Source organism: Cervus canadensis, chromosome 13, assembly GCF_019320065.1.
Source record: "Cervus canadensis isolate Bull #8, Minnesota chromosome 13, ASM1932006v1, whole genome shotgun sequence".
Classification (NCBI taxonomy): Eukaryota; Metazoa; Chordata; class Mammalia; order Artiodactyla; family Cervidae; genus Cervus; species Cervus canadensis.
Window position 1 is genome coordinate 2,990,702 of NC_057398.1, and position 288,358 is coordinate 3,279,059.

The 288,358-nt window shown below is 42.2% G+C and overlaps 2 protein-coding genes and 1 long non-coding RNA gene across 11 annotated transcripts; 1 reads left to right on the forward strand and 2 right to left on the reverse strand.

Annotated features, from left to right (window-relative positions):
* Window positions 1-108,885: 108,885 nt before the first annotated feature.
* Window positions 108,886-231,946, reverse strand: PTPRC (protein tyrosine phosphatase receptor type C). 9 transcript variants are annotated; one of them, XM_043484959.1, is made up of 32 exons: window positions 231,807-231,946; window positions 231,610-231,725; window positions 176,617-176,643; window positions 173,139-173,321; window positions 168,929-169,321; window positions 168,081-168,152; window positions 166,491-166,520; window positions 164,149-164,355; window positions 162,073-162,216; window positions 160,837-160,980; window positions 157,644-157,769; window positions 155,399-155,560; window positions 152,852-153,060; window positions 147,524-147,584; window positions 135,533-135,641; window positions 134,891-134,925; window positions 132,525-132,634; window positions 131,885-131,975; window positions 131,717-131,793; window positions 129,448-129,484; window positions 129,253-129,350; window positions 128,271-128,396; window positions 126,262-126,419; window positions 125,573-125,708; window positions 123,488-123,637; window positions 120,202-120,292; window positions 118,862-118,995; window positions 117,039-117,173; window positions 114,469-114,591; window positions 114,068-114,246; window positions 112,358-112,493; window positions 108,886-110,011 (listed from the first exon to the last, which is right to left on the reverse strand). In XM_043484959.1, exons 2-32 carry the CDS (start codon window positions 231,680-231,682, stop codon window positions 109,736-109,738), a joined length of 4,032 nt encoding a protein of 1,343 aa, XP_043340894.1. In that variant the 5' UTR covers window positions 231,683-231,725; window positions 231,807-231,946; the 3' UTR covers window positions 108,886-109,735. The 9 variants fall into 9 exon arrangements, with proteins under 9 accessions (XP_043340894.1, XP_043340896.1, XP_043340899.1 ...); XM_043484961.1 differs by having other exon boundaries at window positions 160,837-160,976; window positions 162,069-162,216; XM_043484964.1 differs by having other exon boundaries at window positions 169,193-169,321; window positions 231,807-231,945.
* On the reverse strand, window positions 179,372-180,398 carry LOC122451897 (ribosome biogenesis protein NSA2 homolog). The gene has a single exon (XM_043484968.1). The coding sequence runs from the start codon at window positions 180,339-180,341 to the stop codon at window positions 179,559-179,561; it is 783 nt and encodes a 260-aa protein (XP_043340903.1). The 5' UTR covers window positions 180,342-180,398; the 3' UTR covers window positions 179,372-179,558.
* Window positions 231,947-269,943: 37,997 nt separating the features above from the next.
* Window positions 269,944-271,652, forward strand: LOC122452221. The gene is made up of 3 exons (XR_006272632.1): window positions 269,944-270,297; window positions 271,195-271,262; window positions 271,359-271,652. It is a non-coding gene; the product is annotated as an uncharacterized LOC122452221 (long non-coding RNA).
* The last annotated feature ends 16,706 nt before the right edge of the window (window positions 271,653-288,358 follow it).

Sequence of the window (288,358 nt, forward strand, 5' to 3'; positions counted from 1 at the left end):
CTTCCTGGAGCTTTCTTTTTATAGAGGGACAAAAGCTTAGACCCTTCCCAGAATTAAGTTAGGAGAAGAGAGGTAGGGGGCAAAGTGATCACTCATGTAAACCCTGATGAGCATGTGGATTTGACAGTGAGTGGTGATGGTTGTGTAGCTGCTAAGTCGTATCTGACTCTTTTGCAACCCCATGGACTCATAGCCTGCCAGGCCATCAAACCCAAGTCTCCTGCTTGGCAGGTAGATTCTTCTACTGCTGAGCCACCGAGGAAGCCATATATATATTTCTTTTTTCTTTTTCTTTTTCCATCATAGGTTATTACAAAATACAGATTTTATTTGTCAAGTTTAAAAAGCATGTGCTAGCACCTTCCCTGGTGGTCCAGTGGTTAGGACTTCACCTTCCAATGCAGGGGCTGTGGGTTTGATCCCTAGTTGGGAAGCTAAGACCCCACATGCCTCACAACCAAAAATCCAAAACATAAAGCAGAAGCAAAACTGTAACAAATTCAATAAAGACTTTAAAAATGATCCACATTAAAAAAAGTCTTAAAAAATTATTTTTAAAGCGTGTGCTATATTTAATTCCAAAAAGAGTTACAAAAATTGGTCAAAAAATTCAGAAAGAGTTGGTCAAATATGTAGGTTTTTAATTATTTTACTTGTCCAAAAGGCATGGTGATGGGCACAGTGCCAACTATACATTATGAATTTAGCTTCTCTGTCCTGAAAACATGTTCATTATCCCAGAACTTGGAGTTGGGGCTGCCCTAAGTAATTGCTGTGTTATAATTCAGGCCCCTGTACTTCCGTGGGGCTGCATTTTTCCAGTCTGTGTTCACACCCTCAGCAGACAGCCAGGAGCTGCAGACAAGGGCTCTTTATCACGTTCAGCTGTCCCCAGGCTTCCCTGGGGATGGATCTTCTGTCCCTGGTGTGTGTGCTGGGTCCTCCTTGAGAGCAATGCCTCACTGGGGACCCCACACTGCCCTAGGGCAGAGGACTTGTCCTGGGACTTGCCCTACCCCTGAAAGCTGTCACCAGAGCCCTGGAAGAGAGCTAAGAGGTCCTTGGAATATTCCCTAGAAGAAGAGAATGATATCCAATATCTTGTAATAACCTACAGTGGAAAAGAATCTGAAAAAGAACATATATAATACACATATGTTGACTGTGCCAGAGCCTTTGACTGTGTAGATCACAATAAACTGGAAAATTCTGAAAGAGATGGGAATACCAGACCACCTGACCTGCCTCTTGAGAAATCTGTATGCAGGTCAGGAAGCAACAGTTAGAACTGGACATGGAACAACAGACTGGTTCCAAATTGGGAAAGGAGTGCATCAAGGCTGTGTATTGTCACCCTGCTTATTTAACTTATATGCAGAGTACATCATGAGAAACGCTGGGCAGGAAGAAGCACAAGCTGGAATCAAGATTACTGGGAGAAATATCAATAATCTCAGACATGCAGATGACACCACCCTTATGGCAGAAAGTGAAGAAGAGCTAAAGAGCCTCTTGATGAAAGGGAAAGAGGAGAGTGAAAAAGTTGGCTTAAAGCTCAACATTCGGAAAGCTAAGATCATGGCATCCAGTCCTGTCACTTCATGGCAAATAGATGGGGAAACAGTGGAAACAGTGGCTGACTTTATTTTTCTGGGCTTCAAAATCACTGCAGATGGTGATTGTAGCCATGAAATTAAAAGATGCTTACTCCTTGGAAGGAAAGTTATGACCAACCTAGACAGCATATTAAAAAGCAGAGACATTATTCTGTCAACAAAGGTCCATCTAGTTAGTCAAGGCTATGGTTTTTCCAGTGGTCATGTATGGATGTGAAAATTGGACTATAAAAAAAGCTGAGCACCAAAGAATTGATGCTTTTGAACTGTGGTGTTGGAGGAGACTCTTGAGAGTCCCTTGGACTGCAAGGAGATCCAACCATTCCACCCTAAAGGAGTCCAGTCCTGGGTGTTCATTGGAAGGACTAATGCTGAAGCTGAAACTCCAATACTTTGGCCACCTGATGCGAAGAGCTGACTCATTTGAAAAGACCCTGATGCTGGGAAAGATTGTAGGCAGGAGGAGAAGGGGACAACAGAGGATTGAGATGGTTGGATGGCATCACCAACTCAGTGGACATGAGTTTGGGTAAACTCTGGGAGTTGGTGATGGACATGGAGGCCTGGCATGCTGTGGTTCATGGGGCCACAAAGAGTCGGACATGACCGAGCAACTGAACTGAACTGAACTGTTACACACAAGATTGTATTTACAATACATATATATCTATGGCAGCACACCATCTCCCAGAGTTTGCTCAAATTCATCTCCATTGAGTCTGTAATGTTTTCTAACGATCTGAGCCACTGTGTTATAAACCTGAAACTAACACAATATTGTAAATCAACTGTATTTCAATTAGAAAGAAAGCAAAGGGAACAAAGACATGACCCCTGCCCCATCAGGCATAGGTTACATCTGCTATTTCTAAGCCGAGTCCCAGAGTGCTGAGGCTTCTCCCTCACAGGAGCCTGAAGTGAAGGACAGTGTTCAGTGACCCTGGCCAGCTTCCTCCTTGCCAGCAGGAAGGCTCAGCCGCCGCCCCCTTGCAACTGGCTCTGAGTTGTCTTCAATTCAAATGAACGGAAAACGATTTTTAATTTGGTTATTGCTCCTTTAGAATAAAAAAAAAAAGGATTCTATCTGACCTCTTCTAAGAATCTTCCTTTTACTTCATAAAATGATGCAGGAAAATTGCTTTCAATGAATTAAGTATTAAACAAACCAACTTTCTTGTCCGCTAGTACTTAATGTATTTCTGGGAAATCCACTCCCTCAGTCTTCTTAGCAAGGATCATAGAGAAAAAAAAAAAAAAAAAAAAAACGAAAACAGTGCATCGTCTTGCTGACGAATTCTTCTGGCAGTTGTGGGCCCCCGATGGGCCAAGACTCTTCACGGGCGAGGGCGGGGACCGATGATGCTTCTGCTGTTGAGGAGGCACAGATTCCGTAGGGCATCGGGTTCCCACACTCTGAGATCTAGTGCCTGATGGTCTGAGGTGGAGCTGATAATAATAACAGAAATAAAGTGTACGATAAGTGTAATGTACTTGAATCAGCCCCAAACCACCCCCCACCCCAGTCCTTATAAAAATTGTCTCCACAAAACCCTTCCCTCATGCTTGAGACATTGGCATCTGCTGCTCTAAAGAGCTGTAGACTGTTGCAATGAGCTTTGGGCTTGGTTAGACAAGACTTCAAAAATTTGTTTTTTTCATTTTTATGGACTTCCCCATCCTCATCCTTCATTTCTCAAGACATTTAGAAGAGTTTTGTATTTTAGGGATCCAGTGATCTATACACTGATGTACACAGATTAGTTTGGAGGTAAAAGGCAAGAGGGAAAAACCATAAATAGCTAAATTTGAAGTTGTGTAGTAGTTACCCCATAACCTAAACATCTATATTAATAACAAATGTTGGTAAATATCTCTCCCAGTGTATTGTTAGGTATCTCTCACATGGATCAGATAGAACATGAGCTTCTAACTTTTTGAATATCAATTCAATATGGTAAGATAAATTGAAAAAATACAGTTTTAAGGTCGAATGGATAATCCTGCAGGTAATGCTTTGTTCTGTTTCCAAATTGTGTTTCACCCTTTTCCTTTCTAATAGTGAAAAATAAGGTAGCTATTTTTGGAGAAGAAGGAGGAGGAGGAGGGGAAAAGAAGGAAGAGGGAAGGAGAAAAGGGTGGTGGGAGGGGAGCAGAGGAAGGAAGAAGAAAAAGTATTCAGGGATTTAAGAGTTAGATTAAAAGTTTTTTATTTATTGCAAAACAGAAAGCATTCCTCTCCTCTCCCAGGGAAAAATGGCAAAGAAAAAAAAAAATTCATTAAGCCTCCTTGCCTTCAAAAGCAAAATGAATGGAGGTTGATGTTTGATGACATTTTGAGATCAGATGTATCTGCCAGTGGCTTTGGGGAGACAGCCTGGGGTTGGGGGCGGGGGAGGGCAGATGAGCAGTTGGCTGTCCCCGTGGCAACACTGTGATGGCACTGATTGGAAGGAACAGGGATGTTCGAGGTTCTTAAATGCATTTTTCAAAAAACAAAAAATTAAAAGAGATTAAAAACAATTCAAATGGAAGATGAATGATGTTATAATCAAAGATTATGGAACTCTAGGTGCTACCTTTTGGCTGAAACAAAATAAAAAATAAACTCATCAGGCAAAGTTACTTAACTTTTCTAAGCAGTCATTTCCTCTCTTACTTGATGAAACGATGTGATTAAACTACGTGAAGAAAAAGTCGGAAGAGTTGGAAGTTTGACTCATCTGTTTTGATAGGAAATTAAATCTTAGAATAGTCTTTATAATAAAAGAAACAGAATGAGCTTCAATCATCTTCAGCATCACTTCATGAAATCATCGGTAATTTTAGGGTTATTCCTTAAGATTTCTCATGAGAGAGTGTGAAAAAGGAAAGTGTTAGCTGCTCTTTCTGCCAGGCTCCTCCATCCATGGAATTCTCCTGGCAAGAATTCAGGAGTGGGTTACCATTTCCCCTTCAATGGATCTTCCCAATCCAGGCATCAAACCCAATCTCCCACACAGGAGGTGGATTCTTTAACATCTGAGCCACCAGGAAAGCCCATTTAAGAGTTTATGTGAGTGTTTTTAGCTACATTGAGAATGATCCCAATTTATGCTCATTTTTAGCCAATAATCTATATTCAAAGAAGTAGTGCAGAGCTCTCGCTTTACTTATTGTATAATATGTATTCTATTTGGTATCAACTCCTCACGTTGATATTCTCTGTAATGAACCCATAGGCTTTCATAATATTAAATTTCACAAAGAAAAACAAAGATGAAACAATGAAGTTTCTTTCTTTTTTTTTTTTTTTGGTTTGTTTTCCTTTTTTTTTTTTTAAGGATATACTGCTGGTAGAATAATATTATGCCCATTTAGAAATCTTTCCTTTTTCCTTCCTCCATCCCTCCCTCCCTTCTGCCCTCCCTCATCCATCCTTTCTTTCCTTTCTTTATTGTGTTTTCTACTAAGAAAAAATTTTAAGCATGGGTAGTTTTAGATGGAAAAATATTTTCTTGATTTATATTTGGGGCTTTGATGTGCAATTGCTAAATTAGCAATAGAAGTCATTTGGTGTTCATGTTTGCTTCTAAATCCAAGGCAGGAAAGATGGGTTGATCCTGTTTGGAATTTTAACTTCAGATTCCTAAAGACCTTGCATATATTTCCAAGGCTTTATAAGGACTACCTGACGATACTCTGCCGAGAACTGCAAAGCAAGCTAGGGAGTCATAGAATCAGAAGATGGATGCGGCCTCTACATTCAGTCATCTTCCTGCTGAAAGATATTTGAAAACAGCCCTGGCTGTTATTTTTATGTATCACTCTCTGACATCTTTAAAACTAAAAAAAAAAAAAAAAAAAAAAAAAAACCAAGGGGGGAGTGTTGAGCAAATATTCCCCAAGACATGTGCAAAAGCATGAAAATAAGTCGACTTAAAGCAAATCACCAATCTTTAGTCACTCGGATGTTTCTTCAAATAGAAACATTCTGTTGCTCTTGGAATAGCTATAAGAGCTCAATCTTAGGCAGTATCATCAAGTGTAGAAGTTTGGATTAAATTTATTCTTCTTCTCCCACCCCCATCATCCCGTGGACACACACAAACTGTCCTAAAGGAGAAATGTCATGTTTTGGAAAGAGATACTATTTACAAGTATGTAAATATACTGAATTTTAGGAGACATCTGTTTTGAATTTCTCAGTATACTGTGTATATTTTTATTCCACTATTTCTCCCAAAGTATTCCAGATTCGTGATAATGGATGTACAGCTAATTTTAACATTTTACTGTCCACTTCAATAATGTATATTTAGTAACCACAGAGGTTTGCAAAAATTGTACTTTCAATATAAGACTGGTTTTAGCTAAAGTAAAAAGTTATATTTAACGGCAGCAGGAAAATTGAGCCCTTTGCCATTCTTTCTGCCGTATGCCACAAGCTATTTCCCTTAACAGAAAGGAAACTTACTCTTTCATGCCTTTTGCCTCCAAGGGACATTTTTAGCTTTTTTATACCAACTTTTTATCCCAAGGAAATGATAATATTTCTCTGCAGTGCCCTCAAATGTTTTCAGTTTGGTATGGGGAAACTGTGGTAACTTAAAAGTTCTCATTGAAAGGTCTTTCATGGAGTTAATTTTGTTAATTAGAATTACAGTCATATAATTTGGGGACACAGAATTGAACTTTTACAGTTTCTTTGAAGTCGGTATAAGTTAGCAACATTTTGTGTCTTTCAGGTGATCTTAACATAACTGGACAGAGTATCAAATTGAAAACGTGAAAGAAACTATTTTTAAGTGATCATTTAGGTCAAAAACACCATTTAGTAAACCATTTTTGCTACCCTAAAATAGCAAGAAGAATTGAGAGGAATTTTTTGACAAGTTATTGCCAAAATTATTTTTCTTTTTGTAACCATAAAATAAAAGCTGAAAGTAGACTGAAGCATACTATATTTTTATAGATTTCTTTCCAAATAACAGATATTTCTCTGTAAATATCTTTATGTAAAGTATGCCTTTCCTGTGATATAAAGGATGAGGTGTGAGGAAAAACTAATTGAATTGCTTAAATCAGTCAACATGTTTGAAGCTATTTGAGGAATGCTTTAGCCTTTTAGGTAACTATGTAATACAATTTATTATCTTCTTTTCAGAATTTCTTCTTGTGAGCAATAAGCAGAAATCCAAAGAAAAATTTAAAAATGCAACTTTAGACGTAACATGATGACCACAGTGTAAACAGGCGTCTCAGTGAGAAAGCTTTGCTGAAGGATACAGTGAGAGTAATGATGTGACAGTGGTGTGATTATCGACCTTTTGGACGTGGATAGGAACTGAATCTAAAAAAGCAAAAGAAACACTGGGGGGAAAAAGACTCAAATAAACTTTCTTATGGTATTTTTAAAGCTCTTTCTAACATCATCTTTTGGGGAAAATATCTTCTAGCTAACATGATGTTAATAAAGAAGAAACATCTAAGAAGGCTAGAACATTTTCGCTTGTGAGCTTGGTAATTGATAGCATCTTAACCATTAGTAAGTAAGCCTTTGTGTTTCTTTTGTGGAACAAATTTTCCATTTGCTGAGACTTTTTATAAGTGTCAATTTTGTTAATGTGACTGATTTTTGGAAAAACAAATCCTAATATGTAATCCAAATTCCACTGGGGCTTCAGAATTGATCGTCTTAGAAGATGAAACTATAACCCAGAGAATCTTCTCCTGACCACTTTTTGGAATTGTCTAAATCCAACCTCACTTACTTTCTATCCCTACTTTTTAAAGATACTGAAAGATGACAACTTTCCTCTAGTGATTCAATTTTCAAAAGAGTTGAAACAACCTTAATGTTACAAAGTTTGGTGTTTGTAACAGTTGATTGCTTCACAAGGACTGGAATGAAAAGATCCAGGCAAATTTTCACCTGTACTTAATGAAATACCTCTAAAGGTCATTGTGGTGGACAGAATCAGAGTATCTTATTTTTATTTTTACCAGATCTTTCCTCACTGGAAGAACAATATGTGGTTACAATATTTAGATTCCAGGGGGGGTGGGGGCACAAAACTCACTGCCAAAGGTATATTTCGACAAGAACAGAAGAAGAAAAACTCATTTCCAAGGCGCACTTTTGTCTAACCGGAGGACATCACCTCCTTTTCTGCTCTCCCTGTACAGTTTTTCATTAAATTAATCTTGGAGCAGCTAAAGAATGGGCCCCGTATTATTATTCTTTCTATAATACCCTCGTCTGGAAAATAAAGATAACAGAAATGTTTTCAAAAATAAGAATATTATTGGAAGAAGTGTTAAGTCACTCAAAAAATTTCATTTAACGGCTAGAAACATATTCATGACTATGTTGTTGCTTAGTCACTTAAATGTCATGTTTTTGGCACATGATCAGGAGAAAGTATATTGTCTGTTGCATGCAAGAGTAAAAATTCCTAATTTAGTGAAACACTTTAAATAAAGAACAAGCAAGAATTATTTGTCTAAATTTGGCCCTTGGCATTGCTTGGTATCACCGATTCTGGTGGCCAAAATCTGTGATGAGTCAAAACCTGTTCGAAGGTTTCCGTGTTAGAATTTGGGAGGATGTTTAGCTTCTGTGACTCTGAATTTAGATTCTAGAACATTCCGATGCATGGGGCCCCCACAGGGAAGTTAGCTGCTCCCTTCACCCTGTTTTACGTCAAGCCAGGTAAATGCAGGGTGGCGGGGGTGTAGACGGTGTCTGGTGGGCAGCTGGATATAGACCTGTGCCTGAGAATTAAGGAAGACATGCGCACATATTGTGTGCTTACTGTATTCAAGGAATTATGTCAGGTCCCCAAGATCCACGGATGTTTGAGAAACAGTCCCGGACCTCAAGAGTCTCACTGCCTAGTGGCAGCACAGCCAAAGGAGGAGAGGCATATGCAATGTACCTTCACACAATGGCTGGTGTATCTATTTTTTATTTTTGAAGGTCATGTCACATCAAGAAAGATTCAATATAGAGACTAGAATTCCACATCTCTTGGTGTACTTGTCCTTAACGTATGACACTTCCTTCTTCTCTCATTTGAAAGTTCAGTGGGAAATATCAAATGGCCTTGAAGTCTCAGAATATATATACAGAATCATTTTTCTTGTCTTCTTGTGCAATTTTGATTTTAAAATTCCTTAGCTAATAATTTGATAACAAAAAGTACTAAAATAGAAACTTATTCATTGTGTACATACAGTGATGGAAAGGGGTTGGAGTAGGAAGTAGAATTCAATCACTGATAACTCATCCCCAATTATTCTGTGTTTCTGAGTCTCTCTGTCAATGGAGCATAACATTTAATGCTTTTAGAGAATAACTATCTGTCTCCATCCTATGGCTATGTTGTTGTTGTTCAGTAATATCTGACTCTTTGTGACCCCATGAACTGCAGCACAGGCTTCCCTGTCCTTCACTATCTCCTGGAGCTTGCTCAAACTTATGTCCTTTGAGTCAGTGATGCCATCCAACCATCTCATCCTCTGCCGCTCCCTTCTCCTCCTGCCTTCAATCTTTCCCAATATCAGGTGATTTTTTTTTTCCCCAATGAGTCAACTCTTCGCATCAGGTTGCCAAAATATTGGAGCTTCAGCATCAGTCCTTCCAATGAATATTCAGGGTTGATTTTCTTTAGGATTGGCTGGTTTGATCTCCTTGAAGTCCAAGGGACTCCCAAGAGTCTTATCCAGCACCATAGTTCCAAAGCATCAATTCTTCAGCACTCAGCCTTCTTGCCTGGTGGAATCCACCAACAATTCATGAGACCCCAGTTCAATTCCTGGGTCAGCCAGATCCCCTGGAGAAGGGATAGGCTCCCCACTGCAGTGTTCTTGGGCTTCTCTGACATCTCAGACAGTAAAGGATCTGCCTGCAATGCAGGAGACCTGGGTCCCATCCTTGGGTTGAGAAGATCTCCTGAAGAAGGGAAGGGCTGCCCACTCCAGTATTCTGGCCTGGAGAATTCCATGGACCATGTAGTCCATGCGGTCGCAAAGAGTCGGACATGGCTAAATGACTTTCACTTTCGCTTTTTTTCCTTTTTTCAGCCTCTTTGTGGTCCAACTCTCACATCCCTGCATGACCACTGGAAAGACCATAGCTTTGACTATCCTGTGGCTATATGATGAGTTTATTTGTACAATGTCATCTTTTCCATAAAGCTTTACAGTACTTATGGGCATATCTATACTCTTATGCCTGAAATCCATTGATAGCTAAGCTTCCCCCATCCCCAAATCTGCGTTTGTAGATCCTTTTCCAGAAGAAAGGTAACAGTATTTGCATTTGTGTACTTCTCTCATCATGAAAAAGCATCAGCTTCACGGTTGGAATGTTGCAGCTGCTCACCAGCCTCCAGGCAACACTAAAAACGAGTTTTAAGACAGGAAACCGGGAACAGTGTTGTGTTTAATTGGAGTTTCAGAGAGGATGTAAAAAAAGCACCAACATTGACTTTGATCTGAGATTATCGGGTTAATACCCTCACTGATTAAAAACTGTTAACTCTAGAGCCACTCTATCATGAATAGTAAACAACAGTTGTTGAAAATAGTTCTACAAATGTGTCACTTTGTCAGTTTCCTTCTGCATTAATCTCTAATAACCATTTATGAGTAATACAGGAGAGAGGCTGCTTGTTAATTAGGTCCAAAAGGAATAACTCTGAAAAATATGATAAACTTATCACATATCTTTGCCAGAAGCTAGGTATTTTCTCCCTGGATTGATTAGTAGTGTTTAGGTGTCCTCACAGGGTTGTAAATAGTGATTTTATAAAGATTACTTAAATCATAATTTTCTACTATTACCTACTATCATTAAAGATGCTTTAACTCCATGTCGCATAGATTTTAATTTATCATATGGTCCTTTTTGAATATTTAAGTCATTTGATTTATTTTTGTAAGATATGTTAATATGAAAGGGAAGCAATTCAACAATGAAGATTTTAAAATTTGGATGAAAGGAAACTTTTTTCTTTCTTCTTTCTCTCTTTTGTCTCTGTCTCTGTCTCTGGAAACATTTTAATATATAATAATTTTGGTGTAACTGTTTTGGGGGAGAAACAGTTATAAAGAATATAATGAGTAGTTTAAAATTGTTAAAGTATCTGGACTATTGCTACATATTTAATAAGGAACATTCTTAGAATAGCACAAACATAAAGTAATATCTGAATGAAGTCTTTTGTCTTTTCTCTCCTCAATTATGATTTCAATGAATCGAGTTGCCACATGGTCCTATTGTTCAAGGAACAAGCTGATCTATTAATATTTCTTTAAAAAGTACTGTGGATTGTTAACTAAATATTGGGTTTTTGCCTATTTGTTCTCTTAAAATGTAGAATGGAGGAAATATTAAGGCCTATACATTTATTCTCTTTGATGAAAATAAAAAAGAATAAAAATATAAAACCTTAGAATATCATATCTAGAAGAGGTCATTCATCAGCATTCAAAATAATTCTTTGGATAATTAATCCAAATGTATCATATGGCATCTATTTGAGGAGCAACTGCTAAAGTATTTCATTTTCATAACATTTATTGAGTGCTGTGATAGTTAACTTTAATGGACTTGACTTTTGGTTAGAATCCTTTCTTGGCCCACAAGTCACCTGTAGAGAAAACCTGCTGGTCATTATTAGGAAAGGTTCTTGCACATCCAAGTTTCCTTTAGATTTTTCTTTAAGGATAAATTCATATAAAAGTGATTTTGGAGAACTGCCTGACAATCCAGAGGGCAGTACTTGCTACCCTCCCCCCTCAAAAAAAAAGTGATTTTGATGCAGTAACCCAAAAGCTGTGTAATGCATACTGGAACTTCATATGAAAAACCTTTATAAACTGCCACATTTTCTGAATATAGTATTTTATATACTATTAAAACCACAAGAAGTAATCTTTTAATAGAGATACAGCTTGTACTTAAAGGTTATCAAGTTCTGCTGACCTCATCTATTTTAAAATTTCTCTGTGGAACGACCCCTAGAAAACTATTATACACTACTTTACATCATAAATTCTGTTTTATAATTCCCATGGATCATTTTTGTTTACTATTTTCATTTCCCTTTTACCTTCCTAACCATTCAAAGTTTTTTGTTGTTTTGTTTTTTTACTACAGAGTTAGTGCTTACTAAAAACTCATGGGAAATAAAATTGTATTATATACATTGTTTCACACAGGTTGATGTAAAAAACATTTGGTATCCTGTTGAATGAAAGAACAGAACAGATGCTTGTATATTTTATGAAGCCAGAAATACATTCACAATATCTTCCAAAAATAGTAAGGCATTCTAATAACACAGTTCATGAGGAATGAAGTCAAGAAGCTTGGGAGAGTCAAGGTTGTAGACTATATTTTGAATGAAGCTTGGATAGTTTGAAAGATTTTATCCATATTCTAAATATCTGGTTGTAATCACTCAATTTATAATGTAACAATATAATGTAAAGATTGTTTTAAATGAAAAAAAAACCTAGCATGTGTTATTTTGGATTATGCATATCTGATCTCTTCCACTGACAAATTTTAAACATATATAAGCAAGAGGTCTACCTCTTTTCAAAAACTAGATGGTTTTCTAGCAAAATACTTAACTTCTGTGGAACAATATTGCTCTTAATTTTCTAAGATTAATTTATGGGATTAACAATAAACCAGGATAAGACAAGTTGAGTTACTATCATGGTATGTTCTCTAGGGGTTAATTTTTTAATTATTTTGAATAATGGTCAATGTATGTCTCCTTTCCAAACTGAAGGATGCATCAGCCACTCCTGCAAAGTCTTAGAACACAAGCATTATATTTCTTTGTTAAAAATAAACACTGCTGAACATGGCATTGGCACAGTTTGCCGAAGTCATGATGGCTATACTATTGACATAATGCTTCATCATTATGGAAAAAAAAACAAAAAACTTAGTTTCAACCATGATTTAAATCTTTTCACTGTATTCTGTTCACGCCAAACTCAACACCATCCTTGTGTCTTTTCCTATCAAAAAGGTTTTATCCTCATTTTTAAAATGTACTTGTTCGTTGGTTCTTTAAATGATTAATTGTTCATAAAGGAATAGTTTTGATAGCTCAGTATAACTACAAAATAGCTAAAGATTTTTGGGGAAATGTGGTATTGTATATATCTTCTTTCCTTTCTTTGCTTCAGGAAGAAGTCTAAATTTCAGAGCAAAGAAACACTGACATATTTTTCCCAGCAGACAAACTTTGAAACATCAAAAAGAAGAATGAAGATTTGATCACTGTTTAAATATACAATAATACTGAAACACAGGTCTAATTATGTGTAACACCCATGACATACTTACTTGATTGAAAATGATTTCTGACAGCAGCTCAAGGACAAGAAACTATTTTGAAAGGTGATCAGGAAAAGCCATCTTGACTGTGTTAATTGACGATGAAGATAAAGATGCATTAGGTTAATGATGCAGGAGTGTTTGAGATGAAAGATAACTTTTAAGTCAACCCCCAGCCTTTTGAGATCCACCTGTCCTGGGAGAGCCAGTCTGTACCACCTGCCAGGTAAGAACGCCGCACAACAGAGAGCCGACCTTACTGGGAATGTTACTGTGCTGGTCTTTAAAGAATGAGATATTTGGAGGCTACTTAGAAAAAAAAAAATCTAGCATTTCTCTTTTTTCAGTCTTAGAAGTGGGAAAGCAACAGTTTGTGAAGCATTAAAATCTTAGGAGACATGTTTAAATCTCTATCCCTTAAATAATGAGTGTCACACCTGCCCTTGCAAAATTATCTATTATAAAGGATTGTTTAGCAATAAAGTGAACTAGTGAATGTGACAGTGATTTTGAGTAACCGTGATGGTGAGTGGCAGATCCCAGAACAAAGGCCCAACTCTTACTTTCTAGTTATTGTGCTGTGTTTCCCAGTGAGGTACATCTTTTAAATTGCTGAAATTCACATGCAGAGAAAACCTTCAGACATGTACACATAGTTTGCATAAAAAACATTTTTAATCCAACCTGTGATAATAAATGGTTAATATAAGGAAAGTAAGATAAGCACAGAATATATCAATAATTCTACGTTTTTATTAAAAGTGACATTCATTTGGGGGTTATGCTGGTTCTTCCTTAACCTTCTCTACTAGATTAAAACTCTGTAAATATTTGAGGTAGCGTATGGTTTTTAAACAGGCAACCCATAAATGTATCTGTGAATACTACCAAAAACAGACATCAGAAATCTTTCCAGAGAATACAAATTTCTTTTAAAATGATAAAGGCTCCATAAGTGTCCATTGGACTGATTTGCCTGTGGAAAAATATTTCTCAGTGACTTAGGGTATATTTTGGGACATATATACCAGCGGTCCCCAATGTTTTGGCACCAGTTTCATGGAATACAATTTTTCCATGGACCAGGAGTTGGGGGAAGTGGTTTTGGGATGATTCGAGTGCGTTACATTTACTGTGCACTTTATTTCTATTATTACATCAGCTCCACTTCAGACCATTAGGCATTCGATCTGAGGTTGGGGACCCCTGATACAGACAATATGGGTTTCACATGTAAAAATTCGATTCATATACACATTAAGCATCAATCATTTTTTTCTCATTACTGGTAACTTTGCCAAATAGTACAAAGTTTGTGCTAGAAATGTATCTCTTCTCCAAAAAAAATTCATAAGGACATTTCACAAAGTGAGCAGTATGGGATCATTTCCATAGTTTCTGGGGGAGAAAAACCAGGAACGTGTCAGGCCCTTTGCCGTCAGCAGGAGGAAGGGTTATCGGTAATTACGAGGCTGTTGGAAAACAAAATTATAGGCCCCTCCGGGGTGTCAGTGCTTCAACAGTAAAAGCTGGTCTAGTCGGAGCCAAGCTCTGGCATCACTTGCCTGCTTTCTCGGCCTCCCCAGCGAAGGACCATGTCCAAGTATTCAGCTTGGCTCTCTCTGCACTGACTCAGGCGCTGACGCTTTGAAGCTTCCACTCACTCTATTGAAGTAGCCAGAAGCCCCAATAATTACAATGATAATTACCCAGAATGAGCACCCGTAATAGGCTGTGTAATTGGTAAGGTGAAAGTGCCAATGCTGAAGCACTTCAGGAGAGCTCACATCTGAAGGAGAGAGAGAAAACCTCTGAGAGGATGGAAACGGACCTACGGAAGGGGTCGGGGCCCCAGTTAAGGGGCATCCCAGGTATTGCAGGTTTCAGAGAGCGTGAGGCAGCAGTGGCTGTTTTCCTAAGGCAACATTTCTCGCTCTTTCTATTTTGAAAAGATTCATTTCCACGAACAGAAAATAAAGCTGATGAAGCCATAAATATTCATGAACAGGAGCTGCCCCTAAAGTGTCGAGATGAAGTAGCATGAAGGAGAAGACTTGTGCGGCAGGAGAGTCCGCTTCCACGTCGCTGGTCCAGCTCAGAGCCTGGTGCTCAATGTAGGTCAAGGCGGCAGGCGGGGGGAAGGACCACACGATGACATTGGGATGCTCTATTTCACACACTTGCCCTCTGGAAGGACTGGCGGAGGCAGTCACTTAAATTAAGCACAGGTCATCAGACAAGATATATAATCTATTCCTAAAGCAGACAACTCAAGCATTCCAAATCCCCGTGGCCTTTTACCGAGGCTCATCACACTGCCTCCCCATGTTCCTCTGTCAGTTCATGTTAGGGTTGGCTGTGTTTAAAAGTGATATTTCTTGTATCCTGTGACCTTCTCGCTCAAAGCAAAGAAATGGCTTTGGTTTATTTATGACCTACTAACCTTAAGGAAAACTGAAATACTTAATGTTTTCACAAGCTTAGGGATGGAAAAATAAAAGCTAAAATAAATCTGGCTTTGATACAAATTGTTCTTATTCCCCCCACATGACCCTCCAAAATAATGGGAAAGTGTAGAGGAAGATATTTGTCCATAAAGGGCCTATGTCTTGTGGCTCTTTTTCATTCAAGGAAAACTATGCAAAAATTCAGATTGCTGCCATCTGCTTAGAATTCTGGAATTGTGACACTGTGTTCCCCCAAAGTGACATTCTATGCTTTCTTGCAGAAAATGTAAAACCTTGGTACTGTCAAATCTCAGTGCTTTAAAGATAAATATTTTACAGCCAAGATTAAGTCGTGAAAAATAAAGACATGGGAAACAGAGGATTAGAAGATACTAGTAATTGAAAGCAATGCTTGAAGCAGTGAAAAATTAAGTTGAATCAGCAAGTAAAGCAAAGTACAGAACGAAAACGTGGGAGAATATAGGCCTCTAAAAGTTTCTTTTCTTTCTGGTACTAGGGTGCCTGCAAGCAAGAACAAGATCCTATTTTCCAGTGGTGGAAAGGTAAACTGCTCTGAGAGGAGGCACCATCTTCAACAAAGTATAACCAATCATGTATTCCATTTAGTCCAAGGAAGAAGAAAGAATTAATTACTGAACTTACTACTGCTATTTTATGTGTAAATGAAATTTAGTCAAATTTCTTTTTGTTATAAGTGAGTCATTTTTATATTTAAGAATTTTAAGTTAATTATATTCTGCTAAGGACTTCTAGGAAAGTCGGCTGGAAAATGAAGAAAAACAAGGTTATGTGTTGCAATTAATTCCAACTGCCCTAGAGCTTTGCTTATTAGTAGGCCAATGCGTGTTTTATGTTCATGCAAAATACACAGTTTAGAGCCTTTTTTTATTCAGAGCATCCCTATTATACAAATGTTAGCAGATGTACCCAGAGATGAATAGGCGTGATTGAAAATGGTTGCATATTGACCTGACACTAATATCGCCATGTGCAAGCAACAGAGCGCGAGGGATACAATTTCATTTGTAACTGATCATGCAAACAAGTGCACGCCCAGTCCCATGACAGTAGTCTTTCCATCTCCAATATCTGCTGAGCACGCACACCCTCCTAAGGAGTTTATCCTGTAGGGAGAATGTACTTATTTCAAAAGAATGAAACACGACGAGGTTCAGATTAGTCACTGTTCTATAAGACTACGTGTCACCTCAGTATGAACTCCCAAGAGATCACTAAACTCTCTCCCCTGAAAAAAAAAACATAGTCTGGAAGGTATGAAACAACTGGTAGCTTTAAAATATTTTAACTGAGTAAGATATTGGATCGTATACAAGTTGAGAGGGACTGTTCCACTTATATTCCAAAAACGATGGTCTTAATGGAATAGACTGTGATCACCTTCAAAGTAGGAGCACAAATGGTTATGGTTTGGGTCACCCATGGATAATTGTAACCATGCTGGGTGCCAGCTTGAGTGTATGAAATAGTGAAATTCTGCCGTGATTTTGATACATGCAAAATGACTTTTTTAAAAAAGATCGATGACAAAATTATTGAAAGTGGGCCTAGAAATATATTCACTGGAGTTCACAGTAATTTAAAGTATAAGTCACAAAGCCCTCTTGGAGAAAGGGAATATGAAAAGAGCATAAACAAACAAACAAAAAATGGGTTAGGATTTTCATGTCCAAAACCTTGGACATGAACAGCTTTGTAGCACAACTAGATTGTACCTTTCACGGTATCAATAAAATCTTTGTACCATAAGCTAAGAGAAATGTATTGAGTTGGTTTCATTTATTTTTTGTTCAGTAGTTTTGAAATGATGCTAGTTTTAAAACCCTCTTTTAGAAAAATGTAAATCTATTAAATATAAAAGGATAACATTGAATAACATTAATATGATTTTAGGTAATGTAAGAAAATTCTATTTAATTTATGTAATCCAAATACATCATGTTTACCTACCATAAGCATAACCATATTTAAATTATGAGATATTGTTTTGATTTGATACCTCAAGCTACTTTGAATAACAAATTCTCCATGTCATTAACAGTGAGATAAATTCATCCCTGGAACTAAGCCAAGAGAGGCCTTTTTTTTTTTTTTTTTTTTTTTTTAGCTCAATGAAACAGATCCTTCTCTCTCACACAATGTGACGTGGAGGTCTGCCAAACTCTGGGCTGGAGGAATCACGCTTCTTCTTTCTTTTTCTTCAGAAATGGCTTAAAATGCATAGAATGTATGACTACAGCATCTCTGTTGTTTCTGCCTCCCACCCCTTCCAGGTCCTCGCAGATATTGTAAAGTCAGCGGAATTCTGAGGTTCGAGGTTGCTTCAGTGAACATTCAACGCTGTCGGTGAGTTTGGAATTAAAAATCAAAACCATCGACCGTTGATTGTACCCTATGGCCAACCACCATCTCCACCCGTGGCTTCAGAAATTGCTGAAGATAGGAAACCAAAGCAGCACACACCAGGACCTTCTCTTCCTTGGGCAGAGTTTCTTTCTTGAAAAGGTCACAATCAACATTCATTGCTGTCGGTGGGTTGAACTGTGTGGACAAGCTCACTGAACAATGAATGCAACTGTGGCCCCGCATTTTGCAATCATGATGAAGAGCATTCCACCCTTGAAAGATGTGATGGAAAGTAGTAATAACGTTCTTTATGTCAATTTTCCAATCGTCAGAGTCCATACGATCAGATTTCAATGGAAAAGGCACAAGTTAAACAACACTTTTCTACATATCTGTATGTTATGCATAGAGCACTTTTTAAGAGAGTTAAGCTATTTTGCTCATGAAATGTATAACACAACTGTCTAAGATGTTTGCCCATCTTCATATAGGGGTGAAAAAGAAAGCATGAAGAAGTTTATCAGCATCTTTGCCTTTGGTACCCATGCCCTGAAAACAACAACAACACTTAAAAATATCTGTTCTCTGCATCTTTTGTTAGATTTCCTGGTCAAATTGGAACATATGTGCCATATCTCTTCAGCCGTGTCCGAAGCCCACAGTCCATGGACTGTAGCCCACCAGGCGCCTCTGTCCATGGGATTCTCCGGGCAAGAATGCTGGAGTGGGCTGCCATTTCCTCCTCCAGGGGATCTTCCCCACCCAGGGATCAAACCTGTGTTCCTATGTCTCTAGCATTGGCAGGCAGGCTCTTTACTGCTAATGTAATCATCAAGTAATTGTATCTGCTGCTCTGACTAAAATAGTACTTCCTCTTGTCATGGCATTTGCTAAAGAGGGAAGAAAATATATATAAATAACTATAGAACTCTCAGGACACTTCTGAGAGTCATAGAGCAGATTGATTTCCATAATTAAATCCAACTTGAAGAGGAAATTTTACCCACATTTTTTGTTTTCCCTTCCAGGAACCTTATCTATCATTAGACTTATGACCACAGCTTATGAATTGCCTCCTGTTACATTATGGTTTGCTTTTCTTAACTAGTTTGGTGCAATGTTTTTATATGGTCCAAATGTCTTTGAATTTGATTACAGCAGTTTTAAACTTATCATTTTTGATGATAATAATCACCCTATTGTTAGTTATAGAATAGCAATATAAATACATATGGAGCATCTATGTATGGAGTATCTGGAAGGCTTCAATGTTTACTTTTTAAAGTCTGTTAAATATACTATTCTTTCCATTTCTCACCTTTTTCAATTCCATTTACCTTAACTCCCACTGCAGTAGCCCATTCTTGAGCCCCTGCTCTACAGCTCATCATGGCCATCACATACTTCAGCATGTCCATACTGAACTGTGAGGGTCTGCTAGTACACGTCCTACTATTCTAGTTTCTCATTATTTTGTCCCCCAGACAACTGTCTATTCTGCTGCAGTGTTGCTGGAAAAAAAAAAACAACAACAACACACGATCATACAATTTTGTGTTTGGACATGTTCATGGGCTTCCAGATTTCTTGGTGCCTCAACTCTGACCTTGCATCCTCCCAGCCCCTCCCCAGAAACCATCCCGAGCCTTCTCCTTGCTCCTCAGCTTCTTCTCTCCTCTCTCTGGTTTGCAGCAGGTGGACTGACCTCTGGTCTCTGTGGAGAAGCTTTAGTCTCTCTGGCTGTCCTTCCATTGCTTCGCTCGTGGCCTCTGAAGGCGTGGCTCCCTCCCTGTGGTTCCCTTCCCGCCTCCTCCTTGTCAGGACAGGTCTCCCTCCACAACGTCCCTCTCCTTTGTCACCATATTGGTTCTTTTCAGCTCAGCTCAGCTCGGTTCCGTCGCTCAGTCGTGTCCGACTCTTTGTGACCCCATGGACTGCAGCATGCCAGGCCTCCCTGTCCACCACCAACTCCCAGAGTTTACTCAAACTCACTGTTTTCATTTAACAGGTAACCAAAGTCAGTTTTCTCTCTTTTCCAACAGAAATAAAAGAAAATTCGGAAAGATCTGTGTACTTGCTGCATCCTTGAAATAATCATCATGTTTCTTTCCTCTGCTTCAAGCTGGGGCTTCAGAAATAGGTTGCAGGAGCCACAGAGCTGTCTGTATGTGAGGGCTGCCTGTTTCACCTTGACTATCTGTGATCTGGCTGCTTTGAACATTCCCCTCTCTCACACACACATAACTTTGTCCTGTGGAAGCTGTTCTTGATCAAATCCCCAGGAGCTCCCTAGCACCAAATACAAACCACATTTACTGCCCGTCATCCCACTTGAACACCCCTTGTTGTCCATCACCACTGACATTTGTTCTTGTTTTAATCTCCAATCTCCACTGACATCGTGAGCCTATCCTCACTGGAATTGCTTTCCGTCTTTGTAACAGTGACGTCCTATTGTTTAGAGGCCGAGCTTCATCCACCTTGCCTAGCACAACTCATTTGTTTGTGAGACACATCTTTGGTGTTCAGAATTACTTCTCTTCCCAGGCTTCACCATCTCTGAAGGGATCTCAGGCCCTGTACGGTGTCTACCTCTGCTGAGATGTTGCTGGTACTCAGTCCTTGTCTCCAGATGAGATATCCCGCATCTGCAGACCCGCCTTCTGCTCGTCCCATAAACCATTGTCCATACATGCCTGTAACAAATTTATCATCTTCCCCCCAAAGGATAGCAACCTCTATCTCCTGGGCAACCAAAGCCAGAAATCTGGACGTCATCCCATTGTTCTGACTTTTGTTTGTTCTTTCCTGCACTTATAACCACAAAGTCCTAAAGATCTTCACGTATTGCTATCCTCCTAAGATCCCATTTTTTTCTATGTACTTCTCCTATATCATTCAGAAACTTGTATTTCTTACTTGGACTATTCCAATGGTCATCTAACTAACTTTCTGTCTACAATCAGCTATCTGGTCAATATATTTTGCCCATAATATTTTTAAAAAATCTTTTTAAAAATTTAATCTTGTTATGGAACATGTTCATGTACTCTGAATAAAATGCCCTAATATGTTTAATAGATGTATTGTTCTAGTGGGAAATGTGAATATGCTAAGTGGGAAAAAATGAAATTTCACCTGAAACTTCACAGAATCTCTCAAGTTTTATTTCAGTATATTAAGGAACTGATTGCAATTTAAAAATTTTTCTAAAGTAAATAAGGTGGACGATTTATTAATCTTAAAAAGATGAAGAACTTTTAAAATATTAAACACAGCAAAAGAAGAAAGATAAAAGAAAATAAAATAATGGGAAGATTTGACTACTTGAACTTAACTTTTAGCATGTCAAAAAATACAATAAGAAGGCAGATTGACTAATGACAAAGAATATGACCTATAAAACAAATTATTAATCTGATTAATATGTAAAATTTTAAAATATATATTCAGTTCAGTTCAGCCGCTCAGTCGTGTCTGACTCTTTGTGACCCCGTGGACTGCAGCATACCAGGCCTCCCCGTCCACTGCCAACTCCCGGAGTCCACCCAAATTTGTGTCCATTGAGTCAGTGATGCCATCCAACCGTCTCATCCTCTGTCACCCCCTTTTCCTCCCACCCTCAATCTTTCCCAGCATCAGGGTCAATACAGAAAGTTTAATAAGGAGAAATTAACACCTCAAGAGAGAAATTAATAATGTGTCTGAACAGAGAAGTCACAAAAGAGATGCATGTGCGAGAGGTAAAGTTCACATCCATGATGTAGAATTCTGTTTCACTTGGGAAAACTCAAGTGTAAAACAATGAGATGCCATCGTCTTTAGTAAAGTTAATGGATGAAGAGAAGAGCCCAGAAGCCACTAACGTGGAAAGGAATGTCCTCATACTGTACAATGCATGATTATCTTTGGTTTTTGCTAACACTCACTTTTATGTTAATCTGTCTTTTTTGGACATTTAATCTCCCCAGTGACGGCTGATTGGACCAAGGGCACATGCTTGTCCCAAGAGGAACAAATCCATAAACCTGGAAGAGACTTTCATATTCTTTCCTTGGGAACTTGAGCTAAAATCCTTTAAATTATCAGGAGGTAGTAAGTTTGTATGATATCTATAATGTCATGAAGATATGGGGTAGATTTCGTTTTACTCTACTTATCTGACAGTAGGTGAGAAGTAGCGGGTGGTTAGTGAAGAACAGCAATTCCATGAAAAATGGATGGAGCAGCTTTTGCCCACAAAGCTCCAAGTCCAACCAGCTGTCTTTGCTCTGCTTTTTGATGACTTTTACACGTCTACCAGATGACTGATGCCGTGAAATTAACCCTAGTTTATTTGTTAGTTAAGACCAGTATCTATTCTTTGTCTTCAGAACTATACAGTGCTTGTGAGAATATGAATGGACGTAAACTTTTTTTTTTTTTTTGAATGGACGTAAACTTTATGGAAGAAAAATTTTATTTATTAAGGATTTTTAAGTGTTTGTAAACTTTGAATCAATCAATCTCACTCTAGGATTCTCTATGAAGATATTTAAAGCAACATTTATTTTAAAAATATAATGATGGCAGCAAACTATAAGTCTGACAATGGGTAATGGGACAATGGATTATGACAGGAATATGAGAAAAAAGAACAACAAACAAGATGTTTTCATGAGTGGAGAGCCTGCTTGTAATTAAGTAAAACTCAGACTGAGGATTAAACCCCAACTTACTAAAGGAAAAGTTATGGTGAAATTTATTAGCCTTCCTAAGTCTCAATTTTCTTAACCATATAATTGGTATAATATTTCTTATCTGATAACTTTTTAGGAGAAATGAAATAATTTGCATAATTACTTTTGCTCAATACCTGACACGTAATACTCAGTAGTAGTAGCAGATTCTATCCTATGTAGGATAAAATCTCTTTATGTAAAACTATTCTTTTCATTTAACTCTTAGTGCTGGAATCTTGGTTATTTTTTTCTATGAATTATATTTTTTTTCCTTTTCTTTCTTTTTCTTTGGCTTTGTTTTTCTTTGATTTGTTTTAAGCTGTTTTAACATATACCTCTTGATTATCCTGAAAGACTCTAGGCGTTAGTTCAAGAAATCACACCACAGATTATGCTTAACTTTTGGCCAACGGCAAAAAGAAATAAAGTTAAATGGGATTATTGTTTACTTTATTGAACTGATACAATGATCTAGGTATACTGTCTCCTTTAATCCTCACAGGAACCATCTTAGGAAGGAAATATGATTTTGGATGTGGGGACAAGACAGTAAGTCATATGCCTGCTGTCATGACTGGTTGAGTGATGGCTCTCAACTCTACCATCTAGTTTATACTCAAGTTTTAAGAATCCATTAATGAACAACTTTAAGAAAAGAAAAAAAATACTATATTTCTTTCAAAACAATAGTTCAATCCAAATTAAGTTTCCCTGGAACTTAAGTGAAATATAAAGACATGGTCTAAGAACAAGGTGTATCCTCCCAGAATCCACATTTGGAAGGATAGTCTATAATTTAAGTGATGTGAGACCTGGTTTTTCTTGTTCATCAGAGAAAATTACTTGTTTTGGTTGCTGCTCCAGGCTGGCACCAAGAGCTGTGTCAAAGACGTGATAAGAGTTCAACAACATTAAGTAAATGAATGAGTCACAAACATAGCCCCACAGCAAGCTGACACTCACATGACATGATGCTGAAGGCCAGATGCTGTTGAATCCAAGTTGAGTCTTGGTTAAAAGGTAGTTTTTTCAGGAAACTAAATGTGCAGCAGTGGCATTTACTTCTAGCCTCTAGAGTGGATTCCTAACATTCACTTATATATATAATATATGAATTTAACCACAATATTTCTTCCAATCAGAGCAATAATGGCAAAACGAACCATCATTGTAAGTAGTAAGACAAATAAGAAAGAAATAGAAGGATGGAAGGAAAAAAAAAGAACTCTGATCATTATGATTTTGAAATGCCATCAATGAGAAGACACTTCTCAATTTAAGAGATGTTAAAATACAAAACAGATGCATCTTAGAGTTGATTAAATAGAGTATTTATTCTCAGAAATTCACCAGGTGGTAGTCTTTCTTTTAAACAATAGACACAAACCTGAAAATGTATTGCAAGTAAGAAAAAAATGATGGAAAATTTGGAGGAATGGTTTTAATTTTTCCCCCACCTTTGACCACAAATGAAATGCATGGTTGGGAGTTTACAAGTGTTTTCAAGGATTTCTGAGAGTTGTTTGAGTTGTACATTATGTTTATCCTAGATGCTGACTTGAAAATCCAACTTTCCCCTTGGCCTTAAGGTAAGAATAACTCCTATGTATAAACAGATTTTTCGTAATTTCTAAGACTATAAATTATAGCTAGTAAGGAGAGCTAGCATTTGTCTAGCAGCCAAATTTGTATTTTTAAAAAATCTTTTCTTTCACCTTCCACGACGCCATCACAATTCAATATAATTTTAAGAGGTCTTAATCACATTTTCCAAATCAGTCCCCCATCCTCCTGAGACAAATTCACTCATTCTTTCTGCTCCCTCTGTGAGTACCTACAAAGTCCTTTAAAACATCCCTCCCCATGCAAATTTTTCTAGGTTCCCCGCCTGACTCTCTCTAAGCCCTAGACAGACAGCTTGAACTCGGGCACATAAAGCCCGAGCTAGTGGCGCCAAATCACACAAAGCCATTTTTAAGATGCCTGTTCTATGCTATCAATCCTCTTACCTTAGGCAACCCCCTCCTGCTGGTTAAGTGCTAACACATGCTTTACAACTGCAGGAGGGGATATGGTTTACAGATTAAAATTAGATGCAGAATTAAATTGCTTGAACACAGCAAAAAAGAAGAGGATAGTGCAAGGAGTGGAGAAGACAATTTGGTCATGCCAGCACTCACACACTTAATTCCAAGACTTGAATTTCCATAAATTCCCATTAGAATCCTTGGGTTCAGCTTCTACTTTCATTACTGAGAGTCATTTTCAGAGTGCTAACACACAGAATCTGTCAAAGAATAAGCAGCCCCATGAAAACGCATGTTCAAAATGTGGAATTTACAGCCATGCGAGATCGCTGAGTCAAATACCAGAGCTCCTTTTAGAGAGCCAAGGAGAGTAATTTAAGGACTCCTAATGACATGTGTAACTTTTCAGGCTACTATAATAAGAGTAATCAGATCTCAGGCTTCAGGGTGTAACCTGATCACCTGTGCTTTTCAGAAAAGAATTTCTGTATACAGGACAGCACTGCACAGCTGGCCGAGCACATTACTGGGCATGTCAGAAGGGAGGGGAGGAGAGATCACCTCCTCCAGATCATTACATGCCTTTTGTAACTGGTAAACACAAATGGACACGGCAGTAGGATAGATGAAGCTTGATTAAAATTAAAAAAAAAAAAAAAGACAGCTGATACCTGAAAATTAAGACCTAAATCCATGATGAAGGAAAACAGCCAATGATATGTAGTTTCTTGGTTTAGAATGCAAGGGCATAAAATGCAAGGTTTTGTACTCTTCTGATGTGAAGAGCTGACTCATTTGAAAAGACCCTGATGCTGGGAAAGATTGAGGGCAGGAGGAGAAGGGGACGACAGAGGATGAGATGGTTGGATGGCATCACCGACTCAATGGACATGAGTTTGAGTGGACTCCGGGAGTTGGTGATGGACTGGGAGGCCTGGTGTGCTGTGGTTCATGGGGTCACAAAGAGTCAGGCACGTCTGACCGACTGAACTGAACAGAACTGATTCAATAGACACGTGCTTGGAGCCTATTTTTTTCTGGCATTTTGTTAAACAGTGGATGATACCTTAAGGTCGAGTGGCAGAGAAAGATGTACAGCACAAAGTTTACTATTTAGAGGGTTCTACAGTAAAGGGCTAGAGAATAAAAGGTAGACCACTAGAACTTAAAAAAAAGATCAAGGTTGAGTCTTACAGCTTGCAAAAGAAAGGAATGAAAACCAGTGGAGCGCCTCACTAGGTCATTGACAGACTGGAGAACATTATGGGGTCCTAATGACAGAGAAGAGTATTCGTGGTCATGTGATAAGTCAGGGTTGAAATCTAGCTCTCTGGGGATGTTGATAATTGAATTCCAGTTCTGCCGATGGTTGGGTAAAACAAACCTCATAGTTAATTATTGAGCAGTGAAGTGTTTTCAGCTAGGTCCAGGAAGGGTTTGCTATACCAAGGACACTGCAAGTTCATGGTCTTCTGCTGGTTTCATCTGGTTAGAACTTGTTGTTCAGTCACTCAGTTGTGTCCGGCTGTGACCCCATGGACTGCAGCGTGCCTGATTTCCCTGTCCTTCACCATCTCCCAGAGTTGACTCAAATTCCATCTCATCCTCTGTTCTCCCCTTCTCCTCCTGCCTTTCATCTTTCCCATCACCAGAATCTTTTCCAATGGGTAGAGCTAGTTGTCATGAAATTTAGTTTTGATATCTTCCAGGCAAGTTCTTCTCTAGTAGAAAAGTTTCCATTTGCAGATGCGGAAGGTCAAGGAGCTGAGGATATGGAGTGAAGGAAAAGAGACAAAGCACTCCACGCCATGAGAATAACGCATGTGGACACCAGTGTGGCATCAGAGAGGCTATTACAGGAACTGATGGAAGGTACCACGGCGTGATGAAACAGCCTGCAAACTGCTGTGACTTGAGGTTGAGAAGGTGGCCTCTGGCCAGCCCGTAATACACAATGGAATATTACTCAGCCGTAAAAATGAATGAGACTGGATCATTTGTAATGATGTGGATGGACCTAGGGTCTGTCATATACAGTGAAGTAAGTCAGAAAGAGAAAAGTATCGTATATTAATGCATACATATGCAATCTAGAAAAATGGTACAGATGAACCGATTTGCAGGGCAGGAGTAGAGACAGAGACATAGAGAAAGGACGTGTGGACGCAGGAGGGGAAGGGATATAACGTGTCTACTTATAGCTCAGGCATGTTGTACAGCAGGAACTGACACAACTTCATAAAGCAGTTCTGCGCCAACGAAACAATAATTTTACTACTGTCTGAAGCAAAATAGAAATCCCCCAAAGGGTTTTAAAACGAAAGGTAGGGGTGGGGTTTCAAGGGCAGTAGATGATCTCATTGAATTAAAGAGAAAAAAAATCACTCTGGTTACTGTGTGAACCACAAGCACAAGCTGGAATCAAGATTGCCGGGAGAAATATCAATAACCTCAGATAAGCAGATGACACCACCCTTATGGCAGAAAGTGAAGAGGAACTAAAGAGCCTCTTGATGAAAGTGAAAGAGGAGACTAGGAAACCTGGCTTAAAACTCAACATTCAAAAACCAAATATCATGGTATCCGGGCACATCACTTCATGGAAAGTAGATGGAGAAACAATGGAAACAGTGAGAGATTTTACTTTTTGGGGCTCCAAAATCACTGCAGATGGTGACTGCAGCCATGAAATTAAGACGCTTGCTCCTTGGAAGGAAAGTTATGACCAACCTAGATAGCACATTAAAAAGCAGAGACATTGCTTTGCCAATAAAGGTCCATCCAGTCAAAGCTATGGTTTTTCCAGTAGTCAGGTATGGATGTGAGAGTTGGACTACAAAGAAAGCTGAGCACCAAAGAATTGATGCTTTTGAACTGTGGTGTTGGAGAAGACTCTTGAGAATTCCTTGGACTGCAAGGAGATCCAACCAGTCCATCTTAAAGGAGATCAGTCCTGAATATTCATTGGAAGGACTGATGCTGAAGCTGAAACCCCAATACTTTGGCAACCTGATGCAAAGAACTGATTCCTTGGAAAAGACCCTGATGCTGGGAAAGATTGAAGGCAGGAGGAGAAGGGGATAACAGAGGTTGAGATGGTTGGATGGCATCACCAACACGATGGACATGAGTTTGAGTAAACTCTGGGAGTTGGTGATGGACAGGGAGGCCTGGTGTGCTGCAGTCCATGGGGTCACAAAGGGTCGGACACGACTGAGCAACTGAACTGACTGTGTGAAGCTTTGCTAACTGACCTGAAGCTTTAATAGATGCTTGGTCTTCCCCGGTGGCTCAGCTGGTAAAGAATCCGCCTGCAATACGGGAGACCTGGGTTGGATCCCTGGGTTAGGAAGATCCCCTAGAGGTGGGCATGGCAATGCACTCCCATATTCTTGTCTGGAGAATCCCCACGAACAGAGGAGCCTGGCAGTCTATAGTTCATGGGGTCACAAAGAGTCAGACACGGCTGGGTGACTAAGCCCAGCGCAGCACACCATTGCGGAAGCAATTATCATTGTCCAGAGAGAGATGAAGGAATTCGAAACAGAAGTTTCCAATAAGTGTGGGTGATTTGTTACAATGAAAACGAGTGATTGTGTGAGGGGAAATAATTAGGGCATCCAAGAGGCAAACTGCTGGATAATTGATGAACATAACACTTAAGGCTTGATTCCAAGTTTCTGTCTTAGAGTCTGTGTTTGGCAGCCTCTGAAATGAGCCCCAGTAATCCTCATTGGCAGGTATTTACACTCTGGTGTAGTCGCCAGTTCCTGAGTGTGGGCTGGACCCATCGACTTCATTCTAATGAGTGGAATGTTGGGAGTGGGGGTGAGGGAGTCATTTCCATGATTAGGTCACCAGCAGATGCGTCTTCTCCTTTGACGATTCTCTTCTGCTTTCTCCCAAGTCACTCTCCGTGGGGTGAGCCACCTCTCCTGTCATGAAACAATCTTGGTGGAAAGTTGTCCGCAACGATGGGAAGAAGCCACAGCTGCTCGAGTGAACTGGCAGGTGGATCCCATTGTAGTCTGATCTGGATATGACTGAAGCTGGACCAACGCCTTGACTGCAGCCTATGGAGAGGCTGAGTCAAGAGTGACCCAACCAAGGCACCTCAGATTCCCGACCCCAGCATGAGGTAGTAAGCCTTCATTCCTTTAAGCTGCTAAGGGTTGGGGTGATTAGCAATAGGCGACTAATGCAGAAAACTTGATGGATAAATAAGCAGTTTGCCCTTCTTTTGTCACTTCTTCTATTTTTTTTTTTTAATCTCCAGATTCACCACTACACTTCACTATCTTAGGCTTTTTCACTTTCCTTACTAAATCTTTTCTTAATATGTTATGTTTTACAGGAGTCAGTGTACAGATAGATATAATAGAAAAATTAGATTTTTCTTTCTACTTTTAATGGTTCAGAGGTTGATAAAAGAAGAAATGAATAGAGATGTGAAGCCTTTATAAATCCAACTCTATTATAAAATTAGGAGGTATTTTGCTTTGATAAATTTCATACAATAGATGAAATCAAAGTATTAAAGTATCTTTATCTTCTCTGCTTTGTTAATTTTAGCAATTTTTGGTAAAAACTTTGGTAGTACTTATTAAATAAAAATGACAGTCTTCAAATTTTCGATGTAATTACATAATAATAGAAGAAAGAACTCTTGGTAGCTCACTGATGATATTTGAGTACTATAAAACAAGAATGAATGGTGGGCGTGTAGAGAATATGAACTTATTTCCATGAAACCCTAGTCCACTGGGTATTGCAGCACTCTGCTTTGGTTGCTTGCTGTCACACTCAGCAGGGACTGCTTCCTCCTGCTGACAGAGCAATCTCATTGGATGACAGCAATCCAGCTGCCAGGATCTGCCTCTTCTGGGTACCACGACTCCCCTGGAATGCTGACTCAGACTGCCAAGGCTGCCAGTGTGGAGGACTCAGAGCGACTTTCTTTGATCCTTCAGTGGTAATGCTCTGATAAAATGATACCAACGAACTGCATTTTCTCCAAATATAAAGCCTTCATGGATCATTTCTTCCTGTCTAATTCAGAGAATCAAGCATAAATCCATAAATGGAGACAACAGAAGCATCTCTGTGTCAAGTACCTTGCAAAGGTGCTTTTAGAACTAAACCCAAACAAAAAATCACTTTTTGTGTGTGAAAGCCTCCCAATTTTTCATACAATACATTCCTGGAAAATCATGGCCAGAATTATCTGAATCAAGGCAAAGGAAACCACTTGACCTCAAACTAATTCCACCCAACATCAAATAAAAGTCATCCTCAACCTGTGTCCTTATGTTAACAACAACAACAATGACAAGAACAAAAAATTAATAAATGTCTCAAGATCTCAGTCAGTTAAGAATCTGCCTGCAATGCAAGAGACCCAGGTTTGATCACTGGGTTGGTAAGATCCCCTGGAGAAGGGAATGGCTACCGACTCCAGTATTCTTGTCTGGAGAATTCCACAGACAGAAGAGCCTGGTGGGTTACAGTCCAAGGGGTTGCAAAGTATTAGACACAACTGAGTGACTAGCATACATACACACACACACACACATTATTTTGAACAACTGGCAGAATATAGGAAGTTCAGTTCAGTCGCTTAGTCATGTCCAGCTCTTTGTGACCCCAGGACTGCAGCACCACAGGTCTCCCTGTCTTCACCAATTCCCAGAGCTGGCTTAAATTTATGTCCATTGAGCCAATGATGCCATTCAACCATCTCATCCTCTGTTGTCCCCTTCTCCTCCCGTCTTCTATCTTCCCCAGCATTAGGGTCTTTTCCAGTGAGTCACTTCTTCCCATCAGGTGGCCAAAGTAATGGAGCTTCAGCTTCAGCATCAGTCCTTCCAATGAACATCCAGGACTGATTTGCTTTAGGATGGACTGGTTTGATCTCCTTGCAGTCCAAGGAACTCTCAAGAGTCTTCTCCAACACCGTTCAAAAGCATCAATTCTTCAGCACTCAGCTTTCTTTATAGCCCAACTCTCACATCCATACAGAACTACTAGAAAAACCATAGCCTTAACTAGATGGATCTTTGTTGGCAAAGTAATGTCTCTGCTTTTTAATATTCTGTCTAGGTTGGTCAAAACTTTCCTTCCAAGGAGCAAGCATCTTTTAATTTCATAGCTGCAGTCACCATCTGCAGTGATTTTTGGAACCCAAAAAAGTAGTCTATCACTGTTTCCATTGTTTCCCCATCTATTTGCCATGAAGTGATGAGAGCAGATGCCATGATCTTTGGTTTCTGAATGTTGAGTTTTAAGCTAACCTTCTCACTCTCCTCTCCCCCTTTCATCAAAAGGCTCTTCAGTTCCTCTTCACTTTCTGTCATAAGTGTGGTGTCATCTGCGTATCTGAGGTTATTGATATTTCTCCCAACAATCTGGATTCCAGCTTGGGGTTCATCCAGCCCAGCGTTTCTCATGATGTACTCTGCATATAAGTTAAATAAGCAGGGGACAATATATAGCCTTGACGTACTCCTTTCCCAGTTTGGAACCAGAATTTATTAGAATTTGGAACATAGGAAAGGAGAACCCATATGACTGTTTCCCATAGAAAACACAGTGGAGCAGGGAGGAGGGACAGTGGATCCTTGCAGCCTATTACACTGCTGGCTTCCAATACAAATAACATGAATATATTCACAATAATGCAGAATTATTTTCACTTTTGGACAATGCATGTAAGATTGACTTGGGCTTCCATACAAAAATCATATGTTATAAATACCATTCTTGATATGAAAGTGGCAACAAATCTTCCAGAAGATAAGAAGAATAAAAGAGGCTGAGAGTAGAAATTTAGAGGCTTTTGTATCCTCATTTGAAGACATGGAGATTGGTAATAAACTGCTGATAATAATGGGAGAAGAAGCAGTAGTTTCAATAAATTATTTAAAGCTAAAACATTACCAATAGAAGAGCCATATACTGAAAGTGTGTAGAAGAGGTGGGAGAATCATAGCGAGAAGTCAGTAAACTACGCCAAAATGGATAAAGCAGTATAAATATTGATAAATATATTGTTAAGAATATAAATAAGACAAAAAGTGATTTCTGAGTGAAACTGAAGAATATTATTTTGTTTACAAACACCATTCTACAATACAATCTTTTTGAACTATAACTGATGTAATTTTAAGAAAAAAATATTTTTAAAATATTATAGAATAAAATGGCACTAGTATAGGCTGTATTTTACTGATTCTCAATGGAAGCTGGTGTGTAACAGTTCTGATAATTCATGTTTGTAAGGCAGTTTTCATATTAAATAGAACAACTTATCCAGCTACCCAATTCCTCTTTATTCCAGAACTTCACAAACTGGTTTCTGGGAGCCTCTGAGGTACTTCACGTGATTCCATTGATAATGACATGTTCTCTGCCCCCTGAGGTCGCTATCCACAGTGGAAGTTCTGGTGTCTTTTTCAATACCATCATTGCCAAGTATGCACAAGTCTGATGTGACAAACTGGTGCTACACAGAAGCCATATGGTTCTCAGGAGCCAGTGGGGTGGCTGCTCCTCTTTGCCACCCTCCCACACTCATAACTCGAGGTTCCAGAGGGTTGTTTTTATTTTAAAGAAAATTCCTTTGGCTTCTGCCCACAGCCTTTCCTCGTACGAAGCTCAGGGAGATATCTAAGGGTCCAGCGGGGAACTGGTCCAGGACATCCTGCTTCCAGCCTGCAGGATGGCAAAGGAACTGTGGAGACTGACGCTCCATTACTTTGGCCCCCTGATGCGAAGAACTGACTCATTGGGAAAGACCTTGATGCTGGGAAGAGTGAGGGCAGAGGAGAACGGGGAGACAGAGGATGAGATGGCTAGCATCACTGATTCAATGCACATGAGTTTGAGCAAGCTCAGGGAGATGTGGGAGGACAGAGGAGCCTGGTGTGCTGCAGTCCATGGGTCCATGGGCTCACAAAGAGTCAGGCACGACTGAGCGACTAAAAATAACAACAACGGGCACAGCTGGCCTCAAGCATTTGAAAGCTGCCCGAATCTACTAGTTCCTTCAGTTTAGATTCTCTTTTCAGATTTGTTTTGTATTTTAAGACTCAAATTCTCTACGCAGTAGGTGTTATGACCTCACAGCTATCAAAACTCATGGCTTCCCAGCTGTGGAGGAAAGCGGGAGGGACTCATCATAGACTCACTTTCCCAAATCTCAGAACAGGATTCTGGTTCCATCAGACAATGTTGATCAATCGAAGATCACCGTCTGATCGGTTAAGGAGGCAGAGTTCTGTAAACCCATGACTGTTCTAAAGGAGATCCTGTAGTAGAGAGTGTAGGAAGAAGGGCCTTCCCTGGAGGTCCAGTGGTTCAGTCTTCACCGTCCAATGAAGGGGACGTGGGTTCTATACCTGGTTGGGGAGCTAACAGTCAAAATGCCTCGACCAGGTATAGAACCCACGTGCCTCACAGTCAAAATGCCAAAACATAAGACAGAAACACTGTTGTAACAAATTAAATAAAGTCTTAAAAAACAGTCCCCGTTTAAAAAAAAAATCTCTATAAAAAAGCGTAGGAAGGATTATTCTTCAGAAGAATGAAGGGGAGGGTGTGGTGTTAGAACTCAGAGTAGAAGAGCATCCAGGCGCAGGAAATAGTGAGGTTACAAGGTCGTGGAGCCCCTCTCAGGGGATGTGAGTTGAGTGGTTTAAAAGTCGAGTGCTTTCCGTATGTTCCCACCTTCACAGATAGCAGAGAAGTTTGTCCAGGTGGTATAATTTGAGATCAGCAAAGTCAAAACTGCGTTCATTCTCAACCCTATCACGAAGCCCAAATTTCCCACAGCTATTTAGTGTTCAGTTCAGGGAAGCTTCTTTCAAATGTGGGCGCAGTGGTGAAGAATCTGCCTGTCCATGTAGGGGAAGCAGGAGATGCAGATTCAACCCCTAGGTCGGGAAGATCCCCCGGAGGAAAAATGGTAGCCCACTCCAGTGTTCTTGCCTGAGAAATCCCATGGAGAGAGAAGCCTGGCGGGCTACTGCCCATGGGGTGGCAAAGAGTGGGACACAACTGAGTGACTGAGCTTGCACAGAGAGGATGAATGCAAAGTAGGAGAATTACAAGTTATCCCGTCATGAACTTTAATAACTTCCCTCAAATTAGAGTCTTAAATTAGCTGAATAGTCAAGGAAAGCCCTGATGGCTTGAGTTACACAGGGAGAGATTTGGTGTGCCTATTTTCATGATGCAATGCTTAGGAAAAATGCAAAATAAAGTATACAGTCTTAGGAAAAAATGAAACCATTCACCTTAGAAATTAAGACTCAGGAAACACGAGGCATATGGTGAGGCTCTGAAGGAACGGGCCGCTTGTGTTCCCTCACACACCTGGTGGTTTAATGTCAGGCTTTTGAGTTAAGGCATCGGGCTTGAATGCTAGTGAATTTGGGCAAGTTCCTTCACACTCTGCTACAGCTTCCTTGACTTCTAAGCTGCAAATGGTTTTAAAAGCCTCATGGAGTTGTGGTGAAGTAAAATAATTATATACAACACAGAGCCGTGCTGAGTATATACTAAGACTTGAAGAGTATTCATGCTAGCTATTACTCCTAGGGAGAAGTTTAGACACTCCGAAGCTGTGAGCTTCTAGAAGCAATGGAGAAAGAAAAATGGAGGGGAGGAATTTCAAGAGTCTGAGAGGCACCAGTGGGCACATTTAAGCCCGGGATAGCATCACTGCAGCAGCCCTTGTGACTGCAGAATTGGTTTATGTCCAAAGCTTCACATATGGTTTTCGGAATGGAATTTTGACAGTTTTGTCCTGCTGTGGGGGTGATGCCTTATTAGACTGCCCAGTGCAGAGGTCAGCTTTGTATAATTTGGGTATAATTTCTCCCTTGAGTTTACTCAGTAACTACTTTGAACTTAAATCTGGACATGGCTGTTATTTAGCCGATTTGGCATGAGAACTTTGTATATATCTTTTGAAAGAAAACAAAAAGTGTGGCGCTCCCTTACTTCTCCTTCATGGAATGAGAATATTGTATGGAGAAAAACACACCCATACATTAGATTTGAGGTTGTTAAATTAAGATCCTGATGCTGGGAAAGATTGGGGGCAGGAAGAGAAGGGGACGACAGAGGATGAGATGTTTGGATGGCATCACCGACTCAATGGACATGGGTTTGGGTGGACTCCGGGAGTTGGTGATGGACAGGGAGGGCTTGCGTGCTGCGGTTCATGGGGTTGCTAAGAGTTGGACATGAGTGAGCGACTGAACTGAACTGAAATTAAGATCTGAGCAGCTCAAGCCTTGGTAGCTATGATCCTGTGCCATTCAGAGACCTCTTACCTGCGTGCTAAGTCACTTTAGTCGTGTCTGACTCTTTGCAACCCCATGGGCTATAGCCTGCCAGGCTCCTCTGTCCATGGTATTTCCCAGGCAAGAATACTGGAGAGGGTTGCCATGCCCTCCTCCAGGGGATTTTTCCAACCCAGGGATAGAACCCAGACCTCTTTTGTCTCCTGCATTGGCAGGTGAGTTCTTTACCACTAGCACCACCTGGGAAGCCCAACAGACATCTTGGGTTCTCAGTTTTCTGTTTTTTTGCTCAATTGTTTGTGAGACTGTTTAGTCAAATAAAACCTTATCTGGAAGCCATGTGTATAAAACAGATATGAGGGATGCTTCTTGATTAAAATATAGAAGAAATGATAGAATCCTGAAAATCCAGATCTCCTTCCCTTGGTTCTTTTGCAGTTCCCTAAGGCGGTTACATAACTTCTGGATAAAAGCCTTCCCCAGGCCCTTTCTGTTTTTAGACACATATTTCGGCTGAGCGCCCACTTCCCGCAAAGCTACGCACAACTAAGGTACCATAACCATGGAAAGTGACTCCGACAGCTTTGTGCCTCTTCTGTTTTCTTCTGTGTGTTTTGCCTTCTTTTAGTCTCCTTAAAATACACTCTTAAAAATGTCTTAATTAAATGGAAAGAGATTATCAGTAAACCACTACCAAGAAACCATTTTAAAATATGATAAGATCACAAATGTGTTCATATCAAGTAATCATCCATGAATCATTCAAAAATCAGTGGATTACTCTTGTTTCTCTGGGTTAAACTTCATCAACATTTCTTGTTGCAGACAAGAAAACACCACTCTCTTGTCTTCATGTTTGGAGCCTTAATTACAGTTATGACAACAATCGCTTCTTGTCTAGGCCTTCAGTGTTTGGAGTAAACAACCCAGACTTGAGGTCAAAAGAGTTGGTTTTAAGTCCAGTTTCTACCACTTGCTAGTTCTGTGAAAGTTAGTCAAAATGCTAAACATTTTGAGCCACAAGTTGAGATAAATAATATTCTTTGGGGTATTCAATTAACTTTGTGACCACCATACTTTCTCTTTAAATTTTTTTTTTTTTTTTACTGGAGTATAGTTGATTTTCAATGTTATGCTAGTTTACTCTGTAAAGAAAAGTGAATCATATGCATCTCTCTCTTTTCCAGTTTATTTTCCTGTATCGGTCATTACGGAACACTGAGTCACATCCCCTGTGCTGATAGTAGGTTCTCGTTGTTTACCCACCCTGGGTATAGCGGCATATATGTGTCAGTCCAGATCTCTCTCTGGTAGGTGGCCAAAGGGAGACAGGGAGATGAGGTAAGAGACCATCGCAGCAATTTACACATCAAGAGGGTGGCCCTGACCAGTGCCCCAGCCTTTTTAAAGGTTAATTTTATTAGAGTACAGTTGATTTACAATGTTATGTTAGTTTCTGCCGTACAGTGAAGTGAATCAGCTGGCCTGTTTTCTGTCTTCCGCAGTGGAATGTAAGCTCCTTGACTGCAGAGAGGTTTGCTTCTTCAGTGAGGTATTGACTACCCAGAGGGCTTCCCAGCTGGCTCTTGTGGTAAAAAAAAAAAAAAAAAAAAAAAAACCCACCTCCTGATGCAGGCAACCTAAGAGACCTGGGTTCGATCCCTGGGTCAGGAAGATCCCCTGAAGGAGGGCATTTCAGCCCACTCCAGTATTCTTGCCTGAAGAATCCCATGGACAGAGGAGCCTGAAGGGCTACAGTTCACGAAGTTGCAAGAGTCAGACACGACCGGGAGACTAAGCACACACAATTACCCAAAGCAGTGCTGAGTACAGAGGGGAAGATGAATCAAGTTTTGGTTGACTAACTGAACAATGAATGAATAAATAAATACATATTTTGAAGTGGTTTTGTCCCACAGCACCTACCACAGTGTCTGACATGGAGAAAACACCAATCAAACATTACTATTCTTAAGCAATTTGTTCGGAGTAAGTTCTGAGGTTATTGTATTACCAAATCCATTCACAAGCATGTGGATAGAATTTCCTATGTAACGTTCTATATGAATCCTGAAAATGACTGGGTAGCAACAAGAAAACTTAATGAGAGGCATTTGTGTTTATCAAATTCCATGCTTGTTTGCATGACAGTAACATTTTTTATTATTGTAAGAAGTTTTTCGTAGAATTTTATCAAAGCAAGATTCGCTGTACTGTGATTTTTCTGCCTGAGGATATGTAGAACATCTCCTTAGCTGTCTTGCAAGCTATCTTTATCCAAACTTATTTAAAAGAGTGTCTCTAGAAATATCCCCACATTTTATTTTGAAGATTTTTAAAAAGTAACTGTCACACATTTCTTACCAGTATTTCATTAGGGAGCTAACAAAGCTAACAAAGAAAATAATTTCACATTTTGCAGCTTAAAGGAGACTTTCTTAAAGTCAAGCCAGCTTTTCAATTCCTCAGTTCTTGCAATCGCCAATGCTTGTCCAATCATAGGAATTATCATAATCACCCTTTCCTTGAGTTGCTTGGAAGACTATGACCAGTCATGACTACAGAACTTTGGTTTCCCAGCCGGAAACATGGCTGCTCTCCATGGCATATGCAAGACTTTCAAGCAGGAATCAAATTCCCAAGTTTATTTTAGGTATTAATGTAATATGGACAGACTATGTCAAAGATGAACATGCTTGGAGCGACCATAAAAAGACTCACAGGGAAAAAAAAAAAAGCAACTCCCCATCACTTTCTTATTGTTACAGATATTTAGCACTGATAGCATGGAAGGAATCAATACGTGGAAAAGAAGATTTTGACCCGAAACACCTCATTTTTAAACAAGGACGTTTATCATGGGTTTAGAGGATAGTTCACAAGGCCCCTGTGTGAACATGGGCGACCAAGGGGGAGGAGGTTTATAGCGAGGCCACTTCCAGCTGCCAGCAGGTGCGGCCTGGGGGTCAATCTGAAGACTTGATTCATTAAGTCCTGCCACTCTGGTACTGTACTCTTTATGACAAGCAAAACAAGAAGGAACAGTGAGGCTTTTATTTTTAACCCATAAAACTTAACACTCTGACCTCAACCATATAAACCAGAAGTGAAAGAGGGCATTGCAAATCTGACCAATAAAACTGGAAAAGCACTTCCACGCTGGGATTAGAAGACGCTATGTCTGTGTACACCGGGCAGAGGGCAATCTGCAAGCTCCTTTGTGTCAGTGGTTCCAGAACCGGCAGAGCCTACATTCTTTGTAGCGTTTCAGACACATTGGTGAATGGTGGACAGGCTCCTCGGCAAGAGCTGGTTTGCACCAGGGGCTGGGAAGTCTCTTGGGTAGAAAGCCGTGGTGATGGGATCTACCTGGTGGTCCAGTGGCTGAGACTCCTTGCTGCCAACACAGGGAGCCCAGGTTCGATCCCTGGTTGGGGAGCTAGATCCCTCTTGCTGAAATAAAGGCCCAGCACAGCCAAATAAACAAATATTTAGGAAGAAAGAAAGATGTGATGAGACGAGGAAGGAACCCTCTGTTGTAGAGAGCAGGTAGCATCTCGTGTCTGTCAATTTCCTTTCGTGTCAATCCTGAGACATCCGTACCACGTACAACTGAAACTCCGTACACGTCAGTAGCAAGTCTCCATTTCCCCTCCCTCCAGGCCCCTGATAACCACCAGTCTACTCGCTGCTTTTGAATTTGACTCTTTTATTTTTGAATTTAAATTCTTCATTAAATCTACTTGGTCATTTTTGTAAATTTTTTATTTTGTACTGGAGTATAATTGATTAACCATGCTGTGTTAGTTTCAAGCGTACAGCAAAACGATTCGGTTATGCATCTATAGAAGTCTGTTGTTTTTCAAATTCTTTCCTGATGTAGGTTACCACTGAGTATTGAGTGGAGGTCCCCGTGCTGTACAATAGGTCCTTGTTGGTTATCTGTTTTAATATTGCAGTGTGTACATGTCCATCCCAAGCTCCCAGCATGTAAAGTATGCTGTGATTGTCTCACCTTGGAAGAGAGGAAAGGGCAGAGGACCGAGAGAAGGATGTTGTTTTAATGCTCTCTTCCTGGGGAAAGAGAAGTGAAAATAACACTGATGTCAAGAAGGTGTTCTTAAGTTATGATTTCAAGTTTTTCATAACCATATCATAACCTAAAAAAAAAAAACTTAAAAACACCTTTTCTGCACGACTTTCACTTCAAGTTTTTATCTACTTAAAAATAAACCTACCTATGACCCAGTCATTCCACTCCTACGTATTTTTACCCAAGAGAAATGATAATGTATGTTTTCAAAAAAAAAAACCCTTATACAAAATTGTTCATGGCAGCTTTATTCCCAACAGGTAAACTAGGGTTTTTAATATGCTACAGTTGGTGAAACTAGTGAATTATAACTCAGCCAAAGACCTACTTTTATGAGAGGCCCAGGCACATCCCTTAAACTCAAGCTGGAGGACACTGTGTCTTCCACAATCTCTTCTGCACATTGTCTGATGGGCCCATGAAAGGAAAGGAATTATCTGGAGAACAGAAACTCTTGCTACCAAGGTTGTTTTCTGGTGGATCCTCACCAACATATATTTAAATAGTGTATGAAGACCCATCCTAAGGATGGGGAAAATAAACTTTGATTCTGAGGCTAAGCCAGGGCTTCTGGGTTTGAGAGATCCATAAACCCCATGTCATGTGAATGGAGACCACCAGTCTCAGATTTGCTGCTGGGAGGCGCTGCCCTGGAGGGAGGGAAGCAGCGAGTGCCGTTGTAATTCCTGCAAACCTAGGCTTGATCTCTTGCCCCCTTGCTTCCCTCTGGAGCTCAGTAATGCTGTGTCTTCCTTCGCAGAGTAAGGGATGCAGTTGACGTGAGAAAGTGTGGGACACGTTACACACGGGAGGAAGGGTCTCCAGTCCACGCGCTTTAGGTAATGCTAGCTTTTCTGATTTTATTGTTGTTCAGTCACTCAGTCGAGTTCCATTCTTTGTGACCCCGTGAACTGCAGCACGCCAGGCTTCCCTCTCCTTCTGTCTCCCAGAGTTTGCTCAAACTCATGTCCGTTGAGTTGCTGATGCTATCTAGCTTTTCTGATGCCTTCAGCCAGTTCTCCAGGAAACTCTTAATTCATGACAACTGGGTCGGTTTGGCCACCAAGAAGATGGGGATGGTCAGAAAAATCCTGAATACCTGACGCCCTTTGAAATGTCAAAATCCTCTAGACACTGATGTAATCCAGGTTTTAAAAGAAATGGCTGTTTGTTGTGTTTTATTTATTTATTTATTTTTTACTCCACTTCCTATTCTCTCTTAGAGACACTGAAGCACAGTCCAGCTGGCAAGCAGAAAAAAAATAACAAAAAAACAAAGAGACAGGGATGAGATGAAGGGAAAAAAACCACAACCAGAGTCTGTATAATTCACAAACTGATTATCGACTTTGGACATTTGAGAGTTGACCCCACTGATATAACTCAGAGCCACCGGAAAGCTGAAGGGGGTCCCCTAACGTAAAGCAAGTTCTACACGTTCTAGCCATTTTTACCGTGAGCCAGCAGTGATAATTCAACTGAATAATGTTCCTCCAGAGTCTTAGGCGTTGTATAGAACTGCTTAATTGTGAAACAGAAAAATCATTTCATGAGGTTCAATGTCATGTTTGCATAAGAGCCAGTGTATTCAGTAGCAATAAGCAGGTATCGGACTTTCTATTGTAGAGGAAACTGTCCAGTTTAAGCCCTTTTCCTCACTTCTTCAGCGTGAAAAGACTTCCAACTGAATGTGTTTGCAGTTTACAGCTTTGTAGCAGTTATTTTAAAAAGGTTTCTGTCCCTTCCTTTCAGGTATTTTGTTTTGGAAAGTTTTGAGATTTTATAAAAAAAAAATTATATTAGGGTATAGTTGACTAACAATGTTGTGTAGGTTTCTGGTATTGTTAAATGTTTTTATTTACTGTTTGAGCAGTTCCAAGAACTATCCACCTGTGGTTCCACCATCTTTTGTCACAGTTTCACACGATTTTCAGGGTGATTGTGAAATTTTGTAACTTTTCAGGAAGTCTCTGCTGTTATGGTCCTAGTGGATGGGTGTCCTGGTCTGATGCTCCTGAAGGGACCTGCCTATTATAATACAACAGCAAGTCTTCACAAAGATACATGGAATGTGGGAGGAGGGGTTTGAGCTCACAGGTTTCATGTAGAAATGGTACACAGAAGAGGGTGATGGAAGGGGTGAGAGGAAGCAGCCCTTCCTAGAGGCAGCTTCTGATCTGAGCTGCACTGCAGAGGCGTAAATCTAAGTCCAGTTCAGTTGCTCAGTCGTGTCTGACTCCTTGCGACCCCATGAATCGCAGCATGCCAGGCCTCCCTGTCCATCACCAGCTCCCGGAGTTTACTCAAACTCATCTCCATCGAGTTGGTGATGCCATCCAGCCATCTCATCCTCTGTCGTCCCCTTCTCCTCCTGCCTTCAGTGTTTCCCAGCACCAGGGTCTTTTCCATGAAGTCAGTTCTTCACATCAGGTGGCCAAAGTATTGGAGTTTCAGCTTTAACATCAGTCCTTCCAATGAATATTCAGGACTGATCTCCTTTAGGATGGACTGGTTGGATCTCCTTGCAGTCCAAGGGACTCTCAAGAGTCTTCTCCAGCACCACAGTTCAAAAACATCAATTCTTCAGTGCTCAGCTTTCTTTATAGTCTAACTGTCACATCCATACATGGCTACTGGAAAAACCATAGCTTTGACTAGACAGACCTTTGTTGGCAAAGTAATGTTTCTGCTTTTTAACATGCTGTCTAGGTTGATAATCTTCTTCACGCTAAAGAAGTGAGAAAAGGGGCTTAAACTGGACAGTTTCCTCTACAATAGAAAGTACGATACCTGCTTATTGCTACTGAATACACTGGCTCTTATGCAAACATGACACTGAACCTCATAAAATGATTTTTCTGTTTTACAATTAAGCAGTTCTAAACGCTGGGCTGGAAGAAGCACAAGCTGGAATCAAGATTGCTGGGAGAAATATCAATAACTTAAGATATGCAGATGATACCACCCTTATGGCAGAAAGTGAAGAGGAACTAAAAAGCATCTTGAAGAAAGCGAAAGAGGAGAGTGAAAAAGTTGGCTTAAAGCTCAACATTCAGAAAACTAAGATCATGGCATCTGGTCCCATCACCTCATGGGAAATAGATGGGGAAACAGTGGAAACAGTGTCAGACTTTATTTTGGGGGGGCTCCAAAATCACTGCAGATGGTGATTGCAGCCATGAAATTAAAAGACGCTTACTCCCTGGAAGGAAAGTCATGACCAACCTAGACAGCATAAAAAAGCAGAGACATTACTTTGCCAGCAAAGGTCCATCTGGTCAAGGCTATGTTTTTTCCAGTGGTCATGTATGGATGTGAGAGTTGGACTGTGAAGAAAGCTGAGCACTGAAAAATTGATGCTTTTGAACTATGGTGTTGGAGAAGACTCTTGAGAGTCCCTTGGACTGCAAGGAGATCCAACCAGTCCATCCTAAAGGAGATCAGTCCTGGGTGTTCATTGGAAGGTTTTCACTGATGATGAAGCTGAAACTCCAGTACTTTGGCCACCTGATGCAAAGAGTTGACTCATTGGAAAAGACCCTGAGGCTGGGAGGGATTGGGGGCAGGAGGAGAAGGGGACGACAGAAGATGAGATGGCTGGATGGCACCACCGACTCGATGGACATGAGTTTGAGTAAACTCCAGGAGTTGGTGAAGGACAGGGACGCCTGGTGTGCTGCAATTTATGGGGTCGCAAAGAGTCAGACACGACTGAGCGACTGAACTGAACTGAACTGATACAATGCCTAAGACTCTGGAGGAATATTATTCAGTTGAATTATCACTCCTGGCTCACTGTAAAAATGGCTAGAATGTGTAGGACTTGCTTTACGTTAGGGGACCCCCTTCAGCTTTCTGGTGGCTCTGAGTTACATAAGTGGGGTCAACTCTCAAATGTCCAAAGTTGATAATCTAAGATAGAAGAGCGAATCTCTTTGCAGACAGTCTCTGAGCTGTCTTTCTGCCTGTAGCAACTGTGGGGGAGCCTGACAATTAAACCCAACACTTAATTTTGGATGAGCCCAAAAGAGAATTCAGAATTTTTTTTTTTTTATAAATAGAGTGCTACAAAAGGACTACCAATCAATGGCAACTGGAACTTTCCATCAATGACAGACACGCCAGGCTGTCCTGAGGTTAAGACAATCTCTGTAGCATGAGAGTGGTTCTAGGTGATCTTTTATTTGATTCATATACAAAATTAAAGATAGGTTAGGGGCCAGTCTGAAAGTAAGCCTTGGGCGCTTGTGCAGCCTGTGGGAAGAACCCATATAGTGAGGGAGGGACCTGTCTGGTCAGCAGCCATGAGAGTGGCTGTGCAAGAGACTCTTCCAGACCTGAATGAGTGCAGCTCCAGCTGACATCTTGACGGCCAACTCATAAGACTCCGTGTCATCACCATCAAGCTAAGCAGCTTCCTTTCAATAGGGACTGCATTGAATCTGTAGATTGCTTTGAGTAGTATAGTCATTTTCACAATATTCATTCATCCAATCCAAGAACATGGTACATCTCTCCATCTGTTTGTGTTGTGTTTGATTTCTTTCATCAGTACCTTACAGTTTTCTGAGTCTAGGTTTTTTGCCTCCTTAGTTGAGTTTATTCCTAGTATTGTATTCTTTTTGTTGCAATGGTGAATGGGATTGTTTCTTTACTTTTTCTCTCTGATCTTTCATTATGTATAGGAATGCATGAGCTTTCTGGGCATTAATTTTGTATCCTGCAACTTTAGGTGCAGACAAATACTGTCTGATTCCACTTACACAAGGTACCTAGACTAGTCAAATTCACAGTCAGAAAGTACATTGGTAGATGTCAGGAGCTGGGGTGGAGAGGGGAAGGGGTGATGGGGAGCTAGTGTTTAAAGGGGACAGAGTTCAAGTTTAGGAAAGTGAAAAATTCAGGAGATGGACGATGGTGAGAGTTATACAACAATGTGAATGTATTTAGTGCTGCTGAACTGTACAGATAAAAATGGTTAAAATAGTGTATTTTATATTATGTGACTTTTACCATATCTCAATAAAAAAGGATTTAAAAAAAAAAAAACTTAGCTGTTTCCTGACCTTCATAAACTCAGTTCAGTTTAGTTCAGTTGCTCAGTCGTGTCCAACTCTTTGTGACCCCATGGACTGCAGTACACCAGGCTTCCCTGCCCATCACCAACTCCCAGAGCTTGTTTTTGCTTTGACTTAGCCTCTTCAGTCTTTCTGGAATTATTTTTCCAGTAGCATATTGGGCACCTACCGACCTGGGGAGTTCATCTTTTAGTGTCATATCTTTTTGCCTTTTCAGACACTGTTCATGGGGTCCTCAAGGCAAGAATACTGAAATGTTTTGCCATTCCTTTCTCCAGTGGACCACATTTTGTCAGAACTCTCCACCATGATCTGTCCGTCTTGGGTGGCCCTACACAGCATGGCTCATAGCTTCATCGAGTTAGACAGTAGGATGATAAATGTATGTCTTTTGAGTGCAAAAAATAAAAGACTTCATTTCTAAAGGAATATGAGTTTGGGTGGTGGAGATCATTAAACCTTGTATTGTGTCTTTTTGTTTTTTTGGCTGCAGCACACAGCATGTAGGATCTAGTTCCCTGACTTTGGAGGCATGAAGTCTTAACCACACCAGAGGGTCCAGATGGGTTGCCATGCCCTTCACCCTATGGTTCGGCAATGTCTGATAAAGCCCACTGCCTAACGTGTGTATGTAAGAAAGAGCAGGACCCTGTGGGGACTTCCCAGCTCAGACTCCCACCCCGTCCAGTCCTCAGCCTGCCTTTGTCTGTAGAAAAATTTTAGTCAAAGAATAAATTCAGTCAGAAAGTGAGAAAATGCAGGAGCAAAGAAAATAGTCAAATAAGACCAAGTAATTAAAAAAAAAAAGACCAAGTAATAATAGCTTAGTCATTAAACGAAGCCAAGGACCTGTAGTTCCTTCTCAAGGGCTACAGGTAATTTTCTGAGCCGTATCCTGTGAGCTGCCTCATAGATACTGAAACTCCCACCAGCTGGAGAAGTTAGCCACGTGGTGACCACACTGGAGCCACAATTCTGAAAACTGGCCTCGAAGAAGTGGGAACAAGCTGACCCGGAACTGAAGACTGACTGTACCTGAAACAGTCCAGCTAATGCTGGTCAGACACCGATGGACAATCTCAGCATGGCTGTCAGACCTGGCTGTGCTGTTTGTAGCCCTCTCCCTCCCCTCCATGCACCCTGGAAACCCCGCATTTAATAGTTCTTACCCACGGCGACACGGGGGTCTTCCTAGGTGGAGTGGTGTTAAAGAATCTGCCTGCCTAGTCAGGAGACACGGGTTTGATCCCTGGGTTGGGAAGATGCCCTGGAGGAGGAAATGGCAACCTGCTCCAGTATATTTGCCTAAAAAAATGCCATAGACAGAGGAGCCTGGCGGGCTACATTTCATGGGGTTGCAAGGAGTTGGACATGACTAATCAACTGAGCGTTCACACACACACACCCACTGTGGGGAATCGGCATTTGGACATAAGTTCACTTTCTCCTCTGGTTGCCAGCCTCTGAAATAAAGCAAACTTCTCTTTCTACCAACCTGTGTCTTGACTATTGGTTTTTGAGCCACAAGAAGCCAGACCCCATTTTAGGTAACATATATGTGTTTCTGTGCACTTATGTGCATATTCATGTGTGTGTGTGTGTGTGTGTGTGTGCATGTGCACACGCAAGTGCACATCTGTGTCCTTCAGTAAAATCCAGTGTCATGAAAATAGGACCAACTTGTAAGTCCTGGCAATTCAGGTGATAGCATGACTGATAGGAAGTACTATTTTTTGAATGTCTACACTGAGTCAGGTAATTGAGACACATTCTGTAAGATGTCTCACAACCTTCAGAGGCAGCTGGTACTAATCATCATTTCCAGGCTACTGAATAAACGCTTAAAGAGGTTATGTAAGTGCCTAGATCCATCTAACTAGAAACTTTATGTACCTAGAGACAAGTGCTACAAAATGAAGAAGCACTATAAACAAAAAATAGAGAAGTCTTGATGAGAAGCTTCACCTGCCTTAACCTTTGCCCAGATCCCTAATCTGTACAGTAGATTCACTCGGGTTCACTATCAGAACTCATTTTTCATTATGACAATTCCATTTGCATGAACAATAAAAAGTTCAGGGTAGACTTCTACTTCATCCCTGCAGGTGTGTGCATGCTAAGTCACTTCTGTTGTGTCCGACTCCTTGAAAACCTACGGACTGTAGCCCACCAGGTTCCTCTGGCCATGGGATTCTCCAGGCAAGAATACTGGAGTGGGTTGCCATGCCCTCCTCCAAGGGAGCTTCCCAACCCAGGAATCAAGCCTGTGTCTCCTGAATTGCAGGCAGATTCTTTATCACTGAGCCACCAGGGAAGCCCCTCATCCTTGCATACCTGAAAGTAAAATTACTTCCTGATTGCAGAGCTTCTATTTTTAGTTTGGATATGCATAAGAATGTGTGTGTGTGTGTGTGTGTGTGTGTGTGTGTGTGTATTTTAATGTTTAGAGACGCAACACTTGGACTCCTTCAACCAATTCAACCGAAAAGTCCCCTGACAGAAAAATCAGTACTATCTGAGGATAGCTATAACTTAGTGTAATTTGTTTATTGCATTTTGAGAATGCTGTATATCCTTCCTACACTTGACATAATCTGCTAAGCTGGTACCTGATGTCGATTACATGATTATATTCCAGAGTATTTAAAATAGCTTCCTTGTATCTAGTCAGATTTGTAAATGTTGAGTGACATGTCGAGATTCTTACTCAGACTGGGAATTCCTTTCAGAATCAATTCATAAACACTCATGAACAATGTATGCCTGGAGAGGATTTGATTACATTACTTTGTATTGCATGTTTGGTTAGAGTGTTAATGGCTGACGTATACTTGCTGTGTTGGGATTTATTTTGAAAACAGAGTTTTATTCTATAAGCAGCCTCCTGTTCTGTATTCGCAGTTACTTTTCCACTTCATTGGTTAAAAAGAAACAATTCCAACCCAATCATTTTGACAACATACATTATAAGAATTTCCTTATTTCCATAGAGAAGTTTGCTACCACTTATCCAACACCCACTAAGAGTTTTCCATTTATCAGGCACTATGCTATATCTATTTGATGGATAAGGAAGCTGAGTCTGAAGGTCAGGCATTTGGTAACAAATGGATTCTATCCTGGGTTCTTGAGAACAGAATAGACATATAGATTATTTCCACAGATCTCAAAGCCTATTAGCCCATAAATATCTATTTTAGCAGTTCTTGTGGTCTCTGAAGTGTAAAGACCATGACATTCAAGACACTTTGGGAACTCAGTTAAATCAGATCCCCAGCCAGTTAAATAGACCAGAGATTTGAGTGAACCTATTATTGTGAGTACTGATTCAGAAAACTTCAAAGAAACACAGGACATATTTACGTGCTTCCTCAACCAAAGATTAACGCTAAACCTTGATTTCTGATGTCGTGAGAGGAAACTTAACTCTATCACTCTTGCTGATCAATAGATCAAGCTCCAGAGCCAGACGTTCCACAGGTCATCTTGCCTTTAATTCTTTCTAGCTTTGTGACTTTATTTAAGTTTCTGAACATCTCTGTGTCTCAATTTCCTCATATTACACGTGTAATATGGAGCATGTCACAGCATTTATACCATAAGCCAGTATAATGATTAACTGAATCCTCATCGAGAATTATTTTGCTTGTCTTTAATACTTCTTTAAAACCTTGCGACTATAAATTTGATTATAAAGCTTTTCTTCCAATTATTATTATAACACAAGGTGCATGATTGGCGCTGGGCAATGTACTACTTTCCCACAGCAGCTTTCATCACCTAGGAGAGAGAGTCACTCCTTATTCTCTGTCTCTCCCAATAAAACAGTTACTGGTAAGTTCATATAAAATGATCTGTTTATTTCTAAGAGGCACTTTGCAAACAGTTCTGAGAAGTCAACAATGTCTTATCATTTATACAGCACTTTTCAATTTCTTAATATGTTTTAACACGACATATTTACTGCAACCCAGCGATGTTGGAAGGGAAACTTTACCATCATTATTTACAAAAGCAGAAAGTGAGTTTAAACATGACGTTTTGGTAGAAGGAAGGATAGAGGCTGTAGCTCCTCCTTTCTTGAACTCTTGTGTCTCCTCTGAACAGTCTGAGGAAAGATAAAAGGTGATGATGGTCTGTTTATTGGAAAACTGGATTTTCCCCATCTTTGCCCAATCCCAGTGAAGAGTATCCCTAATGAGGACAAGAGCACACAGCAAGAAAGGATGGACTCACTTTTAAAACACTACCAGGTGACCCAGAAATCCCACTACCAGAAATAAACCCAGGAAAAAAAAAAAAAAAATAGTTCAAAAAGACTTCATTGCAGCCCTATTTACAATAGCCAGGACATGTTAAGTAGCCTAGATGCCCATCAACAGAGGAATGTGATAAAGAAGATGTAGTACATATACACAATAGACTCTTACTCAGCCATAAAACAAAGAATGCAGTTGGGTCATTTGTAAAGCTGTGGATGGACCTAGAGACCATCATACAGAGTGGAATAAGTCAGAAAGAGGAAAATGTATCGTACATAATGAATGTATGTGGAATCTAGAAAAATGGTATAGATGATCTTATTTGCAAAGCAGGAGCAGAAACGCAGACATAGAGAACGTATGGACGCCAAGAGGAAAGCGGGGGGGCACTGGGAGGTTGGGATTGACACGTGTATGCTAATGATACTGTCTGTAAAATAGATGCATAATGAGGGCCTGCTGCAGGGTGCAGGGACTCCACTCCATGCACGGAAGTCTCCTGAAGGGGAAGGAAACCCAGAACAAGGCGGGGTGGATGGATACACATGGCTGACTCACTTTGCTATGCAGCACAGACTAACACAACTTTGTAGCACAACTCGACACCTGTGACTGATTCACGTGGATGTGTGGCAGAGGCCAACACAATATTGTAAGACAGTTATCCTTCCTTTGAAAAAAAAAACGATTAAAAGCATGAAAGGAATCCATCCATTTCCAGAGCCAAGGAAGGTCTCTAGAAGCTGGGAAAATCAAGGAAACAGATTGTTCCCTTGGAGCCTCCAGAAGTGTAGCCTGTTGACACCTTCATTTTAACTCAGTAAGACGTTCTGTGGCCTTCTGACCTTCAGAATTTTAAAGCAATACATTGCAGTGTCTTAGAATACTGATTTGGGAGAAATCTGTTACAAAACAATAAGAAACTAACATCAGGTTTATATTTGATTTGATTGTGAATTTTTAATTCAGTAGAAAGATCAGGGAGGATGTGTACTTATAGAATAATAGACAATGCTTAAAGCACGAAGGCTGGAAGGAGAACAATCAGTGAACCTGGATGAAATGAAGAGGCATGTGAGGCCCAGATGTATGCAGGCAGGGAGGTGAGAGGACAGGTGCCTGCTCCTGCTGCTGCTAAGTCGCTTCAGTCGTGTCCGACTCTGTGCGACCCCATGGACGGCAGCCACCAGGCTCCCCCGTCCCTGGGATTCTCCAGGCAAGAACACTGGAGTGGGCTGCCATTTCCTTCTCCAAACATGAAACTGAAAATTGAAAGTGAAGTCACTCAGTCGTGTCCGACTCTTCGCGACCCCATGGACTGCAGCCTAGCAGGCTCCTCCGTCCATGGGATTCTCCAGGCAACAGTACTGGAGTGGGGTGCCATTGCCTTCTCCAACACAGGTGCTTAGAGCCCCAAATAGACTCATCTACCTTCTTAAGGAGTTTGAACAAAAGGGAAACATGGGGAATGACTTAATTGGATTTGCATTTGGGGAGACTTGAAAACTAGCCATCGCAAGAAGCAGAGCTAGATGAAAGGCTCAGGTGAAAGTTAAGGAATATAGCAGCTAGTAGGTGAGTATAATGTAGGCATCCTGTGCAGGAACACCTTGATGGGGAAGGTATAGAGCAAAGGGGCTTCCCGCGTGGCTCAGTGGTAAAGGCTCTGCCTGCCATTGCAGGAGATGTGGATTCAGTCCCTGGGCTGGGAAGATCCTCTGGAGAAGGAAATGACAACCCACTCCAGTATTCTCACCTGGTTAATCCCACAGACAGAAGAGCCTGGTCCACGGGGTCGCAAAAGAGTCAGACAAGACTTAGCGGCTAAACAACGAGATGATGATCAGGCTTCAAAGGATAATTTGCTTCTCGTTCTGATTTCCATCTATAGTAACTGAGAAGGCCGGGCAGGATCAGAGAAACAACTGCAGGCCAAGGGCTCCCTCACTCCTCCACCTGTCAAAGAAGACCCACAGTAAAATACTCAATCTGGAGACCTCACTCTGCAAACACAGGCTAACAGGCACCTTTCACTACTATGGTTCTGGAAAACCATACTGTCTATCTGTGATTTGAATTCATGACCATCAGCAGGCAAAGCTTTAACTTTCTGTTTATCTTAAAGCTTTAGCTGTTTTATTTGCATGGGAGATTAGCTCTATTTTTGTGCTCAGTTGCTGAGTCGTGTCCGACTCTTTCCGACCCCATAGGCAGTAGCCCACCATGCTTCTACATCGCTGGAATTTTCCAGACAAGAATACTGGAGTGGGCTGCGGTTTCCTCATCCGGGGGATCTCCTTGATCCAGGGATAGAACACCAGTCTCCTGCGTCTCCTGCACTGGTAGATGGATTCTTTACCACTGCACCACCTGGGGAGCCCATTTTTACACTAGCATTAATGAACAATGTGAAAATCGAAAGCAAGTCACTCAGCCACGTCCTACTGTTTGTGACCCCATGGACTGTAGCCTGCCAGGCTCCTCTGTCCATGGGATTCTCCAGGCCAGAATACTGGAGTGGGTAGCCGTTCCCTTCTCCAGGGGATCTTCTCAACCCAGGGATCAAACCCAGGTCTCCCACATTGTTGGCAGATTCTTCACCGTCTGAGCCACCAGGGAAGCTCAAGAATGCTGGAGCGGGTAGCCTATCCCTTCTCCAGCGGATCTTCACAACCCAAGAGTCAAACCGGGGTCTCCTGCATTGTGGGCGAATTCTTTACCAGCTGCATTGCCAAGGAAGCCCGATAAATATTGGGGAAAGATAAATTAGGAGCTTGGGATTAGCATATACAAAATAAATAACCAACAAAGACCTACTGTATAATACAGGGAACTATACTCAACATTTTGAAATAAACTATAAGGCAGTGGTCCACCAACCTTTTTGGCACCAGGAACCAATTTTATGGAAAATAATTTTTCCACAGACCTGGGGATGGGGGATGATTTGGGGATGATTCAAGTACATTGCATTTATTGTGCACTTTATTTCTATTATTACATCAGGCATTAGATCCTTGAGTTCCTGACATAAGGGAAAAGAATCAGAATATAGGTATAGATAGATAGATAGATACATCACTTTGCTATACACCTGAAACCAATAAAACATTGTGAATTGATTGTACTTCAATTTTTAAAAAAGCAAAAATGAATTTGAAAAATTGGGTTTTCTCTAAATAATGTGATTTATAAATTATATGCGCTTTCCTTGTGGCTCAGCTGGTAAAGAATCTGCCTGCAATGCAGGAGACATGGGTTTGATTCCTGGGTAGGAAAGAAAAAATTAGTAACTAAGGCATCATTTTGACAAGATTTTAAGTGCTGATTCATTCATTTGTTCTCAGACAAGCAGTCTTGTCTGACTCTTGTGACCCCATGGACTGTAGCCTGCCAGGTTCCTCTGTCCATGGGATTCTCCAGGCAAGAATACTGGAGTGGGCTGCCATTTCCTCCTCCAGGAGATCTTCCAGACCCAGGGATTAAACCCACATATCTGGCATCTTCTACATTGGCAATCGAATTCTTTACCACTGAGCCACCTGGGAAGCTGATTAGATACCAACAGCCGCCACTCCAAGCTTCTCCAGGAAAGCGCTCTGTGTTATGTATGCCCCAATACCTAGTACCAGGAAGTCATTTATTTTCATCATATAGGAGAGCTTACATCTCCAACAGATTTTATTTTTTTGAAAAAATTCATAAGAACACAGGACTTTAACACATGCTTTGTATGCATTCTTTGTTCAAAAAAAGGTCCAAATATCTTACCCTCTGTTTGTTCTTCATCTGAGGCCCAAATCCTTATTCAAAACATTTTGCTGATTTCCCAGAATGCTTTGGCACAGAGCACGCACGTGCTCAACTTCGCTCTCGAACTCACCCCAAGAGTCAGCGCGTTTGTGACAATCTGGGTGAATCTTTTTTCAGCATTTTGAAAATTACTTATCAAATGCAACATATTATCCAAGCACTCTAACCGTGTCTATTTAACCGATTAACCTTTCTTTTCACTCTTAATGGGAGGGTAGAGCAGCAATTTACTTGGTTTGACATGCCTATCAGATATAAATGAGGTACCAGTGGAAACAGTGTTTGTTGTAGCTGAAAAATATATATTTTTGTACTACAGGACTCTGTGAACCATTAATAAAGTTAATCCTCTCAGCATATGCTATTTACTGAAAGAAATCACCATTTTATCCATTTTGCTTAGGCATAATGCCAGAACGATAATAAAATGAATTAAGGCTAATTACGATGATTTTGACCTCGGGATAATGATATTAAAATGATTAGGCAGAAGAGAAAATTGAAATTGAAAACATGTGGAGACCATCTTTTTGGCCTTTGGATTAGTTTCAAATGTTTTAGGAGTATTAATCAGCTGGTTGCCCTACTTTCTATAGTCCTCTTAGAGTGTTCAGCCCAACAAACATGTTCCCTCGGGCAGCAGGACCTGGCTGGGCTCAGTCCTCTGCTCAGAGGATACCCCACCCTGAAAAGGGGAGAGATGTGCTTGGATTTGACACAGAATAGCTTTCCGTGTGGTGCTCATGAAAGGAACAGCTGGAGTAGGCATTGAGCTAAATCAGTGTGTGTGTGCATGTGTGCTTGTTAGTTGCCCAACCATGTCCAACTCTTTGCGACCCCTAGGACTGCATAGTCCACCAGGCTCCTCTGCGCATGGAATTCTCCAGGCAAGAATACTGGAGTGGGTTACCATTCCCTTCTCCAGGGGATCTTCCCAACCCAGGGATCGAACCTCGGTCTCCCTCACTGCAGACAGATTGTTTACGGTCTAAGCTACCAGGGGAAGTCCCCAGTTGGTATATGATGTGGATATATGAAAGATAGATAACAAATGATGGACAGATGATAAAAATAGACATAGGCTAGATTGATGTATTATAGATAGAGATAGAAAGATGACAAAAGATAGACAGGGAGAAAGATGTATAGATAGATTAGATAGATAAGTGTTATCATTCAATTGTGTCCAACTCTTCGTGACCCCTTGGACTGCAGCCTACCAGGCTCTTCTGTACATGGAATTCTCCAGGCAAGAATACTGGAGTGGGTTGTCATTCCCTTCTCTAGGGGACCTTCCTGACCCAGGGATCAAACCCGCATCTCCTGTGGCTCCTGCATTGCAGGTGGATTCTTTACCACTGAGACACTGGGGAAGCCGCTACATGTATCCACTCTCCCCCAAACTCCCCTCCTTCCAGGCTGCCATATAACATTGAACAGAGTTCCCTCTGCTATATGGTAGGTCCTTGTTGGTCATCATTTAAAATATAGCAGTGTGCACGTGTCCATCCTAAACTCCTTAATCAGAAGTGTTAGTCCTCTCGTTTTGTTCTTTTTCAAGATTGTTTTAAATATCCAGTAATGAGTTAAAAGTAGAATCAAAATGTAGTCCAAAGTGCATCATTAGCATTGGGCATAAATAGTGATAGGTACTTTAAATATGAATGTGTTACATAATGTATATAATAAATACATTCCCACTTGTGTCCACTTTGTTCTCACACACAAGATAATATTCTATAGCTGAGATAGATTTTGGAAGCTAATAGGAATTTTCTGTGTACAGATTTCAGATAGCAGGATTTTCTGTCTTCCAACGCACTACAGAGATGTCCCCTCTACTGAAAGAGGTGAGATCACCAAGTTAAAACACGGTGGGGACTCAAATCCCTGGTCTGGATGTCCAGTACCTCGGGGAATAGCATGGGGCTGGAGAGCGGCAGTGCTGACCCAGCGAGAGATGATGGTATCTGACAAGCTGGGTTGTTTCCTTGTCGACACGGAGCTCCCGAGAGAGCCGTCAGGCATTTTATGCCTGGTGAACTGTAGAGCAGGCTGGGCTTCTCTGACTCTCTTTCCAGCCTGGGATGTGGGGAAATAGCAGACACATAAGTCCCTGGACGCTCCACTGAGTGGTCTGAAACACTGCATCTCTTTGTAGACTGACTTCTGAATATTTCTCAGATTTCTCAGAGTAAGCAAGAGCCACTCAGGTCAATTAATTCTGTCTGTCAAGGGTGTTCTTTCTTTAGATTCCATCACTCCCACTTGCTGAGTCAATATCCCCTTTTTGCATTTCCTCCTCTTTCTTTGAGGTTACTTACCCTGAGTACATCTTTCACTGGACTTTGTTAGGTTCTTTCTCTAGCCTCTCATGACTACAAATCCCCCAGTCCTCTAATTTTCCTTCCCATCCACACCACACCTCATCTAATTATCTTTTTACGAAAACTTCCTTCAGAGATATCTTTATAATGAAACCTGAAGAAGATGGTGACAATTCCAGACCATAAGAACACACCAAATACACTTTCAAGTGGCTATTACATTGCAGGCATTTTGCGATCTGCTGGAGACACATCATGCAAAGGATGCATACCTCCCTTTCCGCACAATTAAACACATGCTTATGAGTGTGTAATAAATGCTGTGGGAAAGCAAGAGGTTCTGTTGGGTGAACCATTTGGCATACCTGGAGGAACTTGAGACAAGTAGGATGAATATGGGGAAATCGATGGAAGAAACATTCCAGCCAAAGAAAACGACATTTGGAAGCCATGGAGTGGAGGAGCCTATTTCAAGATCTGAAAGTTGTCCAGTACAACTGGAGCTTAGGACAAACAGGAAGATAAAATTGTGAGCTGAGAGAGAGGTACTTACAGACCACATGTAGGAGTTTGCCACCATCTCTAGGGGACAACCAGTGGTTTATCAGAAGGCTGACAGGATGGAAGCTGTAAGTGCGAAGGAGGAGAAGGGGACAACAGAGGACGAGATGGTTGGACGGCTTCACCAACTCAATGGACGTGAGTTTGAGCAAGCTCCGGCAGTTGGTGATGGACAGGGAGGCTTGGAGTGCTGCAGTCCATGGGGTCACAAAGAGTTGGACACGAGTGAGCGACTGAACAACAGCAAGTTTGTGCATTGGGGTGTATTGTAAGGGGACAAGATGTGGTGTGGTGAGGAGGTTATTTCCAGAGTCTAGATGAGGAATTGGAGTGATGTAACTGTGTCATGCAAGTGAGTATTTAAAAAAAAGAGAGAGAGAAAAGAGTAGATTATTTAGTTCTTTCAGAGATGGAAATTGCAAATATAGGCGTTATAGGAAGAGAAAGTACCAGGTTTGTGAGAAAAAAACACAAGGATTCTAACCTGAGAAAGTAGAGATGTATAAAAATCAGATAGGCCTTGCTGGAGAGACCCCAGAATGCCGGAGGGCGTGTCTATTATCAAAGGCAGCGGGGCCTTTAACGGTCTGGGGTACGGGAGATGGCACAACTGGAATCATACTTCACAAAGGAAAAGCGTGCGCTTTATAACATTCCGAAATATTAAAGTCTGTTGAGTTTTAGCTATTGCTAGCTTTGAAATAGTTTTGCCTGCCTTACCTCATCTTATACTGGACTTCAATAAAATGGATTTTTCATTTGGGTAATAAAACCCAGCCTGCATTCCTTGTAAAATTTGAACGTGTATCCTCACAAGGCACAGATCAAGGACAGAGAGAGCGTGAGCCAAGGTCCTCATGGAGAATCAGAAGGTTGGTGACTGAGGCAGCCTCTGAAAAAGACATTAATTCTTATTTTTACCTCCTTGGGACCTTGAGAAAGAAGGCAATGGGACCTGGGATGAGCCAGAGAAGCTCCTTTCACTGACAGCGTTTGAAAGACCCGGCCGTGGGCCCCGTAAACCTGTCATGGTGATTCTTATAAAGTATTTTTTAACTCGAGCCCAAACCCCTGCTCTGAGCATCAGTCTCATTTATCCAACTGCCTCCTTGACGCAGTCTTACGTCTGCTGCTGCTGCAAAGTCACTTCAGTCGTGTCCGACCCTGTGCGACCCCAGAGATGGCAGCCCACCAGGCTACCCCGTCCCTGGGATTCTCCAGGCAAGAACACTGGAGTGGTTTGCCATTTCCTTCTCCAATGCATGAAAGTGAAAAGTGAAAGTGAAGTCGCTCAGTCATGCCCGACTCTTAGCGACCCCGTGGACTGCAGCCCACCAGGCCCCTCCGTCTAGAGCAGAGCTTACCTTAACACGCCCACATCTGAACTCTGGATCTCCCCCTTCACATTCCGAGGCGTCTCTGCTTTCAATCTGCATGCCTCTCAATAAACAGCACCACTAATGCCCAGCTTCTGAAGCCAAAAAAATAGGGGTCAGGTGTGGACCCTTTCTTGCCTACCACATCTAATCTTTCTGTTCTTTTCATTTTTTTTCTGTTATTTTTTAGTTTCCACATGTAAGAGAGACCATATCATACTTGTCCTTCCCTGACTTATTTCATGTTCCCTCGAGATCCGTCTATCTGTATTTTCACAAATGACAAGATTTCATTCTTCTTATGGGTGAATAATATTGCCTTATCTTTATCCTTTCTGTATCTTTATCCATTATCTATATCCATTCCGTACCTTTATCCATTCATCCATTGATGGATGCTTAAAGTGTTTCCATAGCTTGGCTACTGGGAATAAAGCTGCAATGAACACAGCAGTGCATATATCTTTTGAATTAGTGTTTTCATTTCCTTTGGACAATTTCACTTTTTTATTTTTGCTTTTGATGTAAGATTTAAAAAAATCATCGCTGAGACATATGCCAAGGAGATCACTGCATATGTTTTCTTCTAGGAGTTTTACAGTGTCAAGTTTTATATTCAAGTCTTTAATTCATTTTAACTAACTTTTATGTATGGTGTAAGATAGTGACGCAGGTTTTTTTTTTTCCCCTTTGAATGTGACTGTCTAATTTTCCCAATACAATTTATTGAACAGGCTATCATTTCCCCATTGTATATTACTGGCTCCTTTGTGATAAATTAATTGACATATATATTTGAGTTTGTTTCTGGGTTCTCTATTTTTTTTTCCATTTCCATTATCTGTGAGTCTGTTTTTTATGGCAGTATCATAATGCTTTGATTCCTGGAGCTTTGTAGTATAGTCTGAAATCGTGGAGTTTAAGACTTCTAGTGTTATTCTTTGTTCTTGTTTTGACTATTCGGGGTCTTTTGTGCTTCCATACAAACTTTAAGGTTTTCCATTCTATTTCTGTGAAAAATACCACTGGAACCTTGATAGGCATTGCATTGAATAGGTAGATTGCTTTGCATATTGTGGACATTTTAACAATATTATTCCTTCCAATCTATGAGCATAGAATATTTTTACATTTTGTGTATTCTTCAATGTCTTTCATTAATGTCTTCAATAGACAGTCTTGTAGTTTTCAATGTACAGGTCTTTTGATCTCCTTGGTCCTTATTCTTTTGATACAACTGTGAATAATTCTTTTTCCTCAGTTTCTTTCTAATAGTTTGTTATTAAATGTATATAATGCAACAGATTTTGTGTATTGACTTTGTATCCTCTAACTTTAGTGTATTTGATTATTAGTTCTAACAGTTTTTTGACAGAGTCTTTGGGTTTTCTATATATGGTAGCATGTCATCTGCAAATAATGATAGTTTTGCTTCTTTCTTTCAAATTTGGATGATTTTATCTTTTCTTCTTGCTTAATTGCTGTACTAGGACTTCCAAAACTATGTTGAAAAAAAGTGGTATGAGTGGACATTCTTGTCTCGTTGCTGATCTTAGAGTAAAAGCTTTCGTTGAATGTGACACTAGCTGATATAATTTCCCTAGGCACCCCCTTTCTAGAGAGCTTCTGTCATTAATGGGTGTGGCGTTTTGCCAAATAATTTTTGTACATCTATTGTGATGATCATATAAATTTCACTCTTCATTTTGTAAATGTGGTGTATCACACCGATTAACTTGTGAATGTCAAATCATCCTCGCATCCCTGGAATAAATCCCAGTTGACCATGATATGTGCTGCTTTGAACGTATTATTCAATTTGGCTTGCCAATATTTTGTTGAGAATTTTTACCTCTTTGTGCATCAGCAGTGTTAGCCTGTAATTTTCTTTTTATGGCATCTTTGTCTGGTTTGGTATCAGGGTAGCGCAAATCAGGTAAAATGTGTTTGGAAGAGCCCACCCCCACCTTCTGTTTTTTGGAAGAATTTGAGAAGGATTTGGTATTAATTGTTTTTTAAAATTTTGGTAGAGTTCTGGACTTGTGTTTGTTGGGAGGTTTTTGATCTCATGTTCTGATTTTCTGGAAGAAGAAATGAAATTTAAGGGCCTCTCCATGGTGGTTCAGATGGTGAAGCATCTGCCTGCAAGTGGGAGACCTGGGTTTGATTCCTGGGTTGGGAAGACCCCCTGAAGAAGGGCATGGCAACCCACTTCAGCATTCTTGCCTGGGGAATCCCCATGGACAGAGGTGCCTACATGGCAGGCTGCAGTCCGTGGGGTCGCAAAGAGTCGGACGCGACTGAGTGACCAAGCACAGAAAAGCATGCTGTTTTATGATGAACGAGGGAGAGGCATTGGAAAACAATGGCGCCAACACGTTTATTGTAACAACCAAAAGGAGAGGGGCTTAGTTTTCCCAACTGCAATGAAACCAGAAAGTGACCTTTCACTGTGCATTTGTGTTGCCTCTTTTTCTCTTGTGGTAGAAAAATAACTATGTAGGGAGATTCATATGTTCATGAGCGCCACTTGGTTTGTTTTGACGAAGCCCTACTGTTCGATCCAACAAGAGTAAGCGGCCAATATTGCCTGCATTCCCGCCTCTCCTGTGTCTCCTCTCAGTTCTTAGAAACAGACTGAGAAGTTATAATTTTGATCCTGACTGCTTCATGCCTGTTTTCCTGCTGTGTCTGTTATATATATGAGTCATTTTCCAAATGTTTAGAAGAGAAAAATATTGTGTCAGAGCTCATTGCAGCATCTTGAAATTCCTTGGGGAGTCTGGGGCTCCTCATGGAAACTGCTCTCCAGAAGCCTTGAGATTAGCTCCGTGGTTCACTCTGTCACTCCCGTGCTGCGTGAACTTGGACGAGCCAACCTGTGTCTCTGGACTTCAAATTACAGGCCTACGTGCAATGAGACCATTGGATTAGATTACCTGTAATCATGTGTTCATGATTTATCTTGTATGTGCAGGGACCCCTATTCAATTTAGATAAGCGCAGTGATTTTAAAATAGCAACACAGTGGTCATCACTTCTGAGCTGCTCGCAGAAAGAAACAGAGGAACAGGGAGAAGGCATCAAGGAGACACAGAGCAGACACTGGACTTCACAGCCTGTGATTCATTCTAGTATCACCGCTGTGTTTTGGCCAAATAAAAAACTTCATTTAGATTCCATACCAACCAGCTTAAGCTAGATTGTGTTGAAGTAATGTGTGTGTGTTAGTCGTTCAGTCATGTCCAACTCTTTGCGACCCCATGGACTATGGCCCACCAGGCTCCTCTGTCCATGGGATTCTCCAGGCAAGAAGACTGGAGTGGCTTGCCATTCCCTTCTCCAGGGGATCTTCCCCACCCAGGAATTGAAGCTGGATCTCCTGCATTGCAGGCGGATTCTTTACCATCTGAGCCACCAGGGAAGCTGCAGTAATAAGTGGCCACAATTATCCGTGTCATACACCACCACCAGCAAAAGCTGTTTTACATTTAAATTATACCTCCACCACAGATTGGTTCTGGTCCTGCTTCTAATTTCCTTTATTCCTGGGCCCAGGCTTAAGGAACAGTCTCTCCCAACGTCCCAAGGATGTGCCATTCTTTTTTTTTTTTTTTTCTTAATGGCTTTCAACTTTTTGTTTCTTTGCTTGTTTTAAATATTTATTTTTGGCTGCATCAGGTCTTAGTTACAGCACATGGGATCTTCTATTGCAGCTCATGGACTCCTGTTGCAAGGTGCAGGCTTATGGGCTTAGTTGCTCTGTGACACGTAGGATCTCAGTTCCCCAACCAGGAATCAAACCCACCTCCCCTGCATTACAAGGCAGATTCTTCACCACTGGACCCCCACGGAAGTCCCAGGATGTGCCATCCTTAAGTCAAAAGCAACCAACGATGATGAAACCACATGAGGGCCTTTAAAATTGCCACTGAGCAGCATTACATTTCCCTTCCACTCCCGTCTTACTGACCCAAGCAGAGTACACAGCTGAGCCTGCATTCAGGGGAGAAAGAAGGATGTCTATCCTACGAGGAGAGAAGCAAGCAACTAGGGACAAAAATGCAATTAACTACAGGCACATTTTTATGAAAACTGAACGGAATGTAGCGATATTACAGGAAAGTAAGGATACTTGACTGCTAACCTACTAGATAAAAGATATGCAACCACTATTACCGGTTGACTTTCTCTACACAGAGAAGACAGGATTCCCTGGCCTAGTACAGCTAGCTTCCAAACACTGGCTTAGTTATACACCGATCAGAGTGGAGAATGAGCACATCCCGCTCACGGGATTGTCCTTCACTCTTTAACCCCACTGCCATGCCCGCTCCTCATTCCGTCCACTCTTACTTATTTTTCTCCTGTTTGCATTACGGCCACAGCTTTTAAAACTCAGAGTTTCACGGCTTTTGTAAGTTTTATAAATGTGCATGAACTTGGCTTGTTACAAAGCAATAACAAACCAGCTGCCATAGGAAGGCTAACACTTCTGCAGATGGGAAAATGTATCATTTGTTTTGCAGGTGTATCATAGTGGTTTTCTGCATTTAAGTATTCCAACATTTAAGACCACCACTGGTATCACACCTATAATGACTAAGAGATTACAACAATTTAGGGCACTATAGCTTTATAACCTTCCAAGACTTACGTTATTTAGTTGCATAACAAGAAAAAAATTGGTCTAAAGGAGAATGAGCTTTGCTACATGTTAAAAAACCAACCAATAATTGCCTTTCAATGTTTATTATTGCTTTGTTTTGCTTTCTAAGCAGGAAGAGACTTTACACATGCACTCCAGAAGGCAATCTTAACAGGGCTCTTTAGTATTCTCTTATTTATAGATACAAAGTCTAAATATATTTAATCCATATAAATTATAATGCCCTTTAATTGGCCAAGTAAACATTGGAGCTGATCAGAAATGAACCATCTCTATAGAGTAGTTCTCTAGACAAGGCAGGATTAGAGGTTACATTAAACAGTTTTTCCTCTCTCCTTTCAGCCACCTGACATTAAAAAAGCCCAATTAACGAGATTTCCTGGCAGGGGGGTGGGGGGAGGAGGGCAGGGAGGCTGGAGGGCATGCCCGCCTCACTGACCAAACTTTATATGATTATAGCCCTGTTTTTTTCTTTGCTGCCTGTTTTCTCACCCTCTGTATGCATCAACCCTTCTGCAGATATATTTTGAAAATAATCAGCAGACAAGAGTATATCTCCCCCTCTTTCTAATTTACTCATCTTCTTTTCATTTACCATGCTTTTGGTGTTTGATGTAGGCCGACCGTGAGGCCAAGATCAGAGACTGACTCATTGCCGGACTCCTCCCTGTCAAACCTTCCCAACCGTTCCTTCCAACCAGTCTGTTACGTGCTGACTTTACTCTGTCGTGATTTTGCTTTCAACTTCCACATACTGATTTGTCACTTGCTTCTATTTTCAGCTGTGTGATCTTGGGCCAGTTATTTAAATTCCTGTGCCCCAGCTTTCCTATTTGTATAATGAGGAAAAGACAAGCATCTACCTATGTGGGTCATTATGAAAATAAACTTTTGCTAAGAAAGCACTTGAAATAGTGCCTGGGACAGAGTAAAAACTGTTCAGTCCATGTTAACTATTACCATGGAGATGAATACACATGAAAAATCTCGAGCTTTGGAATTTGACTCCCCTGTGAACGCAAGTCTTTCCATTACTGCTTTTGAAAATAGAAAATTTTCCAATAATCTGATAAATGCATTTAACAATTTTCTTTACCAAGCACTTTTGCATGTGATATTTTGGTAAGTTCCATGAGGGTAGAAACCTCTGGCTTCCTGTCTTGGTCATTGTGATGAGATGTATCTTGGTAACTGTTTGTTGACTAACAAATAGCAAAATGATGTTCTTTTATCCTTGCAGTCCTGAATCTTGTGAAGGAATGGAGATGTGATTCAACCAGCTGTATTAGTTTGGTAGGGCTGCTTAGCAGAGTAGACAAGACGTGGTGGCTTAAACAACAGAAATCTATTTCCTCACAATCTGGAGGCTAAACATCTGAGACCAAGGTGTCTGCAGCGTTGGCTTCTTCTGAGGCTGTCTCCTGGGCCTGTGGGTGGCCACCACCTCCTCCTGTCTTCACAAGATCTTTCTTCTGTGTGTGTCTGTGTCCTCATCTCCTCTTATAAGGACACCAGTCATACTGGAGGGGGTCTGCCCTAAAATACCCCTCATTTTAAACATAATCACCTCTTAAAAGACTCTATCTCCAATACAGTCACATTTTGAGATTCTAGCAGGTGATGACTTCACTGTATTAACTTGGGGATGTCTCTCATGTTAGGGTTACACGTAGAACCAAACCTCTTTACTATCTTCCTGACACAGGGATCAAACCTTCATCTCCTGCATCTCCTGCATTGGCAGGCAGATTCTTCACCCTTGAGCCACCTGGGAAGCCCTTTAGTCATCTGGTTCATATTTTTTATTTCCATCAAAATGCTATTTATTCTAGGCTTCCCCGATGGCTCAGCGGGTAAAGAATTCACCTGTAATTCGACAGACACGGGAAACCCAGGTTCAGTCCCTGGGTTGGGAAGATCCCCTGGGGAAGGGAATGGCTACCCACTCCAATATTCTTGCCTGCAGAATTCCATGTACAGAGGAGCCCTGGTGGGCTATATAGTCTGTAGGATTGCAAAGAGACTGAGTACCTTTACCCTGCAAACAGGGGGAATGGGTGGCAAATATTTGGCAAAACAAGGAATGGGAATAAAGATGAAAAAATCAAAGGCCAAGTAGAGAAAGAGGAGGAAAAGTAAAAGAAAAGTTAAAGCTATGACAAACCTAGACAGCATATTAAAAAGAAGAGACATTACTTTGCCAACAAATGTGCATATAGTCAGAGCTATGGTTTTCCCAGTAGTCATGTATGGAAATGAGAAATGGACTATAAAGAAGTCTGAGTACCAAAGAATTGATGCTTTTGAACTGTGGTGCTGAGAGGACTCTTGAGAGTTTCACTTGGACTGCTAAAGGAAATCAGCCCTGAATATACATCAGAAAGACTGATGCTGAAGCTGAAACTCCAATACTTTGGCCACCTAGATGAAAAGAGCTGACACTTTTTGGAAAAGACCCTGATGCTGGGAAAGATTGAAGGCGGGGGGAGAAGAAGGGGACGACAGAGGATGAGATGGTTGGATGGCATCACCGACTCAATGGACATGAGTTTCAGCAAGCTCCGGGAGTTGGTGATGGACAGGGAGGCCTGCCGTACTGCAGTCCACGGGGTCGCATAGAGTTAGACCCGACTTAGCGACAAAACAACAAGGGAAGAAAAGAGAAAGGAAGAAAAGAGTGGCTAGAGAAGTAATTTATCCTGTGTCTTGAGTGTCTTGTTTTGTTTTTTAAGGCTAACTCCCTGAAACCTTAAAAAAAAAAAAAAAAGGTTATTACAACCAGTAATCTAAGAATGAGAGGAAAAGCTAATGCTGGCCATAACATTATCACCATCTTTCTCCACAATTAATTCAAAACCTCACTTTTCACTTTCAAATCACATTTAAATCATTTTTCTCCATGATGCCAATCTTAGTCTGAAAGCACTGATGAACTTTTAATTTTATATACAGAAAACCATCAACAAGCAAACAAAACCCAAAGTCATTAGCAGGGTTTTTATTAACTGCCCCAGAGCTGGCTCTATCTGTGTCGGCCGACAGCCTGTCCCAGCAACCACAACTGTGGTGTCCAAATCACACAGCTGGAAGTTTCAGCGCTTGGAGCGATGCTGTACACGCTGCCTCTCCATTAATCCATGAACTTAATACACATCCATCTCCCCAGTGGTGCCTCAATGTCTAACTGAACTACTTACATCCTGTAAATTTGCAGTCGTTTTGACTTCTAGAAAACAAAGCAGTCAGGCTTGCCTGATCTCATCATTTTAATCTCAGAGTATCTAAGCTACTCCACAACTCATGTATCTTTATGTAAAAAAGAAAAAATAAAATGGCACAGCAAGAGCTGTTATTAGAGACATGTGTTCCAGGCTGTGATCAGAAATCATTTGTCTTTCTGAAGGAACATGAAAATATAATATATTAAAAATGAATGTGGCTAATGAATGACTATGTGCTGAAATCACCACGGTCATGCGTAGGATGACATCGTTGGGGTCTTCAGTATCAGTTGGAAAACACATCTTCTAAGGAAAATTATTATTCACGAAGGTCGTGAATCTGTCAGTGTATGTAAGTGTGTCTAATGTATTAATTACACTGCGTCGGAAAGTTTCTTAGCTCTGCTCATTTAAGTCTCAGAACTCAGGAAACAGTATGCACTAACCATCGGGGCTTGGTTCTACAGGGGTTTGGGGACAAAACTGTCTTTTCATAAGTTGCAACTTTATTGCCTTGAGCCTTCTTGGCACCAGGCAAATGGGCACTGTTATCATATAATGTCACACAGAAGCAAGAAGAACCATTCATTATAAAGAAGAACACCTATCAGCAGGTCTTCTTCCTGTTTTACAATTTCGACAGCACCTCACAATACCCTTCCCTGTTTTGTGCATCAGTTCAGTTCAGTTCAGTTCAGTCACTCAGTCGTGTCCAACTCTGCAACCCTAGGGACTGCAGCACGCCAGGCCTCCCTGTCCATCACCAACTCCCAGAGTTTACTCAAACCTGTCGCCCCCTTCTCCAGCTGCCTTCAAACTTTCCCATCAACACGGTCTTTTCTAATGAGTCAGTTCTTCCCATCAGGTGGCCAAAGGATTGGAGTTCAGCTTCAACATCAGTCCTTCCAATGAATATTCAAGACTGATTTCCTCTAGGATGGACTGGTTGGATCTCCTTGCAGTCCAGGGGACTCTCAGGAGTCTTCTCCAACACCACAGTTCAAAAGCATCAATTCTTCGGCACCCAGCTTTCTTTACAGTCCAACTCTCACATCCATACATGACCACGGGAAAAACCATAGCTTTGACTAGATGGACCTTTGTTGGCAAAATAATGTCTCTGCTTTTTAATATGCTGTCTAGGCTGGTCATAGCTTTTCTTCCAAGGAGCAACTGTCTTTTAATTTCATGGCTGAAATCACTATCTGCAGTGATTTTGGAGCCCCCAAAAATTAAACTGTGTTTCTGTTTCCACTGTTTCCCCATCTGTTTGCCGTGAAGTGATGGGCCAGATGCCATGATCTTAGTTTTATGAACGTTGAGCTTTAAGCCAACTTTTTCACTCTCCTCTTTCACTTTCATCAAGAGGCTTTTGAGTTCCTCTTCACTTTCTGCCATAAGGGTGGTGTCATCTGCATATCTGAGGTTACTGATATTTCTCCCAGCAATCTTGATTCCCGCTTGTGCTTCCTCCAGCCCAGCATTTCTCATGATGTACTCTGCATATAAGTTAAATAAGCAGGGTGACAATATACAGCCTTGACGTACTCCTTTTCCTATTTGGAACCAGTCTGTTGTTCCATGTCCAGTTCTAACTGTTGCTTCCTGACCTGCATACAGGTTTCTCAAGAGGCAGGTCAAGTGGTCTGGTGTTCCCATCCCTTTCAGAATTTTCCACAGTTTACTGTGATCCACACAGGCAGAGGCTTTGGCGTAGTCAATAAAGCAGAAATAGATGTTTTTCTGGAACTCTCTTGCTTTTTTGTGTGTGGTGCAGGGAAATGGAAAAGATTACCAGCATTTATCAAATCCTTACTCTGTTCCAATTGTTTCCAATCACCCAGGCTATAGAACCATACTGTAAATGGAGAATTAAATTAAACCATCCCCACTTAAAATCAGGAAAAAAAAGGGGGGGGGGGAGCTTAAGTAACTTTCCAAAGTTGCCGTCCTCAGTGAGTAGGAGACCTTGGACTTGAACTCAGGGCACTGAGACTAACCGCTATGCTGTGTTACAATTAGGGGCGTGAACTTCCCTTAATGAGGACCTTGGTCTTAAAGAGGAAATGCTGACATGTCCTGTTTGTCCCACTTTGCCCTAACAGTAAGCCATGTGTGAAGGGGTCTGAGTAGAACAAAAGCCAACTGCTTTCAAAGAAGAAATAACAATAGGGCTTGCTCCAAGTGGGAAACTTCCTCCATGAACTTTCCAAGCACTTTCTAAATAGCAACCAAGAGGAGGGGAGGGTGTGAAGGATGGATTTGAATATAGTACAATCCCAGCCTCTCTACCTGGGAGACACTGAGCAATTCTCTTAATCTCTCTGAACTTTAGTTTCTTCACTTTTTCTGAAAATAACAATAGCATTTATCCTCTACATTTGAGGAAGTCATAAGACTTTCTCATCTTCTCAAAAATATGACAAATAATTTTAATAGACACACATAGCTTAATTCATTTGACAGCTGAGAAAAGTAGGAAGCAACAAAGTTTAAACTAAATTCAGTCATTTCTATATTCTATGTTTTTTCTCCTAAACCATGTAGACGACCATAAGGAGCTGTTCCTAAATTTCTAAAAACTTCAGTGGATTGTTAGGTAGCAATAACTTCCCTCTCAATGGAGATATTCATACACTGAAGACCATCTAGCTAGGAAGAAGCATTTCCTTGAAGAAGGAGATACGTAAGAGTCTCCTAGGAACCTAAGATCCTTGACTACATGATCACCTAAGATACTTTCTGGAAGATTTCTGTTTCGTATAACCATTGGTTATAGCATCTCTCTGTAGTTAGTTAACTTAGTAATTTCCTGCGTCTAATCACACTAAGGTGACTCAATGGTAAAGAATCCATCTGCCAGTACAGGAGCTGCAGAAGACCCAGGTTAGATCCCTGGGTGGGGGAGAGCCCTTGGAGGAGGAAATGGCACACCACCCAAGTATTCTTGCCTGGGAATTTCCACGGACAAAGGTGCCTGGCAGGCTAAAGTCCATGTATTCACAAAGAATCAGACATGACTGAATGACTGAGCACACACACAGGCATTGAGTACAGAAGAATATACTTATTACACTGCGAGCCGATGAGTTTCGTAGTCCATGTTGTAGTTCAGTCTCTAAGTTGTGTTTGACTCTTTGCTAACCCATAGGCTGAACCATGCCAGTCTTGCCTGTCCTTTACTGTCTCCTGGAGTTTGCTCAAGTTCATGTCCATTGAGTCAGTGATGCCATCTAACCATCTCCTCCTCTGTCGTCCCCTTCTCCTCCTTCCCTCAATCTTTCCCAGCATCAGGGTCTCTTCCAATGAGTTGGCTCTTTGCATCAGCTGGCCAAAGTATTGGAGCTTCAGCTTCAGCATCAGTCCTTCCAATGAGTATTCAGGACTGATTTCCTTTAGGATGGACTGGTTTGATCTCCTTGCAGTCCAAAGAACTATCAAGAGTCTTCTCCAGCACTACAGTTCAAAAGCATCAACTCTTTGACACTCAGCCTTCTTTATGGTTCAACTCTTACATCCATACATGACTACTGGAAAAACCATGGCGTTTACTAATGTGGTCCACTGGAGACGGGAATGGCAAACCACTTCAGTATCCTTGCTTCAAGCACCCCAAGAAAGTATGAAAAGGCAAAAAGATATGACTCAAAATGATGAGCCCCCAAGGTTGGTAGATGGGTTCCGTGACCCTAGATTAAGTCCTTAGATTCATCAAGATTCCTTGAAATACAAGTAGGGATGAATTCACTCAATCCATCTTTAATTCTGGGAAGCAGATGAAGATGTAAGTGCTACTGAAGGCAACTTGGTAGCTGTCTTATTTCCTTATCCAAAGGCTACTGTTATCCTTGGGTAGAAACAACTCCTTGCTTAAAAAGCTACATTTCATGGACGGTTGCTTCAGTTTCATCATTCCTAATGTGGGATACACTTTCCTAAAATCTGAAATAGACCTGCAACTTTCTGAATCTATCCTTAGGCTACACCTGCCGAGCTGAGTTTATTTTTAAACTGAACTTGTGACTAAATAACTTAATAAATATAGTACCCAGGTTGGAAAGCATCTTTTGATGTAATTTACCATTCTCATACCATCTGTTGCCTTTTGCAGGCATTATAAGCATGTCAGACTGAAGGTTAATTCAAAAAGAAACCAGAATTCTCTTTGAAGTATTTTATTGCAGCTCTGTATTCTGCTTGCACTGGTTGTGTAGAGGTTATGTAATTTTGTTTTTGAAGAGTCAGACCTCTTTCTTTTCTTGAATTTGCATTTATTTGTGTGCTTCGTCCTTGCTATTTTTATGCTCAAAGGCCATACTCAGTTATCATTTCAAATAAATAAGAAAAGATCAATTGAATGAAATGGAACTAAGAAAAGGCATGCACACACACAGCTCTTTGTCACTTGGCAAGATGTGGTAGTATCAACTTGGCTCTCATTTGTAAAAGAAATAAGAATAAGGTTCTGACCAAAAAGCAAAACAGTGGGGGGAGGGGGCAGGTAGCTTCTTTAGATAAATACCTGGTAAGATTTTCCAGTAACCCTAAATTGTAGCGACCCATGTTATCAGCCATAACATTCAACAGCAAATGGGCGTCTTCTCCATTCCCGATGGAACACCAGTACTGGATGAAACTGCTCTTTCACTTTTGCCACAGAAAATAATCTTAAAACAGAGTAAAATGTGAAGGGACTAGACAACAGAAAGCAGAGGGTATGATTGCTCGAGTGCAGAAAACACATAAAATAAGCCCCAGGATTTTCCATAGACCAGTGCAAAGAGGTAGAGGCCCAGCGGAGAACAGCAATCCATTCGGCTGACAGAGGCTGAATTCAGTGTAGGGCTGATGAGACAACTGGAATTTGTGGATCTAGATATCTGAAAACAGGGAGCTTGGCTGAGAGCTGATTTGTACATACTCAAGGGAGGACTCACAGTGCAGGATGGTGAGCAAGGCAGAGAGCAACGTGGAGATACCAGATGTTATGAAAGTATTCACTCAGCTCCATCAGGGCACCATGGTAAGCCCACAACACCATGGTTGTGTTTTTAAACACGATATATAAAATATATGCATGCATGCTAGGTCACTTCAGTAGTGGTCACCTCTGTGTGAACCCATGGACTGTAGCCCACTCCTTTGTCCATGGGATTCTCCAGGCAAAAATATTGGAGTGGAATGCCATGCCCTCCTCCAATAAAATATATAAGTATTTGTGTAATTAATAAAACATTAATATATATGCAGCACTATTTATAATAGCTAAGACATGAAAGGAACCCAAGTGCCCATAAACAACTGACTTTTAAGAAGATGTGGTATTAATAGATAGCTAGATAGATAGGCAGTAGATATAGATAGATATGCAATGGAATATACTTAAGTCATTACAAAAGGATAAAATATTGCCATTTGCAGCAACATGGATGAAACTAGAGAATATAATGCTTAGTGAAGTAAGTTAGAGAAAGATAAAATACTATATGATATCAGGTTAACATGGAGTCTGAAAAATGAAACAAATGAGTGTATGTACAAAACAGACTCAGATAAAGAGAACAACTTTACGGTTACGAAAGGGGAGAAAGTGAGGGGAGGCGGAGGGACACATTAGGGGTATGGGGTTAATAGATACAAATGACTATACATAGAGTAGATGAGCAACAAGAATTTACTGTATAGCACAGGGAATTATACTCAATGTCTTGTAATAGTCTGTAACAATATAATCTGCAATAAAAAAAAAAAAAGCACTCAAATCACTATGCTGTACCGGAAACTAACACAATATTATCAATAAACCACACTTCAATTAAGAAAATAATGGGATCAATCAATCAATCAACATATTTTGTTGTTGTTCAGTCACTAAGTCATGGGCTGTAACATGCCAGGCTTCTCTGCCCTTCACTATCTCCCAGAATTTGCTCAGATTCATGTCCATTGAGTCAGTGATGCTATCGAACCATTTCATCTCTGTCACCCCCTTCTCCTCCTGCCCTCAATCTTTCCCAGCATCAGGGTCTTTTCCAATGTGTTGGCTCTTCCCATCAGGTGGCCAAAATATTGGTGCTTCATCCTCAGCATCGGTCCTTCCAATGAATATTCAGAACTGATTTCCTTTAAGATTGACTGGTTGGATCTCCTTGCAGTCCAAGGGACTCTCAAAAGTCTTCTCCAACACCACTGTTCAAAAACACCAATTCTTTGGCATTTAGCTTTCTTTACGGTCCAACTCTGATATCCATACATGACTACTGGAAAAACCATAGCTTTGACTATATAGACCTTTGTCGGCAAAGTAATGTCTCTGCTTTTTAATAGACTGCCTAGGTTTGTCATAGCTTTTCTTCCAAGGAGCAAACATCTTAAATTAAAATTTCATGGCTGCAGTCACCATCTGCAGTCAAGAATGCCAAGAGTCTCTCTGAGCCATCTTTTTCTTTTTTTTTTTTTTTTGAGCCAACTTACTGTATTCCAGCTTGAACATGATTAACCTGAGGGCACTGCTCCAAAACTGGGAATTAATGCAGCCGTTAGAAAGGCAGCCTGGCAACAGCCAGCAATTTTAAGTGAGCAGATCGAGCATTGTTGGCTTTGTGAATATAACCCATACCTGGTTTCTTTATAGTTGTTCTAGACTGTAAAAAACCAAGCCTCTTTAACCAATCTAAACTTATGAAATAGGAAATGTATGGCTATGTTTTAACACTGTGCCAACTTTAAAGAAACACAAGCATGTTGACATTTTTGAACTGATTAAAATTCTTACAGCCGTTGACGGGCTTTTATGAAGCAGGTAAGTTCAACCATGTATAGAGCTGTTTGGTATATATTCTCTTGATGTGGAAAAACATTAAAGGAAAACAGGGACTAGTGCTTTCCTTTGAAAGAGTTGGAAGCATGGCTCACAGATTACAACAATTGCATTATTCTCTGTAAACATCTTCAACGCAGGGACTTTTAACATTTCACAAGTGGAAAAATTAAGATTAATTTTGCTTTAAGTAATAATATCCAGATTTCTTAGACCCTGCCCAGAATTCACTGGCTTCCAGCAAAGTAGCTGCATGAATTTAAATTTTAAAAGAGCTATATTTTATGGGAGGCTCACATGCATCTGCTGTTGGAGAATTTGAAGAAGGCAAAAAGCTCTCTTTATACAAGTTTCATTCCGGCAAGCAAATCAAATGAATTTTGCCATCATGTGGAATGAAACATGAAAAAGTTGGAGTTTATTAACTTTTGATTTAATGAAAACATAAGATTTTTTATTTAATGAAAATAATAGTATTTGAAGTGTGATATATTTCAAGAAAAAATAATAAAACTAAAACCACTTTGAAATCAAATGAATACTAAACATCCATTATTAGTAAAAATTAGTTATCTACTTAATACATTTCCTTAAATTTGTCAGACTTTTGCAATTTGGTATTCTTTACTGAGATTTGCAGATTATAAGGTTTCTGGTATATATGTACATGTGTGCATGCTAAGTCACTTCAGCTGTGTCTGACTATTTTCGATCCCATGGACGGTAGCCCGCCAGGCTCCTTTGTCCATGGGATTCTGCAGGCAAGAATCCTGGAGTAGGTGCCAGGCCCACCTCCAGGGGATCTTCCCGACCCAGGGATCAAACTCGAATGTCTTTACATCTCCTGCATTGGTAGGCAGGTTCGTTACCTACCACTAGTGCTATCTGGGAAGTCCGTATATGTACATTAAGTCACAAAAAATTGGCGTTTGGGTCTTTTGAGCCTGAACTGCCTGTTCTCCTTGGTTGGTCCTGCAGTAAGCCTCAGAAGTTATTGTGCATTTCTTTAGAATTCAGCCCTAAAATTTAAACCACCAACGAAAATACCTGAGGCTTAATTTTGTAATCTAAAATCAATCAGTGACCACTCCTGAAGCAATCTGCCTGTGAAGAAATTCAGAAGCAACAGTTTCCTGGAATTAGTGATACCATGACTGAAATTAAAGTCACGTCTTTCGCTGTGGAAATCCATGCCTCAGTCGGACCTTGACAATACAGATGCAATACGCATGCGTGCTCAGTCACTCAGTGGAGTTCCACTCTTTGCAAACCACATGGACTCTAGCGCGCCAGGCTCCTCTGCCCATGGAATGCTCCCCAGGCAAGAATACTTGAGTGGGTAGCCATTTCCTCCTTCAGGGGATTTCCCCCAGCTAGGGATTGAACCTCATCTCCTGCATTGCAGGCAGATTCTTTGCTGTGTCTGAGCCACCAGAGATTTCAATAGTAGTTGTAAGACTTTATTTTTAATCATTGAGATAAACCTATTCACATGTAAATGAAGTTGTTTCTTAGAAAGAGATTTCTATGGCTTGTTTGCTGGTGATTGAAAACATTGTCAGCTACAATACAGAGGTGAGGTATTTTGGAATCTTCCTGGACTGAAATTGTTGACATAAAGTCAATAGACTACCAGATATTTCTCCAGCAAAGATGGATGTGTTTTGGACAGCAGAGAATTGCAACGTGGGGCCTGTAAATGGGTCAGGCCATGTACAAGTCCCCCGTGGTGAGGGAAGGAGACCCCTTTTACGGAGGAGACGGGAAGTGGTGAGGGCTACGGAAACCAAGAGGCGGGAGCTTTTCGCTGGCTGAGTCCTCACAGGAAGTAAGAGGAGTCTGTCTTCCTGCTGGGCTACTGTGGTCCTAAGGAGTGAGCCCTCCCCATTCTGGACTACTGGGGTTTTCTGTGTATTAATTTTTTGCAAAATCAAACAAGCCCACCAGTAGGAATAATAACACAGTGTGTTAGCTGTTGTCAAGGTGTCACAGCTTAGTATTGTATTTAACTAAGTTTCCCAGGTGGCACAGTGGAAGAATCTGCCTGCCAATGCAGGGGACACAGGAGACCCAGGTTCAGTCCCTGGCTTGGGAAGATCCCCTGAAGGAGGAAATTACAACCCACTCCAGTATTCTTGCCTGGGAAATCCCATGGACAGAGGAGCCTGGTGGGCTACAGCCTGTGGGGGAGTAAAGAGTCAGACTCAACTGAGCACACGTGCACTTAAAATTTCAGAAAAATCAGATGTTTGTGCACTTTAGTATGATCTTTAAATATAAATGATATTCTTATGCATTTGATTTCCCAGCTAATATTCTTTAAGGGGTCCACACCATCATTAGAAAGTGCCAGGAAATTGATATAAATTAACCAATGCTTAAAATAAAATCTACTCATTGGTCAGGTTGGAAATGGTTTCTTGCAAACTTTGGGCCCTGGGTATAGGTCTCTCTGAGCACATTCTTATGTGCCTGGTGCCGTGTCCTGCTCCATCAGCGTTTGTGGGTGAAAAGGGTGTTATTGATGATTACTTCTGCGTATAACTTAAAAGCGCCATTGAGTTATTAGTCCCAGACCAAATATTGCACATGTCAAAACAAAGTCAGTGGACTTGAAAAGGTTGTGGGAGTTTTTGAAAACTGCTCTAAATTCATGCAGACTGAAAGAAAACTGATTTTGATGCTGAGCATAAGAGTGATGATGTGAGTGGAGACGTGAAAACCATGTAAGTGACACACAGCTCGGGAATGCGGACAAGAAGAAAGCTGGATGCACTGAGCTTCCTCCCCTGGGCTGAACGGGTCCACCCCTGCTGCTCCTTTAAGAAGCTGTTTGTTAAGGATTGAGGTAAATTGATACCTTGCTTTTTTATGTGCAATATATTTGAATTCAAGCCTCAGTACTTATTTCCAATCAAAAGAGAAAAATATCAAATGCTGAGGAAGACAAAGGATCTGTCATATTTTGTAGAAAACTGTTCATCTTTTGTTTGATAACTTGCCTTTTAGTAACATACATATTTTTTTTATTCACAGAAAACTTAAGTTATTCAGGCACTTTGATAAATTACTGTTTCTTTCTCTGTACTGAAGTGGAAATAATATTGTGGCTTTCCCCAGACAACTCAGGGGTGAAAGTTACTATATGAATACATGGTATTTATCACAAGACTGGGTCCTATAACTTTCGTGGTGATTTTATTTGGGCTTAGCTGATGGATTTTCCGTTCTTGCCGGGTAAGGTCTTAGAGTGTGCAGGATCCTATAAGACCACCCAAACTGGAATAATTGAAAAGGTTCCATCACCGCAGTGAACACACTGGCCTAGAGTCCGTCTATGGGCCCCGAGGCTTGTGTTGAATCACCTCTCATTCCGAAGCTTTTACATTCACTGTCAAGGGGTTTAAACACTCTCTTTCTGAAGTGACTTCAGCGCTCTTTGCTGTTCTGAAATGCTATGGTTCTCTGTGGGGAACCTTGCTTCTCTTCCTCAGAGCAGTTTCTTCCTTCCAGGGTCTGTACCAGGTGAATGGCCTTCTGGGACACCATCAGCATTGTGGTATAAACTCACCCTCTTGTCATAAATTCAGGCCCCAAAACTTCAGGATAGACTCCACAGGATAGCGCTGCCAAAGGGATGTGTCAAACCTGGAGAGCATGGGGTTTGAAATGCTCAGAGTTAAGAGAATGCGTTTGTGTGTTTAGTTTACTTTTACTTTATTTTTTATAGGAGTTGACTTACAATGTTGTGTTAATTTCAGGGGTACAGCAAAATGATTCAGTTATACATACACAGATATCTATTTTTTGTTATGTCCTTTTAAAATTTTTTGAACTTGAGAGTTAATTTGTGAACGAACACATTAAGAAAACCATAACAATGAAAGCTGTATTTAGAAACACGTATTCCAATGAGTGCATGTTCTGTTATTCATTTCAGTTCAGTTCAGTTCAGTCGCTCAGTCGTGTCCAATTCTTCACGACCCCATGAACCGCAGCACACCAGGCCTCCCTGTCCATCACCAACTCCCAGAGTCCACCCAAACCCATGTCCATTGAGTCAGTGATGCCATCCAACCATCTCATCCTCTGTCATCTCCTTCTCCTCCTGCCCTCAATCTTTCCCAGCATCAGGGTATAGGACCCCCTATATCATCCAGAAATTCCCCGACTAAAAGGAACTGTGTGGTTCCTGAATTTCACTGTATCTGTGTTCTTAGTCAGAACCTAAAAGATATTTTCATGATTTCTGACGAGTTTACAAAATCTTTTCCATGAAAGATAGATTTTTCACTCCAATACTTGCTCTCAAGCGTGGAGGGCATTGCATATATTTCTAAATAACCTATTTTATTAAAATTTTTTCTACTCAACCAATAAAAAAAAAGGACAAGGACAGAAAAAAAAATTAAGAATAATCCGGGTGGAAAAGCAACGAAAAGAAAGTAGCAGCCTTTCAAAAATATTCATTGACTGCAGAGGAATCTACAGGGTTCTGCTTTTAATACTCAACATCTGTCTTTTAAAACATATCAATCACATGATCACTACCAGCTGTTGCATTAGAGTTTTAATCAGCCATGATTTTCAAAAGGGAGAAAGAATGCTTTTGGATCAGTGGATGGAAAGTTATAGCTTCGAGTGCACCAGCTTGGTGCTGGCAACCAATGCAAAATTTAAAGAGACAAAACTTGACCAAGTATCATAAACACTCTTCCTGAGCAAAGAGCCTTGCAGTGAACAGCATAAATGCTCCCACATGTTTGGAAGCCTGAAGAAAACAATGCAGGTCGTGCCATGTGTTTAAAATGATACATTTAATGTGATATGAAGTGTATTAAAGTAATTTCAAAAAAAAGGCTTTACATTCACAACCAGGCAGGAAAACACTAACGTGTGGCACATTTTAATCACAAGGCGTAGTGAGCAGAGCGGGTCCTTCAAATCGGGGAGCCTGTTTCTTTGCAGGTGTGTGCAGCTCCTACTCATGATGTTGGAAATTAACCCATGTGGGAGCGAGGGCTTCAGCATGGCAGCAGTTCTACATACATTGGGAAAGAGGTTACTCCTGTTTTGAATTAACTCCCAGCTTTCTTGGAGACAACATATTAGGTCTCTGCCATTTACCTTCTCAAGCTAGGACATAATGGCAATATGCTAAAAATTCTTGCACTGAAGTAGGGCATGTTGTTCCAAATTAAGGGGGAAAATATACTCACTTCCAGCACAGAATATTTCTTAATTCCTCAACCATTTTCTGCTAGTGGTGATCACGGAGGAATCAGTGGTGTCCAATGAGATTGAAAGAGAATTACACATATATGTGTCTCTGGCAAAATAACTATCACACTCAAGAAATATATAGAATGGGAGTGTTTCCTCCAGAGTCTTATTTGTTGAGACTGTGGTGGAGATAATGCCTCACATATCATGGGTAAAATAAATTTCAACTGAGTTCTCTTTGAAGGCATAGATTTCCAGTCAGAAGTATTGGATGATCAAATGATCTTAAATGACCAATACAATAAATTTGTCTTTTGTCTTATTTATAATAAATAAAAGATCTAGAATAACTACAGGTGTGACTATTCATGGTACTTAATTTCTTTGTTGTAGTAGGAAATTATTTCTCATAATGATCATAAATTATATCATACAAGATTTATGATGGCTAATCATCCTGACTCCAGTATCCTGGCCTGGAGAGGTCCATGGACTGTACTGGGGTCACATAGAGTTGGACATGACTGAGCGACTTTCACTTTGTCACCCTAACGGCACTTCCTAAGTGGCATAGTGGTAAAGAATCTGCCTGCCAATGCAGGAGACCTGGGTTCTATCTCTGGCCCAGGAAGATCCCCTGGGGTAGGAAATGGCAACCCACTCCAGTATTCTTGCCTGGGAAACCCATGGACAGAGGAGCCTGGTGGGTTACAGTCCGTGGGGTCACAGAGAGAGAGACAGGAGTGAGTGACTGCGCATGAACATGCAACCATCCTAACCCATTCTAGGACACAGCAGATGTTTATTTCAGACATATGTGCCCATATTCTATATGAAAAATGATGTACAAACATATGGTAAGGACATGGACTTGCTTTCCGAGAGCTCAGTCCTAGCACAGATAGAAGGCAGTTGTGACTGGGAAGCAAATGGAGACTTGAGAGACAGTGACTGTCTTGGTCTTGGGGTGTTGGGGGTCCCGGAATGAAAGCCCGGGTGAGCTTTCCCAGCAGGATCCTGGTGCCTGGCTTGGCAGTGTGTATCCAGGGCATCCTAAGGCCAGGAAAGGACAGGCCTGGTGGCCTGGGAGTTCACTGTGAGCAGCCAGATGGCTCCATGAGGGAGGGACTCATACTCACAGAAAGGAAGAGTCAAGACAGGAAATGGAACACCTAAACGGGAGGAAGATGAGTCATCAATGCCAAATTCTCAGACCTGTGACTCTCCTTCAATAAACACTGAGCCTCCATCCAACGAAATCACTTGCAAACCTCTGGAAGCATAGGATTCAACAGGAGATCCATCAGGGTCCTCCACGGGGAGGGAGGTCACCAAGGCCCAGGATCCCAGTCCCCACTCAGAGTCCAGCCAGAGATGAGCACCACTCACTCACAAAACATCATTAAGGAAAAATGAGCTAATTAAAGAAGTGCTGTGCCAAGTCCCTTCAGTCATGTCCGACTCTGCAACCCTATAGACTGTAGCCCGCCAGGCTCCTTTGCCCATGGGATTCTCCAGGCAAGAATACTGGAGTGGATTGATGTTTCCTTCTCCAGGGGATCTTCCCCACCCAGGGGTCGAACTCTCCTGCATTGGCAGGCAGGTTCTTTACCACTAGCGCCACCTGGGATGCCCTCGTTAAAGAAGGGAGACACTTAAAACTGAATATGCTAAGTACTTTGAAATGGGAAAATCACAGATACACCATGTTTCTGTGGGTTGGTTGGCTGGCTGGTTGGTGGACTGGTTTTTAAAGCCACTCTGACAGTTGTCTGAAGAATGGGTTTGAAGGAGACAAGCCACTTACCAAGTCAATAAGAGATAATGGAAGCTATGAACAGGCCAAGTGTAAAAGGAAAAAAAAAAAAAAAAAGGAGAGAACAGGTTTTAGAGATAAATTTGGGGCAGACTCCCTGCCACTCATCGCAACCTGGAAGGGGAGATGGTTTGTAGGAGGTAGGGTCCCGCAGGGTTACTCAGTTCGGTCCGTGGTCTGGCAGCATCGGTATACTTGGAGACCCAGCACCCTCCCTGAACGTCTTCAATCAGAATCTCTCGGAATGAGGAAGGGCAGGGGGGAGGGAGGAGCCAGATTCTGGTGTTAGAAAAAGTCAACTGAATGATCTGTATTCATCCCAAAGTCACAGAAGCCCTGGGATAGCAGACGAACCAAAACCCCCAAGTTGGTGAACAGAGTGGATGTGATTTTAAATGAGAAAGGTAAGTTTGGAGACTAGTCTTGAAAATATTCTATTCTAATCCTTAAAAGAGATTGAAGCGAGTGAAAGTCACTCATTTGTGTCTGACTCTTTGCGACCCCACGGACTGAGTCCATGGAATTCTCCAGGCCAGAATACTGAAGTGGGTAGCCTTTCCCTTCTCCAGGGGATCTTCCCAACCCAGGGATCAAACCCAGGTCTCCTGCGTTGCAGGTGGATTCTTTACCAGCTGAGCCGTAAGGGAAGCCCAAGAATACTGCAGTGGGTAGCCTATTCCTTCTCCAGCGGATCTTACTGACCCAGTAATTGAACCGGGATCTCCTGCATTGCAGGCAGATTCTTTACCAGCTGAGCTATGAGGGAAGCCTTAAAAAGAGATTATTATAAAACAAATACATAATACTTTCTTGAATATATATAATATTTCTTGCAGATATGCTTTTTCATAGTATTATGCTTTGGCTTTCCTAGTAATGTTCACAGTATTTGTCTTACATTATCATCTATTATTATTATTTTTAAAATCACATACCTGGTCTGTGAAGGACAGGGAAGCCTGGCGTGCTGCAGTCCGTGGGGTCGCAAAGAGCTAGACACAACTGAGAGACTGAAAAACAACCTGGAAGCTAGGATGGTAAACGGTTTGAAAAGTGATCGAATAAAGGCTTAGCTGGAAAAGGTTTTATACAAAGGTTCAAGATGAGTGCAAATCAGTCTGATTCCTATGGACGAGGACTGAGACGCCTGCTATTGATCTGATTGGGTAACTGGAAACCATGATCTGTAGAGCTTTATGCTACCTTCAGAAAACATTCTGCTTAGCAGTGAGCAAGGCTCAGAAGTGTCAAGTCGCTCAGTCGTGTTGGACTACAGTCCTCTGTAGAGGAGCCAGGCCCCTGTGTCCAAAGGATTCTCCAGGCAAAAACACTGGAGTGGGTAGCCGGAATCTAAATTCCTTCACATGGTATGCAGAGGATTCCAGCTTTCAATTTCCATCTGTCTTTACAGACTCACTTTTGTCGTTGCTAGAGCCCTGGTTTCTCCCTGGCTTTCTCCTACCCACTCCTTTGCCCGCAGAAGGCCATGTGTGGGGAAGGGTATTCTCAGAGGGCTCTGCAGAACACATTGAAAAAGGCCGGATCCCTTCAGGAAACCCGGCAGAGATAAGATGCATGGTCTGGACCTGGGATACACGTTTGAAACGTTTCCTCATAACCCAGGTGACCAAAGTGGTTCACTCCGTTTACACACTGAGTGTGTCTATCTGAATACACTGCATTGGTTGTATTTGAAGATCACTTTACTTGAAGCCCTCTCCCATACAAGGGATCATAATAACACATTCAGATGTGTGTTGTTTGGGATAAAAGGTATAACAAAAGCTTGAGATAGAAGAACTCAATAGAGACCAAAAATGACTTCTACTGTATGGTTTTCTGTCTCCCAGGACGTTGCTAAGTGAGATCTCCAGAAGAGGGAGCTAGGGTTGATGGGGGTTTACTCTGTCCTCTGTGCTTACAGAGGGAGACAGGCCCAGCCAGGGTGGGTAGGGTTGCTATGGTTATCTCTGAGACAGAACAGTGAGGGCTGTCGGAATGGGGAGGGCCCGTTAACCCCTATAAACTTTTGTGAGAGTGGTTTCCTTTGCGATGAGCTTGAAATGTTACATGGCTTACTTTCGTCTCACCAGTGGATATCATGAGGTCAGTCAAGTTTCCTTAGATGGAGCAGGGCCAGACTTGTGTGGGCCTTGACCACATCCCCCAGGCAACCAGAGGGAGGCCACAGCAACCGAGCAGGGCGGGCATCCCGGAGACCTTTAGTCTAGAAGGCGCTTCCCGCCCTTGCTGAGAAAATTCTAAGCACAGTTCCAACGTGGCTCCTTTCCTGAAGGTAGTCGCCCTCCAGGCCCCACGCCATCCATGGCAGAAAAAGGGCTTCCCATCCACTGTTCCTATCGGGTTTTACTCCACTTTGCAAACATGAAAACAAACACCTTGAGCTACCAGGAGAGAAAGCGGGGTTTCATAGAGCTACAAACAGTGTCGTCACATCTTTGTGTCTCTGCCTCAAGTGGGTATGATTCCGCCATGAAATAGGCAGGATAGTATTAATATGTAAGAGACTTTATTTTGGGGGGCTCCAAAATCACTGCAGATGTTGACTTCAGCCATGAGATTAAAAGACGCTTGCTCTTGGAAGAAAAGCTATGACCAACCTAGACAGCATATTAAAAAGCAGAGACATTACTTAGCCACCAAATGTGCGTCTAGTCAAAGCTATGGTTTTTCCAGTAGTCATGTATGGATGTGAGAGTTGGACCATAAAGAAAGCTGACTGCTGAAGAATTGATGCTTTTAGACTGTGGTGTTGGAGGAGACTCTTGAGAGTCCCTTGGATAGCAAGGAAATCCAACCAGTCCATCCTAAAGGAAATCAATCCTAAATATTCATTGGAAGGATTAATGCTGAAACTGAAACTCCAATACTTTGGCCTCCTGGTATGAAGAACTGACTCATTTGAAAAGACCCTGATGCTGGGAAAGATTGAGGGCAGGAGAAGGGGCGACAGAGGATGAGATGGTTGGATGGCATCACCGACTCAATGGACATGGGTTTGAGCAAGCTCTGGGAGTTGGTGATGGACAGGGAAGCCTGGTGTGCTGCAGTCCATGGGGTCGGACACGACTGAGTGACTGAACTGAACTGAACTGATTTTTAACATAAAATCTATTCCAGTGAAAGTGCAAGCTGTAGGGATGTGAGGGGCAAAAAATACAGAGGCAGAGCCATGCAAATAGAAAGGCCATCCCAGGCTTGATAATTAGCCGGGGCAGGCCTTCTGAAGATTCAGTGCAAGAAGGTAACTCAGTTACATGCAATAAGGAAAACCGAACGGGAAATTCTCTGCAGATAACCAGGAGGCTGCTAACACATGGAGGTGACATTCCAATTCAGATTAGATGGATCCAGGAAAGATGGAAATCTTGCATGTCAAAGCAAAAGAAACATCCTGATTGAATAAGAAAATGAATAATCTCTTTAGCCATGAGGGCAAGTTTTTTTGTTGTTTGTTTGTTTTTGTTTTAGTTCCTATTACTAGTGTTCTAGTCCTTCTTCAGTGTCTAATAACGAAAACAAGATTAAATTAATAGCTAACATTTATTGAAAGCTTGGGCTTCCCGGTTGGTGGAAGTGGTAAAGAACCCACCTGCCAATGCAGGAAACACAAGAGACGCAGGTTCGATCCCTGGGTCAGGAAGATCCCCTGGAGGAGGGCATGACAACCCACTCCAGTACTCTCACCTGGAGAATACTATGGCCAGAGGAGCCTGGTGGCTACCGTCTATGGGGTGACAAGAGTCAGACACGACTGAGCGACTTAGCAGGCATGTAGGACATTGAAAGCTTACAATGTGCCAGATCCTGTGCTGTGGGCTTTATATATGTATTACCTCAATCCTGATACCACACATAAAATCAAGTTTGTTTATTATTGATATTTTACAAATGAGATGACGCAGACCTAGAGAGGTGAGCTACTGTCTGAAAGTGACCAAGTGAGGCTGGCGATGGGGCTGAGCTTGAAACCCAGGCAGCACCTTCACACTCTGTCCTGACGACTGTCAGATGACCATCTGTCATGCCATTTGCTGTCCTTGGGATCCTAGATGGGGGAGATGCTGGGAGCAAGAGCCAGAGCCAAGGATACGTCAGAGCAAAGGAATCCCTGATGAGGCAAGTTCTCCAAAGCGAGAGAACGGGGTGGAGCAAGAGGGTGAGTCAGCAAGGGACTGCCGGATCTTCTAATCCAGACGGGTGGGGGTGCTTCGTCCAAGCAGGGCTTTAGGGCTCCATGCTGCTTTAGGGGTGCTACCTGGAAAGCCAGAGCCCTTTGCCTCCAGGTGTGTGGATGGAAGAGAGGGAGAGCATGGAGAAGCACACCTACCGTTACATAAACAGGGATGCTCTGCTCCCAGGATTGTTCACCTGACCCTCGTTCATAAGCCCATGAGAGAAGAAGCACATCGAAATGTGTCAAGACTGACAGTCTAACAAACTCACTAATGAGTTGTCAACCAGCCTCTCATTCATTTTCTACCAGTTGCTGCAGCCTCAATTCAGCCAAGCTGGGCTCCTCTGACTCTCCCGTATGACACCTGATTCCGCCTACAGAGGGACTGCACTGTTTTCCTCCCTTTTTAGTAGCTCATTCCTCTGTATCCTTCAGCGCGTCCTTTCATCACCTTTTCAGAAAGCCTCCTTGGGCGTCCTTAGCTAGATCAAATCCTAGGTCAAGTTCTCATGGCATGCTTCACTAATTTTTTATCACAGCGTTGATTTTTTTTTTTTTTTAATTTGTGATTGACTAATTTTTATTCAGGCTTCCCAGGTGGCACTAGTGGAAAAGAAACCGCCTGCCAATGCAGGAACCGCAGGAGCAGCAGGTTCAATACCTGGGTCCGGAGGATCCCCTAGGGGAGGAAATGGCAGCCCACTCCAGTATTATTGCCTGAGAAATCCCATGGACAGAGGAGCCTGGCGGGCCACAGTCCATGGGGTTGCAGAGTCGGACATGACTGAAGAGGCTGAGCACACACCCGAGTTTGTCAAAGTGGGCTCAACAAGGTGCACCCCAAGAGTGCATCAGAGGTCTTCTTGTCCACATCATTTCATTCAGACCCTTTTTGTTTTCCTTATCAACAAAGACGCTAAATATCTTTTTCCATGTTTATAGCCATTTGTTTTCTATTCACTACTGAATACAACCTGTCCAACTTTTAAATTATTTTTTATAGAATGTATGAATATGGGTGTGTTTGATGCATGTGTATTTTCATATTAATACTACATTGTTCATATATGTTACAGGTATCCACTCCAAGTTTGTGACTTGTCTTTTCACTCTTAACACAGTATATTTCAGTGACAGGCATTCTTACTTTTAAAGAAATGAAATGTATGATTTTTTTTTCCTTTATGGATGGTGCTATTTGTATCTGGTTGACAGAATCCTCCTCATTCATACAAAAATCATCGTTCTGTTTGCTTAAACAGTTAAGTTTTTTCCTTTAGTTTTTAAATCCCTAAACTAAGGGGAATTAGCATGTGTGTGTGACTTGAGATGGAAATGGGATTTCATTCTTTTCCCCTTATTGCTAATCCACTGCCTCTTTAGTCTTTCCCCCCTGGTCTGCATTGCCAGGACCACCTTGAATTGTGTTCCCTGCATGCTCGCAGGTTCTGTTGGTCTGTTCTGGATGTGCTACTATACTCTGTCAAACTGAGTATATTTACGTCTTGGGATATGAGAAGGTTATCAGAGGTTAATCCGAGGTTAATGGTGGTATCAGAGGTTCTCCGTCCTGGTGTCTCTACTGATCCCTCCATTGCTGTGGTCCTTCTCCCCTTTCTCCTCAACACAGTCCTCTCATCTCTCCTCCTCCCCACATCTTATTTCCCCCTTCCCTTCCCCCCTACAGTTCTTTCCACTCTTTATTCCATTAATTTATTCTTATTGTTCCATTATTTTATTCTAGAAATAAAGAACTCACTTGCCTCCCAAAGAAACTTGCCTCTCAAATAACTGAGATGGGAGATAAAAACTTGAGTGAGATGTAAGTTGAGAAGGAAATCCTTCCAAGAGGGATAAACCCAAAAGGAGGAGGAAGGCAGGGAAGCAGAAGTGATTCTTAGAGTGAATAGCATTTGAGTTGAGACTTAACAGGGCAGCAAGCTGTCCCAGTGCCATCTCCAGGGTCAAGGCCTGCCCACTGAGATAGGCCCCAGGAACATAGAAAGCAGGCAGCAGTGAGCACGCGGGGAGCTCAGCAGCTCACTACTGCATAGGGTGGCCTGCAGGTGATAGGGCTGAGGGAAGGGGGTCTCAGGCCAGCAAGGGAGACTGACCTTTGCTTTCGAGGCATGAGAGGGTTCCAGAAAGATGCTGCTGCTGTCAGAGATGTATTACAAGAAAGTGATTTGACAGCAGGGCGTTGGATAAACCAAAGATAAGAGCGTTGGAGTCCGGGAGACCCTGAGGTTGCATTAAAATAATCTGGTCAAAAGGTAGGAAGGGCTTCCACCAGGGCTTTGGCCTCAGGTATCAAAATAATGGACACCTGCCAGGCCCCCTGAAAAAACAGAATCAGTCAGTCTGTGTGATCACAGGCCCCGGGAAGGGATCAAAGACAATATGGAAGCCTTGATCCCAGGACCCTGGGCAACTATCCATTCCATTTACGGGGACGCGATGGGAGTTTCCAGGAGTGAATTTAAATGTGAGTTTGGTCCCTCAAAGGAGCCACTGATGCCATCCTTTTTGGTCTAATATCTAACCATATAAACAAGACATGAGTAGCACCATCCACAAAGGAAACACGCACACATTTCTCTGTGTGTGTGGCTGACTCACTTTGCTGTACGTCTGAAACTATCACAATCTTGTTCATCGACTGCACTCCAATATAAAAGTTAAAGTAAAAGATAAGTAAATAAGCAAATAAATAAAAAAAGTAAGAACTTCTGTTCACCAAAATATACGGTGCTGAGTAAAACTATATGGTACGGGAAGCTAACGAGAAATTCACTTTCACTGCATGTGGTCAAAAATGGAGTCATTATCCTACAATTAGAAACAGACCTAACAGAACAGAACCTTTTGGGGAAACTTGCTTCCTTCTAGATCCAAGGGTCGATGCCAGGGCAGGGTATTGAGGAAGGGGCAGTGGGCTGACCACATCTGTAGTCCCAGCTTAGTGGACGACTGAGATGATCAGTGTCTATAGCATCACCTACTACAGAAGTCAAGTCTCCTGAGGACTAGAAGGAATCACTAAATTTAATGAGGCAGAGTTTATCACTAAATTTGAAAAGACTAGGTATCTGTTTGAGAACAAACATTAGATGTCAAAGATTTGAAACCTGAGCATGGACTGAGGCAATGCGAAAGATGATGTACACGACTCTTGAGAATTCGAAGTTAATGCAGAGGCAGCTATGATGGGACCAGCTGGGGGAATGGCAAAATAGATCATTGCTTTTAGAATGGGAGAAATGTATTTGTCAATCAGAATGATCAAAAGAAGAATTTGAAGCAGGATTTTCCTGGTGGCTCAATGGTGAAGAATCCAGCTGCCGATGCAGGGGACATGGGTTCAATCCTTGGTCTGGGAAGATCCCACATGCCGTGGGGAGCTAAGCCCATGGGTCATAACTATGGAGCCTGTGCTCTAGAGTCCATGAGCCACAACCACAGCGTCTGAGTGCCACCAACCACTAAAGCCCACATGCCCTAGGGCCCCTGCTCCGTAATGAGAGAAGCCACCGAAGTGAGAAGCCCACGCACCATGACCAGAGAGTCGCCCTTGCCCACCACAACTGGAGAAAGACCGGGTGCAGTGACGGAGACCCAGTACAGCCAAAAATAAATAAATAAAATTAAAAACAAAAAAGAATTTGAGGCAGAGGCTGCTAATTGAGGAGGGAGTGTGAGGCTGTGGAACCGAGAACGCAGTTGGGCACAGACGGGGTCTCCTGTAACAAAAGAGGGAGAAACAGCAGATGCAAAGGACGAAGGAGGCCCGGAGGGGGAAGACACACAGGCCCCCTGGGCTCAGGAGAAGCTGGCCAAGGGGACACACACGTGCGTCTTGCTCTTCCTGAAGGAGAGGGAAGAGTTTTCTGCGGAGGCTGACGAGGCATGGAGGGGAGACTCACAGAGGATTGCAGAGCAGGGTTTGCAGACAGTGACGGGATTTAATCACCCATCTGTGGCAGAATCCGCAGGATCCCATCTATGTCTCTTTTCTTATTGTCATTGTTGTTGTCTTGTTATTACTTTGTTTTTTGCATAGTTTCAGATTTACTCTCCCAATAATATCAGCCCCAAAGAGCTGAGGGAAAATTTTTGTTTTCAGCTTCACTGCTTATAAAATACATTAATAGGCAAAAATAGAAATCAAAGCCATCTTTTTTTTTTTAATGTGAAATTACAGAGTACATGTTTAAAAAACAAGTTTCCCTTTAACTCCAGATGCAGACCTAAATCTTGAGGGGTATTAAAAAAAAAACCTTCCACGTGGGAAGCTGGATTTTTAGGCTAATGAATGCAACTCTATTTTTGATACTATGCTGTGTGTTTATATAAAATAGAGGAGCATTTTAGGCCAATTAGTGGCTTGCAAACCCTATACTTTTTCCAGCAAGGGCTAAGCTTGACGAACTTGAGAAGTTAATACAGAAAAGTTGTTGGCAGCGAAATTGTGCGGTTGGGTTGATTCAAGGCAACAAAGCTTGAGCATAAATTAGTTTTTATTTGTTAAAAGAAAAACAAACTCTGTTTGTTTTTGCAATACAGTTTGTTAGTTCTTTTAATTTGGGGGAAAATTTGGGGAATTCCAGTTCACAGAGCAGTTAGAGGCTCGGGCCAGGGCGAGGCAGGCCCCAGCTCCGGGCCTGTGTAAACAGCACCCGCGTCTCCCTCGGTATACCTTGGTCAGGGCAGCGGGGCGGGCCTGCCACGCCCGGACCTCGGCTGAACCGAGCACTGGCCAGGCGGTGACTGCGGGGGGAGAGTCACGGGGGACCATTCAGAACCCCAGAGGGAGCCCCTGGCACTGCCCCCATCCCCAACCGTCTTCTGCAGAGACTGTGGAATCCCAGACTCACAGGGAGATGATGCTTCCATGGAATGCTGGAGATCCTGGAGTCCTCTCTCCTTCTTTTGGAGATAAGAAAAGTCAAGAGCAGACAGGCAGATGCGGCAACATGAGACAGTCCCAGTTCCCAGTATCCGAGGTGCTTTGATGTCAGTTGGGCCATTGGCAGACTCACTTGTTTGGTGGGACACGTGAGGATGTGAGGGGCATTCTGAGCCCATTCTAGAAAAGATGACACGTGTGAAAATCAAATGACCTGCCATCCAGCTAGTGGTAAAGCCTCGGATGTTCTGAATCCTTGTCATCACTGTACCCGCACTCAGGCCTCAGCCGCGACTCCCCACTGAAACCAAGCTAACTCTGTCTCCAGCCCCTAAACTGAACCCTGTCTCTATCCTAACCCTAACCCTGTCTCTAAACCTAATCCAATGATAACCCTCACCCTAATCTTAACCCAAACCCCAAACACAGCCCCAACACTACCTCGAGCCCCCGTCATGGGGAAACTTGAGGTGGGGATTGCACCATCTTCCTGACTTTTATGAGTTGGTAAGAATTGTAGGATTTGTGGTGTAAGAGTTTTTTTAGAAGAAGTCTGCAGTCAGGCTTAGCCCAGCGTCGGTTTTTCTTCCCCTTTAGGGTTTACCAAACACTCTCCCATTTACAAGGCCCTTGAGACTCGTGACAAAACTCTAAAGTGCTGTGGTGGAAATTGCTAGTGGTTCCCAATGTCTATTTTGGTTTTTCTACAACAATAGGATTCCTGTATTAGTCAGGGTTACTGTATTACTCCAGAGAAATGGAACCAATCGGATACATAGAGAGACTTAAGATGAGATTTATTGGAGGAACTGCTTCACAGGGTTATGGAGCCCAGGACACCCCACAGTCTGCAGGCTGGCAACCCAGGAAGGCTACTAGCATAACTCTGTCTGGGTCAAGGAGTTCTGATATCTGAGGGCAGGAAAAGGCGGACCTCCCATCTCAAGAAGAAGGAAGAAGTCACCCTTCCTTCACTTTTTGTTCTATGTGGGCCTCCATGCACCAGGGGATGCCATCCATGTTGGTGAGAGAAGAGCTCTTGGGGGAGGGAAGCTTCAGTCTCCCCAATCAAAGGCCCTCTTGTAGAAACACCCTCATAGACACTCCCAGACATTATGTGTTGCCAGCTGTCTGGGTGCCCCTTAGCCTGGTCAAGTTAATGCATAAAATGAACCATCACAAGCCCTGATTTTTATGTGGACACAAAAGACAGACCACGCATCCCAGGCTTCCTTGAAGCTAGACATGGCTGTATAGCTGAGTTCTGGCCAATGGGATGAGATAGGAGGCAATGAGATGTTGCCTGGCAATGGGTGCTACTTCTGTTATGCCATTAAAAGGAATGCTACTGGGTCATTTGCAGAGATGTAGACACACCTAGAGACTGTCACACAGATTGAAGTCAGAAAGAGAAAAAAGAATAGTGTGTATCAATGCATGTATGTGGAATCTGAAAAAAAAAAAACTGGTATAGATCTTATTTACAGAGAAGAAACAGAGACACAGTGGTAGACAGCAAACACATGAATGCCAAGGGGAAAGCGGGGGATGACTTGGGAAATTGGAATTGATACAGATACACTATTGATATATTCGTCGGAAGGACTGATGCTGAAACTGAAACTCCGGTATTTTGGTCATCTGATGCGAACAGCTGACTCATTGGAAAAGTCCCTGATGCGGGGAAAAATTGAGGGCAGAAGAGGGCATCAGAGGGTGAGATGACTGGATGGCGTTACTGATGCAATGGACCAGAACTTGGGCAAACTTTGGGAGAGGGTGAGAGACAGGGAGGCCGGGGGTGCTGCAGTCCACGGGGTGGCGAAGGGTCAGACACAGCTGAACGAGAGCAGCAGCACTGTACATGAAACAGGTGCCCGGTGAGAACCTCCCGCGAAGCTCAGGGGCCCCGCTCAGTGCTCTGCGGGGAGCTGGACGGGAAGGAGGTCCAGGAAAGAGGGGGCGCACGTGTGTGTACAGCCGATTCGTGTTTCTGCGCAGTAGAGGCTAGCACAACATTATAAAGCTGCTATACTCCAATATACATTTTTAAAAATAAACGAAGAGACACACAGAGTCAAAAAAAAAAAAAAGGCAATGACACTCTCTTTCTCTCTTCCCACTTCACTTGAGAACACAGTTAGAATAGCACTAAGGGGAGAAACCTTGTTCTAGGTGAGTTAGATATATCAGGAAAGAAAAAAAAGTGCAAAAAATTGTGGTTTTTGTAGATGCTAATGGTTGTGTGACCCTGGGTACCCTATGTAAACATTCTAAGTTTATTTCCTCAGTTTAAATTTGAAATACAAATAGCTACCTTGGAGACTATAATGTATATTAGAGGGGTTGTGTTTAAAGCGGCAATCACTGTGTTCTCCGGTCAACAGCAAGCTGAGCCTGGTTTTGTGAGCTTTGGAGGGGGCAGGGCTGGACAGGGAAGGTGGTGAAACCAGCCAGGGAGTGGGACGCAGACCTCGGTCCGCACCGCAAGGCCGTCCCCTCCGTTGTGAGACCACCGCGGGGGTAGCGCGTAGACAGGACTTTGTGGTTAGCACGGGGACGCTTTGTCCTGAATTCACAGTAACAGGAAGAGTGACTCAGTCTTCAGCCTCAAAGGATGGAGAGGCTGAGTCTGGTTTGGAACTTCCTCCCTCAAGTCAGGATCAGTCTGGGAACTAGGAGAACAGAGCTGAGTGGTAGGATGATTCATAGACATCGGGGGGAAGGACAGAGAAGGCATGGGGCATGCGGTGAGGCAAAGGGGATGAGCCAGTTCAGGCAACAGCAGTGTTTCCTAGCCGGGAGGTTTGAGCTAAGGTTTAGAAGTCAATGGATCTCAGCGTGAATTGCAGCTCTGCTAGCTAGCAACTGTTACTGGTACCCGTTTCCACATCTGTAAAGAGGATAATAGCTACCATTTGAAAATTGTTAATAGTCATCTTCCACTGAGTTCTGATGATGTGTCAATCACTCCAGCAATTTTTTTTTTTTTTTTTTGCACATCATCTTGAGTAATCTTCCCAATGACCTTTGGGAGGTAAGAACTCTCATGATTTCTGGGTTACAGATGAGAAAACTGGGGCTGAGAGAGGTCAGAACACGGACCCAGCATCAAACTCTAACTAGTTTGCTTTTCATCTAGAACTAAATGAGAAAACCCAGTATGTTTAGCAGGAGATATAAGAGGTGCGGATTTTTCGATCCCTGGGTCAGGAAGATCCCTGGAGAAGGCAATGGCAACCCACTCCAGTATTCTTGCCTGAAGAATCCCATGGACAGAGGAGCCTGGTGGGCTACAGTCTGTGGGCTCACAAAGAATCTGACATGACTGAAGTGAGTGAGCACAATAGACTTAACACAGTGCTTGAGTTATTGCCTTAAATAAATGGTCACTTAAAAATATTTCAATTTTAGAGATGAAAAAAAATGGAAGCTAAGAGCCATGTTGATGGAACAAAGCTCAGACATTCTGCTCTAAAGGCTTGCTCTAGCCCCGCATCCCGCCTTTGCACAAAAAGGACTGTCTGAAAGCAGCCTCCTCACCCAGGATGGAGTGGAAGGCTCGCCCTGCCCTCAGAGGTCAGGCCGATGCCCGCGCTCTTAAGGACATGGCCCCAGGCTTCACAGAGAGGATGTTTTCCTTGCTAGATGCATCTTAGGGCAGCAGCCAAGAGCAGCCTCCATCCACCGCCCTGCCTGCCCCTCCTTCCCAGGGAGCGGAGCTGCCGGAGTCACGTGGCCTCTAGCTCACTTCTGTTTATGGAGTTTCTCAGCCAAGAGGAAAACCATTAGGTGTCAAATTGCAAGTAGACAGCATCCAAGAAGCTGCCTCTTCCAGCGCGATTTGCTGCCAAAGAACCTTAAATAAACTTTGTGCAGGGCAGATGTCTAAGCCTCTGCTGCACGCAGTATATTTCATTTGCTAGATTAATACGTAGAGCTTGATTTGGTCTAATTAATTAGTTTGAGTTCTGAAAGCAGAAGAAAACAATGGGCTTCTTTTCGCCTCTTCTGATTCTCTTTGTAGGGTTTCTTTTGAGGAAAAAGCAAGCCAATGCATTACTTATGATAAAAGAAAAATCTGAGGACTTAAGCAATGCTTCATTTGTTTATTTTTTAACCAAAGGTGAGAGGTAAAGTCAACAATTTCCCTAGGAATCAACGGCTATGCCCAGCAATAGTACAGAGACAGAAGACTTGAACACGTAAGAGGAAAAAGTCAATAGATTTATTAATAAAAAATCTATAATGAAACATGTAAGACACTTTGCCTCCATCTTTTTTTCTATACAATACTTTTGGAAGGAAACTGAATCTTTTGGCCTTCTCTTAAAATATATACATCAAACACTGGAGTAGGTTGCCATTTCCTCCTCCAGGGGATCTTCCCAACCCAGGGATGGAATCCACATCTCTTGTGCCTCCTGCATTGGTAGGCGTGTTCTCTATCACTTGCGCCACCTGGGAAGCCAGCTATTAATATATATGACTCTCAGTAAGCAGGGAGATGCTTCTCAGCCCTGCAAAACCCCCTGCAGAGACAAAAGGGTATGCAGGCGTCAAGCTACTCCTGGTTCCTAACACTTGAGGTGGGGAGAGAGTTGGCTGGAAGTAGAAGGAAGCTGGGTTTGACACTTTACCTTTAGACACAATGCAGTTTCTCAGGAGAGAATTCACACTGGAGACCAAGCAGACATCCTCTGTAGGTGCTTATTGAGATACTCCGGGAATAAATTTCTGGAAGTACCTGAGTCAAGTCCAAGGCAGATGTTGAGACTTCCTGGGAAACTGGGAAGTAGTAAGAGACTGTTCTGTAAGAGAGTGTCACATAGGCCAAAACGAGATGCCCCAGGAAGACAAGGCAAGAGCAAAAACTTAAAGCAAGAACCAAGTATGAAAGACAGTTGGAGGTGTAAACCGTGAAATGTTAATGTATGTGATCAATACAAAAGCAGTGGACAGTTATCTGAGTGGATAGCAGGGAAGATTCAGATGGGCAAATGCAACTCTAAATTAAGGGTTACAAATGCAGAAACAGTGTACGGTCCAAAATTCAAGCTGGGAAAACAGTAGGTGCCAAGTGGCAGTCATGAAAAGAACATCAAGGAAAACTTACAGTGCTTCACATTTGATTAAAAGAACTCCCTTCTCCTAGAACAGCAGCAGTTTAAAAAAGGGAAAATGCACCTGTGTAAAAGGACATCCATCCCAGGTGACCCTAGCAGTAAAGAACCCCCCTGCCAGGGCAGGAGATGTAAGAGACACAAGTTCCATCCCTGGGTCAGGAAGATTCCCCTGGAGGAGGGCATGGCAACCCACTCCAGTATTCTTGCCTGGAGAATCCCACGGACAGAGGAGCCTGGTGGGCTACAGTCTGTGGAGTCCTAAAGAGTCGGATATGACTGAAGTGACTTGGCACACACAAAAAGCAAGGTCATCAGGGAGGATGCTAGCCAGAGAAGAAAAGAGACCATTTGGGACAACGGGCTCCCTCTCAGGAGCATGGCCCTCCTGGTGGCAACCTCCTCCTACCAGGTTTGAGGGTCATATAAGCAGTTTACTCAGAACATGGAGGAAGAGGCCAGATGCTCAGAAACACAAGGCCTGCCTCCTTGGGATCTATAGATTGGAGGCCACATTACGCAGCAGTGAGTCTGAAGTCAGCACAGGTCACTAGGACAGAAGGTTGGATGCTGTGAAGATGCTCTGCAGACCACAGACCCTTGACCCACATAATAAGTGACCCCGTGACGCAGGACCTTGTCCCTGCTCAGGCCGTGCTTCCCGGGGTGTTCATCTCCTGAGTCCAGAGTGAATGAAAGCGTGAGAAGGTAACTGGGACAACTAGTAAACCGAAGACACTAGGCCACACGGGAGGTCGTCCCGTCCACGGGCAACCAGCTTCAAGGTTGTGCGGCTTCAGGACCCTGTGAGGACCGTGGGAGTCAAGGTCAAGGTATGCCTGGGTGTTCCGCTCACCTCGTTGGGGAGCTTTGCATTCAGGGGATGCTTCGAGATCTTCTGAGATAATCACCCTTCGAGGCTGGTGACCACAGAGTGAAAGCAATGGATGCGAACACAGGTCAGAATTAAATAAAAAGCCCTGAAAACTGCTGTGCAGAGGGACGGAGCCCAGCAGAGAGCAGGGTGATGTTTCAGGCATAAAGTGTAGCAGGGGGAAAGAAGCCGTTGTTTTCCTGAGTAGAACAAAGACCCCTTCCTCCTCTCCTCCTCCTCTTCCTCTGCAGTGGTGGAACTGCAGTATGTAAACGTGAAGAAACAGAAGAACATGAAGTGAAGAGCACCCTAGCAGATGGGCGGCAGCAGTTCTCTGGGATGGAAACAGGGCTGGTAAACTTAGCACGGGGTGGCGTCAAGCTCAGGCTGCTGGCGTGTTTACTCAGGCCAGAGCCACGTTTTAAAAATAATTGAATGTGAGTGCTTTTAGGGGTATGCATTTTCCATGTTTTTGAAGCTGCCACCCTTAATATTTTATCAAGCTTTTCCATTCCTTCTTGTTATTTTCCTAACCTCTGAAGGTATGTGAGTTTGCAGACTCCAGCTCTTGAGCAGTTCTGGGAAGATCTCGAGGGCAGCGTTTTTAGAGGCATAACCTCCAAAGATGATCAGACCTGCAGAGATAAGCTCGGTCCCAAGGGAAAGAATGTACAAAATCAAGACCACAACTGGGATGGAGACAGAAACCATTCCCGGGAAGGAAATACTCTTCTAAGAGCTTCCATACAGTTTCAAACTTTTTATGATTAAAATAAACAGATTTATGCATGCATGTTTTTCTGAAAACAAGACAAATGTGTAACCTAGAAAAATGGTACAGATGAACCAATTTTCTGGGTAGAAATAGAGAAGCAGGTGGACTTATGGATACAGGTGGGGAAGGAGAGGGTGGGACAAGTCAGGAGAGTAGCAGTGATATATACACTACCCTGCACAAAATGGGCTTCCCTGGCAGCTCAGACGGTAAAGAATCTGCCTACAATGAGGGAGACCCAGGCTCGATCCCTGGGTCAGGAAGACCCCTGAAGGGAATGGCAGCCCACTCCAGTATTCTTGCCTGGGAAATCCCATGGACAGAGGAGCCTGGCGGGCTACCATCCACAGGGTCACAAAGAGCTGGACACGGCTGAGTGACTCACGATTTCACTTGTATGTGTGAAATAGTGGGAAGCCGATGCAGAGCAGAGAGCTCCGCTCAGCGTTCTCTGATGATTGGGAGGAATGGGTGGGAGAGGTGGGAGGGGCGCCCAAGAGGGAAGGGACATGCGAACACACAGCCGATGACTTTTTTGTACATCAGAAGCCAACACTGTAAAGCAACCTTACCCCGATAAAAAAAAAAATAAAAATAGAAACTGTACTTTCTAAATTATCTTTATTAAGCATGTTGCTTGCTTACCATCACATGGTGTGTGTGTGTGTGTGTGTGTGTGTATGTGTGTGTGTGTGAGCTCGCTTGCACGCGAACAGTTGTGTCCGACTCTTTGCAACCCCATGGATTGTAGTCCGCCAGGCTCCGCTGTCCATGGGATTTTCCAGGCAAGAATGCTGGAGTGGGTTGCCATTTCCTCCTCCGGGGGATCTTCCCGACCCAGGGGTTGAACCCCTGTCTCCTGTGTCTCCTGAATTGGCAAGAGAGTTCTTTAACACTAGGATCACCTAGGATGTGCAGATTATGTTATTTACTTCGGCTCAATTACAAATTCTTTTGTTTCCAAAGGTGACCCACGAGTATACTGAGGTACCTAAACTTACTTGCATTTAATTTACCACCCTATAATGGTCTAACAAAGGAGTCACTGAAGTCCGCAGAAAAGGCCTTCCTCTGTTTTCCAAGGAGCCCAAACACGTCGCACAGAAGGGCTTCCGTGTGAGTGTTTCTGTCAGTGAGATTCAGAAACAGGCCTTCACAAAATTGTTCCGATTTGGAGCAAAGAAATCTGTGACCAACCTGGACCTCCCTTATGTTTTCTGCCCAGGAGGCACTGGGGTCGGTCAGTGTGTGTTAGACAGAGGAAGATGCTGCAAAGATTAGAGGCTTGGGATCTACTTCTGGAAGCTCTGGCCCCAAAGCGAACTCCTTCCGCAGGGGTTCCTGCTGTCTGAAGTCAGAGACGAGTGGGTTTCTGAAAGGGATGCGGGGAGATGTCCGGCTGGACCACTTTGGAAAGATTGTTCGGAACACAGTCTAGAAAAATACCCTTCTCCACAGAAAGAATGTGATGATTGACCCATCAGTACCATTCCCAAGAGTGAGTGAGCCTATCGACACAGTGCCAGCATGCTCGTGGGAGCCTGGAGAGCGGGCCTGTCTGAACACGCCGTTGCGCTTCCTGACATAACAGAGGTGTGTCAATCACTCAGTCGTGTCTGACTCTCGGAGACCCCACGGCCTGTAGCCCACCAGGCTCCTCTGTCCCTGGGATTCTCCAGGCACGCCTACTGGAGTGGGTTACCAGCCCCTTCTCCAGGGGATCTTCCGGACCCCAGAGGCCGCACTGCAGGCAGATTCTTTACCATCCAAGCCACCAGGGAAGCCCGTATAAAGTTAGAGCATTTAGAAGCTGTCCACCCTTCTCTGCCCCAGCCTCAAGCAGAGTAAGACCATTGCAAAGGTTTTAGCACAACCTGGTGGTCATTCTACTTGGCACAAGAAAGTGAGGAAAAGAATTCAAGCACATCTCGCAAAAACACCCCAGTGTGAAAAACTTATCCAAAAGACAAATCATCCCCATGAGATTTACCGTCCAGCATTAGCTACTAAGAAAATATGAGCACAAATCAGTAAAAATAAAGCATATATTTTATTAAATTTGTTTTTATTCACCACTCACTCGGAAAAGAAATATATAATTTTGGTTCAAAAAGTATCCTGAATTGAAAATGGAGTCTCCACAGACTTTTTTTTTCCTTTTACTCAGAGAATTAATTATTTCTATAGAGTTAATTTTTAAAATGATTTTTAAAGTTAGTAATTTCGTCTTCATCAAAGAAATAAGTTGGAGCTTAAAAATAAGTTAATGATTTAAAAAAAAAAGTCTGAGAAAGTCCAAATTTAAACACTGAATATTTTGATATTCTGTTTCACTAATAAATTAACATTCCTCTTAGTTCAGTTCGGTCACTTAGCCGTTTCCGACTCTTTGCGACCCCATGGACTGCAGCACGCCAGGCCTCCCTGTCCATCACCAACTCCTGGAGTTTATTCAAACTCATGTCCATTGACTCAGTGATGCCATCCAGCCATGTCGTTCTCTGTCGTCCCCTTCTCCTCCTGCCCCCAATCCGTCCCATCATCAGGGTCTTTTCGAATGAGTCAGCTCTTCGCATCAGGTGGCCATAGTACTGGAGTTTCAGCTTCAGCATCAGTCCTTCCAATGAATATTCAGGACTGATTTCCTTTAGGATGGACTGGTTGGATCTCCTTGCAGTCCAAGGGACTCTCAAGAGTCTTCTCCCAACACCACAGCTCAAAAGCATCAATTCTTTGGTGCTCAGCTTTCTCTATAGTCCAACTCTCACATCCATACATGACCACTGGAAAAACCATAGCCATTCCTCACAGAGTGATTGATTAAGAAAAAACGTATAGAGTAGTTGCATGCCTTATTTGCCTGGTTTTCTCACCCTAGCATAGAAATCCCACTGAATTCATATATATTGCATTTGTTTATAAGGGTTTTTATTTATTTATTTTTTTGAGCATTACATGATATCTATTCTTTCATGTTTATCTGGTTGACAAAAGCTTTTTTTGTTGTTTGTTTTAAGCCTTTTTTTTTTTTTTAATGTGGACCATTTTTAAAGTCTTTATTGAATTTGTTACAATTTTGCTTCTGTGTGATGTTTTGCGTTTTTGCCTGTGATGCATGTGAGATCTTTGATCCCTAACCAGGGATCGAACCTACACTCCCTGAATTGGAGGGAGAAATCTCAACCGCTGGATGAGCAGGGAAGTCCCGACCTGGCAAAAGTTTTGCCTGTTGATATTTGGTTTTTAGATCTTAATTTTTATTTCATATTGGAGTGTAGTTGATTAACAATGTTTCAGGTATACAGTGAAGTGGTTCAGTTATACACATATGTGATCTGTTTTTTTGTATTATTTTTCCATTTAGGTTATTACAAAGTATTGAGCAGAGTTCCCTGTGATATGTGGTAGGTCCTTGTTGGTTTTCTATTTTAAATAAGCTTTATCAAAACATTTTCTAGTTCTTACAAAGCAAGGGATAGAAGGGCCTATTGGACAGAGTCACAGGCTGCTGGCTCAGGGCAGCTGCCCTTTCCAGGGGGGTGTATAGGGACGTGTTTCCTCTGACACTTTAGGTTACGGCTGATTGATGTCAGAACTGTTTAAGTCTAAGAACTTTAAATCTTAATATTTTTTATAGTTTTTGAAGACAATTTTTATCAAGTGACTATAAAAAAATGAAGAATTTCCACATTTCCTTTATTATGAACCCACAGCTGTATGTCTTTGGTAGTCTTCACATTTTCTTTAATGATGGTATGATTTTTAAAGGTATAAATACCAGTTTTATTTATAAATTAACAAATTAATGATATCCTTTGAGTCAGTCATCCATTAAGAATTACTGTTGAAATATGACTATTTTGATCATTGAACTATGACTGTTTTACTGAAACTGGGACAGGATATTTACTTAGCCCTCTGTAATAAGCCCAGTGCTAAAGAGCTACACATAATGGAAAGAAAGGTAAATGCTTCACTTTTGTAATAATACCCCAAAAAATGCTTTTCATTGGTAAATTTTACTTATTTGGAAGGTTATTTGCATTTGTATAAAAACGAACTATTTCACATGCATTAATGCTTCACTTATTAAAAACACGGATTCTCATAAAAACAGTCACCCATGTTTTAAATGCCTATTCAGTAATAAAATCACAGAGACCCTGTAAAATTCATGATGCATTGAATTATTTGGCTTCTATATCGTACTACAATGATAGTAGTTGTTTAGTCAGATAAAGTGGAATTGCTGAACATGCACCCAAATGAAATTTAATCACGTTCATTTTTGCACAAGTTTGATGAGAAAAACACCCCTCCCATTAATTCTTCTGGGGCATCGTTTTTCATTAGCTGCTTCAAAGCAACCCCATTTCTTATCTTAAAACATGACAGGTAGAGTGTGAAGTTAATTTTAGGTGAAGTAAGAAAACCAGGGAGACAGGTCTTAGACCCAAACGTTTCTCTCCAAGACTACAATGTCTACCCAAGAGCCTCCAAGGGTGATGCTGAGTATTGTTGAGATTCCTGCTGTCCCTCCTACGAGTTCCTCTCTGAATACACCCCAGGGAAACGTCCCCTTCCTGTTGATGGCGGGAAGACCTCCCCAGGCTGCAGGCTCAGTGTGGCATGAGCAGTTAGCTTCACTCTCTGCAGGGGTTTGTGGCTGACCACAGAGGCACCCACAAATTTGCTTCCTTCCAGTTAATAGCACTTTCATTAGGATGTCCCCAGAGCCTACCATGGGCTTCCCTGGTAGCTCAGCGGGTGAAGAACCTGCCTGCAATGCAGGAGACCCTGGTTCGATTCCTGGTCGTGAAGATCCCCCGGAGAAGGGCATGGCAACCCACTCCAGTATTCTGGCCTGGAGAATCCCATGGACGGAGCAGCCTGGCGGGCTGCGGTCCACGGGGTCACAGGGAGTCAGACACCACTGCACAACTAATCAGCACAGCACAGAGCCTACCACGTATCAGGCGCTGGAAAGACAAGTGACAAGCTCTCGGGGCGTGAGCTCTGTCAACGGGAGTCCTGATGACGTCAAGACGCAAACGTGAAAGGGCCCCACAAAGAGGATGGCGGCTGTTGTGGGGGGCGAGTGCCCGATGCTGGGGAGAACAGCACGGCGTTTGTTCTTCAAGGTGGGTGACTTGGATGAGAAAACACGATGATAAAGTTAAGGATCATCAGTTTTATCATCATAATCAAATCAATATTTTACTTGTGGCAGCTTCCCAGGGGACGCTAGTGGTACAGAACCCACCTGCCAGGGCCGGAAGCGGAAGAGACGTGGGTCTGACCCCTGCGTCGGGAAGATCCCCGGGAGGAGGAAATGGCAACTCTCGCCAGTATTCTCTCCTGGAGAGTCCCACGGTCAGTGTAACCTGGTGGCCCGCAGTCCTTGGGGCCACAAAGAGTTGGACGCAACGGAAGCAACTTAGCATGTGCAGCACAATATAAATTTATTTTGCAGATCTTGGAGATATCATGATTTTAGGTCAGACCACTGCCATAAAGTGAGTATCTTAATGAAGGGAGTCACTTTTTTTTTTTTTTTGGTTTCCCAGTGCATACAAAAGCTTGTTTATACCGTACTATAGCCTACTAAGTGTGCAAATCATTATATCTTTAAAAGTGTAAATTTCTTAATTAAAAATACTTTATTAATTTTTAAAAAATGCCATCACCTGACAACCCAGGTTTGCCACTAACCTTCAGTTTGTAAACAATGCAGTATTTGTAAAGTGTGGTAAAGCAAAGAGTAATAAAAGTATGTCCGTGCAGAAGAAAACTGAAAGATGACTGACAGTGTAAAACACGCTTAGTGACCCTCCAATGTTCCTGCTACAAGAAGTTGGTACAGAAAGGGATATACAAACAGATTCAGACATAGTTCTTGATTTTGAGCAGCTGAGTTTCCTGAGACACTCAGATAATAGTCATGGAATATGACATCGACAGAAACCACAGTAGAGTTCTAAAAACTGTGGAACGAGAGTAAGATGAAGGGGTGATGAAGTCTAGCTGAACTAGTAAGAAGATACTTAGAGATTTAGTGATATTTGGGATGTGTCTTAAAGGCATAGAAGTTCACCAGTCCGTGATAAGAACTTACTAGGTCACCAAGAAAGGACAAAAGTCTATAGTTGAGCAAAGGAATTGTAGACTAAAAACAGATGATATAAGGGATAGGACAAAATGGTAATTAATATGCTCAGAGAATGTTTCCCATCATAAAGTATCAACATGAGGTGATTGCAAATGGAGAGCCTGAAAATAAATTAATTAAACAATTAATAAAAGTTCTTATTAATAAAATTATATTTTAGAGGGAATAATCAATGTAAGGTAGAAAATGAAGTTGAAGACTCAGAGAGGAGAGCAAAAAATAATGTTTTATTTTAAGTGAAATAAACAAAAGAAAATTTGAGAATTAGGAAGTTCAATATAAAAACAAATGTAATCTTTACCTTCCCACACACACATATAAAGAAGAAAACGAGATGGGGGAGGAAAAGAGAGAGAGATCTAGAGACTGACAATTAAAAGAGGAACGAAATCATCAGAGACATGATTTAGGGAAATCTCCCCAAACAGGAAAATATTAGTTTCCATATGAAGAGGCCTCACAAGTGACTAAAAGAGTAACATTAAAAAGAAAACAAACAAAACAAAACCTGCCCACACCATGGCACCTTATGGTGAATAATAGATCCTAAAATATCTCAGGAAGGAAAACAAGAAACCTCCAAAAACAGGTATCAGAAACCAAGTAGCATTAGACTTCCCAGAAGCAACAACTAATTCTGGAAATGAAAGAGAAATGCCTTTAAAAATCAGAAGGAATCTAACAGATGTATAAATTTGAGAAAATGTCCCCAAAAGAAACCAAATGTATGGAAGAGAAATCCAAAGACACGGTTCATGAAAAAAATCATGGAAAAGTAAAATCTAAATATAAAAGTTGGAAGTGCAGAGAGTCCCAAAATAAGTCTCCTCATATACAATCAATTAATCTATGGCAATCCTGAATCTTCATTGGAAGGACTGATGCTGAAGCTAAAGCTCCAATACTTTGGCCACTTGATGCGAACAGCTGACTCATTGGAAAAGACTCTGATGCTGGGAAATATTGAGGGTGGGAAGAGAAGGGGATGACAGAGGATGAGATGGTTGGATGGCATCACTGACTCAATGGACATGAGTTTGAGTAAACTCCAGGAGATGGTGAAGGACAGAGGAGCCTCACGTGCTGTAGTCCATGGGGTCACAAAGAGTCAGACACAACTTAGTAACTGAACAACAATCTATGACAAGTGTACCAAGAATATACAATGGGGAAAGAACAGTATCTTCAATAAATGATGTCGAGATATAGCTCACTGAATAACTTATAATGGAAAGTGTATTTCAGATTCTTTTCCATTATAAGTTATTACAAGATTTTAAGTATAGCTCCTTGTGCTATACAGTAGGTCCTATTGGTTACCTATTTGAAATGTATTAGTGTATATATATTAAGGACTTCCCTGGTGGCTCAGAAGGTAAAGCGTCTATCTACAATGCAGGAGACCCGGGTTCAATCCCTGGATCGGGAAGATCCCCTGGAGAAGGAAATGGCAGCCCACTCCAGTACTCTTGCCTGGAAGATCCCATGGACGGTGGAGCCTGGTGGGCTACAGTCCATGGGTTTGCAAAGAGTTGGACACGACTGAGTGACTCCACCACTACCACATTAATCACAAACTTCTAATTTACCCCCCATGCTTCCCCTTCTGTAACCATAGGTTTGTTTTCTATGTTTGTCGGTCTATTTTCTGTTTTGTATATAAGTACATTTGTATTATTTTTTTAGGTTCCACATTTAAATGATATCATAGGTATTTGTCTTTGTTTGACTGACTTCACTTAGTATGATAATCTTTATTTCGTTCTCTTTGCATGGCTGAGTAGTCTTCCACTGTCTGTGTTTAGGTGCCACGTCTCTTCTTTTTTCAGATTTTATCTTTATTTTTGGCTGTGCTGGGTCTTAATTGCCGCACGAGCTTTTCTCTAGTTGTGGCAACTGGGGGCCGCTCTCCAGCCGTGGTGGGCTGGCTTCTCGTTGCAGTGGCTCCTCTCGTTATAGAGCACGGGCTCTAGGGCAAGGGAAGTAGTTACGGCTCCTGGGCTCTGGAGCACAGTCTCAGCAGTTGTGGCGAACAGGCTTCATTGCTCCATGGCATGTGGGATCCCGATCAGGGATTGAACCCACGTCTCCTGCATTGCCAGCCAGAGTCTTTACTCCGAGCCACCAGGGAAGCCCTGGATTGCATCTTCCTTATCTATTCCTCTGTCGATGGTAGTTTAGGGTGTTGCTTCCACGTCTTGGCTATTGTAAATAATGCTGCAATGAATACTGGTGTGTGTGTATCTTTTTGAAATATGGTTTTCTCCAGACATGTGGCCAGGAGTGATATTGCAGGATCGTATGGGAACTCTGTTTTTAACTTTTTAAGAAAGCGCCAAGCTGCTCTCTATAGTGGCTGTACCAACTTACATCTCTAATCATTGGAGAAACGTAAATCAAGCCACAAGGAAGTACCACCTCGTACCCATCAGAACGGCCTTCATCAGAAAATCTACACATAATAAATACTGAAGAGGGTGGAGAAAAGGGGACCCCTCTTACACTGCTGGTGATAAACTTTAAAAATAATAGTAGTTCTAAGCTGAGAAGTTGTAAGAATGGAAGTGGGAACAGAGATAGGAGAAATTGGACCAATTCAGAGTTAATTGTCAGTAGCGTGATTGAAGTGAAGTCACTCAGTCGTGTCTGACTCTTAGCGACCCCGTGGACTGCAGCCTACCAGGCTCCTCCATCCATGGGATTTTCCAGGCAAGAGTACTGGAGTGGGTTGCCATTGCCTTCAGTAGGGTAAGAGGTCTGAAATTAAAAGATGCTTGCTCCTTGGAAGAAAAGCTATGACCAACCTAGACAGCATATTATAAAGAAGGGACATTACTTTGCTGACAAAGGTCCATCTAGTCAAAGCTATGGTTTTTCCAGGAGTCATGTGTGGATGTGAGAGTTGGACTATAAAGAAAGCTGAGCACCAAAGAATTGATGCTTTTGAACTGTGGTGTTGGAGAAGACTCTTGGGAGTCCCTTGGACTGCAAGGAGATCCAACCAGTCCATCCTAAAAGAGATCAGTCCTAAATATTCATTGGAAGGACTGATGCTGAAGCTGAAACTCCAATACTTTGGCCATCTGATGTGAAGAACAGATTCCTTGGAAAAAACCTTGATGCTGGGAAAGGTTGAAGGCAGGAGGAGAGGGGGACGACAGAGGATGAGATGGTTGGATGGCATCATTGACTTGATGGACATGAGTCTGAGTAAGCTCCGGGAGTTGGTGATGGACAGGGAAGCCTGGTGTGCTGCAGTCCATGGGGTGGCAAAGAGTCAGACATGACTGAGCGACTGAACTGAACTGAACGGAACTGAGGGTAGGAGGTCTGGTGGCCAAGGTGGTGGCAGGAACTGGTGATGCTTCGGACAAACATGTGAAGTGAGGGCAGAGGGAGGAGGAGGACCTGAGCTCTCCATGGAAATTCCAGACTGCTCCCAGTTCATTTTTTTTTTTCTCTTGTAAAAATTCATATCAAAACATGTCTTGCACTTGTAATAATTTTAGCTGCTACATAAAACACAAATCTCAGATAATATTCCTAGAAAGATATCTTATATGTAAATCTCCACATGAAAAATATGTAAATGTAGAATGATGTTAAATAATGAATTATTTACAAAGTATGTCATCTTGCAATGCTAAATAAGATTAATCTCTTCCTTTAACATTGTATAAATTTAGAGTCGATTTTATTTCTGAAATTTGCATGTTCTCTGAATGACTACAGGGCATTGGATTAAAATACACTATAAAAATCTGTAGAAAGGAGCAGTGGATTTTAGTAATTTGACTAAACTTGTCACTGATTTTGACCTTTTTTAACTTCCTGTATTTAAATTGTGAATAAATATTTTGCTACTTCTTGGGAGAACAAATAGAGTTTATTTACCACTGACTCTCATCAAAGAGAAATTTGACTTCCATGATTTAATGCTACTCTAAACAAAGAGAATACTGCCAAAGCCTGTTTTATTTACAGAAATAACTTGTTTCATTTAAGAAGTCATTTTATAAAACTAAAGCCAACTGTGAGCTCAGATGAGAAATGTTAGACTATATTAAGGGAAACCCACATGCTTGCACACACACTGAAAAATCCAGATGAAAGTGTACTGCTTTTATATCATCGATACGTACTTCTCTCATAACTCACATGACTCTGGCTGCCGAGACAAAGTATTTCCTGGATGTGGAACTAACTGTGGTCACGTGAGGTGGTTGTGTACTTGAGTCTCCAAGAGGGACATCAAGTTCTTTAGGATTATTAGACATTCCAAAATAGTGTGGAAGAACATCATGATGAAGATTCTAGGACAAAGATCTAATGAGTTATTAAAGATTTGTAACCTAATCAGAGTGCATCCTCAGGGACATAATAGTGTAGGAGGGAGAAAAACACATGTTTTAAAAAATGTTGTAAAAATAACCATTGCTAAGATGTTCCGCAGAGCATTGCCTTATATAGCTAGCTAACTGTTCTTTGCTATTGTCTATGAAGACCCACTACAATGCATGAGAAACAATGGGAGGTTATCTGCTGAGTCAATCCAAAGTAACTCAAAGCAGATACTAGATGGCTGTTGAGTAAGTTTTTTTTTTTTTTACACATTTATTTTTGTATAATTTTTTATTGGACTTTAGTTGGTTTGCAATGTTGTGTTAGTTTCTACTGCATACAAAGTAAATCAGCTACGCATATACATATACTCCCTCTTTTTTATATTTCCTTCCTACCACAGAGCATGGAATACAGTCCCTTGTCCTATATAGTAAGTACTCCTTAGTTATCTATTTCATTTGTATTAGTTATCTATTTTATACATCAATCCCAATCTCCCAATTCATCCCACCACTACCCCCAAATTATGACAAATACCCAACTTTTAGCTTTAAATCTTCTGCATATCCTGTTTTCTATCCCTGTCTTTATAATGATTAAATATAAATGGAAATCCCCTTATAAAGGGATTTATTACGTGTCAATCTCTTTTAAACGTACTAATTCAATTCTCCGCTTTCTGTTACAACTTGTAACATGTGACAAAAGTCATGCAACATAATTCATGAGGGATGATTTAGTCTGAACTAATGAAAAATCTAAATTATGAATTGCCAGGAAAAATTCTCAGTCCGCAGTTATCTAAGCACATCTTGAGGAAACCCCTTCCATGAGCCCATGTTAACCAGTGGGGGCAAGTTCTGTGGGCAACTCAACTCCATCCCATCTTTCATTCAAAATATTGGCAGGGCACAGACTCTTTCCCTCCGTACTGTCTAACCTTCTCCCCATCTTACAGAGTGAGTGTGGTAACATCATGCAATCCATAAAAATTCAAGAGGATATTTTATTCTTTGACAGGTCATCAGCCTCTCTTGGTGGGGTTTATTATACCTAAGAAGTTCTATCAAGTCCAACAAGTTCTCCTTTCAAGTGAAATTAAATATCACATCCCAGAGGTCCCAATTATACTATGGTTAAAAGCAACATATGAATCAAGAAAGCCCTGGTTTTTCTAGAGGGAAATTCCTGTGTTCTCTTACAGAGGAAGCCTACTTCCAGATCCCTGGCATCCTAAGTTTGGGGACAGTTTAAGTCAGACCTAAGTTTAGGTCATTGGCAGGGCTTCCCTGATGGATCAAACGGTCTTTGGAAAAAACCCTGATGCTGGAAAAGATTAGGGCAGGAGGAGAAGGGAGTGGCAGAGGATGAGATGGTTGGATGGCATCACCAACTCAATGGATATGAATTTAAGCAAACTCTGGGAGATAGTGAAGGACAGAGACACCTGATGTGCTGCAGTCCATGGGGTCACAAAGAGAGGAACACAACGTAGTGACTGAACAACAGGTCAGAAGAACCAAGCTCCCTTGGACTTGCTCACCAGAGACGGGGAATGAGTCATAATCTCCATAAATGTGGTTTGCATTTTATGGTGCTCTGTTAACGTGCTTCAAATACTGATTGATGGGTCGTCTGACAAACATACTGAAATGTGATCTAAACAGTAAGAACTTGTTCTGATTACCAAACTGAGAGACAATGGAACAATGACATTTGCGATTTATTGGTGGCTTTTCTTTCCTGGCACTCACTCTGGTGATGAGGTGATCTTTGTTTATATGCATTATGAGGACAATCCTTTCCCAGGGATGTTTAAGAGTGTGTTTGTTTTTGGATAATAATTTCAATGTTATGAGTTCAGCTAAGCTTACTACATTGTACAACGTTGTTGAGAGAGCCATATATTTCCCATGATTTTGTTTTTGTCTTTGTTTTAATCATGGGATAAAGACAGCAAATAAGTTTAGACTGCTTTTTCCACTGCTTTTTCAAAACACATGAACAAAGTTAATACCTGGGAAGGCAGAAGGGCAGAACACAGACTCTGATGCCAGGAAGAGCTGGTTAAACCCTGTGTCTATCATTTGCCAAATGTGTTATAACAGGCCAGGCACCTAACTTCTCTAAGACTCAACTCTTCATCTATAAAATGGAGATATTACGAGCATGTGCTGCATAAAATTTATCTAGAGAAACAAATGCAGATAAAATAAATAAAATGCTTGGCATGAATTATACCTCAATAAATGTTATTATAGTAGTAATATTTCTACTTATTAAGAAATGATACAGGATGTATACCCCCTTGATTAGATTAGTGCTGATCCAAGAAAATGTAAAGCGGTTTGCAAAAGAAGGGTCTTCCCTGTTGGCTCAGATGGTAAAGAATCTACCTGCAAAGCAAAAGACCTGGGCTTGCCCCTGGGTTGAGAAGATCCTCGGGAGAAGGGAATGGCTACCCACTCCAGTATTCTTGTCTAGGGAATTCCACGAAGAGAGGAGCCCGGCGGGCTATAGTCCATGAGGTCACAAAAAGTCAGGCACGACTGAGCAACCAACACTTCACAAAAGAAGGCCTATAGAAAATGGACCTTTAGCAGAATAAATCTTTTCACCTGAAATAGGAAATGAAAAAAATCACAAGTTTGAACATATCTTTTGAAGAACCCTTAGACCCTTCCAACTGCAAAATTTGTATAAGAGAATGAAAGCATAGCCTTTTCTACTCATTTTAACAGATAGTCTTTTCCTTTGAAGTTGTGCATTTTGAAGGTCTTTATATCAAGAGGTTTGTTGCAATTAGCCAGGGCAATTACCACCCACTTTCTTGGACCCAATAGAGTGCTATGAGAACATTTTATAACAAATCTCCAGAGTAAATTAAAAACTAAATTAAAAAGATCAGTTCTAATTAGTTATAAGAAATAACAAGCTTCATATGCAATGTTTTAGCAAGAACAAAAATAGATATGAAAGTATCACTGTGTAAGTATTAGAGTTCTAAAAGCCAGCTAGGTCTCCCACAAGGCAGGCAGATTCTTTACTGTCTGAGCCACTGGTGAAGCCCTGTTAAGTATCACAGTTTTGAGTAAAAGCTAAAAGCTTACATTTAAAAAATTATCATTGCAGAGACATTCAGCTAATATTTCACACAGTTTTATCTTTGCTTAAAATGTATATTTCTTTTCTGCAAAGATTCATTTTTCATAGTGAAATGTTAATGTCTTAGGAGAAATGAAGCTTCTGTCTGACCACTCTACCAGCTCATCTTTTACTGCAACTTCTCGTGTGCCCAAGAAAAATATGTTTCTAGTTTACTTCTGTTAAACTATTGATAATAGAAATTACTATTGCTCTATTATCTAAGTATTTATTTTGTGTTTTCCCAAAAGGATAGACTCAAGTGGAAAATACGCATTTAAACACACAACTTTCACATTTTGAAGATGTCACTTGCAGCTGAAATCTCAAAAAAAAAAACCCCTCTAAAATTTAACTATACTCTAGTGTAAACGGCAACTGATCAACTTTCTGTTAGAGAAACTGAGGCACAGAGTTTGAATGAAAGAAGTGAAGGTCAGTTTTCTTTCTTTCTGGAGCTCATAGCTGCTGACTCCTAAAACTTCTTTTTTCATTAGTAACAAAACAATGTAAATTAGAAACTTGCTTCATTCTAAAATTCACTTCTCATAAGTTAATGGCACAGTACTATAAAATAAGGTAAAGATTTGTTGCTAATTTTGTGTGTATAGTAACAAAAGAATTAGAAGGCTGAACGTAAGACAAATGTGAGTTGAAAGGAAAGCAATTGAAAATGCATAGTTGAAAAAAAAAAAAAAAGAAAATGCATAGTTGAGACACTAAACTTAGTTAAGAGAGTGAAGATATAGCAAACCAAGCCAACTTAGAGGCAGTTTGTGGCCAATGTAACAAACTGATGCAGAATTCAATAAAAAGGGTTTTCTTTGTTACCTCTTCTGGAATTTTTTTCAGATTCCAAACAATTATTAAGACTATAGATCTTTTATAAAATGAGATCTATAAAGTTGTTACACAAATGTTAATTGCAAAAAGCCTATATTTTAATACATGCTTAGATAGTTCATATATGAACATGTGATACACAATACGTTGTATACAAAAAAAGATAATAGTTGAATTTTATTGTGGTTGCTGTTATCAATTCATGGTAAAAAGTAGTCTAAATATTTGAGAAAGTAAATGCATTTCAGTGAAAGACAAGAACAAACCGCATATGCAATATTATCTACCTCCTATCACTGTCTTATTCCATAAAAATAGGTATGTTAGGTTTCATACGTAAATATTTAGCACAAGTACATTCTAATGACCCCACTTTTGTCCTAAGGATTGAATACACATTACATTTATATAAAGATGTTTATTGAAGCTCAATTGTAGCAAACATACAGTTTTGGGTCAAAAGTATCAGGCAATGAATTTCACATATTATACAGAGAATAATCTGTGCTACAGAATTGTAAACACCATATGAAGATAACAAGATAGGCTTTCTTGAAATTTTAAATTAGATTAAATAAGCCTGAAATATTGGACTAAATGCTAACATATGGAATATAAGATTTCCAAATGTTAATTTAGTTAACTTCCCTGTAGTACACACATTCTATTTTTATGTCTATTTCTGGCAGCAAAATAGGAAATCATAAGATGTATTTCAGCAGGACAAGGAGGCCATCTTGAGGTCACTCTAGAAATGTACATGTCCTTCTTACTGGCAGCACACACAATTTATGATTTAAAAAAAAATATAACCTTTGAGCAAAGTTAATATTCCTAGGATAAAATATTGTCATTTTTCTTCAAAAACAAAATGGCAAAGTTTCTCAGAGCGTTTAGATTTACTTGAAAGCATTCTCCTCTCACTCACCCCCCCCCCGCCCCGTGTCTGTCTGTCTCTTACACACACACACACACACACACACACACACACACACACACACAGAGGCTACAAAGAAGCTGCTTCTTGCTGGCCGACAGAGATGGATAAAACTTAAAATAAGCATAAGACTGTACAAGAACGCTTCAGCAAGACTGTCTTAAATATTTTTCTACAGTTGTAAAACAAAAGCTTCCCACAAAGACCAGTCCATGCCCTGTGTGAATTCACTGTGTATCTATTTTGCCTCTCTAGTTCTAGAAAAGTAGAAACCACCTTGAACGCGGGGTCTGGAGCCGCCCCACGTCTGTCTTTCCTATGCACTCTGAGTTACAACTGGACTCGCGGGACCATTGGCAGCATGCTCAGGCCCCTCAGCACCTTCCGTGGGTTTGGCACCTCCAGCCTCTTTCTCTCCTTCCGGAGTCTTCTCCAGGGCCTCCACGGGGCTTGTGCAGTTAGCATCCGGCTTAGCTTTGTCCACCTCGTTATCAAATTCAACCTTATCTTCTGGATGCTTGCTTTTCTTTACTTGTCCATTCTGGGCAGGATAGGTGCTGGCAATGACGTCATACAGGAATTGGTATTGCTCCTAGCAAAGAGAAGAAGCCAAGGATTACACAAAAGAGGTTTATGTCCTTTTTTCTTCTTTTTTACATCAGATGAAAATAAACAAGACTTAATCATTTACTTGTGGAAGACTCTGGGTAACAGAAAACTATTCCCATGTGTTTTCATAAAAAGATTGTTTCAAATGACTCACTCTCCTTAGGGTTCTAAAGGACTGACCTTGTAGCCACACCAAATCGGTGTTTGGTCCCCTCTCAAGCCATATGGGGGCATCTCATTCCTAAGCTTTTGCAAAGGAACCCATTTTGGATGCCCATTCTCTTGGTTCATGCCTACATATCACTTAGCATACGATCCAGAGTCTTTCAGGAAGCCAGTCTGAGCCCCTTGGGTTAAATTCAGTGCCCTCATTCATGTTCTAGTGATCTCTGTCATTTCACTCATGTGTTCAGTCACCCAATTGTGTCCAATTCTTTGCGGGACTGTAGCCCGCCAGGCTCATCAGTCCACGGAAATTTCTAGGCAAGAATGGAGAAGAAATGGGTAGCCATGTCCTTCTCCAGCAGATCTTCCTGACCCAGGGATCAAACCCGGGTCTCTTGCATCTCCTGCACTTGCAGGCAGACTCTTTACCACCATGCCACCTAATCATTTCTCTGTCATTTCACTTACGACATTGCTGAGTATCTGTCTGCCTTTTCCTCTCACTAAACAGTGAGTCTCTTAATAGCAAAAGCACGTAGTAGGCACTTGGTATACTTCTAACATCAATACATGCAAGGTCAAGGTCATGCACAAGTAAGAGCTGGCAGAGTTTGAGTGAGTGGTTAAGTCTGCACTGTGATGAGTGACTGACTCCCAGACCATCATCTGTGGTCACCACACTTAGGACACAACTTGGGTGGATTGGCACAATGCTCACTCAACAGCCTCTCTGTACCCATGAAGCAGAGCAGGACCCTGTGGTCCTCATCCCCCCACCCCCCGACTCCGGTCCTCTGCTTGTCCTTGGTCTGTGGAAAACCCTTAGTCAAAGAAGAAGTCTAATCAGAGAAGTGGGCAACAAAGGAAAACAGTCAAAGGAGACCAAATAACAACAGTGCAGTCAAGCATAGTCAAGGACCTTTAGTTCCTTGTCAAGGGCTATAGATGATACTCTGCGCCACATCCTGCGAGCTGTCCTATAGATACTGAAACCCCTGCCAGGCAGATAAGTTAACTACGGGATAAACAGACCGTAGCCACAACAGAAGCTGCCACAATTCTGAGACCTGGCCTCAGAGAAATGGGAAGAAATCAGCCATGGAACTGAAGACTAACTGCATTTAAAACAATCAAGACGATGCTGGTCAGACCACCGGTGACCCCGTCTGAAGACACTTGTGAGGGCTGACTATGCTGTGTCTGCACGCAGTCCCCACCCTCAGCCTGTAAAAGCCCTTGCCTGCTGATGGTCAGCAGAGCGGGGGAGTCGGCTTTGGACAGGCGTGCACCTCCCCGCTGCCCCGCCTGCCAGCAGCCAAGATAAAGCGCTTTCCTTCCCCCCAGCCCAGCCTCTTTATTGCACCTGAGTGGAGAGCAGCCAGACCCCACTTTCGGCTGCATCCACACCTCTTGGGAAACTGACTTTGCAGGCCCTCTGGACAAAAGGTGAGTCTATCCCACCCCTACACCTGAGCTGGCCTTGTGACTTGTTCAGCTAACAAAATGCAGGGGAAAACACGTGCCAGGCCCCAGCCTGGGCCCCCAGGGGTCTCACTCTGCCTCGAGGAACTCCGCTGCCTTTATGGGAAGGGAACATGTCTGGACCAGAAGAGACATGTGATCCACACGCCCCTGTTGCCACAGCTAAATGCCAGCCAACTGCCAGCCCAGAGGCACTCGAGGTCCCTCTGGACAAGCCAAATCCCAGTGGACACACCAGCGGCAGCAGACACACGAGGGGGCCTGGTCTGGGCTGGCTGAGCCTGGCATGGGCATCAGGACCACTCAGCTGATCAGATGACTGAATTATAATAATGCCACCTTTCTTCCACCTCTAAATGCCGCAGGCGGTTTGCGACACCGCAACACAAATTGGTACAAGATTGAACGTGGAGGGGTTGGGGGGATTCATGAGCTTTTAAAGAAAGTGTTCTTCATGAACCCCCACCACACATCACTAGCCAACTCCCATTAGGTCTCTTATTTATACTGATAACAATCCCATGTGACCCATCATGTAAAATGCGATTTTAAAAGAGAAGACTAGAAAAGTAAATAGAAAAGAAATAACAGAAAGGAGAGGATGAGAGGAGGGGGACGGGGTGGAAGGAGAGAGAAGAAGTAAAAAGGCAAAAGCAGGTTAAAAGCACTGATGCACACTTACCAAGGTGGGGACCATTCCTGGCCGAGCTTTGCGGAGCGACTTCACAGCTTGAAACACATCTATCACTTCTTCTGTGTCAGCGCTTTCCAAGAGGTTGAACAACGCGCAAAATAGTCCTGTTTGCTGAGATCCATCTCTATAAAAGAAAGAAAAGATTTTAAAAATTCTACATTTTAGGGAGAAAGTGATATTGGGACAAAAATCAAAAGAGATAAGAATATGCTGTTTGCTTCAGGTTTGCTGTAATTATTTTATTCCAGTCTCTCAAGAGCAGAACACTTCTGCTAAATGCATGTTTTATGCAAACTTTTTCAACCGGGGGATATAATAGTCCTTTAGTTTAAAAACTTACACTTTAAAAATATACTTTCTCCTGTTTAGAACTTTACTGATTACCATGCACTTTAATTTATATCTTAAGTTGTTAAGACACATATCATAAAGCCAACTTGATAGATGAAAATACTGAAATTTAGGGAAGATAAAGGCATGGCTAGAAACAGATGAAACCAGAAAAACTGGACCTGATATTCTATAAATTACTAAACCATCTGCTTTCTCTCCTCTCTTCCGCCTCTCTAGTGCTTTTTATTTTTTTTTCACAAACATTAACAATTCTGCACCAATAGAAAAAGGATACCTAGTGAAATTATTCATTAAGGAGAGGGCAGCCAAATCACTTATCAAACTGTGAGAGGCATGTTACATTATAATAAAAATTCAATTTAAAGAATATTATTGGAAGATTTTTGATGTAAATAACCAAGGAATGTACAGTAGGTATTCATCTGTTCCCTAAGAAACACATACAGTTTTAAATACTAAACTTTCCTTCTTTAGCTTTCTTTCCATGTAAATTTTACCTTTGAAAACTCAAATATATGCCAAAAAGTAGTATTTGTTTAAGGGCTTGGTTGCAGTGTATGCAATTCTAATAATAATAATGAGGCTTTCTCAAAAAGCCTCATTTCTTTTAAGCACTTCACTAGATTTATATTTCTCACCTTACTTTACTATTTTAATTTCTAATTTAGTGTAATATTTTATGTAAATAGTTTATATCATTCATCCTTCTTTCAAACCTCTTATTTAAGGTGGAGACCTATCACAGATGAAACTTAAGTGTCTGAATAACATAAATTAAATAAAATCAAGTATTATTATGCATATTATTAAAATCTTTGCCTTTGGGGCTCTATTTAGGGAGTCAGGTGATGGGTTTCAAATCAAAGTTTCTAAGCATGAGATTTCAGTTAATAAATAACTTAAGATATATGTATTGGAGGCAAAACATTCAGTCCTCTGGATTCTACTGAAAACTAATAGAGTGGCTCAATGCACTTATAAAGGCAGAAATAAAAATGTAACATCTATCCATCCATCTGTCCACGCATGTTTCCATTCATTCATTCATTCAGGACAGGTGACATTCTGGGTTCAGCATTAGGCACTGAGTCAGGGATTGCATACCACTGATATTAAGGGACTCATAACCTAATATTACTGCACTAAAATATAATTATTTCTACTGCATTTCCACAATAGTTACGCTGCTGGAACACAAGGGAGAGAGTGACTGACTCCCTAAGAGGCCTCCACTGCAGTTGTGCATTTTTAACTATTAGGAGAAATCGCCTTTAATAGGAGGTGTGAGCCAAGAGGTCAAGCAGGACACTGGGTTTAGCACATATCCTGTGAAACCCCACCGACCTGCAGTGAACGAGAAGAGGCACATTCCTGTGATATTTATTCCCTTCGGCAGAATTCTTCTTGGGAAGTTTTTGTTTGAGATTCTGGATCATCAAGACCAATTCTTTGGGTTCTGCGGGCAGCTCTTCCCCATTCCAATTATTAAATTGGTACTGGTACACCGTTCGCGGATCTTTCCTCTAAAACCAGGGGAGGGAACATGAATTCAAGGGAGAAACCCAGCCCATTCGATAAGTTGATTGTTACTTTTCCCTCCCAGTTACTTTCATTTAAATCATTAAAAAAGTTCATCCTGAAAACATTATATAGAGAGTTGCTTCGCTCTCATAGAGCAATGCATTTTAGTTTTTCAACCAGATCAATTACACCAAAGACACATACTCCTGAAATTGAACGTGTACCTTGGAATGTCTCAGTTCAAAGGCACGGACGGTGTACGCTGAAGATTTGTTGGTGTCCTTCATGTGAACTTCCACATCTCCGTAGGTGTGCTTCCCTTCCTCCCAGTACTGAGCACAGGCTTCCTAGGTGAGAAGGAACGTGACTCAGCACCAGCTGCCCAAGGGCCTGTCTGCTTCTCAGCACGCTCGGAGCGACACCGCTCTCCCCTCGGCTCTGGCCCGGGCCTCCTTCTCTCTCTTCTTCACTCTGCTCTGTTAAGTGTGAAATGGCTAACTGTGCTGCAAACTGAGTCCTCTTCATAAAAGTCTAAAACCCATTGGAAGTATGCTGGACATCCATCCAAAGGATACGCGGGGCTGGCTTGTGCAAGGAAGCCAGGGAGAGCCAAGGTGCCCAGCGCGCCACGGGCGCGGCTCTGCCACCCCAGGCTGGGTCTCAGCTTCGCTTTTCCCATCTTTCCATGCCTCACCACCACCTTTTCAAAAAGGATGGACTGGGCTGGTGTGGTCATGACTCCTCCAAGAACTCAGGTCTCCTGTCCCTGCAGGGGCCCGGGGGAAAGAGACTGCACCTTTGGAAGCTTCATCTCTATTTTGTCTGTGTCAGCTGACTGTCTGAGGAAAGGGTCAGCCTGAAGAACACGTGGGTCACAGGAGCACCTGCTTCTTCCTCAAATGATGCCCACTAACTACGGACCCACAGCTGCTGACCACGATAGGCATCCCTGTCCGAGGCCCTGTTCCATTCCCTGGCTTTCCCAATTTAGATGAAGGAAAAGATTACTAGAATCCCATGCCTTAAAGGAAAAGAAAAGAAAAGAACATAAAAGAGCTAGTGGGGAGCTGCTGGGTAACACAGGCAGCTGAGCCCGATGCTCTGTGATGACCTAGGCGGGTGACGGCGGGTGGGCACAGAGGCTCAAGAAGAGGATACATGTGTCCTCACAGCTGATTCACGGGCACAGCAGAAGCGGACACAGCATTGTAAAGCAATTATCCTCCAATTAAAGCTTTTGAAAAGAAACAAATGGAAAATGAAAAAAAGAAAAACATAAAAATAAAAAAGAACTATTTTCTATGCACGAGGATAGGGGAGAAGGGAAAAGAGAGAGAGAAAAAGAATACATATAGCCTAAGAGCATACTTATAAGAACATTCATTAAATAAGCTTTAACATATGTCAGATAAAGTGTTAGGTGCTAAAAACTAAGACGTACTGCCAGGAAAATCTTGATAACTTGTGGTATTAAGAAGAGGCTCAAATATATGTAACAGGCATTAGGCAGAAGATCAAATTAGGTCCAAGGTTCACCTCCAACTATAGAATTCTATGACAGTAACTATTACTTGGATATAAAGAAGATGGGATTTAGGTATGTTTTTCAGGAGTTTTATCTTTCTAGAAGAATAGAATCAAAACGGGAAGAGAGGGCACATTTAGATATATGGGATGTCAGAAAATTAAGGCTCAGTGAGGGGAATATAAACGCTGCGTTAAGATTCAGTCAGTAACTCTACGTGTCCAGAGTGGAAAGTGTGGAAAACATAAAAGCATAAAGAAATGGAAAGATATATTGGGTCTGATTATGGATGGTCTTAAATGTCAGACCAAAGAGGTGGGTCTCTATCCTGCAAAAAAAGCAAAAAATAGAATGAAGATGTGGCTGTTGTGTGCATGTATGCGTGGTAAAAGTCACATAATCTAAAACGTAGTGTCCTAACCATATCTACCTGCACGGTTCAATCTGTTGTGCAGTTCTCACCATCATCCATCTCCCCAATTTTTCACTTTCCTAAGCTGAAACTCTGTCCCCATTAAACACTAAGTCTCATTCCCTTCCCCACCTCCTACACCCACCCAGCCCCTGGCACCTACCAATATACTTTCTGACTCTGTGAATGTGACTATTCCAGGTGCCTTGTACAAGTGGCCTCAAGCAGTGTTTGTCTGTGCCTACCGCATACTTTCCTGGTGACTCAGACAGTAAAGAATCCGCCTGCAATGCGGGAGACCTGGGTTTGATCCCTGGGTCGAGAAGATCCCCTGGAGAAGGGAATGGCCACCCACTCCAGTATTCTCGCCTGAGAAATCCAAGGACAGGAGACTGGCGGGCTACAGTCCATGGGGTTGCAAAGAGTTGGACACTTTCACTGCATACTGGAATGCATTTTAAGTTTTACTTAATGCATGTCCTACAAACAAATTGTACCTTTTTTTTTCCCCTTTGTGCTATACAGTAGGTTCTCACCAGCCCTTTGCTTACACGGTCCGCTGTGTTTAGCAGAGGGAGGCTCGGGGTTGCTGTGCATTATTAGACAATCAATCTGTGAACAGTGGGCAGAGCTGGCAGGGGCTGGGGGAGGCAAACAGGAGAAATGGTCAGAACCCAGGTGAAAACTCTAGAGGCCAGCGCTTGGATGGAGAACAGGGAGAATGAACAAATGGAACCACGTGACAGGAGGATCACAGCGACTGGGATACAGAGATCCATCCAGTAAGTGATCCAGGAAAGAAGGATCCGATTTTATGACAGAAAGACCCGAAAGAAGAGATTCTCAAAAGCACAAACCTGGTCTCCGCTCTTCAGTTCCGTCAGCATAACGATCACCTTGACTTTTCTCTGGAAGACCATCTGCCAGAAGTCACCGATGGTCTCTTTCAGCGGTCCCTGAGCTGCAATCATCACTTCAGGTTTCCAGTAACTCTTTAAACAAAGAAAAAATTGAGACCTGGTTACTGCTACTGATGAGGAAATAGTGGATTCTTAAAGCAACCATGTGGAAAGAGAGTCACTTAACTTGACGTCAGTGCTGTCACATATATTAAGATTCTTAGGTCCCATCCTGTGATGAACCATAATGGAAAAGAATATAATAAAGAATGTGTACATATATATGTGTGTGTGTGTGTGTATAATTGAATCACTTTGCTGCATAGCAGAAATTAACACAACATTGTAAAGCAACTATACTTCAGTTTTTTTAAAAAGTGACAGATTCTTAGGCCCAAAAAACAATGTGATGTCTCTATAAAAGATAGTAGTTAATGATAATACTTGGCTACTAATGTGAAATCAAGTTTAGAAGACTAATGTAAAATCAAGTTATTTTAGAAAACTAACAAGTTTTTCCCTCCAAAAATACCATTTTTCCCTTTGTAAAGCTTAATGTGATTATTTTTTAAAAAGCATCAGTTCAGTTCAGTCGCTCAGTCATGTCCAACTCTGCAACCCCATGAATCGCAGCACGCCAGGCCTCCCTGTCCATCACAAACTCCCGGAGTTTACTCAAACTCATGCCCATTGAGTCAGTGATGCCATCCAGCCATCTCATCCTCTGTCATCCCCTTCTCCTCCTGCCCCCAATCCCTCCCAGCATCAGGATCTTTTCCAATGAGTCAACTCTTCACATGAGGTGGCCAAAGTATCGGAGTTTCAGCTTCAGCATCATTTAAAAAGCATAAGCATTTCAAAATTGTCTTCATCATGCCTCTAATTTATGTTTATATATTTTTCTGCTAGAGACCCCTGGTAGCTCAGCTGGTAAAGAATCTGCAGGCCTGCGGTGCAGGAGACTCCAGTTCGATTCCTGGGTTGGGAAGATCCCCTGGAGAAGGGATAAGCTACCCACTCCAGGATTCTTGGGCTTCCACCAGCTCAAAATCAGCCCACAATGCGGGAAACCTAGGTTCAATACCTGGGTTGGGAACATCCCCTGGAGGAGGGTATGGCAACCCATTCCAGTGTTCTTGCCTGGGGAATCCCCATGGACAGAGGAACCTGGCAGGCTACAGTCCATGGGGTCACAAAGAGACAGACACGACTGAGTGACTAAGCTCAGACAGCATTCTTCTGCTATCTTATAACTAATATTCTATGAATATGTACTTTAAGAAAAGTGGGAAAAGAAATAAGCTCAGCTTAGTGAATATGCAAAAAGTATTTACTGAATTAAAGTTCCTTGCTTAAATTCTCAGTATACTAAAAAAAAAGGTATGGGACACAGACTCACTTAAATATTCAGAAAATCTGAATGAAAAGTTTTTAACTATACAAATACGCAAACTTGGATGGGTATCCGAGAATATATAAACATTTTCAAATATTTGCTTTTGCTAAAATTTCATTATTTTTCTAATTATTTTATAGTCATATTTGTCATAAATTGTAACTAATAGTATTGTTTTATATCAACTCATTAGGCTTTAACATCTAAGTATTGCAATAAGTTAAGATACAGTATTAAAAATGGAAAATTTCATGTCAGTGAATACATAGATATGGTCAAGTTCATCCTTCTTTTATAAAATCACTTAGTGCGTGGCCATAAGAACATACGCATACTTTTTTTAGAGGTGGACCTCGGGCTGGGTTTGGGAATGGTGGGGACTTACCATGACAAAGGAGGCATTGATGTATCTGCTTATCTCTTCCGAGTCACTGTCTTCGTCCGAGGACTCATCCGAGTCTTGTTCACTCTCCTTGCTCGTTTCCAGCTCGTGTTTCAGGGCCACTCTGTTAAAGTCATCTGTGCAAAATAAAAATAAAACTTAAATTTTATTTAAAAAATAAATAAATCTCTGCTTGACTGTCACGTGGAAACCAGAAAGTCATTTAGAAGTAATAGATCGCATTATGTGTACATATTGATCTACATGGAATGAGATCCTGTTCCATTCTCATTGATTAACAAATTATTTTTTAAAACTCTAATAGAAAGGTGATCGATCCCAAGAAAGTCTCAGGAAAAAACATAGGACACAACTCTATGTCATAATGTTCCATCTGATTATTCAATATTTGATACATATACTTCAGTTTTCCATGAAATAGCATCAATCTGATGGATAAAAATACATCTGTAAGTTAATAAAATACATACCTTAAGTAAAACCTAATGTTTCAATTATAGCTTATTAACAGTAAATTAGCAAGCTTAATTAAATGAATACCTCAGATAAATAATTATTTCATTGAGAAAAGTATTTAGTCCACAATTTCTTGCTGTTACTCAATTTCATTAATTTAAAATAACCTGATCAAAGGATCTGATTAGTTATATCACCATCAATTCCATTTTTTAAACTGTATTCATAAGGACCTCTTCAGAAATTAATCAAACCATGCATTGATCCAATTTATTGGGTTGTCTATCTTGGGTTATATTTTCTCCACATGTTAGTTTTAGTGTATGAATATTTATTTAGCAACTGAATAAAATTATAGTTGTATAGGTATGGTCCTATCAGTATACTTAAATAGCAAAAGATGCATGTTTTGATCTGTTAAACGTGATGATCAAGAGTTTATAGTATATTTCCTGCCTACTTTTAACCTTCCTGATGTAAGGATGAGATAAACATAAAACGTAAAGGGAACAAAAGGATGTAACTTTGCTACTTGGCAATTACCCTGGAGTAAATAACTGCAATAAACCGACGATGAGAGGAAAGCTGTAAAGAGAACTTGCCCTTTCCCCAGCTTAAGAGGTTGCGTCTTTCTGAAAACCCATTTCTGAACTAAGAAAACACTGGCTACAGTCTCTCCTCCCAAGTCCCCTGTAAGTGTTCGGGGTTCAATGTATTTGCTGCAACTAAAATTCAAAGAACCTATAACTATTCTCTGCTGTCAAGCAAATGTTGAAGTTGCTTCCCAAAGGTTTGCGTGTATGTCTCACATTAAACAAATTCAAAGAACTTCACCATGACACAAAAGATAAAAATAAACTGCATACATGGAATGATGTTAGAATTCCTGTTTTTACTCTTATTTTCTTCTTGGTTCCCAATATGCTGTGTCCTCCAGCTCCTATAAGAAGGAAGTCTCTGAAGGAAAGAAATAGAAAGGAAACACCTTTTAAAATGTAGTCACTAGTTCAGTTTATTATCGTAGCATAAGATGTTCTGTAAAGAAACGAAGTTAAGTTTTGTGAAATTTACATACATTCCCTAAGGTCCCAATGTTTAAGTTTGTCCCTGATCTTTTTTTTTTTTTAAACTATTCAGGTCTTAAGTACTTTGACATGGTGAATTTGAACATATGCAATTATATAACAGAATATGTTTCCCAGTGAAGGGGTGCTAGATAGTAAAAAATGTATGGTTTGTTCTTTTATAAGTTAAAAGCACTGTACAGATATTGGCCATTCTCCATGTGGCAAAAACAATGTTAAATTATTTTAAATGACCCAAAGTCAATTCTGCCCCAGGATAAAGCATGCACAGATGACTTGGCTCATGCTTTGCATAATCAACACCTTATTTCTTTAAGCCCTCCACACTCTCTTCCCCTCTCCCTCCTGGTAGCTAATCAGTTGGCAAGAGCTGCCGTATCTCCGGGTGAAGCTCTCAAATCCTTCTGCGTTTCTCTCCTCCTGCTCAGGACACTTCCATTTCTCACTTGAAAACATCAGCAGTCTCTTCACTGGCCTCTTCACCTTCAATCTCACTTGCTCTAATCCTTCTAGAACTCTCCGGTTTCTGGCAGCTTCCCGTCCTTGTCAGGAAGGAGCCAACATCCGCACAGCGCAGGCAGCCTCTCTGGAGGCGGCCCTGACTGCCTGCAGGCTCACCTCCTGCTGGGCCCTCTGCACTGTGGCCAAACCAGCCTCCTCCACCTTCGGAGGGGGCCAAGCTGTCCTTTAATTCTCAGGACACTCGCAGGGGTGTTTTCTGCCTGGACTACCCTTGACCCTTTTTGTCACTCTGCTAACTTCTACTTGCCCTTTAGATATCCGTTCAAAGGTCAGTTTCTACTGGAAGCTCTCCCTGCCTGCAGCCTTTTCTTCCTAATAAATAACTTAAACAAATATCTGTCAAGTGGATAAATAGCCTAGGCTGAGGGATCTCAACACGCACAGTTGAGTACCATTATACTCACAGTTACACACACTCAGTTATACACACTCAGTGGAAAAGATCCTGATGCTGGGAAAGATTGAAGGCAGGAGGAGAAGGGGACAACAGAGGATGAGATGGTTGGATGGCATCACTGTCTCAATGGACAAGAGTCTGGGCAAGCTCTGAGAGTTGGTAAAGGTCAGAGAAGTCTGGTGTGCCTCAGTCCATGGAGGTACAAAGAGCTGGACATGACTGAGAGACTGAACAGCAACAAAAATACAGATATGTGTATGCACATACACGTGTGCATGCATATACATTATGAACACATTTAGAAAAACTATGGTGCCTTCTTTCAAACTCAATACAGCACTTTGTTTCAAACCATACTCATGTCTTCACCTCCTATAATTTTCCTCCAATCTTCAGCCATCCACAGTCTCCACTCCATTTTTGTAGATAGGTTTCATTCCAAAATACGCATCACTTTAAAAGTTATGATTTCCACCATACCTGCTATGGAAAATTACCCCTATTCTTCCTAGCCATTTATTCTAGCACCTCCAATTCAGTAACTTGCAATCCTATCAAAACCTTTAACACACTGCTTTTATGACTTTCTCATTGTACTGCATGTCTTTCTGTGGCTCATATGCTCTTTATTGACCACCCACCCTAAATCATTCACTTGCAAGCACCCTCAGCTCCTTCACCACCCAACTTTCAATTCGTCACTTTAAAATATCCTAGATGTGCTTAACCCAACTACACACAGCCTCTAACCTCAAGGTTACTGCAGGAAACAAAAACCAAAAACCGACTGACTGACTCTCTCGGAAAATTCATGACCATAAATTTCAAAAGATCCAACAGTAATTTCTGGCCACCCCACCCTTTCACCTGGGAGATGACTTTCCTTCTTTGATAGAACTATTTCAAATCATTTTCTCTTTCTTGAGCATGAACTCTTCCTTATGACTCACTTCTGCCCCACCCCCAAACTCTCAACCAATAATCTTACTTCATATGCTCTTAAGAAAGACAAGGCAATTAGACATGAACGGCCTCAATGTTTCATCACTAATCCACCAGCCAGCCTCCATCTCTACCCTTACTTTCTGTCTCCCTGTCTGCCTAGCTGGAATAATTTCACTGTTTCTATCAGAGCTGTGGTTACCACCTGTATGGATCACACTCACCATCCATGTCCACATATAAATCACTTTGATTCTTGTGCTTAGAAGCACAAGCTCAATCATATTTGCTCAGTCAAGAATCTACCCTTTCTGTTAGTGACTTTACTTATGAATTTTTAGATTAAATGTATAGTATTTCAAACAGTGTCTGTGAATATGGAGTACAGTGGAGTTAGTGAATTAAATGCAGTGGAAAGAGCAAGAATAAAGAAGCACCTCTTACTGAAGACCAAGCTGGTAGTCTGCTGGTTTTTCCATCAGAGGACAGTCTTCAGGCGGATCATGTTACTTGGTGACTATCTCAAGCCCCACCCCTACACCACCCCAGCCCCACTCTGATCCAAAACATTAAATGACTCTGCATCTGATTAAAAGCATGTTCCTGGTCTTATTGTGAAAACTTCTAAATTGACCAGTTTGGTAGTTCACAGAAAGATTCGATAAACTGAAAATCAGATGAAAGAGAAAACTAGCAAAAGCTTTGTGATGACTGGACAACTCTCTGAAATCACAGTGAGCCACTTCCTAGGTTAGTTTTCAGAGTAATTGCCTAATAAATAGGTTAGGACACACGTATTTATCCTTCAGTTTCTGTCTACCAGCTCCAGCCAGTTCCCGCTCCTAAGTCATCATAAACTCCTATAATTATTTCCTTTACAAACCAAAACCAGATGTAGTTGTTAAAGGTGAGATGCTACGCTGCCTTTGGCGGGCCAATTTTGTGGCTATATACTATTATTTTGACACTTTATTTTATACCAGGTTAACGAGGAATGGTTAACATGTTGGCCGCAGTGTCAGATTTCTAGATTTAAACAGGTTTCCTACCTAATAGTTTTGTGCTTTCAGGCATTTCTCTTAAACTCTCTGTGTCTTAGTTCCCTCATCAGTGCTCCATGTTACGGCAAAGCCCGAATACAAGAGCCAGGCCACGCGTACAGGTCAGAGCTGGGAAACAGACAGAGGTCCAAGTGGGTGCTGTTACCTGGAACTCAGCCTCCAGTGGGGAAGGCTCACTGGGTGGGTCTCTTTTCTTCATGTTAGACAGGTATGGGTGTAACTCAGACAGGCTCACTTCTGTCTCCCCAAACTGATTGTACTCCACCAAGGCCTGGTGAATCAAGATGTACTGTGCCTGTCATTTCAAGGAAAGATAGAGACAGTTAATTTATCATTTACAGCCCAATGAATCACATTTAAATAAAGTACACATTCCCCATGTTTGGTTCATCTGGAGACAATGTATGGAAGAGAACATTGGTATCTGCCACATTTAAATAATCTGGAAGTTGGCACTCACAGTTCTCTGGGAAATGAGTAAATTCCATCTCAGATTATTTTGCCAGGAAAAAAAAACAGCTTCACAAATAGATTAGGCATCTATAACGTAGGTTATAACTTCTATTTTATTCCTAACAGTTAAAAAACACTATCTGTTACTTCCTCCCAGGACTAGTGTTGAGTTAGTAAGTTAAATTACTAAGATATAAAACTATAAAGTTCCACATTGTATCTGAGAGGAAAAAAAAGCAAGTTGATATTCCATAGAACACAGTTTTTAAAAGCTTTCTAGCACCTTTTAAAATAGAGATTATACAAAAGAATCTGCCTGCTTTGTGGGAGACCCAAGTTCAATCCCTAGGTTGGGTAGATCCTGCGAAGAAGGGAACGGTTACCCACTCCAGTATACCTGGGGCTTCCCTGGTGGCTTAGATGGTAAAGAATCTGCCTGCAATGCAGGAGACCCAGGTTCAATCACTGAGTTAGGAAGATCCCCTGGAGAAAGGAATGGCAACCCACTCCAGTATTCTTGCCCAGAGAATCCCATGGACAGAGGAGCCTGACAGGCTACAGTCCACGGGGTCACAAAGAGCTGGACACGACTAAGCAACTAACACACATACAAGAAAGCATAAAATACCAAACCCAGATTTAACTATTCTTAAACTTTTACCATATTTGAATTGCTTTTAAATAAATGACATATTTCTGATAAAGCTCAAGCTTCTTTAGCACCACCTCTATTTGACTGTATCCTTCCATTCTATGTTACTTTGCCACAGGAAATGGTTCCTTCTTTTCTGGCGGACAATCCATTTTAAGGCTTCTACAATAGCATGCGTGTATTTATAAACACCGTATTTCCGTGTCCTTTCTTAACAGTTACATACATCGTACTGTATGTTTATCTGGTGACTGTATTTGCTCACTGCTCTCATCTAGCACCTGCCCACACTGAGAGCTACAGACCGATCAATCCCTCCAACTGCGGCAGGACATGGTGTACAGAGGCCCCCTCCCATGTTCTGCTGGCCTACGCCCACACTGATACACATCTAGAAGTTTTCCATTTTTGTTATCCTAGCAATGTTGAATTCAGTGAACATTCTTGAATGTGTGTCTAGTTGTGCAGATTTGGAAATGCTTCTCGATTTGGAAATGCTTCTCTTGGGTGCATGCATATATATGTGGAATTTCTGGGTCAAGTGCAGACATTCTCGAGAATAATATTCATCAATTACAATTACTGACTACGTGTGTGTTCCAGGGACTTGTGTAAGTGCTTTACTTGGATGATCTTTTGTGTCTTAACTCTGTAAGGAAAACACTATCATCATCTCCATTTGGATGACGTCACTGAAGCACAAGAACTTTAAAAACTGGTTGAAGAGTGCATGGTATTAAGAATAACCATCACAATTTGAAACTTCTAAATCTAGTTCCAAAAACTAGACTCTTAACCACTGTACTGTACTATTATGTCTTCCTAGGTTTAATTTTATGAAATGCTGACAAACTCAGTTTTGGCATTTTTAATTGTTTCCCAACGGAGGATGTGTAAATGGTATCTCATTATTTTTTAACATATACTTTATAGTCATCCTTATTCCACAGTGTTCTCAGCCATCAACACAAAATGCTTCTAACTTGATCGGTGCTTTAGTTTTCAGGAAATGGAAAGAAGCTGTTTGAGACTGAGAGCAATTTGGATTTCCTTTAAGGTTACTACTCCCACCATGAGAAAGATTTAAGTCGGAAGCTCAAAGTGAGGACCGTGCCTAGAACGTACCTCCACCTGAACCATCAGGCACCTCTGTCGTCTGAGCTTGACGACATAGCCATAGACATCCACCTTGTTCTCCGCCTCCAGGCCTTCCAGCATGGCATCGATCCCGATGTAGGTGCCTGTGCGCCCAACACCAGCACTGACAAAGCAAATGAATGGAGGAAAATGAACAGAAAAGCCCAGAAGTGCCTCCCGTCTCCCTCCCCACCCCACCCCTCTAGGTGATCCAGAGCCCCTGTTTGAGTTTCCTGAGGCACACAGCAAATTCCCGTTGGCTGTCTAGTTTACATATGGTAACGTACGTTTCCATGTTACTCTCCCCATGCATCTCACCCTCTCCTCCCCTGGCCCCACCTCCATAAGTCTGTTCTCTCTCTCTGTTTCTCCATCACTGCCCTGTAAATAAATTCTTCAGTACCATTTTTCTAGATTCTGTTTATATGTGTTAGAATACAGGATTTGTGCTGAAGTTTGACAGAAAACAGCAAAATTCTGTAAAACAATTATCCTTCAATTAAAAAAAATAATAATAATTTTTTTTAAAAAGCCCAGAAGGGTTAGTCAGGGGAAACATCATAACCTTCTTCTCATAGACCTTCTGGAAGCAACAGCTGCCAAAGGGGAGGGTGGCCCCGACAGCCCCATAGGCGCGGGGTGAACAGCCCTGGTGCCTTGGGGAGGTCTTCACGTACCTGCAGTGCACCACGATGGGGCCGCTGAAGAAGTTGCTGAAAGCGTTCACCCTCCTGCGCAGCTTGAGGAGCAGGTGGGGGTCTTCGGGGACCCCGTGGTCCGGCCAGCTGGTGAACTGAATGTGAGTCACTGCCCTTCCATTTGCTTTTTCTTTTCTCTAGTCAGGAGATAATATTTCTTTTAGATGATTTTTCTTTTTAACTATGGAAAGTAAGTAGGTAGAAGGGAGGGCCAGTACAAAACACTTCTCGTGCAAGTTTTTTTTTTTTTTCATTCATGATTGCATTTTCCTCTCCAAAGAACAGCTAGGAACTGAGACATCATGCAGGGATGGCATGCACTAACAGGTAAGCAATTACTTACCAGGAAGGTAAGTAATGTATGCCAAGTGTAGCTGAAACTGCTAGGAACTTTCATGCTGCCAAGCCCAAAACAAAGTAAAAACACAAGAACACACACACAAAACCAGGGGCTGGTGGATGGGATTGAAAAGAAATAAAGTAAAAACCACTCTCACAACAGCTTGGAATACTTCTTCTTGGGTAGCCAGACAAATAGGACTATCATCATAGGAAGAAAGTCTGATTAGTTATTTGACTAATGCTGTATTTCTCATATTAGAAATATCAGTTCAGATAGTAGAGAGAGAACTGGGGAAAGTCAGCTCCAGATTACTGCTCATGCTTGTCCCAATTTCAAGGCAAGCACTAAAAGATGCATGATTCATAATCTCTAACCAAGTATGAAGAGGAACTGCCAACGTGGTTGGATGTCTTTTTCAGATCGGAAGTAACCGAGCTAATGAGGAAGAGTAATGTCAGACTAATCAATGTAACCAGATTGGTGTCGGCCTCTACACATCACCCCGATCTATGACTGGTCCTTCCTGGCTCCAGTGCATCATATATTCAGCCATGAACCACTGGCTTCACAGCCCTCCCAGGTCACAGTTGTTAGTTGTTAGTGATGCTGTAAGACTTTAGAAGGCCGTAGGAGAAATAGGCAACTGGTATTTTTTTTTTCTTGCACAAAATGTATCTAGATCATATGGAAATACAATTCAAATTACTGAGAAAACTTCCAATAAATGGAGTTGAGAGAAACTATCAAACTTCTCTATGTGTGTACATGTGTGTATTATTCGCTCAGTCGTGTCTGACTCTTTGGGGCCCCAAGGACGGCAGCCCGCCAGGCTCCTCTGTCCATGGGATTCTCCAGGCAAGAATACTGGAGTGGGTTGCCATGTCCTACGCCAGGGGATCTTCCCAACCTAGGGAATCTCAGTATAAAGATCTCCATTTTTAATACCTTTATTAAGATATTTTCACATTCCTTTAAACAGTAAAAGCTTTTATTATAGTCGTAGAGTTGTGAAGTCATCACCACTAATTATAGGGTATTTTCATGACCCTACAGAAAAACCCCATACAGATTAGCAGTCATCTCTATTCTTGCCCCACCCACCTCAGTACCAAACAATCACTAACCAACCTTCTGTCTCTGTAAGTGTGACTAATCTAGACTTTTCAGATGAGCAGAATCATATAATAATTAGTGGGAAAATCACCATTTTAACAGGCCACACTGACCACTTTTTTTCTGACCTAAATATTTTCTCTCTCCTACACAGTTAGAACTTTAGACTTCTTACAGTAGTCTCTATGCCATTGTATAAATATTCTTTCCATAATGGTAATAAACCTACTGAGACTAAGGACCATTTTTATCACTCATTCAATAATTCGGTCATTCATTTAACACAATTAATGAGTTCTTTCCATTGCAAGGGTCACAACATTATAAATACTTTGGATGCGATGTGGACAAAGATCATCTTCACTGTGACTTACTTGACCTTGGTGGCTTATTGTTTTAACCAACTCTTCCCCCATGTAGTTCATTAAAAATAAAATTTCCAGGTATATTTCAATGTCTCACATTGACTATTCCACAGTCACATTTTATACTAACAGTATGAAGATTAAAATTCTATCAAAACCAAACTCACATTTCCAACAGTCAGCTTCTGAATGATGTAATCCGGGCATCTTTTGTGCTCGTTGATCTCCACAATCACATCTCCATAAACCCGGCTGCCCTCTTCCATTGACGGCCAGTACTCTGCACACTTGTTCTATGTTTAAAAAGCCATTGAGCATTTAAGTTTCTCATTTAAATGAATTTGTTCACTAAACACTCTTTGTAAAACAAAACAAACAAGAAATGTGCTCTTTGAATGTCTCAAAACATTTTTCTGTCCCATTTCACTGGGATGCTTGAAAAGTATTCCATTTCCCATGAAGTGCCCAGAAGGTTTTCCTTAATTCTACCCAGCAGATGATCTTCCCAGGCTTAGCTGCATATTAAATGGGGACGTGCTTGGTGGTGAGCAAGAAATTCTGTGGTTGCATGTGGTTAATTTCAGGCTGTGATATGCGGAGGTTTTCAGGCTTCCTAAAGTCATGTTACATAAATTACCATCTATCTCCCCAAGGTCAGCATGAAGGTCAATGTGTTTCAAGTATTCACAAGTACTTGTAAAACCAGCTCATAGAAGTGTACTGAACTTGAAATAATACTGGAACAAAACAGGAATCCCATGGGAGTCCAGCAATTAAGCAGAAACATTTAAATTTTACTCCTATATACGTAGATTTGTATCCTCAGTTGTGAAGTCATGTCCGACTCTTTTGTGACCCCATGGACTGCAACCTGCCAGATGCGTCTGTCCATGGAATTTTCCTGGCAAGAATACTGGAGTGGGTTGCCATTTCCTTCTCCAGGGACATATATTTATATATGTACATATTTTATCCTTCTATAGGTATGAAAATTGAAATCAAATGTTCAAAGAGAGAACTGTCTGTTTTGTCATCAAGCACATACAGATGTGACGTTTTGAAATGCAGTCCAACCCTCTCTTTTCCTAACATCCAGCCTCCACCTGGTGAGTCCTAGACCTTCACCCTGAGAACCTTCTGGGTTCCTACCTTGTTCCCTTCTTCACAACGAGTGACCATGACAATAACCGTGGCTTTCTGCTCCCAGATCATCCTCCAGAAATCATCCACAGTCTCATCCCTGGGACCTAGGCGGTAAACAAATAAAAACTTGTAAGAAATACCCTTTTAAAAGTGCTAAAAAGAATTTTTTCAAAAAGAATATCAGACTACCAGAGAAATTACCTTGTGCTGCAATATATTTCCTGGGTTCTTTGAAACCCTGCTCAAGGCAGACAAAAAGAAATATCATTTACTGAATGTTCAATTATTCATTTACATGCAGAAGTGTGAAGTGAGGAGGTTGCTTCAAATCTGTCATTTCTTGAGTGTGTATTTCCTGAGCAGTTTCAAATTATAAGGGGGAGTTTATTAACTCATGATCAGTCATTTAACTGTGCCAAACATATTAACATTTACAAACAATATCCATGACCGCATGTGTCTTTGTGATATACCCTAAACAAAGCTGAAAAGTACGTAGGTTTTAGCTCCATCTGGGATGGTGGAGCAATTTATAAGAGTAATCAGGCATTCCTACATTTTATATCCTGTCAAGCTTTAAAGCGCCGTCTGCCACAATTTAATCCTCCTTACCAGCCATAGAGTAACTTCGGGGATTTTTACTCAATTTCTTTCAATAACTCATCCTGAGATTAGCCTCAAACTTCTGCCTTTTATCTAGTGCCAGGATATATCAGTGATGGTCTAGGATCAGCCACATTATGTATTGTCTACAGACGTGTAGCCATGGGCTTCAGAGCTGAGGAGCTTTCACAGAGGTGGCGTACCCTGTAAAACCCCAAAAGTTGCTATCTGGCCCCTTACAGAGAAAGCCTGCCAATCTCTGCTTTCACAGAGTGACATTTTATGTATCCAAGATATATATTTTAGTTAAATTAAACATCATACAGAACAGTGTGAATATCATGGCAACATTTTTGGATAAGCGGTGGGCAACAAATATTGCTGTCTTCTGGTTTGTGTATAAAGGAATTCTCAGTGGATAAATAGGAAAAATGTGGTGGTGGTTTAGTTGCCAAGTCGTGTCCAACTCTTGCAACCCCACAGACTGCAGCCCGCTGGGCTCCTCTGTCCATGGGATTCTCCAGGCAAGAACACTGGAGTGGGTTGCCACGCTCTCCTCCAGGGGATCTTCCCAACCCAGGGACTGAAGCAGGTTTCCTGCATTGCAGACAGTCTCCTACATTGCAGACGGATTCTTTACTGACTGAACCACCAGGGAAGCCCCAAAACAACATAAAGGTTACCTTCTGAGATGGGTGGGGGTACTACCTACATGGCGGGTTGGGTGGGAGGGAGTTTTTATAGTGTCTCTGCATTTTTTAATTTATTTTGTAATGGGGTATAGCTTATTGACAGTGTTGTGTTAGTTTCAGGTGTACAACACAATGATTCAGTTATACATAGATGTGTATCCACCCCCATACAAAACAAAAAGTTTAAAAAAAGAAAGGTGTTCATATTTCCTTCAGGGACAGTAAAATAATCTGGCACGCTCAAGAATAGTAGTGGTAGCATTAGTCGCTCTTTGCGACCCCACAGACTGTAGCCTGCTAGGCTCCTCTGGCCCTGGGATTCTCCAGCCAATACTGGAGTGGGTTGCCGCTGCCTTCTATAGAGGATCTTCCCGACCAGGGATAGAACCCAGGTCTCCTCTGCTGCAAGATAATCTATGATAAAAACTGAAGTTTAGGATTAACATATATACATTAGTATATATAAAATAGATAACCAATAAGGTCATGCTATATATTCTGTAATAGTTTCTCTGTATTTTTATACTGCTTAATTTTTTTAATTTTGTGTGATGCATTACTTATTTAACAATGGTATAATAAATTACAATTTTAAAATATTTTGGATAAATTAACCATGTACAATATCCTCAGACTTTTACTAACTAAACAAGGGCAAAGTAACAAATTACCCAGTGCCTTCCAGTCCTCACCTCCATGGTGAGGTGCAAAGGCAGGATTCTTATGAGAAATACACACACAGATAATTTAGGTGATATATAGCACACGACAGGCACCAGAGTGTTTTGATTCTTATTATCATTTTGTTGGGAGAGAAAAACCCTATATTAACTAGCAGTGATAGTAAATAATAAACAACTGTTCTTGCAAATATTAGTGATGTTGTTGTTCATACCAGTGACATTGATGGGCTTCCTTCAAAGCATTTCAAATAATATTTCTAAAAACTTGCCATGACTGGACATACGTATATGTTTAACTGACTCACTTTGCTGCACACCTAAACTTACACAACACTGTTCATCAACTACACTGCAATAAACTCTTTAAAAACATAAAAATTTGCCATGACAAAGATGGAGCTGAATAGAATGTATAGACACAAGAAAAATGAAAATGGTCAGTGACAAAATGGTGAAGCTGTAAAACCTGGCCATTATGCACTTCTTACTCACATCAATATAGCTGGCATTTATATAGTTTGATCCTGGATCTCCATTTATGTCAGAGAGTTCAACACGGTTGTAGTCATCTGCTCAAGGAAAAGGAATATTAAATAAGTGAAATAATGAATAATCAAGTAGCCTAAATGTATGGGAATCCAATTCTCAATGAACACTTACAGGGAAGGATATCAACATAGCGGTTTTTGTTCTGGTTAAAGGATTTTCGAGCATCCTTGATGGAAAACTTGCTAAATACCCGTGGAATGCTCTGAAAGACACAAAGATCCTTCGGGTCAGAACAGATTGTAGAAAAACCACTTCCCCTCACCACTTATCATTCTGAACAAATGAGACATCCTGGTACGTATTTCCTTTACCCTGGTGAACAAGCTGCATGTGGTAATTGAAATGAACATTATTAGGAATTATGCAAAAAGCCCTCTTTAAGAAAATGAATGACGGACTACTTGGAGAATAAATCCCATGAGAGCAAATTCAGCAGGAATTGCTCTGCCACTTTCAGATTCATTATAAAACACACTTGGATAATTATCTGGAGCACAAGGACACATCAGCCAAATGTGTTTCTGGACACGACTTCGTAACTAGTACTCATTCACTGAAGCAGCATTACCTAGTTTTACGGCAATACATCTCTCTACTGGTCTGCAAATACCTGATAATAATAGCTGCTTTGACTCCACTGCACTATAATGTGGGATAAACTATCAAGGCCAACAGCTACACAACACATTTAAGACGGATCACGTTGGTGATGGAGTAAACTTTCTCGTCTTATGGCAAGAGGAGCACCCACCTGAAACTCAGCCAGGAAGAGCCTTGCTTCATCCGCGATCTTTCGCTTGTAAGTCTCCAGCAAAACATCTGCATGGATGGGCTCCACGTTCATCAGCTGCTTCTCATCATCTTTAAACACATTAAAGGTTCATGGCTGGTATCACATCTCTCTTTCCCACGTCCATACACATTTCATTAGAAGCAAATCTTGGGTTAAGCCCTGAGTGTTCTTCCTTCTCACACACAGTCCACCTGGAACATGTCACTCACACAGAGATTAACCTGTAAACCTATGACATCTAAATTTGGGGCTCTAGTACTCTTCTGGTCTTTTATGTATTAATCTTTCCCACTAACTCTCAGGTCTTCCACCCAGTTATCCCAGAAGGACCCCAAACTCAAGATGTTCAAAGGCATCTCCCCTTTATTTTAGCATCTCAAATCTCAGCAAATGGGGCCACCACTCCCAAAGTCACCTAGCAAGCAAACTTCCAAGTGACCCACGATTTCTCCCTCTGTCCTTACATCCAACAGGTCACCGTGTACCTTCCACATCTTCTGCCCAGGGTCACGCTCGGGACCCCTCCTCATCCACGTGACGACCCATCTCCCTGCCTCCAGTCTGTACCCATCCTGACTGACTTTTGAAACTGCCACAAATTCATCTTCTGATCCACAAATATGAGCATGCAACTCCACTTGCTCCAAAGCTCACACTACTGTTTGTGCTCCATAGTCTACAGGTTAAAGTTTCACTGGTTAACGTGATATATGAGCACTTTTTATAGTATCATGTGACTCATCTCAGCCACAGTTTTCTACACTCTTGCTCTACATCTTAAGCACGAATATTCGCCAAGTGCATCACAGAGGTTCCCCCCATGCCTCCATTCACACTGTCTTCTCTGCAGAGAATGTCCCTCCTCACTGTCTATCTGCAATAACAGATTTCAGGCCAAGTATCACCACTGTAAGGAGATCTAGGGTTACATTTCTTTGTTGCATTATATGCATTTTATGACAATTACTATACTTACCTATATTGTATATTTTTAAATTTTATCTAAGTTATTGTGAAATATTGTAAACATATAAATAAGAGAATGTGATGACTACCCTTATACTCAGAACTTGTCTTAATGTCATAATCTTGACTGTAAACAGACTGTGTTCATTTTTCACGCCACCAGTGTATGAAACTCAATATATACCACACTTGCGGAATAACTTACTAAAGAACAAGATATATTAAAGTAAATAGCTATAATTGCATATGGATACTGACAAACACTGCTTCAGAATCTTAAGAGAATATAAGTTGTGACATATGTTGAAAGTTATGTTCCTCCTCCTATCCATGTACATCTAGCAGCATTTCTTTTAGTATCCATGTTAATGTCCCCTATTTATTAGATGAAGAAAAAAGATGTCCATTAGGCTTATGTTTAGCTTTTTGACTGTGGAAATCTTCTATCCCATCACAACTATCAAACTGTCCACGTACAGCTGTCCTTTGGGTGGTTAGAGCTCCCGGCATTCATTCATTCTGACCTAGGGCCACCTCTGAGGATGTATAGCATTTGGATAAGTTCTGACCACTCCAAGGGGCAATCTGTGGCAACTCTGAGATAAACGCTCCTGGAGCCCTTCTGAGACAAGTTAAAACCAAACAGAGGAGTTCTGAAATGTTTCTTGAGTATGCAAAACCAAATCATTTTCTTTATTATAAACACAGTTTCAACTTCTTAACCCCATCCCCTTTTTACTGGATCAAAAAACACATTTTTAAAGAGAATTGAAAGAAGTACTGTGAAAGTTTAAAAAAAAAAGAAAGAGAAAAGATGAAATGTGCTTTCATCTCGTAAGTCAGGTTGCGACCTTTTGTCATGTCTGTCCATGTGTCTTTAGTGGGAACGGCCCCCACCCCACCCTTGCAGGGACGTGAACACACTTGCCACTTCCCTGTCTGTGTGTCTGTGTGACTTTCCATCTGCTCTTCCATCACTCTCTCCTTTGTTGGTCTAATGGTCCCCCACCACCTTAGAAGACCTAGCTCCTTGCCTTCTGCATAGACAGCTTTCTATCTTCCATCTCTCTACAGCACCGTACACACGCCATGATCACGGCGCCCGTCCAGTTCTGTCACAGTTGTCCACTAGTCTGTCTTCCTCCACTAGACCCTAAGATTTTAAATGCAGAGTCTCTGACCTGTCACCGCCATAGTTTCAGGCACGCTTTGAGAAGGTACAGATCCTTGCTGGTTAAATAAATGCATCAATGAATTTAAACTTTATCACAGGGGAAGTCCAGGTTAGATTTTTAAAGTGTTGAATTATTATATAAAACAAGGGAGATATTTGCCAGTGAAAAAACGTGCACACTTACCCCTTTCAACTAGTTCCTGCTGCTCATCTAAATTGCTGTAAAGATAAGAAATGTAAGTTTGCATACTCTTAAGAAACAGAATTCAGTTGGCAAGCAATTTATATTTAATGAACGTCTTGAGGGAAGGAGGAAGTAGAGATGGGGAGGATCAAAGGGAAGAGGGGAGGGGGTAAGAAGGCAGAATGGGTGGGGAAGGAGGAGGAAAGTAGGGGAGGAAGGAACCACCCATGGGTGGTTGGTCAGTCTCAGAGAAGCGATCGCAATTTTTTATTTGGAACTTCTTGATTTTCATAAAGGGTAGTTGTTCCTGGCCAGAGGAATGTACGTGCTTCCCCATGTACTTCTCTCCACTGTCACTTCTGGATACCTATGACCCACTTTGCACTAAAAGAACAGACACATTCTTTTCATTGGTTGTTACTAAAGGCAATCTATCCCATTATTAGTGAACATAGAAAAAAATAATGTTTCATATAAACCAATAAGACCATAGAAAAGTCTTTCATCAAAGGTTAGTGATGTCCTAGACTTCTTACTGTCATCTCTTAATTCCACTTAATCGGTTCCAAGTTGGCCTCATAAATGGGACTTACATCATTATAACTATTATTACTATCTTTTCATTTTAAAATCAACTCTTACCTGGATCTTTTCTTATGCAGATCATAGATTTTATAGAGAACAATGAGCAGGGCTATTGATGTCACAATAATCAGAAACACCAAAAATATGATGACTGCTTTAACATTATCTAATGAGAAGAAATGAGAAGAAATGAGAAATGAGAAAGAACACATGAAGAGAGCATACTACATCAAATATGTTGCTGGATTCTTTGAGAAATCACTTTTAAAGTACCTACATTTTAACATTTTCATTTCTTTTGTAGTTTTAAAAAAATATACTTTTTATAATGAGAGCAAAGACAGGATGCTTCTGATTTTGTAAGTCTTGCCCATATCTTTCCCATTTATTGGTTCAGAACCAGTAAAATGTTTCATATTTTAAGAATGCATAGACTATAGAAGAGCAATTCTCTTCCTTTCTACTAAATAATGTCCATTTATGAGACACTATCATTTACTATCTTTCTTTTGGTCACTCCATTTTGAAGGACTCAAAGAGGTAATCTAGTTATAATTCTCAGAGATAACCTCCTATAGTTTAACTTTATGTGCAAAACTAGCTAGCTTCTTAAGGGGATCAGAAAGGTCACTGCCCCACATGAGATAAACCTGCTTATTGAGGTATAAAATCAATTAACCACAGGACAAAATTATTTTAGTCTACACTTGATATTATGAATTTTCACAAAGGTTTAATGTGAAATCATGTCCTTTCTTGGATGAAGGGCAGAGAAAAGAGACTTTATTGGAAATATCTCTTGTCCTGAACAAGTAGGTAACACTGTTCATCTATGGTGAAAGTCCAGTGAAATAATGTGGAGACATCAGCGCCTCAGTCCTGGATACAGACTGCTTGGGTTCCCAGCCTAGCTCCACCACTTCCTGGCTGGGACCTTGGCCACAACGCTCATTATCTTTGTATCTCCATCCCTAATTAGTAAATTGAGGCTAAGTTTGATTCACAGTAGACATTTAGCATAGTGCCGGGACATAGTCAGTATTAATTATTCACTATTCACCCAAAATATTTTGGGTCTTAGTGTGTGCCACTGATTTAAGTATTTAAGATGTCTCAGAGAACGAGACAGACAAACATCCTTGTACTCATGGGACTGACATTCTGGGAGGAAAGACAGGTAACAATATACTCTATAAACAAGCGAACAGTGAAATAGGTTGGAAGATGATGAAGACTGGAGCGTCAGCTACACGGCGCTGGAGCAACTGTAAGGAGATACCCCATGTCCAAGGGCAGAGAAGCCTCAGCAAGATGGCAGAAGGGGAGAAATCACGTTTAGAATCAAACCCCATTCCCGCCAGAGACTCTCAGAGGGCAGACTGAAAACCACAATCACAGAAAACTAACCAATCTGATCACATGGACCACAGCCTTGTCTAACACAATGAAACTATGAGCCATGCCGTGTGGGGCCACCCAGACAGACGGGTCATGGTGGAGAGTTCTGACAAAACGTGGTCCACTGGAGAAGGGAATGGCATACCACTTCAGTATTCTTGCCTTGAGAACCCCGTGAACAGTACGAAAAGGCAAAAAGATAGGACACTGGAAGGTGAACTCCCCAGGTCGGTAGGTACCCAATATGCTACTGGAGATCAGTGGAGAAATAACTTCAGAAAGAATGAAGAGATGGAGCCAAAGCAAAAACAACACCCAGCTGTGGAGGTGACTGGTGATGGAAGTAAAGTCTGATGCAGTAAAGAGCAATATTGCATAGGAACCTGGAATGCTAGGTCCATGAATCAAGGCAAATTAGAAGTGGTCAAACAGGAGATGGCAAGTGTGAACATTGATATTTTAGGAATCAGTGAACTAAAATGGACTGGAATGGGTGAATTTAACTTAGATGACCATTATATCTACTACTGTGGGCAAGAACCCCTTAGAAGAAATGGAGTAGCCATCATAGTCAACAAAAGAGTCCAGAATGCAGTACTTGGATGCGGTCTCAAAAATGACAGAATGATCTCTGTTCGTTTCCAAGGCAAACAGTCAATAACACGGTAATCCAAGCCTATGCCCTGGACAGTAACGCTGAAGAAGCTGAAGTTGAACAGTTCTATGAAGACCTACAAGACCTTCTAGAACTAACACCCAAAAAAGATGTCCTTTTCATTATAGGGGACTGGAATGCAAAAGGAGGAAGTCAAGAAACACCTGGAGTAACAGGCAAATTTGGCCTTGGAGTACAGAATGAAGCAGGGCAAAGGCTCATAGAGTTCTGCCAAGGGAAAGCACTGGTCTTAGCAAACACCCTCTTCCAACAACACAAGAGAAGACTCTACACATGGACATCACCAGATGCTCAACACTGAAATCAGATTGATTATATTCTTTGCAGCCAAAGGTGGAGAAGCTCTATATAATAGCAAAAACAAGACTGGGAGCTGACTGTGGCTCAAATCATGAACTCCTTATTGCCAAATTCAATTAAACTGAAGAAAGTAGGGAAAACCACTAGACCATTCAGGTATGATCTAAATCAAATCCCTTATGACTATACAGTGGAAGTGACAAATAGAGTCAAGGGGTTATATCTGATAGACAGAGTGCCTGACAAACTATGGATGAAGGTTTGTGACATTGCACGAGAGGCAGGGATCAAGACGACCCCCAAGAAAAAGAAATGCAAAAAGGCAAAATGGTTGTCTCAGGAGGCCTTACAAATAGCTGCAAAAAGAAGAGAAGTGAAAAGCAAAGGAGAAAAATAAAGATACAGCCATTTGAATGCAGAGTTCCAAAGAATAGCAAAGAGAGATAAGAAAGCCTTCCTCAGTGATCAATGCAAAGAAATAGAGGAAAACAATAGAATGGGAAAGACTAGAGATCTCTTCAAGAAAACTAGAGCTACCAAGGGAACATGTCAAGCAAAGATGGGCACAGTAAAGGACAGAAATGGTATGGACCTAACAGAAGCAGAAGCTATTAAGAAGAGGTGGCAAGAATACACAGAAGAACTATAGAAAAAAGATCTTCATGACCCAGATAATCACAATGGGGTGATCACTCACCTAGAGCCAGACATTCTGGAATGCAAAGTCAAGTGGGCCTTAGGAAGCATCAGTACAAACAAAGCTAGCAGATGTGATGGAATTCCAGTTGAGCTATTTCAGATCCTGAAAGATGATGCTGTGAAAGTGCTGCACTCAATATGCCAGCAAATTTGGAAAACTCAGCAGTGACCACGGGACTGGGAAAGGTCAGTTTTCATTCCAATCCCTAAGAAAGGCAATGCCAAGGAATGCTCAAACTACCACACAATTGCACTCATCTCACATGCTAGTAAAGTAATGCTCAAAATTCTCCAAGCCAGGCTTCAACAGTACAGGAACTGTAAACACAGATGTTCAAATTGGATTTAGAAAAGGCAGAAGAATCAGAGATCAAATTGCCAACATCCGTTGGATCATCGAAAAAGTGAGAGAGTTCCAGAAAAACATCTACTTCTGCTTTATCGACTATGCCAAAGCCTTTGACTGTGTGGATCACAAACTGTGATCAAACTGTGGAAAATTCTGAAAGAGGTGGGAATACCAGACCACCTGACCTGCCTCCTGAGAAATCTGTATGCAGGTCAGGAAGCAACAGTTAGAACAGGACATGGAACAACAGACTGGTTCCAAATAGGGAAAGGAGTACGTCAAGACTGTAAATTGACACCCTGCTTATTGAACTTCTGTGCAGAGTACATCATGAGAAATTCTGGGCTGGATGAAGCACAAGCTGGAATCAAGATTGCCAGGATAAATATCAATAACCTCAGATATGCAGATGACACCACCCTTATGGCAGAGAGTGAAGAGGAACTAAAGAGCCTCTTGATGAAAGTGAAAGAGGAGAGTGAAAAAGTTGGCTTAAAGCTTAACGTTCAGAAAACTAAGATCATGGCATCTGGTCCCATCACCTCATGGCAAATAGATGGGGAAACAGTGGAAACAGAGATACACTTTATTGTTCTGGGCTTCAAAATCTGCAGACAATGACTGCAGCCATGAAATTCAAAGATGCTTACTCTTTGGAAGAAAAGTTATGACCAACCTAGACAGCATATTGAAAAGGAGAGACATTATTTTGCCAACAAAGGTCCATCTAGTCAAAGCTATGGTTTTTCCAGTATTCATGTACGGATGTGAGAGTTGGACTATAAAGAAAGCTGAGCACCAGCACCAAAGAACTGATGCTTTTGAACTGTGGTGTTGGAGGAGACTCCTGAGAGTCCCTTGGACTGCAAGGAGATCCAACCAGTCTATCCTAAAGGAGATCCATCCTGAGTATTCATTAGAAGGGCTGATGCTAAAGCTGAAACTCCAATACTTTGGCTACCTGATTAGAAAAACTGACTTATTGGGAAAGACTGATGCGGGAGGAGAAGGGGACGACAGAGGATGAGATGGCTGGATGACATCACCAACTCAATGGACATGCGTGTGAGTAAGCTCCAGGAGTTGGTGATGGACAGGGAGGCCTGGCGTGCCGCAGTCCATGGGGTTGCAAAGGGTCAGACACGACTGGGTGGCTGAACTGAACTGAACGGAACTGAGAAGGTGAGGAGTTAGCTGGACAGTATCTGGGGGATGCCCGTTCAGGCACTGGTGTGATTAGGTGTGAGCCTGGAGGCAGGAACACACCTAGCATAAGGAGCAGCAAGAATCCCCTGAGGCTGGAGTCGGGTGGGGGAGGGATGGGCATCAGGAGGTGCAGCTGAGAATGTGGCTGGGAGGCAGCAGAGGGCACGGGTAAGACTGGAGGGGCTTGCAAACCATCTAAGGTCACACTGGTGTGTGTGTTTGTTGTTTTGCTGCACCAATAAATTTGTAGGATCTTAGCTCCCCAGTCAGGGTTTGAGCCCACACCCTCCAAAGAGAAAGCACAGAGTGTGAACCACTGGACCTCCAGGGAATGCCCGCTGACCTTGGTTTTTGAGTTAAATGTGTACCACCAGCAGGATTTTGATTAGAGGAGTAATAAAGTGTGACTTGGGCATTATACAGATTTTTATAACCCCCTTGTTGAAAGTACCATCATCCAGGCAAAATATGAGATGAGGCTGGCAGCGCTAGTGTTAGGAGAAAGTAATCCAACAGCACCACAATCACTGAAGACCACGAAGGCTGTGCGGAGCAGCCCTCAGAGGGAAACAGAAACTCAGTTTGGGATCTGAGAGTCTGAAAGGACAGGCGGACACCCAAGGGGAGGTGCCAAGTAGGAAGCCGGCTAGAAAGGATCTGAGACTGGGCAGAGGGCCTCCAACAGACAGCTGTTGCTTAAAGCTGTGAAGACTGAACGATTAACCCGGAAATCAAAAGTGGATAGAAGTCCCAAGACTCAGTCCTGAGACACTCAGGATTAAAAAGTAGGAGGCAAAGATGCAGCCGGCAGAGGGACTCGCAAGTGAAGCAGGATGAAAGGGGTGTTGCTGTTGGCAGGTGTGCGGGTGAAGAACTAGGGCGGCAGCGGAAGAGGAAGCAGGGTCAGAAGAGAGATATCGGCTGCTGCTTGTTTGCTTTTGACAACGGCCCGCCGGCGAGACCTGCCCAGCCGTGGAGGGAAACGGTGACCCAGGAGAGAAAGAAGAAAGCTGGTAGTCATAGATGTTGGTTCCAAGATCAAGGGATTCCTGAGTACTGGCAAGACAGCGATTATGGTGATGGATTACGAACTGACGTTGGGCATGGTGGGAGTCCTAAAGGAAATTGGTCCTGAATATTCATTGGAAGGACTAATGCTGAAGCTGAAACTCCAATCCTTTGGCTACCTGATGCGAAGAACTGACTCATTGGAAAAGACCCTGATGCTGGGAAAGATTGAAGGCAGGAGGAGAAGGGGACGACAGAGGATGAGATGGTTGGATGGCATCACCGACTCGCTGGATGTGAGTTCGAGCAAGCTCTGGGAGTTGGTGATGGACAGGGAAGCCTGGCGTGCTGCAGTCCATGGGGTCACAAAGAGGCAGACATGACTGAGAGACTGAACTGAACTGATGGTGGGAGTGGAGGACCTTTATCTTCATCAGGGTTCACGACCGCTGCTGTGCCGCTGTGCTTCCTGAAGATGGGCCGAGACCTAGCGTTCTTACTCTTGTAGGTGAGGAAACAAATTCAACCCTCCTAAATCATGTTTCTAAGGCAATACAGAAATTATCCATTTGAGGTGGGGGTGGGCTGAGAAGCCTGGGTGTTTTGAAGGAAATAGGTGGTGAGGAGAATTTCCAGATAGTGCCCAGGGTTTCCAGGTCTTGGTTATCTCATCAACCACCAAGGTAGGCACTACGGTGAAGGAACTGTGCAGAGCGAATTCCAGCCTCGAGCCAGCGGGGACTTTCCTGCTGGAAGATACCGAGACTGTTCTGGGTGAGCATGACCTAACCATGACCCTTAGGCACTGGAAGGACTCCCCAGGCTGTCTGGAGCAGGTCAGGTGGAAAGAACACGAGGGGCTTCTGGGAGCTGACTGCAAGCCCTGGTCCCGGGACCCCAGAGGAAATCAGGTCAGCGGTCCCACCACAGCAAGAAATAGGATTCCGCCAACCTGGATCGATCCTGGAAGCATTTGTATGCATATTCTCCAGATAAAAACTCATCCTGGCTGACATCTAGGTTTCAGAAGACCCAGTCACATGGAGCTGGAACTCTGACTACGGAATTGTGAGCTAATAAGTCAATGGGTGTGGTGTGAAGCCGCTGGTTTAACCCATTATACGGCAAGAGAAAACGAATACACAGCCATCTCTTGTGCTTTTGGCTGGAGACAGTCTGTGGAGCTGAGGGGAACAACTCCTCCCTGCCCTGCTCCCCTCCTCTGCCCGAGGCTGGCCCTGGCTAACTCTTGAGCAGACCTATTTTCTCTCGTTTGCTGTTAAGTGTGTCCAGGTAGGAGGTAGGAGGCATGTAAGGGTAGGAGGCATATCGATCACAGCTGGGTCTGGTATTTTCCACCCCATGAAAGACCCTACATTCTCTTCTCCAAAGTCCTGGCTGGAGGTTGGTCGTCATCCCAAATTCAGGAGCCGCCTGTGGAGCTCCGCGGGGAGCTTTGAATGAGTGCATAGACCAGGACTCTGCCCTCGACAAGAACATAAACATCCCCAGGTAGAGTAAAAACGGACCTAGAGCCCAGCAGACAGAGTGAAGTCAGTCAGAAAGAGGAAAACAAATAATGCGTATCAGTGCCAGTATGTGGAATCTAGAAAAATGGTACAGACGAACCTCTTTGCAGGGCAGGGGTAGAGATGCAGATGTAGGACAGACAGGCGGACACCAAAGATCGGGGAACGAACTGAGAGCCGAGCGCTGTCACAGGGAGATGACCAGCGGGAAGCCGCTGTACGCGGGAGCTGGGGGTGGACCGGGAAGCCTGCCCAGCTCAGCTCAGCTCAGGCCAGCCCAGCACTCTGCGATGACCGAGAGGGGTGGGTTGAGGGGTGGAGGCCCAAGAGGAAGGAGATGCACGCGTGCATACGGCTAAGTCACTTCACTGTACAGCAGAAACTAACCCACCAACCATGAAGCAACTATGCTCCAATTTTTAAAAATGATTAAGAAAATAAGCAATGTCTGCTCAGTTATGCCACAGCCACTTGGGGATCTGTCACGGCATCCACCACTGTCTTAACTGATCAATACTGCTCACTCATCCCCCACTGACCGAGCAAATGCCATGCTCCCTACAACCATGACGGTCTCTGGGGACAAGACAGAAAACACGGCATAAAAAGGCACCAGTTCGGAGGGAAACTTCCTTATCTCTGGGGGGAAACAAAGGCTAGACAGGTAAATAAGCCAATACAATAATTATTTATTTTCCTTGGATTTAAGGGAAAAAAGGTAGAGAGGGGTGAAAATAAGAGAAACCTATTTTCTATATGGTCTGTGGAAGATTTCCTGAGCATGAGACATTTCGTTTACAGCCGGAAGCACGGAGTGACTCAGCCAGGCCAAGGGCTGCCCAAACGATGGATGATGCTGGAGAAAATAAATCAGTAACAACACAGGGAATCTCCACGGCCCACACAGCCCCTCAAGGATGACCAAGCTTCTAATCACCTTCTCCCGTGCAGCACTATAACTAGGATAAAATTGCCAATGAGAACCAAACCCTCAAGGAAACCCACTCACGAAAGATCGATGCCAAAGTAATACATCAACTTTGGACTCCAAAATGTGACTGAGACGAACTCCAAAAGGCCGGCAAAAAGAAAGTGAAACACAGAAAATTTCCACAGATGCTAGTCTCCAGGTCACAAAGGCCAGTAGCATCCAGGAAAATAAGCGCAAAAGACCCACAGATGACCAAGAGTAAAGAGGAGAGCCGAAACATTCCCGGGAGAAAATAAAACAAGGGGATAGATGGAAAGATAAAGAAGCTGGGAGTCACACGGGACACAGTGCAACAGACAGACATACTTTAAAAACTTCTGCTGTAGAGCTTGCATTTATTTATTTGTTTATTCGCCACACGATGCAGCATGCGGAATTTTATGGAAGGACTGAACCTGCAACACCCTGCAAGAAGGTGAAGACTTACCCACTGGACCACCAGGGATGTCCCCAGAAATACTTTCAAAGTCTAGATTTTTAAGCATAGATTCCATCCCAGGGCAAAATATTGATCAAGTGCCATTATAAAGATATCTTAATGCATGCAAAATTGGCATATTTCCTTCTTACAGTACAAGATTTAAAAAAAACAGTAAAATTTAAAAAATACATGACATTGAAATGCAGCAATTCTAAAACGGGAAACCGATGAAGGGAAATTTTACAGTGGCATCTGGGCTGTACCCTTAGAGAGCTTCAGAAGAAAAGGGCCCAAATGTTGTCAAAATACTGGTGCTGGATTGTGATGCCAGAAAAACTGAGTAAAATACATTTCGAGTAGCTGTGCTTCTGAAATTCACAACTCAAGAGCCACCCCACCCTCGAGTAGATGTTAACTATTAAAACGGGACGACATGATTTATCTCTTAGGAGAATCTGTTTAGAAAGAGTTAATACTTTTTCTGCCTTACAGAGAAAAGGACGATGGGGTAACCCTCTATCTCCACTGACGGTAAAATCTGACAAAGATGGACTAGCAGCTGTGTTACTTGGCGACACAATCCCTGAGCTCTGCGTGGCGTCTGGGCCAGGACGGGTGTGGATGAACCACCGTCCTGGTGGGAAGGGCTGACCTTGGCCTCCCTGAGTGCACGCACCCAGCGCACATCGTCTCACTGGGCTCACCCGTCGGCACCTTTGGCAGCCGTGCCCATGGAACTGTTACACGATGTAGCAGTTCCTTTCTTGACGTGGGGCTTCTAAGCTGGGTCGCTCCACCACACGTGGCCTCACTCTTCTCAGTGGAGTCCAGGGGGTCGAATTGTTCATGGCCCTCAGAGTGTGGCGGGCAACGCTACCAGGAATTCCTTGGCCAGACCCCCCTTCTGATTGTGCTTCCTGCTCCGTGTTTCTCTGAGTGAAGCGGTGCCAAGTTGGGCTCATAGAGATGGGTATGTGAAATGTCCAGTGGAATCTACGACCCCCAAGAGTAGGTGCTGCCACTAGGAACTGTTTACATAATCAGAAAAACTCAATGAAGCTGTTGGTATTGCGAGAGCTTAGAAAAGAAAAGTGCATGGAAATAAAGTTCAAGAGAGCTGGCTGAATGTATATGGCATTTCACATCAGGAATCTTCATTTAAAATATCTGAGCAGAAAGAACTAAAACTTTTTATGGAACCTAGTCAAGCAAGTTTAGAAAATAAGATGCTTTTATATCTTCTCTCTTTGGAAAGACTTGGGAAAATAAAGCATTAGTGAATGTGCACGTCCATATGAGTACTGGTGAGGTGCCATCAGAAACAGCTGTGTAGGGACTTCCCTGGTGGTCCAGTGGTTAAGACTTTGCCTTCCGATGCAGGGACCACAGGTTCAACCCCTGGTCAGGGAATCAAGATCCCACATGCCTCATAGCCAAAAAAAACACAAAATATAAAATAGAAGCAATATTGTAACAAATCCAGGAAAGACTTTAAAAATGGTCTACATCAAAAAAATCTTTAAAAAATAAAAATAAAAACCAGCTATGCTTGGTAACACTGCACTTGGAGGTCTGAATTTAACTTAATTTACAACGCTAACAAGCAGAGAAAACTTAAAACAGTGCTAGGTCTTCCTGCATAGGTTCAGACCAATAAGCAACTCTCGAAAGAGCAAGAGGTGATAATTATTTTTAGACTTGGAGGAAACTGTAAGAACTGAAAACAGAAATAGTGAAAATTGGGTGTTCTGGTGAGCAGGACAAGCAGCGGGGAGCGGTGACGCCCAGCTGCTACCCTCACTGGTACAGCGACATTTAATTTCAGTGACTTTTCCTACACACACCTCTATTTTGATTAAAGCATTTTTGCTTGCGTACTCAGTCACGTCTGACTCTGTCATGCCATGGACTGTAGCCCACCAGGCTCCTCTCCCCATAGAATTTTCCAGGTAAAAATACTAGAGTGAGTTGCCATTTGCTTCTCCAGGGATCAAACCCATGTCTCCTGCATTGGCAGGCGGATTCTTTACCACTGAGCTGCTGGGGAAGCTTTCAGGGGCTGTTTATCCTAGCTTAGTTGGGTAAATCAGCATAGATTTGTAGTAACACCTGCTTCTGCCAAGCATACAGTTGAGGGACAGGAAAAAAAAGGTAACAGTGCTGGCTTCTGCAGACTAAAACAATGCAGAGAATTTTAGTGCCAGTCCTGCATAAGGACGACACACAAACGCACGAAGCATCCCATATTTGGGGGGAGTTTGGGATGAGTAGATGCAAACTGGTGTACATGCGGAACAGATTATAATGGATAAACTACAAGGCCGTACTGTAGAGCACTGAGAACTATGTTCAATATCCTGGACAAACCATAATGGAAAAGAACATAAAAGCAGGGTGTTTTTAGAAGTATGTGAGATGCTTCACTGCACAGGAGTAATCAACACAACATTGTAATCAACATTCAACTATACATCAATAAAAAGTAAGTTCAAAGAAAGATAAGGTAACAATGTCTAACACAGTACACAAACAATGTCTAACACAGAATACAAAACAAATGTGCTAGTTCCTAACAGGAAGAAACATCATAAACAGAATCATAATAGGAGTCTATGTAGATAAATTCTTCATGAATTATTTTATGAAATCAACCAACTTTTAAGAATTGAATTTCCTAAACTGAATTTAAGATATTATTTTCTTTTTCAGGAAACCTCGGGTTGGATACATTCAGGTGATTGAAAAGCAATGTCCAGAATTAGCAAAATCCTGCTTATGATAAATAAACTCAGCCTTGGCTGAGTCTAGTTTTTGGTCACGGGAGGTAAGGTTGACTGGTTCGATCTCCGGGTAGGAAGATCCCCTGGAGGAGGAAATGGCAACCCACTCCAGTATTCTTGCCTGGGAAATCCCATGGACAGAGAAACCTGGCAGGCTACAGTCCATGGGGCCACAAGAGTCAGAGGCACTGATCGGCTGAGCACACACACAAAGCATCTGTTTGAAAAACAAACAACAGCAAACACACACAGGCCACACGGTGATAAGATGACTGAAGATGCCAGACCACCCCTCAGCTTACTGTACATTCAAAAATGCCTACATCAGAAGACAGGTGGCTGAAGACAATAGCGGAGCCTTTCTTTCAAGTTTTCAGATAAATGCCAGCAGGACAAAATATTCCACTAATACATTCACTGAGTACTGTGGAGTGGCCAGGTGCGTGCGGACAGGAGAGGGGGCCCCATAACACACAGGGCGGCCCCGAGCCTGCCCAAGGGTAAGGCCTTATTTTAATATAATGTTCACCTGCATGTACATTTGCTCACACAACTTAAAATATAATGTTTATGGAAAAAATGATTTGAAAATTTAATAATTAAATGTGAGTACAAATGTAAGATAACAAAGCATTGGAAGCGTGAACACATATACCATGAAAACAGAATAAATAGCCAAGAGAAGACTTACAAGATGTTGATGCTGTAATACTCTCCAGAAGACCAGAATATTTCGTATTGTTATAATAGACCTGGGTTTCAGAAACGGGAGAGAAGATTTTCTAAATTAAATTTGTGAATCACAATATAACACATTCATATATGTCATACATTGCTGTTTATTTTCATTAATATATACTGGATAACTTGAAACTTCAAGACTATGGCAACACTCTATTATCAAATTTCCAACGATATAAAGAAATCTTATCCCATTTAGCAATAATAATAATGCTGATAGTTTTGGTCAGCAAGAACTAAGTGGACATGAAGGAATAAAATCCCACACACCAAAGTGTTCATTATTTAAAGTTAAAATTCCCTATGAATAGACTAATATCTTCACATTTCTTTAAAAAGGAAATTCTGGTGTATACTGCTTACTAGAGTTACACATACTCATACTCTGTACAAAAAATTTTTAAGACTAAGTGGAAACAATTTAATGTAAGAATCACCCTATTTATCTTAAAGTGGTATTTAGTTCACAAGGGTTAAAATGATATAAATTGATGACATGGCAACATCTACAGTTTAGACAAAAGGAGTTAAAAATACTAAACATAATAAAGTAAAACCAATTTAGATACACAAGGGAAACTACATGGACCAAGAAAGCATTAAGAATCTTCAGTCAAAAAAACAAAACAAAACAATTGAGGTAAAAATAGATTTGAACAGTCTAATTAAAAGAGATTAATGACAAGTATACTTTGACAATCTGATGTGAAGAAATGACTCATTGGAAAAGACCCTGATGCTGGGAAAGATTGAAGGTGGGAGGAAAAGGGGATGACAGAGGATGAGATGGTTGGATGGCATCACCGACTCGATGGATGTGAGTTTGAACAAACTCCGGGAGTTGGTGATGGACAGGGAGGCCTGGCGTGCTGCGATTCATGGGGTTGCAAACAGTCTAAGTGACTGAGTGACTGAACTGAACTGAACTGAATGATAAATATGATAGATTTGTAAAGAAAATGTACTTAAGCTTTTACCCTGTGGAGGATATACAATCTCCCCAGTACTCACAGAATGTTTATAAATATTTATCTCACATTGAGCTGTAAACAATACTATAAATTTCAAAGGGCAGAAATTGTAAAAGGCAGTTCTCTTTTTAAAATAATAATTAAGTATAACACAAAAATGCAGGAACTAGAAATATACAAACATTTTCTTTAAAAAAATTAATTAAAGATGCTTCCAAATTACAATTACATATTCTATGGAAATTATCAATAATAAAACAATCTACTTTAAAAATCCATTAATTCAATTTTATGTAAGTCATTGAGAAATTAGGGATAAAAGACATGGGATAGAGTGAAAATTTTAGCAAAGGACAATCGATAGGTTTAAAACTTTTTCATAGTTAATAAAAAAGAAAAGGAGAAAAAAAAAGTCAAAAATCACTTTCAGTTCCCAAACTAGCAGAACATCAAAACAAACCTACAATAATGGAAAGTAATACATTAACAACTATAAAAACAATTGCGTTAATTTATTAACCAGAGATCAGAACAATGTATAAAGCTAAAATGTTACTCCGTCATGAAGGTATAAATGTAGCAGCGGGTTCTGAAATAAACATAAAAGCAAGTTATGGGAACTGCAGAGAAGAAAACAAAAGACTTTTGAAGAGTGAGGAAGAGAATGGAAAGCTAAACTGTCTTCCAATTTGAATTTTAAAATTGCACTTTAATATGGTGTTGAGCTATATTTTTCCAGAATAAGTTATCACAACTGACACATGGGAGAAGAAAACTCCAGAAAGAGAGAAGAGTATTAAGTTCCTAAAGAGAGTGAAACCTAAGTGTTTTGAGAAACAAAAAGCAAGTCAGTGTGCCTGGAGCTTCCTGGGTGCTGAGGAAGATGAGGTGAAATGGACAATGATAGGTAATAGCAATGTGTTTGTTTCAGTTCAGTTCAGTTCAATCGCTCAGTCGTGTCTGACTCTTTGCGACCCCATGAATCACAGCACGCCAGGCCTCCCTGTCCATCACCAACTCCCAGAGTTTACTCAAACTCATGCCCATCGAGTCGGTTATGCCATCCAGCCAGCTCATCCTCTGTCATCCCCTTCTCCTCCTGCCCCCAATCCCTCCCAGCATCAGGGTCTTTTCCAGTGAGTCCACTCTTCGCATGAGCTGGCCAAAGTACTGGAGCTTCAGCTTCAGCATCAGTCCTTCCAATGAATATCCAGGACTGATCTCTTTTAGGATGGACTGGTTGGATCTCCTTGCAGTCCAAGGGACTCTCAAGAGTCTTCTCCAACACCATAGTTCAAAAACATCAATTTTTCGGCGCTCAGCTTTCCTCACAGTCCAACTCTCATATCCATACATGACCACTGGAAAAACCATAGCCTTGACCAGATGGACCTTTGCTGGCAAAGTAATGTCTCTGCTTTTTAATGTGCTATCTAGGTTGGTCATAACTTTCCTTCCAAGGAGTAAGTGTCTTTTAATTTCATGGCTGCAATCACCATCTGCAGTGATTTTGGAGCCCAGAAAAATAAAGTGTGTCTCGTTTCCACTGTTTCCCCATCTATTTCCCATGAAGTGATGGGACCAGATGCCATGATCTTAGTTTTCTGAATGTTGAGCTTTAAGCCAACTTTTTCACTCTCCTCTTTCACTTCCATCAAGAGGCTTTATAGTTTGGGAAAATTTAAAAAGTGCACTCATTCAAACCCTCCTATACTGTGGGTAGGAATGTAAATTGGTGCAGCCACTATGGAGAATAGTATGGAGGTTCCTTAAAAAGCTAAAATTAGAGCTATCATATGGCACAGCAATCCCATTCCTAGGCATAAATCCAGAGAGAAACATGATCTGAAAAGGTGCATGAACTGCGATGTTTAGTGCAGCACTATTTACAGAAGCCAAGATGTGGAAGTAACTTAAGTATCCACCCACAGAGGAATGGACAGAGAAGGTGTGGGATATGTATGCAGTGGAACATTACTCAGCCATAAAAAGGAACTAAATCCTGCCGTTTGCAGCGATGTGGATGAACCGAGATTGCCATACAGAGTGAAGTAAGTCAGAGAGAGAAAAACAAACATCGCATGCACATGCTGAACTTAGAAAAGTGGTAGAGACGAACTTATTGGCAAAGCGGAAGTAGAGATACAGACGTAGCAAACACACATGGTTACCGACGGGGAAAGAGGATGTGAGATGATTTGGGAGATGAGGACTGACACAGAGACACTACTGACATGAGTATCAATCAGATAAGCTAGTGAGGACCTACTGTGCGCAGAGAGCTCTACTCAGCGCTCTGCGGTGACCTAAGCGGGAAGGGAATCCAAAAGGGGGTGTATGTCTGTGTATGACTGATTCACTTCACTGTATAGCAGAAACCAACAAAACGTTGTAAATCAACTATACTCCAATGACTTAATTTTTAAAAAATCTTAAATTTTATGCAACTTCCTCTTGGCCCCATACATTCATTTTTGGGAATCTGTTCAGAGAGAGACGATGAAAGACATATTCAAAGATGCTGTTATTTTCCAATAAGAGAGTTTACTTACTGTTGCTTTTAACAGAGACCAAAACAGTTATGGTTAGTAGAAGGCAATAAAGCCATGAGACAGAACCTTGTGCAACCACTAAAAATTAGTAGCAGAATATTTAATATGGAAAAAATGTTCATGATACAGTGATTTTTGAAACATGCAGTTTATCAAACTGTGTGCTTTTATCATGGAAGTGGTAAGACAATGAGAAATATATCCAGTTCCTGACACAGAGCTCCTAAAACCTTTGTAATTTCCTGCGTGCATGCTCAGTCACTCAGCCGTGTCCAACACTTTGGGACCCCATGGACTGTGTAGCCTGCCAGGCTCCTCTGTCCATGGGATTCTCCAGGCAAGAATACTAGAGTGGGTTGCCATTTCCTCCTCCAGGGGATCTTCTAGACCTGGGGATCGAACCCAGGTCTCCCACAGTGCAGGCAGATTCTTTCTCACTGAGCCACCGGGAGTGATAGCCTTTTCTTCTATTGAAGTAACTCCGAGTGGGTTCCCAGAAGGCTCCCACATGAGGACTGGCAAGACCAAGCGATAATCCGTCTTGGAATTTTCAGCACTCCCCCACTCTCTTGAGAAGGGAGAAGAGTGGAAAATGGAGTTGATGACTGATTGCATCTGTGTGATGAAGCCTCCAGAAATTCCCAGAAGTACAGGGTTCAGAGAGCTTCCAGACTGCGGAGCACATTCACACCAAGAGAGTGACACACCCCCAACTCCATGGGGACAGAGGCTCCTGCTCTCAGGACCCTCCCAGACCTCCCCCGCATATCTCTTCAGCTGGCTATTTACCTGAATCCTTTCTCACAGCCTTTAAGTATTCGCCTGAGTTATGTGAGCTGCCTTAGTAAATTTATCAGACTCAAGGAAGGGGTGATGGGAGCCCCCAAGGTGAAGCCAAATCGAGCAGAAGTGATGAGGATCTCTAGGTTGTCATTCTGAAGTGGGGTGGGGCCAATCTCATGGGACTGAGCCCCTCCCCTGTGGAATATGACACTTTCTCTGGATAGATGGTGTCGAAATTGAATTAAATTATGGGGCACCGAGCAGTCGTCTCAGATAGCTGCTAGGCGTGGGGAAAAACCGTTACACATTTGGGGACCAAAGTGTCAGAAGTGTTTCAGGCCTTCAGTTTTCTTTGGAAATTCTTCTCTGTGTTTCTTACAGGGAAGAAACACTCAAGAGACAGAATGGACTGAATGAGCTGAGGCTTTCTCCTACAGCGAGAGGAAAAGACTGAGCCCTCCCATTTTAAGAAGCAAAATATGATCAGTAGACAGTGAGTTTATGGGTGAGTTTTTAAACTCTTTGCGTACATTGCTACTTCCTTACATTTTTTTCTATTTTCTAACCTCAATGTACCTGTAAAAAAATATTTGTAATTAAAGAAAGATCACATTAGTAAAGACAAAAAGCCAAGAAGAACAAAAAATAAAGTAATAACCGATAATTATCATTAACAAATAATAACAATTTGTGCCATGTGTTTCTTGACATAGAAACAATAATTTAACTACAAGTAGTCATGCTGAAGGTCAAAAACGTTCCAACCAAATATCTGCCATAAATCCCTGTATTTAGTACTACAGATGAAAAGTATGGAGTCAAAGTTTTAAGACGTATAAAGTGTGATTCCCTTAGACATCAGACCTTCTCAAGCTTGTGTGAGCACTAGTCCTAGTATTATTTGAGTACTGCAGAATATTAACTATAATATGTATATCAGTTCTGGGTTGATTATAGAAATTGTAGTCTTACCGAAAAATTATATTCTGTTAAATATTGAAGATCTTCTACCAAGAATCTGCATTCTGGTTTTGAATCATGTTTAACCAAGATGTTTCCAGTTCTTACTTCCAAATAGAAGTACCCTTCGGGGCCATTAAGCTGGTCAGGAGGTTTACAACTCACATCTATAGCATTTTCTGTCTTCCGTAAAGCCTTTAAAACTTTGACCTTGCCTGGATCTATCAAAATGAAATAGAGGAAAAAAAAAAAACAACAGTGGTTACTTTAATCATTTGTTAAATGCATATTTAAATTACTGGATAATATATGTGAACAATATAAACCATTCTAAGTGCCTATTTGGGGATGGGGAAATTAGGAGATAATGTACATAAAAAGCTGTAAGAAAACATGTGAAAATAAATTACACATCTGTTAATGAATATTAGCACCTAAGTTGTACTTGAAACTATGAGATTTTTTGAGATTCTCCCAAAGAGAATGTGCTGTTCTACTTCTTCTTCGGTCACTCAGTTGTGTCCAACCCCAAAGACTGCAGCACCCCAGACTTCCTGTCCTTCACTGTCTCCTGGAGTTTTGCTCAAACTCATGTCATTGAGTCGATGATGCCATCCAATCATCTCATCCCCTGCTCTCAATGTTTCCCAGCATCCGGGCCTTTTCCAGTGAGTTGGCTCTTCCAATCAGGTGGCCAAATTATTGGAGTTTCAGCTTCAGCATCAGTCCTTCCAGTGAATATTCAGGACTGATCTCCTTTAGGACGGACTGGTTGGATCTCCTTGCAGTCCAGGGGACTTTCCAGCACCACAGATTGAAAGCATCGGTCGTTCGGCACTCAGCCCTCTTTGTGGTACAAGCCTCACAGCTGTACGTGACGACTGGAAAAACATAGCTTTGACTGTCTGAACCTTTGCTGGCAAAGTGATGTCTCTGCTTTTTAATACGCTGTCTAGTTTCGTCACAGAGAATGTGTAGAAGTAGAAAACAGAGGAAAAGAAGAGAAGGGGCAGGGAGGGAGGAAATGGTGCTGGGGAAACCTCGAAGACCTACAGACGGCTCAGGTCCTCCTTTTGGAAGCGCTTACATGACCCTGGGGATACGCGGCTGAATTCTTCATCAGCAGCAAACCTTTGTGTCTGTGATAGCATAGGAATTCAGGAAAATAACCAAAGCGTAAAGTTTGAGGACTTGGACTTTTTTTTTTTTTTTTCAGTGGGTTTTGTCATACATTGATATGAATCAGCCATAGATTTACACGTATTCCCCATCACGATCCCCCCTCCCACCTCCCTCTCCACCCAATTCCTCTGGGTCTTCCCAGTGCACCAGGCCCGAGCACTTGTCTCATGCATCCCACCTGGGCTGGTGATCTGTTTCACCATAGATAGTATACATGCTGTTCTTTCGCAACATCCCACCCTCACCTTCTCCCACAGAGTTCAAAAGTCTGCTCTGTACTTCTGTGTCTCTTTTTATGTTTTGCATAAAGGGTTGTCGTTACCATCTTCCTAAACTCCATATATATGTGTTAGTATGCTGTAATGTTCTTTATCTTTCTGGCTTACTTCACTCTGTATAATGGGCTCCAGTTTCATCCATCTCATTAGAACTGGTTCAAATGAATTCTTTTTAACGGCTGAGTAATATTCCATGGTGTATATGTACCACAGCTTCCTTATCCATTCATCTGCTGATGGGCATCTAGGTTGCTTCCATGTCCTGGCTATTATAAACAGTGCTGTGATGAACACTGGGGTGCACGTGTCTCTTTCAGATCTGGTTTACTCAGTGTGTATGCCCAGAAGTGGGATTGCTGGGTCATATGGCAGTTCTATTTCCACTGAAGCATGAACTTAAATGACATTAGGCGCCTTTTATATCCAGCCCCGAGTAGAACACCTGTCCCCTGTGAGCCTAGCCCCAGGGAGGGTCTCTGGAGCCCTGACTGCTGATTTGCACAGGGCTGTTTCTTCTGCTCCGACCCTCATGGAGTTCACAGTCACCCCAGAGAAGGATGGAGCTTCGCACCTGGAATCCGTGGCGCCTCCCGTTGGTGGCAAGAGTCAAATGAATGTAGAATGTACATAAAACAGTAGGCAGCTCATTGTAATGAGAAGAGAATGCTGACAAAGTATCATGGTTTACGAAGTGTTTTGTCATGCAAGCAAAAGCCAGCAAGTGAATGGTTTGTGAGTGTGGGATTCTCGGGCATCTGACAGCAGTCGAAATTTCTACATAACAAAGAACAATAGGCAATTCATTTTTATCCAAGTTGGTTAGGTACTTAATTGCCTGAACTCTTACACACTGTACCAGCTCATACGTTCTCAGGCTTCATTCTTACAATTCTGTGATTATACCTGAAGGACACAGAGAAAGCCTCAAACGAAAGATTTTAAGTTGCTGTTTTTTAAATTATTATAAACCCGAGATATTAACAAACGGGCAAAGTCAATGTGCTTCCCAAATTAAGAATGAGCGTGAACCTGCTGTTCACACAGTTTAGACTTTGCTTCTCGCCGTTCAGAGAAAAAGGCATTAAAGTTCATAACTCACATGTTGCATTTGTCTCAAATTTACAGGTCACAGTTCTGCTCTTGCGAACTATTCTTCCTGTGACGAGGGCCTGTAACAATACCTCATATTCTGTGTAAGGGGTCAAACGGCGCAAATCCGTTCTGTGCTGGGTTTTATCCAGACTGGAGCAATGTGCTTCACCTCAGAGGGAAAAACAGAAACATTTATTAAGTCATCAAAAGTCAGGATTACCACATATTTAACTTGGTCTGTACATTAAATCATTCCAAGCCCACTCCAAACTGAGTGGCTGAAATATAAAAATATTGTTTGTGCTAGAAGTACATATAATTATCGGCAAATGTATTGAATGAGTGTAATTACTCTAAATAAACTCAAATATTCCAAACTAATGGTTTCATAGTTAATTTGGTACATAACATATTAATAAATGAGTCCAAGCATATCAGTGAAGATGGTCTATTTTCTTTCTAAGAAAGCCCAGCCCATGGTGGATATTATGAAAGTCTTTTTTCCAATACTTTAGTGAAGCTTTTCCTGATAACCTCCAAACTTTGAACTTTGGTACAAGCCACTGTTATGGACTTTAGACACAGAATCCATCTGATCACCAATAACTCCGCCTCCTTGTCCTCCTCCTCTGAGCACTACAGGAATTGAGGCAGTGAGGGAAGGCAGCGGAGCCTGAAGGCTGCGAGAGACAGGACTGTGGGTGAGCTGGTTCCAAAGACCCCCTCGAGCAGAGTCACTGCGTGAGCCACTGTGGAGGCTGGATCCAGCCAGTTACCAGCCAAGTTTCTGAGAAGAGGGCACACAAAGCCTGACGTTGTATACCTGCCCTTCCCTCCCCACCCATTCTGCTCAAGGACAATCATAAATTTGGATAGCACTGAATAAGAAGGCTCTGTACTTGTTGCAAAAAATAAACAAAAACTTGTCTGACCACAATAACCAACGTGTAACATCCTTCTAAGCCTATTATTCAAACGCTTTTTTAAACTGTATAGAATACAAAGGAGCAATAAACATTGTTCCATAAATTCCCTCCATATACTGTGGCATTGAAAGAACTCCATAGTGGAGAGAGAATATAAAAAAGTGAGGAATACAGCAAGGGAAAGTGAGAAGATTCAGAAAAGAGAAAAGAAAATCAATGTGCTCACACAGAAACCCAGCAAAGAGAGTTCACAGGAGAGGTGGCCAGTGAGGCAGACTATCCGATTGTCTTGTTGTTTTATCTTCCTTTAATTTCCACTTTTCTTTTCTCACAGACATAACTTTTCAAAGTACCATAACCTCAAATACATGGCAAATATTTCTTCTCCATAGCATTTGAGTCCTCTTATGCTAACTGGAACACTACATGTGCATGGAACTTTGCTTTAGTAGTTTGATTATTTGATTCAACCAGCAAAAGCCATATATTATCAAAATATAAAATAACACATTGAAGAGAAGTGGCTTTCTGCTTCTTGAAATCTGAAAATTCATATCTGGTTCCTACCCACCAAACAAAGTGATGGAACCGTGAGATGTTCAGCTCAAAACTGCTTTAAACTATAGGGCAAGGACTGTCAAGTGGGCCATCCCAAGGGCTGAGTCTATCCTGAGATGGTCCACAGTCCCCACCGTGTTCTTCAGGCATTTTAGATACTTCACATCGTCCAGGAGAGGTCTGCTCTCTTAAAATAGTCCCTCCAAAGGAAGGCCAAGTCCAGTGGTTGGATTCGTCATAGCGCGTTTTTTGGACTGCCTTTACGTCTACAGAAGTTTCATGCTAACTAGAACCACGTTGCAAGATTCCACTGGCTGATAAAGTGCCCTCCGTGACTAAATGGGAATATGCTCATTTTTATTCACCCAATTTTGTGTGTGCGCCAGTTGGATCAAGCTATGGAAGTGGTTTGTTTGTCGTCCAGAACAATGAGTTCAAACCAGTGCAGCTCACTTACATAATATTTGGAAGACAGCTGTGAGTATTATAGTCTAGAGATTTTCTTTCTCTAGGCTTTAGAGTGTAAAGATTATAAGTAAGAAGGTCAAGAAGGACAAGCAATATTGGGAATGTTCTGAGCTTCAGTCATCTCAGAGGCTGGGGAGTCCATAGTGAGTGGAGGCAGTTCTTAAAATCAAGACATGTAGGATGCCCATCACGGTTGCTGTGTAGACAGCTCTGTGGCTCACTCACTCCATCCATATATCTAGTGCTTTCCAATTTTAGATTTATCTTTCCTGATGTGGAATTAAATTTTCTACAAGTTACCTTGTCTCAAAATATTCCGATAGCAAAGAGAGAAGCTATGAAAATCATTTTGAGGTGGTGTCCAGGCAATGTTTCCTTCAGTTGCATTTGTAGCAGAACAAGCAAAAATTTGAGGGTCTCCTGGTACTGTTGAGAGAATAAGAATATAAAATATGAAAAAACAAGACATAAAGAAACCATTTTTCATCTTATTAGCATGCATTGTTAATAGTCATATTTTGATTAACTATGAATCAAAGATGAAATTATAAGAAAGATACCTGCTCTTATTACATTTTCTTTAGAGATCATTTGGCTCAGAAAGTAAAGAATCTGCCTTCAATGCAGCAGACCTGGGTTCAATCTCTGGGTCCGGAAGATCCCCTCGAGAAGGGAATGGCAACCCACTCCAGTATTCTTGCCTGGAGAATTTCATGGACAGAGGCGCCTGGCAGTTTACAGCCCATGGGGCTGTAAAGACTCGGACACAGCTGAGCATATAACACTTCTGCATATCTTCTTTTGTAACTACATGCTTTATAATGTACTAGAGGATTGACTTTGTTAATAATTCATTTACTATTCAGTACCTACGTTCATAGAAGAGACTGGCTTACAGTTGCCTCATCTTTGCACTGTTTGGTATCCACATTACAGTAACCCTAAGCTTATTCCAAACCCTAACAATAATCAAAGTGAGTTGATAGATTTACATGTTTTCTATACGGGATAGTCTGGATAGGACAGAAACTGTAAGCTTACCTTTCTGGTTTTTCTTTTTTAAAGGGTAGGTGAGGTAAGCAGACAGGGAGTGTGAAGTGAGTGAAGAGGTATTAGACTGTAATTTTAAGTCTAATTTTCTAACTCTTCCCCTAAGCAAATGCTCATAGTTTGTATGTTCTAGAAAATGATTCATTTTTATCTAACTTTTCATACTGGATACAAGATTCTTTATAATCTGTGAAATTTCTACTGTATTTTTAATGTCCTTTTGTTAATGCATGGGGGATGGTTGTTTTGCTAGAGGTCTATTTTATTATTCTTTTCAAAACCAAGCCTTCAAACTGATTATCAAATTCCTGATATGTTTGCTTGTTTCGTCTTTCAATAAACTGTACTCCAGGCTACGTTATTTTCTCCTTTCTAATATCTTTGATTTTTTTTTTTTTTTCTGGTTCTTTTCCAAGCACTTTCCATTGATTTCATTCAATAGGCGCTAAGCAATAAAAGTTCCCATAAATTATCACTTTATCTTACTTAAGGTACAAATTCCCCTAAAATATGTCTTTACTTTGTTCAAGTCTGAATGCCTTTGCTTCAAAAGGTAAATTTAAATCATTTTATTTATACTAACTTTTGATACAGTGGTTTGTTTACTCACTAAGTCGTGTCCTACTCTGGTGACGCCATGGAATGCAGCCCGCCAGGCACCTTTGGCCATGGGATTTCCCAGGATTTCCCCAGAATACTGGAGTGAGTTGCCTTTCCCTTCTCCAGGGGATCTTCCCAACCCAGGAATCGAACCCAGGTATCCTGCACTGCAGGCAGATTCTTCACCAACTGAGCTATGGGGGAAGTCCGACTTTTGATATTCTTTGACATTTATGCTCTTTTACCTACTGTTTACTACGTAGCCTTTTCTCTCTCCCTCTCTGCCACGCCTTTTCTCTTCCTTCCACTCCCCCTTCCCATTTTTCTTCTTCTCCTCCTCATCCTCCTCCCACTCCTCCTTCTTTCTCCTTTTCCTCCTTTAACGTGTAGAACATCTTTTATTCCATAACTTTCTTCTACTGATTATACACAATGACATCTATTTCTCTGTCTTTCATATTTTAGTGGTGTTCATGAACTGTCTTCACAATTAACATATTTTCTGAGTAAATTTCTAGAGTCAACTGGAGTCTCTCTTGGTTGTTCAGTCACTCGGTTGTGGCCAACTCTTTGGACTGCAGCACGCCAGGCTTCTCTGTCCTTCACCAACTCCTGGAGTTTGCTCAAACTCATATCCCTCGAGTCAGTGATGCCATCCAACCATCTCATCCTCTGTCGTCCCCTTCTCCTCCTGCCCTCAATCTTTCCCAGCATCGGGGTTTATTCCAATGAGTCAGCTCTTCACATCAGGTGTCCAAAGTATTGGAGCTTCAGCTTCAGCATCAGTCCTTCCAATGAATATTCAGGGTTGATTTCCTTTAGAATTGACTGGTTTAATTTCCTTGCAATCCAAGGACTCTCAAGAGTCTTCTCTGACACCAGAGTTCAAAAGCATCAATTCTTTGGTTCTCAGTCTTCTTTATGGTCCAACTCTCACATCTGTACATGACTACTGGAAAAACCATCGCTTCGACTATATGGACCTTTGTCAGCAAAGTGATGTCTCTGCTGTTTAATTCACTGTCTATAATTTCATTATAGCTTTTCTTCCAAGGATCAAACATCTTTTAATTTCATGGCTGCAGTCATTATCTGCAGTGATTTTGGAGCCCAGGAAAATAAAGTCTGTCACTGTTTCCATTTTTTCCCCATCTATTTGTCATGAAGTGATGGGAACAGATGCCATGATCTTAGTTTTTTGAATGTTGAGTCTTAAGTCAGCTTTTTCATTCTCCTCTTTCACCTTCATCAAGAGGCTTTATTTCTACTAATTTCTTTACTTCCAGTAAATATGTCTGAAGTTTTAGCACTTTTTGATTCCTTCTCCCTGCCATCTTCCAGATGCCGTTATTTTCCAGAATTTTATTTTTCAGCTGCTACTAGTTATAATAATCTTGTTATCATCTATGCTGCTGGCCTCTCAGTATAACAGCTATCATTTTGCCATCAACGATTCGCTTTATCACTGCGCCTTATTAGCTTCTGTGCCCACCTCACTCCCATGAGAGGCAGGATTTGACAGTGGCCCAGAAGAGGCCGGACACGCCAAGAGGGGGAGGCCGCCACGGGAACGAGGAGACACCATGGGAACTGTGTGAACAAGCATCTCACTTACCTCAGTCTTGCTTCCACCTGGGCCTCACAGCAGCCTACAGTCTGCAAAAAGCTCATGGAGGTCTGGATTCTGTCACTGATTTCTAAATTCTCACTTTAAAATGGACACAACGCCTTTTTGTGAAACCCCTTCTCCAAATCCATACTATCTTTTTCTATGATTCTCAAAGAATCATAAGACTATAAAAAGAAAAGAAATTTAACATACAAATGCAAGCAATATACTCACCTCCAAAATCTGTTAAAATACTTTTTTCTTGGCTAGTAAGAAGCTGTTGATTATAGAATACTTGTGAACTACAAGTATAATTAGTTCTGGGTTGAAGGTCCTCCACTTCAAGTGTGTTTCTATTATTATCTGGAGTAGGGACATCTAAAAAAAATAAGTATTGCATATGAGTATATGAATATAATATATCACACTTAAATTTCACTTTGGTTTTATATCTATAGTTAATATCTATTAGATTAAAAACCTATGCAAATTGTCAAAACAATAAGTAAAAGATCCAGAGATCTGCTGTAATAATGTGTGATTTTGCTACAGTCATTTTTAAAGAAAACACTGGTAAGAAGAACTGAAGTTGAGAGTGTCTCTAACTTAACTGAAGAGATGAGGCGTTAGCTCATTGCTCTCTGTTCAGAGTTGAGACTGCATTTGAGTCAGCCTTTATCTCGTCGGTATCTGAGATCACAGTCATGTCGTCAGTCTGTCACGGTTTGTTCTTGCTTTCCTCATCCTGCTCACACCCGAGCCGTACGTCTTCCCCGAAACATGGTGTCTGTGACTAGTCCCACACTCTACCCTCTGTGAGACAGTGTGTATTTCCGTCTGTCTGTCTTGCCAAATACAGCCTAGCAGGTGGCTTTATGCCAAGGCAGGGAGATTTCATCCCAATAAACTCAAGTGAAGAGAAATTAAAAGTTGGTAAATCATTAATCATTAAAAAGAAGTTCTACCTCAAGTATTCCCCCTTCCATGAACACCAACTCATATCCCTGGCAGCACTGACTTTTCTTTTTCTACTTTGCTTTCTAAAAGTCTTCTTGCAGTTTTTATGAGTGTTGCTGATGGAGGGCTGACAGAGGAACTCGTGGAATCACATGAAATTGCTTGCTTTCACACTCATGCTAAGAGTTTGTGTATCTTAACTTTTTTAACTCTTCTCTGATAAGCTCTTCAGCAATGCTCCTGTGTAACTGTTGCCAAGAAAATTCTTATAAATAAAATGATACTGCTATTTCAAAAATTATTCTTCCAGTGAAGTATTTGTCTATTTTGTGGGTTTGAGTGGTATAAAGAATACAAGTGTTTGATTCCAAACGTATCATGGACTGCGCAAGAGAGACAGGGAGAGAGATTGAAAGAGTGGATGAAAGGAGGGAGGAGGAACATTAGATAATATTTAGGGAAACTTCCCACTGTAGGGGAAAAAAACTCCTCTGATCACTGTTAAGTTCTTACCACATTTAAATTTGTATTCAATTTTAGTTTCATCACACTTGAACCGTCCACTAAAGGGAAAATCATCGTTTTGCCAACGTAAACAAAGGGAAGTATTTGCTTTTTCAGATTCCACACAGTCTATCAGCTTAAACCATTTAGGATCTGTCAGAATAAAGATACAAAAATGGATGATTAACATTTCATAATGTGTGCCGTATGCTCAGTGACAGTTATTCAAATTATATTCATGATATAGAATCTGGCAAGAATTTAGATTACTTTTGAAAAGTTGAATAATCCTCAGGTTTTGCATTTCTTAAGTCTTTATTCTTTTTTTTTAGATTTTTGCTTGGGTTCTATTTTTTAAAATTAGCGTAAATTCTAAACGAAATGCTACCAATATATGTGATGCTAATTCATTTAGAATTTACGCTACTTTAAAAAAATAGAACCCAAGCAAAAATCCAGATAAAATTGCATCTTTTGCACATTTTAAAAGACTTGCTTCATTTTGTTTTCTTACTTACATCTTCAGTTTTTCATTTACTCTTTGATTATTTTCATTGAATGGTTATTACACAGAGCATGTGGGATTCCCTCTGGGTAATGCATTTTTTAAAAATTGTCACTTTCTGTTTTTATTTGATCATTTATTTCCATAATATTATTTAAAAATGAGTAGGTTAAATAAGTTTTCTTTTTCAAAAACAGACGTTTAGCCTACATAAATGTTAATAAGTAAATCAATGATCTTGAATTAATAAAAGATGTAAGAGATTTAACAAACTTACAGAGCTCCCAAGTCCTGTTTTGAAAACACAGTTAGGAAAGGTAGCATCCCTGAAGTCCACATAGTACCTTAGTCCCTTCTCTTTCCCAGCAGTCACTGAGGCACCAAAACCAGCTGGATCCCACTAACGTGACTATAACTCTCCTTTTTTTTTTTTTTTGAAAGTACTTTTTTGTTTTTTTTCACAAACATCAAATCTTTGACTTTGTTTCTTTCCCCCAAGATATTCTAGACATGCGCATGTGCACTCAGTCGTGTCCGACTCTTCCCGAACCCATGGGTAGTAGCCCGCCAGGCTCCTCAGTCCATGGGACTCTCCAGGCAAGGATACTGGGGCGGGTTGCCACGCCCTCCCCCAGGGGATCTTCCTGACCCAGGGACTGAACCCACGGCTGCTATAGCAGCGGATAGGTTCTTTTACCACTGAGCCACCTGGGAAGCCTTTATTCTAGACACACTTGCATTTAGAAGGATTAATACATATATATATAAACATTAATACACACATTATCTGTGTATATTAATCAAAATTAATCTTATCAATAGTAATATTATTAATATCGATTAATATATACATGTGTATTGATGTGTATATACATATAATGTATGCATATATGTATATACATATAATGTGTATATATAATGTATAAATATATATATATATATATCAGTTCAGTTCAGTCGTTCAGTCGTGTCCGACTCTTTGCGACCCCGTGAACCGCAGCACACCAGGCCTCCCTGTCCATCACCAACTCCCGGAGTCCACCCAAAACCCATGTCCATATATATATATAAAATGACTTGAATTCAGTAGAGGAGAGAAAAGAAGCTCGTGAATAATCGCTCAGAGGAGTACGTTATATCTGGTTGACACAAACCGCGTGGTAAAAGAGGTGCAGGGAGGTGAGTAAGGGATGAAGACAGAAGGTTCCTCGGAGGTCACCACTTTCACTGGGTCAGGAGAGCAGCACGCCCTCCCCCGCCCCCACCAGCAGCTTCCCCTCGCCCCGCCCCCCGACATGCCACACCCCCACCAGCAGCTTCCCCTCGCCCCGCCCCCCGACATGCCACACCCCCACCAGCAGCTTCCCCTCGCCCCGCCCCCCGACATGCCACACCCCCACCAGCAGCTTCCCCTCGCCCCGCCCCCCGACATGCCACACCCCCACCAGCAGCTTCCCCTCGCCCCGCCCCCCGACATGCCACACCCCCACCAGCAGCTTCCCCTCGCCCCGCCTCCCGACACGCCACACACAAAACCACTGCTGTTGTCAACACACAAACAGAAAGCAACTGGCGTTTACCTGGTGGTACCTCTAAGAGATATTGAAATGGAGGCTCGCATGAAGGGTGTGACATGTTGATGGTCTTATTTACACAGGCATCCAGGCCAGAGTGCTGCTTTTCACATCCAGGAGGTTCACATTTTTCCTTAATATCCAGTGTTGCAGTAAATGTGTTATTGTCCTTGTTAAAAACATAGCTCACAGACACACTTCCGTATTTGTTCGCTGAAAGAAAATAAGACAGCCAGGATTATCTTTGATTTTTCTGAACAAACAAAGCACCAACATTAAGCACCAACCCCTTAACATATATTTTTAAAAATATCCAAACATCAACAAAAATATCCCTAGGAACATAAATTGCAGAAGGAACACATCAGTGCCTCTGTGTTATTCCTTCGTGATTGTCTTTACATCGCTGTCCCATCAAAGACCCCAGCTCATGAGTCTGTATTTGGATGATGACTGGATTCATGTGTCTTCCCAACTGGACTGTAAATTCCATAACAGCAAAATCTATTTTGACCATCACCATAAATTCAGATCCTTGTGTAAAACCTGTCATTAGTAGGGTCTCAAAAGTGGCTGAATTATGCAAAAAAGAGCGACACACCTGACAAATTTCTTATTCCAGCTCTATCATTTTCCTTGATTTCTAAACTGCAGTACTTGATAATCTCTTTCTCCTGATACGGAGAACATTAATTATGTAGAGAGCGGAAGCCTCCCCATTCCTTTGCTTGTGTAAAGTAATGGACAATAGCTCCTCCTCACACTTTCTCGAGTGTCATTTCACACTCTCCCCTTCATTCGAACAGATTCCATTGACTCAAAAAATCACCTTCTCAGTACACACTGATTTACTCACTTATTTTTTAGTGCAACAAAAATTATGATGCACTTATTTTAAAACACTGTCCCAAGCAACAGGAATACACATGTTCCACTTTGGGGTCTCTAACGTGGAGATGGGCACAGGAATGGTCTAGAGAAGATAGGAGAAACACCAAAACAAGATGATGCACGAAACAACACGGGAATAAAGAAGCAGAGGAACCTGCTGTGGTTAGAGGACCCGGAGAGGCTCTCTAGGGCACGCGCCTCAGTCTGCAGTTTAAAATAGGAGCAAGACATAGAAAAAGTGATGAGGGAGGGGGAGGCGGGTGAGGATGGCACGGAATTCCAGGTGTAGGAAAGAACCTGGGTGAGCACAGAGGCAGGAAGAAACTTGTGCTCAGAAGCCTAGAAGCAGCTCTCTAAGTCTGCGAGTCTGTTTCTATTTTGTAAATAAATTCATCTGTATCACTTCTTTTCAGATTCCAAATATAAGGGATACCATATGGTATCTCCCTTTCTCTGTCTAACTTACTTCACTCTGTAAGACAATCTCTAGCTCAACCTCTAGAGAACAAACTTACAGGGGGAAGGATGGGGGGGAAGGGGTCGTTAGGGAGTTTGGGAGGGACAGGGGCACACGCTATATTCAAAACCGATAACCAGCGAGGACCTACTATACAGCGCAGGGAACGCTGCTCAATGTTATGTGGCAGCCGGGACGGGGGAGAGTTTGGGGGAGAATGGATACATGTATAGGGATGGCTGAGCCCCTTTGCCGTCCACCTGAAACTACCACAATCAGCTGTACTCTAAAACAAAATAAAAGGTTAAGAAATACAACAATACGTATTTCTATATTACTTAAGTGAAAAGAGTAAAAAAGTAATAATGCAAGAGGAATCTGAACATGAAGGATCATATTATTAAGCAAACATACGAAGGCTGGTGTTTGCACTGAATATATGAAGAGCTACTTGAAAGCAGGGACTCCAGCGGTGAGATTTAAGAAACACGTGGCGTGTGGAGCCCTGGTCGTGAAGAAGGACTCTGCTTTCACTGAGAACGGAGGAAGAAGACGGGAGAAGGACAGATACAAATTGTTTACAAGCGTCTGCTCTGAGGGGAACCCCAGCAAGATAGAGAGACAGAGGAGACTTTTCCTTCTTGATCAGCCTTGAAGGTGCAACTCACATTTCACATTTATCATTACACAGAATCTTCCCCCAGCCCCAAACAAGCTTGCTATCACCCCACTTTAAACACCCAAAGTAAGGGTAAGTGGCTCCACCAGAGCTGTTTAGCTAGTAATGATTGATCCTGGTCCTCAAATCCAGGTCTGAACATGACATCAAACTTCTCACCCTGAAGGACTCTGGATCTTAAGAGCTGGAGCTAATCGGTGGTTAGAAATTAGAGCCACTGAGTTTATTTTGCTGGAGTGGGGGAGCAAGGGTCTTGGAAACTTGAAATAAAGAATGAAATCATTAAAGTGATATATGTTGCATCTAGGTAGACAAACTTACCACATGATGGCTTAGATGCATTAGCAGGAGCTGAAAGAAAAAAAGAGAATGCAGATGATTAAAATCAGCTTTTAGGATATCTCTGCCCTTAGTCATTTTGGGGAAGGGTGGTTTACAGTGTCTCATCTCCATAAACTGTAGAATCTGCCGAGTTAGGTTTAACAGATAAGCCAGAGTCTGCAGTGCCTAGTCTCATGTTTGGATCTCAAAACTTCAAAGGTTGTAAACCAAGGAGCTAGCCCCATAAAACATTTTCATGAATTTACCTAATAAGCCCAATCGTGGTAATACAATATTAAGACTTTTTGACACACATCTGATTATGGAATGGTGATGTGGCTGACTATTCAAGCAGCCAGAGGCAATTTTAAAGTCTTTATCCCCTTGATTAATCTCAAAAGAGGTTTATATAATTATAACCCCTAGAAAGTTCAGTTTGCATCTCTGTTTGCAAAGAATGTCTTCCCTGGTGGCTCAGATGGTAAAGCGTCTGCCTGCAATGCAGGAGACCCAGGTTCGATCACTGGGTTAGGACGATCCCCGGGAGAAGGAAATGGCAACCCACTCCAGTACTCTGGCCTGGAAAATTCCATGGGGTCACAAAGAGTTGGACATGATTGAGCGATTTCACTTCATTTGCAAAGAATATCGGAAAATAGGTAAGGGCTACTCCATGCTCCGGTTTCACTTTTGTAAGCTCTTTACCCATATACTAGACTCAGGGTAAAAAATCTGTCCATCCACTGAGACAAGTCTTGTTGAGCGTATATATTTAACTGACGAACAAGACGGAAATGTGACTTGTGGAAGCTACGAGATCCCAGCTAGTCTGGTCTTCAAGACGGAGAAACTGAGGCAGGAACAGCGCCCGGGCAGGCTCTGATTGGCTGACCCATCGCAGACTCCGCCAACTCCTGGGCGTTCACTCCCGGATGGAGGCCCCCTCACCTCTGTCTCCATACCCCCAGCCCCGAATGCTGAGGCTCCCCTGCCGCTGACTTCTTGACACGGAGCCTCCCACTGAGAGAACTGTTCTGTTTCATAACAATACCCAAAGGGAAGTGAAGTCGCTCAGTCGTGTCTGACTCTTTGTGACCCCATGGACTGTAGCCTACCAGGGTCCTCCGTCCATGGAATTTCCCAGGCAAGACTACCGGAGTGGATTGCCATTTCCTTCTCCAGGGGATCTTCCTGACCCAGGGATCGAACCCAGGTCTCCTGCATTGCAGGCAGACGCTTTACCCTCTGAGTCGCCAGGGAAGACCACCAATACCGAAACCCACTAGTAAAGGTCCGGTGTAGCTGGTCATCTCTACGCATTTTCATCAAGTTCACACCCGAGGGGAAGGCTATGACCGGGAGGCAATAGGTTATCACAGTGACACCGGCCCGGATCTCCGCGGCTCTCGCACTGCAGACCCGGATCAGTGCTTTGGACTAACTGCCCCTCCACGCCCCAGGATTAGAACACTCAGGGGAACATCTTGAAGAAAGAGCCCGGGGTCGATGGGGCCAACGCAGTGGCAGCAGTGAGCTTGTCCCAAGTGCGTGGTGGTGGGGTGACTGCATGACTGGGGGTCAGGTTGTCACCTATGGTTGAGGGAGCAGTTGCAGTGCTAACGATGGATGCAGTGGTCAGTGCAGGGGTCGTGGTCTGCTCATCTGCAAGGAAATGAACAGAGGGTCACAGTTAATGAGCTTGTCCTATCGAAGGGCGAGGGGAAAACGCCTCAGCAAAGATCATTTCTTAAAGGAATCTTTGCTAGAGGCTTCCTCCTCATTTGAATGGACACTCGCTTGTTTCTAAAATAAGAAAGTGAGTCAGATATTTATCTACACGTGGCCCTTTAAGATAACTAAGAGTTCGTACCATTGGACTCAGACACTGTACACGCTGAGAAGAAACCCTTCCTGGTATAATTCTGACATTTGCAGTCTCCCTCCAATTGCTCCTCATTCTGTTACAACTCTTTTTATTCTAATTATTACACTAACGAGGATCCCGGTTACCCTTTTGTACTATTCATCGCATACCAGGCTTTTTACATATCCCACCCTCATATCAATCCTCTGAAGTGAGTATTATTACACCCCTTTTAACAAGAACTGGAAAACAGACACTACAGAAAGTAGGAGCAACTTTCCTTGAAGTCAACTAGAAAGTCGAAGAGGCTGGATTTGATCTCAGGCCTATGGGACTGAAAGCTTGTTATCTTTCTTCTTTGCCATTAACTTTTATAAAATAAATAATAAAACATGCCCAGAGGAAGCTTACTGGTAAGGTTTTGTTGCCTAATTTAGAATCAATGTGCGAAAATTTGTAAAACAGGAAACCCACGAGCCCTGTTGGGTGTGAAATAAAAGAGCTGCCTGAATCAGGTCTCAAGTTTCCATTTCACCATCCAGCATCTAACATGCCTAAGGCATCACAGTCAAACCTGAGGTGTTATCCTGGGTGGTCGGGTTGGAGGTGAGTGGAGGTGAGGCATTATCCTGGGTGGTCGGGTTGGAGGTGAGTGGAGGTGAGGCTTTATCTCGGGTGGTCGAGTTGGAGGTGAGTGGAGGTGAGGCGTTATCCTGGGTGGTCGGGTTGGAGGTGAGTGGAGGTGAGGCGTTGCCCTGGGTGGTCGAGTTGGAGGTGAGTGGAGGTGAGGCGTTATCCTGGGTGGTCGGGTTGGAGGTGAGTGGAGGTGAGGCGTTACCCTGGGTGGTCGTGTTGGAGATGGGTGGAGGTGAGGCAGCAGCGCCGCTGGCTGCAGGGCTGCGGGAGGTGGCTGGTGGGGCAGCGGGGCCTGCAGGCAAGGTGGTCGTGGTCCCTTCTCCTGGGGCACCTGCAATCACAAAGGCCATCAGCATTCCTGCCCGGCAAGCCCAGGGCCACGCGGCCCACGGAGGCATTGCCTACTGATCAAGCTAAGGCCGGGCAGCAAACACTCAAGCACTCCTGCAGCATCACCACCTACCCGTCTGCAAACCCGGATGAAAACCAGCACGGCACGTGGGAGAGAGGATTTGAGGGCCTTGGCATCACAGCGCACATGGTAAAAGTACCGGGGGGCCTGCTCTGGTGGCTCAGCGGTAGTGACGACTCCTTCCACTGCAGGAGCCACTGGGTTCCATCCCTGCTCTGCGAACACCCCACGCGCCAAGGAGCAACCAAGCCCACGCCCCGCAACTACTGAGCCTGCGCTCTAGCGCCCGGAGTTGCAACTACGGAAGCCCCCGCGCCCTAGAGACCTTGGTCTGCAACAAGAGAAGCCACCGCAAGGAGAAGTCCCCATCTAGAGAGGAGCCCTGGGCTCTCCACAGCTGGACAAAGCCCGCGTGCAGCAGCAAAGACTCAGCAGCAGGAATAAATGAAGTCTCTGGGACCTGGAGAGAAAGTCTGGGCCCGCCCTCCCCCCAGGGAGGCCTCGCTTCCTGGCGGGGGTGGGTGACACTGGAAATGCGCAGAGGGGGTGCTGCTGGCGGGGCAGGGGCCGCAGAGGTGGGAGTGAGCTCCGAGGGTAGAAGGCTGCGGTGAGGTCCCCACGGAGGACCTGCGCCCAGCCCCGCCCCGAGCGTCGGGGCGGAGGAAGCCCGCGGTGTGGGTGCTCCCTCCTGATTTTCTGAAAGCAGAGCTGCAGGGGATCTCGCCTGCACCTTTGCGGAACTGGCTATGTTTTTTCTTCCAGCTGCAGGTCACGATGTTCCCTTCAGGATGGCGGCTGCCCTTGCCAGGGAGAGTGGACTGATTCAGAGCCCAAGAATGTCACGCTGCGCCGACAGCAGCCCCCTTGGTTTCCAATCACAGATGAGCTCATGGGTGTAGGATCAAGGATGGTCGCTGATGAAAGCCCACCGTGTATTTCCTTAAGACGTCTCATTGTCAAGGTTCAAAGCACCCACCGCGTGTAACAATTCCCCCATCCCCAGACACACGCACACACACACAGTTCACCCAGAATCGCAGCACAGGGGAGCAACGTGTATTCACCCGGTGCCGACTAGATGCCCCGTTGTCCTGGCAGAAACAAAATACGGGCTAGCTCCTGGTTGAGCTTGTGTGGTCCCTTCACCGCCCTGACCCCTGGGTTCACTGGCTCAAGGGTATGAGGCTGGCCGCTTCTGCAGTTAGATGCTGGGTGTGTCAGTGACACGCACGTGCACGTCCCCCGACGGCTCAGACGTGAGCACGCAGGCTCCCTCCCATCGCGCACGTCCATGCCCGCCAGAACTGAAGGCGCATCTTTCCCAGATTCTGGGTCTGATTCTGGGTCTGCTCAGTCTCCAGAAGCCACTTAACCCCCAGATTTAACTAAAGCCGCTACAGAATGGAGAACTTAAGCATCCGTTCTTTAGTTCTGGATCCTCAGAAACAGCTTCCCACAGAACCAGGAGAAGAGTAGAAACTTTTTTTTTTTTTAAGCCTTCAAAAAACTGGCTGGCACACGACTGGCCCTTCTGAAATCAGTCAGACTTGACTTCAGGCTTCCCGCACATTGTTTTCTACTCCTCCACTCACTAGCTTATTCTCTCCATCCCTCGTGAGGGTCCCTAGTCCTCAGGGCGTCCTGAGAGCACTCACTCTTCCCGGTCCGGACATTGGCCTTCCCTCTTCAGGGGACCCTACTCTTCCCAGTGGAGTGACCACAGAGATGGCGTAGGAGTGGCAATCACAATTTTAATGAGGTTAATTGATCCTGATAGATTTTTCATTAGTGGACTTAGCCACTGGGACAGAAGTCCCTGATGGGACAAAGCAGATGGGTCTGAGTCTGTGTCTGTGACAATCACCCCTGTCCTCATTCATGGATGGGAAGCATCTCAGAAAAAGTCCTTCCATCCACAACTTTTGAATCTGTGGATTTGCTAAATCTCCAGATCTTTTCAGGGCTTTCCAGGTGGCTCCATGGGGTCACAAAGAGTCAGACACAGCTTAGCGTCTGAGCAACAAAAGGTGGCTCAGTGGTAGTGAATCCTGGCAAGGCAGGAGATGCAAGATACCTGGGTTCCATCCCTGAGTCGGGAAGATCCCCTGGAGAAGGAAATGGCAACCCATGGTTGCCTGGAAGTTTCCATGGCTGCTGGAGTCAGTGAAATGGGGTGGCTGTTCAAAGCTCGTGGATTGCCTGTCATGATTTTTATCCCAAAGGAGCCGTTTTAATAGTTCAAAATAATAATTTGATAATCGCTAAGGTTATTTTTCAGAAAAGAAAATGTGTTTTGTTTGAAAGCACATGAAGATTTCCATGCTAATTTCCCCATTAGTATTATTGTGCCAGAGCAAGTTTGTATTTTTAAAGAATTCATCCTTATGTCCAATGCATTTCCTTTTAAGCCTCTTTTTTTTTTAAATCAAGCTTTGCTTCTTATGTAAATCTCTGGCTTTAATGGTTTTGGGGGGAAATTGTGGAAATAAAAAGTAGTAATGTTGTGTGTGTATGTGAGAGAGAGATAAAGTAGGGAATCTCTGAAATAGAAAAGTTTGTGCGCTGAGCTGTTCCTCAGTCATTAAAAAAGTTAAGCACGAAACTAGACATCAGCTCCCTCCTCCTCACATTCCTTTTGTTAAAGGGAATTGGAACGCTTGCCATGTTTCGGTAGGTCCCAGCCACCATGCCTGCCCTGTGGTTGCAGGGGAAAATGGGATAAAGATTAAATATAAATTACTGCAATTGATATAACTGCTCACCACAACCAATAAACTTCACTGGGATGGTACTCAAAACTCTGTGGGCACCGTGGACCACAGGTCTGTGATGGTGCTACACATGCTTCTGTTTCAAGCTAAGGCTGATGAGCTAACTGAACAAATAAATTTCTTCGTCTCTTTAATCAGAGCAGGTCTATTAAACAGTTTGCCTCAGAAAGTGGCACCCAGCACATTATTAAGGCAAAAGGCAGGAACAATCCTCAGGATGGCCGGTTTACATGGCAGATACACTTGCAAACCTAACATTAAACAGAGAACCAGCGGCTCATTGGTGTCCCTGGATTCTAGGAGCTTCAGAGATTTTTCTCAGCAGAAACGCCTCCCACGCATTCTGTCACTTTGCTACCAACATGGTTGAGTTATCTTAAATTCTACTGTTGGGACTCACGACCCTAATTAAATAATTTAAAAAGAAAAATGCAAGAATCCCTGAAAGAAATCCAAGAACAAAGCTGTATTATTAACCCTCAGTGTGATTTAAAAAAAAGAAAATCAAAGGTCTGTCTCCAGTGATTTTCTGATATTGAGAACCTGGGATTGAACCAAGGAAAGCTCTACTTTGGGGTAAAAGCCAGGAAGGGTAAGACTGACAAAGACCTGAAGGGGACGTTCTGACTCTTGGAGGGCTACAGAAAGCCTAAGTGAGCAGGATCCAGGAAAATGAGGCTGTATGTGAGCCAGAGGATACTCAGGATCCTCCCCCACGTCCGTGAACACCCCGATATTACCTAGGGGGGCTTCCCTGCCCCCCTGCCCCCCAACAACAGCCTTCATGCTTCAGTCCGCCCACATGCCACTAAACCTAGATGTTCTACACTCTACACACTTCAGCGGAGTCACGTACACAGACACTGAACACAGAATTTAAAGGCAAGCTGTTCTGATAAGTTTAAAATGAAAAAGAGAGAGAGACGAGTGTCTCTAACCCCGTGTCAGGTAAGACCTCTGCCAACCTGTCACAGCAGAACTAGCACTTTCCCAGGAGGTCAGGGGTGCGCTCGTGGTGAGACTGTCTGGACTCGCGGGAGGCGAGGTCCCTGAAGAGTCACCGCCTCGTTCAGAGATGCTTGCGGGTGAGAGTGCGGTGGTGGGAGCAGGCAAGGGGCCACTTGGAGGCGGAGCAGAGGGCTCTTCGGTTGTGTTCCGTCATGGTCACAGGAGGTGCAGGAAGGAGAAAAGAAACACGTGAGTCACACCCCAGATCACAGCGTCTGAGCCTGCCAACTCCCCCGCCCGTCACTGTGGGCACCTAAACATACACGCATATACGTAAACACATACACACACCACACTGCCAGGAGCCACGGCATATATGTGTATATGGGGCGTGTGTATGTGCACACATATGTGCACACACATGTATACAAGTAAAGATGCATGCAGAGGTATAGATAGAACAAGTAGACATATGTAAAGCAAGCTATAGAATGGGGACTAAAGGTGAAAATAGGGGAGTGGAATCAAAAGCAGTAATTCCTTCCCCGCCTCTTACTTTACTGGTGGCTTCTCACCTGTCTGAGGCACTCAGGCTCAGAAGGATGAAACACAAAATGTGAAGATGATTGAAAGAGACTATAGAAAATTAATCAAGGAAAAGGATAAAGATAAAGTCGGAAGGGTTTTATTAGGAGGGTTAGGGTACCAGGAGATGAAAAAATGAAAGAGAAACGTTCAAGATGCATGCACTGATTTTTTTAATCAATCAGATTCAAGCAAAGCACAATGTCACGTGGCAGGCTGGATGGGAAGAATTTGGGGGAGACTGGATACATGTGTATGTGTGGCTGAGTCCTTTCCGGTCCCCTGAAAACTCTCCCAGCATTTCTAACCAGTCATACTCCAATACAAAACAAAACGTTTAAAAACAATAATAATAAAAATGGAAAAAAGAAATTCAAACAAAGCAAAGAGTGAGTAAAAGACTGGAAAACAAAGTTCACAAATATATGAATGACCTAAGTCTACAAAAAAATTTTTTTTCATGATAACAAATGAAACAACAATCTGAGATGCTGATGTTACATTTCCCCCAGTTTGACTGGGGGAAAAAGAAAAAAGAAAAAGTTCACTTCAGAAAAAAGAAAAAATGCGGCAAGGGGGCGGTGGAGTAGAATGGTGCACCGCTAAGATGAGCGCGCAGTGTAAGGGGCTGCGGGCAGGGCAAACAAGCGCTGTGTGCCAAAGGCCTGGGCACGTGTGCACGCTTCCTCGGCAAGCAGGTTTCTTCCTCTCAGAGGAAGGGCATGTGTGACCGTTGTTTAAAAAAAGAAATAAATAAAACAACACTGTGATCTCTGACTGTTGGGATTATAGAGATCCACTTTTTTCTGAATTTTCTGTTTAACCTGTGTTTACTTCTATGAATAGCAAATTTCATGGTATGCAATATCTAATTCATGAAAAGTTGAGTACTGTCTCACAGAAGCATTTCGATTCGTTCAGTTCAACAGGATTAGACAAGTGGGAATAGCACAAAAATACAGGAAATAGGAGAGAGGTGGGGCAGGGTGGGGGCGGGGGACAGAGACCAGAAGCACAGAACTAAGAGCAGAAACGGAAGATCCCCGAGTAGAGGATTAAGAAAACAGAAACAGCAACGATGGGAGGAATTCGCAGCTTCATTCACCAATGTTGAAGGTGATGTGAAATCCATTTTTCACTAAATATCCATGAAATCTGCCTGAGTCACATGGAATTGGCCCGGGGCCAGAGCACACGAACGATCACAGAACTAGTCTGTGATTACAGAAAGAGTCGTGCAGCTGCTACATGTGTTGTTTGCCAAAGAAGGACCCCAAGCCCTAAAATTTCATGACCCGGTAAGTCACAAGTAAGTATTTTAATTAACAGACTTTCATCCACAATGACACGCCAACACATCCCACCGAGTAATAAGCAAGTGGCACCTTCCCGTCTTTGACGTCAAGTGCTAAACCTAAATTTCGGGGTCTCTCATTGCCAAATGTCGAGTGACGGGAGGGGAGTGGGGCTGGGGGGAGACTGGAGGAGGATGGGGGTTCGGGAGGCGGGGAGGGAGAGAAGACGGAAGGCAGGGAGGAGCTTAAGATCCTGCCCAACAGCAGTCATCCACATCCATCACTATAGACTCGGCCAGTCATCTGTGTCTTGTTTTTAGGTTAAACTAACATTGGTGTCGGCAAGGTTCCAACGAGCCCTTCTGCTTTGAGGAACAAAGACTGGTCCCCACCGATCGTGTTCCCATACTTGGGAGAGAATATTCTGGCTTGCCTCGGGGGGCCTCTATTTTCACTTACCCCGTCTCACCATGTGGAGGCTTGTTGTGATGGGTCCATGCAGAGAGCGTGGAAACTCTCTCAATAAGGTGAGGGTCACCTACTGTTTTAAATGTTCCCTCTCCTTTCCACCCCCTTCCCATCCCCTCCAGCAAAAGTAACCAGTTTCTGCGGTTGAGACGAAGTTACTCTTCTGTAAAGGGTGGGTATGTCAGTAGGTGGAATAAACTGATCACAATCTGCTATGCTTCAGTGACTTTCATATATTTATAAGACCTCACTGCTGTGGGCTAAAGTAGTTTCTTTAGGGAATGGACACGTGTATATCTAGGGCCGACTCATGTTGATGGATGGCAAAAAATCATCACAATATTGTAAAGTAATTATCCTCCAAATTAAAATTATTTTTTTAAAAATAACAAACAATTCTGAGGAGATTTCAAATGTGCCTCATTAGAGCTGTGCTCTGTAATTGTTAAACCAGGGTTGTCTTAGGGGCATTACCTATCTTGTTAAAGCATAATGTCAACCATATGATTAATCAGGGTACCTATAACATGTTTTCAATAACAGTAACATTTAAGCACTGTAATTTATTTTTAACCAGATGTAACCTATTTTTTCTCTCTCCTTTGATATGTGAAATTGTCAGCATCTTCATTGCTTAAATTTAATTTACCTCAGGATTAGGACACTTGTTAAAACAATTTGAGTGTGACAATAGAATTTGATAATGATTATTTAAAATATCTCAGTACTGTCAAAACTTTTCTGTTGCAGGAATTTATGTATATATATATATATATATAATTTTGTTTAGAATTCTAATTTATCATGTAGTTCCCTAACTATGAAGGTCTGTAATCTGACCAAAATAAATTGATTTCTTTACCGTGATAAAATTTAAAAAGAGATTAAAAACTTGCCATATGGTTTGCTGTCAGGTGTAACAAAAGCTATAATTTATACACAATAATTCATCTACAAATAATATGTTCAGGTAGTTATCAAACTTTATATCTTACAAGTAGGAATATTAAGGACAAGAGAATGTCAAGGGCCATTCATGATTATAAGGCTTGTCTGTACAAAACGATTTCACTAGAATATCATAGAAAATTTTGTCAACATTAAATATACAAAGGTAGCAACAAAAAGAAAAATAAAATGTAAATACCTGGAGTGTTAGGACGGGTAGAGTTTCCTGAAAAAAGGAAAACAAACATCTCTTAGAAAGTTTCAAATTTCACACATACATATGTAAATATATATATATATATATACATATATAACATCTCTATGTTAATTCACATTCACACAGTCACAATTTTCAGTACTTTTCTCCTGGTGAAACCATAGCTATTCTCTTAATGTCATGTTTATAAAGCCCAAGTATGTCGAAATTACACTATTAATATTAGTTTTTGAATTCTCGGGTAAAAGAAAAATAATAGACTAAAGGAGAACTGCTGGAATTAATTTCAAGTCTGCAAAAAAAATTTTAAAGGACTTCTGGAAAGTTTTTCCCAAACGAATTCCTTTATTGAGACGATAAGTATTGATTGCTTACTATGTTTTGTACATTATGCCGCATTCTAGGATAAAATAAGATCAAGATAAAGAAATTCTCTGCCCTCGATGAACTTAGTCCAATGTGAGAGGTAGACAAGAAAAGAAAGAAAAAAGGAAAAGAAAAGCCACACAGTGTGATGACAGACAAGAGGAAATATGATACAGAAAAGAACATGAGGATCACCTAATACAGGCTCCCAGTGTCGGCGGCTGGCAGGTGGAGGAGGTGCTGGAGAGCGTTTCTTGGTACATTTAGCCCGTGAGCTCAGGGATTGTGGTCAGCTACCGAACCGGCGTGATGAGAACTGGATTCCAGCCGGTGGAGCAAGGCGTGTATCCATCCACCACCTCAGTAATCAACTACTGAATAAAAAGATCCTGTCGGTTCTCCCCCAAAAGACAGGCAGCTGAGCTTGTGAGAGGGTAGCGTAATGGATGGGCCGGTATTTAAACTACTTCCTGCTTCGAGATTTTATTTTCTGAGAACAAACAGATCTGAAAAAACCCTCTCCCCTCAGAAACACCATCAGAGGTGTATCAGCGAGGAGGGTCCTTTAATTACGTTCCCTGGTTTGCTCTTCAAAATAAAACATTCTTGCATTAGAGGATCAAACCAGTCCATCCTAAAGGAAATCAGTCCTGAATATTCCTTGGAAGGACGGATACTGAAGCTCCAATACTTTGGCCACCTAATGTGAAGAACTGACTCTCTGGAAAAGACCTGATGCTGGGAAAGATTGAAGGCAGGAGGAGAAGGGGGCAGCAGAGGATGAGATGGTTGGATGGCATCACCGACTCAACGGACATGAGTTTAAGCAAGCTCCGGTTAATGGTGATAGACAGGGAAGCCTGGTGTGCTGCAGTCCATGGGATTGCAAAGAGTCGGGCCTGAATGAGCGACTGAACAGAACTGATTTTATAGATAGATACACACACACATATATACTATACATTATTTATATAAGATGAGCTTCCCTGGTGACTCAGATGGTAAAGAATCTGCCTGCAATGCAGGAGACCCAGGTTCAATCCCTGGATTGGGAAGATCCCTGAAGGAGGGAATGGCAACCCACTCCAGTATTCTTGCCTGAAAAATCCCATGGACAGAGGAGCCTGGTGGGTTATAGTCTGTGGAGTTGCAAAAAGTCCAACACAATTGAGAAACAAAGACTTTTCATTTTCATATATATAATATTCATTATATAGAAATATCTAAGAAAATATTCAGGCACTGCCGCAATGTAACTGGAAAAGACACTTTCATTTCCATAAGCCATATCTGCTAGACTACATATATTTTTTAAATGTTTCAATTAGCTTTTAGAATTTAGCTACAATTTGCAAAGTAGGAACACATATAAAGACAATCTACATGAAGTAGACTAGTCAAAAATCTAAGGAATATGTAAAGGGCATGTGTGTATGTAAAGTGTGTTAGTCACTCAGTTGTGTCTGACTATTTGTGACCACATGGACAGGAATCCCCCAGGCTCCTCTGTCCATGCGATTCTCCAGGCAAGAATATTGGAGTGGGTTGCCATTTCCTCCTCCAGGGAATCTTCCAGACACAAGGATCAAACCCAGGTCTCCTGCATTGCACGTGGATATTTTACCACGGAACCACCAGGGAAGCCCCTCGAAAGGACATATCCATGCTCAAAAGTCCTCTGATAACTCTTTCATAAATGTACACAACAGATACCTCTGGGAGGTAATCTCCCCACGTGAGATAAAAAGAGGATGGGAATTCCCTGGTGGTCCAGCGGTTAGGACTCCACAGTTTCACTGCTGAGGGCTCAATCCCTGGTTTGGGGGAACTAAGATCCTGTAAGCCCCGAGGTGTAGCCAAAAAAAAAAAAAAACCAACAAACAAAACCATGATAAAGTAGAGGAAGGTTGAAATTATGTCAATATTGAGAGCAGACTAAACTACCAAATGTCTGTATAGTTTGTTGACTTCCCATCATAATTGGCAATTCTTCCAAAATTACATAAGCAGTGATTGCAAGTGTCTGTTGCATTTCATGCATCAGAACGCTAGCAAAATCAGAGGCCAAAGGGACTCTGCTGAATCCTTTTCACTAAACAAGAAGACCTGATGAGAAGGGTTGTGTGAGATATTTAACTATGTCACCATTTAGCCATCTGGTCAATGCGTTTGGTCACTGAGGGGTCTGATCGGCCAACGAAGCTAGTGTGGTTGCCTGTGTTGTGTGATATAGGCAGGCAGCTCTCTTTATACCCAAGTTCATGTATGACTAGGAAGCAACCACCTACTGTTAGTGGAATCAAACAGACCTGGAAAAGCAAATAAAATATCTGCCTAAAGCACTTAATAACTTACGTATGACAGGTACCTATTTTTTTTTTTAAATGAGATCATTTTAATGTTGGCTTTTTTCTTTTTTAAAACAGAATAAATAGTTTTCTTTGACTGAAGACAACATGTAAGGTTGACTGGTAGTATTCAGAAACACCAGAGTGATGGTTTCCCGATTGGCGTGTGGCCTTCCGTGATTACAAGGAGTTACTTGTAGGTAACTGCTGTCAAACCAGTAAGACTGCATTTATGCATCCGTCATTTTCAGGATTATTGGTAACCTGGGCATATTTTCCCCAGATGACTTTGCCTCCTTGTGTTACAAGGCCCAACTCGCTCACGTTCACCTCAATGACGGTTCCTTTGGTAATAACACCCAAAGTTGTATACAGTGGGGATGAGGGATTCTTCTTTACACCAAGTATTGGCAAGCAAAAGGTGGCTTTCAGTTCAGGATGTGTTACATGAGCCTTCTTGAAACGTAATCCCATTGGCCTAATGAATCTTTCATACTTAGGTGGTTTTCGAGTAAAGCCATCTCCAACAAAGCAGACTTTGGTAACCATCCTCTTCCAGGCTTTCTTCTTTCTCTTTCCTGTTCGAATAACTTTTAATACTTCTGTTTCTCCCTGGGCACGAACTTTGGGCAGAGGGACCTCCCATTTTCCCGCTTTCTCTTTTCGTTTCTGTTTAATCATATTGGAAAGTACTTTAGCTCGAGACTGTCCTTCTCGGTCCAGTAGATATGCAGGTACTGCTCCTTGTGGAGTCTTTTCATCATTCTTCTGTTTGGTGTTTCTCTTTTCATGCATCTTAATAGTCTTTTTCATTTGTATTTTCTCAGCATGGCGCTGTTTATGGTAGAGCTTAGCTTTCAGACCAATCATCTTTTTTGCCTTCTTTGAACGTTCATGAGCCTCTCGACCTTCCTTCTTTCTCTTTTTCTCATGATAATCCAAACGATATCCGTAGCGCTTACGGTGTAACTCGATATATTCATTTTGTGGCATGATGACGGCTGCCGAGCCGCCGGGTGCAGTCTCCGCGGCGCGAAGGTCTCAATTTTCCGACAGGTACCTATTTAATACTGTATAATATGTGCCCAGTCATTCAGTTGGGTCCAACTCTTTGTGGCCTCATGGACTGTAGCCCGCCAGGCTCCACTGTCCATGGGATTCTCCAGGCAATAATACTGGAGAGAGTTGCCATTTCCTCCTCTGAGGGATCTTCCCCACCCAGGGATAGATGCTGCATCTCTTGCATCTTCTGCATTGGCAGGAGATTCTTTACCACTGAGCTCCCTAGAAAGCTATTTAATATTAGGAGGTTGTACTAATACAAACAGCATTACAATAGGTGTCAAACTTATATGAACAATACGGGGAAGGTTTTGAAAACGGGTGAAGAGAAATGTGTGAAATAGCCATAGGAATTATGAGGGTACATGCCTAGGATGTGACAGTCAAGAAAAGGTATCAAGATTTTTCTATTTTAATTTTTTTTTTGCATTGAATGGTTTCTTGGGTTCCACACACACATCATATCCAATAAATATAATAAAATAGAGCACCATTACATATCAAGTGTTTCTGTATATTATAATTTGACTTTTTCTCTTCTGTGAATAACAATTCCTACCCTTCCATGGCTGATTCATGTCAATGTATGACAAAACCCACTACAATATTGTAAAGTAATTAGCCTCCAACTAATAAGAATAAATGGGGGAAAAAAATGGTAAGAACCAGTTTTCACCGTTTAGACAAAGGACTATTTAGAAGTATTCCAGTAGGTGGCACAAGAGCACCAAAAATCTGCGAATCATTTCCTAGCATCCCCATCCCGAGGCTGTGACTCACGCGTGGAACTGACTAGGTACATTAAACAGATGAAAATGGAGATAACAGGCCACTTGATCTTCAAAGCCGCGTTATTCTAACACACGTCTTGTTACTGAAGTTACCTTCCCCAATATGTTTCTTTTACAACTCAAAATGTTTAACTGATTGCAAATCAAAGTTACCTTGAAGTCACACCCTTAAGTCCCCCACCAGAGATTTCAGCAAAAACTAGGAATCAAGTGAGTGAAAATGACATTTCAAAAGACATACTTGAGCTTTAAATACCAACTATTCCTATCACCACCACTGCCCCAACCCCCTACTCCCTCAAAAGGAATGGAACGCCATTTCCAAAGGGATCTAAATCTGTCTCGTTTGGCAAATCTAAGAGAGGTACAAGGACAGAGGGGTGAAACAGAAGAGATGAAATAAATGCTGATTTCAGGATCCAGCCTCCAATGAACGGTTGCATGTTTTGAAGGTTAAAAATGCACAGCTGACCTCTATAAACATGAAAGCAATATAAAAATGGAAAAGGCAAATCAAGACAAAAAATATATAGGTCAAGTAAAACAGATATGTATGGTTTTCCTTGCTTACTAAGGCATGATAATAATAAAACAGAATAATAAATATAAAAGGTTTCTACCTTAACTTATTCTTTAAATGTATGATCAACAAACAACAAATCCAACAAATATATCCAATTACTACATATCTATGGAATAAGTTTTCATGCAAGTGACAAAAGTATTAACTAGATTTCAGAAAATTGTAGGAAGTAGCCTGTCCTTCCCTCCTTCAGTAAATATGATAATTAGAGCAACAACTTGCCAAAAAGCTGTGTAATAGACACTATGCAAGCCTCTTTACATGTTTTTGCCCTTAAGCATCCCAGCAAGTCGATGAGTCAGCAATTATTTTTCCTATTTTATAGGGAATGAAACTGACACTTACAGGAGCTTAGTAAATTGTTCAGTTGCACACCGAGCAAGTGGTAGACGTGAAGGAGGCTGTCTGATACTAGTTTCTCCTATTTTTTTACGCAGAATTTGTATTAAAACATTGCTTACATTTTTTAAGTGTCTAAAGTCCCATGTATAAAACAGTTGCTGCTTACCACCAGAAAATCATTTTAGATATTTCAACTGGTAAAGGAACATAGGATTTTAATATCTATTGACATGGAGTTCTTTTGACAGATAAGGAAACTCATGCTCAGTGAGTTGAAATGCCTCTCTGACTTCATGCAAATTTAGAAAGACTCGGAGATTTACTGGTGACTCAGTGGTAAAGAATCCATCTGCCAGTGTAGGAGACTTGGGTTCGATCCCTGGGTCGGGAAGATCCATGGAGAAGGAAATGGCAACCCGCTCCAGTATTCTTACTCCCCTGGACAGAGGAGTCTGGCGGACTACAGTCCATGGAGTCAGGAAAGAATAAGACATGACTTAGCAACTGAACAACAACATGATTTATAAGCTCCATCTATTACCACAGAATTTCAACATCCCTTTTGGGAAGCCTCATTCTTAGATACAACAGGCTTCCAAGAAACATAGACTGAAATCTTTAGGAAGGACAGAGACCAAAAGAAACAGAAGAAAGACCTAGGAGAAACAAGAACGTGCAAGGAGCAGATAGACGCCTGAAAGCTATAATTCTTCTTCTCAGAAATGAGACAGTATTGTACCCACGAACAGAAGAAGGGGCACTAAACAGCAACATTTCAAGAACAAGAAAGGAGGTCAAGAGATACTGGCTAACATCTTTAGGAAAAACAAACAGCCGGACAACAGAAAATCCTGTTAAAGATGGTCAAATAGCTCCATGTTTGTGTTTTCTTCTGGAAAGCTGGAGGATGCTAACTAACAGGCGGAGGGCCGTGGCCTGGTCTTACATAGATCTCACAGCCACATCTCATCAGAAACCCCAGAGACTAGGTGGCATTGTCCTCTTTTAACAGAGGAGGTCTCAATAAATAAATACCTGCAAGGCTAAAGAGCTCCTAGCAGAAGGAGTTTGGTTTTAAATGCAGATAGGATTCTAAACGGAGAAGGCAATGGCACCCGACTCCAGTACTCCTGCCTGGAAAATCCCATGGACAGAGGAGCCTGGGAGGTTGCAGTACATGGGGTCTCAAAGAGTCGGACACGACTGAGCGACTTCACTTTCACCTTTCACTTTCCTGCATTGGAGAAGGAAATGGCAACCCACTCCAGTGTTCTTGCCTGGAGAATCCCAGGGACAGGGGAGCCTGGTGGGCTGCCATCTATGGGGTTGCACAGAGTTGGACACGACTGGAGTGACTTAGCAGCAGCAGCAGCATGCTTCTAAAATGTCCCAGGCTTATTCAACTACACACTGCCATAAGGGAAACATATTTAATGCTCGATCCAGTAGTTACTCTAAAGAGACGCGCGGTGAGTAAAATACCATGTGTGAACCATCAAAGCGGGATTCAGAGTAAGTCACACGTTGAAATTTATTTTTTAAAAGCACAAATTGCTAAATGATGGCTATAAAGGAAGTAGCTTCTTATTAGAAACAAAAAAAATGATGGGGGCACATGGAAGGCAAGGAAGGGTGTGAACACAACTGTGATGAACCAACAGAACTAAAACCAAGCAGAGAGACATCCCTGTGGTCCAGTGGTCACGACCTCACCTTCCAGGGCCTGCGGGCTCCTTCCCCGGTCAGGGAGTTAAAGATCCCACGTGCCTCACAGTCAACCAAAACGTACAACAGAAGCCACATTGTAAAATCAGTTAAAGGCTTTAAAAATGGTCCACATAAAAAATGCAATCTTTAGAATAAAAACAAATGAATAAAACCAAGCTGAGACCTTGTCCTTCAGTGTGTATCTGTGTGTGTACTCATGGTGTCTGACTCTGTGACCCTGTGGACTGTGGCCCGCCGGGCTCCTCTGTCTGTAGGATTTCCTAGGCAAGAACAGTAGAGTGGGTTGCCACTTCCTTCTCCAGGGGACCTTCCTGACCCAGAGATCGGACCCATGTCTCCTGTGTCTCCTGCATTGAAAGCAGATTCTTTACCACTGAACCACCAGGGAATCCCTTACTCTTCAGTATTTGTACCCAAATCTTCAAGGAAGGAAAAATAAAACATTCCTGAAAATGGTTTACTCTTATTATGTGCATGCTTTAAAACTAAACAAACAAGCAAAAAAGTCTGTGATCAAACCTACATCTCCTAAAATAACTGGGATGTGGGAGAGAGAGGGTGGTGGGTAGGCTTCCTGGGGCCACTGATCCAGTTCTGGGTTAAGGTCCATGACTTAGCATCCACAGACGTTTTTTAAAAAAGGAACCAAGAGTGAAATCTAAATTATAGCGGGTTGGCCAAGAGGTTATGGAAAAACCCAAATGAACTTTTTGGCCAACCCAATACTATCTTCTAGTGAACTAAACATTAGACAGTAAGAAATAAAGAGAAGGACGCTAGGTTGCAGCGAGTCGGCTTGACCAACCTGTCTCCCCTCTGGCAAACAGGATCCCTAGGTCTGCCGAGGCTGCCCGGAAGGGAAGGGAAATAAAAGCTGAGTCTGATAACACGCGCTACTAACTTCTCATTTCCCCTTGCTGAAAACTCCGAAGAGAAACACTTGATTGACTTTCAAAATCATTAAAGGAACCGGGCCTAATGGGACAAGCTCCCCTTTCAAACAGAAGAGGTTCTCAACACGCTCTTCTCATCAGAAGGCTGTTTGCACAGCGAAGAGCAGCCTTCGTGGCTTTTCTGCTCTTGTGGTTTCTTCTCCTCCAGGGTACTTCTGTTTTTCTGATTCTGAGTCTTTATAGGAAAGGAAGAGGTGTAGCCGTGCGGTTAAGCGCGCAAGCCTTTGCAAATGGTGCAGCGCGTTGTCATGGCAGCGGCGGCAGCGGCCCCAGCCCCGGGTTAAACCACAACTTCTCTAGCTGCTGGCGAAGCCGGCTGATAAGACAATGAGCTCGGGCTGCAGCCCTGAGTTTCAGAGCTCTTTGTTTTGTTTCAATGAAAAGGTGTTTCAAAGAGAAGGTTGAGAATTAGGACGGTGGTTTGTCCCTCTTGGAAGCACTCCGTTTGGAAAGGCGTTTGCAGATCATATTTTAATGAGGAAAAAAAAAAGTTAAATCCAAGCTCCTCTTCAATAAAGTAAAAAGGCACCCTCTCTTGGGCCCGCAGTGAAAAATAGATTCATTAGTTACATAATGCAGCTGAGAGAAAACAGGTTCCAAAGAGAAAAGTAAGACAGACGTGCTATTTGTAAATAGAATTCACACTTCTTTAACCTTAAGATTATGAAATGACCAAACAGAGCCGAGGTGAAGATATTTCACCAAGTGCAGAGTTCTTTATCATCACCTACGAATGTTACTCTCCTGCTACATACGACATACCACATCACACCCTTTGCAAGCAAATGTTCTGAGCTAAATATGTTCAGCAACTTCCTTAATATCACACTTGAAGTCTCCTGAAAGGTCACGCCTGAGAGCACAGAAACGTATAGGTGCGTTTTGGTACCTCAGCCACATTACCAACCGGCTTCAGCCCCGGCTAGTAACCATTTTCCATGCCGAGTGTTTCTACCAACTGCCTTAGGTCTTAGCTAAAGACAGTCAGTTCCTGATGTAGAAAATGTTAAAAGAATATAGGAACATCCGTAAATTATCAGCTCTGGCGGGCAACCATTTTCCATGCTGAGCATTTCTACCAACTGCCCTGATGTTGTTCAGTTGCCAAGTTGTGTCCAACTCTTTGAGACCCCATGGGCTGCAGCGCACCAGGTTTCCCCGTCTTCCAGTGTCTCCCGGAGCATGCTCAAGCTCATGTCCTTTGCATCCGTGATGCCATCCAACCATCTCATCCTCTGCTGCCCCCTTGTCTTTCTGCCTTTGGTCTTTCCAACTGCTTTAGGTCTTAGCTCAAGATAGTTAGTGATATATAAAATATTAAAATAGTATATGAGCACCCATAAATTACCAATCCTGGAAAAGGTCATGAGATCATTTTGATTGAATGTTTTCAGGAAGATTCATATTGGGTCAGTTTCTTGGGCCTTTGTGTGTCAGGAAATGTTCCTCTCTCTTAAGTAGAAAAGAACATTTTTGGAATACCTACTCTCTTTGGAATATCTCTGTGGGGTGTTAGAACTCTTGCTTCATAAATGAGAAAACAAGGATGCTGACAGTTTGAATAAATTGAATTAAGTGAACACACAGTGAGTAAGTTAGCTCACCATCTCAGCCCCACCTCTAGCAGACAGCAAAGAGCCGGCATGTTTTATCAACCATACAAGGCCACCGCCTGGCACCGCAAGATTCAGAGCACCCATTTCACATTACTCTTGAACTTTGGTTCATACTCCGTGAATATCTAATACCTGGGCTCTGAGCTTCTTTCCCCAGCCTTTCCCCTAGTCTGACTCTGACCACGTCCTATTTCACCAACCTTTACACTCCGTCCTAAACTGCGGCCCCCCCGCCCCCACTTCCCCATGCATTTTAGATACAGCCACGAGGAGTCCCCTTTTACAATGTACTGATATGCTTTATTCTTATTAAAATAACTTAGTAGAAGATTCCAGAATCTTTACTGTTACTACTGAAAGCCCTTCCCAATCTATTTCCAAATTGCCTTTCCAATGACATTATCAGTATGCTTAAATGAAATTACTTATTTAACTTCAAATTCAGTTTAAGTGCAATTTATCGCAACCAAATAGGGTTTCAGCATACGTCCCCACTTCCCTTTCAGTTTTATTTTACCCTAACCTGGAATATCTTTCCTTCTTTTAATGCCCCTGAGTCATGACCATCCAAGACTTGATTCAAAATCCAACCTCATGACAATTTTCCTGGTCCCCTCAGGTTACCAAGGTCTTCCAATGTTTAGAATAAAAACGATGTATGGCATTCATGGGCATACATATCATGAATAAACATCTATTTAGTGATCTCTTTACATGAGATGTTCCAGTTAAGGTCATAGCTGTTTGGAACAACACAGGATAGCTTGAATCTCTCCATCTCCACTCTCCAGCTGTGTGACCTTGGAAAAGTGACATACCCTCTCTGAACATCAGTTCTCCAGTTAATCTATAATATCTACTCATAGGGCTCTATGTCTGTTAGGTAAGACAATGTGAAGCGCTTAATGAGTGCACTTAGCCCCTAAGTAATCCCCGAGCCCTTCCTCACTTAGGGACTTAAACGGATAATGACCACTGTTTTTCTCATGGATACCATGATTATCACGTTTGGGCATTTGATTTGTTAACTCTAACTGTGTTTCTTAAACTTGCTGGTGAATCGTCAGCCCTCACATTTTACACAGTGACTCTTTATGAAAGGTAAATAGTAAATAGATTGGGTTTTAGTCTTCATACGGTTCGCACATGTTAACACAACATTGAGCAATATGATTTTGAAACTCATTGTAAGATATGGGATGTGTAATCTCTCATTTCATAAGACAGCATGTGGTTCCTCTTGTCATGTTCATGAACTTTCAAATTTTCATGCACATCTCTATTTATGTCCTGCAATGAAGAACAAAATGCAAAACTATACCCACAGCAACCTAAGCTTTGCACTGTATTCATGATGACCTGGTGTTTAATCCTAGCCAGCCACTTAGGACCCTGAGCAGTTTGAATAATATTTGTGAGTTTCGTTCTCCTTGTGTGTAGAGACAGAATCACCACACCTCATGTACGTGTAGGTATGAAGGAGGATTAGATTGAGTAATATTTGTGGAGGGTTCACAAAATGGACAGCAGTCACACAAGTGGTGTTAAATCAATGTTCATCACAGTAGCACCCACCCATCACTCTGCTTTTTTCACTTGGTGACCCTCAGTAGTTCTAATTTTCAAAAAAGAGTCAGAAATCCAGGGATAGTTAAAAACTATCATTTTAAGAGCCTCTCAGGCCTGAATCATCTATTCATTCCATTGGCACTCAAAATCTCATTTTATTTTTCATTATGACTTGGGTAAGAATCTATATGCGCCTACCATCTTGAATTCTCAATTTTTGCAGATCTTTTGTGTAGTTAATGCAACTTGTGCTGGGAAAGAAAGGAAAGACTCTGAGTTCCACCCAGAATATGTCATGTGCCCTTAGCATGGATGTGCTTTTCATATCCAGTGCTATGTCTTCTATATTTCTTTTGCATGCTCCCCATCCCTGGGATGAAGGACTGTTGCTGAAACTCCAATCCTTTGGCCACCTGATGCAAAGAAACAACTCATTGGAAAAGATCCTGATGCTGGGAAAGCTTGAAGGCAAAAGGAGAAGGATCAGCAGAGGATGAGATGGTTGGATGACATACCAACTCAATGCACATGAGTCTGCACACACTCCAGGCGATAGCAGAGGACAGAGGAGCCTGGCGGGCTGTACTCCATGGGGCCGCAAAGAATTGAACTTGACTTAGCAACTGAATAACAACATCCCCTGGAGGGCTTTGAAGACATTTTATTAAAGAAGGGCTTATGAGTGAGAATAAAGATACCAGCCCTCAAAAACATGTGGTTTCCTAATGACCCATCAGCTGTGATTTCTATCTCGGGCAAGCAGTGGAAATGGCTGGGGCCGGTGGGTGCTGAGCCCCAGGCCTCTCTTTCCAAAGGTGCTCAGACACCAGCGCCATGCCATTTGGGACCCAGCCTTCTGGCCATCAGCCAGAATATTACCCCAGAACCCCTCAGCCACTGACACAGATCTTAAGTTTAACAGTAGTGATAGTCCATGAAAGACTTTTCTTATTGCCTCTAACTTACATTTATAGAATTTCAGAGGCTAACGCAATATTGAAATACTAAGTTGTCCTAAAGAACTAGAAGAGTACTATACAGCTCCAGCTTCTGTCTGTGTATCTCTGTCCTTTGTAGAGCTAATATAGCAAAGCTGTAAATAAATTGTATGCACACCAAAAGTTAATAATAGCAGTCTGCTGGATGGAGACAAGTGTGGCTTCTTGTCAGCCTCACGTCCAGTTCACTGTCCTCCTTACCGACTGGCCGAGGCATTGCCCAAAGTCAAAAGAATACCAGAGGCTTTTGTGCAAGCTATGCTAAGGTTGTCACTCTTTTAAAACCTCCAGACATGACTTCCTTGGACCTGAGTCCTCGAGTGTCCAGGCGCCAGCTTGGGAACCCAGGCAGCACGTCAACCCTCGGTGTATTGAGTTGAAACTGGTTTGACTGAATCCAGTTGTTAAAAAACACAACAGCATTACAACACTGCAGAGTGGATGTGCAGTGGCCTAAGTAAAATGCCTCATCATGGGTCTATTACTCACTGCAACTACGTCTTTACTCACTTTTCACATTAAGGGGCCATCTTCATCTCACAGAGCACGCATACCCTTGAGTGTGAGGTGTGGTCCTCAATCCTGAGGCAGGCGCGAACTCTGGGCGGGCAGAGCTCTGGAATGGTGCTTTTCACAGGCTTTGGTCATCCTTTGAAGTGAAGTCAGCACTGACAACAGAAGTTAGCCCAACCATTTCAGCTCCAGAAACAGAGCCACTGGTCAGATAAAGGGGGCATCAGGGTAGGGAAGCCTGAGAGACTCTGGTGGTCCAGTGGCTAAGACTCTGCGCGCCACTTCATAAGGCCTGGGTTCAATCCCCGGCCAGGGAACTAGAATCCTGCAAGCTGTGAGGTGTTACCCAAAAATGTGTGCATGTGTGTGTGTGTGTGTGTGTGTGTGTGTGTGTGTAATAAAATAAAATGGATAGAGATACCTTCCTTCCTTTTATAAGTGATTAAATGAACCAAGAAAAACAAACCACATGGGTTTGAATTATCAGTTCATTAACATATTTGCATAACTTACGCCTAATTTACAGAGATAGAAAAATCATTTTTATGCTTGATCTATAATAAAGGAAATCTGGTTCCTGGCCCAGTATGTCATTTCATGTCATAGAACAAAAAGTATACTTGGGCTGAGATAATTCTTATGGAAATCTCCTGAGAATCTCGTAGATTAATTTTTTTCACATCATTTGTCTCTTTCTGAGAATCTACTCCAGCTGGCCCTAGCGAGGGGGAAAGTGAGGCCAAAATTAAGTAAATTCCTACTGTTAATGAGATATTTTCAATGTTACATGTTTTTTTAAAGAATAAAGGCTTCATGTGAATGAGATAAAGGTAGATTTGAGCACATTTACTGAGAGAGCACTGGGTTTTTTTTTGGATTATAAGTTCTTATTTCATAGTCTCAACAAAATTACATTTTTTTTTTAATTTAGATTTTGTCCCTGATAGCTCAGTTGGTAAAGAATCTGCCTATAATGCAGGAGACCCTGGTTCTATTCCTGGGTCAGGAAGATCCGCTGGAGAAGGGATAGGCTACCCACTCCAGTATTCTTGGGCTTCCTTGGTGGCCCAGCTGGTAAATAATCCACCTGCAGTGTTGGAGACCTGGGTTTGATCCCTGGGTTGGGAAGACCCCCTGGAGAAGGGAAAGGCTACCCAATCCAGTATTCTTGCCTAGAGAATTCCATGGACTGTATATAGCCCATGGGGTAGCAATGAGTCGGACACGACTGAGTGACTTTCACTCACTTTCACTTTCTCACAAAAATGAATAACACATCAAAAAACTACAGTTACTACAACCTTACAGTGAGTAGAATTGAGAAATATTTAAAGTTTTCCAAGGATGACTGGAAAAAATTTGTTATAATTGAAATCAGGCTTTCAGATTACAGAAATAGTTAAGTGAAATTCACATGCTATATAACTGCTAATAGATTATTTTAAAGAATTATTCAAACTAGTCGGGGCTCTGCAGTCTCTAAAAATGAAGTGGGAATTCTGGTAGAGTGGTTTTGCATCATATGGTATGATTAAAGTTTTTGGTATTAAATAGAGTCACTTTGGTATATGCATGGGGAAGAGAATCTAGAGGTGTATGCATCATTATATTAATTTATAAATATTATTAACTGCTTACCTTATTGTCCATCTATTTGCATATTTCTGTGTCTACACTGTTATTGTGAATATATTATATTTGTAATTACAAAATTAATATTGACTGTGTGCTAAAGAAGTTCATTTAAAGCTACATTTAATCTCTATATTTTTTTTCTAATTGGTTTTGAGACAATGACTGAAAGACTATGAAACAAAACATAGGTATACTTTTAGAAGTTAAGGGTCACGTTATACAATATCCTCAACTTGTGGATTCTTAAAAACTGCTCTGACCATTATAATAAATCACAACAATGGACCCACTGTGAATCTTAGAACATGTAGCCACATCTTTTGAAAATGGAGAATATAAAATAGAATCAGAAAAATGGGAAAATATTTGAAATGGCTTGGAGCATCCCTCTAAATGTAGAAATAACAGCAATAATAATGATTACGAAGATGACAATACTAGTCAATGTTGATTAAGCCCTTGCTCTGCTAGTATGATGGGCTTCCCCAGTGGTTCAGTGGTAAAGAATACACCTGCCAATGTAGGAGACATGAGTTTGATCTCTGAGTTAGGAAGATTCCCTGGACAAGGGAGTGGCTACTCACTCCAGTATTCTCGCCTGGGAAATCGCATGGACAGAGGAGCCTGGCAGGCTGCAGTCTGTGGGGTTGCGAAGAGTCGGACACAACTTAGCAAGTAAACAACAGCTGCTAGTGTGACACTGGGGAGGCTAGACAGAGTCCTCCCTCCTGGGGCATCCCGGCCCTCTGCTCAGTCCTGACTAATATCGACAACCTCCCTCCCTCGCTGCTCCCCCAGACAACACCAAAGCCGCTAGATCTTCAAGACCATTATTTCTTTAATATACGTCCCATGGGGTGCTAGGCGGCATCACAGAATTACCCTGGACACAACGTGCATGGCCCCGTGGTCCAGGCTAAGAGGACGGGGGGCTCAGAGGCTCTGCCTTCCACCCATGGATTTAGGTCCCGAGAGTAAGGTTTGCCTTCTTATCTAAATACTGGGTGGATAAGACCCATCTGGCCGTGGTGTGGTGAAGATGAGGGTTCCGTAAAGACTCAGAGGCGGAGTAAGCTTTCCAAGCCCCAGGCAGCTGTTGTCATTGCCAGGGGTGCAAATGAGAAGCAGGAAAGGGCCGGCTACAGGGAGATCACAGCAAAGACCCGGCGGAAGTTTCCACGTGGAAATCTGTGCCCACCGAGACTTGTGTGAGGGCGTCTGTGATGGGGGTGCTGCCTCAGTTTCAGAGGGGAGGTCAACGCCACGATGACGAGGACAAGTCGCTGTGGTAACAGCCTGGCTGCAGAGGGACACATATGCCGTTGGGAGTCACAGAACCCCAGTGAGCCCCACAGGACCCCGGGCTCCGGCATCACTGTGAGAAGCAAAGAGCACACTGGGAGTGATAGTGCTGTGAGTTACTCAGCCCTAAAGGAAGTTAGTTTAATAATAAAACCCTCTTGAAAAGCACTTATCATTAGTGTCTATGTTCAAGAGAGAGCATCACAGTTCAGGTGGTCCATCAGACACACCCCAGTTCAAATCCATTCTACAAGACACCTGACCAGTAACTCGTCAAAAGTTTCAAGATCACAAAAAAACAAGGGAAGGCATTAAGAACAGTCACAGGTCCGAGGAGACTGGAGAGGCCTGGCGAACCACTAGTGTGGCGCTCTGGACTGGATACTGCAGCAGAAGAGGGACACTGGCGTTAGAACTGGTGAAATCTCAATGTCTATTTCTCAGTTTTGACAAATGAACTGTGGTTGTGTAAAAGGTTAAAATTTGAGGAAGCTGAGTGAAAAGCAGATGGGAACTCTCTTTGCAACTTTTCTGTAAATCTAAAATGATTCCCCAATTAAAGGCTATTTTTAAAAGAGTTTTATTTTTATGCTTCTGAGAAACATAAAGATTTTCTTGCACTCTTAGATAGAATTGCTTTTGAGATTCAGAGGCACCTTCATAGCACATCTGCTACATGTTTGCCATTGTGGCTCTGTCTTCATGGAATTGCAATGCAGATGCTGTAAATAGACACTAGGAAAAAGGCCACATTGGATACTGTGCCCCACTTTAGGAGTCATAAAATTTCAGGATTGAAAGATACAATAAAGCTTACTTAATCATCTACTTAACATGAAACTGCTTTAGAAAATCCCTGCACCCTATTTGTGAGTTCATTCTTAAACGTCTTTATAGAAAACGTACTCACAGCTTTTTATAGATGTGGACACAGCATCCATCACCTAACAGAAGAAGAGTTTGAGATAATTGCTCCAGGTTCCCATAAAAAGAGGACATGGTCTTTAGGTCAAAGAGTCATTGTCATTTCTACTATAGGTAAGGAATAAGCAAATGCGGGGAAATAAAGCCTTTGGATTAAGAAGATAAATCTGGATTCTGTTGAAAAGGTGTAAATATAATTTTTTTCAAAGTGGTTTTTGATTGCTACTTTATGGTATACCAAATGAATATGAGTCTACCGATAGAACTTATAAATAACCCTACTTATTTTTTAGGGTTTTTAGCCCCTATATGTTTACACAATTCACCATAGCATGAAAGTCATTTAATTAAAGCAATGTTTGGAGAGAAATATATTATGAACATCTCCCAACTGTAAATTTCTTAAATTTGGGTTTGCTTTTTAAAAAATATCAGCCAAGTAAACACATATATGAAGTGAAGTGAAGTGTTGGTTGCTCACTCGTGTCTGACTCTTTGCGACCCCATGGACTGTAGCTCTCCAGGCTTCTCTGTCCTTGGGATTCTCCAGGCAAGAATAGTGGAGTGGGTTGCCATTTCCTCCTCCATGGGATCTTCCTGACCCAGGGATCGAATCTGGGTCTCCCACTTTGCAGGAGGATTCTTTACTGTCTGAGCCACTAGGCAACCTTATATAGACATCACAAACCAAAAGATTTATTTGTGGAGAAATTCTGTTTCACTCTGAGAGCATATTCTTCTGTAGTCTTTCATCATACTTTGTTAAGTTTCAATAAGAGACTGTATTCCTTACTATCACTGGAAGAACGATAAATATGAACTCTTTCATTTTCTATAAAACAAACCGCGAGACTGGGGCTTTGCCCCTATAAAAGAAACAGCCCAAACAGGGTCTTCTTGTTTAATAAAATCCAAAGTTTCACTGTTAATTCACTCAATACATATTGTCAAATCCTCTTGTATACAAGACGCCGTGTCTGTGACGCCAGGGAAACGCAGTCTTTGGTGTCGGGTGACTAACAGCCTCGTCGACATGTGGTCCTAATAACACTGGCACGAGCATAGCCCTTATCACGCACCCAGCACTCTCATACACCATCTCCAGTGTCTGTGTGAATGTGCCTCGTTCATTGCAATCGCGTGGCGTGTGTATAATTACCACCCCAACTTTAGAGGTGGAGAAGGCACAATAAGGCACCATGAATAATTTGTCCAGGCCCATTCAGCTCGTGAGCAGCAGAGATGGGATTTGAGTGCAGACAGCAGGGCTCAAAGTCAGCTCTCTCGTCACTGGGCTGTAACCGCACGGCAACACGCTAAGTGCCTTAGTGGGGCCACGCACAGCTGACCATGGCAACAGACGGACCACGCCTAGCCCGATCCTGGGGGAATAATGGAAGATGCCCTGGATAAAGCAGTATCTAAGCTGAGAAGGACGGGCTGGAGCTGGCCAGGGAGGAAAGAGGAGTCTTTCAGAGAAAAAGAACCGTGAGGCCCCGAGTGGAGAACCTAGAACATTTCAGAAAGTGAAAGCAAGGGGAGAGGTAGAAAGGGCTGGAACCTGGAAGCGAAACTGCTCCGCTGGTGGAAGGACCTCCTACTACACACTCTCCTCCTCGGCAACCAGACCCGCGGGGGCGCTCTCAGCAGGTGGGTGTCCCGTGTGAGGGTTCAGAGCGGAGTTCAGGCGGGGCACGGGGTGGGAGCCTGCCAGATGCTCTGAAAATGCTGTTAAAATACCTTCTGCTACAGCTAGCAGAGGGGAAAAAAGAAACCCTCAAACAGAATAAGCAGCAAGGAATAAACACCCTTTGTTTCCCCCCAAAGGGTTAATTCAGCGGGTCCGCAACGGTATCAGAGCCCAGGTTCCCTCCGTATACCCCAGCATTCACAGGGTGTTGACCTCACTGCCCTCGAGGTCTCAAAATGACTAGGTGCCACCGTCTCATAAAATACAGACCAGAGACAGGAAGGGCGCCTCGCCGTCCCTTTGCTGCTTTTTGACCTGAGGACGACGTCTCCCCAAGCCCGCTTGAGGTCTCATTGATCTAAATCCCACCCCTGTTAAAGGGAGAATGTGCATCACAAGTTACTCTGACCCAGCAGGTGTCGACGACCCGAAGCGGCCAGGTCTAACTCAACTTTATCATATGGAAAGGCATAAATAGTTGAATAAATAAAAGAATACAAAGCCAATTTCTGTTTCTAAAAAGTTCTCATTAGCAAGAAAAACACAGAGGTGTGGGGGTTACAAATTCAGATGTTTCTCTTAAAAAAAATAAAACTTTTATTTTGTATTGGGGTATAACCCATTAATGCGATTCCCAGGTGGGGCTAGTTAATAGTAAACAACCCGCCTGCCGATGCAGGAGACAAGAGACATGGGTTTGGTCCCTGGGTTGGAAGATCCCCTGGAGGAAGGCATGGCTGCCCAGTCCAGCATGCTTGCCTGGGGAAATCCATGGACAGATGAGCCCAGTGGACTATAGTCCATGGTGTCGCAAGACAGTCAGACACTACTGAAGAGACAGTATGCACACACGCATAGCTGATTAACAGTGTTGTGATAATTGCGGGGGAACAGCTAAGGGACTCACACATATATGTGTATCCATTCTGCCCCAGACTCCCCTCCCATCCAGGCTGCCCCATGACATTGGGCGGTCTCAGATGGTTCTACTGTCAGAAGCCAGGTGGGCTGCAATCAGAGCTAGGGCAACCGAAGCGGACAGGAGTGACTATTTCAAGAGATATAAAGACTGTCGACTTGGGAATATTTTATAACTGAAGGCTGAGTAAGGGGAATGGAGACATTCAGAACAGGTCCTAAGTTTCTGCCTTCCAAACTGACTGAGTGAAAACTGATAGAATTCCCTGGTTCAGGGACTATAAGAGCAGAGTAGGCTAACGGAGGAAGGTTGGAATTGAGTTTCGGGAAGGCTGTTCTGAGATGCCTGGCCTAGGGTTCTAGATGTCTGGTGTATAGTTGGACAACGTGGGTCTTTAAAACAGAGGAAACAGCAAAACTGGAGACACAGACCTAGAAACCGCCAGCTTCCTGAAGACAAACGGGGCAATCGGAGTAAGTGAATGCTCCCAGAAAGATACCAACAGCAGCAATTAAGGAGCCAGCAGAGAAAGAGGAGCCAGAGGCCTGAGATAAGGGAGAAAGCCTAGAGAAGGTGGTTTCATGTTTCCTGGAAACTAGGAGAGGAAAGAGTTTCAAAATGAAGAAAGCCAAACATCTGGGAGAGGTGGAGTAAAATCAATGCTCAAGCTTGGTCCATGGGATTTAATTTCTTAGAAACTGGAAGATGGGGTGGGGGGTGGTGATGTCGGTGTGCGAGTGTGAGTAGGTGTAAGAGGGAAAGGAGTGAGAAAGTAGTAGGCGGGTTGATGAATGGGAACTGAGGGTGTTAAAGGTGAGGTTGGAAAAAATCTTTACAAAGTCTGTGAAGGAGACCAAAGAGCTAAAGAAGAAAGACTTGCAGAGACAGAGGAGAGAGAGGGGACTTCTTATTTGTTAATTACACTTCCGTTGCAACTACTTCTCCCAAAATTGTGTTTTGATGATCACATTTACGAATTGTTCTGGAGCCTTTATGGCAGAAAGCTTTAAAAAATGTAATTATCTCTGGGATGTATCATGTACTAAATCCATCAGGAAAAATTTTAAGCTTTTAAATCTTTGTTTTTAAACTTAAGTAATGAATGTGTCCAAAGCTACCTTGTGTTCACTTTTCTATGTGTTTCTTCAAGTTTTTCCTTACATTACCAATCTTTAAGCCTCAAACTGATTAGGTTTCATATTTACGAAGTTAAATACAATTTTTATGCTTAATAGGGCTGTATAACATTAATCAGTTATGATGAATTTTGGCTTCCAGTGTTTTTCAGTATCTAACACAGTTACCATGAATTTTAGGCTTGTCTCTTTCCTTAAACGTGCTAAGGAAATAGCAAATAATGTGAAAACTTGAAAAAAAAGGAAAATATTTTAAAAGAAATATTTAACTTTTAAATCTAATTGTATCATCTCTAAAGAAGTAAGTCAATCTACGTCTCAGCCTTTATAACTTGAAAAACTCTTGATCAAACAAATCAATTAACCCCATGCACAAATGACGCCTACTGGTATACTTTCTAAGTCATCAAATGATTTCTTAGTGAAACAAAGTAGTTAATTTTTTCCCCCCAATCCTAAAATAGCTCTAGTTAAAGTCAGTTACAAATATGCTGTCCTTTTCACCATAAACACACATAAACCCACAGGCACACAAAATCCGCATCTGCTAAACACAGCGGTTCATTAACAATTGGTTAAAGGTAATATTAAAGACCAGTGGAGGTAAAGAATGACAATTCTCAAGGTTTAAAAAAATCTTGCAGGACTTCCTTGGCAATGCAGTGGTTAGGACTTGGGGCTTTCACTGCCGAGGGCGTGGGTTCGATCCCCGGTTGGGAAACTAAGATCCTACCAGATCAGACAGACCTAGCAGAATAAACAAAACCAGATCTTGTTTTGTGGACAAAGAGGGAGGGAGGGCACACAGGGCGTCGCAGTGGAACGCTGGGTGAGCAGCTGGGAGGGTGTGAGCCCCAGCAATGCGGGCAGAGAACCAGAGGAGCGCGGCCAGTCAGAGAGGCAGAACTGGGGCCCTGTGCAAGTCTGGCAGCAGAGGAAATGACACTGAGAGTTAGTCATTTTCAAACACACTCACATCGACCACCACAATGTGAATTCTGCAAATGGGTTCATTTCTTGCGGTTACTATGCAACCAGGGAGATACTTCTTTGTAAATTCTGACCCAGTGTTAGCTGTGGGCACCGTTTCAACCATATTATTTGCACAAAAGTCACTCCTCTGAAATGACTGCCATTAAGCTGGATCCCAGAAAATGGTTCCTTCTGAGAGCCAACAGTGCCTGTGTTTCCTCCTGTCTCTCCCATGTCACCTACTCTACACGTGAAAATAGCTTCTAGCTAAATCTATCACGGCCTCGGTGGTCTTGCTACGTGGGTGGATGGCAGGTCTCTGTTAAACAACCTTCATCTCCCTTAAATATGTTCTGTTCACCAAAGGACTCCAGTTCTTCCACAGGTAGCAATGGATGTCCCCAATCTGAAAGGCTGAAGCACCCGGCCACGCCGTTCAGAGTCTGAAATCTCTGGGGCTGTGTTTATCTCCTCTAGAATGTACACTCTTGGCCTTCTCTGTTCCTTCACCTTTGCGCTCACGTACCTGTCTCACCTAATCTGAAAGAAATCTTTGCTTGTTCCTGGAAAACACTTCAGCTGCCGCAGTATTCCCCGCTTCCTTTCAAACCATCTTTCTTGATAGAGAAGCGACTCATGACTTACCCCCATTCTCACCTTGCCCGCCCAGTGGTCTTTCCTCCAAACCATGCAACTGGAATGATTACGCTCACTTGGCATTTACCTGCCAAATGCAAGAAAGGCTCCGCTTATTTCACTCTCCTGCATACTGTCCGTCCTCAGTGGCAGTACGGGAGATGCTTGGCGAAATTAAAGCCCTCTCTTGGGAGGCAGGTTCGTACCCCAGATTCCAAATGTGTCTTTGTATGCCGCACCTCCCCAACTCCTATACAATCTTTAAAACCCCACCTTGGCTGATAGTACTTTTTGCTACCATGTCGCTCTCTGTCTATGCTTATATAAAAGGCTGTATCTTCACTGCATCTTCTGACCTGAGCATGTGGAACGCTCTTCTCCCACGTAGGTATGTGGCAATCCTCACCATTTCTGCTCTTCCTCTGAAGTCACTTTCTGAGACTGCCCTGACCCCTGTAACAGTCCCTATTTCACTGGTATGAGAGCACATTTTAACTCTGACTTCTGCTTTCAGGGTCAGCTACACGCCGAATCCCTGAGTAACATTCTAACACTCCCTCACTCTGCCTGTGTTGTTATTGTTTAGATTTTTTTTTTTACTTATGGAGGCCACTTTTTAAAGTCTTTATTGAAGTTATTACACTGCTTTTTTTCTGTTTTAAGTTTTGGTTTTCCGGCCGTGAGGCTTGTGGGATCTGAGCTCCCTGACCAGGGACCAAACCCACACCCCCTGCCCTGGAAGGCCAAGTCTTAACCTCCGGGCTGTCAGGAAAGTCCCTGCCGCTGTTTATTCTTATGACTATGTTTTCTCTGTGCTGTGTGCTGCCCAGGACATCTGTGACACAGCCACGATGTATCCAAATCTTAGGATTTAAATTCTATCAACCACTTGAATATTTCTCTAGACATCCAATGTGTTGTTACCTGTTCAGCATATTTCTATGGCGCCTTGTGAATTGCCGGTCTGCAGACACGGGTGTGCATGTCTGCAAGGAGAGGAAACATGTTTCTGAGGCAACGGTCACGACTTTTTCCTCTCTGTGTTCTGCCCAGTGTTGAGCACATTGCCCTCCAGATAATAAGGATTAGACACCACAGCTAGAATGACCCCAGGGACCCAGCACCTGGGTGAATGAAGGCCCCTGCTCTTGGTTGCCTGTCAGTAAAGGAACTAAGCCAAAACCTTCTCTTCCCAGACTCATTTGGCCAAAGAGGCTGGCCTCTTACATCACCACTAACTGTATGATAGAATCAGTCCCATCTGAGGTCAGCTCACTATTTTTCCTTGATCTTTGCACGCTGGGAAGCTTGTCAGATAAAATGGCCTAACACAGATTTAATCATAGGAAATGAGCACCAGCTCTGGCAACGGGCAGACCCCGTAAGTACTCAAAAGCTCTTCCTAACTCTCTCCTTCCTTGTCTAAGTGTACCTCAGAGGCTGGAAGGTGAAAATGTTTTCTTTCTCCATGCCTCCTCCCTATCCCGAATTGCAGTGGGTCCCCCATGATGATTTTTCTGGTCAATAAGTGTAGACAAAGCCTCTGGGGAAGGTTTCCACCTCTTAAACAAAAGGCAAAAGCTCACTAGAAAAAAAAATCTCCTGCTACTTTGCCCTTCCCTTTCTTCCTTCATGGGATGCAGATGAAAAGTATGGATGTACAGCAGCCTTTAAGAGATGCGAGGTGGCCCGCCTGAGGACAAAAGCCTATAAAACCTTAATAGAATTAGACCAGACACATGAAAAGAGGAGAGTCACTTTAGCCATTCTGATACCTCTGTGCTGGACATGGATTAAATTCCTCTAGATCTCTAATTGTATAGTTTTCATTTGTTTGAATTATTTTACTTTCTTTGTTAGCTGAATACCAAGCTGACTGATACAGTAAGCTGCAGGATCATTGCTGAAGTTCCTTTAGTTATCTACACTCAAGGGAGGTTAGATTTTACTTTTAAAGACAAATGGAAATAAATCTACTATGTTTAAAAGTAGTTTAAACAAATTAAATTATTTAAATGAATATTATTTAAAATAAAAATTATTTAAATTAATTAAAAATAAATCTACTATGTTTATGATGGAAGTACTCATAGTCTACCTTGAAAATATTGTTTTCTTAAGAAGGTCTCTTTGCTCATGGAGTATTGTATGCCCATGAATTCTGTGTCTCTTCTGACCAAGGCTGGATAAAATCTGTTCATGCCATCTCTGCTCTGGCCCTGTAGATCTTAAAGACTCCTCTGAGTCCTGTTCAACTCAGTTAATAGATTATTAGACCTTTCAGTTTTACATTTACTTCAGCATCTAGACATGGTTAGCAAATGCTTTCCTCATTGCCTTTTCTTTCTAAGATAGAGCAACCTCACCTCAACAATTGTTTCTAAAAGTGTTTGGCCTATAAAAAAAATCTATTAAATCCAGAGATCACTACATCTATTAAATCTACGATCACCAAGGGAGTCTCACCCTTGTTTCTGCCTTTCCTTCTTCTCTAAGTGAAAAAACACACTTTTCCAGACACATAAGTTTGCCATTTCCACCATTCAAACCTCTATAAGTCGATGTCCACAACTCTACCTGCATCTTTAAATGTGAAGATGTGAGTCCATTAAAAGACAGTGAGCTCCCTTTGTAGGTCATGATACATGAATGATAACATGCATCATGCGTGAGTTGTCTTTCCAGGATCAGGAAGAGATTCACTCAAATTTCTCCATATTCTCTTTTTATCCTGAATGTGCCAATCAGAATTTATCTGCCTACACTTCAACAGTTGGCCAAAGAGACTCTTCATTTGGTCTCTCTTGCCATGCACCCTGTGGGACACGCTTGAACATCTGTGTTGCGTTTACCAGTCAGATGGTAGGGAACCAAGAGGACCCTGTACGGAGTTCAGAGTTATCTGTTCTTGAAGTGGAGTGAAAGCCTCTCAGTCATGTCCCACTGTGCGACCCCATGGACTATACAGTCCATGGAATTCTCCAGGGCAGAATACTGGAGTGGGTAGCCTTTCCCTTCTCCAGGGGATCTTCCCAACACAGGAATCAAACCCAGGTCTCCTGCATTGCAGGCGGATTCTTTCCCAGCTGAGCCTCCAGGGAAGCCCAAGAATACTGGAGTGGGCAGCCTGTCCCTTCTCCAGGGGATCTTCCCCACCAAAGAATCAAACTAGGGTCTCCTGCATTGCAGGAGGTTTCTTTACCAACTGAGCTTTCAGGGAAGCCTGATATTTGTTCTTGGAGACACACAAATGTGTCAAGAACTCAGAATGAGAATGTCAGGTGCTCTGGGGGCTGACCTTTCTGCTGCTTCACTGGCTTTGCCTCCAGCCTGCTTCACTGCCCTGGTGCCTAACTTGATTTCTCTGGCAATTTTGATGTCAAAACACATCCATCAAAATTATAATAAGTAGCAAAATGTATTCCCCTACAAATAGGATATCCAAATGATCTATTGAACTGTTATAAAAGGCTGTGGAAACCATCCAAAATCACTCCCCTTGTGCTAAACCCAAACCCACTCAGATTCAAGGCCCTCTCTGAATTGGAAGACCTGACTTTTTCTTCACGGGCTCCCAGAATGTCAGCCTTAAAGGGCTAAAGATAGCGTTGACTACTGTGATATGTGAGTTTCACAAAGTCAAAAGAAAGTAGCTGTCCTGTCCCTGCTTCAGGTGTTAGAATTTATAGGAGTTAAAAGGAGGAGGCCCAGTGGGAAAACTAGTCCTTAACTTGCAACCCAGTGCTTCTTGGGGTCCTAAGTAGCCTCAAGGAGGAGATTCTTGTCTTCTTTCTCAGTCAGAGTTTCACACTCATGAGCCATAAACATCAGAGCAGGTCTTGGCATCTGGAAGCTGGAATTTTCCAAATTTCCAAAAAGCGTTCATTAAATACCATTAAGAGTCCCTCAACTTGACCTTGTTATCAAGTGACATGACTAGGGAAAATTATGGGGACTTCCTTGATGGTCCAGTGGCTAAGACTCCTTGCTCCCAATGCAGGGGTCTGGGTTCGATCCCTGCTCAGGGATCTAGATCCCACATGTCGCAACAAAGACCTGGCACAGCCTAATAAATAAATAAAAACAGGAAGAACAGAATAAAGGCTTCCGTGTTTTTCCTAAAAAAAATTATGAGTTGACTAGAAAGCCCAGCTTTCTACAGGGAAGCAGTTTCTACACAGGGCCCCAAGGAGATGCTCCTAAGGGTCTGAAAGACACCACACCCTCTGCAACTTCTTCTCGGGAAGACAGGTGGGCACTTGGTGTTCTTATACACAAAGCGTCTTTAAATCTCTTCTCACCAACCAAATAGTTCATTTTACCGTTAACACCCTTCGCAGTTGCAGCAGAATTCAAGTCAGCCATTTGGAGCAAATACTTTCCCGTTTTTGTGAACCTTTCAAATGTGGGAAGATGGGCTGTTCCTTATTTCTCACAACCAGCCACAGAGGCTGAAGGAAGCAGAATGATGAACACCCACACTCTCACCTCAGTTATCCACAGGTCAGTTTTCTGAGAACACACAGGCTTATATGGATGTATAAACATCTGAGCTTCGCTGCCCCAAATAGTATAATTTCCCTCCCTCCCCTCTCCTCCATACAGTCTTGCTATGTGATGTACTGGTTCCTAGATGACTTATGGGCACGTGGGAGAAAGAACTACAGTTCTGAAGCACTGAAAGTGCTTGCTGCTATTTTTAATTTTTTTTTTTTTTTTAAATTTTTGGCCACACTGCACAACATGTAGGATCTTAGTTCCCTGGCCAGGGATCAAACCTGAGCCCCCTGCATTGGAAACTCAAAGTCTTATCCAACTGGGCTGCCAGGGAAGCCCCTGTTGCTGTTGTTAACAGAGAAAAGCTCTTTTGTTTGCGTTCTACTCTGCTCAAAGGCAGGTAAGGTGAGGTCAGGCATAAAGAAATAACAACACAAATAACAGTACAGCCGTGACAATGTGCAAGTTCAGTTGCTCCCATCCTGTCTGTCCCTTTGAGGCCCCAGATGCTGCAGCCCGCCAGGCTCCTCTGTCCATGCAGTTCTCCAGGCAACGGTACTGGAGTGGGTTGCCCCTTTCTACTCCAGCAGATCTTGCTGACTCAGGGGTCGAACGAACCCAGGTCTCCTGAACCTCCTGCATTGACAGACAGGTTCTTTACCGTTAGGGCCACCCGGGAAGCCCATGATAATAATAAATACTAACTAAGATATGCTCACATATATTGAATGCTTTCTCTAGGCTAATCGTTTATTCTTTAGCACTTGGGAGGTAGATGCTCAGAATCTCACCATTTACAGATGAAGAAATGGAGACACAGGGAGGTTAAGCAACTTTACCAAAGAAATTCAGTGCATGGAGGGGCTGTGATTTGAATCCAGGAAGTCTAGTTATTCAAGCTCCCAGTCTTAACCAATGGAAAGACTACCCGATAACTGAGAGTGTGTCTTCAGGCCTCCAGGTCCGCTCTAGGTGCAGTGAAGGCCACAGATCTGCAGTGACCTTATCAGGGCATGGCGCACGGGATCCCCTTAGAACTGAAGCCTCTATCCATGCTTCCAGAAGCTTGCCAGTGCCTCCATCTATCCAGACTCAGGATTTTTTTCCTTCTATTTCCACAAACCCACCTGAGCCCCTCTACACTTCACAAGGGGTTGGGGCTTATTTAATTAGATAAAGGAACCGTATAGCTTCAAGCACTCTTCAGAATGCTGTTTTTTAAAGAAAGATAAAAAGTTCAAGACCATTATTATTCAGATTGTGAACACTCCCAGCTTGGCTCGGCTCCGTAAATGGACTGAAAAGAATAAAATTCAGCAAGGTGTCGAGGGGAGCAGGTGTACCCAGCAGGGCTCAGGTCTGCGGAATTCAGAATTACATAGCAGAGTCATGATCCGGGGCATCCTGCCTGCAGGGTAATTGTGCGGGGAGAGTGTCTCTGCTCCCCAGGAGCGTGGTCACAGACTCGGGAGGCTGCGGTGGTCCCCAGGAAGTAGGACACAGATGCTTCCCTTCTCCTGTGGCAGGCGGCCTGTGCCTTGGCTGGGGACCATGGCAGTTCAGCCCCTCCCCCTACACTGGGACACGCGGCATTGTTGCCGCAACTGCACAAATGGATGGGTTAGTCAGAACGAGAGCTTGCCCAACCATCACTTAAAGACTGCTCGAAAAGATACGGGCTTCCCAAGTGGCACAGTGGTGAAGGACCTCCTGCCAGTGCAGGGGATGTGGGTTCGATCCCTGGGGGGAGAAGATCCCCTGAAAATGGCAATCCACGTCAGTGTTTTTGTCTGAAAAATCCCATGGACAGAGGATGGGCCATGGCCCATGGGGTAGCAAAAGAGTTGGACACGACTGAGTGACTGGGCGCACACACACACAAAAGATATACGTAGTTCGTAATTTCCACAAAATAGTGAACTGTATCTTATTTGCTCTACGTGTGGTATATCTGGCCTCCCAGTGTCTTGATCTTTAATACATAGTTTCTTTCCCTTCTTTTTTAATACTTCATATCAGATAATATTGAAATAATAGAAAACAAAACAAAAAAAATTACTCATGCTCACATCCTCAACTGCATTGTTTAAAACCCACATCACCCTTTGGTCTGTTCATGAACAAACTCAATATTTGCCTTTTTACCCTAATGTCGCAGGTGGAGTTTTACAGTCTGCAGTTTACATTAAGAAATGCCGTGTTTATTTCGCCAGGTTGCCTCCTTCTCCCCGTAGAGTGACCTCTCCTGCTGCTGTCACCTCGCCCCTACCCTCCACCCTAAATCACGCCCAGCGTTTGTTTTTCTCATTGACGCTTGGCATTTAAATTCCTGTTAAACCAAACAATTATCAGACCCCTTAAGAGAAAATAAAAAAGAACAAGGGCTTGAAATGAAGACCTCAGAGCTAGAGGAGAAATCATCCTTTTCACAATTCCCATGAAAACTCCGGCAAGCAAGTTCAAAGAACAGAAACATCACTGTCCCGGAGCCGGCTGTCTGTAGCATCTGTCAGGCTGTCCTGGAAAAGCGGCGAGTGACCCTGGTCTGTGTGTGGAAGGTCACTGGGTAGATTTAAAGCAGGAGTCTCTGGCATAAGGGGAGGACAAATCTTGAGATTTTTTTCAGTCTTCCTAAATACTTTTTCATTTCTTCTCTCTCTCTCTCATCATCCTACTTTATTCCTTTCATTGCTACCAAATAAACTACTCCTACCTGTGATGCTCCAGTCTAAAATATATACTGAGGGACTTCCCTGATGGTCCAGTGGTTAAGAATCCACCTTCCAATGTAGGTTCGATCCCTGATCAGGGAACTAAGATCCCACATGCCTAGAGGCAAGTAAGCCCGAGTGTCCCAACTAGAGAAGCCGGGGTGCTCCAACAAAGACCCAGCACAGTCAAAATTTAAAAAAATCAAAAAAATAAAATATGCATTGATATTTATGTTTACAGTAATACAGGCTTATACTGTATTGTTATATATTTATCTAAACACATAGCTCCCAGAACATTCCTAGTCGAAATGAACCAGAGTCGAAAGGCTTCAGATCACATCTTCACTTTGCTTCCTATGAGCCATGTCACTTCAAACAACTTACCCAATTTCCCAACACCTCCCATTCTTTATCTATCAAATAAGGACGACAAATGTATGTACACCATAGGATTGTTGTAAGAATTAGGTAAGCGAATGAATATTGCATTCAACATAGCACATTTCAAGTGCTGAATAGTGTCAGTCATTTTAATGATTATTCCTGTTGATGTTATTACTTAGAAGCCAATATAGCATGGAAGAAATATGTCATGGGAACCCAGTTATGTGGGCTCCGAGATCACCAGGGTTTAATGTGAAAAGTTAGCTTGTTAGTTGGACATGGTCACTTCTCGGCAGTCATCCTTAGAAAGATACATATTTGTTGAGTCAAGATCCTAGGTGTCTGAAGAGCCAGATCCAGCCCCAGATACCACACTGAGAATGGAATTGAAATCCTGGAGTATTCAGAAGAGGCTAACCCAATCATGTGGGGAGTGGAGGATGAAATACAGCATGCCAAGCACAGAAATTTAAGAAAATGTAGAATATTTTTTTCTAAGATAAAATAGTGTTGGTGAGGATATAAGAAATACATCCAAATACTTGAAATATTATTATATGGAAGGAGGTATCATCCTATTTTATGGCAATGTGAATTTGTGAAAGAAATTTACCAAGTTGGTTTAAGTCAGTAGGTCTCCAAGTGTGTTCTGGAGACTCACAGGGTCCCCAAGAATCTGTCAAGGTATCTTCAAGGCCTAACCTATTTTCACAGTAATGCCTATTTATTTTCCTTTTTTTTCACTCACTAGTAGAAGATAGATATTCCCAGAGGCTACATGGCATATGATACAACAACAGTCAAAATGCAAAAGCAGGGACTCCCCTGGCGGTCCAGGGGTTAGGGCTCAGCCCTCTCACTGCCAAGGGCCTGGGTTCAATCCCTGGTCAGGGAACTAAAATCGCACAAGCCATGTGGTGCAGCAAAAAAAAAAAAGTAAAAGCAGATATGAGAATCCAAGTATTTCTACTAAGACAAGCATTAAAGAGATCTATAAAAATATAAAACATTGCCACTAGCCTTACTAAATTCTTGTTTTGTAATATGTGGTTATAAATAAATAATAAATATTTATTATTTTAAATAAATATTACTATAAATACTATTTATATTCACACCTATGGGGTTTGTTTTCATTATTAAATTAATAGTAAATAAACAGTATACAATCTCAGTCTTCTCTTTCATTATGGTCAGTAGAGATATGACCCACATAAAGAAAACTCTTCAAGGTTCATAATGATGCTGAAGAATGGACTTTACCTTGAAGAATGTTCAAGAAGGTACACTGGAACTGAAATGCTTGAGGTCCAAAGTTCCAATCATAATGGAGAGGCTTTGAAACCAATTTCAAATAATTTGAGCTGTTCACCACCAAAGCAGACTTTCCTTTTATAGTTGTTGTTAAGTTGCTTCGTTGTGTCCGACTCTTTGCGACTGCATGGATTGCAGCCTGCCAGGCTCCTTCCTCCATGGGATTCTCCAGGCAAGAATACTTGAGTGGGTTGCTGTTTCCTTCTCCAGGGGATCTTCCCAACCTGGTGCCTGAACCCACATCCCTTACAGGGGAAGGTGGGTTCTTTACCACTTGAGCCACCAGGGAAATCCCCCCTACAGGAAGGGTATGTGGTAAATGGATACGTTGGTATTAATGGCCGCTAAAATGTGTTTCAATTCAGATTGTGCAATTCCCTTGAGGAAGGAAATGAAAGAGAGTCAGCTGAGATACTGTTCTCGTGAGGCTGCTGGAGGAGGGGGCAGATTGGCATGTGGTTATGGGGGCAAGTTTGGGGTGAAGCAGAAAGTGAAGCATTCTCCCCAGGCAAGGGACGTGCACTCTGACCTCTGTGCCTGAGGTAGGTTCTCTGAGAAGAGGCTCTGGGTTCACAGCCCAAGTCACCTACATTTCTTAAGGACCTCCGTCTAGTCAAAGCTATGGTTTTTCCAGTGGTCATGTATGGATGTGAGAGTTGGACTATAAAGAAAGCTGAGCGCTGAAGAACTGATGCTTTTGAACTGTGGTGTTGGAGAAGACTCTTGAGAGTCCCTTGGGCTGCAAGGAGATCCAACCAGTCCATCCTAAAGGAGATCAGTCCTGGGTGTTCATTGGAAGGACTGATGCTGAAGCTGAAACTCCAATAGTTTGCCCACCTGATGTGAAGAACCGACTCACTGGAAAAGACCCTGATGCTGGGAAAGATTGAAGGCAGGAGAAGAAGGGGACAACAGAGGATGAGATGGTTGGATGGCATCGCTGAGTCAATGGAAATGAGTCTGAGTAAATTTCGGGAGTTGGTGATGGACAGGGAGGTCTGGCATGCTGCAGTCCATGGGGTCGCAGAGTTGGACATGACTGAGCGACTGAACTGAACTGAACTGGGAGGATAAAGGCTCGTTTTCCTAATGGCCTCACAAGTCTCCCCTGAACATTCCAGAAACTAATGGTTAAGAGTCATTTGAAGGGGAGAATTGGTCAGAGCACATATGATTCCTCCTCTAGACTATGTCACATCCAATAACTTGGAAGTCTTGACTCAGTAGACTCATTGCTCTGGTTCTAATGCTTGTATCAACATTTGTATCTAATATTTACACATATTTGTTGTTGTCCAGGCGCTAAGTCATGTCTGACTCTTTGCGACCCCATGAACTGCAGCACATTAGACTTCCCTGTCCTTCACTATCTCCCTGAGTTATATACATATAAGTTTCTCTTCTCTTCCACTCAGTTTTACATTAAAATTTAAACACAGCTGCACCAAAGATAAATGTGCAAACTAGGAGAATGCAGTCCACAGAGGAAATGCAAAAGATGATAAGCAAATGAAAAAAAAAAAAACCACAGTAAGTATCAAATTAAATGCAAAATAGGCACTTTAAGGAGTACCAGTTGCCCCTATAAAATTAACACCTTTGAAAATGATGGAAGTAAACCCTGGCAAATGTACACAAGAGACTTGCATACCTTCCCAGAAAGAACCTCATCAAGAAAATCTTTCTGAAAAGCACTTTGTGCTTATGCATGGAGAGACTTAAACTGTTCCTGGTCTTTGACATAGAAATTCCAGGTTGGGGACTCTGTCTAAAATAGTCACATATCTGTGGTCAAGGGTTTCTGCATAATGACATGCATTTTAAAGAGAAACTGCCAAAGCATTCTTCTTTGACAACAAACTGAAGAACTAGTTCCACTTAACCTTCAGGACCAAATTGGCTTGGTCATCAAACACACACTGCCCGATTCTTGAGACAGCCCCCACCTGCTGTCGCCTGAGAATAAGCTTCGGTCCCCTCCACGTCTCCAGGGGGGATCACACAGGAGGTTCCATGGAGGGAGGGGCCAGACGCCCCCCACACTGCTGTGTCTCCTGTCCCTTGGCTCAGAGTGATGCGTACATCTGTTGAGTCCTTGTAGGAAATAAGCAAGTAATTGCTGACACTGTATGCGTCCAGTGACCACAGGCAAGAGCACAAGATGGAGATCAAAGTGTGAGGATGTGGTGCCTGATCGTCCGAGGTCCGGGGCTCGTGTGGACACCCCCTTAGGACCGCCCACCTCTGCTGATCCATGCGGGGTTTCCAGTCTTAGGGAAACAGAATCTCACTTCTCTGAATGTGTTTATTTTACTTGAGACCACTTGGTCCCTAATTTTAAGTTCACCATTAAGACTTCGGGGAAAAAAAAAAATGTCAGCAAAACCATGCCCGGGTAGAAAATGGCCTTTCTCGTTCACCACTGCAGAGGCAGAGCGCTGCCTGCCGGGGGAGACGCTTGCTAGCCGCTGCCATGAGGTAGGACCATGTTGCTTTTTCAACTTGACTTTCTCGTCTCATTAACAAATATCGTTTCTTCTGGAGACTTACTCCCAAGGGAAGATGTCTTCTGATTATTGTGAAAAGCTTCTGACAACTGTGCCGTGTTCTCTACAGTCATTGTGGGGGACCAGATGAGTAGGCTTTTCCAGAAACTGGCATCAGAACAAAAGAGCCATTTCATCACTTTGTCACACGCGCATTTGTGTGTGCATGTTGTGTGACAGATGTGCTTCATTTACTATTCCCAGGTCACAAATGCTGAAGTGTTAACCAGCTTTTTGGGGGTGAGAGGGACAGGAAAGGGAGGAGGAGGCACAGAAAACTCTTACCTTAGTCTGTAAAAGACCAAGTAAAAAGGCTCTACGACCCAAACCACTTCACGTGGAGGAAATGTTTTTCTCATGCACTAGAGACTGGCCAGTCATGGGGACCATCCCAGCCTCTCCGTGTCTTTCTGTCTGCAGGACGTAAAGCACTTACGTTCCATGTTTCCTTCACTAGATCATTTACTCCTGGTGCTTGCTGCTTTGTTCTATGCACCCCTGATATAAGGAAGTAACAGAATCCCATCCTACTCAGACCCAGTGGTTCGCCACTCTTCTCTCAGAAGAGCAGCCATCAGCATCAGTGTTTCTATACAAAACAGTCTAAAATATTCCCACGTTCACAAGGAACCTTAGAGTTTTAAGGGTTCATTCATTCATTTCTTGTGAATCCAGCAAAGATGTGTTGAAAGACTGCTCTCTAATGCGAAAGCATTTGCACCTGAGGATCTAAAAGCAAACAGGGAAAAGTCGATCCTTGCAGGGACTCACAGGAAGGGTGATGTGCTGTGCTATTTAGTCACTCAGTCGTGTCTGACTCTTTGCAACCCCGTGGGCTGTAGCCCTGCAGGCTCTTCTGTCCACGGGATTCTCCAGGCAAGAACACTGGAGTGGGTTGCTGTGCCTTCCTCCAGGGAATCTTCCCAACCCAGGGATCGAACCAGCATCTCTTGTGTCTCCTGCATTGGCAGGTGGGTTCTTTACCACTAGCGCCCCCTGAGAAGCCCTGCAATATTTCAGAGAGAAACTAAATGTCAAGGGAAGAGCATTCCCATGAGACAGGTCAGAAGACGTCCCTGGGGATGTGGAAGGCTGCAACCTACAGGCACATCAAGCTCTTCCCTAAAAATGTGAAAAAAGGAAAAAGAAAAAAAAAACTGGGCTAGGCCATGGAGCTGGTTACCAGGCTATACAGTTCAATATCTAAACATAATTAGACCAGTCTCTATAATTATGGAAGAGATGCTACCAATGCGTACCAATTTTTAGGGGGCCTGGAGGAAGCCTGTGGCAACAAGAAACCTATAAGAACTTGTTCAAGATGAGAGCAGGGGTGTTAGCACATGAGCAGAAATTTTGAATGGGTAGAGGGTGCCCAAGCGCCGCCGTGGAGATGCAGCCCTGAAAGCATGTTTAGCAAGAATGGACTTTCCTCCCAGACTCTGGCATCCCCATCTGGGTGGAGATTGAAAAAAATAGAGCTAGGGCTTTCTCACAGTGCTTTGCAACTTCTGCTTCCGGACTCATTCAGAAACCCGGAAGAAGCAAGATAGACAAAAATGAAAACACTGTTTATTTTTTTGAAATGACAACTGATTTTTACCCACAAAACTCAGTCTACCTCATTCAGATATGATGGGATCACAGGCAAATATCCCTAATGAATCGACTTGTATTTAAAAAGAAACGTTTATTCTTGACATTCTCTACCTTAGCTTGGGGAGAAATACAGTCTTCACTGTTCGACTTCAATAAACACAGAAAATGAAATGAGTTACAAAATTTGGATTTCTTTAATGAAAAAAAAAACATTAAAGCACCATACTGGTGAGTATTCAGGATCAGAAAAGCTTCTTTTCTCCATTAGTAAACTTGGAAAAACTTAGTTTTCTGAAACAGTTAATTGTCGACACTATGATTAGAGGAAACACATAGGTAACTTTTCTGCTCTAATAACCATGTTTTTTAATATCATCCCAAACTTTGCTTTACTTTAGGAAAAAGATAAATCAGTCTTTAGTCTAGATATTCATATACATGTAAACTATTGTATTTTTATACTATTATTTACTATTTACACCTACCAGTATAAAATGGTCTAATTCCATGCTATGCTGCATTTTAAATGTTCTATAAATCCAAGAAACACATCTTCTAGTTGAAACAAAATTGGTTTTCCTCTCTAATTGAATCTCCCTGTCTAGTGCACTTTGCTGACTCCCTGCTAGAAGGCTGCCTCTGTCTGCTTTCACAATCTCAAGTCACAGGATGTGGCTGCCTCAATTTTTATCTCCATCTGGCAGAACATAACCAACCTGTTTGAGCTCTCAGCTCCGACTTTATAGCAACTAAATGTTCCTTGGGTTCCCGGCCCCCCACCATCTCCATGACTCTTATTTCCTATAAAACCTTAAGTCAGGACACTTGTTCGGGGAACTCGCAGCAATGCATGACAAGCAACGTAAACCATGGCGCCCAGCCGAGCTGCATCAGTTGCCAGAAAGTTTCTGAGGTCCCTTTTGCAGATCCTGAGCACACCCTGTTCTGAATTAGCCTCTCCTATTCTACTGGCAGGGGTCTGGATTCAATGGGGGGGAAATATTGAGGCTGGAGAACAGAAAGGAAGGAAAGCAACAGTATCTTTTAGTTTAAAACCTGAGGATGATAGATATCTCTTTCTTCCCTGTTCAGACGATGGAAACACATCTGTGACCCTTTTCACCATGAAGTGCTTATTGTTGGTTCTAGCACATCTTATCAGAAACAGCTGCCTGACACAGTTGAGCTGGTTTTAGAGAGGGATACGCACTCTGGACCCCTGTGATTAGAAGTGAGTCTCCATCAACCTATGAAATAAGGACTGAATTGCTGTTTTACCTTTGGGACAACTGGTAAATACACAGATCATTCTTACATGGAAAAAAAAAAATCATGCCGTTACAACGAAGACATTTTCATATTGTTCTGTTAAGCCTTCTTAAATCTTTTTCCTATTTACTGTCTTGTGGCTATAGTAAAATTCTAAAATTTGTGGATATTTCTGATCTTTTAAGTTTCTCTTTTTTTTTTTCTTTTAAGTTTCTAAAAAAAAAAAAAAAATCAATGTCCCCTTTGGTCACTTTAAACAGCAGCAAACAGCAACTCATCAAACTCCCTGGTGAACAATGCTTTGTATGTTCTTCCTGGAAGCATCAAGGGTTATGTCCTTCCCAAATTGCACAACGGTACTGCCGGGGGAGTCCTAAAGAAGTGATTTCAGCTAAACCACTAGTTCCCAAGGAAGGTGATGAGCGTCTGAGATTTTGCCCTCAGACCACTGGCAACGCCTAAAGGCTTTTTGGGTGGTGGTCTTGACTGTGGTGGAGGGGAGAAGGGGGCAAGGGAGGCTACGTCTAATTTGTAAAGAGCAGGGATGCTGCTGAACGTGGTACAACACACGAGACAGCCCAGTTATCCAGCCCCAAACGTCAATCACACTCAGACTGCATTCGTTTCACTTTAGGGAACTGAGCTCCGAGGACATCAAGTGACTGACCCAACACCACCCAGTAGAGTCTGAGAGAGTCAAAGCAACAGGAACTGATGACAGGGTCAAGGTTCAAAGCTTGTCCGTAAACGTCTAATCTGATACTCACTTCATTTTGTCAGGCAAATTGCTAAGAATCTTGGGGTGTACAAGAGGATTTCTGGACTAGGGTTCCTCATTTTAGGGTTTATAACACAGGGCAAGTCTTAAACAATCTTGAGTGTCAGTCTTTTTCACTCGTAAAGTAGATGAGCTAAAATAGATGATTTCTAATGTCCTTTTTAGGATTTCTTTACTCTAAAATTCTATAATTATATAAATAGCGATGCCTTACATTATCATTGTCTCCAAATTCCCTTCATCTTTCTTTTTAAACATCTCTAGGAATCCTAACCCCAAAAGAAGCAGAAAATATTGCTGCTAATTTAAACAAAAGAAAACAGCGCCTAACCAATACTTGACTCTCAGTAAAGAGTGAAGAGCATGGTGGTCATGGTTTAGTCATTAAGTCGTGTCTGACTCTTGGGACCCCATAGACTGTAGCCGGTGGGATTTCTCAGGCAAGAATATTAGAGTGGGTTGCCATTTCCTTCTCCAAGTGAAGAGTGCAATAAGATTCAAATATGTTATCTAAAAATAAAATGAAAGGAGTAAAGGCATCCTCATTGTCTATGATTTTAGTAGGAAAACAAGTTTTGCTGGTCCTTTCATATCCTATGTACATATTAACTTATTTTGACCATAGAGATACAATATAAATACTAGGAAGACACAAGAAAATCAGTCACGTACTCAGCAAGATGTTGCTACCCAATTAATGGAATTTGCTTGACAGATAAAATCCATGATGTATTTCCTGAGATAAAAGTCCCCCAAAACCTTCACTGATCTTAATTCTCAGTAACTTTGATAGTATAGATAAGAAAAATTAATCAGTGCTTTCATTTCCATACTCAGGCATTTAGAGCAAAAGTGGGATTAGCATTGTTTGTTACCTGCTCTATTTTGAAGACTAAAACATTCAGTAGCTTAATTGCTACAATTGGGTAAAAGAGGACAAGGGATTTAAAAACAAATGTATAGTTCTCCTCTGTTCACGAAAAACAAAACTATCACCTGTAACCTGTATACATAATTTTTTTTGGGGGGGGGGGAGGGTTACCATGTAACTTCTAAGTCTTAATTTTAAATCCTCTTTCTTTATTTAAAAAAAAAAGCAAATGGCATTTTTAGATGTCAGACTGCTGTTAATTTTCCCACTAGTTAATTTTTTAATCAGAATAAAATGAGCTACCATTTCTCTCTCTCTAGCTTTTTTTTTTTTTTGTACGAAAAGAATTTTAATCTGACCCATGTGCTACCATTATTGTTGACCTCTGGATGTTTTAACAACATTTTGATGAATCTTAAATCAATTAGCACTCTAAAGGAAAACATCTGTGGTCCTAATACTTTTTAGAGTGGCTCTTAATACTGTTTTTATAAGGAATTTAAAATGTATTCAGTTTTAAAGAAGTCATTGAAAATTCCATAATTCACTATGTGTTAAAGCAGTAGATATGAAAGTCATGTCCATTTTACTAACAAACATGAGGCATGTGCATCTGTAAGAAAGGATTATTTAAAAAGTCAGCGGAAGGAAATATTTTCCTGCCCATCAAATCCAGATGTTCAGCCCATAAAATGGAAGCCTAGAAAGAGAGGTGGGCTATGGTATCTGATACCCTTAAGAAGTGTTACTTCTGATAAAATTCATGGACAAGGAATGCCAAATTAGATTTTTAAATGAATTAAGCTTTAGTTTTAAAAGAATTGTAGCAATATTTTCTACATTCAATATGGAGTGGAATAAAGAATGAATTAAAAGACATAGGAATTTTTTTTCAGAAATAACATTATATAAATACTTTAGTTTAAAATAGAAAGATTACTCTTTTAGCAAAAGAGAAAAAAAAGGTAGATCCATGATAAGAATTTTCTTTCAAAAACTGATAAAAGAGATATCAGAGCAAATAATCCACAAAACCAAGGCTTTGTGGGTTGCAATGATTTTTTTCTTTCCTTCAGTCCATTAGTCTTTAGCAAATACAGATGTTTGTAGAATAGTTTGATCACAAAATAAGAGTACACATTGACAGTGGCTGAATATTCCATATTTCCATTTGACTTATAGATTAATATGAGAACATTTCTTGTTTTTTAAATCAAGATTTCAACTTTTATTCCAATTCATAAAGTGAAAAACCAAAAGAGAGCTAATGATTATAGTAATAACAGAACTTCGTACTCCCTCATGGTTTTCCAAATTCTTAAAGAATTCCTTATATGACTTCATTTCATTACACTTTATGAAGTGCTTTCTCGTTCATTTTCTGTAACCACCCCATACTTAGAAAGTACATTTTGACATTTAGTTTAAGAGAAGGCGTTCTGTTGAGGATCACAAAAGTCATTTGGATTCCTTGAGCATAATGCACTTTTTCATTTTGAAAATTGACTAAGCTAGATGGGAAAAACATGTAAAATTAAATTGATGTTAATAGACAATATCTTTAGTTTTACAGCACTCCTGAAAAATAGAATGTGACAAAACTGGCACAAATTTTACATTTGACAACTAAAGGTATTTTTGTGATTCTTATTTCCTCAGCTTTGAAGTTCTGCTTATACTGCACCTGACTTGTTCCATGTCCAGAACGCTGAGGTTCTATGTGCCTTTGATCTTGCACTGGCCGTTCCCAGTGGTTCTTTCGTCAGCACCTTCTAGATGCCCTCAATGTGGCATCGCCTTCTATTCTCAGAACAGGGACCATCTTGTGTTGCAAAGGCTTTGGTGAGTTTGTGTTGTAGGTCACCCTGAAAATGGTCTTCCTCTCTGTAAGAACCTCTCTCTCAAACCTGTAGACCTGTGGGTTCCATTTGTTCTCAAGTTACCAGTGAGCAAACCAGCTTCGCAGCTGCTCACATGGAAAGCTGTTTCGAGTTCTCTTTTATTTAGATGGATAGTCATTCCCTTCATTCAAACTTTTATCCTTGAAACAATGGGTAAGTAAAGTCAAGCTTGCTCCATCACTGAGCTAACATCTCTGAAAATGGACGACTTGGGGGTACCAGGCTTTCTCGCCCTACTCCTTACACACAGGTGGATGGTCTTACAGCAGCTAGGCTTTCTGATTCACTGATGCTAAAGTCACAGGCAGAATTACCTATTTCCCCTGCAGTAAGAAACTGCTTACAGTACACTGGCCCTCTTTCTCTCATTCCCTCTCCCCCAACTCCAACCTTGCGTGCTCGTGTGATGAAGCAGTTGCGCCTAAACTATGCTTTATACCCGGACAAAGATACAGCAGGGCCGGAAGAGAAGGCTCTACAACTACCTCCTGTGCTGAGCCTTTTCGATATGATTTCATTATTGGGATCACAAACATTCGACGTGCCTGTCTTTCAACTTAAGTGAAACGCCATCCTACAAAACTAAATGTGATAATATCTATATTACCTACTCTTTGCGTTTAATATTACTAATAATTCTGCTGTCCTCTATTTAGACTAGAGACCGAGGATTGTCGGAGCCTTTGTTTGAGACTCTGAGGAATTCTGAATACAGACAACGTAGAAAGAGATGATATCAGCATGGAGCAGGTGGCTTATCCTGCCGAGGGCCAGGCACACGGGAGGGGCCTTGGCTCCTTCCTTCTCAGCCTTTGTAGCAAAAACCAGAACAAGAGGGAAGGGCAGATTTACCTATTCCCTCTTAGCACAGGGTAATCAGTAGCTTTTATGATAAATATCGGGAAACAAATGAGCAAACACAAGTGTCAGCCAGACTTGATAATGGTTGTGTACCTAAGTTACATGAGATCACATTTATAAAATGTTGACAGTAGCATTTGGTCAGCACTACTCTTCCTGCTAGTTAACTACCAATGAGTACAAAAATAAGCTCCTCTAAAGATTTGCCTCTAAGACAACCTCTAAGCCTGAAATTAAGATCTTATTTGTGTATGGTCTCAAAAGGACAAAGCCCAGCGTGTATGCGGCACAGTTATCAAGGCGGTTGGGTTCTACCTAGCACAAGCCTATGGGATAACCAATTGTTTTCCCTTCTCTCAAGGAAATGAAAGATTTAAAATTTGATTTAGAAGTAAGCCTCCTACAGAGGAAGACAAATGCTATATGATATCACCTCCATGTGGAATATAACAAAATAATACAAATGAATCTATGTACAAAACAGAAATAGACTCATAGACATAGAAAACATACTTATGCTTACCAAAAGGAAAAGGGAAGGAGGAAGGATAAATTCAAGTATAGGATTAACAGACACACATACTATAAATAAAACAGATAAGCAACAAGGATTTATGGTATAACTCAGGGAATAATATGCAATATCTTATAATAATCTATAGTGCAAAATAAAATATATATAACTGGATCACTTTACTATACACCTGAAACTAACACAATAATATAAATCAAGTATATTTCAAAAAAAGAAATGACTTCAATGTAACAAATTCACTCACAACAAGCTGCCGCAACATGTCCAAGTATTGCCTTAAATAGTATTTAAAACTTTTTTTATCAGTAAGCATCAAAGCAAGGTCCCCACAATAGACTCAACAAAGCATTGTTTTTTTGAGTTAAATTCCTAATTCATTAAGTTCTCAATATATTTTACGTAGTTTTTATTTAAAAAACTATTGTACCTTTCTTTTTTAATAGCTAAGCCAGCAAGCTATGCATATGATATGTAAGATATTTGATATTTGATACATCACATATAACACATATATGTGATATTTGATATAGCATATATATTTGATGCTTCTAAATATTATTATAACTTCATTCATACTTATTTTTGTGATAATATTCAAGTCAAATGGGGTTATTTGACAATAATTAGTACATTCACAATCTCTGACCAATAACCTTTCAAGAGGAGACATGAATTGGGATTTTTAATGGGATTTACTGGATTCTCACTATATGCCAGCAAACATGTTAAGCCTTTCACGATCATCACTTCTTTTTTTCAACATCTAAAGCAAAACATTGTCCATTTTCCCACTAGCTACCCCTTCTTACATTCTTCTCTTAAACCCTCCTGCCAACCCCTCTAAACATGGCACACCAGGGCTCAGACTCGAGTCCTCGAGCCTTCTCCATCTGAACATTCTTCCAAGTGTCTCAGAGTCAGTCCCTCAGCTCTGAATTCGCCTGCACACAGTGAATCACAAAGTTACAGCTCTGATCAAGACCTAATGAGCCCCCACCCTTTAAAAGAAATTTATTGGAGTATAGTTGCTTTATAATTTTATGTTAGTTTCTGTGATACAGCAAAGTGAATCAGATATATGTGTGTGTGTGTGTGTGTGTGTGAGTATATATATATATACATTATATGACTGAGTAACTAACACACACATTATATGACTGAGTAACACGTGTGTGTTAGTTACTCAGTCATGTCCAATTCTTTGTGACCCCAAGGACTGTAGCCCACCAGGCGCCTCTGTCCATGGATTCTCCAGACAAGAATCCTGGAGTGGGTAGTCATTCCCTTCTCCAAGGGCTCTTCCCAACTCAGGGACCAAACCTGGGCCTCCTGTATCGCAGGCTGGTTCTTTACCATCTGAGCCACCAGGGAAGCCCCAGGATATATGCCCCCTCTTTTTTGCGTTTCCTCCCCATTTAGGTCCCCGCAGAGCAGTGACAGAGTCCCCGTGTTTTACAGTAGGTTCTCATTAGTTATATGTAGTATCAATAGGGTGCATATGTCAATCTCATTAGTCAATCCCATTAAATAGGGAGACCCCTCACGTTCAATTTAACTCCAGCTGATTTCTCCACATCTCTAGATGGATGTCTAATGAGAATTCAAGCATGGACAAAATAGACCTGGATTGTCTGCCTCCTCCTGGGATGTGCCCCGTCTTAGTTGCTCATGGGGGAAAAAATGAGTCATTCTGCACAACGCCCTGCTTCCTTCCCACACCGCAGCTTCTCCAGACCCTGTGTGCATCTGCCCTTTCTGTTACTGCCAACACTCCGTCCAGATTCTCCCTGCTGCCCTCTCGCCTGGCGCTAACTAGTCCCCAGGCTTGTCTCACCTCCAGCCTGCTCTCCTCACAGCAGCCAGGAGGGTTTCTGAAGATGGAAGAGAGGCTAGGTCATTCTCTGCATGAAAATTCCAAATGGCTTCTTCTCATTGCACTTAGGGTGAGTCCACACTTCCCACCCCCAAGAGGTCCAGGGAGCCTGCCCCTTCTGTTTCTCTCCCTCTTCAGCACTCCTGAACACACCATCTGTACCTGCCATACTGCAAGCTTCTGACCTCCTTTCTGGGCCTTCAACCCATCAATCATTTGCTTTTTCCAAAGGGTCTTTGCACCTGCCAGTTGCTCTTCACATGAATCTTTATATTCTTGGCAGCTGACAAGGAGCTTAAAGACACTTCCTCAAAGAAGCCTTCCTTGATCACCCTGTCTGAAGGTCCATTCACCCCCATCTGATGGGTCTCTGTCATAACACACTGCTTCACTTTCCAACACTCATCAACATCTGAATGTTCTCAACTATGTATTTGGTTTTCTGTTATCTTTCTTGCTAAGATGTAGGCTTCATGAAAGTTGTATTTACCACTATTTTTATTCCTGGTGCATTTACCTCTATGTCGGCACTTGGAGTAGTTCCTGGAACATAATAGGGACTCTAAAAACAATTAAACCAATGAGTAAACTGTCTCATTTAAGAACTGCAGCCAAAATTCGCACTGTACAGATAATGAAGCTGAGAATTTAAGAGGTGATTTTCCTCACAATTCATAGTTGGAAAGCTCAGAATGAAGTCTAGGCAACATGTCAAAGGTTAATCTTCAGCACTTTAAAAATAGAACTTGCCTGAATCCAACATCTTTAGTATCATCTCTTTTTTAACTAGTAATAAGCATGTTTATCTATCTGCAATATTCAAGGAGTTCTTCAAACTCAACAGGAGAAAAGGTGGCAATGGCAATGTATATGGGCAAATATAAACGGCCTTCAAAGATGAAGTTTAACTGCTAGTTACTAGTAAAGATGAAATTTACTGGTGAACAAGAAAAGTAAATATTAAAAGGAAGGAAAATGGGGGTGGGGGGTGTTGCCTCTATAAACTTGGCAGAAATGTAAAAGAGTGAAATGCAGAGGGCTGACAAGGAGGGAGTTTGAGAACGCACACATTTTTAAGCATGTATTGATAATGTCTAGGATTATCTCTTTAAATTACTTCTGTCAACTTCTTGACACTTCTCTTCTCCTCATCTACCTCCTTCTTATCATTACTTCCTCTCACAGTCAAAACTCTGAACTGGTGTCTTCCACTTTCTTTATGCTTTTTTAGTGAGTATATATCTTGATCACACCTGAAGAATCAATAAACAAATTAAGAAAATAAAACCATGGGCCACCGAAAAGCAGAAAGACAGGGTTTATCAGGGAAAAGTTAAAGTCTTAGTTTAGTAACCCAAAAGGGGGTTAGAAACCAAAGTCTGAGGAGTCAGAGTACAATATTTGGCCTGAATTATCTGATTGGCAGCCCACATTCATCATGGCAACCAAACAATAGATGTATTTTTTCCTTTACTTTCCTTTAAGTTATCATCAACTTATTCCTGGAGTAGCAAACTGTAAGAATGCTCTACCTGATTCATTTACTATGCCTCTGGGATGACTATGAAAAGATAATCCGGTGTCTACACTTCCTGGAATGAGATGAGAACTTCATATGTTTTCCATGATCAAAGCGCTTAGCAAAGGTCAAGTTACTTCCCTTGCTTCAAACTTCAAAAGCAAAAAAAAAAGAAAAAGAAAAATCTAGATACTTCGGTAAATTATTCAATAGCTTTCACTTTATATAATATCAAAAACAAATTAGGTATGGGGAAAATCCAGTATTTCCATTCTATCACTCAGCTCAAGTCAGAACTGGTGCTATGCTTTTCCTAGCCACCTTTTCAAGACAATGGTAATACATCACTTTTGCATTGTTAACATGGCATCAATATTCATAGTAAAGACCACTTAATCAAAGATGTCTTTTTGCTTTTCATAAGAGACAGTCTTAGATCTCGCTAAAGACAAGGAAGTCGTTCGGCGTACAATGGCTCACTCATGTGGCTAAATCAGGTGGGTGTGGATTAATGCATATTTCACACAAATCACCTCCAAGAAACTACCGACCCCTCAGTCTTGGTGCAATTTGCCCATCACCAGGCAATTTCCCTGCTTTTTAAGCTGACCGTTAGGAAGGCTGAAAAAAAATAACCCTAGAATCAGATAGACTCAGGCTGAAATCACAACCCTGGTCTCCCCTGGTGGTTTAATGGGAAGACTCCATGCTCTCAATGCAGTGGGCACAGGTTCAATACCTGGTCAGGGAAAGAAGAGCCCCACAGGCCACGTGGCATGGCTAAAAAAATAATAAAAATTTAAAACAAGAAGTCGCAACACTTACACCCCCCCACCCCCACCAACTCCCACTCCTTTTGAGGGGGTGACCTTAGAAAATTACTGTGAAAGATCACCAAAAACAGTGGAGGATTTGTTCATGTGTGTGTGTGTGTGTGTGTGTATGTACATGTTTAAAATTCCTCTCCAAGTAAATATTTTATTTTCAGTTTAAATCATAAACAAACCCAAACAAATTGATACTGTTGACTAGCTCCTCCATACATCTACCACTTTGATTGATTAAATATCTAATAACAATGTATACAACTCAGTGGCAATGCCAAAATTTCTATAAACAAAAACCTGCTGAAAAAAATCTGGTTGGAATGGGGGCCTAAATGTAGCCTGGCAAGAACAGAGTTTTTATTTAAATAATGTACTATATGTAGATTTTAAAGGAATAATTTGTAATTTGTAAAAGATTGAGAACATAAATAATTATCGGTTGCGAGGTATACTGCTACTTTAAGGAGACAGCCTTTGAAGAATGTGGAAGATTTAGGGACTTCCTTGGTGGTCCAGTGGTTAGGACTCCATGCTTCCACCACAGGTGGCTTGGGTTCAATCCCTAGTCCAGGAAATAGGATCCCGAATGCCACAAGGTAGAACCAAAACAAACAAACAAAAAGAATGTGAAAGGTTTAAAACCTTATCTCTAAGCTGCGCTGCCAATTTGAGATCACACAGCACATGAGGAAAGCCGTGGAATATGGTGTTCCCAACTCACAGTACGGGGAAAACACTCACAAAATATTGATTAATGAATGCATGAATAAATAAATAGGTTTTGCTAGTCTGGTAAAATGAAATACTCATAAAGTGTTTAGGTGATGGGTATTGGTAACAGATTTTTATTTCCTTATGTATTGATTTCTGCATTTCTCAAGTTGTCTAGAATAATCATGGTTGATTTGCAGAAAAAACAGGACATGCAATTTTATACACAGCGTGTAACTGAAAAGAGAGAAACAGCAGGAAAGAAAGAAAGAAAGAAATATGAGCAAGGATTTTAATAATTTTTTTCTTTTGTCTATTTCTTGAAATTTTCTATCACATAGAAGTGTTACTATGAATAATTCACTTAAGGAACAACAACAAAAGGATTCTCTGAGTTAAGTACTTTCCAAAGACAGAGTTGGGTTGGACCATTCAACTCTCTGGGAAATAAGTAAAGACCTGCTGAAAACCTGCCGGAGCTCACCAGCAGTGGTGAGAAACAGCCAGAGAACAGACCTCCAAGTCAGAAGAGGACCTATCCACATGTGAAAGGGGAAGAAGACCAGAGGAAGTACAGGAGGGCTGCCTGGAGGAGGTGACCTTTGAACTGAATTTTGAAGAACAATTATACTTTGCCCAATTTAAAAACATTATGGAGGGAAGAAAACACAGTGGGGGAGAGTTGCGACAGCTTGCAGGCGGGAAAACACTATATTTTAGGAAAGGGGAAGTGACAAGAGTATACAGTACATGTCACAAAGTGGCTCCAGATAAAGCTGGAGGAATCTAGAGGGATTTCCCTAGAACTGCTATGCCAACTGCTTTCATTTTCCCTAAATGCACAGAGAACAGAGGAGGGTGATTGTATGTTAGTTGCCAGGCATGTCCAACTCTTTGTGAGCCCGTGGACTACAGCCTGCCAGGTTCTTCTGTCCATGGGATTCTCCAGGCAAGAATACTGGAGTGGGTTGCCAGTTCCTTCTCCAGGGGATCTTCCGGACTCAGGGATCGATCCCTGGTCTCCCATGTTGCAGGCAGATACTTTACCATTTGAGCCACCAGGAAAGCCCGTTAGACACTTTATTCTTTTACTTCACTTGCCATTGGGTCTTGAGAACATTTTAAACTTCTATTGATTGTTCTATTTATCTTTTGCCCCACCAGCTAGAAAGAAGTTGGCACGAACAAACGAGAATTTAAATATAATAATGCTAGACTGTCCAACAGTCTAATATGTGTTTCTAAAGTTTCCATTGGCTAGCTGAGAAATAATGAAAACTCAAAATCTCAAAGGAAACTTGCTGAAAGAGCTCTCAATCACAAAATGGGTGTTACTGATAGAAGAGTCAACACAAAATAGATCTGATGATGACTAGTACTGCCCAAACTGAAATTTGACAAAAGTGAAAAATTATATCACATAAATTACATTCTATGTGACTTTGAAATGTGAAAAAAAGAAAGAAAGAAATCAACAGTGTCTAAAACTGCACACAGGAAATGTTTCTGGCTACAAAGAAAAATTAAACCCTTTTGGGGGAATTTACATTTGCATTGTTTGACAAGAAAAATTACACTTAGAAAAATAATAGGGCTTCTCTGGTGGCTCAGCTGGTAGAGAATCCTCCTGCAATGCAGACCTGGGTTTGATCCCTGGGTTGGGGATATCCCCTGGAGAGGGCATGGCAACCCACTCCAGTATTCTTGCCTGGAGAATCCCATGGACAGAGGAGCCTGGCGGGCCACAGTCCATGGGGTCACAAAGAGTCAGACACAGCTGAGCAACTAAGCACATATATTGCTTGACAAGAAAAATTACACCTAGAAAAACAATAGCCATAAAGAAAAAATTCCCACAGGCATAAACTATAATCAGTAAATGTGATGTGAATAAAAATCAATTCATGAATTTGATAACAATTGTAAAAGCTACATGAAAACTGATGCTGTTGAACTTTAGTTCAGTAAAATAAAAATGGAAAAACTGGTAATGATTCAATTAAGTTATATAAAAAATACTCACAGAATTAAATTGGCTTAATGGAGGGAGATTTTTGTGTGAAATGTTTTCAAGGAAAACTCAAAAATGTTGGTATAATGTTTATATTAATTGTTAACTAATTAAATGTTTATATTCATAAATGTTGAGTCAAAACACCCCTGAGATCAAAATCACGGGATCAATCTGTTCTCTATCCCCCTTGGAGGCACTGAAGAAGGGATAAGCAAAGGCGAGTTTTGCCTTTTTTACAAAGATAGTCCTGGTGGGGTCTGAGGAGAAGCAAGGTTCCAGACTATGGTTACAGTAAGAAATAAGAATCTGGAGCAGAGTTGTGATACAGAATGGATCTGTAAACCATTTAAGAAGTAGAATCCAGAGGAGTTTGCAAACCTCTAAAACAGGGCATATACGAAATTTAAAACACTCAAAGGTTCCTAAGGGTTTATTGCTCTGCCACACAGACTCCAACGTCACCTTCTCAGACTCTCAAAGGAAGAGGTGTGACTTGGACCCATGTTTCAATGGGGAAGAGCTGAGTGTGCATGGGATTATAAATGAAATTTCCAACTTTGCGGAGGATCTCATCGTTTTCAAAGCATTTTGACAAGTATCATCACTTTTCACACTGATGACAGTTTATAGATGAGGAAACTGTGGATCAGAAGTGGAAAATGATTGGGCCCAGATGATACAATTCATAGAATTTGATTTCCAATGTATTTCTCATTCCACCTGCCGTGGTCTTCTCCAACTTGGAATGGGTCCTGACTCACTTCCTATGATGCTTAATATTTCTCTTTTATCAGTAAACAAAGGATTGCTTTTTTTTTCTTTAAGTAGATATATTTAAAATACAGTGACCACATTTTATTCCCTTGATATTGTCCCTTCGATAATGTCTCTTAACACCATTATTTATGCATGTCTCTAATCCCTTTTCATGACTGTTGGGACATTTTTTTTTAATTGACAACACAGAGATTCTTCTTATCCATCAGGGATTTTTGCTAAGTGCAGTTGGCCAGCTGCTCATTTCCTAACACATCAGAGCACAACATTGAGATGCCCTCAGCCCTTAGACTCTGCTCCAGAAGATCACTTTTTCAGAGGGTTGATAAATTTCCTCTAGTCAACCATATTTTGTTTGAAAGTAATTTTTTTAATATATAAATGACAATTATTTTCATTTAGATATCATGACACGTAGTTACAACTTTATCACACCTGCAATAGACTTACAGGAGAAACTGAAGTTTTAGTAAAGCAAACTTTTTTCACTTCAGATACGTGCGTCTCATTTTTAACAGGAAATGAATGTTTACTATTTCAACACTGTATAACTATGCACCATAAAAGATGTTAAAGTTTGCTTCAGTTTGGGTCATCAGTAAAGAATCTAATAAAAGCATTGATAATCTTCCTGCTTATCTTTTCAAAAATGAATCAATGGAAGATACAGTGATTGGACATGAATGATTCTTGAGTATTTCACTAACACTTTCTGTTTACTTATGTTTGTCCCAGCTGAAAGAGTAGGAAGATTTTCATTTCTTTATTTTTTCTTGTTTCTATTGTTATATCTGAACACAAAATATTTTGCTTACAAGAGCTATTCGCCAAACTCTTGACAGACTGAAATTTAAGTAATATATTGATGTATATATTTAAAGGTTAAAGGAATGCATATTAAAGATTTTAGGAAATACTTAAATATTTTCTAATCTAAATATTGGCTAGGTTAGCTGTGTCCAAAAAATCTAATAATTTCTATAATATTTACTTCCATGTGTTTCAGAACTATGTAGAAAGAGATATCACATGGTATTTTAAGTGAATAGCCTGCCATATTTTTTTTCTTTATCCTTCCATAAGACTACTATCTTGTTTTTTTTTTCAATTGAAGTACAATTGATTTATAATATTGTTTTAGTTTCAGGCATACAGCAAAGTGATTTGGTGATTTTTTTTTTCAGATTATTTTCCATTATAAGTTACTACAAGATATTGAATGTAGCACCCTATGCTATACAGTAAATCGTCATTGCTTATAAGACTACTACTAATATCTTTATGCTTGTAAATGTCATAGCATTAATTCTTTAGTGATAGGCAGCTTTGATGTGGTTCGGTGTCTTATAATGAAAAAAACTATTTAGACAAGATTAAAATTAAGTTTAAACTGAGGTTAAGTTAAATTTCCATTGTCTTCTCTCCTAACAATTCCCATAAACTTAGAAGATGACTGAAAATGACCAGAGAACTGCCCTGAAGACAAATTTCTTTCTCTGCACCATTGCCTTACATACACAGGGTCTGAAAACAAAACCTTGCAATATTCACGCTGGACTTTCAGTAACAAGTTTAATCAACCTGACTACAAATCTCTGCTCTTAAGCAGCTCAGACTGAAATTCAGTGTCAGATTATCTAGGAATAAGTGATGGTCAGACTCCTTCAGGCTTTCTGTGCACCCACGGTGAAGCTGACAGGGTAAGCAGTCTTCTACCTGCCCTTGGAAACAGCCCCAGGGCTCTAGGTCAAGGGCCGCCCATGCCGTGCGTGTAAAGGCTGGACAAGACCCCAGGTGTCTTGTATGACTGCCACATGAGCCCCTCCCTTCCTATTCCTACTTTTTGCCCCAAGGACATCTGGATTTGAAAAAAAAAACTGATCCACCAAATGAAATGGCTCTAACAAGAATGTCCAAAAGAGCATCAAGAAAAATTTAGGAACAATATTCTTGAACACTGGATTTTTAAGAAATCAGAGGCTCTTTCCACATAAAAAGTAAAATGATATGAAAGAAGGAAATTGGGGGGGGGGGCAGAGGGGAGTAGGCAACGCCTGTTAAGATTTAGATCTGAAATTATTTTATTGTTCATTTTATCAAACAGCCTCCATCCTTCCACTAGTTTCTTCACCTTATATTTCTCCTCTTTCTGTCTTTACTTTTTTCTCATCTCCTCCCCTCATTTCCCTATTATTATAATCTGCAGATATGTCCAAAAAAAAAAAACCACCCATTACTTTTTCAGCACCTGGGAAGAAATCAAGCACAGATGATACAAAAAAGATGGTTCCTGCTTCCATGTAAGCTACACCAGCAAGCATGCTCTGATTGGTAAATAGTAATGCCAACAACAACAAGTTGAAACAGTATGTGAAACACAGTTTCATTTTTCATACTAGGAAGGATGATAACATGTATAGAATCGTGGTGGAGATATTTTGTGGCAAGAGTGATGACAGAGAGTTTAGAGGGGAAATAGGATTTGATTTACACAGTAGCTTAAAGGTCTGGAGCAAGTGTAGAGAAGCAGGGTGTTGAAACTGCCTCCTGCTTGCTCTATTTTAGTCCATCATAAAATGAAAAAGTATCCCTGCCCAGCTCCTATCTCCCTGAGGAGTCAGGTGCCCTGGCAGTGAGTTTAGAATGTAAACCAAGGCGATGAGAAGATGTCGGAGGGTTTTTTCCTCTTTCATTTTATATTTTTAAAGCTGTAGGGTGTGAAAAGAAATGGACAGATGAGGAAATCGTTACAACACTGCATGTGAAAAGTGATAAAGACATGAATTAAAAGGATGGCAATGGAGATGAAGAGGGGAAAGATTTTGGAGATCTTTATAAAGTAAAATGATAGGACTTGGGGACCATTTAAATATATATATTTCAGACTTTCTCTTTTGCAAAAACGCAAGGCAATGAAACAAGATTTCATTTAGGAAAGGAGGTAGGTTCACCCGTGTAAAGAGTGAATCTGGAGATGGAGAATGAGGACCATCAGTACACAGCAGGTGATGATAAGGAACTCTGAGTTTAGAAATGAGAATAAAACTGGCCGAAGATTGAGGCCTGTAGAACCACAATGTTTAAAAGTAGACAAATACGGAGAACCAGTAGACAGATGAGAAACCAATAAATACTCACATATATGTTTGTATGTATAATGAAATAACTAACACATATTGCATATATAGCCCACACATGTATAACTAGCCTGTTCGTGTGTGTGTGTGTGGGTATGAACATGTAGAAGCATCTATATTCTTACAGAGGTTAACTGTCACTGGTAAAAGGACACCAAGTAACCCAGAACACAGCAAAGACCTAGCTCAGTGCTGAGTGCTCTGACTCTGGGCTCAGTCTCCTGGAGCAAAGGGGGAAAAGGAAAGCAGACCCCTAACCTCACCTGACCTTCTCCCTCACCAAACATGTTTCACATTCTAGCAATAATAAGGATCCCAGGCGGATGTGTATTAGGAAAAATACTTTCCAAAAAATCAGTACATCTTCATCCCCACACCCCCAACTCTACATTGTATTTAGACCTTAATAGGATTACTGATCCAATTCCATTCACAATTAGACTGAACTCCCACAAGTGTGCAGGGCAAAGTACACATTTGTAACATGAGCTATTTATTTTCTGTCGATGGAAAAATGAAAAATCATGTCCAGGAAACGACTCTTAACCGTTATGATTCATAACTCACGTAACTCCTGCATTCATGGCTGTGATGGTACAAAGCTGTAACCTGGCCGTACTTTGTTCAAGCCAGAGACCACTCATCTCTACCTGCATTCTTAAAACCATCTCTCTCCCCGCGAATTATTCAGAAAATTTAAACAAAATGTTGGTTTCCTGTTATCTCAGCAAAGAGGCACAGAGCAAAGTGATTACTGACTTTTATGTAAAACTCAACCTAGCATTGTTACTGCTCTGGAAAAGTTGAACTTTGCCAACATTTATATTTTAGAGATCAAATAACATATCCAAGTTGTGCATCAATTTATCCATTGATGTCTCTCTCCATCTAGCTCTATTTCTTTATGTGTTTAGAATGCACAATATAAATTTGATGTCTAATATTGCTTATAAACATTAAACTCAATTTAACACGTTCAAATAAAACATATACTCCAGCTCACAGCTTGCGAATAAAAGAAATATATCATTTAAAGAATTAATAATTTCCAAAGTTATGCAGTGAATCACAAAATCTATCTTGGGACTTCAAAGTATGATAAACAAGATTTGCACACCTAAATAATTATATCTATTTTTTTTCCCAAAAATGAATATATGTTACAGGAAGACTAAAAAAATGTTTGCCCTCAGTGTTTCTCTGAGCAGTTCAAGTTAAAACTTGGTCTTTCAAAATAAATTTTTGTATACCTATCCATTTATCTATGGTACAAACTATTCAGCAAAATTGGTTTAAAGGTTTCTAGATCATTTAACGCTCTCATTTTGAATACAAATTCAAAGATGTTTCTTATAGTAAAAAGCCTTAATAGGTGAAGTTGAAATTTTTATGGTAGTTTGCTCTATGGCCTACAAAATACCTCATTTAGAAAGTTTTGCAACAGCTTCTGAGTGAGAATTTTAATGGAAATTTACTCTGACACGATAATATACATATTACCTTATAAAAATGATTATTCCTTATAATCCTTTAATTGTGATAACCAGCTTCATAAGAATGGTAACTTAATAAACATTTTCTGTACTAAGGCAAAATGCTATACCTACATAAAAAATATTTAATCCATTTTTGCAGTTAAATAAAAAGAAATATACACACTGCTTTCTACTGTCTTTAGTTTCACAGAATGTAAATTAACAATGCAGCATGTTCAGAAGAGAACTTCTGTCCTGCCTTTTAGAGAAAAGGAGAGTGGTGGAAAATTTTTTAAAAAGGCATTTCAAAGTGAATTACAATAAGCAAGATTTTTTAAAATATGTTTCCCATTTTTAATTTATTTAGAAATCTGCAAAAATACCATTTCAAATATCCTTTCGATAATTTAAAAAAAAAAAGCTTTCTATCCTCCACCGTAAGAAGTCATACTAAATATCAACCAAAATGCACTCATGACCCAACTGAAACCGTTCTAGAAATGTCCACTAAGTGGACCAGAAGTATGCACAGATCTGAGAGCTGAAGAGAGACAGGAGCCCCAGTCAGTTACACTTTCCTATAGAATGCATGTTTGCAAGATTCTTAGGAGTTTAAGTATTTTTATCTCATCAAGGCTGTAAGATTTACCCAGCACCCAGGAAGGGCGGTGGCCCCGTAAGACTATTCAGAGGAAATAATCATTCAAAGGGTTGTAAGAAACAAAAATCTTGATTTAAAATACATTTTGTGATAAAAATTTTGCAAAAAGTTAGTCTTTAATTCAATATCCAAATTTGTTAAAGTACCATACAATAAAGTATTCAGTAAAATATTTTGGCCATAATCAAAATTTGAGGAAGCAAACCCCGGTCCGAAAAGAAGGAGTGGTTTGTGTGCAAGCAAAGCCATATTATGATTTTTCACAAATGCAATTTTTGTTAAAAAGACCAAAATTTAGTTTTTTGGTCATTCAGATATCTTCAGACTTTCAGCACTGCTGTTGTAATATCCTTGAACAGTTTGTAAACCAAGATACAGATAGACAATGTTTGCCTTTGGAATCGTGATTTTTTGGGCCAAACATGTATGCCTTTTTAAACAGAAACAAAGTATTCTTTCACCCAGGGAGCCATGTCTCTCCCAGGGACAATGACCTTGACCGTTTTACAGCGGGCTTCCTCATCTCTAGTCACCAATACTTCACTTGCTTTTATGTCTATTTCAAACCAATGTCCTTACACACACACACACACAAATAACTAAGGAAATATGAATTTCCTTGTGCTTACCTGCCACAAACACTGCGGTGTCCAGGAAGGCAAAGCCAAATGCCAGAAGTTTAAGCCACAGATACATGGTCATATCTGGAAATCAGCCAAACTCCCGAGAGACAGCATGCGTCCTTCTGAAAGGCAAAATAATGGTTATCTCCGAACCAATGTTTCTCTGTAAGGCCGAATCAAGAAGGAGAGAAGTGAATGCGTACTCTTCAACTGGTGTCTTATCAGACAGGGGCGATTTCCTCCTGCTGCCCTGAGAACAAACCACTTGCTGTGAGGCAGTGATGTCAGATTCAGTTTTACTAACTTCTCCAAAAGGGCTGCAAAGGGTCCTCTTTGCAGGAAGTCAAGAAAGTTGTTCAAAGTCACTGCCAAAGCCTCTTACTTCCTTAATTAAAGTAACTAGACTGAGTTACTAGGCCTCTCAAAAGATTTTCCCTCAAGAAAGATGCATTTTTCATATCCAAATAATACTCCCGTGCAGTATTCATGATAACTAGAAAATGGCACGCCGCACCCCAAAAAATCTATAACATTCTTACCTAAACAATGATAAAACAGTCAGCACGGGTATAACAAAAATGAGGACTGGCAAGATGATATGCTACTTGAATTAATGACGGAAAAAACAACTGTGTTTGTCTTAAAATGACCAAATGAATGAAAAAGCAACTACCTCTCTGGTTATTTTCGACAGCCAGAGTCTTGTACCATTAGGGCATTCAGAACCCAGCAATAGGAGTTCGAGTATGCAGCCACTTCCTACGCAAGGCACTCTCGGAAAGCTTAACAGGCTTGCCCCAGACCTGTCACAGATATTCTCGTGGGGCCAGGAATGGAATCAGAAACTCACTTCTCCTGCAGCAAATCATGCTTCAATAAAGGAGGGCCTCTGTGACCTGAGATATTCTTGGTGTTGCTGATGAGGGAAAGAAGAGACATTCAATCAAGAGCTGTTTTGTCACAAAAGTTAACCTTTTATCCCCCCCACCCCCAGCCATACTTTCTCAACCTTTCTGATTAAATGACAGCAAATAAATGCACAACATCCTTTGTGACTTTGATGGTGTTCTCAGTAAGTCCATTAATTAGAAAAACGCATGCGAGAAGGAAGCCTCTATGACATGAGCAGTACAGGACTGCCCTGATGGTCCAGCGGCCAAGACTCCGAGCTCCCAACACAAGGGGCCCGTGTTCAATCCCTGGTCAGGGAACTAAACCCCACGTGCTGCAACTAAACCACCCTGCACTCTGCAACGAAAGAGCCCATGTGCCTCAACGAGGGCCCGGCAGAGTCAAATCAACCAATAAGTAGCAAACATTTTTCAAAAAGTCAGCAGTACAGTGAAGTGAACTGGTCTCATCATCACAGTGCCTGCAGGAATGCATTAATAAAAACCCTTCTGCACACAAGTCATTGTGCTCTGAACTATAGATCAGGCGGAAGGGACTTGGAGACAGAGCCCTTGCAATCACCTGGCTAGGAAGCGCTGGAGCAGGATTCCTATGAAGTGTGTTCAGGATGGGGAACACATGTAAATCCATGGCTGATTCATGTCAATGTGTGGCAAAAACCGCTACAATATTGTAAAGTAATTAGCCTCCAACTAATAAAAATAAATGGAAAAAAAAAAGAATTGTATAAACCTCTTGATGTTTGCATGCTTGTTTGTTTTTCTCTTACTTTGGCTGCTAGGAACTACAGAGCCCAATTTGCAGCCCCCCCCCCCCCCCGCCAACCCAACACACACACCCTTGGTACAGATGAAAATAATTCCACCCCTTAATTTCTGAATAGTAACATTCTAATGAGATTCTTCTTATTATTATTTTAAATGATGGTTGTTATAGTAGCTAGCACTACTGCACTCTTACCACATCCAGGAAAACGCTTAGCCTTTTAATCACACAAAGCAATTTGTACAACAAACTTGGAGATAAAGAGATACCTAATTCTTCATCTTATCTGTAAAGTTCAGAGAGGTTAGGTGATTTGTCTGAAGTCTCACAGCTGGGAAGTAAGCAAGCTACGTTTTGAACCCAACCTCAAGTTTCATCTTACTTTCCTTATTTGCTTTACTATTCTTTTTTTTTTTTTTTTTCATTTTTCTCATCTCCTTCTCCAATCTTTTTTACTTTGTAATTTTCTAGTTTTTAATCTCAGAAAGATAGAACTTGATGGCATACAAAGGATACAGTCTCTTTTTACAAGCGTGTTTTTAAATTAAGCGTCTGGGCACACCAGCACTACCCTTTAGGAGCTAGGCCTAAAGAAAGGCATTGTTCTATGTCAGAGGTCACGCATTTTAGTTCTTCTCACCTCAACTTGTTTCTTAAAACACATTTGCAATGAAAATCTATCTGGAGATTAGCTGTGAATATCTTTAAGCAAATATCTCTGTTCTGTTAGCTCACTCTTATGCTAGGATATTTGGTAAACTAGAAGCCAGGAAAAAACTGGTGACATGCCGTCTTTTAAAAGGAAGTTAAGTCAAGGCAATATACTTTGAATAAGCTGAAGAGAAGGGATTAGACACCTTTAAGAGACATTTTTAAAAGGGCTTTGCAGATCACAACTTTGAAGGCATAGCAAGAAATCAGGAGATTTAATTTCATTGCAGGCAAGTGGGAAGAGAGAGTCCACCCAAGGAACACTGAGGTTTACTAGCAACAAATGAGTTAGATGATGTTTTTATTTTAATGTGTTAAAATTGACTTTAGTGCCAACAAGAAACAGTAGACTTTGGGGCAGCAGAATGTATAAGGGATGCTAGAAAGGTATAAAGAAATAGGGCTCATATAGAAAGACAGCACTGGGTAAATAGTATACAATTCAAGTGTTCTTAGTGACTTGCCTGGTGGTCCAGTGGTTAAGACTCTGCCTTTCATCGCTGGGGACACAAGTTCAGTACCTCATCAGGGAACTAAGATCCCACATGCTATGCCAAAAGTTTTATTTTTTAATATTAATAAAAAAATTTTTTTAAGCCAGACATGAAGAAGGAAAAAAGATCTGGCTCAGAAGGAGGTGATAGCCAAACCCTGCCAAACCTCATAGGTTCTAAGGCACTTATCACTTTATCCTTAGAGTCACAGGAGCTGTTGGCATGTGTGAAGAACTGTTCCCGAGTCTTCTTGCTGATGGGACCTGCCTCCAAGATCTGATCCCCGCACTCACTTCCCTGTCCTCCTCTCACGTGACTTAGCAGCTTCACGCACTGTTGGCCTCTCCGCCAACCCTTGTCTCCAGGCAGCTTCCAAAACACCATTCTCTAATTTCCCCTGACCCTCACTGGTTCATCTGTAGCAGCTGTCATGAGAGGTCCTTCCTGCCCCGACAGAGGACAAGCTCAGGTCTAGGAAGACCCCTTCACTCTTCCTGGACAGTGGAACCCTAGCTCTCCTGGCGATTCTCGGTAACCTGGCCCATGGATCCACAAACGTCACTGCCAACTGATGCAAAAGATTCAATACTGATATGCAAAAGAAAAGATTCTGCCTAGTGGCCAAGAAACAGGGTAAACTCCTAGTTCAAGTGACGACTTGATCTCCTTAATATGGAGCTAGTAATTCTACCTCAGTGTTGCTGTGAAAACTGAATTAATGAAACAAGCATTCCGATAATGGTGTGAACACATGAGGCTACACTTAAAAGCATACACAATAGAACATGCATCCTGTCCCTCCTTCCAGCCCCAACCAAACGAGGAGAGCCCCAGAGGATGGAGGGGGAACATCCTGAGGGCCTCACCTCTCCAGAGCCTTCTACACCTCCTCTCGGCAATGTCTGTGGACACAGAGGAGAGGAGGTGAAAGATACGCTGACTGAGGTCGAATCGTTCACTCAGCTGGATGGACCTGTTCTTTACCCCAATGTAGGGAGGCAGTTGGGGTACCTTCCCTATATCATGTTAAGAGATGGAAATGAAGATTCAATATGCTTTCTTTAAGTGGTTTAAAGACACTGCAGATGGCAAGATGGATGCATTCTGATTTCAGCCAGATCAAAGTGCTTTATAATAAATGTGTCTCAGGGTCAATGAAATGCTTTGAAAGAGATGACCCATGGGAGGGGTATACAATTATTTTAATGAGCTCAGACTGTTTAGTAAACCAGTAATGTATTAATATATACATATATATGATCCAGGCAGTGAGTTCTGACAGGTTTCCAAATCTGCCTCAATAAGAAAGTCTTGTAGCTTTCCACAAATTCAGAGACTATTCCACTCTGGCCAGGTGGTCTATGGATCCCACTTTGTCCGTATTCTGTAAGGTCTGAGCCTGGGTATGAGCGCTCTGCTTCAGTCAGATGACAGATGACAAGTCACGTTTAACACGGTTGGTTCCTTTCAAGCCTTCAGGATGCTATTTCTCCCTTTCTGTGTGTCTGTCTGTCTCTCTCTCCATCTCTTACTGCACCGGCTCCTGGCAATGGATGACTTCCTTTTCTGGGCTCTTCCAGGAGATGAATTGGCTTCCAAATGCTATGAGGAATATAATGTTGGAAATCATGATGGTGTAAAAGAGAGGACTCTGTACACTCTATTGTATATGTCTTAACTGTAGTTCACTCTAAGCCATGTACTGAATGCTCACTCGATTGATTTAGTTTTCCGGAGTCTCAGACAGTAAAGAGTCTGCCTGCAAAGCAGGAGACTGGGGTTCAATCCCTGGGTCGGGAGGATCCCCACGAAAAGGAAATGGCTCCACTCCAGTATTCTTGACTAGAGGAGCCCATGGACAGAGGAGCCTGGTGGGGTCATAAAGGGTCGGACACAACTGAGTGACTAACACACAGTTTTCACATTGTCGTGACTTTTTCAACAAGATAGAAAATAAAAAACCAAAAGGTGCTGCACGCTTGGCTCTGAGCTGTCACTGACGGCCCCTCATACGGCGTCCACATGGCGGGGGTCCTGCCCGCTGGCACCCACGGGACCTCCATGGTCACACGTTGGACCGTGCTCAAACTCCTCCTCATCAGCTTAATAGCCTAGTAGCTCTTATAGTTTGAAAATATTGTTAAATAGTCATCGGCATTTTACTTACATTTTCACAAAAAGTTTCTAGAATTCATGCTGTATTTAAAATAGATTACTAGCAAGTACCTACAGTATAGCACAAGAAATTTGACTCAATATTCTATAATACTTAAAGGGGAAAAGAATTTGAAAAAGAATGGATACTTGTATGAATCACTTGAAATTACTGAAATTAACTTGAATTAACGTGAAATTAACTGAATCACTTGAAATTAACACAACATTATTAATCAACTATACTCCAACACAAGATGGAAAATTTTTTTTAAAGTCCATATTTTAATCACAAAGTGATTTGGCAACCCTGTGGAGCAGTAGGATAGTATCAAAAAATAAATCAGTAGATGCTATAAATGTTGCAAAAACACAAGTTTCAAGTTAACTTGAAATTAATTTCTGAATTTAGCATGAAATCAGTCCACATAAATAATCAATGATAAAAAAAAAAAGTTCTGTCAAAAAGTTCACAGTAAATTTCAAAATGTCAAAAATATGGACATTTCAATGTTCCAAGCTTGTCACACAGAATCACAAGGGAAATAGTGTTAGAGTGGTGATGGATTGGACCCCATGAAGCTAAATTACATAGAACCAGGGCCAAGAATGTGAGAGAAAGTGCACATTTGATGTAATGTGCTCCTAGAACTTCAGTATCCTGGAAGTCTCAACTTTAACATGCTCTTGGCATCATAAAGCCATTGCATATCACTTTGGCCAACTTGTAAAACACATTATAGAACAAAACAACAAGGAATACCACAGGAAACTGTATTCAGTATATTGTAATAACCTGTAGGGGAAAAGACCCACTCCCGTACTCTTGCCTGGAAAAAATCCCACGGACGGAGGAGCCTGGTAGGCTGCAGTCTATGGGGTCTCAAAGAGTCGGACACAACTGAGCGACTTCACTTTCACTTTTCACTTTCATGCACTGGAGAAGGAAATGGCAACCCACTCCAGAGTTCTTGCCTGGAGAATCCCAGGGACGGGAGCCTGGTGGGCTGCCGGCTATGGGGTCGCACAGAGTCGGACACGACTGAAGTGACTTAGCAGCAGCAGCAGCAGCATAGGGGAAAAGAATCTGATAAAGAATGTATATCTAGTTGTATATGTATAGTCTTCCCAGGTGGCACAGTGGTAAAGAATCTGCCTGCCAATGTAGGATACACAAAAGATAGGGGTTTGATCCTTGGGTCAAGAAGATCTGCTGGAGAAGGGAATAGCAACCACTCTGGTATTCTTGCCTGGGAAATCCCATGGCTAGAGGAGCCTGGTGGGCTACAATCCACAGGGGCACAAAGAGTTGGACATAACTAAGCATGCACACACGTGCACACACATGTGCACACACACACACATATGTATACTTGAATCACTTTGCTGTATACCTGAAATGAACACGACATTGTATATCAGCTATACTCTAATAAAAATTAATTAATCAAAAAAGATTCATTCTCCATTCTGATTTGTTTAAATTTAACACGCAATAAATAAATAAATAAGTAAATTTAACACGCAAGCTTTGATTGTTCTGGTTTCAATTGGACATGATTTTGAAGATGTCCTTAGGTTGATAATGTGAGATATAACATGTTTTGTTTTTTGTTTTTTTTTGGCCAAGTTGTCCAGCACTAGGGATCTTAGCTTCATAACCAGGAACCGAACCTGTGCCCCCTGCAGTAGAAGCACAGAGTCTTAACCATTGGATAGCCAGGCACATCTCATCACACACTGTTTTGAGGGTGATGAACTCCTGTATGATTTTTTCTTAATTTGGAAAACATAATTTTTCATAAAACATTTTATTTGCTCGAATAAGGCCTAGTGGTGGAGACGCCTGAGGCCGCCTCCTCCTCCGAGCCCTCTGGTCCAGCCCTCTCCCCACAGCCCTGCAGCCCTGCACGCTCATGGAACACCTACGCCCATGGGCTGCTTCACACCAAGTGTCCTCTGGGGCACGTTGCTCAGAGGGAACCAGGGCAGTGCTGTGGATACCCCAGTCCCATGTGTTTCTTGCAAACCGATGAGCTGAAAGCTACGGTAGATGCACGTCTACCTAACTCGAAGCCTTGCAGGTGCCGCTTCTGAAAATTAGAAGGGTGAGAAAACCTTTGGGTCACTGAGTTGTGCAGAGTACTTCCTAGTGCAAACGTGATTTCTGAGAAGCCAGCGTTCTCTGGGGACGAAGGAGAGACACAAGGGTGGGCGGTGTGACTTCGTGAGCCCATGTGTAAGAGACCCAGCCCAGCTTTCCCTGCGGGCTGGCCTTGGTTGATCTCTTCCTCTGACTTCGGTCTGCTTTACCCTCACCCACGTCATTGGAACAGGGCTGTGTCCCAAGATGCCATCGAGAGATCCTAGCAGAGTAAAGACAACTCTGGCAGGACGGCCAGACAGTACAGCAGGGCGCCTGACAGGCTCAGAAAACGGACCGAGCGGGTTGTCGGGGGTCATCTGCGGGAGACAGAAGATGAGAGAGTTAAACTCATAACCGTTCTCCCCCCAACGCGTTTATGTTCTAGAGCTTCCTACCTCGGCTTATGGCACTCCCAGCCATCCTGTGGTGAAAATAGAAACCTCGGTGTCATTCTCGAAACTCACTTCCTCCAGTCCATCACTAACTTCTCTCCATGTGACCTCCTAAGCGTATCTTCCATGTCTCTCCATCAACCTCACCAGCCAGGGGGCCACCACCTCGTGAAGACGCAATTAAGATGACCTCTTCACGGCTCTGCCTGTACCTGCTCTAACAACATTTCCTACTCCCCAAATCGTTCTCCACTCTGTAATCAGCGAGGTCTTTTTGAAATGAAATTACATCTTAGGCACCTGCCCTCCATCCTGTCAGCATTGTTCACAGAATTCAGGGTTAAAAGAAAAATGCTTAAGAGGACCTTCAGTGGCTTTGCATGACCCAAATTTCTACTCCTTCTACAACCCAATTTTTCACACCCCCGTGGTACAGACATTGGCCCACACCGTCCTGTTTACCATAGTTTCACCCAGGTAAGAGGTTTTACATATAATGTCCTCTTCTCCACGTGTCAACACTCTTTCAATCCTACAGGTAGGAGCAAGCACCCTATCTTGGGGAGCATTCCTTTACTTTTCTGATTAGACCGAATAACCTACCATTACCCTCCCAGGGTTTATTTCATCTTCACAGTCACATTGTTTGGGTAACATTGTTACCCATTGTTTGATTAATTTCTTTCCCTACCACCAAACCAAATGTACCATGAGGTCTGCACCTCCAGCGCGTGGGCAGAGGTGAACTCTCCTTAGCTGTTAAATGAATGAATAAACACACAAGTCTTTCCTGATGTTTCTGGATGGCCTGAGACTCTCAGGACTTTAGTGCAGCCCTGAGGTGAGGATTCGAGTTTCCACCCTTCCTGGTATAAAGTGGGTAGCAGGTTAGATTTGAGCTACAGAAAATAAACAAGTGTGCCAACCTGAGGATACCTGAATTAAGGTCACAGAATCAGATCATAAGTCCCCAACTTATGATGGTTTGACTTGACCATTTTTTGACCTTATGATGGTGCAAAAATGATATGCATTCATTAGAAATCATACTTCAGATATTGAATTTTGATCTTTTCCTGGGCCAACAATACACTATACAATACTCTCTCCGAAGGCTGGGCTGTGGGAACCTCAGCTCCAATTCAGCCATGAGATCATGAAGGTGAACAAGCTGTACACTCACAACCATTCTGCTTTTCCCTTTCAGAACAGTATTCAATCCATTATATGAGATGCTCAGCACCTCACTATAAACAAGGTTTTGTGTTAGATAATCTTGTCCCACTGCAGGCCAGAATGCAAGTGTTCTGAGCACAGTGGACGCAGGCTAGTGCAAGCTACGATGTTCAGTAGGTTTGATGTACGAAATGCATTTTGACTTGTGAAATTTTCAACTTACAGTGAGCTTATCAGGACGTAACCCCATCACAAGTGGAGGAAGATCTGTGCTTGCTGAGTAGGGCACCCTTATTCTTCCTGTTTACCAAGACAAGTTCATTTTATGCTCTGTATCCAGGAAGAAACAAAAGAGCATGTAAAACCAAACTCATCTTCCAGAAGCTGTAACTGTGTTTTGACGGAAGTCCTTTTAACAGTAATAAGCACTCCATTATTTAGGGTTAATTCTTCCTGCTGAATCAAAGAGACCCTCAAATGTATAAAAGCTTTCTCAAACACGGTGAAAGCTTATTTTTGCCTCACAAGATGGTTCAAGTCTAGTGTCCCCAGGTTGGAAGTTGATTGTCCCCACACCGGGATTCAGGGACTGGGTCCCTTCTGTCTTGTTGCTTCACACGCCCCTGGCCTTGGAGTTGCCGGCGTTCAGTGGCAGAAGGGTAAAGACAGCATGGATACGGTGTACACAGCACTTTGAGGCCTTGGCCTGGGTGTGACATTTTGCCACCCACTCCACTGACCATGATTTGTGATGTTGTCAGATATGGTGGGGGAAGGGCAATGGGAAAATGAAGTCTCCAACTGTAGGCTACAATATACTATGGAAAAGGGAGTACGTATAAGCTTGGGAGGACAGCTAGAGTTTTTCCAAAAATACCTTGGTTTAGATTAGGAAAAAAAGTGTCCAGGAGAACTTGGAAGTAGAAACAAGAGAGTGTTGGGGAAAAAAAAATACTACTATGTGCAGAGTACAGTGCCAATAAAAGTGAGTAGGATATTATCCATGCCCTATAGGAGATCGGGCTTCCCTGGCGGCTCAGATGGTAAAGAATCTGCCTGCAATGAAGGAGACCCAGGTTCAATCCCTGGGTCAGGAAGATCCCCTGGAGAAGGGAATGGCAACCCACTCCAGCATTCTTTCCTGGAGAATCCCATGGACAGAGGAGCCTGGCGGGCTGCAGCTCATGGGGTCGCGAAGAGTCGGACACGACCGAGCAACGGGCACGCTTCCAAGCTAAGCACTAGAGGAGTTCAAGCCAGAGACAAGTGACAAAGTCACAGCTAACTGCCACGGGAGCTGCTGCGTGACACGCGCGTGAACAAGCGTCTGTGCGTTCAGGTTTTCTTTTGCTGAAGTTAGGACTTTTCAAATCTTCAGGACATGCTTAGATCTTAAGAATTACCTTTATTTTCTTCAGATGATTGTCAAGCACTGGGATTTGTGGATGCCAAAGGTATATCCTCTGTAAAAAGCTATTTATTAGATAACCAATGGGAACCTACTATAGAGCACAGAACTCCACCCAGTGCTCTGTGATGTCCTAAAAAGGAAGGAAATTCAAAAACTAGGTGATATATGTATAGTTATAGCTGATTCACTTTGCAGTACAGCAGAATCTAACACAACACTGTAAAACAATGATGCATTTTTTTTAAATGTCACTTGTCTTATAGGAGAAGCATAGCATTTGTAACCCCTTATCAGCTGTCAAGTAACCTCAACACGATGTTTTTTTTTCATGAATTGAGGGTATATTTACTATGTAGGAGGCTTCCCTTGTGGCTCATCTGGTTAAGAATTTGCCTGTGATGCAGGAGACCCCGGGTTGACTCCTGGGTCAGGAAGATCCCCTGGAGAAGGAATAGGCTACCCACTCCAATATTCTTGGACTTCCCCGGTGGCTCAGTTGGTAAAGAATCTGCCTACAGTGTGGGATACTTGGGTTTGATTCCTGGGCTGGGAAGATCCCTTGAAGAAGGGAATGATAACCCACTCTAGTATTCTTGCCTAGAGTTCCATGGACAGAGGAGCCTGGCAGGCTACAGCCCATCGGGTCCCAAAGAGTTGGACACAACTGAGTGACCTTCACTTTACTCTGAAAGGTAGGAAATTTTCACAGCAAAAAAAAAAAAAAATATTCTAAATTAAGCAAGATAAGAAAGGCAGCACAGTAGGGAATGAACTGGAGTGAAAATGGGAAAATACCATGAGCCTGAACAATTTTATGGAGCAAGATTATGTTTAAAGAGCCAAGAGGGGAGAATCATCTTTAATGAGTTACGTTTTCTCAAGCGCTACTGGTAGCAGTAATAGTAGCAGCAGTTGTAACATATTCTTCAAAAGCTGTTCCCACATTAACATGAATTTTCTCACAGGGTCAGGGCACCAGTAGGAGGCAGGTAGTATTATATGTAGCCACGTTTTCAGGCTCAGATTAGTAAAGAAACTTCCCATAGTTTATTAACACTATAAGAGACAGAACTTAAATTTGAACCCAAGTCCTGAGTGTAAGCACTTGAACCCAACCCAACCTTCCAAAATTCTACACTAAAGAATTTTATTTGCAAGTTCACATAATTCTATGCAATTCAAATGGAAAAAACACAGAATCAGGAAATGTCTCCAATCAAACCTACCTTTGTGTCTCTCAGAAGTAATAAACAGTGCACTTATAGAATGCAATTTTTCACGGGTTTGATGTCCAATCTCTTCTATCCACCTTCTAAACATTGCTGATCATAGTCCTGTTCCTCCTCCAGACTTTCTCCCAAGACACTCTGATTGACTCCTATGAATTAAAATGCTGTGGACTTCCATTGATTTAAGTCTTCATCCGTATTTTCTACCTGAGGCCCAAACTTTACCTCTGTTCAGTTCAGTTCAGTCGCTCAGTCGTGTCCGACTCTTTGCGACCCCATGAATCACAGCACGCCAGGCCTCCCTGTCCATCACCAATTCCTGGAGTTTACTCAAAACTCATGCCCTTCGAGTCGGTGATGCCATCCAGCCAAGTCATCCTCTGTCATCCCCTTCTCCCCCTGCCCCCAATCCCTCCCAACATCAGGGTCTTTTCCAATGAGTCAACTCTTCGTATGAGGTGGCCAAAGTATTGGAGTTTCAGCTTCAGCACCAGTCCTTCCAATGAACACTCAGGACTGATCTCCTTTAGGATGGACTGGTTGGATCTCCTTGCAGTCCAAGGGACTCTCAAGAGTCTTCTCTAACACCGTAGTTCAAAAGCATCAATTCTTCAGCACTCAGCTTTCTTCACAGTCCAACTCTCACATCCATACATGACCACTGGAAAAACCATAGCCTTCACCAGATGGATCTTTGTCGGCAAAGTAATGTCTCTGCTTTTTAATGTGCTGTCTAGGTTGGTCATAACTTTCCTTCCAAGGAGTAAGAGTCTTTTAATTTCATGGCTGCAATCATCATCTGCAGTGATTTTGGAGCCCCAAAAAATCAAGTCTGACACTGTTTCCACTGTCTCCCCATCTATTTCCCATGATGGGACCAGATGCCATGATCTTAGTTTTCTGAATGCTGAGCTTTAAGCCAACTTTTTCACTCTCCTCTTTCACTTTCAACAAGAGGCTTTTTAGTTCCTCTTCACTTTCTGCCATAAGGGTGGTGTGATCTGCATATCTGAGGTCATTGATATTTCTCCCGGCAATCTTGATTCCTGTTTGTGCTTCTTCCAGCCCAGCGTTTCTCATGATGTACTCTGCATATAAGTTAAATAAGCAGGGTGACAATATACAGTCTTGACACACTCCTTTTCCTATTTGGAACCAGTCTGTTGTTCCATGTCCAGTTCTAACTGTTGCTTCCTGACCTGCATACAGGTTTCTCAAGAGGCAGGTCTGTACCCATTACCTCTGTATCCATTTCCTATTGCCTAACATGACAGGATTGGGCCCCACCAACAAACACGTGGACCCTGAACTCTCCACGCGCCCCCCCCCACATTCCACCCTCCTGCCCCATGTACACCCCTGCCCCAGTGAAGGGCACCGTGACCCACCCAGTTACTCAGGCCAGGTACCAGAAATCATCCTCCCTTTCCATCCTCATCTCAAATGGCCAAGTCCAATCCAGAAGTAAGTGTTCTCAATCCTGGGTCTAGAACATGCATCCCTCTCATGTCCTTCTTCCCACAGGCCCCACTGCCCTGTCGGGGTGACACCTGCTCTCTCCTGGAGAACCAGCAGGGCTCCCAACCCAGCTCTCAGCTTCCCACTCCTGCCCTGCTCAAACCCATCCTCCACATGGCAGCAAGAGAATCTCTTAAAACGTAAATAGGCCCGTGACAGGTCCTTGCATACAATCTGCTTGAAGGCCCTGTTTGCAATTCAAATAAAACCCAAACCCCTTAGCAGAGCCCACAAAGTCCTGTGAATTCCAGCCTGGGTCTCACACTTGACCCCGTGGACTGTTTGGTCCACACTTCCATGTTTGTCCTCCCCTTACGCTGGCCATGACATAGGTGGTTAACTTGAACTACACTCCTTGCAGCCTACTTCCCATCACCACGTCTTTCTTGTGGAACCCTGTACCAAGGTCAGAGGACCAAAAAAATAAAACACCTCTGGAACTGACCAAGCCCCTGTTTCCATGAGCCTCAGGATTTAAACTGGTCAGTTCTCTGACCCCATATTAGGTAAAACATCCACCTATTACCCACCCTATGGCATCCCAATCAATCACCGAACGCCACCCTTCCAGTAAGAATTTTCTGTCTTCTTGGTCAGTCAGTCAGTTCAGTCGCTCAGTCGCATCTGACTCTTTGCAACCCCATGGACTGCAGCACGTCAGGCCTCCCTGTCCATCACCAATTCCAGAGCTTGCTCAGACTTATGTCCGTCAAGTCGGTGATGCCATCCAACCATCTCATCTTCTATCGTCCCCTTCTCCTCCTGCCCTCAATCTTTCCCAGCATCAGGGTCTTTTCCAATGAGTCAGCTCTCTGCATCAGGTGGCCAAAGTATTGGAGCTTCAGTTTCAACATCCGTCTTTCCAAAGAATATTCAGGACTGATTTCTTTTAGGGTTGACTGGTTTGATCTCCTTGCTGTCCAAGGGACTCTGAAGAGTCTTCTCCAACACCAACATAGTTCAAAAACATCAATTCTTCTGTGTCTTGAGGCTGTAAGAGCTGGCTACTAGCCTGCTAAGGGGCTCGGCTCTCCCTTGAGCCTGCTGCTGTCTCAACAGCGTCTCCCACCCTAATAAACTCTCTTTTCTCATTCTGCCTCACGTCCAGAACTTCTTTTCCAACCTGTGCATAGGCCACGACACTCCTTTTCACATCATGGCTTGACCATCAGAAAGGCTTTCCCAAACCATCCTTCCTAAAGAAGACCCCAACTCTGATTCTCTCCTCTATTTCAGCCACAGCGTCTTTCCCTTTGTAACGTCTTTCCGTAATTAGGATATTTTGATTTGTCCACTTATTTCCTAGACTTTCATCCATGTTCCCCACTTGGATCTAAACTCCATAAGGGCGGTGGTCTGCTCACCTTGCCCACCATTGAATCACTGGTGCCAGGCACAGCACCTATTCTTTTTTTCTGGCCTCACCACATGGCATGAGGGACCCCAGATCCAGGGATCGAACCGGCATCTCCTGCACTGGAAGTGCAGAATCGCCACTGGCCCTCCAGGGAAGTCCAGTGCCTGTCTTCTGGAAAGCGCCCAGTTCACGTCAGTGAAGGAGAGCGTGGCAGTATACATGAACAAGAAGAGGATTAAGTGAGTAAGTGGAAGGTGTGCGTTTATTTTTCCCATGTGAGGAAACTTAACATATATAATTTTATTAGAGACACAGCATGATATATTGGCAGCTTACACTTTGGAGTATGCTTTCTTTCCTAAAAATGCAATAGCTGCCACCAAGTTTTGAGATCTTTGTATAAAAGTTACTTTGCTATCTACATGTAATGGTGCTTTTTCTTAGCACAGCTTTCTTGGTATAAAATGGTAAACACGACTTTACTGAATTGGAACATGAACTAAATGAAATGAATGTTGAGCATCTAGCCCCATGTCTTGTGTATGAAATGTGAATTCCTTGGAGAACACAGCCTGGGATATGGACATTGATCCCCGGGCCAGAGAACTTGTTTCTATCCTTGAGCTTCCCACTTACTTGCTGTCAGTCAACCACTCTTTTACTTTTTACTTAAGGGCAATACTCCATCATTTTCTACATATAATATTATCTGTTACATGTTAGCTTCCATAGATAATGTGATAACATAATAACAAATTGCTTTTAGCTCTAATTTAGAGGCTTAAATCCAGCATTGTGCCATTTGGGAAAAGCTTAATGTAGTTTTTAATGAACCTTAATAGTCTCAAGGGTTTCCCTGGTGGCTCAGATGGTAAAGAATTTGCCTGTAATGTGGGAGACTCGGGTTCGGTCCCTGGGTTGGGAAGATCCCCTGGATCTGGCAACCCACTATAGTATCTTTGCCTGGAAAATCCCATGCAGAGGAGCCTGGCGGGCTACAGTCCATGGGGTCACAAAGAGTTGACACGACTGAGCAACTAACACCCACAATAGTGGCAAGAGGGGCAAAAATGAAAACGCTAACTTTTTCCAAATGAGATTTTAGTCCAATTTCCAAAATAAGCTGTAACTGTGTAAACATGAGTTTCAAAAATCTGCAAGCATGTCTTTTCTAATCTGTTACTAACAATTTTATAACCCAGTTCAAGTGTTTGAGAATCCCTAACCTGAAGGAATCTGCCACCAGGCCTGCGGGGGCCACCCGTGTTTGTGTCAATGGACTTCGCTTTCATATCTAATCAGTCGGCTCAGATAGACAGACAGTTGCGGGGTTTCAACCTTTGCTTCTTTGGGGAGAAGTATTGTATTTTGGGAAAACCGACCAAGGAAGTCACCTTCGCACTTTCCAGAACCACACTGAGACTCCATCCTCCACTCTGAACACACGAAAGGGTAACCAGTTAATAAAACCGCAACCCCATCTCGCCGTGATGTGGCATGCAGCAGGAGCCGAGGGGACGTGCGTAATCATCAGTGGCTTCTCCATTAAAGAGGAGCCAGTCACCCTTGCTGGGAATAACTGGGTGGCTGGTGAATGTGCCCCATGGTAAGGCCAGAAACACAAAGCTCTTGTTTATTAGAAGGGGGTCCGAACGCCGAGAGCAACTGGAACTCTAAAGTCTCCACTTCTCCACTGGGTCCTCATTTCCAAACTGAAGATGAAGCAAGATGGAATGAGCATTTTCCCCCTCAAGCTTGATATGGAGGCAAAGAGATATCATCAGTGTAACAGCTGGAGTGCAATTGTGCACATGTTCACTGACTTAGGGAAAAATAATTCAACAAGTGTCCTCTACCTTCCAGAAAGCTCCTCTTTTGGGAAAAAGCTGTAGGCCGAGTGAGAGAGATGAAGGAGGTCACACTATCCTTGGCAAGATTTGAACAAGAAGAGACACTGGGAAAATGGCAGCTTCCACACCCTGTCTCTTGAACGCTCACCCTTGAAGCTTTGAGCCCATGTTAGCCACACGTGGAGGTCATTCACCCTAAAGGGCAGCAAATTTTCCCATAAAGGGCAAAGCGGTAACTGTTTTTCAGGATATAGTGTTGCACAGAGTAGACCACATTTAAACAAGTGTGTGTTGCTGTGTGAATGAAGCTTTATTTATGGCTACAAATTTGAATCTCATATAACTTTCAGGCCTCATGGGGCTTTATTCTTCTTCAGATTCCTTTTAAAACATTAATACATTTTAAAACCTCGCTTAGCTCATGGGCATTCTTAGTTCATGACACACAGGCTGCAAGGCTGCACGGGAGAGAGAAAAAGACGCTCACCCAGCCCTCGGCTGCTCCAGTCCTCGACGCGTGTGTTATCCCAGATGAGGCCCCAGTTATCAGGGCAAGATGGGTCAGCTGGCTGTGGCTTGCCAAGTTCTTGGTTCCTAGAGCATGAGATATGATAGTAATAAATCATTTTAAGCCCTAATTTTGGGAATCGTTGCTTAATCAGTAACAGATAACCGGGATGACAGCAATGAAAAGTGACGCTGAATATTTTCGAAAACTTGGAGACCATCTCAGCAGCCTGTCTTCACAGATACCCCTTTCCCTTGGGCCCTGTGAGTCAACGATTTTGATTGTATTGATCAAAGTAAGTCCTTTTCTTGGTGCTGGAGATACAACTCCGTTATCAAAACGAGCAGTTCCCATTTAAACATCACACTGAAAGCTATGCAGGGGCTTCCCTGGTGGCTCGGGGTAAAGAATCCGCCTGCCAATGCAGGAGACACGGTTCGACCCCTGAGCCGGGAAGATTTCACGTGCCGTAGAGCAACTAAGCCCAAGGGCCCCAAGTACTGAGCCTGTGCTCTGGAGTCCAGAGACCTTGCAACAGTTGAGCTCACCCGCCCTAGAGCCGTGCTCCACAAGAGAAGCAGTGCAGAAAGTCTGCACGCTGCAGCTAGAGAGGAGCCCCTGTTCGCCACAACCAGAGAAAAGCCGGTGCACAGAGGAAGACCCAGCACAGCCAAACTAACATTCCTGAGTGTTCTATCCTCTGTTAGCCCCCAAATTACCTCTTCGCCTTAATTAAAGTCCAGTGTTTTTGACAGTTGCAACAGAAGGTGCCCTGAGACAACATGGGAAAAGCCCTTCTGGCAGTGGGATGTTCATTTCTTCACTCTTTACGCAATACTTTCAGAATTACATCAAGGATATTCCAGACCTCGGTGACAGGCCACAGGAACACAAAACCGGGCAGGCGCAAAGTCCCCACCACCAGGTCTCACCGTCTAGTAGTAAAAACAGACGAAATAACAAATAACTCAAACGCAGTATGATAGCAAGGGAACAAGACGGCGGCCCGAAGGAGGAAGTGATAACTGTGCCTAAGTTGGCAGCAGAAGGTGCCCTGAGCAGAGAGGGAGCTGGCGGGGCACTGGCCCCGCCCTGCCCCCAGTTCTCAGCAAAACTCCTTGTTTGAAGACCTGCAGAGGTTTCCAGGTCACAGCCGCTGTGTGCAGGGGAGGGGTTTGGAGAGATGGGCCCTTCTCCGGTAACGAAAGGCCTTGGATGTGACACCCGTGGTTTGGAGTTCAGCCCGTGGGCAGTGAAAGATCCTCAGAGCCTTCTAACATTTCCTTTTGGTAAACCCATCTGTCAATACTTAGGCTGGGGGACAAGCCTCATGTCACCAGCATGAGAGCCCGGACCAAGGCAAGGCCGCCAGGCTGAGGGTGGGAACCAGCAGCCAGAGCTTCTCAGGATGCTCCCTCAATGCAGTAGAGACTGTCAGCAGGAGGGGGTGACATGGAAAATTCCCAGGCGACTCCCAGGCTTGCACCAGCCAGACTGGCAGGCCATGGGGCACATGTGGGTAACTGAAAGCCTCTCCCCATTGGCCTTCAATCCCAGCTTCTGTTTTGTCTTATACATGCTTCCTTTTTTCTTCCTCTCTGCTACCAACTCATTTCCATTTTCCCTCAGAATGTACAATTTGGTAACTTCCCTTTTTTGTATTGTTTGATTTTTATGTTCCTTATGTAATCGCCTTCCTAACAAGCCTTCGGTTGATATATGCTCTCCGTCTCTCTCTTATTTCTTGGTCTTTCCTTTACTGTTTTTCCTCCAAGCCCATGGAACAGGTCCAGGGCCATGACATCCCCGGAGGGATGGAGGACCTGAGTTCATTCGCTGCAGAAGGTCCCTGAGAAGGCCGGGCGAGCAAGGACGGCTCCCCCCCGACTGAGCACTTTCAGGGCCGGTCCCCCTGCACCGCATCCTCGTGGCCCCCACAGCACATGGCGTAGGAAGTGGCATTTCGGTCTAGAAGATGTGAAACAGCTAATGGAGGGCTCAAGTGCAGCTCCCCACAACCTCCTCGCTGCCTCTGATGTGGGCGGAAGTGAGCTCAGTCTGCAATGCTCCCCTGCTTCCCCTCCCCCTTCCTCCCTCCCCCTCCCCCTCCCCTCCGCCGGGTGCAGCTGCAAAGCATGTGCTGTGAACACTGGGGCCACAGAGCGTGACTTTGCCACTGAGATAGAAGCAGAGAGAAGCGGAGGCCCGGGGGGGCGTGTGAACAATGGGAAGGTGGCCCTGGGTCCCCCTGCAGGAGGCCTTGCCCACCCACAGCTCAGAGCTCCTTGGAGCAGCCCCTCCAGGCCCTGCGAGCACTTGCCCTGCGATGAAGAGCAGGTGAGATGCTCGGGTTCCCTGTCCACAGGGCCGCCTGCAGCCCGGCCTCTCCGGCTGCCTGGACCCCGAGCCGCTGGCCCCGCCCCCCTGGGGTGCGCTCCAGTGGCGCGTGGAGGGGAGCGGGGCTGGGCAGGCCCCACAGGCAGCCCCCCGACACACCCCTGGGGCTCACACCCATCCCTGCCCCCAGCGGACACACACACAGCCTGCTTCTGGGAGGGATCCTTCCTCCTTTACATAAGAAGCTATGCTTTGAGGGCTCCTCGAGTGGCCTGAAAATGTCTGCTACGCCTAGAAACATACGAGTGCGGAGCGAGCCGCTGACCTGTTACCATGGCGCCCAGTGTCCCCTCCACGAAAAGTGATGATCGCAAAGAAAAAGGGGGCTGGGAGATTGAACAGGTCAATGCCAGTGGCAAAATGACTTATTGTCTAAAGCATATGATGAAGGAAAGTATATATCCTAATCCTAGTCACCTGATTAAAGACCGCTGAAGGAGCCCAATTCATTCTGCAGGGTTTATTCTCCTGATGCTCACAGTTCCAAATGAATAAGATCCGAATGAATAAGCCAGCTTTTCTTCGATGTTTATTTTGACTTTTGTGTTTTTGAAACACAGGAACCAGGTCCATATTGTACTGTGTTTGAATACAGCGATGCTCTGCCTGATGTTCTGGGGTAGTGCAAAAGAGTGTACATGAATCTCGGGTTTCTGAATAAAGAGCTGAATCCCACAAACAGGCCTGACTTCGCCATAAACGGTAGAAACAGCTGAAGCTCACAAACACTGACACATTGTAGATACCAGACGTCCACAACAAACTGAATCCAAAGGAGACTGTGCCAGTCTACACATAGTTGTGTGTCCATTTGCAATTAAATGAGAATTTTTTTTCTAGACAATTGTGTGTCCATCTGTAATTAAAAGGGAATTTTTTTGCTACTAGCTTTTGAAAATTGACTTTCTTTTAGAGAAAGTCAATTCTCAATATTAAATGATATTCAGGATTGTATGGTCATTGTGTTAGGTGTGTGGTAGTGATGCCTGATGATACAAATGTGAGTGTGGGAGAATGTTAATAATTTTTATATACCCTGGCTGAAGTCTTTAATAGCAAAGTGTCATGTTGTTTTTATAATGCTTCCGAATAAAATATCAAAGAGATTAAATTGAGAGATTGATAGATATCAGACAGACAAAGAAAATACAGCCACATGTTAAAAATTGATGAGTCTAGGTGTTGTATGTGGGTGATCACCGTACAAGTATTTTTATTTAATTTTTATAATACAAACTTATAAAAGAATATATGTAACAAACATGCAAATTTACCTTCCAGTTAACAGTATCTAGTCACAGCTCTTTGATACTCACCATCTAAAACATCTTCATTCAGTATCACATTACTCAGTAGTATTCACTTTGCTACTACACTGGAAGCATGTACAACTGAAGCTCAGTTTTAAAAGGATGCTACAAATTCACATTCACGGGCACAGGGAGCTCTGCTCAATGTTATTCAATGTTCTATGGAAGCCTGGGTGGGAGGGGAGCTTGGAGGGAGAATGGATGCTCTGCCCGTATTGCTGAGTCCCTCTGCTGTGCGCCTGAAGCTATCACGGCGTTCTTAATCATCTATACTCTAGTACAAAATAAAAACTTTAAAAGACGTGCACATTCATGGGTGAACTTACCCATCTTCCTATAAAAGGGGTGCATTTATTGATGAATATAAAAGTCGATTCTGAAGATCACATTTTGCAAGGTTCCACTGATGTAAAGATCTGTGTGTGTGTGTGTGTGTGTGTGTGTATGTGTACACACATATCATAGAGAGATGACCATTTGCCAAGAGGCAAACAAGGATTATCTCTGAGTGCTGGATTATCAGGCGACATTATTCTCTTCTTTGTATGTGTTAGTTTTACTTGGTTCTTTACAATGAATGTTATATCATCTTAAAACACAAAAGTGTAAGAAAACAAGTAGTCATTTTGTCTTTAGTTTCGTCCTATTTAATCTGTTCTTGTTAGCCAGAAACATATTCTATACACATAGTACCCAGGCATGAAATTGACTTTCTCAAGAAACATGCAAAAGCGTGGAACTCTTTTCACCTTGTACTTAAACCCGTATTCCTTTTTCTTTTCCACTTAGGATAGCATTTGAGTTTGTGGTTTGTATTTCAAAGAATTAGAAATTCTAAATAAATAACGCCCTTCAGCACTGTATTTTCCTCTGTACCTTAGGAAAGAATTATTCATGTACTGTAGGCAGGCCAAACCATAAGAAAAGTAAGTCAAACTGACTGTTACATTTTCAGTGAGTCTCTTTTTACTCACTTAAAGCATTGTCATAAAGGCAGATCTGTACATTTCCACAGACCTGCCTTTTAGAGTTCTTATCTCATGGTATATCTTATAAATGGATTGCACACACTTTGTTTTCATATCGGTATACATAATTATGAATGAGCTCAAAATACATTGTTGTATAGTGTATACTTTTCCTCATCATGTTTATTACGATGATGAAATTTATTCTTAATTTTTAACATCTTCAGCCATATTTATTGGATGTTCACCATGGCTGCAGGTGGACCCTGCTTATAAAGTGGTTAATTTAAATATTTCAAAAACTAAAAACATATATGGCAGAAGCCTTCACAATATTGTAAAGTAATTATCCTCCAATTAATATAAAAAACAAATTCTTAAAAATTAGCAACATGCAACAAGCAGAACAAGAATAACTTTCTTACCCTCTTCTTTTAGTGGATTAAAACATAATCACTGCTGTTCACGCTGATGTACTCAGGGTAGCTCATGCAAAAATAGAAAATTGTAACACAACACAATTACTAGTATACTTCTTTCTGGTTTGCTTCATTCATCCTTCTGAGCAAACCCTTTCTGAAGTAAGGATCAGAAAAATTCCCTAACAGTGATGTAGTAGATGGAGTCCTCAATGAAAAACATCAAAGATCTATTAATATAATCTAGTCTTATTCCTGCTATTAACTAGTTAAGTGATTTCTACAAATTACTTAACTGATGTATCGATTTTGTGACTGGAGGAACAAATGGTTTGAACTGGGTGTCTTTAAGGTCCTAATGCATGATGTTCAAATCTGGAAAACACTGTCTCTGATCTCCCTTGAAGGGAGGAAGGGGAAGCAGAAGGACCGTGTCAACACAGCCAGGTTCTAGAGCTGCACTGGCCCCGGTGGATACATCAGTTTGCCTCACGCTGTCAGACCTCCCCCATGCCAGTGTCTAAGCAGCAGAGCTCTGAGTTTCCGTTCAATGATCCCTTGTCTGTGCTTGTTTGTGTCAGATGCAGTGTGTAGCCTGGTTGAAATCAGCACATCAGTGAGATCAACTCCCCTTTGAAGCCACGTCTCCTTGCAGCTAATGAGGCTTGTCCATCCCTCTTTGTCTCTGGGGCTCCTGTGTCTTTTCTCCCCATATCTCCCCCTGACCACTTTCCCCTTGTCTGAATAGCATCATAGGTTGATGCTTAGACCTCGCTCCAGTGTAACTCCCTAGGATTCCTGTAAATGGTAAGAGGATTACAAGTAAATGTGCAGCTGAAATCTGAAAGTGGCTTTGGTAACAGGGCATCAGGGTATCGCTGTTTCTCCAGCAGAGGGTCTGCTGTGATAAGATGCCCTTGACTCGGACAGAAACATCCTCAGCAGGGCACGTCATCGACTCGGTGGGCGTGCCTGCGGATTTCATCTGCAGGGGCAGGGACCGGGAGCACCTTTCAGCCAGGACGGGAGAAGGGTGGCCCCAGAGCTGGAAAGCAGGAGAACCAAAGATGACGAGGGTGGCTCCGAGGATGGGTCAGAGGCAGCACAGGTGAGACGACCCTCTCCTGCCCCGCAGACGATGCTGGGACTATTGGAAAGGGATGCTGAAAAGGCCAGACAGAGTTCACAAGTGGCAGAAGAATATTGTGAACTTCCTCTTGCCATCTGCCTAGGAAACACATCTTACATCTATTTTAACAACATACTATTTGACTCCAGCTGCCTGAAAATCCTCTCTGGCTGGTCTAAATCATCTATAATTAGCCTCAACATTTTCCATGACTTCCAGAATCCTAACACTAATACAATATTCCATGGTATAGTACATGCTATGAATAATATGCCAAATGCTCTTACGTACATAGATGTAGGTCACTATTGGGCTTCCCCGATGACTCAGCAGGTGAAAAACCTGCCTGCTCTGCAGGAGATGCGGGAGACGCAGGCTTGATCCCTGGGTCCTGGGTCGGGAAGATCCCTTGGAGGAGGGCAAGGCAACCCACTCCAATATTCTTGCTGGGAAAACCCCGGGGACAGAGGAGCCTGGGGTGCTACTGTCCGTGGGGTTGCAAAGAGTTGGACACGCCTGAAGCAACTGAGCACACATGCATAGGTCATCACTAACCCACCAAATCAATCAAATATATTTAAGCCGCAAATTCGTATTGAACACCCACCCTGTATTACTTAGATGTGATGCTATTATAGCAAATAGAGTATATATAATACACTCTATTATATATAGAGTATGAGATTCAGGTGAAATAGCCATCAAAATAAAGAATAAGATACATTTTAAGAGACAAGTTATGATTCCAAACAACAATAATAAAAGCAATAACTACGGGGCTTCCCTGGAGGCTCAGTGGTAAAGGATCCACCTGCCAATGCAGGAGACACGGGTTCGAGCCCTGGTCCCAGAAGATCCCACTTGCCACAGAGCAACAAGCCGGTGGACCACAACTACTGAGCTTGCGCTCCAGTGCCCGGGAGCCGCAATGCAGAAGCCTGTGCATCTACAGGCTGAAACAAGAGAAGCCACCAGTGGGAAGCCTGCGCCCCCGAGCTGGCTGCAACTAGGGAAAGCCCGGCAGCAACAACGAAGACCCAGGCAACCAGAAACAAATAAATAAAACCATAGCAACAGATCAAGAGCCACTGTTTGTCAGTCACTTGCTGCACACCAGGCACTTTTGGACAGCTTTTATTTAATTGTTGATACCAATATTGAGCAGAGAGGTGTCATCTCTCTTCCACAGCTGGGAGGGGGATTTCAAAGCCAGCTTAAAAACTTTGACGTGATTATTTTTTGAGGGGGTGTTCGTATTGTGTCTGTGGTTGTTTTAATCTGCATTAACTGTTACCGTTTAAACATGAGAAGGATTTACTTCCACACTCACTTTTTTAATTTCTCTTGAGAAACTAGAAGATTGTGTGCTACACTAGGGCGTCACGTTTTACATACTAGTAACACGAGTGTGCCGAAGAATTGATGCTTTTGAACTGTGGTGTTGGAGAAGACTCCTGAGAGTCCCTGGGACTGCAAGGAGATCCAACCAGTCCATCCTGAAGATCAGTCCTGGGTGTTCATTGGAAGGACTGACGCTGAAACTGAAACTCCAGTACTTTGGCCACCTCATACGAAGAGCTGACTCATTGGAAAAGACCCTGATGCTGGGAAAGATTGAGGGCAGGAGGACAAGGGGACGACAGAGGATGAGATGGTTGGGTGGCATCACTGACTCGATGGGCATGAGTTTGAGTAAACTCCAGGAGTTGGTGATGGACAGGGGGGCCTGGCGTGCTGTGATTCATGGGGTCGCAAAGAATCGGACACGACTGAGCGACTGAACTGAACTGAACTGAACTGAACGCGATAGAACTGAATCACGGATGTCAGCTCTAAACAAGGCATCGGGTGTCCACGAATGTATTTTTTGAAAAAGGCAAGCGGTTTAACTTGATAAATTTTCACAACATTAATAAGAAATTAATTTTCACAAAGAAGTGCCCACATCAAAAAACAGATCATTAGCAACACTTTCTCACCATTGTGCTCTCCCCCACCTCCCCAACCCGAGGTCATGACTACCTTGACTCTAGCACATAGGTTATTTTTGATTGTTTCTGAATTTTACATGAATCATATACAGTTAATTTTGTGTGTGCCTTCTACCACACATCACTGTGTTTTTGAGACTCATTCACATCGTACTGATGATCTGCAGCTTGTTCATTCTGGTTGTGAATTCTAATTCCGTTCACAAATATATCAATTTTGTTTAGCCATTCCACTGTTGATAGACATCCTGCTTTTTTTCTAGTTTTCGACTATTGCAAATAATGCTGCTGTGACATGCTGGTGCACATTTTCTGGTGAACATAGCTGCATTTTTCTTATGAGAATTAGCCAAAGAGTAGAATTGCTGGGTCACATGGTCTGCGTGGCTTAATTCCAGCATGCGTGCTCAGTCACTCAGCCTTGTCTGACTCTTTGCGACCCCGTGGACTGGAGCCAGTCAGGCTTCACTGTCCGTGGGATTATCCCAGCAAGCATACTGGAGTGGGCTGCCATTTCCGCCGCTGGGGGATCTTACCAACCCAGGGATCGAACTTGAGTCTCCCGAGGGCCCTGAATTGTCAGGTGAATTCTTTACCATTGAGCCACGTAGGAAGTTCAGCTTAAGTTATTGTCAAAAATATTTCCAAAGTGACTATGCCAATTTACACTCTCCTCAGAAGTGTATGAGTGCTCTGATTACTCCCAATTCTCATCTTCCCCTCTTTTACCTTTTCTTTCCATTTTCCTCCTTCCAACATGAGTATAAGAGTGTCTCATCGGCTTTTAATTGGTATTTCCCTGATGGTGAAAGAAATTGAGTACATTCCATAAATCTGTTGACAATTCTCTTTTGTAAAGTACATGTCAGTCTTTACCCATTCTTTTTTGAGTTGTCCTTCCCTTCTTAGTTTATTATTAGAAAATCTTTATATGTTCGCAATATAAAACTTTGTGAGATGTATATATTACAAATCCTTTTGTCCTACTATGTAGCTTAATTTTTATTCCTTAACAGTGTCTTTTAGTGAGCAAGAATTTTCCTTTGGGTGGGGGGCTTCCCTGGTGGCTCAGAGGGTAAAGCGTCTGCCTGCAATATGGGAGACCTGGGTCTGATCCCTGGATTGGCAAGATCCCCTGGAGGAGGCGTGGTAACCCACTCCAGTATCCTTGCCTGGAGCATCCCATGAACAGAGGAGCCTGGTGGGCTGCAGTCCAGGGGGTCACAAAGTCACGACTGTAAACAAAAATTGTCCTTTCTACTGTAACCCAATTTGCCATTTTTTCATTTCATCCATTCACTAAAAAAAATTTTTTTTAATCGTACTGGGTCTTCATTGCTGCACCCAGGCTTTCTCCAACTGTGGCAAGCGGGCTTCTCGCTGCAGTGGCCTCTCTTGCTGCAGAGCATGTTCTCTAGGCACACAGGCCCAGCAGTTGCGGTGCCCGGGTTTAGTTCCTCCAAGGTATGCAGAATCTTCCCAGACCAGAGACTGGACCCTTGACCCCTGCACTGGCAGGCGGATTCTTATCTACTTCACCACCAAGGTGGTCCAATTTCATTCATTTTTTATGCATCTCATCCTTACATTCATTTCGTATTTTTACTTCTATAAATTTTCATGTCCAGTTTACAAAATTGCTGCCTCTCTGAAGTTCATGAAGATATTCTTCTGCTTTCTGGTGGACTATTTGTTAATAATTTAACTTCTGACATTCAGATCTATAATCCATCTGAAGTTGTTCTTTGTCCATGGTGTTGATGTATGGGTCAGGATATTTTTTTTCTGCATGAATATACAACTGACCCAGCAAAATTTATTGAAAAACAAAACCCATCCCATGACTAGAGTGACAGTTTTGTGATACACTGTTACACAATCAATGTTTGGGACTTTTTCTGGACTCTTTTGAGCTCTTTGGGCAATTCATTCTTATACCAATACTGCAGCTGCTGCTGCTAAGTCACTCCAGTCATGTCCAACTCTGTGTGACCACATAGACGGCAGCCCACCAGGCTCCTCTGTCCCCGGGATTCTCCAGGCAAGAACAGTGGAGTGGGTTGCCATTGCCTTCTCCAGTGCATGAAAGTGAAAAGTGAAAGTGAAGTCGCTCAGTCCTGTCTGACTCTTCACCACCCCATGGACTGCAGCCCAGCAGGCTCCTCCGTCCATAGGGTTTTCCAGGCAAGAGTACTGGAGTGGGGTGCTGTTGCCTTCTCCTGTCTTATTTACCATGCCTTTACCAAAAAATGATGTCTAACGCTGTAAGCCCTTCAGCATTGCTCTCCAAGATTGCTTTGACTAGGCTTGTCCATTGCATTTCCACATAAATTTTATTTTATTTTATTTTTTAATTGGAGGCTAATTACTTTACAGTATTGTGGTGGGTTTTGCCATACATTGACATGAATCAGCCATGGGTGTACACGTGTCCCCCATCCTTAACCCCCCTCCCACCTCCCTCCCCATCCCATCCCTCAGGGTCATCCCAGTGCACTGGCCCTGAGCACCCTGCCTCATGCATCGAACCTGGACTGGAGATCTACGTGTATATTATCATATGTGAAACAGTTCGCCAGTCCACATAAATTTTAAAAAGAGTTTGGCAGTTTACTGAAAATATTTTCTGAGATGTTGACTGAGATTACGTTGTATACTTCAATTTTGAGAAAATGTATATCTTTACCTTATTTGTCTTCTGAACCATGAATGTGGTATATAATCTCCATTTATTTAGATAATCAGTTTTTCTCAGAAATGTTCTGCTGTCTTAACTATAGGGGTCCTGCAAAATTTTACGAGATTTATCTCTAAAAATTTGATGTTATTTGATACTATTCTGTAAATTGCGCTGTGTTTTTACTTTCATTTTCTCTTTGCTCTTGATACATAGAAATGTAATTGGTTTTTACATAATGACTTCATATCCAGCAAATGTAGTTTCAGTGTTATTAAATTCACCTGTGATTTTTAGTACTTTGTCGATTCATTTGGATCGTCTACACACTTGACCGTATTTCTTTCACTCTTAGCTTTCTGTCTTTCTTCGTTTCCCCGCCTTCTTGTACCAGGATGGCCCTCCAGTACCCGGCTGAAAAGCAATGATGCTGCTGAGAAACAGTTTCTCAACCCCAAACTCAGGGAAAGCCTTCAATATTATGCGATTAACTATGGCATCTGCTGCAGGGTTTTGTTCTGTTTTTTTAAATAGAAGCTCTTTTTTTAGATTAAGGAAGTGGCTCTCTCTTCCCAGTTCACTGAGTTTTTTTATGACACCATTTATTTCTTTTCTTCTTGGATCTGAGGAGATAATTACGGGAGTACTGTCTGTCTCTCTCTTTCTCTCTGTCTCCGTTTATTTCTCTCCCAATTACATGGGAGAATACATTGCTCTTTGAATGTTAAATCTTCTTTGCATTCTTGGAGTAATGTCATGATGCATATTATTCTCTTTATATTTCTTTATATGTGCTAATATTTTATTTAGCATTTTTGCTTTCTTTTGCACTTTCCTTGTAATGCCAGTGTAAACTTTCAATAACAAGACTGTGCTGCCCTCTTAAAATAAAATGGAAGATATTTCCTTTTTGTTCATTCTTTGAGAGAGTTAATAGAAGATTAGAGTTGCTTCTTGTGAAATCTATATGGGTCTGGAAGGTTGAGAGGAGAAGGAATGGAATCATTAATTATGGAACCAGTTTTTAGGTTAAAAAAGAAAGCAGCTTTGCTAATTCCTGTCCAGGAAGTTTGGATAAGTATTCTCAAGAAATGCATTTATTTAGTCTAAATTGACAACTTTCTTAATATAAAGTTGTTCTTAATGTTCTTTTGCTATTTTTTTTTAAGTTTGTAGGATCTAACAGGTGCAGCCACTGAAAAGCAGTATTTACTTCGCTTATTTACAATAGCTGAGAGGTATAACCCTAGGTATCCCTCACTAGGTGAATGAATAAAGAAAATGTGTTTGTGTCTGTATATGCGTGTCTGTGTGTGTATAAAAACATTATGTTGTACACCTTAAACTAATACAGTGCTCTATGTCAATTATATCTCAATAAAACTGGAAACAAATTTTAATATTCACAAGTTCAGTAGTGATACCATTTTTAAAAATTACTGGTGTCAATATTTTATCTTTTTTCTCTTTTGTCCTAATCATTTCTGCTAAATATATGCTAATCTTTTCAAAGAACCATTTTGAAGGTTTTGTTGATTTTCTCACTTATATTTGTTTTCTATTTAATTGATGATTTTGCTCATATGTATTTCCTCCTTTCTTGTGTCTTACTTTGGTTTGATTTGCTACTTTATTTCTAGTTTCTTGAGATGAAGGCTTCAGTTCAGTTCAGTTCAGTTCAGTCACGCAGTCTGTTTGCAACCCCCTGAATCGCAGCATGCCAGGCCTCCCTGTCCATCACCAACTCCCGGAGTTTACTCAAACTCACGCCCATCAAGTCGGTGATGCCATCCAGCCTCTGTCGTCCCCTTGTCCTCCTGCTCCCAATCCCTCCCAGCATCAGGGTCTTTTCCAATGAGTCAGCTCTTCACATGAGGTGGCCAAAGTACTGGAGTTTCAGTTTCAGCATCAGTCCTTCCAATGAACACCCAGGACTGATCTCCTTCAGGATGGACTGGTTGGATCTCCTTGCAGTCCAAGGGACTCTCAAGAGTCTTCTCCAACACCATAGTTCAAAAGCATCAATTTTTCGGCGCTCAGCTTTCGTCACAGTCCAACTCTCACATCCATACATGACCACTGGAAAAACCATAGCCTTGACCAGATCTTTGATTTTTGATGTCCACTATTGTCCACCACTAACTTTACTCATTTATATTACCTTTTTCATCTCTAACAGCATTTTGGGTTCATAAATCCTTTAAATGGTTTAAGATCAGTGTTACATATATATATGTTGATAGGAAGTAAAAGAGCAAAGATTCAAATCCAGGCTATATTACCCTTAAATCCATGGTCTTCCCTCTCATATCGGGTTGATTCTACAAGCCATTGGGTGAAAAGAAGAGCATGTAGCAAAGCAAAAGGAAAGCTTGACTGGGGCACACTTCCTGCAAAGTGCGGAGCAGCTTCTGGAGGAGACAGAGAAGTGGGAGAATCAGACCAGCTGAGTCTAGATCCTCCCTAAGCGTGAGTCTTTCCACTTCTGTGGCCATTGCTTCCTCAAGTGGAACGCAAGATGCGTGGACTAAGCATTCCCAAGGTCCTCTTCCATGCTAAGAGCAGAGATTCAAAGAGGAAATGATGATCAAAGGTTTTAATGTTATAGAGAGGTTTAAAATGCCTAGTATAGGAAATAGGCAATGCACTTTTTAATCACATAATCACTGTACTTCTAAAAGCGGAAGTGTTAGTCACTCAGTTCTATGCAACTATTTGCAAGCCCAAGGACTGTAGCCCACCAGGCTCCTCTGTCCATGGAATTCTGCAGGCAAGAACACTGGTGTGGGTAGCCATTCCCTTCTCCAGGGGATCTTTCTGACCCAGGGATCAAACTCAGGTCTCGTGCACTGCAGGCAGATTCTTTCCATCTGAGCCACACGGAAGCCCCGTATTTCTAAAGGTGGGAGCCAAATGGTGACAGTTTTAAAATTAAATGGGTTTTATGCCTTTCTCCAGTGGACGGGGAACTCTGTGCAGAAGAACATCTTGCAGAGTCTTACACAGTGGAGTAAGGTTATAGCAAGGGTAGAAAGCACAGACTTCGTCAGCCTGAGTAACACTTGGGTTCCTGGGTCCTCTTTTTCATAGCTAGAGAGTTACAGGCACAAGATAGCACCAATCAAGAAAGATCATCACAAATGGCAAAAAATAATAATAATTACCTTGGTTTTCAACATCAAAAAAGTACTGTAAAGGGTTTGTACTAAAAAAAAAAAAAATCCAAGATAAACAACATCTTATCCAGTCAAGACAAACTTGACAAGTCCTCACACAAAGACAGTTCATAAGACAGTGGTAACAAAAATCCCTTCAGTGACCTGAGGTTTTCATCTATGACTTTATAGGAGCAAAAAAATTATAAATAAGAGGTTTAATTCTCCCTGTTGAAAGGAAGGGGAAGAAAGACTATCCTCTCATTTTTCTTAAAGCATTGACCTTCGAAAATTTGTAATTTTAAGTACTGTCTCCTCTCTTTAAAATGTGTACACACATCCTTTTGGAAGCAAGATAGAAAACCTTTTGTCAGCTTTGTGACCAGGACTGTGCTCCCAAGCACTTGGGAGAGCCCTCCTTGAAATATAACTTCAAGGGAGACTGCACGCCTATCTCTGTTTCCATGGGAAGGTAGAAATCCAACTGCAGTGGATACCTTGCTCCAAGTTCAAAATTGAAAACTGAAAATAAAAGTCTCTCAGTTGTCAACTCTTTGTGACCGCATGGACTGTAGCCCATCAGGCTCCTCTGTCCATGGGATTCTCTAGGCAAGAACATTGGAGCGGGTTGCCATTCCCTTCTCCAGGGGATCTTCCCAACCCAGGGATTGAACCCTGGTCTCCTGCATTGCAGGTGGATTCTTTATAGTCTAAGCCACTCCCTCATAAAAACATTAAGCATTTGTTTCTTCTCTGGATAAAGCCAATAAGCTAAAATAGATGGTGACGCCAGTTTCCAAAGTAAAGTTTGGATGAACTATGAGTGACTGTCAAGTTTTTTTACTTGAAGGCTAGTTATTCTTTATTTCAAGTCTGGAAAATATTGATATAGTGGATTGTATCCACCTGACTATATCAATCAATGAGTTCTTTTTTTTCTTTTGTCTCTTCAGTCTCTTAGCAGATTACCTGTGGTGCATGGGTCTGGATGAAGGCTTATTCAAGAACAAAAGTGCTTTTGTTCTCTATGAACTTTGTGGAGAGGGTTTCTGAATTCAAAGATGATTTTGTTCTTATTTATATTTGCCAAATGCATAGTAGGGTTGAATCTAGCATTGATCCTCCTGAGACTTTAAAGCATATTCCAAGATAAAGTACCTCATCTTTGTAGCTAAACTTCTCTGATGTCTGCTCCCAGCCAACTGAATCACTGTCTAGACGTGGATTGTGCTAGGAGCGGGAAGGAGATGGAGAGAGTGAAGTCTTGAGCCTGGACCCCAGGAAGCATGTTCCTGACATCATAATTATTTTGTTTATCTCCCAGTAACTTTCTGGAGCTGGGTAAGTGTCCTCCATGTAAACACTCTCTCACATAGAAGAAATAAAGTGAAGTGAAGTGGCTCAGTCGTGTCCGACTCTTTGCGATTCCATGGACTGTAGCCTATCAGGCTCCTCTGTCCATGGGATTTTCCAAGCAAGAATACTGGAGTGGATTGCCATAGAAGCAATAAAGGGAGGTATTAAAGTCCAGTGATCCAGAGTTCAGAAAGAAGGAAAGCAGAAGTGAATATACTTGGGACTTCCTTGGGAGCCCAGTGGTTAAGACTTTCCCTTCTAATGCAAAGGGTGCATGTTCGATCCCTGGTTGGGAAGATAGATCCCACATGCTTCATGGCCAAAAACCCAGAATGTAAAACAGAAGCATTATTGTGACAAATTCAATAAAAACTTTAAAAATGATCCTCATCAAAAAAAAAATCTTAAAAAAAGGAAGAAAGGAAGGAAGAAAGCAGAAGTGAAGGTAACTTGAAGCTACTGGGTGTGAGTTTCAGGGCCTTTGGTTTAATGGACCCTTTGCAAGGACCTCAGGAGGTGTTTACATGGTCATATATGTTTAGAGAATTGGCAAAAGTAAGATGTTTCTGTATTCTTTTTGATAAAGAGGACCCACCAAATCCTGTAAGCTCTTCCTGTGAGAGAAAGCAGAGAAATAAACCAGGAGCAAGAAAAGGTGGAAGAGTAACTGTGAATTTATGTATGTTCCCAAGACAGGGTTTTCAAAAGAAAGTAGGCACTTTCCAAAAATAGCCACCACATTTTCTTAGGAAAAAATAATTTTTTAAAAAAATTCCTGCCAAGTAATAGGAAATTCAGCTACCCAAATGACCTAAATTCTTGACATCCAACTGAAAGCCTGTCAGAAAATAGTTCTCCAATACATCTGCTTTTCTTACACATAATTTATTTCACATTTTTAAATAGCAACAGCTGAAAAGAAAATAGTGTGATCATTACAATCATACTTTCTTTCGAAAACAGAATGTTTTTAGGAGTTTAGGACTTTAAATTATGAAAGTGCAGGTGAAATTTTTTTCTCCCATGTACTTAAAGTATTCCAGCAAAACTGCAAAAATCACTACTTCTGGGCCATTTTTTCATATTACTATTAAAATGTGAGTCTATGCAGCAGAAGATAATGAAAACCCTTCTCCAACATCCTTGTTTCTAAAAAACTCTGAATCAAAATAAGAGGAAAGTTCATTGAGCACAGCCCCAGGTGGGCTGGGGGATGCAGAGACACAGAAAGAGCAGCCAGTCCAAGCATCAGCCTCCTATGAAAGGGCACGTCCTGCACCTGCCAGAATCCCAGACGGTCCTGAGCCCGCGGCCTCCTCCTCTGTGTTGGGTGGGGCTTTACTGAAGGTGGAAGAGTGAACAGAATCTGGACTCAGAGACTAGAAAGGAATGGATTTGGGAGCCCCAGAGATGAAAGGAGAGCAGTGACTTGGCCCCCACCCACCCTCTGGAGGCCTTAAGCTTTGCAGACTTACTGTGAAAAACCCATGGGGTTTCTGAAGGTGACTAGAATATGCTTTTTTTTTTTTTTTCTTTTTCATGATGTTTTATTAAGGATACTGACTATAACTCCCAGTAGAACCTTGTTGCTTATTTATTCTATATATAATATAAAACTGTAGTGCTAGAGAAGACTCTTGAGAGTCCCTTGGACAACAAGGAGATCGAACCAGTCCATCCTAAAGGAAATCAGTCCTGAATGTTCATTGGAAGAACTGATGTTGGCGCTGAAGCTCCAATACTTTGGCCACCAGATGTGAAGAACCAACTTATTGGAAAAGATCCTGATGTTCAGAAAGACTGAGGGCAGGAGGAGAAGAGGGTGGCAGAGGATGAGATGGCTGGATGGCATCACTGACTCAATGGACATGGGTTTGAGCAAGCTCTGAGAGATGGTGAAGGACAGGGAAGCTTTGGGGTATGCAGTCCATGAGGTTGCAAAGAGTCAGATACAACTGAGCGACTGAACAACAACATCAGCAACAACATCTGCTGGTTCCAAACTTCCAATCCAACCCTCCCCTTGGCAACCCAAGTCTATTCTCTATGCCTACGCGTCTGCTTCTATGTCAAGGATAAGTTCATTTGTGTCATACTTTATATTCCATATGTAAGTGCTATCATATGGTACCTGTCTTTCTTTTTTGACTTACTTTGCTTAGTTGATCATCTCTAGGTCCATCCATGTTGCTGCAAATGGCATTGTTTCCATCTTTTTTATGGTTGAGCAATATTCTGCTGTTTATATGTACCATGTCTTCTTTATCCATGTATCTGCTGATGGACAGGTAAGCCGCTTCCACATCTTGGCTACTGTGACCATTGTGTTGCTGTGAACATAGGGGTACTTGTATCTTTTCCAATTATAACTTTATGTAGATACGTGCACAGGAGTGGGATTGCTAGATCATATGGTAGCTCTTTTTTTCATTTTTTGATGAGCCTCCATACTGTTCTCCATAGCAGCTGCACCAATCAACATTCAAAGGTGGTTAGAACCTTAACCTCGTCTGTCCTTCATAGGAATTCCCTCCAAGATTTTCCTTGCCCTGCACAAGGTATATGTGCCACAGAATCTGAAAAACCAGGGTCACAAGAGAAAGAGGCTATCTTTACCCTGTAATTTTTCAGGCTCTGGTAGGTAAAGAGCATGGGCCTACCCCAGTCTTCCACCTTGAATTCCAATGAGTGATGAAAATGGGCAGTGGTCCAAAGTAAAGATGGGGGCTGGGTCCCCTGGAGCAGGAGCGGCATCTGGGCATGAGGTGTGCAAGGGAGCCGGTGGGGCCAAAGTCAGGCCAACCGCCAGTTCCTCTTGGGACTGTGGGTGGTGGGGAGGTGTGTGATGGGTAATGATCGAGGCCTCCACAAACCGCGTGCTTGATTTTTCATGCTGTTCTGTTCACAAAAGAACTTTGGTGATTAAACAAATTTCACTACTTGTTTCAGCAGGGGCTCTCTTCAACCAGGCTGAAACCTCCTCAGGATCTCTCTCTCTCTCTCTCTTTTTTTTATTTGTGTTTTTGGGGTTTATTTGTCTTTATTTTCTTGTTACCATGGAATATCATCCAGTGATTCCCAAGCAGCAGCGATCTGTTTGATAAGCCAGGTAATTCATTATGAATTAATGATATTATAAAATAATAACTATAAAAATTCTTATTCAAAACATAAATAGAGAGAAAGTCCTAAACAACAGATTCTGAAAACTTCAAATATTAACATTTTCTTAAACTAACCACTATAAGAGTTTTAAGTTTTGTGATCATCTGCTAGACATCAACTGTGTGTGGATATATAACAACAGAAACAAGGTCAGTAATTCCACCAAATATGAAATAATTCTTCCAAACGCTCAACTCATTTTCAAAGGATGCAACTTTCTAAAGCGAATGTGTAAGGAGACGAGTTGATAGCGCTTTTCATTGTACACGGAGGCCACAGAAGCCCAAGCCTGATCTCCTCCATTAGCTCATGACTGAGGGCTAACAGAGACAGATTTTATTTTCTTGGGCTCCAAAATCACTGCAGACAGTGACTGAAGCCATGAAATTAAAAAGCACTTCCTCCTTAGAATAAAAACTATGACAAACCTAGACAGCATGTTCAAAAGCAGAGACATCATTTTACAGTCAAAGGTCTGTCTAGTCAAAGCTATGGTTTTACCAGTAGTCATGTATGGATGTGAGAGTTGGACTATTAAGAAACCTGAGTGCCAAAGAGCTGGTGCTTGTGAAGTGTGGTGTTGGAGAAGACTCTTGAGAGCCCCTTGGACTGCAAGGAGATCTAACCAGTCCACCCTAAAGGAAATCAACACTGAAAATTAATTGGAAAGACTGACGCTGAAGCTGAAGCTCCAACACTTTGGCCATCTGATGTGAAGAGCCAACTCATTGGAAAAGACCCTGATATTGGGAAAGATTGAAGGCAGAAGAGGGCAGCAGAGAATGAAATGGTTGGATGGCATCACCACCTCAGTGGACATGAATCTGATAAAACTCTAGGAGACAGTGAAGGACAGGGAAGCCTGGAGTGCTACAGTCCATGGGGTGGCTAAGAGTCGGACACGATGTAGTGACTGAAAAACAACTATCATCTGATCTAGAAGTTGAATCACAGTTCTGGAGCGCCATTTCCAGGAACCACCTGAAACAAAAAGTTTAGAATTCTCTTTTTCATCTAATCCGACTCAGTTGGAACGGCCCTTGTCTCTTCATGGATGAGAGCACGTGGTGTAGAGGCATTTACAGTACTGATCTGGTGTATGAAAATAGTCGGCCAATTATCAAGACACAGAGACTGCTCCTAAATCCATTGAATGGAACAAGTCAATTCGTAAGAACAAGGTTCTTCAGTCCTCACAACAGGTGATGTTGTCTATTTTACACGATGTGGCCAGCGCTGATTTGACAGGTACGAGGATTTTAAATACTGTATTGAGTAATGTGCTTCTACCTGTAGAAATCTGATAGCTCCCAAGTACATTTCCTGTTAGCACAAAGATTTTATTTATATGGTGAAAAAGAAGCTGCGGCCCCCGAATGTGCCTTGTTTACTTTCACACTTCCAAATAGAAAACGTAAACACTTGAACGTAAGAAAATGCCAAAAGTGGGATGAATTATACAAAATACACATTTTGAACAGTGCGTCATATAGCTAATGCTGACCACCTCAGTGACAGCAACATATGGCGCTTACATAATAATTCACCATGAACACAGTCACAGAGGCCAAGTTTAACATTTCATAGTATCAAGACCCTCAATTCGGCACAAGAAACAGCTTACAGAACTTAACACGAAGTGATTTAGAATATGTCTCTTCCTAAGTAATTTTCATTTCAACATTTTTGCTTTTTTATGTTCAGTCTTGCAATATGAAAATGCAGGCAGATAATTTTTTTAAAAAGCAAACAAGAAAACAACAAAAACAAACTCATATGCTATTCACTTATAGTTTCAAGTAATAATAAATGAGGTTTTGAGGTTTTAACTAGGTGTCCTGAAGTTATCATCATCTAGGTTTATTTGAAGTCTTTGAGACTTTTAAGTCGAACACAATGTTTATGACATAAAGGGATTTAAATGTGACCTTGCTGACATTATAGTTAAAACAGCCATATCTGGTTTACACAAGATAACTTTCATTTATAAGTTCCTGTGATCACTCTGTTTACAGAATGAGATTGGTATTCTAGGGTTTTATTTATTACTCATAGCTTTACTATAATTATGCTAATTTTCTACTTTGAGCAAAGAGGTATTCTTAAAGGGGTGTATCTGAGTAGGTTTCAGTTGGACCCATTTCATATTCAAGATCTATAACATATTCTCTTTGAAAGCCCAAAATGTTGGAAGCAAAATCTTTTGACTCAGTATAATCACTGTTTCCTTTAGTAGATGGACAATTTACATATTAATAGTTCAATAAAGGACAAGTGTTGTGTTCCATCTAAGTCTTCTTCTTTCTCTTTTTTTTCTTATTTTCTTGTCTGTGCCACATGGCATGTTGGATCATAGTTCCCTGACCAGGGATGGAACCCACATCCCCGGCATTGAAAGCACAAAAGTCTTAACCTCTGGACCGCCAAGGACGTCCCTTCGCTTATGTTCTTGGCATCGGATCAGGCCAGGACTCCTTAGTCTTGACAGTATCGGTCTTATGCTTGGGTAGTTCTTTGCCATGAGGGCCTTTCCTGAGCACCGTACCATGTTCAGCCGCATTCCTGGCCTCCGAACACTGGATGCCAGCAAGACTTCCCAGTTGCAACAACCAAAAATGTCTCCAAATGTCCTGGGTGTAGGAGGTGGGGGGCAGATGGATGGGGGTAAATTGGCCCCCAGTTGACAACAACCACTAGATTGGGCGTTAGAAATTTTAGAAAATAAATAAAATACAGAAGAAACAGAAGACTCTCTTTGACCTAGCATTTGGATTCGCCTCGGCTGACGGCGGGCTTTCTCCTCTGTCCCCGCAGCGCGGAAGCGTGGTCCCCCGAGGGGCGCGGAGGGATGCTGTGTCGTCCGGCCAGCGGGGCTGCAGGGACTCTTGATCTCCCCGGCCGCGCTCTGCGGATGAAACCGCACAGGAATTGTCTCCCCCGGGCTCTTCTGGGGTCCGTGGAAAAATCTCCATCTCTCACACAGATGAATTGCAGAAACCGGCAAGCTTTTCAAGTGCGGAAGAATGGGCTTTGTCTAAGCCGAAGTGATTTTCAATGAAAGCGCACATTTACATCGGTCGGTGCCGGCCTCCTGGGGTGCGCGGGCCCGGACCCCCGCGCGGGGTGGCCCTCCCACCAGGCCTGTGGCCCCGGCCCGCCCGTGGTCAGTTTTGATGTGGGCCTGGGGGTCCTGCTCGGAGCGGGCTCCGCCCGGGGCCGCTCGTCCTGACAGAAAACGTTAACAAGCGCGCGCACTGCGCGCGGGCGTCTCCTGCAGCGATCCTGACCCGAGGCCACGGATTCCGTAGTGAGTTTACGGCTTCATAGCATGGTTTTAATTTAGTCACCTCAAAGATTTGCGTTCCTCAGACTTGCAAGCCGCCCGCCCGCTCCCCTCCCCGGAGCGCCCCCTCGCCGCCCCCCGCCCCCAGAGGAAGTTTCTCTTGTAAAGAGCGCGGCGGCCACTGGGGAAGCTGAGCAGCAAAGGCAGAGCGCGAGAGGCAGGTTGGTTTTTATTTCCTCCTTCAAAAGGCAGCTCAGAGGGCTGCTTTCTGCTTGTGTCCTTACCCAGTCTCCACAATACCCCCTGCCCTGTCCCCGCCGCCATGTTGTTTCCTATTTATCAGGCTTTTAGGCAGTCTGAGCAGCTTCTCATCTGGACGCTGACCGCAGGAAATTTAGATAGCTCTGAAAAAGAGAAGACTTAGCTCTGAGACGGACTGAACCTTTTCTGCAGATGCTTCACGGGGGGCGGACTTACTTCACGCAGTAGTCTGCGCTCAAGCTGACTGGGCTCTTCTCCTTATTTACGTTTTGGTGGTGGGCTAGCTCTTGGCTGAGGGGTCTTTCCTGGGGGCCTGGGTGTTGAGCACAACCCCCGGGCTTTACTCACTGGGTGTCACAGCAACTTCCACCCTTGGCATGACAACCGAGAACATCTCCAGACGTTGCCAAGTGTTGCCTGGGGGTCGTATTACCCTGATTGTTTAGTCGCTAAGTCACTTCTGTCTCTTTGCGACCCCACGGACTGTAGCCCGCCAGACTCCTCTGTCCATGGGATTCTCCAGGCAAGAACACTGGAGTGGGTTGCCATTTCCTTCTCCAACCCCCTGATTAGAACCATTGATTTAATGTCACAGGGAGTAACTGTTTGTCATTTTATTATGTTCTGGAATTTTAAGACTGCTGAACATTTACTACTAGAAACCCCGGGCACAGAATCAGATAGCTTTGCTTTTCCCCAAAAGAAAACATTCCTCCCTGTTTTTTTAGATTTCGATTTTACTGATCATCAGTATTTCAAGGACAAGTGTCATAGATTTTGCCAACTTTTCATTTTCTTTCGGAAAGGAAGACTCATATACTTAATTTTTTTTTTAATTTTGCCAAATATCTTGATAGAGATGAAATGGAGAGAAACCTGTTCAGTTGGAAGCCAGGGTGTTTCCTTTTTCATGAGTGTTTTCAGGGTAAGTGGATTTTTTTCATAGTCAATAGGAACGTGATTTTCTCTCTAGCACTTGCCTGCTGCTCTCTTCTTGACACCTTCTCGTTTTTCCTGACAGAGTCCAGATCCTCTGTGCTGCCACGTGTTCCAGGGAAGCTGGGCCATGAGATAAGGTGTACCCATTGTCGATCATTCACTTATGACTGAATAACAGGGAACCGAGGGGCTTAGGATTTTAGTAAGGAAATATCACCAGGTCAGCAACAGACAAATTACACCACATAAAACCCTTGAAAATTAAATCAATTCATGTGGTCTTTATACCAGTAATGCACAAGGTATACTTTAAGAAATGTTTTTAACAAGTGCATTTTAATTTTATGAAAACTATAAATAAAAAAATAAAACTATAGATATCATTGCAACTGAGTACTTTTTTATTTTTTTCAAGTAAGCAATTAAAATAGAGCTTGCTCATTGCACTTTGCATTTTAGCTTTATCCTTGACACATGAACTTGAAATAAAGGCCATTTGCTAGAATCTACAAGAACTCTGGTGTAAAGCAGGGGACTTGACATGGGAAAAGTAAAATAATCACAAAGGTGGACAAATAAAGAATCAAAAGACATAGTTATGCTTAAAAATACAATGATATTTTTGCATTCATCGTTGCATTTTACAGGATACTGTTATTATTGTACAATGTGTGCAGTTGCTAAGTCTTGTCCAACTCTTTGTGACCACCAGGACTTCAGGCCACTAGGTTCCTCTGTTCATGAAATTTTCCAGGCAAGAGTACTGGAATGGGTTGCCATTTCTTATTCCAGAGGATCTTCCTGACCAAGAGTTCAAACCTGTGTTTCCTGCATTGAGGGCAGATTCTTTACCATTGAGCTACCAGGGAAGCCATTATATAAGATAAGTCACAAAACAGTATAAAAAACTTAAGTAATAAGATCCCAGTGAATAACAAGCAGATAGTTTTTAATTATTTATTTATTATTGATTGATTGGTTGATTGTTAGTAGGAGCAGGGGTGGGGTGCAGAGTATGAATTTTGTGGTGCATTAGGTGAAACAAAGTGAGATGAATTTCTCAGTACTGAGTAGTGCTGGAGAGACTCTTCAGGATAGCAGTCAGAAATGATGTCTGTCTCTGCAAAACCTCTCTTGCTGTGCAGATTTAGAAAGAAAAGCAAGTTTTTGCTTGCAGGCATTAATTGTAACCGGCCACAGCAACTGGAGGGATTTTATTGCCTGGATCTGTGAGGTGCCAAACATGAACAGAAACTGCAGAACTTTAACAGTGGGATTGAAGATCAATTAAAACACGGCACTGAAAAAGACTGACTTTGGAGTGAGTATGGAGAGACGGGGATCATCTCTAATTAGTGCAGCAATTCCGAGGTAAATTACCACCCAGGTGAATTGTTTGGGCTTCCCACGGTGCATAGATCAGAGTAAGATGCAGAAGATGGGCAGAGAGTGTCAACAGAAGACATTCGTCAGAGGGTCAGGAACAAGAAAATTGCACTAATTGCTCCTGATTACAATTCTCAGTAATAATCAGGCAAGAATAAATGGAAACTAATACAGAAGAACATTGTTGTTAAATTTTCATATTATTTGTAGATAGTGGGCTTCCCTCATAGCTTAGTCGGTAAAGAGTCTGACTGTAATGCAGGAGACCTGGGTTCCATCGCTGGAGTGGGAAATCCCCCAGAGAAGGAAATGGCTACCCACTCCAGTATTCTTGCCTGGAGAATCCCATGGACAGAGGTGCCTGGCGGGCTACCGTCTATGGGGTTGCAAGAGTCGGACACGACTGAGCGACTGAGCGCACAGCACAGCACTTGTAGATAGCAGATATGTTTAGTGCAGGTTAAACCATTTAGTAAACTGGACATATTATTTCATAGTAGAGGCTTCTTTCTGCCCAACTAGTTATTGCATTGGCTTTATGTCGATGAATGTTTAAAGAATAGCTTGGAAGCATCATCTTAAGATGGTAAAATGATGGATCTGAATAACAGCTTTTGACAAAATTTTGATGCTTACAGTTGAATAACCTGTAAAACAGCAGAATTGAAATTAGCCTATTAGTTGGATATGTGTTCATACACATTAGTTTAGTATTAATGTGAATTAGGTCAGTCAATATTATCTTGTCTCATTGCTATATGATCCTGTTATCTACATGCCAAGTCACTTTAGTCATGTTGATTCTTTGTGACCTTATGGACCATAGACCACCAGGCTCCTCTGTCCATGGGATTCTCCACGCATGAACACCAGAGTGGGTTGCCAAGCCCTCATCCGGTAGATCTTCCTGACCCAGGGATCGAACCCATGTCTCCTGCATCTCCTGCATTGGCAGGCCGCTTCTTTACCACTAGTGCCACCTGGGAAGCCCCTGTTATGCACATAATGTTGCAAAGAGGCCCTTGGAATACCCTTTCCATGAAAGAGAAGAACTCGTTCAAAGAATTTTACTACAGACATTTTATATGTTCTGATGACAATAACTGTCATCCATTCATTCGTCTAATATACACACCTGCACACAAACGCATGCAGATATAGGAGGCACCGCCCTGGTTTGCTCAGTGTAAGATGTGAACAAAGCTCCAGCCCCTTTCCTCGAGAAGTTCTCAGTCTGGCGAGGCATGGTCCCTGAGGAGGGGTTTGAGAACAGAACAATGGGAAGGTCATTAAGAGTTTTAGGCAGACAGCGACATAATCTGATTTACACTTTTTAAATCTCCCAGGACTCTGCAGACTGTCTTGTAGGGAATCTAGAATGAAAGTGAAAGAAACAGTTGGATGCCGTTGCTGTGGGCAACATGAGAAAGGATGGTGCCTGAAAATAAGGACTGTCAGAGTGAGGCGGAGGGAAAGCGGTGGGCTGCAAGCTCAGTGGAGACCTGACGTCCCCACCTTGACTATGGTGGTGGGCATGACGTGGGAGGGAGATGTGAAGGTAGAAGGGTTCAAAATTGAAAGATTCTTTGTAAAAGAAAAAAAAATTGAAAGTCTGATTCATGGCACTTTAATACAGGAACCAAACTAGAAGAATTCGTTGGCAAAAGGGATGACAGAATTTTTGAATTTCGAATTAAAGGATAGATGTGATACTGAAACCGGGTAATAGGATGAATTCCAGGGCTGAATAGAAATAAACTGATTTGGAATCATTGGATTGTGGCTAGGATGACGGTGATAATTGGAGTTGGTTAAGCTAACTTCTCTCTTTTTCATCACCCACAACAAATTTTGGAAAATTACCACCCCCAATATATTTTGAAACAAACAGGCAATTCGGTTTCTCAAGCTCCCACAGATTCAGGGATTGCAATGTGAACTTGCCCTCACCCATAAGAGGTGAGAGGAACTACCCTCCTGCTGGGTGGGCTTCTAGAAAACATGCTTCTTGCCGGATAGAAGAGCCAGAGGAGGCCTCTCTCCCTCCCTCTTTCCTCTGCTCTTCCTTAAATGCCCTTTTGCCTTCCACCCACGCCCTCTGACCTGTCAGCCAGGAATCATCTGGTTTAGTGATGTGTTTCCTTGTCTCTGCTCAAGCTGCCATGACCCTTGCATGCGTGCTAAGTCGCTTCAGTCATGTCTGACTCTTTGTGACCCCGTGGACTGTAGCCCACCAGGCTCCTCTGTCCTTGGGATTCTCCAGGCAAGAATACTGGAGTGGGTTGCCAGGCCCTCCTCCAGAGGATTTTCCCGACCCAGAGATCAAACCCGCATTGCATTACATCTCCTGCATTGCAGGCAGATTCTTTACCACTAGCACCACCTGGGAAGCCCGCTGAGACCGTTGCTTGGGTCCATAAAACATGATGAAGGTGAGGCATCATTTCTAGGTGGAAGCATTAAGAAGCCCCACAAAATTACAAAATACCAATCCAGGATTTTGATAAATCAACTCCAGTCTTCTTGTCAAGAAAGTGATAAATACCTTCATGCTTGAAACAACAGTGATTAGGGTTTTCTGTCATAAATTAATCCTTGCTGGTAGGGGTAGTACATTCAAGTGTCAATTTAGGCTAAAAAAGAATAATAATAATAAGTGGAGGGCAGGTTAGCCATGGATATAGTTGTATGAATCCAACTTAACTGAAATCTTAATCAATAGCATGTGATTTGATAAACTAGATTGTTTTAAAAGTTGTTCTTAGTTTAGAATCTCTTTTTAACGAACAACTTAGTATAATGGAATAGGTCTGCCAAACACAAACTTAGTCCAAAAATTTGCTCCTCTCTATTTTAGCTTTGTGACTGTTGGCAAAGTTGCTAACCTTTTTTTTTTTTCTTCCCTGCCCCAGTTACTAACCTTTTTATGGTTACCTAAAGTGGTTGTGTCTCTTTGTGACTCTTTGTGACCCCATGACTGTACAGTCCATGGAATTCTCCAGGCCAGAATACTGGAGTGGGAAGCCTTTCCCTTCTCCAGGGAATCTTCCCAACCCAGGAATTGAACCGGGGTCTCCTGCATTGCAGGAGGTTCTTTACCAACTGAGCCACCAGGGGAGGTGTTTGTGAGAACTAAGTGAGAACTCCCAGGTACAACATGTGATGCACAAGCTTGGAATGCGGTGAGCCGTTGGTAAACAGTCTCCAAGCATCAAATTTCTCATGACAAATCCACAGGTTTGACGTGAACATCAAATGATATAATGCATATTAAATGTCTAGCAGAGAGAAAGTTCTCAAAGAATACCCAACACTTCACCTCTAGATCAACAGCAGAGCTAAACTGCTTTCATATAAAATGTTTGGTGGAAATGAAATACACAGTAAAATTAAGTGTTCATTTCTGTAAGATGATGACATAACTTGAAAGTGTTGGAATCTGTCTAGTTTGAAGATCTTTAAGGTCAAGAATTGAACGTGAAAAATGAGGAGGCTCTAGAGAACTAGGGGCTTCCCAGGTGGCTCCTGTGGGTAAAGATTCCTCCTGCAGTGCGGGAGACACAGGATACGCAGGTTCAATCCCTGGGCCAGGAAGATCATCTAGAGGAGGACATGGCCACCCGCTCCAGTATTCTTGCCTGGGAAATCCCACGGACAGAGGAGCCTGATGGGCTACTGTCCATAAGGTCGCAAAAGTCAGACGAGACTGAGAGACTAAGCACCCACATAGAGAACTAGATGTTCTGTGTCCATCGGAATTAACATTTGAGTAATTGTCAGATGGAGGAGGAACGCTCTAGATATCCATTCTAGACACTCAAGAAGCCTGGCTGTCTGCCTAGTTCATCTTTCTGTTATGGCTCAGAAGTTTGCGCTTACCCAGCTAAGCCTCACCTTGGGTTCCGCCTTCTTGGAACGCTTCCTGACTTGTGTTCCTGGCCTTGGATCATTAAACCTAGAGCTGTTATAGCCCCAGACACTGGCAGCTATGTTTCTAACCATAGTGTGGTAACCCAGCCATGAACCTTGAGAACTACCATGTGGTTTTTGCTGTTGTGCTCAAGCCAGAATAATTCTACCCTCTTACTTGCTTGTCCCTATAAAGTTTGAGCACCAGTAACGTGTGACTTCTGAGTGGCAGTGTTAAGATCCGGGGTATGGTTCATTGAGTTTCCTTTTCCGTGGCAGGCAATCCTGGAGGCAGAACCATATCTGATCGCTGAGTGACTGCCATGGCAGAGAGAGAAAGACCCCCTGCCAGACCCCCTGCCAACCCTCGCGGTAGGAGTAGGAAGCAAACTTGCTTCTTCTAAGCCTCTGAGAGGTTGAGGCAGTTGGTACCTGCTGCCTAGCTTACCCTACCCAGATGAAAACCTTCTTGAAAGGATGCTCTCTACCCTTGATTAAAACACTCAGATGTACAGATCCAGACTAGTCATCTCAGGAGAGCTCACTGAGATGTGCTTAGTCGTTCAGTCGTGTCTGACTTATTGCGACCCCCTGGACTGTAGCCCACCAGGCCCCACTGTCCATGGGAGTCTCCAGGTAAGAACACTGGACTGGGTTGCCATTCCCTTCTCCAGGGGAACTTCCTAACCCAGGGATCAAACCCACGTCTCTTGCATTGAAGGTGGGTTCTTCACTGCCTGCGCCACCAGGGAAGCCCAAAGCTCCCCTACTGAATTCAAATTCTCCAATAACAAAGTACATTTCTGAAGGTCCAGTTGGAGAAGCCAGCACATTTGGAGATATTTTAGCATCTTTTATTTGATGTGTTATGCTCAAGGACCCAAAGGAAGGGTGTGTTAGGTAGGATTCTAAAGAAAGAAAACAATGTATGTTTTTCAGTGTCTCTGTTTTGCAACATATGAAACAGCAGCTTTACTTGGCAGCAATATGGGTTGATGGCCAACTTGAATTAGCACCAGATTCATGAAAATACTAATTTGAAAAGCTATATGCAGCCCAGTGTTCATAGTGCATTATTTACAGTAGGCAAAATACAAAAACAACCTAAGTCTCCATGGATGGATGAATGGATAAAAAGATGAGGTGTGTATATACAACTGAATGCTACTCAGCCATAAAAAACAAAATCCTACCATTTGGAACAACATGGATGGACCCTGAGAGTATTATGCTAAGTGAAATAAGTCAGAAAGACAAATATCATATGATTTCACTTACAGCCAATAGAGAGAGAAAGTGAAGGGAGGGGGGAGGGGAAGAGGAAGGAAGGAGGGGAAAAGAACAAGAGAGGGAGGGAGGGATGAGAGAGAGAGAGAAATTGGCTTACACAATCGCAGAGTCTGAGAAGTCCCCATGACCTGCCATCTGCAAGCTGGAGGCCCAGGAGGGTGGGTGGTGTAATCCAGGCTGAGTCCACAGGCCTGGGAACCAAGGAAAAAAATCCCATGATGGAAACCCCAGCCTGGGGGCAGAAGAGATGTCCCAATTCAACAGTGAGCAAAAAGGGGAGCACTCCCACTTCCTCTGTCCCTCGTTCTATTCAGGCCTCAGGACTGGACGAGCCTCCCACACACACGCTGGGGTGGGACATCAGCTTTACTGAGACACCCGCTCGGCGCTCATGTCAGCTGTCACCCTCCCAGACGCACCGAGAAATCCTGTTTCCTCTGGCACCCCAAGGCTGGTCAAGTTGACACATAAAATTGGCCGTCACCAAGAGGAACATAAAACAAGGCTGAGAATCAAATGAAGAAGTGAAATGTCAGAGGCTTGGTTGTGTCCAACTCTTGGCGACTCCATGGACCGTAGCCCACCAGGCTCCTCTGTCCATGAGATTCCCCAGGCTAGAATACTGGAGTGGGTGGCCATTCCTTTCTCCAGGGCATCTTCCCCACCCAGGGATCAAGCCCGGGTCTCCTGTATTCTTTACCATCTGAGCTACCAGAGACTCAGTGGTAACGAACCCGCCTGCCAGTGCAAGAGCATGGGTTCCATCCCTGAATCAGGAAGATCCCCTGGCGGAGGCCATGACAACCCACTCCAGTATTCTTGCCTGGAGAATCCCATGGACAGAGGGGCCTGGTGGGCTACAGTCCAGGGGGTCACACAGAGTTGGACACGACTTAGAGACTAAACAACAACAAGAATCAGAGCCCTGCTAAGTAGGGGGAGGTTCTTGCATCTGGTCTGAGAGCGGCTGAGCGCCGTCCTTTAAAGCATGGCTCCTACCACTCTCTTCAGCACTATCGATTTCAAGCTCAGGAAGTCATACGGAGGAAAAGCAACTGACTTTTCTTCCTCATTTCTTTCTTTATTCACTTTCAAGTCAGATAATTGGAGTGTTTTCTTTGTAAGTTTGGGAGGAAGGACATTCGAGTGGGCCGGCTAGCTCCCTGCACCTCTGATGGGCTAGGAGCGGTGCCTGTGGTTGAAGAACCTCACGGACCAGGCCCTTGACACGGATGGAATGCACTTTTATACCAAACACCCACGTTTTCTGACCCTTCGACGCTCTCACAGTACTTTTTCTCCAGAGCTACCATATCTGAAAAACAAAGCTTGCTTCATTTAGAAACTATATCACCTATGGGTTATGTAAGCCATCCGAGACGGCATCTAGATAATGATGGAAGAAAAAGATGTGCAGTGCAGAGTCAACTCAGGCACAAAGAATGTGGCAGCTTTAATGCTGATGTTTGGTCGCTCAGTTGTGTCCGACTCTGAGACCCCATGAACTGCAGCTTAAGTGAGGCAACTGCATTTGTAAAGTTAAAATCAAAGCAGCATGTTGAACCGTGTGTGAAACACTGAGTATATCCATGACCTTCTTAGGAGACATTTCTCTTTTTTTTTTTAATTTTTATTTTATTTTTTTTGACATTTCTCTTAAAATTCCTTTTCAGTGGTTAATTAAAAATTAATCTAAGGTTCAAAAAAAAAAAAAAAAGCACAAGCAAGACCACCGGTTTGATAGTTATTTTATTTTGAATTCTTTTCTTGCTGGCTTTTTGTTTGTTTTGCTTTGCTCCCCACAGCATGTGTGATCTTAGCTCCTCCACCAGGGATCAAACTCCTGCCCTCTGCAGTGGAAGCTCAGAGTCCTAACCACTGGAGCACCAGGTGAGTCCCTTCCTACTGTTTTTAACCACAGAGGGAGTGTAGTATTTTTAACAGAGTGAAAAGGAGAGTGTTCTTTATCAAGCTGTACCTTTTGGTTCGTGTGCATTCCTAGTATCTTTGGGGATACATATAGAGTATGATGATATTCCAAAATAAAGAAAGAAACTCTGAATGGCTTCTTAGATCTTGGTCAAGAGACAATAACTCCCTGAGCACAAGGCGAGCCCACCCACCGCTAGGTCAGCCCTTCTAGGAACATCTCTTGTTACCCCTCAGATGATGGGGCCCGCATAATTCCACACTGACCTTCAAGAACCCGGGGAGGGGAAAATGGAAAGCACAGGGTACCTGCTGATATAGACACAGACAAATAAGCAAAATTTTCAACCAAACCCAGGAGGCGAGAATGTGGGCACATCACAGACCTGAAGTCTTAACTGAATTTAATTTCATAAATGCAATGCCTCCAATATTTGAGGCTCATGAGATAAGAAATGAGCTATTCCTGAAGACCTTCATATTGAATAATCTAATATCAATTCTCGGTTTTTATCTTTCTCTGTAACACTGAATAGGGTTGATCCCTCCCTACTTTTTCTTTTTTGCCTTTTATTTGGCTGCCTCGGGATCTTATCACATCATGCAGGATCTTTGTTGCAGAGTGCAAGTTTAGATGACCCATGGTGTGTGTCTTACTTCCCCAACGAGGGATAGAACCTGCATCCCCTGCATTGCAAGGCAGATTCTTAACCGCTGAACCACCAGGGAAGTCCCAATCTCTCCCTATTTCTTGGATGCTTTCTAGGCTTGACTTCCAGGTTGTCAGGCTTTTCATTTTCACTGGCTGCTCTTATTTTGGTCTCTTGATGATTCAGCTGAATTCTCCAGCCTCTAAAGTTGAAGATGCACCAGCATTCAGTACTTGGATTTCTCCAAGCCTCACACTTCCTAGTGAGCTCCCTGCACAACACCACTTGTACACTGATAATTCTAGAATATCTCTAACCTCTTTGTGAACTCCAGACTTGAATTTCAACTGCCGACCTGACATGTCCACTCGCATCACAAAATTACATAATTTAATCCTCTCTGACAACACTCTTGTCTCTGTCAGGAAATGAGACTGCCACTGAGGTCAAAATCTCAGGAATACATCTTTACTCCTTTCTTGGCCTCATACCCCACATTCAGTCTATAAAATCTTATCAGCATGCTCTTTAAAATATTCTAGAACTGAATCATTTATTATCACTTCCAGTGCAATTACCTTTATCCCAGTTGGAATCCACTCTTGACCCCTTATGATCAATTTTCTACTTAGCAACTAGTGTGAGCTTTTAAAATGTTAAATCTCCTGCTTCCAAACGTACATCCTTGCTAAAAATCCTACAACAACTTCTCATCACACTGAGAATGAAATCCGAAGCGCTTGCTTCCTATGAATCGCCTATGATTTGAGCACCTGGCGCACTCTCTCGTCTCATCTTTGTGGCCCCTTAACTGACTCAGGCCACCTGACCTCCAGTGTTCACTGTGGGTTGGGAGGGTGAGGAGGGGGCAATCATGCTCCAGTCACTGTTCATCTGTCTATTTTTTATTGCAGTATAGTTCCTTCACAGTGTGTGAGCATCTTCTGTACCACAAAGTGAATCAGCTGTTGGTGTACATATCCACCCGCCCCCCTTTTCTTGTATCGCCTTCCCATTTAGGTAACCACGGAGCGCTGAGTAGGATTCCCGGAGAACAGCAGGTTGTCACTGCTTACCCATTTTATTGCAGAGTATCGATAATATACATACGTGTATATACATTCACATCAATCCAGATCTCACAACCCTTCCCACTCACCCCCATTCCCCTTTGGTATCCATGTGTCTATTCCCTACATTTGTGTCTCTACTTCTACCTTCCAAATAAGATCATCTATGCCATTTACTAGATTCCACATATATGCATTAATATCCTATATATTTTTTCTCTTTAAGATTTACTTCACTCTATATGGCAGTCTCTAGGTCCATCCACAGCTCCATAAATGGCACGATTTTGTTCCTATTTATGGCTGAGTAATATTCCATTCTATATATGTACCAAATCTTCTTTATCCAATCCTTGTTGATGGACATTTAGGTTGCTTCTACATCCTGGCTATTATAAATCATGTGCCTATCACTCTTCTTAAATTTGCTTATTTCTCTCCTCAAATGTTCTCCTCCAAGATAGCCTCATGGCTCACTTCTTCAGTTTCTTTCTTGTTTCTTCACATTATCACTCATAGAGAGTCCAGAGCGGTCCTTCCAGTTCTATACTCTATTCCATGTTGATCTTTCTCTCCCCTGCGTTGTGCTGTTTTTCTTCATAGTGGCCAAAATCCAGAACAAAAAAATATATAAAGTGGTGATTTTCAAGAAGTTAGACAGGTAATAAGTAATAAACCCTGGAAGATTAAAGACAAACAAAGTCAGGTCTACCATTGCCTCAGACTACTGACTACCAGATATGCAGGGCTGGAGCAGCTGTGAGGAGACACCCCACGACCAAGGGCAGAGGAGAAGCCCCAGCAGGGTGGTCGGAGGGGTGAAATCGTGTTTAGAATCAAACCCCCTACCTGCCAGAGATACTCAGAGGGCTCAAACAAACCTTATGCGCACCAAGACCCAGAGACTGAGCCAGAACAGTGTCCGGGTGTCTCCTGCGGGGGTCCGGGTCAGCAGTGGGCTGCCGCAGGGGCAGGGGCTCTGGGTGCAGCAGACCTGGGTGTGGCACAAGCCCTCTTGGAGGAGGTCACCATTAACCCACCATAGAGCCGCCAGAACTTACACAGGGCTGGGGAAACAGACCCTTGGCGGGCACAAACAAAACCTGGTGCACCAGGACCCAGGAGAAAGGAGCAGAGACCCCACAAGAGACTGACCCAGACTTGCCCGTGGGTGTCCAGGAGTCTCCGGTGGAGGTGTGGGTCGGCGGTGGCCTGCTGCAGGGTTGGGGGCACTGAGTGTAGCAGTGCATGCATGGGACCTTTGGAAGGAGGTCGCCATTGTCTTCATTAGCTCCGCCATAGTTTGACCCCAGGTAAAAAACAGAGGGAACACAACCCCTCCCATCAACAAAAAATTGGATTAAAGATTTACTGAGCATGGCCCCACCCATCAGAACAACACCCAGTTTCCCCCTCAGTCAGTCTCTCCCATCAGGAAGCTTCCATAAGCCTCTTATCCTTCTCCATCAGAGGGCAGACAATGAAAACCACAATCACAGAGAACTAACCAATCTGATCATACGGACCACAGCCTTGTCTAACTCAATGAAACTATGAGCCATGCCGTGTAGGGCCACCCAAGACGGACGGGTCATGGTGGAGAGGTCTGACAGAATGTGGTCCACTGGAGAAGGGAATGGCAAACCACTTCAGTATTCCTTCCTTGAGAACCCCATGAACAGTATGAAAAGGCAAAAAGATAGGACACTGGAAGATGAACTCCCCAGGTCGGTAGGTGCCCAATATGCTACTGGAGATCAGTGGAGAAATAACTTCAGAAAGAATGAAGGGATGGAGCCAAAGCAAAACCAACACCCAGTTGTGGGTGTGACTGGTGATGGAAGTAAAGTCTGATGCTGTGAAGAGAAATACTGCATAGGAACCTGGAATGTTAGGTCCATGAATCAAGGCAAATTGGAGTGGTCAAACAGGAGATGGCAAGAGTGAACACTGACATTTTAGGAATCAGTGAACTAAAATGGACTGGAATGGGTGACTTTAACTCAGATGGCCATTATATCTACTACTGTGGGCAGGAATCCCTTAGAAGAAATGGAGCAGCCATCAGAGTCAACAAAAGAGTCTGAAGTGCAGTACTTGGATGCAATCTCAAAAACGACAGAAGGATCTCTGTTCATTTCCAAGGCAAACCATTCAATATCACAGTAATCCCAGTCTATGCCTCAACTAGTAATGCTGAAGAAGCTAAAGTTGAACAGTTCTATGAAGACCTACAAGACCTTCTAGAACTAACACCTAAAAAAGATGTCCTTTTCTTTATAGGGGACTGGAAAGCAAAAGTAAGACGTTTAGAAATACCTGGAGTAACAGGCAAATTTGGCCTTGGAGCACAGAATGAAGCAGGGCAAAGGCTAATAGAGTTTTACCAAGAGAAAGCACTGGTCATAGCAAACACCCTCTTCCAACAACACAAGAGAAGACTCTACAGAGGGACATCACCAGAGAGTCAACACGAACATCAGATTGATTATATTCTTTTCAGCCAAACATGGAGAAGCTCTACATAGTCAGCAAAAACAAGACTGGGATATGACTGTGGCTCAGATCTCCTTATTGCCAAATTCAGACTTAAATTGAAGAAAATAGAGAAAACCACTAGACCTTTCGGGTATAATCTAAATCAAATCCCTTATGATTATACAGTGGAAGTGAGAAATAGATTTAAGGGATTAGATCTGATAGACAGAGTGCCTGAAGAACTATGGATGGAGGTTCATGACATTGTACAAGAGGCAGGGATCAAGACCATCGCCAAGAAAAAGAAATGCAAAAAGCAAAATGGTTGTCTGAGGAGGCCTTACAAATAGCTGAGAAAAGAACAGAAGCTAAAGTCAAAGGAGAAAAGGAAAGATATTCCCATTTGAAAGCAGAGTTCCAAAGAATAGCAAGGAGAGATAAGAAAGCCTTCCTCAGCGATCAATGCAAAGAAATAGAGGAAAGCAATGGAATGGGAAAGACTAGAGATCTCTTCAAGAAAATTAGAGATACCAAGGGAATATTTCATGCATTCATGGGCTCAATAAAGGACAGAAATTGTATAGACCTAACAGAAGCAGAAGATATTAAGAAGAGGTGGCAAGAATACACAGAAGAACTGTACAAAAAGATCTTCATGACCCAGATAATCACAATGGTGTGATCACTCACCTAGAGCCAGACATCCTGGAATGTGAAGTCAAGTGGGCCTTAGGAAGCATCACTACAAACAAAGCTAGTAGAGGTGATGGAATTCCAGCTGAGCGATTTCAAATCCTGAAAGATGATGCTGTGAAAGTGCTGCCCTCAATATGCCAGCAAATTTGGAAAACTCAGCAGTGGCCACAGGGCTGGAAAAGGTCAGTTTTCATTCCAATCCCAAAGAAAGGCAATGCCAAAAGAATACTCAAACTACTGCACAATTGCACTCATCTCACACACTTGTAAAGTAATGCTCAAAATCCTCCAAGCCAGGCTTCAGCAATACGTGAACTGTGAACTTCCAGATGTTCAAGCTGAATTTAGAAAAGGCAGAGGAACCAGAGATCAAATTGCCAACATTCGCTGGATCATCGAAAAAGCAAGAGAGTTCCAGAAAAACATCTATTTCTGCTTTATTGACTGTGCCAAAGCCTTTGACTGTGTGGATCACAATAAACTCTGGAAAATTCTGAAAGAGATGGGGATACCAGACCACCTGACCTGCCTCTTGAGAAACCTGTATGTAGGTCAGGAAGCAACAGTTAGAACTGGACATGGAACAACAGACTGGTTCCAAATAGGAAAAGGAGTACATCAAGGCTGTATATTGTCACCCTGCTTGTTTACCTTATATGCAGAGCACATCATGCAAAATGCCAGGCTGGATGATTCATAAGCTGAAATCGAGATTATCGGGAGAAATATCAACAGCCTCAGATATGCAGATGACACCACCCTAATGGCAGAAAGTGAAGAGGAACTAAAAAGCCTCTTGTTGAGGGTGAAAGAGGAGAGTGGAAAAGCTGGCTTAAAACTCAACATTCAAAATATTAACACCATGACATCTGGTCTCATGACTTCATGCAAATAGAAGAGGAAAAAGTAGACAGATTTTATTTTTTGGGGGCTCTAAAATCACTGCAGATGGTGACTGCAGCCATGAAATTAAAAGATGCTTGCCTTTTGGAAGGAAAACTGTAACAAACCTAGACAGTGTATTAAAAAGCAGAGATACCACTTTGTTGACAAAGATCTGTATAGTCAAAGCTATGGTTTTCCCAGTAGTCATGTATGGATGTGAGAGTAGGACCATAAAGAAGTCTGAGTGCCGAAGAATTGACACTTTTGAATTGTGGTGCTAGAGAAGACTCTTAAGAGTCCCTTGGACAGCAAAGGGGTCAAACCAGTCAATCCAAAAGGAAATCAACCCTGAATTTTCATTGGAAGGACTGATGCTGAAGCTGAAGCTCCAATCCTTTTGCCACCTGATGCGAAGAGGCAACTCATTGGGAAAGACCCTGATGCCGGGAAAGATTGAGGGCAGGAGGAGAAAGGGGCTGGAGAGGATGAAATGGTTAGATATCATCACCAACTCATTGGACATGAATTAGAGCAAACTCCGGGAGATGATGAAGGATAGGGAAGCCTGGCGTGCTGCAGTTCATGGTGCAGCAAAGAGTTGGACACAACTTAGCAACTGAACAACAACAACAATCAGGTTATGAAGGTTTACTGAGTTCTTTGTTCATGTCGTGTCTCCCTTGATGCTTTGTGATCCGTGTAGCCCTGTGTAGGTATCTGCACATTTGGAGAAGCGGTCACCTGGTTCAGTCTCTACAGACTGACTTCAGTATGAAGACCGTTTGTGGACTGGGTCTAAGCCCGCAGGGCTCTAAATGCAAGAGAACATACTGCCTCTGCGTCTGGGGTTTCTGAGGTCTGGAAAGCTCAGGCTGATGGGGACCGTGACACTCACACGGTTCTTGGCGGGCACTGCTGGCGGAGTCTGCAGAGGCTTCAGGAGCTGGTGGGGTCCTCGGAAGCACTCTGTGTCCACTTTAGGGAGCAGGCCGGCCAGCCGGGGTGGCCCGCGTGGCGGCGCACGCACGCTGAGCCGCAGGCCTGGCTGCGGGCGCCTGTGTAGTGCCGAGGCGGGCTGCAGACACACAGGCTTGAGGGCTGCCGCGGCGGCTCTGGTCGAGGGCACAGGCTCCGCAGCTCTGGGGACCCTTGCTGTCTACAGGCACTCCCGTGACTGCTGGGCATTCCCACTGGCATACTCGGGAGCAAGGTCAAGGGGCTGCAAACTCGCGGATAGATGGGTTCGCTGCAGGGGAGCCCAACAGTGCATGCCAGGGTCAGGGGAGAAGGCTGGTTCTGGGTCCACAAGCCGTCTGCGGGAAGGGGGTCGGGGCTGTCGGCTACTCCACTGTGACTGCAGGGTCTCATCACAGGTACACACAGGGCACGGTGGCCTGTGACGGAGCTCAGGCCAGCGGCGTGCAGGTGCGCAGCGGGCGGTGCGGGCCCACTGTGTGCACACCGCAGTGGGGTCCGCTGCAGCGATCCCGGGTGTGTCTTGCAGACGTCAGGGTTGACTACCAGAGTGGGTCCTGCGCCCCAGGGGGAGCTGGGGGGTGGGGAGGGGGGAGGAGGGAGGTATTCAAGCTGCAGGCGCTGCAAAGATGACAGGAAGGAGGCATCCGTGGTGAAGTCTGCGGGGAGGGGGGGGGGCGGGGTGCTGTGCCAGCCTCCGGTTTCTTGAGCTGCAAAACCCACTGGGGCACCCTGTATAGGTGTCCACTGGGAACCGTGGTCACTCCCACCACGTGGCTCTTACTGGTTGCCACTGCCCTTTTCCTGTTCCCAACTGTCTGCTATTCATCTCAGCTTCGCTGGGTCTCTGGGTGGGGTGGGTCCAAAGAGGGTCCCCCAGGAAGTGCCCCCAGGAGGCTAGGGAAGCTGGTCAGGCACACTTCTCTGCCTTTCCTGGCAAGGGGCACTCTTCCGAGCTGGGGAGTTCCCTCTCAGCACTGACCAGCTTCAGTCCGGAGGAGGGGCAAATGTGAGCAACATGAAGCTGTCGCTTCCTTCCCTTTCTGTGCGGTTATCCCCAGGTTTCTGTTTCACTGCCGCGGAGGTGTCCCACGTGAGCTCCCGAGCTCTCCCGGAGGAGTTTTTGTTCATGCACAGCTGTCTAACGGTTGGTTTCTGTTGGAGAACAGTGGCTGAAGTCTTCTACTCATCATTTTGGCGACATCACTCCTTAGCATGTATTAAATTGGGATCCCCAGAAAGGAATGAGTGGGGGAAAAAATGTAAGGAAACAATGGATGAACCCTTTTTTAGCTTGGTGAAAACTATAAACCCACATATATAGAAGAAGTTTCAAAAAAACTCATGCACAAAGCATGAAGAAAACTATAGCAAGGAGCATCATAATTGAATTTCTCAAAACCAATAACAGATGAAAATATTGAAAACATCAAGAGGAAAAAAAGCATGTTACCTACAGAAGACCAAAGATAAAGAGGACAACAGATAGTTTACTGAAGCCAATAAAAGAGAAAAAGCATCATTAAAATGTTGAAATGTAGGAAAGAAGATTGTTTAGAATTCTATACATAGGAAACATATTTCAAAAATAAAAGCAAAGACTCTTTCAAAAATATAAAAGTTGATGAACTGATCACATCACCAGCATATCTTGGTACCAAAACACAAAAATAGTTAAAGAATGTACTTGAACAGATAGAAAATGGTATTGAGTGAAAATATTATTCTACACAAAAGAATGAAAATCACCAACAATGGTAACTAGGTAAGTGAAAGTAAAAAATTTTCCTTACTATTTATTTAAATTTATCTAG

What these genes read in the sequence shown, in the direction of transcription:
- LOC122451897 (XM_043484968.1), bottom strand. Translation starts at nt 180,341, where the DNA reads ATGCCACAAAATGAATATATCGAGTTACACCGTAAGCGCTACGGATAT.
- PTPRC (XM_043484959.1), bottom strand. Translation starts at nt 231,682, where the DNA reads ATGACCATGTATCTGTGGCTTAAACTTCTGGCATTTGGCTTTGCCTTC. An exon ending in TGCTAGTTCTGCTGTGACAG is followed by an intron (nt 169,322 to 173,138) that starts GTTGGCAGAGGT and finishes TTGTGATTGCAG; the next exon opens with GTGCCCCAGGAGAAGGGACC. An exon ending in GCCTGATGGTTCAGGTGGAG is followed by an intron (nt 123,638 to 125,572) that starts GTACGTTCTAGG and finishes TTGAAATGACAG; the next exon opens with GCACAGTACATCTTGATTCA.